General features: G+C 39.6%; 2 protein-coding genes and 1 pseudogene across 2 annotated transcripts; 1 reads left to right on the top strand and 2 right to left on the bottom strand.

Moving 5' to 3' along the window:
* Positions 1–53,531: 53,531 nt before the first annotated feature.
* On the bottom strand, positions 53,532–195,045 carry DERA (deoxyribose-phosphate aldolase). The gene is made up of 9 exons (XM_066264551.1): positions 194,778–195,045; positions 128,187–128,284; positions 126,904–127,051; positions 124,978–125,073; positions 120,859–120,993; positions 106,995–107,123; positions 58,238–58,350; positions 54,519–54,668; positions 53,532–54,202 (listed from the first exon to the last, which is right to left on the bottom strand). The coding sequence occupies exons 1-9, from the start codon at positions 194,806–194,808 to the stop codon at positions 54,146–54,148; spliced, it is 957 nt and encodes a 318-aa protein (XP_066120648.1). The 5' UTR covers positions 194,809–195,045; the 3' UTR covers positions 53,532–54,145.
* On the top strand, positions 176,730–178,878 carry LOC136327911 (60 kDa heat shock protein, mitochondrial-like; annotated as a pseudogene).
* Positions 195,046–203,798: 8,753 nt separating the features above from the next.
* On the bottom strand, positions 203,799–221,215 carry STRAP (serine/threonine kinase receptor associated protein). The gene is made up of 10 exons (XM_066264550.1): positions 220,792–221,215; positions 219,919–220,054; positions 215,959–216,040; positions 215,014–215,086; positions 213,653–213,749; positions 212,463–212,600; positions 209,022–209,158; positions 206,868–207,017; positions 205,301–205,366; positions 203,799–204,365 (listed from the first exon to the last, which is right to left on the bottom strand). The coding sequence occupies exons 1-10, from the start codon at positions 220,901–220,903 to the stop codon at positions 204,304–204,306; spliced, it is 1,053 nt and encodes a 350-aa protein (XP_066120647.1). The 5' UTR covers positions 220,904–221,215; the 3' UTR covers positions 203,799–204,303.
* Between the last annotated feature and the right edge of the window lie 67,143 nt (positions 221,216–288,358).

Raw genomic sequence — 288,358 nt, 5'->3', positions numbered from 1 at the left:
CTCAATCCAAGAATATTTTACACCCTCGACACTACAAATTTCACCCTACTTTATTTTTTTAGTATCTGCTAAAATGTGGGGGGTTTTTTATTCCTGTGAAGACATTAGCATGAAAAATTAAAGTGTTCCCATTCTGCTAAATAGCAACACTTCATTTTGCTGGCATATACACCTGCCACTGTTGCTTTCTAAACCAGTAATATCTGATAAATGACATCACATCACTGAAGACTGATTTCTGTTACCCACACCAACAAAATGTGGCATAAAGAAAGAAAATACACTTCTGCTTCTCTTCCTCCTCTGCATTCCTCTCCAAAAATATCTCTTTGCAACACAAGACTTCATTCACTTATTGACTGTCAATTGTGGGCAAGAATTTTTTTATATTCTTCAAATCTCTGCCAGGGTGTGTGTGTATGTGTGTGTGTGTGTCTGTGTGTGTGTCTGTGTGTGTATAAGAGAGAGAGAGAGAGAGAGAGAGAGAGAGAGAGGTGGTGGGGTGGTAGTGTGATTCTAAGGAGTAGTCGGGAATGACCTAGACACATCCACTTCCAGCCAAGATGAATAACAGTAAACAGACTTACCCCTCTGCTTGAAACTAAAAAAAAAGAAAAATAAATAAATTAAAGAAGCAATTTTCAAGAAAATGGACTCAAAAAATCAAGGGCAAAATTCAGTAAGAGACAAGAAAAAAATGAGGTGAGCCTTACTACTTCGCTGCCTGGCTCCCTAACTGGGGAGTGTTCCCAGGCTGCAGCACAAGAAAGGAAAATCCTAGTTGAGGCCACTGGTGTCCCTGAGCTTTGGAGACTGAGCTGGAAGTCTGAGTAGATCACAGAAGCTAGAACTCATAGGAAAGAGTAACCAGAAGGGAGAGAGTTACAGACAGAGCTTTGGGGATCTACCCTGGGTCTCCCTGGAGTATAAAACAATTATGTCTCATCATAGAATTCTGCCTCCAAATTAACACTGTTGATGGAATAGTAGTAGACAAGGACATCAAAATATTTTTTTTATTTATTCATTTTAGAGAGGAGAGGGAGAGACAGAGAGAGAGAGAGAGAGAGAGAGAGAGAGAGAAGGGGGGGAGGAGCTGGAAGCATCAACTCCCATATATGCCCTGACCAGGCAAGCCCAGGGTTTCAAACCGGCGACCTCAGCATTTCCAGGTCGACACTTTATCCACTGCGCCACCACAAGTCAGGCTCAAAATAGTTTTTATAACTGTATTTTATATGCTCGTTGAGTTAGAGAAAAGATTGAACACGTAGAGACATGAAAATATATGAGATGCAAGTCAAATGTCTAAAAATGAAAACTACAATGCCTGAGATGAAAAATGCACCATAACAGATCAGATGTTGCAGATAAAAATATTAGTAAACTTTCAAACATAGAATTAGAAATTATCCAAAAAGAAACACGAAAAGAAAAAAGACCAAAAAAATAATAATAATGAACGGATCTTTCATGAGTTATGGAACATCTTCAAGTGGCTAAATGTACACATAATCAGTATACACAAAAGAAAGAGGGCAGATAAAATATTTAAAGGTATAATGATCAAATTTTCCCAAATTTGATGAAAACTATAAACTTACAAATCCTAGAAGCTCAACAAACCCCAAGCACAATACATATGAAGAAAACTATACCAAGGAACATGATAATTAAACTGCTTAAAATCAGCCATTAAAAAAAATTTTTTTAAGCAGCCAGAGATAAAAAGGCACATATGTGCAGAAGAGTAAAGAATAAGGAGAATTAGAGACTTCTCATTGGAAACAAGACTAGTGAGAAGACAGTAGAGCATCAACTTTAAAGTACTGGGAGACTAGAACTGTCCACAATAGAATTTTATACTCAGTAGAAGTATCTTTCAAAAATAAAGGCAAAATATTATTTAAATGCACAAGCTGAAATAATGGATTAGACTCTATGTAAATAATATAAAAACTTTTTTCTTATTATTTAACACTCCCTGAAATATAACTAGCATGTAAATCAAAAATAATAAAAATATATTGAATAGATCTTAAAAACCATTAGTAGTTATGAAAATACAAATTAAAACCACAATAAAATACTATCACACAGCTATAAAAAATCTCTAAAATTAAAAATACTGATGTATGAAGCAACTGAAATTCTCACGCACTGCTGGAAGAAAAAATACTATGACCACTTTGAAACAGTTGAACAATTCTTAAATAATCAAACATACACCTACCAGCCATTCCATTCCTAGGTATTTACTCAAGATATGAAAGCCTATCTCCACACAACAACTTCTACACAAATGTTCCCAGCAACTTTATTTGTAATAGTCAATAACTGAAAACAATCCAAATGTCCATCAACAAATGAATAGATAAACAATGTGTTATATTAATACAATGGAATTCTATACATTCAGCAACATGGATGAATATCAAAATAACCATATTGAGAAAAAGAAGTCAGGCAAAAATAATAGCACTATATGTATAGAAACTAGAAAAATACAAACTAATCCATATTGACAGAAAGTAGATGAATGGTTGTTTGGGAACTGACCGGGGTAGGAAGGGGATTTATTACGTATATTACCGAAGGATTTCAGACAGGATTGCTAGAACAATACCTCCTCTGGGCACTGGTGCTGCTCACCCCACCCCTCATCCTCCCTCCCTTATTGGGCCTTTAAGTAGAAGCAGCTTGCACAGTGCTGGACACAGTCCAGTCCATTCCGCAAAAAAAAAAAAAAAAAAAAAAAATCCCTGGAGCTATATTTAGAACAATATTTAGATTCCTGTGCACAATGATTTCAGCCTTCTTTAGGTGAGAGATACCTCCTTAGGAAAGCACTAGAAAGTGTGAATTCTCTTCCCTAAATTCTAGCAGCACAGAGTAGCATTCTGCTCAAGAGGCTCATGGGCTAGAATCCTGTCTGCTGAGTGGAGGTGAGGGAGCTTCTGGATTTCAGAGGCCCAGTGCTAAGAGGAGCACCTCTGTGTCCCAATGTGAGTGCCGATAGAAATGTAGACTCCTTGGTCCAACACACACCTGCTCTTCTACCCCTTAATTCTTAGCAAACCCCAAGCCAGGATTCTAACCCACTAATCCAGCCTTAGCCTTAACCTGCCTGAGCTCTATCCTTTCCACAACCACCTCTCAAAAAACAATCACTTCAGTCCTCATAGAAACAAGCTATGCTAAAATGTTAATTTTCCACTCTTTAAAAAAAATTTTAAGTATAAGATGTATTCCAAACATGTACAAATAGTAAGAATGAAACTCAGTGATTTATCTCAATGAGAACTTACCCTATAACCACTTCTTAAGTTTTAGAAAAATCTTAGATCTCAATTCTCTTGTGTCTCCTCCCAATCATAAATCCCTTCAGTCATTCCAGAGGTAGTCTATATTCTGACATCTAACACCGTAGACTAGTTTTGCCTATTTCTGAACATTACATGAATGGAATTTTACCATGTGTAGTCATGGTTCTTCCAACGTTTTTATTTTAAAAACTTTTAAATCTACAGAAAGATTGTAAGAATATACAAAAAACACTAGCATTAACCTAGTGTTCGCCTTGTGCATCTCTGTCTTCACGTGGCTGTTTTTTTATAAGGACACTAGTCATATTGAATTAAGAGTTCACCCTGGTCCAATACTCATTTAAAGTAATTATCTTGGCCCTGGCTTGTTGGCTCAGTGGTAGAGCATTGGCCAGTGTGTTGTATGAATATTCTGGGTTCCATTCCCAGTCAGGGCACAGAGGAGAAGCAACTGTCTGCTACTCCACCCCTCCTCCTGTTTATCTCTTTTATTCTTTAGCTCTCTCTCCCTCCCCTCTCCTGCAGCCATGGCATCATTGGTTCCAGCTAGCTGGCCCCTGGTGCTGAGGATGGCTTTATGGCCCCTGTCTTGGGCACTAAAAATAGCTCAGTTGCTAAGCAATGCTCCAGATGGGCAGAGCAGTGCCCCATAGGGGCCTGCCAGGTAGATCACTATCAGGGCACATGCAGGAGTCTGTTTCTCTGCTTCCCCTGCTCTCACTTAATTAAAAATAATTATTATTATTGTTAATAATAATTATTATTATCACTGTAATGGCCTTAATTTCCAAATATGGTCACATTCTCAGGTATTGGGGTTTAGGAACTCAACATGTCTTTTTTGGGGGGAGTGTATAATTCAAACCATAATAACCATCCTTTCCTTAAAAGCATTGAAGTACATGAAGGAGGGTAATTCCTTACCGGACTGTAGGTCCCTATATTCTGCATCTTGCCGATTCCTATTAAAGGGTGGCTGTTCTGAGTTGCTAATCATTAAATATTTGACCACACTTGCTTAATCTCTCTCTCTCTCTTTTTGACAAATGATAGAAAGATAGATATAGATAGATAGATAGATAGATAGATAGATAGATGATAGGTAGATAGATAGATAGATAGATAGATGATAGGTAGATAGATAGATGATAGATAGATAGATGAATCATTAAAAGGTAAATTATAGATTATGAGCATTAAACATCATTTTTAAATACTTTACCATGTGTGTCTTAAAACTAATTAGCCATTTTGCTCCACAATTATAACATTATCATACTTAAGAAAATTAACAATAATTCTATTTCAGATATCTACTATTCTACTATATTTAATTTTCCTTAATTATGCCAAAAATGACTTCTATAAACTCTGTTTCTAAGCAGTATTGAATCAGGTCTCACTCTTTACATTTGGTTAACTGTCTCTTCGATCTCTCTCTCTCTCTCTCTCTCTCTCTCTCTTTTTTTTTTTTTTTTTAGCTGGAAACGGGGAGAGACAATCAGACAAACTCCCGCATGCGCCCTACCGGGATCCACCTGGCACGCCCACCAGGGGCGATGCTCTGCCCACCAGGGGGCGATGCTCTGCCCCTCCGGGGTGTCGCTTTGCTGCAACCAGAGCCACTCTAGCGCCTGGGGCAGAGGCCAAGGAGCCATCCCCAGCGCCCGGGCCATCTTTGCTCCAATGGAGCCTTGGCTGTGGGAGGGGAAGAGAGAGACAGAGAGGAAGGAGAGGGGGAGGGGTGGAGAAGCAAATGGGCACTTTTCCTATGTGCCCTGGCCGGGAATCGAACCCCGGTCCCCCGCACGCCAGGCCAACACTCTACCGCTGAGCCAACCGGCCAGGGCTCTTCGATCTCTTTTCACCTAAGAACTAACCCCTACTTTTTCTTTTTCCTCTGTGACATTCCCTTTTGGGAAAGTCCAAACCAATTGTCTTTTAGAGCATCCCACACTCTTGATTTGTCTGTTTCTTGATGGTGTTGTGTAAATTGTACCTCTATCCCATGCATTTCCTCTACACTACTGATTAGGTTAGAAGCTTGATGAATTCTGGGTATCTTTTTAGCAGTAATACTTTGTAGAAGTCTATATTTACATCTATCCAATACATTTTCATATTTATTCTTCTCATATAACTTCCCAATTCTCAGTGGCTCTTTTCAAGAATAGCAGCTGTTAAGCTCCAAGAACCCTCCAATAAAACTAAATAGGTCACAGAAAGTATTTTTTAAAAGCTTGTCAACAGGTACTTGGAGATTTGACTTCGACCTCATCATTAGCAGCATCAGTTTCATTGAGGTTTTAGTTCCCTACCCTCATGAAGGAAAAACAGAGCCTTTAGCTTCATGTAAGAAGGACAACATACTTGTTTTTTATTATATTAGGAAGAGGCAGGCAAGTCTGTTTTTGCAGTTACGTTTTATTAAAGACAAATATTTCCCAGTGTGTTTCATGTCCATAGGCATAAAAAAAAAAAGCATTAAAAAAAAACAGAAATAAAGAAGCAAAATGAAGTTAGAGAGTCAGTGGGAGAGCAAGGATCATATTAGAGAAGTGGCTTTCAAACATTATAGAAAATACTTACCACTAAGTCTACAATGAGCATATACAAAATAAAAAATAAATTTCATAGAACCATACTTACCTTTATGACATGTGAGACAATCCTAGTATTTTATAACCTAGTCTGCCATTAGTTTTTAAAGAAGAAAAGAATCTACATTTTCTTCAAAAACTTTTATAACACCCAATGGTTCATGACCTGGATTTGAAGGAACAAATGCATTAGGCTAGTTAGGCTAAGTGTTAAGAAAGCAAACATGAATGAATAAACATGCTCACCAGCTTGGACCTAAGGTTGCTGGCTCAAGCAAGGGGTTACTCAGTCTGCTGAAGGCCCATGGTCAAAGCACATATGAGAAAGCAATCAATGAACAACTAATGTGTAACCATGTGCAATGAAAAACTAATGATTGATGCTTCTCATCCCTCTGTTCCTGTCTGTCTGTCCCTGTCTATTCCTCTCTCTGACTCTCTCTCTGTCTCTGAAAAAAAGGGGGGGGGGTTCTACAGAAAGTAACCTCACAGGGTGATCTGATCAATTCCTAACGGGGCAGGTCATGATGGATAGTCACAACCAGGCCTATAACTTCTCTAGCGGAAGGTTTTAAAACAGCCCTGCTCATTGTTCTTGGGCATGTAGGTTAACATGCCTTTGAGATACCAGAAGTAATATCCCTTGAAGGGGGGCATTAACCCTTAAGAGAGCACATCATCTTGTTAGCTATCCTGTAGTCTAATCCTGCCTTGCTTTCTCCAATCTTTCTTATGTCCCCTTCATAATTTCAAATGCATTTAAAAAGCTGCAAAAATCATCAGTTTGGCTCAAAGAAACTCATAAAAATTCTCTACAGGTTTGGATATTTCTGATCTCATCACAAATGAGGGAGAACTAGAGTAACAGTAATAGCATAGCTAACTATCTGTTATATTTTATCAAATCCATTTTCTCCTTCAGCTATAGATAGCATCTTATAAAGATCATTTGGAGTCAAAAGACTTGAGTTTGAATTCTCTATTTTCAATTGGATTACCTTGATCGTGCCCTCTAGACTTTTCTGGGATTCTATGTCTCCTCTGTGAAACAGAGATAATACGACAAGTTCCCTGAGATGTTGGAGAGGTTAAAAGAGAGAGGGAATGTGAAAGGGTTTGGCAGGAGGCAACAAGTGAATGCTGTGTTGTGACAGCAGGGAGTAAGCTGGAAAGTCATAGTAAAATTCCCCTTCGCTTGAAGATACCAGAGTAAGTATTGATAAATGAAACGAGCTTATGGAATCATTTCAGAGTGTGTGCCCCATCGCCCTGATAAACCATCACTTCTGGTGTTTCATCTAGAGAACAGCAGGTTAGATGCTGAGAAGCACTGGGCAAGCAAGATCCCAGAGCCTATCTAAATCCTCTTAGAGTGACCCAGTTCTTGAGTCAAGAAATGGACAAAAATGACTGGCTCAAATGATGTGAATACCCTGTCATGAAAACAGTATCTGAAAACCAGTAAAAAGATTGAAGTTTGCAGATGCGTCTCCTTATCATTTGTTTTAATTATTCCTGATGTGTTGCTTATCACAGCACAAGCTTCTTCAAAAAGAAAGGAATAAGCAGTTGTCATAACAACACAGCTCTTCATTACCCTGGGAACCTTCGACAGCTTTATTTAAAATGAAGGAGAAAAAGAACCCTAACCAATTAGCTTTATCAGTCTGATTCATGTTCTTCTTAAACTGATAACAGTGTTTCCTGAAGAACTTACAATTTGATGGGGAATGTGTCATGAATATTTATGGTAACATAAAACTCAGGGAAAAAAAATGGCAAGCTAATTATCACTTGGAAGGTGTTTCTGGTCAAATTCCTGCCCAGTGATCCATTTGATTTTTTTAAATGACTTCTATTAAACAAATCAAAGAATTAGTGGGACTTTTGCCAACATCTATCCATTGATTCAAGAACAGCAAAGAGACCTATTTAGATTTAAACTTTAAAGGCAAGGCTTCACCCTCAGCTAATTTGATTTGCGTTAACTTTGCATTCAGTTAAACAGGAAATGCTCCTGCCTGCCTTCCACCCTCCCTTCTCTGTGCCAGAGATGCAGAGAAAGTCCCTGGAGAGTTTTAATTCTGGTCTTCTCTGCAGAATTAAAAAAGCAGATGTTTTCTTCTGGCTGCAGGAGATAAGACTGAGAAGTAATTATTGTTCTAGTCCCAAATCCCACAGGTGTTTTCATTTCTGCCCTGTGACCACAGGAAAAATAAACAGTAAATTTGAGAAGGTCTAGGTGGGGTGCTCTTCAAGTTCAGATTGAAACCAAATATTTGAATATCTCCTGCAAGTGAAGAACTATCCAGGAATCAGCCCACTTTTTACTTTAAACAACCAGATATTAATTACTTTTTACTTTGTGAGACATAAGATTTCTGTCATGAGTACTCAACATTGCCTTTGTTGACTGAAACAGCCATAGACAATATTTAAAGCAATAGGGCTGGCTCAATTTGTTCCAACTGACTCAAAAGGATTCCCAAGAAATTAGATATCTACCACCAAAGGAACGGGTACATAAGTCCTGTAAATAAACAGTGAAGCCTTGGAAAGCATACTGACAAAGGCTTTCACATATATTATTTCATTTAATCCTGAGACGAGGATTACTCTAAGAATCAACCATATTATTTATTGTGTTCTATTCTACACATGAGAAAACTAGATTCAGGATACTCGGATAACTTTCTTGCTTTTCAAAATTAAATAGCTAATTTCTTGATTTTAGTTTTAATGATCTTTCCACCATGTATCTAACCATCTCATCATGCCCTTCATACAGATTGTTGGGCAGATAAAATGTATTATGCTCACTTTGTTAAAGATGGCACTGCCCAAGTGGAGGCCGTTGCCCAGGTGATATTAATGTGTGTTGGGGGTGGGCTGTGGGCAGGCAGGATCCTTGTAGCCTGGGGTTTGGTTTTAGGATTAAGCCTTTCCCACCCTTTTTGATGTGGGGTGGTGCAATCCCATCATGCTTCAGATAAGTGACTTTGTATTAGAGACTTCCCTATTTTGTATATTGGATTAAAGGTTATGAATCTACACTATAAAATGGGGGCAGAACAGGAGCTTGCTCTCTTGGTCCCTGAGATTAGCATTAGAGGAGACAGCAGAGAGCAGAGAGCAGAGAAAGGCCACGTGGAGGAGGCCAGGAGAAGCGGCCAAGATGGCGGAGTGTTGAGTGAGAAGCCAGTTTGAGCAGAGTTTGTGCAGGGAGAAGAAAGGAGATGGGGAACAGAGGTGAATAAGTCTGGTGAGCCAGAAACCTTTGATTGTAGGAAACTCCGATAAGTCAGTAGCTTTGTGAGCACTGAATGTGAGTGGGTTTTGGAGCCCAGTGTGTGTTTTTACTTGCCCACCGGGTGCAAGCTAGGATTAAAGATGATGGCCCATCAGTTTTTGGCTCCGTTGTTTCTTTACCGACTGTCCGAATCCCATGCGAACCTGCATGGGCCAGGCTGTTGTGTTAGTGGCCATGGCAACTGGCCATACACAGATCAAACAAAAAAGTACGAATGATGACAATCTCTAAACAATATTCAATGAATGGATAAATGTAGTTAGTGCTCAAGAGTTTAAAAAATCCATCAAGACACCTCAAGTCCATTGAGTACCCCCCTTGATCCCAACTCAAGCATTAAAACAGCTTTTAGTAACCAGAAAGCCAGAAAATACTGGGTCCTGCATCCTAGGGTCATTTCAAGAATTAACCATATAAACCAGTTTATGCTAAACTGCTTGCTTTCCCAAAGTGAAAGTAAGGACTTCATCAATTGTTTGGGGTTGTTGGGCAAATGAGTTTGTAAAATTTGTATTTTTTTTTTAAGTTTGCACACATTTAATGTTAAAAGGTGGCGCTGGGCCTGACCTGTTGTGGCGCAGTGGATAAAGCGTCGACCTGGAAATGCTGAGGTCTCCGGTTCGAAACCCTGGGCTTGCCTGGTCAAGGCATATATGGGAGTTGATGCTTCCAGCTCCTCCCCCCTTCTCTCTCTCTGTCTCTCTCTCTTCTCTCTCCCTCTCTGTCTCTCTCTCTCCCTCTCTCTCTCCTCTCTAAAAAAAAATGAATAAATAAAAAATTAAAATTAAAAAATTAAAAAAGAAAAAAGGAGCTATAAAAAAAAAAAAAAAAAAAAAAGGTGGCGCTGGGCAGCACCAGGTATGTGATTTGTGAAATTGCAAATTACCTTCCTGCTTGGGAAGGGCCACTGTCTTGCTAATGTTTGCTGGAGGAGGGGTTTTCATGCCAGAAAGTATTGAAAAGAGAAGGGAGGAAGCTGTGTTTTTGCAGAGTTTGTGCAGAGAGAGAAGGAAGAAAATATGCAGATAAAGAACCAGAGGTGTGGAGCTTTTGGGAGTGCCGCTGAGACTGGTGGGGCCTTTGATTCTAGGAGGAAGCGGAGAAGATTCTCCTGGTTGAGGGACCAGATAATACATCAGTGGCTTTAGGAGCCCTGAGTGAAAGGGAAGTGTTTTACCTGTTTGTGTTTGCTCATCAGCTGGTGCAAGACTTTAATAAAGGAATAGCCCACCATTTTTTGGCTCCGCTGTTTCTTTACCGTCTGCCTGAATCTAATGGGAACCTGTATGTGAATGGTGACAACGGCCACGACTGCTGGCCATACAGGGGTCAAAGAAGGACATGTACTCTAAAATCATCAGCACTAAATCAAATTCAAGAACATTTATTAAACAGGATTGCAACATACTTAGAAGTCCACATATAGGAAAGATTCTTCAGTTATCAAAGATTGTACAGGTAACTACAACTTAATTATGGCAACTCTACACAGTCAGGATACTGACTACATTAGGAAACACAGATGCACCATCTGTTAAGGAAACACAATTGAACTGATTTTTTTTTTTTTAGAGACAGAGACAGAGAGAGGGACAGATAGGGACAGAGAGACAGGAAGGGAGAGAGATAAGAAGCATCAATTCTTCGTTGTGGCACCTTAGTTGTTCATTGATTGCTCTCTCATATATGCCTTGACGGGGGAGGGGGGTTGGCTACAGCAGACTGAGCGACCCCTTGCTCAAGCCAGTGACCTTGCGCTCAAGCTGATGAGCCTTGCTCAAACCAGATGAACCCGCATTCAAGCTGGCGACCTCGGGGTCTCGAACCTGGGTCCTCTGAGTCCCAGTCCAACTCTCTATCCACTGTCCCACTACCTGGTCAGGCTAACTGCTTTTTTTTTTCCACTAGACTTTAATCTTGTAAACATTAACTCTACATTGTTTAGTTCTGATGAGAGTCTCCATGAAAAACACTGCTGATGGGGCATCTATAAATTCTATCCTCTATATCCAATTCAATTCAATTTTAGGAGCATTTACTGAATGTCTCCAAAGTGTCAGACACAGTAAAATAATCTCTGCCTTCAGGGAGTTTATACTGTTAAGAATAAAACATTTATAAGTAAGATGCATGGCAAAATTTGGTGTAGGAAAGGGTTTAATATTACATGGATTCGAAAGAAAAGAAACTCTGGAGAAATAGAAGGGAGGTCTTACGTAGAAGAGGATCAGGGGAAGTTTCAGAGTGAATTGACAGGAAAAGAGAGAAGACAGCTGTCCTGGCCCATGACCTAGCGTGAACAAGGAGACTGGGACAAAACTGAATGGAGGGATAGGGGCTTAGGAGGCCAAGTTCGCCACAGGGGTTAAAACTAGGAGTCCATGGATCAGATTCAGCCTGGAAAGTTCATTTTCTTTTTGAGTTTACATGGCATTTTTAAAAATTTGAATCAATTTCTACATTCAAAAGTTGGAAATTTCACTTAAGAGTTATATTTTTAGCTCCTCTTAAAGAATTTTAAGAGCTAGTAACCAAAGGCATCATGACTGCATGCCAATATCAGAGCTACATAGAAGCTGACTCTCAGACGGGGCCCCTCCCGCTTGTCTGATCCCCTCCAGATCCACGGTAGCTATTGATGTTCCCGCCACACCCTCGATAGGCATTTGAATCTGCACCAACCAGTCCAGAAGAAACACATGAGCTATCTTCTAAGAACTTGAAACAATTTCAATATGATTAGAAAGGTGCTTAAAATTATTCTGTTCTCTTCAAAAAGAAGTGATCAACTATTAAGCTATAAGCCAGGAATTAATGGAATAGGAAAAGTAAATTGAGTAATCTGTACTGTATAAAAGATTGGAAAAGATAATTGAGTTACCTATAAGCTGAAAATTGTTCATTTGATTCAATAAACAACAGTGAGCAAGTGAAGGTTTTTGTACAGAGGAATGATATGATTGTGGCTAATTCTGGCTTTTTCAAAAGATGTTAATTCTGACTAAAGTAAATTTAAAATTTTATATGCTTTGTTTCCGCAAGTAAATAGGTTATTTTATGAATTATGTTGAAAATAAATGTACTGTGAAGTACATTTATATTTTGATTTATAACTTGGTTAACCCCAATATGAATCATTTGTCCTGTCACTGTTTTTCAGTACACTACATGAATTTCAAAACATTTTTTATAAACTCAAGCATAAATATCTGTGGAACCAAATCATTAAGATATTTTAGTTTTACAAGTTGTGTGCTTGCCTATAACTTTCCTTTCCTTTATAGCCCCTCTAGCCAATTATTTCCAGATGAAAAATAATTCATCCTGAATTTATTCTAAAGCCTGTTTATAAATAAAACGTAATCATTTCTGAGATATATGTATTTTAAAATTATTTACATTTGCTGTTGACTTTTTCTGCAGTTCACTATATAAAATGCCAAAATGTCAGTTGATTACATAAGGAATTTAAAGTTATTTCTTCCATAATGTTTATATATGCATAGTCAGTCTTTTAAGTAAATAGCACCTGCAACAAGGACTATTTTTCCCTACATTTAAAATATTTATGTTTTTTATATGTCCATATAATAAACTCAGTAATTTTTAAAATAATACAGTTATTTCTTTAATGAATAAAGGTCATTTTAAGCACCTTTCTGATCATTATTAAATTAATTCAAGCTCTCACTTTTCCTAAAACTATGTCACTGAAGGCACATCTCATTTTTCAGCCTTTTTTTTTTTTTCATTTCTTTTTTCCATTCTATTACTTCTTCTCTCCTAAGGTTATTAGTCACCTCTCCCTTTAAGATTATATTTATAAAATTTTAAACTCTGTACTTGGACTATTGGCCAAGAATAAGTCCAACAACAACTACTAGTTATCTGTCAGCTTGGATATTTCTCATTTCTATTGCCTACAGAGCCATTTGTTTTTAGATCTACTGTCTCTTTAGTTTATTACAAGTGAGCTTGAATTTTACAACTGTATGTGAGTTTCACATAATTTTATTTCCTGAATAGGGCCTGCCTGATGACAAAGTTTAAAATAATCACCTCTTCAAGGCAAAGGATCTTACTTAAGCCAACAAATGCTTATCCCTGACAAGAGAACTGCAAAAGAAGACTATCATGATTTCGATAACCATTTAGTGTCTCTAAGAGATGCACACATATATGCACATATTTAGGTGATTGTTGTGCCTTTCATACCTCATAAATCAATCTGGCAGGTCCTTCTAATCATGTGTGCTTTTCGCATCTGAATCTCTTTTGTTTTCAATGTCTTCCTCGTGCTGCAATCCTGAGATCGTGTGTATTATTACAAGAGTGCTTCGCAAAGGAGATATAAGCAGGCTTGCCTATATTTTTCTTGATCTATAATGTGATTTCTTTGCTTAGTCTACCGAAAGTCATATTGCCTTTTTTTCTGCACCTCCTTGCATTACATGTTCATATGAATTTGCTACGAGTTATTACCCCAGGCCATTTACCATTACTACGTTCCAAGTTTTTCCTCCTTTATGAGCCTCTGTGTTTCATACCACATTTTCCAAATACATTAGCTCCATTTATTGAAACATCACTATTTAAAATAATTCTGTGTATATCATTAGTCAGCAAATTTTCTATTCACATTTTATGCCATACAAACCCTGTAGAAATTTGGTAATTTTAAGAGCCCTTCTAACAAATAATTGCATCAATTTCCAGAAATATAATTGATACTGAATTTCCTTCATGTAGATTTCTAACTTATTCTCGCATAAGGTATTATGTTCATTTAGCATCACTAGAATTAGGTAATTTTCACCTCTTCATGATCTATAGGGTAAAGCTATCTCTATGTGAAAGAAAAGATCAAAAGCTCTAAATTATTAACAGCAGAGATTGAATGTGTAAAATGCTAAATTTATAAGGAATATCATTGCTCACATATCAAAAACAGTACATCTTACAATAGTGTCTTGTATAGACATTCAACTCATATATTTAAGATTTTATACCTGTCTTTTCAGATAGATTCATAAATACTTGAGAAAATGGAGTGCGCATGTGTGTGTGTGCATGCACACACCACTCAAGACTTCCACAGCTTCTCACACTATACAGTATATATCACAGAGGCTTAAAAATATGTGAAGAAGGAAAGAAGGCAGGAAAAGAGGAGGAAGTGAGCAGTGAGAATAAATGCCCTTGAATAACCTGCCCAAGATGGGAAAGGCAGGTGATCCAGAGCTTACTGGTCATCCTGCCAACACACTTACCAGTAAGATGTCTACAGGCAAGGGAAGCAGTAGATTGGAAGAGGTACCCCAATCATACAGTGTTTTTGCTTTTTGGAAGAAAAAGTCATTGCTATTGTAGAGAAAAAGAAAATTATCAGCTTTTAAAAAGGGTGAAATAAAAAATATATAAAGTATTGTTACAGAGTTCTAGCTGGATACTCAGCAGATTTTCAACAGTCACTCAATCCACAGCAGGGACTCAGCACATGTTTGCAAGATCCATTAATAAGAAAGTTCACCATTTGTATGAACTCTGTCATATGCCAGTCACTGTGCAAAGGGCTTTATGCAAATTTTCTGTTTGAAAAAAACCTTATTAAATTTATATTAAAGGTAATCAATTTCTTTTATATAAGTACTTATTTGATGTATATGGCTCACCTGATTGAATTCTTGCTACAGCTCTATTATGGAAGTACTATTATAATTCCTACTTGTACATGTATACAGATAAGAAAACTGAAGCTAAAAAGGATGACTAGCTGACCTAAGCCAGGGGTCGAGAACCCTTTTGGCTGAGAGAGCCATGAACGCCACATATTTTAAAATGTAATTCCATGAGAGCCATACAACGACCTGTGTACATTATGTATTATCCAATAAAAATTTGGTGTTGTCCCGGAGGACAGCTGTGATTGGCACCAGCCACCTGCAACCATGAACATGAGCGGTAGGAAATGAATGAATTGTAATACATGAAAATATTTTATATTTTAACGTTATTTTTTTTAATTAAAGATTTGACTGCGAGCCAGATGCAGCCATCAAAAGAGCCACATCTGGCTCGCAAGTCATAGGTTCCCGACCCCTGACCTACATTTTTACAGCCAGCTACTAAATGACAGGATGAGGTTCAAACTCAGGTCGTCTCACTCCAGAGTCTGCATTTAGGTACTATTCTAGAACTCCAGGGACTTTGATACTTAAGTAATATGCCCTACTAAGACAGAATTATGCAATTCTGTTGACCTGTTCTTACCCATGCTTTGCACCATATGTTAATTCTTATTTATTTATTTATTTATTTATTTTGTATTTTTCTGAAGCTGGAAATGGGGAGAGACAGTCAGACAGACTCCCGCATGCGCCTGACTGGGATCCACCCGGCACGCCCACCAGGGGCGACACTCTGCCCACCAGGGGGTGATGCTCTGCCCCTCCGGGGCATCGCTCTGCCACGACCAGAGCCACTCTAGTGCCTGGGGTAGAGGCCAAGGAGTCATCCCCAGCGCCCGGGCCATCTTTGCTCCAATGGAGCCTTGGCTGCGGGAGGGGAAGAGAGAGACAGAGAGGAAGGAGTGGGGGTGGAGAAGTAAATGGGCGCTTCTCCTATGTGCCCTGGCCGGGAATCGAACCTGGGTCCCCCGCACGCCAGGCCGACGCTCTACCGCTGAGCCAACCGGCCAGGGCCACCATATGTTAATTCTAACAGATGAGTCTTACATATAACACTATCCAAAAGAATAATATAGCCTCAGGACATCATTAAAAGATTTCTGTAGAATGCCTGAATCTATATACGTGTCCATTTGGCTATTCCTGGGCCTACTTATAGACAACAAATTTTAAAATCTGTACAGTGAAGATGACATACCAATTCCTCTGAGGAACATTAAGTTATTGTGAGCAAAAGAATAGCATATTTCTGCTTTGGTCTAGTCTTGTCTCTTCTCTGTGTGGTGTTCCCATTCTTCTACATTATTTTTTATTATTATTGATTTTAGGGGGGAGAGAAACAAACAGAAACACCAGTCTGTTGTTTCCTTATTGATGCATTCATTGGTTGATTCTTGTATGTGCCTTGACTGAGATACAACCCTTGACATTTAGGAACGACAATGCTCTAACCCACTGAGCTACCTGACCAGGGCTCTTCTACAATTCTGTGTTCTGGGAATGTCTTTATGGATTTTGAGATCTCTGTTACAAACTCTTGATATTTTTATTTGTAAATGCTTTCAGTTTTCTTTAACTAACCCCTTTACGAGAGGTTTCTTCCCCTCCAAGTTGCAGAGTTCTAAATGCCTATCTTCCTCAATATTTTTCGTCCTGCTAGAGCCCTCTCTGCCATAGTCTCTTAGGCAGCTATGTTCAAACTGTAAATTTCAAAGTCCACTCTCCTTGGCAACAAGAATGGCTTTCTGTTTTGAACACGTATTTCCCAGCATCCCACGCGTGATCCTCTCTGGCAGTCTATACATCCTGTTGGAAGCATGGCTCAGAGACATTACTCTCCAATCATTTCAGAACCCTGTGTCACATGAGCTCCATTTCTAGTTTGTGATCCACTTTTCACATCCCCAAATCCTTCCCTTGTGTTCCTTAGGAATAGGTTTTACCACTGGTCACATCAGGGCTCTTTGTTTCTTTTCTATCCTTTGAGATTTCCTAGTTCTCTGGTAGTGGGTCAGAGAATAAGCCTTATTTAGATAAACCTAAATTCTAATCTGTTCTCTCATTTACCTCTTAGGTATCACAAAAATAGGAAGTCCCCCCAATGCTTTATTCTGAAAGGTGAGTGAGAATATTTGTGATCTGAACTAGAGAACTTTCAGTCACTCAACAAAAAATTCTTTAATGCTTTCTGTGCAATAGAGAAATAGCAGTGATAGGCAAAGGCCCACTCTCGTGGAATTTACATTCTGTGACTTTGTCATTAGTTAATATTTATCAACTACATTTTCTATGGAAAATATATGTTAGGGGGTTGGTGGTGGCCGATAAATAAAATCTCTTTCCCAATTGAATTCAGAAACAATTTTGAGATAGAAGAGGTAGACACATGAAGATCAAACAAACAGCTTTATTATTGTTAAAGTTAATTGAAGAATGTGATTTTAGATCTTCCTCTACTGCTGAATTTAAAACACTTATTCACTGGTATCGTTTGACAACTGCAGGCCATTTTTCCCTAGAAAAGAGCTCTTACTACAGAAGGCTGACAAGAATACATAAATCCTGTGGACATGTTCACTCTGCAAAAAGTCCAGAAGAGGCTGAGTCTAGCATGTTCGGTTTCTTCTTTTGAACTCAACAAATCAGAGTAGCTGAAGGAAGAGGCTAGTTCAGAGTTTTGCTCTAGCAGAAATCCTATCACACGGTGAGACCAAAGTGATTGTTTATACAAATAATAAATGAGACTCAGAAAACAAGTAGACTTGACTCAGGGAAAACTTATTTGTCCTTGGAACACTGAAGATTTATTGAGACTTACCAAAAACTCTCTGAGAGTTGTGGGTCCACAGGTTAACTAACACTGATTTTGAGAGTTTGTACCATGTAATGGTTTCAGTAAGTGGTCATAATACTAACAGTAACTTTTATTCTGAAAGCAAATTTTGCAGGCAAGGTAAAGATACATAGATCAGAAGTTGCAAGCTTTCCATTCACATCTGAATTCAAAAAACAGCAATGTAAAATACAGCCTATATAGCAGTGAAGACTAATTATGACAGTAATTGGAGGAAATATTTTTAAAAAGCATTACAAGTCGTTTGGATAAGCCTATCATTGAAAGTTTAGTATCACCTTCTTGCAGGTTTGGACTTATTAAACTCTTTCCCAACATAATACAAAAAGAAACAAATGGTTTTCAAGCAGAACAACTAGAGTAACCGGAAATAAGACCTCAAATAACTGAATGATAACTCTCACTCCAGAGGCTGCTGCAAACACAAGACTCGGTCGTATAACAAAGCTGTTGCTTGTTCCTAAGAGATCAGGTCACACTGTAGAGTCCTCCAATTTACTTCAATCTGTTATTTTATTTCAAATGCTAATTGTCTCTCACAACAAACAGAGACTCCTCTCAGATGCATTATTGGTATTACAATAGATAATCAACAGGAAAGCCTGAACACTGGAGGGAGGTGTTGCCTTGGTTACAAACCTGAGATGCTTTTGGTATTATAGTTTAGCCATGTTTTAACATTTCCTAAAACACCTCAAGAACAGTGTTGCATTTTTTCTTTGTGGTCCATCCAAGAAGTTTCTAATATGGAGTCCTCGCCTTATACAGATATTTGTACAAGGTCTCCTCAAAACAGGGCTTTCGTTGAGAACACTTATATATACATGTTTGTGCACTTCAAAAATAATGAGAAAGAATCACTGTTTTGTGCAAGAGAAGCCTATTATTATATTTTCTCTATCCAAAGTCACACAATGTAGAGATTACTCTACATTATACTCTCATCTCTTTTTTAAAAAAACAAACAGAAAAATAAATCACCTTATAACCCATTACTATCCGAATCCCAAAATTATATTTCCCTCTTTTCTTAAAATTAAAAAAAAAAATTTTTAGTTAGCAAGCGAGGGGGGAGAGAGAGAAGAAGAGGAACAGACAGACAAGAAGGGAGAGAGATGAGAAGCATCAACTCATAGTTGTGGCACCTTAGTTGTTCATTGAATGCTTTCTCATATGTGCCTTCACAGGGGGGTGGGGGGTGCTCCAGCCAAGCCAGTGACCCCTTGCTCAAGCCAGCAACCTTGGGCTCAAGTCAGTGACCTTGGGCTTCAAGCCAGCGACCTTCGGGCTCAAGCCAGCAACCACTAGGTCATGTCTATGATCCCAAGCTCAAGCCAGCAAATCTACGCTCAAGCCGGATGAGCCTGAGCTCAAGTTGGTGACTTCAGGGTTTCGAACCTGGGTCCTCGGAGTCCCAGGCTGACACTCTATCCCAGGGATCCCCAAACTACGGCCCGCGGGACACATGCGGCCCCCTGAGGCCATTTATCCGGCCCCCACCGCACTTCCAGAAGGGGCACTTCTTTCATTGGTGGTCAGTGAGAGGAGCATAGTTCCCATTGAAATACTGGTCAGTTTGTTGATTTAAATTTACTTGTTCTTTATTTTAAATATTGTATTTGTTCCCATTTTGTTTTTTTACTTTAAAATAAGATATGTGCAGTGTGCATAGGGATTTGTTCATAGTTTTTTTTATAGTCTGGCCCTCCAACGGTCTGAAGGACAGTGAACTGGCCCCCTGTGTAAAAAGTTTGGGGACCCCTGCTCTATCCACTGCACTTCTACCTGGTCAGGCTATTTTCTCTCCTGAGTGCAGATTGAGTATGGCTAGCAGGACAACCAAAAGGTAGCCAATTAGCAAGGCTCTGTTAGTAATTTTTTGGTGTTTTTTTCCTTCCTCATTTATCTGGGAAATTGAGGTTTTAAAAGTTAAGATGGTTATTCAGATAGTGATCTATTAATATAACTAGCCGTGTAGAAAGCACATAGAGAAATCCATGCTATCCTTCACAGTACATCTTGTTCATCTGGCTGTATTAGTTATGATCTGTCCTTTTACTCATTAATCCTGATTATAGGAGATAAATATTTTTGTTATTTCTAAAATATTGTGTGTACCCCCAGATGACTTACATTTCACCTGTCTCAATAAAGATATTCAGAAGTATAAATGACAGCTATCATTTTTAAAAGACTTCATACCTGCCAAATTCTGTACTAGCACTTTTAACAAATACTCTACTATCTAAACCTTACAGAAATCCCATCATGCAAAAATTATCATCGTGACTTATAGTAAGGAAATTAAGGATTACAATATGACAAGGGATATTTTTTAATCTAAAAATATTTTTACTAAGGATTAGCATGAAATGCTTAAGAGTCAGAATACTGGATTAAAATCCCAGGCCTGCCACTTAGGGCTGTGTGATTACCAGCAAGTTACTTAACTTCTCTCTGTCATAGTCATTTTATCAATAAGATGGGAAAATAAGAGAAGATTACAGTGAAAACTAAGTGAGTTAATACACACAAAGCATTTAAATATTGCCAGACAATGTAATGGTAATTATCTAATGTTAACTCTTTAAGTATTTTGAATATTATAAAATTACCCAAAGTTCTCATGTTCTAATGTTTCAGTTATATCACTATCATTATTTCCTATATTTATAATGTTTAATTTTTTTATCAGTCATTGAAGATTACAAAGTATTAGTGTGGGTATAAAGTATTTCTATACTGTGCTTAGCAGAGTTAGACAGCAATACAAATTTTAAATATAAATGTATATTATTATTTTGCTATTTATATATTTACTAATATTTACAACTAGCTTAAACCCTTGTTTGTTACCATTACCTAGAGACATCATATATGTATCTCAGTCAAAGCTGACGCTGCGCAAAATTGTCACAAGAATACCTTCTATTCTGCTGTCTGCCTTCTTAGTGATTTCATTTATGTTCCCCTTCATTTCTATTAGATCCTATTCCCCCAGGTTTTCTTATATACCAAAACCAGTTTTCAAATCTTTCCATTAAAAATAAGTGTGCTGGTGGCCCTGGCTGGGTAGCTCACTTGGTTAGAGTGTCATCCAGATGCACCAGGGTTGAGGGTTCGATCTCCAGTCAGGGCACTTGTAGGAATCAACCAATAAGTGCATAAGCAGGTGGAACAACAGACTGATGTTTCTTTCTCTCTCTCTCTCCCTCTCTTTCTAAGTTCAGTAAGTAAAGTAAAATAAAATGAAATAAGTGTGCTGGCTATTAAACTACTGTCTTTCAGACTGAAATGTCCTTCTGTCCTGTATGATGCTAGCGCGAGGACTTGGCAAAAACTTATTTTACCTTCGAACTAAAAAAGGGCAGTAGAGAGAGAGGGATTGAAGGCTTGATATTTTGCAGGCTGTTCTGTCTTGCCAGCAGTTGCCTGGTGGTAGCAGCGGTCCCAGTCTCCAGCTGGTTTCATCATTCCCAGATACCTTACAGGCACCAGCTGGGAAGTACCTCCCCTCAGGCTTCTCAGTCCTAAATTCATGGGGCCACTCTTCTTACTTCCTGAGGTACCGGAAGCTGCTAAACAGCTCCCCCTACTGAGAGGGTAAATCCCAACTCTGCAGGGCCTCCTCCCTAAGCTTCTAGATTTAGATAAATCCAACCTCTTCCCTTTGTTTCTGGGCGCTGAGTGTACTTACAGAGATATCTGTACTTACTATTTCGGTGTTACTTAAATGTTCACTTTTTGCTTTTTTTCATTTTTCCAATGTTTGTTTAAGTAATTATTTTAAATTTTCTCTACTGAAATACCTAACATTGTTTTCAATTTGCTGTCTGGACTCTAAATGATCCAAAAAGTGATATAAATAACTTTTGAATGCTATATTATTGGAAGTCTTGGAAGCAAACCAAGAAAAAAAAAAGATGAAGAAGAATTTCAGGCACCTTTCAGTAGACAGAGAAGACTTTTATGGGGGCAGAGAAAAGTTTCCTATAACCTAACCCCCCAAATAATTATATTTTACCTCAGTAGCTAGTTCTGCCCACAGGAAGGAAGAATTCTCTCTTACCTGAGGGAGAGTCAGCCTTTTTGGTCTAGTCAAGTCATCAACTGATTAGATGTGGCCCACCAATTACGGAGAGCAATCTGCTCTACTCAGTCTATCAATTGAAATGTTAACTTTATCCAAAACATCCTCAATGTAATACCCAAAATAATGTTTGACCAAATATCTGGGAAGGTCCAGTCACATGGCCCAGTCATATTGACACATAAAATTAACTATCACACTTGCCAGCAAACCAAGCAACCAGTTGAAATTTGGTCCACGGTCGGGTGATTCAGTAATCTATCATAGCTTTTCCTTTCCACCCTGCCCCTGCCTTGTGACCTCCATTTGTCTTTCCTACTTGGGACTTTTGTTCCTGTCAGCCAGGCCTCCTGTATCTTTCTTGGCCGTGGAATGGTTCCTCAGTCTGGGGCATCTGCAGATCGTGAGCAGTTTGCATCAGTAGCAAAGCACTAAGAAAACATATAAGGAACCAAGAAATATCTTGGGGAGAGTGGACTGAATGGAAGATGCAATACCCAAAGATAATCTTTAAAAGCAATTAATTTTATATATATATATATTTTTTTTTTAATGGCCAGTGAATTTTTTTTTATTTTTTTTTTTTAGTGAGAGAGAGAGAGAGAGAAGGACAGACAGGAATAGACAGACAGGAAGGGAAAGAGATGAGAAACATCAGTTTCTTGTGGATTTTAGTTGTTCTTAGATTGCTTTCTCATACGTGCCTTGACCGGGGGACTCCAGCTGTGCCAATGACCCCTTGCTCAAGCCAGCAATCTTTGTGCTCAAGCCAGCAACCATGGGGTCATGTCTGCGATCTCATGCTCAAGCCAGCAACCCCACGCTCAAGCTGGCGATCTCAGGGTTTCGAACCTGGGTGTTCAATGTCCCAGGTCAATGCTCTATCCACTGTGCCACTGCCTGGTTAGGCCAATGCACGGTGAATTTCAAATGTGTATAAATTTTCCTAAGAGCTGTACTAATACTGCCAGAGTACTTCTGGAAAAAAATTAAACTAAGAATAAATAATATGAGTTTTCTCTTCATTAAGAGTTTTCTGATGATGCTTGTCTTTGTTTTCTGACTTATGTCAATAGCAAGTAAAATACTGGGTCTGGTAGTACATGTAATTTTAAATTATTCAGAGACTGATTATATGGCTTGAGGATTACTGTATCTCTTTTCATATCTCACATTTCCCACACCCACTTGTACCTCCAATAAGAGTGTGGCTTTGAAATATGAAATTCATAAAATGGGATCTTCATAATCTGGAAGAAACTTAAAAGCTAACCATGCCTACTCCTTAACTTTGTGTGTTAGCCAATTGTCTTAAGAAGGGCAAATAAATTATCGAGGCGTGTGAATGAATTAGTGGAAGGGACTGAATTAGGCAGTTGGTTACTTGTAAACTGACTTGCTTATACCTCTAAGATGCTTCGAGAGAAAAATATGACAATTTTAATGAAAGTAAGATTAGGGAATTATGTAAGGATTTTAATTTTCTTTCTTACTCCTTTTCCTTCTTTGGAAAATTAGAAATTAACTTTAATGAATTGCTTATGTTCCTGGAAGAGACAGGTAATGTTTCTCAATCCTGAGTTCTAGACCTAACACACACACATATCTATATGTATGTATATGGGCATATATATATGTTCTTCACCTTTCAAATGTTAATGCTGACAGCATTATTTTTCTGGTTTATAATTACAGCTGAAAAGACTGAAGCATCCCAGCTGATCTGTCACACTGACACATGTATAAAATGTCCTTTTAGAGTGATGATGTCCCTTAACCCAAACACTGCCACTGACTAAGGCTGACATCACTTAGTCTGTTTTGCATTTGTTTGTTTGTTTGTTTGTTTGTTTAGTGAGAGGAGGGGGGCAGAGACAGACTCTCGCATGCAGGCAGACTGGGATCCACCTGGCAAGCTCACTAGGGGGCGATGCTCTGCCCATCTGGGGCCCTTGCTCCATTGCAACTAGAGCCATATTTTTTTAGTGCCTGAGGTGGAGGCCATGGAGCCATCCTCAGCACCTGGGGCCAACTCGCTCCAATTGAGCCATGGCTGCAGGAGGGGAAGAGAGAGAGAGAGAGGGAGAGAGGGAGGGGCAGAGAAGCAGAAGGGTGCTTCTCCTGTGTGCCCTGAGTGGAAATCAAACCCACGTGCTGGGCAGATGCTCTACTGCTGAGCCAGCTGGCCAGGGACCACTTAGTCTGTTTTCAGTCAGAGTCCCTGCAGCACCCCCACAGCAAGCCTGCAGGCCTGTAAAGGGGACTTCCCAGGAAGATTGGAAAAAACGGGAACATAACTTGGCAGTTCACCCTAGCCATGCCCCTGACATTTCAGAGGCCTTTAAGGAGCAGAAAACCAGAGAAAGAACAGAGAAGGCAGGAGGTGCACACCGAGGGCATTGGACTGCTTCTACGAAGTGTTGGAAATAAACAGTGCAACAGGTGGACTAAATCTGGATGGCTTCCTTTTGAGACACAAGTATTAAGAATCATTATTCTGATCAAAATTTTTCCATGGCTACCCATTTCCTCTAAGTGAAATGCCAGACAAGGTTCTTTATGATTATACCTTTGAGAGTTTATCCAGCCTCATTTCTCGCTGCATTCGCCCAGCACCACCCTCCTACCCCACAGCCCTGAGTCTTACAGCTGAGTGAAACATAAACACTCCCCTTGCCCTTTTATCTTCCCAGGCCTTTCACATGCTGATACCTTGTCTGGGAACATTCTGCTGCCCTTTACCTTCCAATGCAGCCTACCAGCCTCCCTCCAATGGTCACTCCTGCAGGAAACTGTCCTCCTTCTAGTCTGTCCTAGGGGGGCTGTGGTAGCCTGCCTTATAGTGGCCCCCTATGAGTTTACCTCTAGATGTTTGCATTCTTTTTATCTCATCCCACATTGAATAAAGTTGACCAGCGTAACCTATAGGAACTTGTCGGATGTGTGACTTTTGAGGCAATGTCATAAAAAAAATAGTAAATCCTACCTGTTCTTTCTTTTATCACTTACTCTGGAAAAAGCCCACTGCTGTATCTTGAAATCATTCAATCAGCCCTATGGAGAGGTCAATGTGGTGAAGCCTTGAGCCAGCAGCCAATATCAACTCTCCAGCTACATGGATGAGCCCTCCTAACAGCAGATTCTCTGCCCCACTAAGCCTTCAAATGACTGCAGTCTTGATTGACACCTTGGCTGTAATGTTATGAGAGACCTCAAGCCAGTAGCATGCAACTTAGCTACGCCCAAATTACTGATGCATAAAAGCTACATAAGTATTTATTGTTGTTTTAAGCCTCTTTGTTTTGGAGCAATGTGTTGTGTAGCAATAGATACAGGGTCTCTCTCATCTATTTTTCCATAGCACTCTCTGTTTACCTCCATTGAAACCTACTTCCTATTGTGTATTTACTAGTGTGCCACTTCCTCTAGCCTGAGGTCATCTTGAAAGCAAAGACACAGCAAGTTATCTTTTAATTTAATTTACAGAGCTTTAGTGGTCCAGAGAAGGACTACACCTCGTGACTGTACAGGGTGCACAACTGCTCCAAAGTGCCTACCCAATGTGCAGAAGCAACGAAGCCCTAGCCCTTGCTCACCCAACATTTGAATGTTCTGGTCAAGGCTGCTGCTACTGGAAGAGAGAAGCACTTTTTTCTTTGTACAAAGAAAAGCCCCTTTAGTCGCAAAATCTTGTCAAAGGGCTACTATTCTTATTAGCCCCCTATGTCAGTCGGGGTTCAGTCAAGAGACAGAAACCATACAGGGAAAGCCCTGGCCAGTTGGCTCAGTGATAAAGCATCAGCCTGGCATGTGGATGTCCTGGGTTCGATTCCCAGTCAGGACACACAAGAGAGGCACCCATCTGCTTCTCTATCCATCCACCTCTCGCTTCTCTCTCTTTTTCTAGTGCTCTCCCCTTCCTGCAGCCATAACTAGATTGGAGCGAGTTGGGCCCCAAGAGCTGAGCATAGCTCCATGGCATCTGCTTCAGGAGCTAAGAAGATCTCAGTTACTAAGCAACAGAGCAATGCCCTAGGCAGAGCATTGCCCCCTAGTGGGCTTGCCAGGTGGATCCTGGTCAGGATGCATGTGGGAGTCTGTCTCTGCTTCCTCTCCTCTCACTGAAAATAAATAAATAAAAAACCATACAGGGAAAGTTTAATGTAAAGAATGATTATCTGCAATAGTGGATTGTAGTATTAGGGAGTTAGCTATTTAAGGTAAAGAGAAATCTCAACAACACAAAGATAATTGATAAAGGGATCAGCCACTACCTCTACAACTGAGGCAAAGTAACCTAGTAAGGCAAAAATTTAAAAGAAAGACCCCTGTCCACCAGGGCCAAAAGATAGGTTTTGCTGGAGATGCTGGAGACAGCTCGTTGGGGTCCATTAAGTGGCAGGGAAGTTTGTAGAGGTTCAGCCAGAGCAAAACTTGCTAGGAAGCAATCTTATGGCAAACTGGAGGAAGACCCTAATGGGGAGGGCCCCTGATGCCACAAGAGCATATTTTGGAACCAGGAGAAGTCACTTCTCCCTCCTGCGTCCCTCCGGCACCCTCTGTTGACCTCATTGAAGGCATTCTATAGCCTCAGTAGTTTTTTAAAAAGTCAAGAAAACATAGTTTAGAGCAGTGGTCTCTAAACCCCGGGCTGCAGACTGGTACTGGTCCATGGGCCATTTGGTACCGGTCCACAGAGAAAGAATAAATAACTTACATTATTCCCGTTTTACTTATATTTAAGTCTGAACGATGTTTTATTTTTAAAAAATGACCAGATTCCCTCTGTTACATTCATCTAAGACTCACTCTTGATGCTTGTCTAGTAAGTTCGACAATTATATTTAAAAATACCACAGTTTTTACGCCGCTCACATAATTTTATATTGTGCATTTATCCATCCCACCCTAAAGGCTGGTCCATGAAAATATTTTCTGACATTAAACTGGTCCGTGGCCCAATAAAGGTTGGGGACCACTGGTTTAGAGTACTTGGTGTCTCAGGGTTGTTCTTAGTCTGGTTTGCTCTCAGCAGCTGTTTGGCTTAGAGGGTTGCTTCTCAGAGACAAAGTGTGCTAGTGTCATCTCTTAGTTATTTCGGTTGACCATGCCTTCAAACGGGACTTAGGAGCCTCTTGCCACTCCTTCATATCTCAAGACTGACTGAGTTCATCTACATGGCAATTGATTCCCGAATTTAGTGGCTTCATTTCCAACAACATAGCAGCCCATACTGTCTGAGCATTGATGTCAACAGAACACCTGGACCTGTTGTTATTACGAATGTGGGCCTTGCAGCTGATGTTACATATACAGAGTAAATGTGATGAATGAAAGATGAAACCTTTCCCAATGCTGAATCTAATGAGGATACAAGACTTCTATCATTTTAAAGCTGACTGGCTCTTAAAAGCATTTTGGATTACAATATCTTTACAGTATCTGTCATCTGTCATAGAGGGGTAATGTTTTGTAGCATCAAATCACAATTGTATCTTTACTAAGAGGCATGCAATAGTATTATAATAGATATTGCATGGAGTTACACAGCATGAAACTATGGCTTGTCATTTCCATTTGTGTTATTTTTCTATAAAATGATAAACCATCAATATAAATATCTAGCAGTCTCTGTTTATTTTTTTTGCTCTAAATAAATATTCTAATTACATGTTGGGAGAAAAAAAAGTTCTGTTTCTAATGTATTAAGGGCAGAATCAATGTCAGTTCAGTCAACATTTTATGAGTTACATTTTTTTGAAGTTACAACATTTTTTGAGTCTGGCGAAGTTACTGGCCCTAAAGTGCCATACAAAGTATTTCCTGCCATGATTTCTCTGGGATTCTATGTATTACAGTTTTTTTAAATAGTATTTCTTCTCCTTTTCATGATACTTTAATATTAAATGAAAGCAGCAAACTGGAGAGCTGTACCATATGACTGTCTGAATGTTGTTGAGCATTATTGCAAACGCCATCTCCTTAATCCTGAGATGCACAGCCTCATTTATTGAAGAATCTTGGAAAACATAAACAGTGGGAAAGTAAATTCAAACCTAGTTCTATTAACATACTTTTGGTAATCAATTTTTATATGTTAGAGAAGTGTCACAAAAAACAAAAATCTGCACCACAGCTGTGAATGTTCCACAGTAGTTCTGGGAGACTTAAAGAAAAAAGTGAGATTTGCAAGCAATAAAACATAGTGGGCCTAATAACCATTACTTTTTAAAAAGAAACAGACAGCTACTGTAAATCAAACTCATTCAGCAATGATGTCTTTCTACAGAATTTAGAGAATAAACTTGATTAGTATTAATTGAAAGAATGTAAGGAATGATGCTGTTGGGAAAAAAGAAGGGTCAGAGGTACAATGATGATAATAAAAATGATAATTATAATGCTAACTAGCTCTCCCTGAACTCTATCAATGAGTCAGCCTCTTTCACTGTTCTCAGTCTCTAGGTAGTATATTAGTCAGGGGTCTCCAGAAAAATATAACCAAACCCTGTTTCATATGTGTGTGAGTGTGTGTATACATATACATACACACACATATATATGTTATATATGTGTGTAAACATATATGTGTATATATGAAGATAGAGAAAGACAGAGAAACTTATTTGTAACATTCGGTTCAAGCAATTATGGAGGCTGAAAAGTCCCATGTTCTGCTGTCTGCAAGTTGAAACCCAGGAAAACTGGGGTGTAATTCAGTCCAAGTCTAAATATCTGAGAACCAGCAGATCTGTTGTCCAAGGGCAGGAGAAGACAGACATCTCAGCTCAAACACAGAGAGTGAATGTGTCCTTCTTCCATCTTTTTCTTCTATCAAGGCACTCAACGGATTGGATGATGCCCACTCACATTTGTGAGGTTTTTCTTCTGTACTCAGTCTACCAGTTTCAATACTAATTTCTTCTGGAAATGCCCCACAGACACATTCAGAAATATATTTTACCAGTTTCCTGGGCATCTCAGCCCAGTCAAATTGACATAAAATTAACCATCGCAGGATACTGTTATTATCAACCAGTCTGACTCTGCTTTTAACCACACTGCTTCACAGCTTATTTCCCCAGCTGAAAACTGAGACACACACTTTAACATGTGTTAACATATTTATGGAAGAGATGAGATTTCCACTGGTATTAAACTATAAAATATAGAACCCTTAGTTGCTATAATTTTTACTAAATAAGAACAAAAAAAACCCAAATATTTAAGAGACTGATTTGCCAAGCACCATGGTAGGTGATTCGATATATACAACCTTATTCAAATGCATTCCCAATGTGGGTGGTAAGCTGCACTGGGTGTCTTTATTTCTACCCTATGTCAGTCTTGCCCTCTGATGACAGGATCAACGCTAGAGGAATGAAACAGATGTCTTGGAAGCCTGGGAATAAACATGTGTTGTGATGTAGCAGCTCAGGGTGGTGTTGATAAAGCAGAACATAAGCCCCTCAAAGAAGAATAATAGTTTTCTTAAGAATCCTTTGGTTCTGTATAACAGAAACTCACTCAAGAATAGTTAAAAAAAAATAAAAAGGTTTTTCGTAGAATGTTCCTCCCATTGAACTCAATGGCAAGAAGTGCACCCAACTCTCCTGTAGATAAGAACCAGGGAAGAAAATGTTCATGGTTTACTCTTTCCTTCTCACCAATGGTCTGTCTCTCCCACTGCTCTCTATAGTGATTCTTCTCTGTGTCAGCCTACTGGCCTGTTCTATTTGCTCAGATGCTTCTGGGACAGCCAACACAAGATGCTTTCAGAAGCTTAGGGACAAAGCCAATGTTTGGCCCAATCCAGCCTTTGTATGATCCACTCTTATATCCAATTATCTGTGACCTGAGAGGGAGGGTCAGAATCATAAAATATGAATGTGTGGCTGTAATGGCTCAACCTAGGGCTGAGGAATAATGTATAGGAGAAAAGGGGCGTTGAAGGCCATTGAACCAATATTTATTTCACATCAATACTAGAAGAGGGTTACCGCTACACCACTTCCCTTGGGAACTTGAGTAAGATGCTTGACCTCCGTGTGCCTCAATTTTCTCAACTGTACAATGGGGGTAGAAAATTTTTTGCAAAGATGATGCGATTTAATTCACATGACATGCTTAGAATGCAATACATTTTACCTATTATTACTGTTGTTGTGGTTTGTTGTTATTATCTGGGGTCCTAATACCTCTAAGTTCAATAACCTAGAGATTAAATATCATTCAACACACTCCTTAATTTACTGGGATAATCTCTCTTTTCCCACATGAAAATTTTAATATTCCATAGATTTGGGCATAAAAATATTGAAAGATTTCAGAATAAGAAGAATGGGAGGCTTAACTCTTTTAGAAATACATAATTTTAAGTCATTCACACTTCAGCATTCTTTAGGCATAAATAAAACAATTTTTGTTCTTGATAAACGATGGAAATATTTTGGATTCCAAAGAGGAACATATAGAAAAATGAGTCTAGGGCAGTGGTCCTTAGGGCAATTGGCTGAGCTACTGTAATGGAACTGTCCAGTCAATTAGTTCTGGCAACCAATTTCACTGGCTTTTCTATTTAATTGGCTGGTAGCTTGACCACTGTATAGAAATGCTCTGGAATGTGGGCGTTATTGAACAAAGCAAAACAAAGTGACTCATTAAAGCGGTTGCAATAAAGAAACAAGGCTCTGTTGGGAGCTGGTTTTAAATAAGTCCATTTTGTATAACAGAAACTTTCTTTTCAAATCTTCATTATTTGGAGTCATTTTGTGATTTCTGGTGTAGATATAATTTTGGGACCAATTTCTATCCCTTGAAACAATCTCCCTTCCGTGTCTAGGCTTCTGTGTAACACTGTTGACGATTATTCTAATTCTAGTCAGTATCTTAATTCTTGTTCTTTCTCTGAAATCTAAAATTATACACTTCGTTTAAAGAATTTAGATAATTTCCTGGTTTGTCCTATAAAAGAGAAAACTGTTTCATTTTTTCTTTTTTCTTTTTTTTTTTTTGTTTTTGCTAGATTGGTGCCCCTATCCCTCCACCACCTTACATTAATGTATCATTTGTTCTGCCTTCGCACTGTCAAAAGAAAGAGCTATTTTTTAGTTCTTTCCCTCTGGACTGTCACTTCAGATTCGCAGTTGCAAAGTGTTCCAGGAGCCTACCAAAGGGACTTGCTCACGGTGTGATTTGCAAACTTTGAAATAACACCCACCAGCAGAAGCACCATATGCCATAAAGTTACACAGTAAACTGACAGGAGCATCTCATTTGTCATTTGAAATTCAGAAAAATGTCAGCAATTTTCATACCCGGCAATTGCCTAAATGCCTCTCTGGTTAGCAAGGAGTAACACTGACTATAACCGCACATGAAAATATGAAATTTTATATTGTGATTCTAGAGGAACAGTAGTAGCAATACCAATATTAAGACCCACACGACTTGATGAGCATATGGACAGACATACCAAATTTCTATACTCATTTTATATTCTATGTGTGTATCTCTAGATGAATGATTTTATCTGTAAGGTTTATGGCATTTGCACTATTCACATTTTATAACATTGCCAATTCAAATGTGCTTTTTTATGATAAAATATAATATCACAGAATATTTTTAATCCATTAAAGGAAAATTTGATATAAAACACAAGCCATTCCCTTTGTGATTAAGCTGAACCTTCATCCAGCTGCATTTGCTACAACAGAGCCAAAGGAGAAAGTAACTTGGCAATTCTTCCTAATTAAAGGATGTTAATTACTGCTAAATACCATACACTTTCCAAGTAATAAAGGTTCATTTAAATCAATGTTATTACAATACTAAAGAAATTAGTAATACTTTCAAATCTAGTAAGTATGGCCAAAGTACCCATTAGTTCATAATTTTAAGACTGCACAATGAAATTTCTGTCTCAGTATTGTATAAAGACTGGAATGGCCTCACACATTCAGCTCATCTTTTATGTATTAATCATGGTACCTGGTGGTGTCTCTTCTTTTGCAGAAGCTGAGGATGTGTGAAAATGAACCATGGAACACAATAAGGCTCTAAATGTTTCCTGCCTGTGAGTTTGCCTTTGGCCAGCATGGCCTCTCTGAAACAGAGAATGTAAGAGTAAGCACTCCACTATCTGTGTGACCAGTAGATCATGACAGGCAGGAACAGGGAAATTAACATCTACTGAGTCTTGGAAGCTTTTCCTTTGATACAATAGTCCTTCAGGGTAAATATAAACGCCCCTGTAGCATCTGAGGATTTGGGAGCAAGAAGTGAAATCTGCCAAGTGCACTCAATTAACAGGTGGTATAGTCGTACTTACAACCCTTTCTCTCTGACCTCAAGTCACAGGGTCTTCCCATTTGTTTCCTGTTACATCAGAGAAATCTGAAAACATTTTGCTTTATAAGCCAATATTCTTTCTTCCTTTATCATTTGGCCACAAGTCCTGCTATACATATTTGAATCGTAGCTCAAGAGGTGACTTGTAAAAATAACTCCAGACTTGCTCTACCGTTGATGGAAAGCATGACTTAGAAAAGTCACTTCATGCCTTTGAGCCTCAATTTTCTCACCTACAGAATGAGTAATGACCCTAAGTCTCTCCTAAGATTGTGATGATGATCAAATAAGGTAATTAGTGGGAAAGAAGGTATCTATAAAACTATAAATTGTGATACAAGACAAGGTACTTTGTATACAGAGGAAAAGTATTTTGGACTCTTCAAAACCCACAGTTGATAATTATATCTACTTATTTATTTTTTGATAATTATTTTTAAATTATTAAAATCCACTAATGGTTATAAGCAGTTGTATAGCTGAATTATTATAGCACTAAATACTTAAAGTATCAGCTCTTGGATCCCACAGATAGACCTGAGTTTAAAACTACGCTTCTCCAATTTGTTTGCTTGAGCTTCAGTATGTTACTCAACGTCTCCTACCATCAGTGTCTCATCTGAAAAGACAAATGATAAGGTACTATACTATAGCCAGGGCTGACTTTATAGACATGCAACCTCAGTACTTACCCAGGAACTCACGCCCAGAAGGGCTCCACACATGGTTTAAAAGTTCTACCGTTACTCAGTTAATATTCTCAACAGTTTTATCTTTGAACTTGTGTTTTGTATGTGAAGTCCGATGAGATAGTGGAGCATGCATGTGATAAGAGGAGATATGCACAATATGTGTGTTTACCTGCATTCCTAGCTACTCCATTAGCATATAACACTGAGGATGTCCCATGAGCACAGAATCCCAGGAACCCATCATGCATGGGAGTTCAGTGAGATTCAAAGCAAGTACAAGATAAGCATGTCAGGTCTATGAGTGAGTAAACGGGAGCAATGACCACTCAAGAGCCTATTCTTGCCCTTTGAACCAGACAGCCTTAGAAATAAAGAAGGCAAGTGCATTCAAACAAACAAAAGCAACTGAAGAAGCCTATCATATGCTTTCTCATGTGAATCCTACTTCCTGTATAAGCCAACCACTTATTCTGAAAATGATGACACTGAGGGAAGGAAAAGACAAGGCAACCCATAGGGTCTCTTTTTTTCAGTCCTTCCTTACTCATCAATAAACCAAAGGTAGAGATGTGAAAGAACGTGCATATCTCAAAAAGTGACATAAAAACACTCTACTTAGTTTTGCACAGAATTCTGTTTTCTAATAAAAACAAAACAAAATACATAGACATGTGTGAAATACACAACACAAACTGTATAAATTTTGTAATAAATGTTTATATTTGCATTTTGAAAAGCTTATAAATATGAAGATGAAGGCAAAATGTGTTAATAATTAATTAAAAAAATTTAGAATGACATGAAGTAGCAAATAAAAAACACCATGCCCAAGTCAAGAGATCATGGAACAAAAGAAAAAGCTTTATATTTCAGTACTTTTCTGAATAAAGGTCTCTGTATTTTCATATCCCCACAAACTATGTACCCATCTCTGCTTTTGGCATTTGTGATTGTGAAATCATTTGGCTGCTATTGTTAGAATTGTTCCTAAAGTTTATGCTGTTAAAAGTGTAGAACAAATGCAGTTGAAAGTAGAAGTTAAAATGCATGCACTTGGCTCACCAGCTTGAGCCCAAGGTCGCTGGCTCCAGCAAGGGGTTACTCAGTCTGCTGAAGGCCCGTGGTCAAGGCACATATGAGAAAGCAATCAATGAACAACTAAGGTGTTACAATGCGCAACAAAAAACTAATGATTAATGCTTCTCATCTCTCGGTTCCTGTCTGTCTGTCCCTATCTATCCCTCTCTCTGACACTCTCTCTGTCTCTGTAAAAAAAAAAAAAAAATGCATGCACTTGGGCCTGACCAGGCGGTGGTGAAGTGAATAGAGCATCGGACTGGGATGCAGAGGACCCAGAGTCTAGACCCTGAGGTTGCCAGCTTGAGCACGGCCTCATCTGGCTTGAGCAAAAAAGCTCACCAGTTTGGATCCAAGGTCGCTGGCTTGAGCAAGGGGTTACTTGGTCTGCTGTAGCCCCACGGGTCAAGACACATATGAGAAAGCAATCAATGAACAACTAAGGTGTCGCAACATAAAACTGATGATTGGCCTGACCTGTGGTGTTGCAGTGGGATAAAGTGTCGACCTGGAACACTGAGGTCGCCGGTTCAAAACATTGGATTTGCCTGGTCAAGGCACATATGGGAGTTGATGCTTCCTGCTCCCCTCCCCCTTCTCTCTCCTCTCTCTCTAAAAATCAATAAATAAAATATTTTAAAAAAAGAAATAAAAAATAATAATAAATAAATTAATAAATAAATAAAAACTGATGATTGATGCTTCTCATCTCTCTCCATTCCTGTCTGTCCCTATCTATCCCTCTCTCTGACTCTGTAAAAATAAATAAATAAATAAATAAAATACATGCACTTGGCCTTGGCCCTGGCTGGATGGCTCCGTGGTAGAGCATTGGCCCCGCATATAGATGTTCTGGGTTCAATTTCTGGCCAGGGCACACAGGAGAAGCGCCCATCTGCTTTTCCACCCTTCCTCCTCTCTTCTCTCTCTATTTCTCTTGTCCCCTTTCACAAGCAAGGCTCCATTGGAGCAAAGTTGGCCTGGGTACTGAGGATGGCTCCATGGCCATCTGCCTCAGGGCTAGAATGGCTCCTGTTGCAACAGAGCAATGCCCCAGATAGGCAGAGCATCGCCCCCTGGTGGGCATGCCAGGGCAGGGGTGGAGAGGGATCCAGGTCGGTGGCATGCAGGAGTCTGTCTCTCTGCCTCCCTGCTTCTCATTTCATAAAAATACTAAATAAAATTTAAAAATGCATGGGCTGGACAGGCTTTCTCTAGGTTAAAATCCATGTTCTTCACTGTGTAGCTATGTGATCTTAAATCTTCTGAGCCTCAGAAAATGACAGTGCAGACATCACAGGGTTTTTATAAACATTCAGTGAGTGGCCCTGGATGGTTGGTTTAGTGGTAGAGCATCAGCCTGATATGTGGGTGTCCCGGGTTCTATTCCCAGTCAGGGCACACAAGAGAAGCAACCATCTGCTTCTCCACCCTCCCCTACCCCTTCTCTCTCTCACTTTCTCTCTTCTCCTCCTGCAGCAATGGCTCTATTGGTTCAAGCACATTGTCCAGGGATGGCTTCATGGAGCCTCCACCTCAAAAGCTAAAAATAGCTCGGCTGCAAGCTTGGCCCAAGATGGGCAGAACATTGGCCCCAGATAGGGGCTTCTAGGTGAATCCAGTTGGGGCATATGTGAGAGTCTGTCTCTCTATCTCCCCTCCTTTCACTTGAAAGGAGAGAAAAAGAAAATAAAAAAAGAAACAGTGAGTCAACATGTCTGGAGTAACGCCTATAGAACACATACATTATATTTTTGCAACTATTAATTTTGCTATTATTTTTGTTATTAGAATACAGAAGAGGGAGAAATTAATTCAATTTTGGAGAAATCAGGTAAGGCCTTACAGAGGAGATAACATCTAAGAAGTCCCTTATGAACTTCACATTCATAAATAAAGAGTAGAAATAAAAAAGCCAGCCTCACAGAAAGGGCCTACATCATTTACTGACTCTGAGGGCTGGGCCGCATTAATCAGAGGCTCTCCAAACTTTCCAATAACTTTTGTAAAACTTATTTAGGCCAGCATGCTATTCTCTTTACATGTTGATTTATGTTCTTAGGAAGACCATTATAAGAAAAAAATAAAACTTTTTAAAAACACATAGTTGTCAGAAACAATCCAAGATTCCCTCACTGGAAGACTGCATAAGAGAACCTCTTAGCAGAATAAAATTGCTCCTAATGTGTCGGCACACACAGGAATCAATCAGACTTTCCCACAGCTCTTGTCTGTTCATTTTATATAGTTGCCCCGTTTGACAAGAAATCCAGAGAAGGCCTGAGAAGTGTTGTCAGCATAAAGATGGGAGAGAAGTGATGTACTAGGCTAATAAAAGGACTCACAAAGGTCCCTGAAGTCATAAATCCTTCTTGCGGCTTTTAAAATCTGTTTCCTTTGTAGTATTGCCATGATGGAGCTTTGACAGAATGCCCTTTCTGTCCCCTCCCCTGCATGTCGGGAACCCTGAGCTAAGCGTGTGGAAAGAAGACAAAATGCAATATAACGTCCTGCCTTAACTGTTCTCCTTTCCGTCCAGGCAGCCGGCTGCAGCCTGGCTGATGGAGTCAGGGCTGCCCAGGCCTCCCTGGTTTTCTCCTGCCTGGGCCGCGCAGCCCTCTCCATTACTTCTTACAGTGGCCTCTTCCCCACACGGTACTGGAGAACTACCTGCTTCTCTTATGCTTCAGTCCAGTAGATCTTGGCACTAATCCTTAGCATTTTTAAGTAGGTGCATTTCTTTGGGGTTTTAAGTTGGGTTCTCTGGGTGAATCTGGCATGGGAAATATTGCAAGTCATGCACTGGATTTTGACTTACCACAACATAGGAACAGGATCCAGGAATTCCACAAATAGGTCATCTTTGAGCATGAGCAACGATTCCCGTATTGAAAGAAGTCATGGAGAACATGTGACCCCCAGCTGACCTGAGAACTGGCCCCGGCAACAGGAGGCTCCTGACTCCCGCCCTGTGCTTGAAACATAGGTTCCTTCCTCGGTTTTTGGTTTTGATCTCCTGGGGCCGTTTCAAGGATGCAACCTTGAGAGAGTAATGTGTTGTTAAGACATCCTACATCACTGAACCCAGTTGAGGCCTCTGTGTAAACCTTTAAGATTCTGGCCTGTGGGTGGCAGATTGACTCGTTTTGCAGGCACCCAAGACAAGCCTCTTTTGTTAATATCTTTGCTTATTAAAACTGTCACCGACCAATCAGAAGGGGTCTGCCTCTTTCTTCTGTCTCTCCCTGCCCTCTGTGTCTGGAATATCATATTTCCCCCAGGGGAACTTGGGAGATTTCAAACCAACACACAGACATACTCAGCTGCTACATTTCTATACTGTATTTGGGATAATCTGCTTTCCCCAACTTATAAAATACAAGCGGTGTTTGTATTAATTCAGGTAAAATGCAATAAAAAAATAAATTGATAAATGCCACTATAAAAATGTACTAGCCAAAAGAAAATACTAATGTCTTTTTATTGTTGGTGTTTTTATTTACTTATATAATACTTTTTCTTATGCAATGTAAATATTTCAAAGCTGCTGAAAATTTAAGTGTCCTTCCTCCACTAAGGATATTTAAAACAAAGCAAAAAGAAAAATCTACCATTTTTAAATAACTCTAGATTAGTTTTTCCTTAAACCATCTATGGCAAGCAGTGTGTTCATTCCAACTCGACTGCCGGTGCCCTGAATGTCTGTGAGTATGTGGTTCCTTCATCAGGACCCAAGTCCCAGAGTGACAGACCACGTGGAGCAGAGCTGCAGCTGACCCAAATGTAGTGAGAGCAAGATCTGAGCCCACTGCATGGGAAGGCACATTCCCTGGTCTATGGTGAGCAATTCAATACAGCATTCAGTGCTAGAGAGAAATCCAGGCTCGCTAGTTTATAGCCACTTTCTCATCCTGTATTTTCCTCAGACAGCTTGAGCCTACATGCCATTTACTACATGTTGGTCATAGGTAAAAGACTTCAGGCTGTTTTAACAAATTAATGTGGTTCTTAGAGGATGAGAATCATTGTCACCCAGTCTTTAGCCACTGCTCATGAAGATGATGGGTAGGTGCATTGGGTGTATATTCATGTATCTAAGGTCTGGCTGGGATCATGGTTCCCACAGTCAAGCTGCATCAGGAGAGTTTTTGCCTGCGGTGCCTGTAGCACTTTAGGCAAGAGAAAAATAGGATCATGATCAAGCAGAGAAGTGAAGATTAAAGCTAAAATTGTGAAGCTAATTGTCATGTCTGAATTATGAGTTGCAAAAAGAAAATTAAGAAGTGAACTCAAAAACTAGGATGACCAGGCCCTGGCCGGTTGGCTCAGCGGTAGAGCGTCGGCCTGGCATGCGGGGGACCCGGGTTCGATTCCCGGCCAGGGCACATAGGAGAAGCGCCCATTTGCTTCTCCACCCCCCCCCCCTTCCTCTCTGTCTCTCTCTTCCCCTCCCGCAGCCAAGGCTCCATTGGAGCAAAGATGGCCCGGGTGCTGGGGATGGCTCCTTGGCCTCTGCCCCAGGCGCTAGAGTGGCTCTGGTCGCGGCTGAGCGACGCCCCAGAGGGGCAGAGCATCGCCCCCTGGTGGGCAGAGCGTCGCCCCTGGTGGGCGTTCCGGGTGGATCCCGGTCGGGCGTATGCGGGAGTCTGTCTGACTGTCCCTCCCGGTTTCCAGCTTCAGAAAAATACAAAAAAAAAACAAAACCCAAAACAACAACAACAAAAAAAACTAGGATGACCAGAAGAGAAGGAGGATATGAGTAAACAGAGACCCAGGATAAGCAGCCTAAGACTTAAGGTGAGATAAAAGGTGAGAAAACATTTGAAGCACACTTTTTCTTTTATGGAGTCACAGAATCCTGAAGGTATTTCAAAGAAAGTTCCCAAGACTCTATAGACAATTTCAATATAGTAATTCCAAAAATGTTTTTATCAGTGACAAGGTGACATCGAAGTGTATAAACATCCCAAGATGCCTACTTTGAGGGGGGAAAAAAACACCCGTTTGGGTGTATGAACTCTGGCATATTTGTTAAACATCAGACATACTACTTTAGAGTGACTCTTTAAATATGCAACACGTTCAGATGCAGGAAAACCAACCTGAAACACTGGTGTGTTTTATTTCTGTATTGCTACAGATCCTACACTTTTCTTTGTTGTTTTTCTCAAAACACAGAGTCTTCTTACTTGAAAATATTTATGTGTATATGAGAAGAGAGGTTTTTGTGCATTGTTCTTTGAAACTTCTTTTTCTACATTACTGCATTCTCACACATCTTTTTCCGTGGGGCAGAATGACTGTTTTTCTTTATAACCATCAGCTCAGAAATCCACAGGGACCCTCCATGGCACAGCTCATGATGACTTTCTAGTTCTAAAGGATTGGGGGTGGGGGGAGAACTATATTAACTTTATATCAGTAGATGAAATGAGTCAACTTTACTTGAAACCTTTATCAGCCTAACCCCATAAGAAAAAGTACCTTAGTTTGCTAGGTCGCAGGAGGTCTAGTGACATGTCTGATGACTGTGACTCAACCTATGGTCTGAATTTCAACTGTTTGCTTTGATATTTGGGCTAAGTCACTCCATCTTCTGGAATTTGTCTCTTTTCTTGGTGTTCCCCGCTCTCTTCACAAAGACCTTGTGAATATTAGCATCACAGGCTTTGAGCACTCCCGAACAAAGGCATGCCATCAAATACAAGGCAGTAAGTAATCTCAAAGGTTCCACTTCATGATTATCATATAAGTAATCAAGAGGATTTTGCCAAGAGAGAAGTTAATTTGTACTAAATCCAGATAAATAACAACAACAAAAAATTCATGGAAGAGACAGAAACTAACATACATCCTAAAGATGTATATACAACCATACTTAAATCGAGGTGAGGATAAGGGTAAATTCATAAACAAACTGTTTGGAGAAGGCACTTTTTACTGTTGAGGGGCTTGATTTTAAGTTATTGTCCTTTCTGTTTGATCAAGGACATAGAATTCAGTTCAAGGGACAAAAATCTGACAAAATGCTCAACATCAGTGGTCCCCAACCTTTTTTGGGCCACGGACCGGTTTAATATCAGAAAATATTTTCACAGACCGGCCTTTAGGGTGGGACGGATAAATGTATCACATGACCGAGACAAGCATCAAGAGTGAGTCTTAGATGGATGTAACAGAGGGAATCTGGTCATTTTTTAAAAATAAAACATCGTTCAGACTTAAATATAAATAAAATGGAAATAATGTAAGCTATTTATTCTTTCTCTGTGGACTGGTACCACATGGCCCATGGACCGGTACCGGTCCACGGCCCGGGGGTTGGGGACCACTGCTCAACATCATTATTCATCAGAGAAAATGCAAATTAAACCATACTGAGATAACTACACACCCAGTTGAATGGATAAAAGTAAAAAAACTGACATCCCCAAAGTTGGTGATGATGTTAGGCAGTCAAAAAAATGAATAAATTGCTGGCCTGACCCGGCAGCGGTGCAGTTGATAGAGAGTCGGACTGGGATGCCGAGGTCTCAGGTTTGAGACCCTGAGGTTGCCAGCTTGAGCACGGGTTCATCTGGTTTGAGCAAAGCTCACCAGCTTGGACCCAAGGTTGCTGGCTTGAGCAAGAGGTTACTTGGTCTGCTGTAGCCCCACAGTCAAGGCACATATGAAAAAGCAATCAATGAACAACTAAGGTGTCGCAATGAAAAACTGATGATTGATGCTTCTCATCTCTCTTTGTTCCTGTCTGTCTGTCCCTACCTATCCCTCTCTCTGACTCTCACTCTGTCTCTGTAAAAAAAATAAATAAAAATAAAAATAATAAATTGCTTTTGGGAGTAACTGGGACTTTTTTATAAAATTAGACAAAACCTACACAGTGACCCCACAACAGTATTTCTAGGTTCTTACCTGAAAAAAAAATGAAAATATATATCCACAAAAAAGACTTTTGTAAGAATGTTCATAGCAAATTTATTCATAATAACCCTAAACTGGTAATAACCCAAATGTCCATCGACAGGTAAATAAAAAAATCGTGATATGGTCATACAATCAAATACTCCGTAATAAAAAGAAGAAAAGTTTTGATACAGCAAGAACATGGCTACAGCTCACAGTATCTGTCTTGTGGGAAGGAAACCACACAAGGATGTATCAGGTTGGCATTAACTATTCTGTTCTTACATCCACCAAGAACTACTGTCCATTTCTAGTCATAATACATATCTACTCTCTCTCTACACACACACACACACACACACACACACACGCACACACACAATTTGTAGCATATTAGAATGTTAAATCATTACATTAAGATTAAATCAGTGATAATAATTTTAAATTATTGAGTGATTTCTATATGACAGGCACTATGGTAGGTGTTTAATATGCATTGTATCACTTAATAGGTAAGATACTATTCTTATCCCCATTTTATAGAGATGAAAACTGAGGCTTAGAGAGGGTGATTGCAGTCAAACAGCTAAGTATAGAATTGGACTCCAACTCACATTTGAGTCCAAAGCCAATAGGAAAAATCAGTGCCCTCATCTGGTCCTCACTGTTTAGTGCTATCAGCCCTTATTAACCTATGTGATTTATCACATTGTTATAGAGAAGAAATGAATCATGGAGAGATTAAGTACTGATAAACATCTACATTTATCAGGACCTAGTAGTCAAGAAGGAAGAGAAAGCCCTATTCAATCTGGAAAAAATACAAAACAAAACACAGGTCTTTTGCAAGAAAATTTCTGGATGTTGGTGGCACATGAGAATTTATTCTGGTAGTCAAATACATGAGCTGGATTCAATCCATGTGCTGCCAGTTGTGAGGTTTCTTCTACTTACTTAAGTTCCTCACTTCCTGCCTCCCCCAGAAGCTCATAGCTCAGTCCACTCATCTTCATCCTCACACCACACACCTAAGCCAAAGGATCTTTGCTCCCACGTAAGGTACAAAGACTCAGACTTCAGTTCTTTCAGGAATTAAGGCAAGATGTAGTAAGTATTTAAATAGTCTTAACTTCTTTCCTCTGACAACACACATAAACATGTAGGCATACATCCATATGTATGTACACACATATGTACATATATACATGAATATTTAAGTGGGCTTAATATCAGTCATTTTCCCATGTACTCTGATGCTGAACGATGGGACATCCTGTGTCCTTTTGCTAACCCTAAGTTCTGGGATCTGGTGGCCACAGGACAACCACTGGCACCCCTATACTGCCTTGTTTGAAGCTCTCATTGCCCACATGTGTCAGTTTTCAGGAGTGAATTGCCACTTTGATTCTTCTTTCCCCATCCTGCTCTTCCTGGTCCCCTTCTTTGGAGACTAAAGCCTTGCCTCTTAGCCTCATAAAGTGGCTCTTGCTCTGCTATACTATGGAGACACCCTAGTTAGCCACGTTTTCTGCCTACCTGGCCATGAAACACCACTAACCAGATTCCCTCCATGTCTCTACTCATGGTAAGGTGCTCTGGTTTGGAGAGCAGCAGTGTTCTGGTAACATGTAAAAATGAATTATCCTGGGAAAATGCCCTGATTTATGACATTTATCAATTTTTGTGATATAAATACTTCCATAATAAATAAATTCTAAATAAATAAATAAATAAATTCAAGCTACCAACATAACACCATTTATCATGAAGTTGGGAAGAGATGAGCAGCTGTGATTATATTATCTACTATATACTATGTAGATACAACAGAATTAAAGAACCTCAAAAAGCATCGGTGATAGTAAAATGTCATAAATGAATTGAGAATAAGTTTTGAGTGTGTATTGTTTCCAAACTTTCCAAGACATACTTCTTTTATTACCACAACTCCCTTTAGTGAAGGAAACTAGCAATTATTGAACATATTCTGTATACTAGCCATTTATGTACCTTATTTCATTTTATTCTTATTATGACTCAGATGGTGTGGGCATTATTTTCCTCATCCTTAGGTGAGAAAACTGAACTTCTTTTAAATCAGTAAAGGTAGTATTTAAAGCCAGATCTGTCTGACTGCCAAGTTCACATTCTTTTCTTCACACAGACTTCCTCTTAGCTCTCCTATTCAGCTTTACTTGATTACATGTGTGTTTAGCTGTGCCTACCATTTTTATATTAGCGCATCTTTTAGATTATAAGCATTAAAAGTAAAAAAGAGTACTATTCCTGTACCATCTAGAATAATGAGAGTTTAATAAATTTGGCTGACAGACTTTATAAAATTCATTTTATTCATTGCTTTGGTTATTAGAATAATACATTTAAAAACAAACAAAAAAACCTGAAACAATCACACACAAAAAAGAAAGAAAAAGAAATGATAGCTTGACCAGGCAGTGGCACAGTGGATAGAGCATCAGACCAGGATGCGAGGACACAGGTCAGAAACCCCAAGGTCGCCAGCTTGAGTGCAGGCTCATCTGGTTTGAGCAAGGCTCACCAGATTGAGCCCAAGGTTGCTGGCTTGAGCAAGAGGTCACTCAGTCTGCTGTAGCCCCCCAATCAAGGCACATATGAGAAAGCAATCGATGAGCAACTAAGGTGCCACAATGAAGAATTGATGCTTCTCATCTCTCTCCTTTCCTTCCTGTCTGTCCCTATCTCTCCCTATCTCTCTCTCTCTCTCTGTCTCTGTCACACACACACACACACACACACACAGAAACATGATGCCACTACCTCAGGATATCTAATTATTGCTATTTTGTTATTTCCATATTTTTCTCTTTGGCATTGTACTGTACATATTTTTTCATATTTTTTTTACTTTGATTTTTTTATACTCGATACCATTTTTCCCTGGCATTTAATATTCTTCTTCAGTGCTATCTCTTGTGTTTATTTAACCATTTTTCTATTGTTATTCATTAAGATCTCATTATAAATAATGCTTCATTAACATTCTTTTAGATATAGTGGTGCACATCCTTACTTCCTAAAATAAATTCTTGTGCATGAAATCGCAACTTTTGTGTCTTTGTCTGTGTGTTATCACATTGGCCTCCTACCAAATTTTGCCAAATTACCCTTCTACTAGAAGTAGATGGAGTGCCTAATTATCCACTCACTTGGTAACATTTGGTATTATTATGTCCATGGTTAATCACTGCAGGCTGATAAATAGAAACTGGTTCCTTCTCTTTGCTGTTTCTTTACTGTCCTTGAGTTTGAACAACTTTTCATAAGTTTAGTTACTTGTGTTATACAAAATACCTATTTGTTTTCTGCCCACTTTTCTACTACTATGTTTTATTGATTGGTAAGCATGTTATGCTTGATTTTTTTTCCTTCTTGTATTGTAAATGTTTTTTTCTGAATTCTTTTACTTTAAAAAACTTTATTTTAAAATAGTTATAGATTCACAAGTTGCAGAATACAGCATCCTTCAACAGGTTCCTGCATTGAGACATCTTACATTAACTGTAGTACTTTGTCAAAACCAAGAAATTGACATTGGTACAAACTAGTTATAGACTACAGACCTATATGAATTTCTTCATTTATTTTTAAATCTACTCATGAAGACTTTAGACAAATTTTAAAGCACTCATTTCTTAAAAAACAAAAACAAAAGTCCTCCTCATTTCTGGTTACTGTTTCCACATGTAAGAAGCTTGGAAGTGGCCACTCCATCTTAACGAGTAAAAAGCTAAAGAGACTGAAAAATTCAAAACTGTTAGATCCATAAGAAACAGTAGGACCAAGGGCAAACCAATGCCCCTAAGATTGGAGAGATGCACAAAGCAGAAACCAGTGGGAACCAGTGCTGGGGTAGGAAAATCTGAATTGTAATTGATGAACTGCTGGAGGTTGAATGAAGACAAGTCTGAGAGTTACAAAATCCAGCATTTTCTACCTATAAAACCCCTAGTCATCCTCCAACATTTCCTGTGTATGAAGCTTTAATTTCCTGACATATTTTTCCCTTTGCTTTCATAACATCTTTGTACATATAAATAAATTCAACAAGTGATATTAAGACTATTACATGCAAGGTGCAATGGATACAAACACAAATAAGGTACTCTTTCTGCCTTCAGAAACTGGGGGTAATGATATTTTTTTGGGGGGGTAATGATATTTACAACAGCATTTCTGATATAGCTCTTAGATTTTTAGCCTCTGCACTTATTCTGTCAACAAATTTGGAAGCACTTAGTACACAGGCGCCCGTTTTCCATGAAACAATTTGCCCGTCGTTGCACCATCTGAAATCTGCCTACATCGTTTAACCGTCACAAATCTGTACTTGACTTTCACGATGTCCCTGAAATCTTTACAAAACTACTGTCAAGATCTAAACTAGACCAATGCCACCAGAAACCATCTGACAAACCTAACAATTTATTTTATCCTTCCCACTTACCTAGTAATTTTATAGTTGGGTGGATGTCTTTGTGCATTTGTGTGTTTCGTATTTATAGCTATAATGGTAGAAACCTACAGTAGCACAGCTCATTATATAAGGATTTGGAAATAAAATGGGCCAAATCCTAGATCCTAAGACCCAGCAGTAAATATAATAAAAGCCTAATATAACATGTTTAACCTATGAGGAGGGCGCTGTTTCTGTCCCTGAACAGCTCATTACAGAGATTCCACTGCACTGCGTGGCTATTTCCCCCATACCCACGGCAGCCTGCAGACTGCTGGAGAGCAGGACCATTGGCAGGATGGTTAAATGACCACTGGAGATCTGTTTTTACCCGCTGAGATTCTATGAGTTTCCTTTTCTTGGAATTATGGCACAAAGGCTGCCTTTTACCAAGTGCCTGAAACAAAATCTGCCTCAGTAGTTATAAGTACAGATACTGAAGCCACAACTAACTAGCCTCAAATCTCAGCTATTTGTGTGGCCTTAAATCACTTCATGTGTTTCTGCCTCCACTGACTCATCTGTGAAATGTCAATAATTATAGTAACTATGCCTATCTCATAGGGATATTGTGAGAATTAAATAGTTAATACATATAAATCACTTTAACACAGTGCCTGCCACATACTCAGGGTACAGTAAACTATAAATTACTAGGTAGTACCAGAAAGTATGTGTTCAAAAATTCTATAATGCCATGAATTCCCAGTAACTTAAAACAAACATTTATTTAAAAAAACACTGAAGACTAGTCTTGAATCTGAAATTTATACTTATCCAAATCCTTTTAAATGCCTTGACTCATTAAATTACAAAGATTTTTAAATTAGAAAGCCGTCTTTTTTGAAAACTAATTCTCAGCATATATACTAAGCATATATATATATATATATGTTGAGTCTACCAATGAAATCCTTTATAAGACCATGCCTGTATACTTTTATTATATTAAAAAATATATCCACTTTTTAGAGCTCAAATCAAGCATTTACAGAACTAGGATATCTCTTCTTTGCAAAAACTTGTTGTAGGTGTGTCAAATGTTCTAATCACTCAACCAGATACAGACACTGACTGCAGTCTAAAAGATATAATCAGGCAACACATTAAATATTGCCAAAAGCTTCAAAAATGAAGCTAACTTTCACCCAAGCAATGGCTTAAGCAGCGAATAAATTTGGCACATTTGCTCTTTAGTCATTTAAAAAGCATTAAACATATTTCAAAGATTTCAAACATGTAATTATTTTTGCTGCCACTCAAACATAAAATAAACATTGCCTTAAAAAGTTGTGCTTTTTTTTTATCTATCAAAACAAAAACCTAATGAATAAAAATTGTTTTCCCAAAACATTTCTCATACATTTGCAACTCACCTGGCAAGTTTCAAGTCTGAAATTATAGAAACCGTCGGTAAAATGCATCATTGTCCTCCCAAATTAAAATGCATTAAAATCAAGATGTGGTTACTTTATTGAAAATTCCTCTGAAAATATGTATCATGCATTTATTTAGAAATTTCCACTCACTGGCAGAGCAGTATTTTATCCACATGGGTGTCACTGATTTTTTTTGTGCTTATCTGGTGACTCAGTCTTATTTTATAATCATACCTTCCTTAGATTCATCTAGAGTAGTATCTTTTAAATTGACTTAATAAATTAATATGGAGCACCTATTCTCTTCAAGGTACTTTACTGGATATTTTAGGAGTAGAAAGCAGTTACTCCAACAGACTTACCTATTGGAGTTCCCACTCAGGGTGGACATAAAGGCAATACATAGAAGACTATATGCTCTGTCCTCATGTTATAAGCTCTGGGCATAGTGTCATCATGACAAAGGGAGAATACTCAGGCCAACCAGAGCTCTGTCCCAGACCACCTGTTTGCCACCTGCTCCCAATTCCTTATTCTGTGATCTCCTAGTTTAAAATCTGTTTCCCCACACCCACTCCAGGCTGGCACATTTGTTGAAACACACTTAGAGCCTCTTTGCTGACTCAGATTTCTCTCCACTTGCAAAGCCTCATGTAAGAAATCTGTCCGCCAGTCCTGCTTTGTAAGACTGGCATTACCTTGTGAAGACCCTTTCCCCATCCTTGGCCCCTGCCCGGAAAAAACTGACCTGAATCAGAAAAAGGCACAGGGCAATATCATTTTATTATAAGAATAATTTAAAGAATGATAGAAACCAGTCATTACTATGTACTAAGTCAGAAGAGAAAAATTGCCTCCGACTTTGAATCTTCTTTTCTGATGCTGTTTAGTGATAGAGGGGCTCTGAGGGTGCCCAGTTGGACGAACGGGAACAGGGCAAGCATATTTATACTCATGCAGAGATTATACTTGAATTACCAAAATAGTATAATTTTAGTTGGCTGATTTTCCACCTTTTTTTTTTGTAATATCATCATGGTAATAGAAAAAATAACTGGAACTTTTTGAACAGCTTCTATGTGCCAGACATTTTCCAAGTTCACTGTCACTTATTATCCCCTCCAGACTCCAATGGGGAAGGCTTCATATCGGAGGGCAGGTTTGAATCACACCAGATATCTCAGGCACAACAGCTTCAACCCTCATTTCTTCCACTTTCAGTTTTAGAGTTGCTCTTGTTTCTACTACTAATCCGAAAGTGAATCAGAATTTATCTTCATCCCAAATGCAATGAACAATTCTTTGTATTCAAATCTAACATTTATACAACCTCCAAATCCTTGGCCTCAGAAAAAGTCAGCAGATCAAAGCAGGTGTTACACCCTAGGAAGGCAGACCCATAACTTCGATGGATCCATAGGGACAGGTGAATAGATTGACAGCAGTAGTTTCCCTGGACCCAGTTAGGCATCAAAGAGAAGCAGAAGAGTTAGACCTAAAAGAAAAATTACACAATGACCCCATATTTGCAGGAAGCAGTCTGTTATTGAGTCAGGGCTAAAGAACAGAACTCCATGTGAGTAGCCCTCAAGCTATTGCTCTCTGGTTACTAAGGATAATTAAAGCCAAAATAATTCACTCAAACACACAATCTGTGTCACAAAGGACTATGTGTTTGTCTGTGGACAGTAAGAATTCCTCTGGCCTAGGTTATGGGCTCTCACACACAAATTTCCTGCCAGTAGCTGATTGAGGAAAAAACTCCTATCATCTACACAAAGCTACTACAATAAAATAAGAGAGGAAATAAAAAGAGGTAAAATAGAAGACAAGGAATACTTGCCAGAAAAAAACCCTAATCCTAACCCTAACCATGCCTTGCAGAACATATTTAAAAAGCAAAAAAAATAAATAAAAACAAACTTAAAACATTCTTTTGTGTTAAAAAGAACAAAGACTTAATGTTTTTATTACCCCCAATCTATAGATCACTTATACCGTAATTTCAATTTAAGAAGCCAAGTATCTGTGAAATGTCCCTTTCCTAGAATATTTTATCTATTTCAAATATAAGTTAAAGAAAGGGCTCTGTTAAAATAGGTCTGGTTTTAAGTGTGATTACACTAGAATTACTGTTAAGGCATTCCAAATAGGTAAAAATCACAGATAGCCAAATCTTACTATCTCGGCTTGCTGAAATCCCTTGGAAGATTTTGTAGATAACGATTCTAACCTCATCTAAAATGTTTATTCGAGGCTCCAAAGCTTGCTTTTAAACCCAAAGTGTAATCAAGTTCACTGTCTACTGTAAGAGGATTAAGGGATAATGTCATCTCCATTGTTCTGTCTCTTGTTCTTGGCTATGAAAAGTAACAAAATATACACATTCATCCTGGAGTCTCTCAACTATGAAGTGCTACAGCTGCCGGGTTTTACAACTGAAAGATGCCTTGACTTAGAATCCAGGTATTGAGTGAGGCTTTTTAGGCGAGTGGTTCTCCAAGTGTGGTTCCCTGGGTCATGGCATTAACATCACCGGAACTTCCTGGAAACTCAAATTCTGGGGCCACAGCTGATTGACTGACTGAATTGGAACATTTGGGGTGGGTCCAGAGCTTTGTGTTTTATAAACTTCCTCAGTATTTAGTTAAGGAACTGCTTTCTTTGGCAGCATTACTAACCACGCCAATCAAAGGAGAATCTACTTCTGAGAGGGGTATGACAAATGCACCTTCTTTTAACATATTTCAGAGTATTGAAGGAATTCTTTCCTAGAACTAACCTAACTTCATGTGTAGCATAAACTCATTTCTTCTTCCTGAGAGGAAATACAGGGCTCTTGGTTATTAAAAATCTAATACAGAAGTGCCTGTTCCAGGGACTGTTAGACATCAAGCACCCTTCAGTCCTCTCCCAGATCCTTTTACCTTTATTTATAAAGACTCTTTAAAACTCTTCATCATCCTTGTCAAGCTCCAGAATAAAGTATAACCTCATTTAACTGTTCAAATGAATCAAAACATTTTCTGTCATTGAACTATAGAAAATAATGCCACAAAACCTCAGCTTCCTCTATTCTACCCACATTTCACAGTACAAGATGTACTTCTAAAAATAAAAAATCAAACTTTGTGCTTCTTAGATATTCTGATTCCTCCTCTTCACCCCAGGTCTTCCTATTAAAGAGTTTTAGTTCCTCATAAGGTCAGTGAGTACTTCACATATATTACATTAACCATTCTGATCCTCATTTGTCCTATTAAACAACAATTGACCAGATGGATATTCCTCTGACTCTCTCTCCTAAGCAAGCTTTAGTTGATTTAAAAATGATTATTTTTACTACATATTTTATATATCAGCCAGATGTTACCTGTGGTCATTTCTGGAAGGGGTTATTTGGTGGTGGTTATAAAATATATGTTCCTTTGGGAAGTAAGACTCTTATGCATCATCAGGAAAACAATTGTAGGAATTGATTTCACCTCATACCTCTTTCATAGTGCCAAAACGGCATGACATTTCATTTCCTTAGAAAGTACAATCTACTCAAATTCTTTCTTCTTCTTTTTATATCTGCACCCTGGCTCTCTTTATGTTGTGTAAGAAAAATTACGAAGCCTGACCTGTGGTGGCGCAGTGGATAAAGCGTCAACCTGGAAACACTGAGGTTGCCGGTTCAAAACACTGGCTTGCCTGGTAAAGGCACATATGGGAGTTGGTGCTTCCTGCTCCTCCCCCTTCTCTCTCTCTCTCTCTCTCCCCTCCTAAATGAATAAATAAATAAAAATTTTAAAAAAATTTAAAAAAAAGAAAAATTACGAAGTTCATGGAAGACAAATTAATATTGGTCTCCTTCTGTACGAGAAGAGCAAGTTGATTTTTTTCAAAGGAACTGACTGCTTTTTTGTATGGGGCTTAAGGCACATCTGTATGACCTAGCAAACAGTTCTGCTCCATCAAGACAGGTGCTATCTTATGCTACCATGAGGAGGCACTTCCAGGTAGATATCTGAAACAGCACCCACTTTGCATAAGTCTCCTCAGATTAGTTTGTATGCAATTTGCCTAAATTTCCCATTAGTGCTAAAATAATCCACAATGAGGCAATAATACTGTAATTATAAAATTGGTTTGTGATTACATTAGTCATTTTCTCTCATTTGTAGGCAAACTAGAATCCAAACAAGCCCTGCTTTGTATTCTTCTTAAGAAAAAAGAAAAGAAAAAAAGGCACCGCTTAACTTCCTTTAAAAAAAAATTCAGTTCTTGAGGTGACAAAAATTCTGAAAGTCACAGAGAATCTCTGGGACTAGATTTAGATGGTTGGTCTTCTCCAAAACATCATTTAGAAGACTCCTAGAGGTAAAAGTGAGTCTTTCAAAAGTCTAAATTTCACATACTGACAAACATAGTATTAGGCATGGCAGGATTAATAAACAAGAAATTTTCCATTCCAAAGCCCTAGCTGTGTCTTATAGAATATCTCATAGCGTAGTGTGGATTATGTTCTGGGCTCAGCTCTGACTCTCTATGCGATCTTGCATAAATGACTTCCCATGTGGAGTTTCTTTTCTTATGTAAAAGATGATGGCTAGAACTAGGTATTCCCTAAAGTCATTTTTGGCCTGTAAACTTTATGATGGGTTGTTTAAAACCTAATATGCTTTACTGAACAATTGTGACAATTTTTGGAGAGGTTGCTTTCATTAACTTAGAAGTTTTAAACATAAGACAGTACAACTCATTTTCTGATTATACAATGCATCTGCTCCCAGGGTCCTCAAGTAGACAAATCTGCTTGTTATACATCAGTCACCTCACAAATGAGCTCTTCCTCTTATGTTTTCACAGCAATCAACATTTACTGAGGTCTTCCTATTAAAGTCATCTATGTTACATTTGATTTCAAGAGCTAGGTAAGGTGCAGACATTCCTGATGAAGAGGACAATAGTCCTTGGAATAAACTGTCCCTCTCAAATACAAGATTATTTACCCTGCAATCAGGCCATGCTCATCAGCTTCTAAGAGGTTTGAGGGACTCACCAGTCTTAATTTCCTGTGTGAATCTATAATTGTCTGCAGAGGTCAATTTAAGTGGTTGCCTCATATAAATTAGAATTGAAGATAATGATGTCTGTTCACTTGATCTACTCAAATGACCAGCTAGGTTTAATGGGAGGAAAACAGAAACCCCTGTGAAATTGGAATAGTTTCAAAGGTGATAGAGTATAATTATTTTCTGCAAAGTTTCTTCTCCAAAGCTGACTGACCATTGTGCTGGTGGGCACCTGGGCCAGCATGTTATGGAAGTGGATGTGGCATTCAGGGCCATGGACCACATCCAAAGGCATATGTCAAAAGTCAGCTTTCTGCTAAGGTGTTGGAGGATAGCAGGATTACTTTTCCCTTCTTATTTTAGTAATTTCATCTGCAGTTAGAGATATGCTTTGGGGGACTTGCCTAATTAACTCCTGAGGCAAATTCTAATTTCGATTGCAACAATAAATTTTTCTCTTTACAGCCATAAAATATTTTCATTGATTTGTTATAATTTTCTTTGGGGTGTTCTACTTTTAGGGCTGAAAGAAGCTTGGTATCACCTTCCTCAATCCTTTCTTTTTTCAGATGAAGACACTGAGGTCCAGCCAGAGATGTGAACTGACTAAACCAAGGTCACAAAGCTTGAAAGAGGAAGAGGCCGGACCAGAACTCATCATATGAGAAATGCAACCACAACTGATTCCCAGTCCGGGGTTTCTCCTTTATGAGTACCCGGAGATTCATTCCGGAAGGAAAAGACTCCATAAAAACTACCATTTAAAAAAATTGGTTCTATAATGTGGTAAAGGTGCTAGCAAGCACCTCAGCGGGCAAAGGAAGTCAGCAGCAGACTGCACGCAGACTGTCATCTGCATAGCTGACAGTGAGCCCGCTTCAGGGTCTGTGCTCGAGGGACGGGGGCTCACAGGAGGGACTGCACACACGTAGGAGCCAGGCTCCACCTGGCCTTGGTTCTGAACTGCATCTTGAGCTCTCTGACCTTTGGCAAGTTACTCAAGCTCTCTGTGCCTCAGTCCCTCATCTGTATAAAAGGATGATTTTGTTGCAAGGTTTTTTTTGGGTTTTTTTTGCATTTTTCTGAAGCTGGAAATAGGGAGAGACAGACAGACTCCCGCATGCGCCCGACCGGGATCCACCCGGCACGCCCACCAGGGGCGAAGCTCTGCCCACCAGGGGGCGATGCTCTGCCCATCCTGGGCGTCGCCATATTGCGACCAGAGCCACTCTAGCGCCTGAGGCAGAGGCCACAGAGCCATCCCCAGCGCCCGGGCCATCTTTGCTCCAATGGAGCCTTGGCTGCGGGAGGGGAAGAGAGAGACAGAGAGGAAGGTGCCGTGGAGGGGTGGAGAAGCAGATGGGCGCTTCTCCTGTGTGCCCTGGCCGGAAATCGAACCCGGGTCCTCCGCACGCTAGGCCGAGGCTCTACCGCTGAGCCAACCGGCCAGGGTCTGTTGTAAGGTTTTAAAACCTCAATGCGCTTACATAATAACGATGAAATAATCTGATATATGTAAAGAGTTTATTACTTACTAATTGCTCTGTAGGTATCTGCTCTTTTACCCTTAGTCACTATACCAGAAAAATCTTCAAAGTTTCAGAATATATACACAAGTTGTAGTCATTACTAATGTACTGGAATGCTTTATCTGAGACAGCTAGAGAGATTCAGGATTTAGAAAAATCACTGATAAAACCTCTTTATATGTCACACGGTTTAATTTTTCAGTATGTACTGTTACAATTTAAAGTTAATAAAATACACAACTACAGAGATTCTTTTATTAAAAAAATCAGTGATATTCATAGTTTCATATAACAATGACAGAAATTTCATTAACAAGCCAATTAATAAAAGAGCATATCTGTGGCAAAGGAAGGGTGGGTTTTCACGGTAGGAGATTGGAGCCAAGCCAGCGACTCCCACCCGGCGAGCTCCGCGGCAGGTCAGGGACACCGCACTGCCTTTTGCTAGAACACGTTTCCTGGGCAGTTTAACATTTTTGTCCTTAGAATTTACTGTTGTCAAAGCTATCACTAACATTTTACTCAAGAGTTCTTAAGAGAAAACCTTCACAAAATAAACAGTGCAGATCAAGTAATTAAGATCATTTCAGATATACCTGTAAAGTACCAGGTGTGGATTAGCTGGTATTTTTCTTTCATTCTTTGATTTAAATTCAATGGAAATTTTAAGGGAAAAAAGTCAGTTACCTATTCCTCCATTTTTAAATCAAATAATTTTAGTAATTATGTAGAAAAATAATTTTTAAATGTTGTAAAAACAAAAACTGTCCTAGACTTCGTTGCTGATTCAAGCCATTGGAAGATCATGATAAGCTGCATATCTTCCAGTCACGTGATGATAAATCTGCGAGGAAAGCAGTTTTGTTAATAATTATTAGGTCATTACGCATATCAATTAATAATTATGCTATTATAGAGTCATTTATAATTTTAATTAACATTTCATTATAAAGTCCCCACTATTCCACACTTCAGCAAAATCTCCAATCAATGTATTTATTTCAGGTAAAAGCTTGCTTAAAAGAAGGCAGAGGTTTGGGGATGATGGCATAAATCAGATGAGTTTTCATCTCTAGTTCTCATAGCCCTAGAGGTGACTTTTCACTTCTTTCTCCCAAACACCCTTTAGTTTGCTCCAAGGACAATGGTCCACCACTCACCTGTCTCTCAATGTCCGACAGCAGAGCGCTGGCACCTATTCGAAAGAGTTCTGGCTTGAGCCACTCGTCTCCTAGTTCCTCCTTTATGAGAGAGAGCCAAGCCAGAGAATCCTTCGCACTGCGGATGCCTCCTGCTGGTTTAAAGCCTACCTAAAAGAGAAAGGTAGGACAGAGAACAAGGTTTATTGTTACTGGATGACTTTTCACAATGGTACTGCACAAATACAGGTCTTGATTCTTTCACTTTCTTTTTTTTTTTTTGTCTATTTTAGTTCACCCTGCAAAAGAACTTAGATCACAGACTCACATCCATTAATACTATAAAATGACTTTTCTAAGATTAATGGGAGGAAAGTCACTGCTTCTGAGGAGATACTAATGAGAGTTAATAACCCTCATTAACATTGCACTTATTGGAAAGTCATAAACCTCCACCATCTACACTACAGCTGTGAACCTGGAATAAACAAAAGAAGTGTCAATAAACAGGAAAATCAATCACGAAAGCTCCTTCATTCATTTCTACAAGTAAGCCTGTATAGACACCTTTCAGCCCTCTATCTCAAGGTGCAAAAGACACATATCTGTGTATTTAAAACAAGAGGAGCAAATCAGCGAGGTCACAGTAACCAAACTGGCAGCAATCAGCAAGGAGAGTTGACCGTTGTTTTAATCAGCATAACTGCAGGGACCTTTTCCCCCTAAGTTGTAAGTAGACAGAGTTATATAAAGCAGCCAGACCAGTTAAATGAGCATGGTAAGAAAAGACAGTGTAGGGGCTCTTCACACTTCAGTAGCCTTTGAAGGTGACCATAAAACAGCATGATTCAGCCAATATCTGATGTTTACAAATTATGTCCCCAAGTCCATTAGAAAGTGATAAATGTGATCTATATATAGTAAAACCTGCTTATCTGGATTCACTTGTCTCAGGAACTTGACTATCCAGGAGACTAGAGACTCTAGAGATGGCAGCAATCATGAAAACGCCCCATGGCCCAAGTACAAAAGCTCATGCACTGGACCACTCAGAGCTGTGGGTTCCATAGGCAGCACCAGCAAGGGGTGACTGCTAACAGAACACTAGACAAGGAAGACAATAATAAATGAATGGCTCCGTTATCAAGCCAAGCTAGAAACCTCACTATCACACCCAATCGATCAACAGTCAAATCCGACCCATCCTACCTTCTTCGTGTCTCTATGTCCACCCCTCACTTTCCCATCTACTCTCATGTTCACTGTTTTAGTTTAGACCCTCGTCAGTTCTCACAAGGATTATCAGTAAAGGTCTCCCAACTGGTTCCCCTGCCTCAGTCACATGACGTCACGCAGCTAAGCAGCAGCTGTGTAGGGATTCTTACCACATCTGCCTATTGCTTTGGGACCCCAATGACTCTGTAAGAGTGAGGGGAGTTGAGGGAGGAGGGGAGATAAGTGGAATGAGGTTATTTATTGGGAAGAGGCAAAAAAAAAAAATCAATTAGCTGATATTAGCATATATGTTAATCACAGGAGCACATCTATCAATTAGGCAGCGCTGCATATAGATTTTCCTATATAACTCAGTTGTGTCAGCAAGTCTGTTTGGCAATGCTTCTGATGACAGTTTCTAGTCTAAGTCTGTACTTTTTTCTTAAGGGAGAGAATATGGAAAACATAAATCTGCAATGAAATCCGTTATGAAATATTAAACCTCTGCTTCTCAGGAGTGACACTAATCACGATCTGGAAGGGGGCTGATCACATTTTAAAACGCCCCTTAAATCAAGAAACTTTACAGTCTATGGGCTGCCCGGGCAACCTGTCAACAACATGAAAGGATGTGTGAGATACCCACACAGCGCCTCGCTGTGCGAAATCACACGTGATGACAACGAGTGCAGTTGGACTTGTATCTGTTTCGTAGCCTGATAAAACTGGGATGAACTTTGTTGATGAGCTGAGGAGTCAACACAATTAAAAAAAGAAAGTGTTGAAAGACAACAAAATGTCCCTCGCTCTCTCCTCTGGTCTAGAACCACTGAGCACTTCAGACTTTTATTGGAATTCTTTGCTGGCTGTCGAAGGGATCTCCTGGGAAGGGGCTTGTTTGTTTCTGTATCCCTGTCAGGTCACCTAGATTACCACAGCACACACTTAACAACTCCATGAATATTTGTTGACACTAGAACAGGATTGAGTTCCCAGTGGAGAGTTTTAGTCCCAACTATGGAGCTTATGAAACGTGGAGATGGCTGAGGACTACCCCTGGTAACAATGCAGAGATGAGGGCCCCGGCTTCGACAAGTGTAAAAAGGCTTCATATCTATCTGGATGTTCTTGGGCTGAGAATAAGAAGGGCTGGTCTAGTATGTGCTAGTAGGTGGTTGGGCCCACTCACTCAAAGGGGTGGGGGCAGGCAAAGATAGAGTTCTCTCATTTTTTTTTTATAGTTTTACTTAGTTTTTTAAAACTTGGATCACTGCGCAAAGGCTACCAAGTAGAGGCTGTTCAAGCTGGGTCAACTTTCATATGTAGTTCACAATAGTTACTTAACTTATTTGTACTTTTTTAAGATATGAAGTTATTCTGAAGGAGAAAATTCTGGAGGGAGTTCATTTCCTCTCACACTCAGTACATTCTAAAAAAGGTCTCCGATTCCAAAATAAACTAAAGCTACAGTCACATATAACATCATCACGTCCAGATGGTAAAAGATTAAAAATCTTCTGGGGGGTTTCTATTCAGCAGAAATCAAGAGATTGGTTTTAAAAGATGTCTTCTGAGGAAGAGAAAGCTTCATTTAAAAAAAAATTACCTTTCCCTCCAATGATATAAAAAAAAAAAATCCTTTGAGATAATTTGCAACTAAACAAGCAACTTGAAATGAAAAGGAAAATCCAAACTCATTTAAAAAAACACCTTATACGCATTTTCCTTTTAACTTCATGTTTCAAAAAATATGTATTATTTTTCGAAAAGCTGACAAAAGCTAGCATATACCCTCCTCAGCTTAACAGTCTTCCAAAGAGCACATCTAACTGCCATAAAACGCAAAAATGGATATTTAATTCAAGAGCTATATAACGTCTAGCTACCTTTTCCCTGCTGTTTCACAGCATTTCATTATTTTGTTTAATAAGTTCATCTCCTCAAGAATTTTCTCTTCACCTCATATTATTAAAAGTAATAAGTTTTTCTGGACCGGGGGTTTCCCAACAGAAAAACCAATTTATGTGTGTCCTTCAATAATGACAGGAAAAGATTATTTCCCATTATATTGCATACTTTTCATATCACCACCACAGCTTATCATTCAATAAATGTTACTCTGCAATTCTTTCCATTCCTCAAGGAAGTTTAATTTCTGCATTAACCTGTTTTTGCTGGCCAACGCCTGACCAGAAAGCCTTCGCGTTGCCGCAGAATTAGTTTGTTAAAGAACCCATTTAGCAATTTCTTGTCAGTGATAAAATTGTCTTCAGTTAATAAAAGGACATAGAGTAAGTTTACATCTTGATCACACATACTTGCTCCCACACTCACACTCACTTTCTGCTAACTGCACATTTTTCTCCAGGAATGTGTCCTTTTGTAATGAAGGGTAAATTAAACATTTATCTTAATAAGGGGAACTCATTCACACTTCTGCATGTAAAGACAGTTACGTGGCTGGAACTAGTCTTATAAATAACATTATCTTTACTCTGAAGAAAGATTTGCTGGCAATAATATACCTTGTTTCCAGTTTTCCAGAAGAAATCTCTAATGGACCGTAGCATTACTATGGCTACCGGGAAGGTGGCATTGACCGTTTCTTTTCCAGTAGACGTCTTAATAAAATCTGATCCTAAAACAAAAGAAAGAAACACCACATGTTAATTTTAAAACATTCTTTTTACATTTTTGAGTCAGTGGAAGAAATGAGTTGTGTAAATTGTTTTCCCTGAGGAACACCTTATTTTTCATGAATTAGTTGAAAAAAAAATTCTCCCTTTAAAATAATTCTTTCTATACTTTTTCTTCTCCTTATTATAAGATGAATTAAATTAAGCAACAAATGGATTCTCACAGACCCCTGGGGTTCTTCCCTTATATTTTCATATCACCAATTTAAATCAAGTTGCTTTATTTAATACATAACTGAGATGAATAAAACAATTGTATTCCTTGTGCTTAACATATCATACAACACTTTACTACAAAACTGGAATGCCAACTCCTTTTTCCCCTCATTTCCTTATGTTTGGAGGAAGTACTGTACACATTCCAGCTATGACAACATAAGACGAATCACCATGAACTGATCTCTACTGAGGTTGTTTGGTAATGAAAGCAGTCTTCCAACTAGATTAGGATCTTCATGAAAGACACCAAGCTATCTCATAACTTGCAAATATTTTAAACAACTTCCTGTCTCTCAAAGATATCTTGTATCTATTGATGTGGTTTAAGAGATTAACCCAGAGGAGACAAAGGAATGATGATAGGAACAGTTGAGATTCACTGGGGGCAATGTACCATGCATTCTGCTAGGTGCGCTGAGAGTATTAAGGCAGTCAATCCTCGTGACAACTGTAAAAGTTAAGTACTGAAATGATCCCCATTTTTAAAGAGGGAATTGAGGCACAAAAAGTTAAGTCACTTGCTTGAAATTACATAGTAAGCAGAGGAGGTAGGATTTTAACCAAAGCAATACAGCTTACCCAATATGCTATCGTGTCTACAGAAATTTATCTAGGGTCACAGAGTGAGATAGCCAAATAGAGATTCTTTCATGTGGTTACCTATTCCCAAAACACACCAAGTGTGAACCACAGGCCAGCAGCATGGGCACCGCCAGGCAGCTTGGTAAAAATGCAGGTTTCTCAGCCCTACACTAGACCAACTGAATCTGAATCTGAGTCTCAACAGGGCTCCTGGGTGATTCCTATGCAAATTTATGGCCCTAGCCCACTGAATCTGTAGATCCAGAGATATGGCAAATCTCTGAGATCCTCTCCACATATCAAGAAAGGGGTCAATGGAAGTCAAGGAAAAGAGTGGCCAAAACTCTCCGCTCTAGTTTTAATTGGGAAAGATACTTCCACGACTATTCTGTGGATCGAAAGTTTCAAATCAATATACCTTTAGTAAGTGCACTGTGTGTAAAGCATCATGAAAAAAAAAAAAAAAACAAATCATTCAAACACTTGCCCTCAAAACCACATACATTCTACATGCAAGTGGAGATGAAACACAATCCTGGATAATCACCCAATGAGCAAGAAGTCAGCAGATATGGATTCTGGCTCTGGCTCTGGCTCTGGCTCTGAAACTAACCCTGCAAATTCCATCTCCTATTCTCTCTCATTTGTAAAACAGATCACAAATTCTTACTGGCTTCATAGTATTATTCAAGAAATCAAAAAGAGACATTTTATGTAAAAATGTCAAGTGTCATACAAGTATGAACAGAGCGAAGAGAGTAGGGTTGCAATCTGTAGAAATACCATAGGAATTCTGGCATATAGGAACAGGCGATTGGAAGCCTTCTTTTCTTTGGGTCTGTAGGTAGGCCCATGTAGGAGAAAGAGACATACTTGGCACACACACACACATTCATTCAACAAATACTCGCTAAGTATTTACTACGTCTAGAGTGTTCTAGATGCTGGGAATAGACCACTAAACAAAATAGACAAAGTTCCTGTCCTTGTGAAAATTTCCAGAAGAGAAAGACAATAAACAAATTAATATATAACAAAAGCCAGGGGAGATAAGTGCTATGAGATAAAATAAGCAAAGTAATGAGAGAGAATGATGGATTTGGGGAGAGGTAGCTATATTTATTTAAATAGAGTTCTCATAAAAGCATCTCTGATGAGTGACATTCTGAGACTGAATAAAGGGAATCTGTGAAAAGAGCCTCAAAAGCCGGGAAAAAGCAAGTGCAAAAGCCCTGAAGTGGGCATGCGTCAGGTTGATTAATAAGTGAATGAATGACTATAGAACCTGGCTCCTACAGCATCAGAAGACAATCAAAGAGAATAGATCAAAGCCTCCAAACAGATTTAAGAAGGTGAGGGGAACATCCCAAAAGAATTCACGAGACCAAGACATGTTTTCTAATATGTGACACTGTCTTTGGATTCACTAGAAGACTTTTAGATACAGTGCTATGTATCACCTGAATTCTTTTAAGCATCTTGGAGAAGATTATTAATATAAAAGACAGAAACCACATTTGTTGGCCTAAAAAAAAAAAAGGTATGGTCACTTAAAAAGCACACCTTCTAAAGTTAACCAAAAGAGCCAAATTCTGTTCGAGGTTTCTGGAGGCACGGTAAGGGAGGAGCCTCTCCTAATATCTCTGAGAGGAGCCCAGTAGAACACCTACCAAGGTAGCAGCAATAATCCGGGAGTAGCAACAGTGGCCTACACATTATTTGTCTGTCTGCCCCCCTTTGTTGACTGTATTGTAAGCATTTCTTGGGGCAGGCCCTATATCTTTCTTATGCCAGTCCCTAGGGTTTAACATATATGAGAAGCTTAATAAATAAATTTTAGATAGATGGATGGATGGATGGACGGCCGGCCAGCCAAAACTACCAAGAAAAAGCAGACTATTTTCCACCTTTAACTGATTAATGGGAAAGGGAAGACAGTTTGGGGTTTCTTTCTAGGTCCACTATCAAAGACTGGCAGGTGACTCAGAAGAAAATATTGTTTTATTTTTAAATATACTTTTAATTTTAGACCAGATTTAATTTTTTTTTATTATTCATTTTATAGAGGAGAGGGAGAGACAGAGAGAGGAGAGACAGAGAGAGAAGGGGGGAGGAGCTGGAAGCATCAACTCCCATATGTGCCTTGACCTGGCAAGCCCAGGGTTTTGAACCGGTGACGTCAGCATTTCCAGGTCGACGCTTTATCCACTGCGCCACCACAGGTCAGGCCAATTTTAGACCAGATTTAGATGTAGAGAAATATTGTGAAGATAGTACAGAGAGTTTCCCCATATATCTCATACCCATTTTCTCCTATTATTAACAACTTACACTACTATGGTACATTACTTACAATTGAGTCAATAGTTATAATTATTAACCAAAATCTATACTTTAGATTTCCTTAATTTTTTACTCAGAATTCAATCTAATTCAGGATACTAAATATAATACACTTGTCATGTCTCCATAGGCTCCTTTTAGATGTAACATTTTCTGACCAGGTGGTGGTGCAGTGGATAGAGCAATGGACTGGGACGCAGAGGACCCACGTTCAAAACCCCGAGGTTGCCAGCTTGAGCACGGGCTCATTGGTTTGAGCAAGGCTCACCAGCTTAAGCCCAAGGTCATTGGCTTGAGCAAGGGGTCACTCAGTCGGCTGTAGCCCCTGGTCAAGGCACATATGAGAAAGCAATCAATGAACAACAAAGGTGCGCAACAAAGAATTGGTGCTTCTCATCTCTCTCCCTTCCTCTTTGTCTGTTCCTATCTGTCCCCCCCCCCCCGTTTCTGTCACAAAATATATTTATTAGATAGATGTGACATTTTCTTAACTTTTCTTATTTTGATGACTTTAACAGTTTTGAGGTGTACTGGTTGGGTATTTTGTAAAATTTTCCTCATTTGGGATTTTCACATAATTATACTGGAGTTATGGGTTCCTGGGGAGGAATATTATAGAGCTAATGTGCCATTTCCACAACATCACATCAAAGGTATATACTGTCAACTTGACTTACCACTGGCTGATACTGACCTTGACCACTTGGTAGAGGCAGTATTTGCCAGGTTTCTCCACTGTAAAGTGTGCCCCCCTTCCTATTTCCAGTATTGTACTATTTGGAAAGAAGTCCTTATGTGTATCTAACACTTAAGAAATAGGGAGTTATAATCCACCTCCTTTACAGGAGAATCATTACATAAACTATTCAGACTGTTTGTATGAGAGATTGGTTTCTTCATTAATTCATCATTCACTTAGAATCATTTATTTATATTAGTATAGACTCAAAAGGTATTTATTTTATACTTGGGTTTATAATCCAGATTTACTTTATTCTGTTGCTCAAGTGGTTTAACTTCAGCCATTGAGAGCTCTTTATGTTGCCTCCTGCATTCTTTTGCACACCCCCACCGTGTAGACTTTTTGTTTCTCAAGCATTTTCTGTTAACAAATGTTCTAGGCCACCTTGTATGTTTTCTGCCCCTTGTATGTATTCTGTCCGGGAATAAGCTACTTCTCCAAAAAGCCCTGGTTTCTTTTACTAGAGAATGGTATTGGAAACCAAGATCTTGGTGCTAGGTGTACTCATTGTTATTCTGAATCTTGATTTTAGGCCCTCTCAGCTGACTCAGCAAAAAAAAAAAATATGCATGTATACTAACCCATTTATATGCACATATCTATCAATAATTCCATATCTACATCTCTACTCAACTACACACGAGTTATGCTGATGTCTCTAATTCTTGACTCCTTACCACATGGACCATTCTAGCCCTCTCACCTGAGTATTTGTAAACTTCCACTCCAACAGTGAGAAACCTGGCACCTGCCATCTGCCATTCATTTATTTGATTTTTCACACCCAGTAACCACGTACAGTGCTATCAGAATTGTTAACCATACCATCAATGGAAACAACTTTATCAGCTCCAGTGCAGTGCTAATGTGCAGTTCACTTGCCTTTAGCTTTATAGACTATACTCATTTATGAAGTCACTTAGGTCAGCAGTATTTTTCCCCAGCTCCTGAATTCAGTGAGGTTGTTTCACAGTCTGCATTCTATCCTGGAATCCCGTGACCTTCTTAATGTTTTTTGTTTGTTCATTTGTTTTCGTGTATATACATTATACACGAAAACACTCTCAAGGGAAACTTCAAGTTGTTTGTTTGTTTGTTTTCCATTGATTTGAGAGAGACAGACAGATAGGAGGAGGGAGAAATAAGAAGTGGGAAGAGGGAGAGAGGGAAAGGCATCAACTCGTTCCACTTATTTGTTCCACTTGGCTGTACACTCACTGACTGCCTGTCATATGTGCCCTGACTGGAGATCGGGCCTGAGACATCCGCACACCAGGATGCCTCTCTATCCACCGAGCCAGCCAGTCGGGGCCAAAACTTCTTTTAACAAATGAATAATGTTTCGTGTATCCATCATTACAGTATCATGTGGAATATTTTAACCACTCTAGAAAATTTTCCTGTACTTCACATTTTCATCTCCCCTTCCCATAGGCAACCACAGATCTTTTTACTATCTCAATAGTTTTGTTTTCTTCAGAGTGTCATATCATGGGACTCAAACAGCCTTTCAGACTTGCTTCTTTCACTGGCAATATGCATTTAAGGTTAACTCATGTCATTTCAATATTTCTTAGTTCATTTCTTTTTATTACTTAATATTATTCCAGTATATAGATGTACCACTGTTTGTTTATCCATTCATCTATTAAAGAATAAAAAGAAAAAGAATAATTGGTTGCTTCTAGTTTGGGGCAACTATCATAAAGCTGCTATAAACATTCACATGCAGTTTTTTTGTGTGGACAAAAGTTTTCAAATCAGTTGGATAAATGTTGAGAGGACAATTGCCAGACTGTATGGAAAAACCATATTTAGTTTGATAGAAACTGCTATACTGTCTCCAAAAGCAGTTGTAACATTCTGCACTCCCAACAGCAATGAATGAGTGTTCCTGTTACTCTACGTTCTCACCAGCAATTTGTATTGTCAATTTTCGGATCGTAGCCAACCAAATAGATGTGCATATAGATCTTGTACATATTTTTGTTAGATTATACTTGTTTTCACTTATGAATTGCTATTGTACGTGGTAGATTATGAAATTTCAAATTCCAGTTTATTGCTGCTAAATAGAAAAGCAATACACTTTAGTATCTTAACCTTATATCAGGAAACCTTAGTAAACTCAGTAGTTGCAGGAGTTTATTAGTTTGGGAGGGGTGGGATTTCCTCCATAGACAATCATGTCATCTATGAACAAAGACAGTTTTATACCTTTCTTCCTGTAGTAATTTCTTGTGGGTGTTATAATAAGTTATAACACATTTGGTAGCTTAAAGCAACAGAATTTTATTTTCACAATTCTGGAGGCCAAGGAGTACAAAATCAAAATGCCAGCAGAACAGCACTTGCTGCAGAGGCTCTAGGGAAAATCTGCTCCTTGACTCTTCCAACTTCCTATGGCTGCCAGAACCTCTGGCTGCATCGTTCTAATCTCTGCCTCCATTTTCACACAGCCTTCTCTTCTATGTGTGACTTAATCTTCCTCTGCCTCTCTCTTATAAGAATATTTGTGATGGTATTTAGGACCCACTTGGATAATCCAGAAGGATCACTTCATCTCAAGAGCCTTAATATAACCACATCTGCAAAACTCCTTTTTTCCAAAAAAAGGTAATACTAACAGGTTCTGGGAATTAGAACATGGACATATGTTTGGGAGCCATTATTAGCCTACCACAGTTCTCAAATGTATACATTTTATTTCCTTTTCTTGTCTTACTGCACCAGCTAGGATTTCCAGTACAATGTTGAACAGGAGTTGTGAGAAACATCCTTCCTTGTTCTTAAGGGGAACTTCAAGGAAAAGCATCATTTTTCATCAAAAGTATGTTAGATTGTTTATAGACGTTCTTTATCAAGCTGAGGATGTTCTCCTCTATTCCATGTTTGCTGAGAATTTTGATTATGAATTGATGTTGAAATTGTAAAATGCCTAATCTGTATCAACTGATATGATCACATGAGTTTTCTTTTTTAGGGTATTGATACAGTGGATTACATTACATTGAACCAGGCTTGAATCTCTAAAGTGAATTCTACTTGGTTGTGATATACAATTATTTTTATACATTGTTGGCCTCATTTTGCTAATATGTTGTTGAAGATCTGTGTTCCTGAGTGATACTGATCTATATAGTTTTCCTTTCTTTTAATGTCCTTATCTAGATTTGGTATTAGGGTAATGATGGTCTCACAGAGTCTATTATTTTCTGGAAGAGACTAGAGAACTGGTATTATTTCTTCCTTAAATGTTTGGTAGAATTCTGGTGAACACACAACACAATATACAGATGATGTATTATAGAATTGCCAACTGAAACTTATATAATTTTATGCAGTGTTACCCCAAAAATTCAATTTAAAAAAAGAAAAAATGTTAGACTTCATCAGTGAAATCATCTAGAGCTGAATTTCCTTTTTAGAAGGTTATGAGTGTGTTTAATTAACAATTTTTTAAATAAATAATGATTATTTTATAACATTCTATAATAAAATATTTCATAAAATAAATTAAATTAAAATAATTTCTTCACTGGTTTTAGACCTAAGAAGACCTTTCTTTCTTATGTGAGTTTCAGTTGATTGTATCTTTCACAGAATTGATCTATTTAAGTTAACAAATTGTGGGCATACAGTAGTGTATTCCTTTACTATCATTTTAATGTTCATAAAAATGATTCCCCTCTTTCATTTATGACAGTTAATTTGTCTTTTTTTATGTTTTAGATTTTATTTATTGATTTTTATAGAGAGGGGGGAAAAGCAAGAGAGAGAGAAAGAGAAGGGGGGAGGAGCAGGAAGCATCAACTCCCATATGTGCCTTGACCAGGCAAGCCCAGGGATTTTTTTGAACTAGCTACCTCAGCAATCCAGGTCAATACTTTATATACTGCGCCACCACAGGTCAGGCTAATTTATGTCTTTTATCTTTTATTCTTGGTTAGTCTGTCTAGAGGTTTATCAATTTTATTGATTTTTACAAATAAAAAAAGCAGCTTTCAGGGTTTTTCCATTTCTCCATTGCTTTGTTTTCAATTTCATTGATTTCTGCTCTGATTTTTGCTGTTGTTGTTGTTCTGCTTACCTTAGGCTTGAATTGTTCTTCTTTCTCTACCTTCCTAAAGTAGAAGCTGAGATGATTAATTTTAGATAATTCTCCTTTTCTAATATACACATCTAATGTTATAAATTTCCCTCTAGGCAATGTTTTTGCCTCATCCTACAAATTCTGTAAGTTGTATTTTAATTTTCATTTAGTTTAAAATATTTCTCAGTAACTTTCCTTGGGAATTCTTTAAACCATGTGTTATTTAGGAGTACACTGTTTAATTTCCAACTATTTTTGGATTTTTAACTATTGATTATTGATTGTTACCGATTTCTACTTTAGTTCTGTGGTCTGAAAACATACTTTGTATGACTTATATTCTTTTAAGTTTCTTAAGGTGTGTTTTGGATGCCAAAATGTGTCTAATTTTGATGAATGTTCCATGTGAACTTAAGCATATGTATTCTGCTGTTACTGCATGAAATTTCTACAAAAGTCAATTTGATCATGGTGATTGACAATACTATACAGGTATTAATAGTATTATAGTATTGACAATGCTATACAGGTTAACTATATCCTTATTAATATTCTGCCTGTTTGAGCTATCAACTGCTGAAAGGATTTTTAAGTCTCCATCCAAAATAAATTTGTCTCTCTTTTTAGTTCCATCAGATTTTGCCTCACATATTTTGATGTTTTGTTGTTAGGACATATATGTTTAGGACTGTTATGTCTTCTTGGAGAAATAAACCCTTTATTATTACAGAATCCCCATTTTATCCCTGATAATGGGATACATTACATTTTCTGAAGTCTGCTTTGCTAAATTTAAGAGCTACTTCTGCTTTACTTTGATTATTGTTACCATAGTATGTTTTTCCATCCCTTTACTTTGAACCTACTAAATCTTTACATTTAAGGTAGATTTCTTATAAACAACCTATTGTAGTCTTTTTTGACAATCATTTTTAATTGATATTTCAGACCATTATCATTTATTATTGATTTAGTTGAATTAATATCTACAATGTTTATAACATTTTTGTTGTATTTTTTCTTTATTGGATTTTACACCTCTTTTTCTGCTTTCTCTGGCTTAATCGAACATTTTATATGATCCTATTTTATGTACTTTTGGCGTATTATTTATATTTTTTTATTGGTTGTCCTGGAGTTTTCAATATATATTTTTAAAAATTTAAGTCTACCTTCAAATAACATTATACTACCACACAGGTACTACAAGTACCTTTTAACAAAGTATTCCTAATTCTTACCTCCTGTCTCTTATAACAGTGGTCCCCCACCCCCGGGCCATGGACCGGTACTGGTCCATGGGCCATTTGGTACCGGTCTGCAGAAAAAGAATAAATAACTTACATTATTTCCATTTAAGTCTGAACGATGTTTTATTTTTTTAAAAATGACCAGATTCCCTCTGTTACATCCATCTAAGACTCACTCTTGATGCTTGTTTCAGTCATGTGATACATTTATCCGTCTACCCTAAAGGCCTGTCTGTGAAAATATTTTCTGACATTAAACCGGTCCATGGCCCAAAAAAGGTTGAGGACCACTGCCTTATAACACTACTGTCATTCATTTCATTTATAAATTTGGTATAACCACCCAAAACATTGTTATTATTATTTATCTTTTAGATCAGTTAAAAGAAAAAATTATTTTTATTCTTCATTTATTCTTTCTCTGACATTCTTTTTTTTTTTTAATGTAGATCAGAGTTTCTGACATATATCATTTTCCTACTCCCTAACATTTCTCTTAACATTTATTACAGGGCATATCTGTTTGGCAATAAACCTCTCAGTTTTTGGAAGTCTGAGCTCTTTTACTTTTAAAAGATAATCTCACTGAATATATATTTCTAGGTTGGTGGGGTTTTTTCCCTCTCTCAACATTTTAAGTATTTCACTCTATTTACTTCTTGTTGACATGGTTTCTAATGAGAAGACCATAGTAATTATTTTGTTTTCTTCTATAGGTAAGGTATTTTCTTTCTGTTTTTTTATTCAAGATTTTCTATTTACCCTTGGTTTCCTTCAATTTGAATATGATATATCTAGGTGTAATTTTTAAAATATACTACTATTTGTGTGCTAAACTTTCTGGATTGGTGTTTTGGCACCTTTTATTAATTTTGGAAAATTCTTGGCTATACTACTTTAAATGTGTGGTCTGCTCCATTTTCTTTTTTTCTTCTTGTATTCTAATTACATATATGTCACACCTTTTGAAATGGTTACACAATTTTTAGCTATTCTACTGTTTTTTGTTTTCCCAGCCTTTTTTTTTTCTCTTTATTGTTCACATTAGGGGGGTTTCCCTTGACTTATTTTTTTAATGTTTTATTTATTTTATTTTTTTATTTTTTTACAGAGACAGAGAGTAAATCAGAGAGAGGGACAGACAGGGACAGACAGACAGGAACAGAGAGAGATGAGAAGCATCAATCATTAGTTTTTCATTGCATGTTGCAACACCTTAGTTGTTCATTGATTGCTTTCTCATATGTGCCTTGACCACGGGCCTTCAGCAGACCGAGTAACCCCTTGCTGGAGCCAGCGACCTTGGGTTCAAGCTGGTGGGCTTTTGCTCAAACCAGATGAGCCCACGCTCAGGTTGGCAACCTCGGGGTCTCGAACCTGGGTCCTCTGCATCGCAGTCCGACGCTCTATCCACTGCACCACCGCCTGGTCAGGCCCCTTAACTTATTTTTATGGTCGCTGATTCTTTCTACAGTCCACTCATGAGCCTCTCTACCAATGGGCTCAATCCTGTCTGCTGATGAGCCCATAACACATTCTTCATTTCTGTTCCAGTATTTTTTATTTTCAGCATTTTCTTTTGATTATTTCTTAGAGTTTCCATCACTCTGCTTACATTACCTATTAATTTATCATGCTGGCTATTTTTAATATTAGTCATAGCTATTTTAAATTTCTCCTTCTGATACTGCCAACATCTCTGTTTTATTGGAACCTGATTCTAGTGCTTGTTTTGTCTCTAGAGACTACAGGGGGTCCTCAGGTTACAACAGTCTCAACATATGATGTTTTAAATTTATGACGCTCACTCCATCAAAACTTAAAAAAAAAATCAAGACGTGAGTGTAATCGTACTTATGGACTACGTGGGCAAACTAGTTCGGTTGCATGTGGCAAAAGAATATGCAGCACAGTGTACAGTACAAAATATTTATGTCTTTTTCCTTTTTCTGTGGCTTAGTTGTGTTTTATGTTCTAGATTATGATTTAACAACTGTGTTAAGATAGGTAAGTGACTTAGGCTAGGGTGTGTTTCGACTTACACCCAAATTCGGGTTATGTCACTGTCATAGGAATGGAACTGTGTTGTAACCTGAGGACCCCCTGCATGTTTTTTCTTGTCTTTTAGCATCTCTTATAATTTTAGTTGAAAGCCAGACATGATGTAATGGGTAACAGGATATAACAATTATGTAAACAGGCCTTTAGTGTGAGATTTTATGTTAATCTCTCTAGAAGTTGGGCTTTGCTTAAGGTATGCTATAGCCACAGGTACCAGAGTCTTCAAAGTCTATAGTATTTTTGTTTTTTTTCTTTCTTGCTTACTTTGAAATTCCTAAATATTCCTCCTCAGAAAACCTATATCTAATCCACAGGATTATTGGAGCCCTATTAGTGTAGTGGTAATGCATGGGAGAGAGGAAGTATTTTATAATCTTATAATTAAATTTCAGACATTTAGTGGCCTGTATTTTGGGACTATCACTTTCATAAGTATGTCTTAGCTTTTCTCTCTCACTTTAGTGTAGTAGGAAGACTAGAAGACAAATGTCTTTCCAGCTGAGATGACTTCAGTAAAGTTTCTAGGCCTTTGTTAAGAAAAAAACTTTGGACATATTTCACAATAATTATCTTCCCCTTCCCCTGCCAATGCTAAGAGGGGATCTTTCTTGGTTTTTTATTTTAAGAATCTGGGACTCCTGGGGGTAAAACCTACAAAAGTATTGGGGTCACACTCAGCTTCCAACAATTTGTCAAATTTATCATTTAAGTATTCCTAACATTTTATGGCTCTAGCAGGTAAGCAGATCTTGATTGTGACTCTCAGGATTTGCCTGTCTCTCCAGATTTCAAGGTGGCAGTTGCCCTGCTACCTAAGTTATTTGATGGGTCTTAGAAAAGTCATTGGTGTTCTGTTTATTCAGCTTCTCTATGTTTTAAAAGACAGGAATAACAACTTCCAAACTCTTCACATGTTGAAGCTGAAACCAGAAGTCCTTAAATATAAAGACCAGCCTTTATTATCTAGAAATCAGGTATGGATGGAGATACAAATTACATATGGTATTTAAGGTATTTTAGACATAGGTGAAGAAACTATTATGGTCAACTAGGACTGGAAGGATTCAGAGAGATTCACTTTAGCTAGAATGATATGAGAGAGGTATAATTTTGTACAAACCTTGAAGGAGAAATCAAATGTAAAGAAGAGTGGGCAGACAGAGAGACAATACCATTAGAAGGAACATGACAAGCATTAAAAACATAAGAAACATTTAAAAAGCCTGACCAAGAGGTGGAGCAGTGGATAGAGCATCAGACTGGGACACAGAGGACCCAAGTTCAAAACCTCGAAGTCACCAACTTGAGTGCAGGCTCGTCCACCTTCAGCAAGGGCTCACCAGCTTGAGCACGGGATTGCTAGCTTGAACGTGGGATCATAGATGTGACCCCATGGTCCCTAGCTTGAGCCTAAGGGTCGCTGGCTTGAAGCCCAAGGTCGCTTGCTTGAGCAAGGGGTCACTCGCTTTGCTGTAGCCATCCCGGTCAAGGCACATATGAGAAAACAATCAGCGAACAACTAAGGTGCTGCAATGAAGAACTGATGCTTCTTATCTCTCTCTCTTCCTATCTGTCTGTCCCTACCTGTCCCTCTCTCTGATTATCTTTCTGTCTCTTTCATAAAAAAAAAAAAAAAGACATCCAAAGAATAACAAATGGTTCCATCTAAGAAATCTCTATGGGGGCAGGGAGTATAGGGGTAGAGGAACGGTGATACTTGGAATGTGTGTGTCAATGTGTGTTTTCAAACATGTGACTGTAAAAGTCCCTTAGGAAACATGAGGTCTAATCACCTCAAATTAGCATTTAAGATGCTAAATTTGGTATCTTGCTAATATATAAGTGAAGAAAGACAACTGTGAGTCAGAGACTACACGGAAGATTGAAATAGCAGCTCAGGCATGAAGATGAATCACCACTGGCTATTTCTTTAAATCTACAAATAAGATCTAGCTTTAATTATATGAAATACTTTAGAAAGGACATTAGTATTTTACTACTGTTGAAAGAACAACGGATTTTCCAATAGGACTAACTAGGTGCACACTTTAGTTTTACTTACTATTTTAATATTGCTTGTTTTGCCCCTCTGCAAAAACCATAGAGAAATAAATGCTAGATCTCAAATACCCAACACCACAGAACACCATAGACTCTCCTCAGAGTTTATGAAAATCCAACCTTAACCAAGCTCACTTTTGCTCAGCTTGGGGGGAAAAAAACAAAAGCCTTATGAGAAAATATCTCACAATTAAAATAGCTATCCATATAAATATTCTTCCATCAGTGTCCACAATTTTAATGAAATTATTAACTTAGGAGATAAAAGGCCTGGAAAGTCAAAAGTAACACATGAAACAGACTAGTATTCAACTGTAATTAGTTGAAATTAAAATTAATAATAAATTTATAGCATTATATTACATTGTATTTTTTTAATTTTCCTAATTTGAAATCTCTAGCACAATACTTTTTTTTGCGGTCTAAAGCAACTCAAAGCTTTTCTAAGGCCCATAATTACAAGTCTCCACAGTACAGTTTCATTAAAAACTTTCATTAAACAACAGCTGCCCTTGTATATGGTCTTCTAATCAATTTGGTCAAACAGAATGACTTCTAATCAGCTGTTGATAAAAATAGAAGATGAAATTTTAATTCTAATAGATTAACCACAAACTCAAGACAGTCTTCAAAATCCATCTAGCTCTATTCTCCAGTGGATTTAATGACTATTCAGCAACTCATTACTAAATAGAACAAGATGAACATTTTCCAGTTCATTAAAGAAATGTACTATGTATTTTTGCATTGTCCTCATGATTCGTTACAGGGAGTCTTAATTACAAGATAATGGATAATGGTTATTAAATGCAGGCTGCAGTAATGAAGCTCTATTCATTTGCGAACCTCAGAGACTGCAAAGAGGAAAATAAAATTACTAGCTTCAAAAGATTAACGGATCAAATTATTATTCAATTTTGAAAATCTCATTCAGACTTCATAGAAACAAGAAGAGATTAAAAACTAGTATTAAGACCAAAGTAGTACATTTAAAAAAAATAATATCTTAAGGCTATTATGCATAATAAGCTTCAGATGTGATTATTAGAAAAACATATAGCTAACAATGGGAAAACATACATTTTTATTTCCCGAACAACTCTTATTTATGAGGATGGGAGGTTACTCGTAGGACCTTAAACAGAGTGTTGGTGGACATGGAAGAGATATGCTATCATGGAGAAAAGAACAGCACAATGGAAGGTATTATTAACATTTTATACTTCACTAATGAAACAGTATTAAAATCAACTGCTGTTGAGAAAGCCTGTCATGAAGTGAAATTCATGCCAACCCAATAATAAGTGCTCCTGGGCACGTTACTCATTAGCACCATGTTTGCTATCAGTCTCTAAAAAATTACTGATTAAAGTTAGCAAGAGAGTTTTGTATGGTGAATTCTGATACTAATTTACACTTGCAATCTGCAGTGGGACACCTTTTTAAAAATATATATATACTGTACAAAAATTTGAAGCCCCAAATTAAAACATATTTTCGAAACTCTATTCTTTCACTCCATATAGGTCTGAGGATAATTAGAGAAGAGATAAGGATCCAGTGTTGTAGTTGAAGAACTGGCCAGAGTCAAGATGAAAGGAGAAGGCCCCTGTGAAGGTATCAATATGGTGTAGTGCTAATAATACTCAATCTGGAGATGAATTATACCACAAAGACATCCTCCCATGATCCAGAGATAATAGCTAACCGTGTGGAAAAAAACGGGGATGTGTTTTCTAAAAGAGAGATTAAAAAAATATAATAAGGAAAGAAAAAGATAAAAACACCTGCTGTGTCCATTCTTCACTCTGAATAGTGAGCTCTAGCAAAACTTCTCAGTTGGTCTAGTCCATCACATTGAGAAGGCAACAGCGCATCATAATTAAGCTGGAAGGCACAGACAAGCTCAATGGCAATCAGAAAGCAATCACAATTTCAGAGCTAGAAAATATCTCAAATACCCCTAGGGTAAGATTAGCTCCTGATAACCACATTCCTTGTAATTGCCTTCCCTTCAATAAAAATAAAAATGTGGCCATTTAAAATAATGCAAAACAGTATGATTCAAATGGAATACAAGGTGGGGACTCTGACTATATAATACTTGGTAATTGACAGTAATGTCCCTGGGAGAATATTTTAAACAATTATGTTAACCATACAAAACTATGTGGTAGAATCGCTTGACACAAACAAGAGTCGTTCAGTTATGTCTAATATGTCAGAAGTTCCCTTTCACTTCTACAACTTAGCTTATTTGAAATGAGCTCCAGAACTGTGATAATGCTGGAGATGATTACCAATCAATGCAAATATCTATTTTAGAGTGGATTCAAATTGTTTAATTTTTCTAACAACTCTAAATGTTTATTTCTTTGTTTTTCTACAAATTTGGAAAAAGAAAAACATTATTTAACTCAAATGTTTACAAGGCTATCTTGTCAGCATTTTGGACCAAAAGTCAAACTGGGCAATAACAGACTCTCTCTCCTAAACAAAGCTCGATGTTGCCTCTAATTTGTAATATTGTGTTGCTGCTCCTGAGGATGTTTGCAAATATCTATTAGAGGTAACAGTTCAGAAATAGGTTCCCAAAATGTCATGCTATACTCTTAGTTCTCACCTTTCCCCCCCCCCCTCCTCCTCCTTTTGAGTAAGGTTATCAAGGAAGAAGAGTTAGGGGTAGTGAGCCCTAGAAGATCTGTAATTAAAACAAAGTTCTGACATTAGCTAGTGAGAAGGTTGCTTAATGTTGTGAATATAGTAATGTAAAGCCAGTAGCCACAGCCACTATCACAGCCGCCTGGCCCATGCAAGTTGGCATTGGATTCGGACAGTCGGTAAAGAAACAACGGAGCCAAGAACTGGTAGGCCATAATTTTTCATCCTAGCGGGCAAGTAAAAACACACAGTGGGCTCTAAAACCCACTCATTCAGGGCTCACAAAGCTACTGAATTATCCGAGTTTTCCTAGAATCAAAGGTTTCTAGCTCACCAGACTTATTCACCTCTGTTCCCCCATCTCCTTCCTTCTCCCTGCACAAACTCTGCACAAACTGGCTTCTCACTCAGCACTCCACCATCTTGGCTGCTTCTCCTGTCCTCCTCCACGTGGCCTCTCTCTGCTTTCCTCTCTAATGCTAATCTCAGGGACCAAGAGAGTAAACTCCCGGTTTGCCCCACTTTATAGTGTAGAAATCAAAACCTTTAATCCAATATACAAAATAGGGAAGTCTCTAATACAAAGTCACTTATCTGAGGCATGATGGGATTGCACCACCCCACATCAAAAAGGGTGGAAAAGGCTTAGTCCTAAAACCAAGCCCCAGGCTATAAGGATCCTGCCTGCCCACAGTCTGCCCCCAACACGCATTAATATCACCTGGGCAACGGCTTCCATGTGGGCAGCGCCATCTTTAACAAAGTGAGCATAATATATTTTATCTGCTCAACAACTAATAACCCCAGAATTGTACATTTTCAAGGGTGAGTTTTACTTCATGGTAATTATAGCTCAATTTAAATTTTTAAAAATGGAGTGTGTTCATGAGGGAGAAAGGGGATAAAAACGAAGTAAAACTAATTTTAAGTAAAGTTATCAACTAGTTGACAAACCAAGTATATACAATCACGTGGACCTTCACTTGTTTTCCTGAACTCATGTCTAAAAGCTACTCCTAGTTTTGATTTGCATTTCCCTAATAGCTAGTGAAACATCTTTTTATGTATCTGTTGGCTGTTTGTATGTCTTTTTTTTATAAATGACATCATTTTTTAAATTATTTTTATTTATTTATTCATTTTAGAGAAGAGAGACAGAGAGAGATAGAGAGGAGAGAGAGAGAGAGAGAGAGAGAGAGAGAGGAGGAGGAAGGAGGAGGAACATCAACTCCCATATGTGCCTTGACCGGGCAAGTCTAGGGTTTTGAACTGGCAACCTCAGTATTCCAGGACGATGCTTGATCCACTGCGCCACCACAGGTCAGGCCTGTATGTCTTCTTGAAAGGGGTCTTTAAGGTTGTCCATCTTTTATTTATTTATTTATTTATTTATTTATTTATTTATTTAATTTTTTGACAGAAACAGAGAGAGAGCCAGAGAGAGGGACAGGTAGGGACAGATAGACTGGAAGGAAGAGAGATGAGAAGCATCAGTTCTTTGTTGTGGCACCTTAATTGTTCACTGATTGCATTCTCATATGTGCCTTAACTAGGAGGGTTCCAGCAGAGTGAGTGATCCCTTGCTCAAGCCAGCGACCTTGGGTTTAAGACAGCAACCTTGGGTTTAAGCCAGCAACCTCCGGGCTCAAACCAGCGACCATGGGGTCATGTCTATGATCCCATGCTCAAGCCGGCAACTCTGGACTCAAGCTGGTGAGTGCACACTCAAGCCAGATGAGCTTGCGCTCAAGCCGGTGACCTCGAGGTTTTAAACCCGAGTCCTCCACGTCGCAGTTCAACACTCTATCCTAGGGATCCCTAAACTTTTTAGATAGGGGGCCAGTTCACTGTCCCTCAGACCATTGGAGGGCTGGACTATAAAAAAAAACTATGAACAAATCCCTATGCACACTGCACATACCTTATTTTAAAGTAAAAAAACAAAACGGGAACAAATACAATATTTAAAATAAAGAACAAGTACATTTAAATCAACAAACTCACCAGTATTTCAATGGGAACTATGGGCCTGCTTTTGGCTAATGAATGGTCAATGTCCGGTTCCATATTTGTCACTGCTAGCCGTAACAAGTGATATGACGTGCTTCCGGAGCCATGACGTGTGCATCCTGCATCACCGGGAGTAGTACTGTACGTGAGCGATGCCGTGCTTTGCGGCGTCTCACTGACCACCAATGAAAGAGGTGCCCCTTCTAGAAGTGCAGTGGGGGCAGATAAATGGCCTCAGGGGGCCGCATGCGGCCCATAGGACATAGTTTGGGGACCCCTGCTCTATCCACTGCGTCACCACCTGGTTAGGCTCGCCCATTTTTTAATTAGACTGATTGTTTAGTGTTGAGTTGTATGAGTTCTTTTTATATATATGTATTTGGGATAGTCTCTTTTCAGAGTTGTTTGCAAATATCATCTCCCATTCAGATGGCTGCCTTTTTTTTTTTTTTTTTTTTAGAGACAGAGTGAGAGTGAGAGAGAGGGATAGATAGGGACAGACAGACAGGAATGAAGATGAGAAGCATCAAGCATTAGTTTTTAGTTTTTCGTTGCAACACCTTAGCTGTTTATTGATTAGTTTCTCATATGTGCCTTGACCCTGGGGCTACAGCAGACTGAGTAACCCCTTGCTCAAGCCAGCGACCTTGAGCTCAAGCCAGTGAGCCTTGCTCAAACCAGATGAGCCAACGCTCAAGCTGGCGACCTCGGGGTCTCGAACCTGGATCCTTGGCATCCCAGTCCGACGCTCTATCCACTGTGCCACCGCCTGGTCAGGCTGCCTTTTTGTTTTGTTGGTGGTTTCTTTTGCTGTGCAGAAGCTTTTTAGTTTGATACACTCCCATTCATTTATTTTTCCCTTTACTTCCCTTGCCTTTGAGGTCATATTCATAAAATGTTCTCTAAGACTAAGGACCACAAGTTGAATACCCATGCTTTCTTCTATGTAATTTATTGTTTCAGGTCTATTTAGGTCTTTGATCCATTTTGAATTAATTCCGGTACATAGAGACAAACTGTAGTCTATTTTCACTCATATAAATTTTCTAATATTATATAATACTTTTATTATTTGTCATTACATGTATTTGTCACAGCAGTCAAGAGGGTCATAATACATGATTGTATACTTAAAAGTTACTGAGAGTAGATCTTAAGCATTCTAAACACACACACACACATACACAGTTAACTATGTGAAGTGATGGATGTATCCATTATCTTGATCTTGATAATTATTTCACAATGTATATGTTTGTGTGTGTGTGTATGTGTGTACATTAAATTGGTAACTTGTACACTTTAAACACAGAAAGTTGTATTTGTCAATCATTCCTAATTATTACTTAATAATAAAAAAGAGGAATGTAAGAATAGGGGCTACTTTATATTTTCTTATGTATTTAAAAAAATGAATCAATATTTTAAATGCAAATATACCCACATATACATATATGATTTTATAAGTTAAACTGTTCTCAAGAAAATTGTTTCCAGGGAGAGTCCGTGGTTTGTATCAGAGTACGTTAGACATGAGGTAGATAGAGAGAGAACAAGGTGATAAAAACCAAGGACATGATCATTTGACAGATTATGGAGAAATTTATTTCAGTATTTTGGTTCCTGTCAGCTTTTCAGTTCTCAATGACTATTTCTTAAAGTACTATGATCTCATAAACAGATGTTATTGAAGAGCATACAGATCTATATTCTTTTGTCACTTATGTATGATTTTGCAGGACTCTGCTTTTTATTTGTTAATTTATATTTATTCCATGTTTTCTTCCAGGGAATGTTCAAGGCAAAATCTAAATGTATACATGGTTGACACAATAATTGTAAGAGTAGCAATAACCTGTTCAGTGATATGCACAATATATTTTAAACAATAAATAAATTTACTAATTTAAAATAGTACTTTAAATAGAGACAGAGTCTCAAAAGGTCATTCTTCATAGTATGTTGCAAATCTAACTCTATTTAATGAATGTAATCAATAATGCTTTCAAAATATTTTTAAAGGCCAATTATGTAGTGATACTTTAAGATGCTGTAGAAAATTATAGGACACATGTACCCCTACCCATACCTTTCCTCAATTCCATATCTACTGTCATCTGTTGAGTCACCTTTTTCCACTCCACACACAAGCTTTCCCAAATGGCTATTACAGTTCTTAAAACCTGTATACTAACTCTGTAAAAAAAAATAATAAAGGCTACCCTTTCTCTCCCTTGTGAGTGGTTTCCCAAGTACGACATCCATAATCCATGCCTCCTCTCTAATTGGCATCGATGATTATAACATAACATTTAGCCCTCGCTGGTCTAAACAAACAGGGTTATTTATCCATAATGTTGTCCTCTATAGATAAGGTTAACCAAATGAAGAGCATTCATATTCAAGCATTAAACTACTTAAAGCATTACTTTTTAAGAAAAATACTTCAACAAACTCATCATTACATTTTTTAAAAAAGATTTTTAAAGGGTGGTATCAACACAAAATTTCATGCTGTCCAAAGAGAGAATTCTGGTTAAAGTGTCTTTTAGGACCAGCTCAACGATGCCAGCTAGGAGTCACTGACTCTGCCTCGTGTCTAATGTGGCACTCACCCACTGGTGTGGCCACAGAGCCCTTGAAAAGTGGTATGTCCAAACTAGACTGGACTGTAAGTATAAAATTCACAAAGGGTTTTTGAAAACTTAGTCCAAAAAAGTGAATGTAAAATATCTCACTAATAATTTTATATGGATTACACACAGAATTCAATATTGTGGATTTATTGGGCTAAAGTTTATTATTAAATTACGTTCACCTCTTTTATTTATTTATTTAGTATTTTTCCAAAGTTAGAAGAAGGGAGGCAGACAGACTCCCGCATGTGCCCGACTGGGATCCACCTGGCATGCCCACCAGGGGGCGATGCTCTGCCCCTATTGGGCATTGCTCCATTGTGGTCGGAGCCATTCTAGCATCTGAGGCAGAGGCCATGCAACCATTCTCAGTACCTGGGCCAACTTTGCTCCAATGTAGCCTTGGCTGCAGGAGGGGAAGAAAGAGAGAAAAAGGAAAGGGGGAAGGGTGGAGAAGCAGATGGGTGCTTCTCCTGTGTGTCCTGACCAGTAATTGAACCTGGGACTTCCACACTCTTGGCTGACACTCTACTGCTGAGCCAACCGGCAGGGCACCTGTTTCTTTTTTACTTTACAATTGTGGTTATTAAAAATTGTTTAATTATACATCTGTACTAGACAAGACCATTCCAGGGCTTTAATGAGACACCAAAATCTGTATTTGCCCTGCCTAAGCTACAATCTGATGTCCGTTTAAACAAATAGCCTTTGAATGTTGGTTTTAATTTGTTTAGAAAAATAAAAGGCGCAAATCTATCCAGAGATGGAGTAAGAAGTTCCCTGGTGACAGTATTTAACTTCTCTCTCATCCAAACAATTCGGTTCTATCCCCATACTTGAACATTTCATTCAGCAAACAAAAGGTCTGTAATTACTGGACCCGCCCTCCTCAGAGAGCAATGACTGTCCCTTTGGAGAACAGAAGAACGTGTCCCTGTGTCACATGCCCAATTACAACTACATACAATAGAGGAATTCTAGTAAACACAATTTTCTCTGTAGTGAACATTTACAGTGGATTAGCACCCTGGGAAACTGGCCAGGTGGCCAGCCCCTTAATCCTGTCTGGATTTGGCCTTGCCTTCCATTTTCAAACACACGGAAATAACTCTAAAGCACACTTACACACCATGACTGCCTCTGACTTGTGCTCACTCACAGCTCTGTGCCCATGCCAAACACTCTCTCTCCCAATCCTTCAACATCCATTCCACTAATATGCACTGAGCACCTACTATGTGCTAGTACTGGTGTACAAACTGGGGACACAGCAGCGCACAAGACATGGCTTCCTCAACGGGCCACTGCACTGTTAAAGGCAACCCTGACTCAGGTATGGAAGTTATCTGTTTTCTCTCTGTCTGGCTTTCTTAAAAAAAAAAAAAAAAATCTTTATCTGCCACTATCACCTTGCCCCCTGGTCTTCAGAGAGCTGGTGGCATGACTGAAAAGGAAAAAAACGAGATCCATAACATTACGCTGGTACCCAATAATCAAAAGAAAATGCCAGAAATGCCCCCTTCCCAGGAATTGTTATTGTACAGGTATAATGGCTTGGATAAAACAGCAAAGTGTTTTAGAGTCAACATAAAATGAAAACATCAACCTGTAAATTAAGTTACTGCCACCAAAGGCCTCCAAATCAAAACCACCTTCCTTTTCTCGGCAGCCTGTGCGCTGAGGATCCTTGTGCAGAGACTTGTGATGTTAGGCAAATGTCCTCTATTGATATGGTAGTTTTAAGTCATCTTATCTCAAAATGAAACAACCATATCTAACATATTCTTTTTTTTCCTTCTCATTTGCTGGGATAAAAGAGGGAGATGGGACCCCAATATGAGGTAAAATGTGATTTGGTATCACTAAACTTCAGCAAAGAAGAGTAAAATGAAGAAGTGTTTTAACAAAATAACAAGCTAGATATGCTTTAAACAACCAAATTTCATTTTGATTGTGCCTCCCATTGTCACAAGCAAGTTTGGCATATATAGTATATATTAACATTAAAAGTCAGGTGTGCTGGTGTGGAATCTATTAACTCTAGAGAAAATTACTCAAATTGAAGAAATAGCTGCTTAAAGTGGATTTAGAAATATGTTTTACTGAACAAAGCAAGCTAGAAAATTAGGCTACTTTATCAGGATTAGAAAGTGCTATAAATTTTAAACACAAAGCTTTTAAAAACAATGCAGAACATACTGAAGATTATCCTACCTCAATGTCATCATAAATCTTCTTTCTTCAACAATTGATGCTGTCTGTAGAGTTACTATTTACAGTGACCTCTCTTTCATTAAAAAAACTGTGTTAATTTTTCTGTAGGGAGTTTGATCTACAGATTCTAGGTGATTCTTTCACTGTGTGCTTTCCAATGGCAGATGTATAGACAGGTGAAACTTGACAAGGCTCTGAATGGAAACTATTCACCGCGTGGAGCGCTCGGGTTGACCATGTAGGTTACTGCAGTTGCCACTTACCAACCACTTAGAAAGACAATGCTGCCTCTCTCCTACTGTGCATATTTTAAAGTTAAAATCCTGTCTCTTATTTTTCAACTAATCATGCCGTCATTTTTATCTGTATTCCTTCTCACTCGGCCACCACCGCAGACCTTGATTCCTCAACAAACTGGTAAAGGAGACCCAGCAACTCTGTACAGGAAAGGCCTAATCAGGAAGGTCACCTCAAACTTCTGTCACATCAGGGACATCATCAGGATATGAGAACCATTCACAAATTCCCGAATACACATGAGGGCAAGGAAAACGGATGGAAAACTAAGTTTGAGAACTGGGCAGGAAGAGTAGACCTGGACTGAAAAAGTTATGAATTACCACAACATGCCTGCAAGCTAGATCCATTTCTGCATATTCACTAGAAATCATCTAGGTTCTCCCTGGCTACCATACTTTATTTTTCAAGGCACTACCTCATAGCAGATGGGCTATGGGTTCCTTTTCCAAAAGTCTTAAATAGAAATCGGGTATAACTATATGCTAATGATGTATATTTCAGACAAATAGTTGACACAACATATGTAATAGAGAGGTTTTATCTGCCTCTCACAGAACTTCTTATTACAAGATTCATAGGTTTCATTAAAGGCTATTTCATTTTTAGGAGATTTCTCTCATCAGAAAACAGACTAAAAACAGTTAATATGTATAGTTAGGTATTTACCTACTTTCCTTTTAAACTCTCATTTAAATTTTTTGATACATATTTACAGTCTTTAATACCATTTGCATAATTGCTTTGAGTGTGGCATTTATTTCCTCCCCTTAAAGTACATATTATATCACAGACATAATTTCTTCCAGGTATTTCAGGGGAGTTTCTAAATGTCAAAATCCAAAGCGAATACATAGGTAACTTAAAAATGCGAAACCTCAGTGAAGAAAATATTACAGCTGTTAAGTTTATTACCAAAAATGAGAAATGGAATTCACAATGATAACCCATAAGGTAAAAAGGCATTTAGAAAATGGAGTTAGAGACAGTGAACAGTGTCAACTTAGGCTGGACATCCATTTACTTATGGCTCTGACACAAATATTATAAATTTACTCTTGAGAAAGAGGTTTTTCTGGGTTGAGTTGGCCCAGCTTTTATATTTAATACATGAAAACTAAAGAGCACAAAAATATGTAAGTATGAAGGGCTAAGAAATGTTGAATATGGAATTGGATGGATAAGATGGGCTTGCTAATGGCATTTGTTCACCTCAAAACCTTCAACTGCTTACAGGATAAAAGTCTAGAATTCCTACCCTCCAGGGTCTGAAGTCAGCTTAGTGCTCCATTGGTGCCTTCTGCCACTGACCCTAAAGCATCATGGGCTCTAGCGAATTCTAATGATGATGACGATGATAATGAAAAAACAATAACAACATTAATAGTAGTAGAATGCGTCTCCTTTTTGAGAACTCACTAGGTGCTAGGCTTCAGCTAAACACTTTATATAGCTACTTTCATTTCATCTTCACAGTAACTTAAAAGGCAGGTACTCCATTAACTCCTTTATTCAAATGAAGAAACCAGGAGTTACAGATACCAAGGAACTCATCTACAACAACAGCTCATAAGCATCACGAATGGACTTTAAACACAGCTTTTCTAACTGGAAGTCCAGGCTTTTAATTATACCTGCTAAACCAGCATAGTTAATATTTTGAGGAAACACCCTCTACCTTATCGAATTTGTCCTCTCCATCATTTCTTTCCCTGTTAAAATCCTACCTAGCCCAGTTCAGCTGTTTCCTTCAATATGAAGCAGCATAGACATTGCTTTCTCCCTAGTTTGAATGTAAACATGATGAGTGGAGCTGTGGCAGCCATCCTTCAACCATGAGGAAAATGCCAAGAGAGTAACAGAAGTATCAAACCTGACACTGATGATGAATCAACAGCAGTGACTAACTGTACCTCCAAACATTTTTTATGAGAAAAATAATTCCTTATTTATTTAAGTCACTGTTGTTAAGTCCAGAGCTACTACTTGTTTGGTGCTATTTGTAGCTGCACTCAATCCTAACTGATGAGGTCCTTGGATTATTTACTTTTGTTCTGTTAAGCTAGAAATCCAGTGGTGCACTACATCTATTAATTTTCCTTGGGCACCACTCTCTGCAATCATGGACACAGAGTATCACCCCCATCCACCCTCTGCTCTGCCTCGCTGAGACCCCTGATTCCACCAGCTATGCCTATCCAGGCCCCCAACTCTCCACTCCATCTACATTGGTGTTCAGACAGGAGTCAGAAGACACAATGTGGATGGAAAACAGCAGGTGAGAGGGGGTTCTAGTAAGCTGTAGGTGTTATCAGGGAAAGCTAAAAGAGAAAAGCCACAGAAAAAGAGATTTCTATGGGAGAAGCAACCATTTGAAATAGTGAATGAAGCATCTATACACCAATCTCTTATAGAAGAAATAGGGGCACTGTTTTACCAACAAACAAAGAATATAAGGAGTTCCAGCAATAGCAGAAAATGGAGGAATAAACTAAGGTATAAGGCCTCAGAAGCTAATTGGAGAATAATCTGGGCCTGAATAAGCTAAGTCTACAGTGGTCGGCAAACTCATTAGTCAACAGAGCCAAATGTCAACAGTACAACGATTGAACTTTCTTTTGAGAGCCAAATTTTTTAAACTTAAGCTATATAGGTAGGTACATTCCTTATTGAGGTGGTGCCCACATGTGGTATTTTGTGGAAGAGCCACAATCAAGGGGCCAAAGAGCCACATGTGGCTCACGAGCCACAGTTTGCCGACCAGGGTCCATTTTTCAGTGCGTCTGCCCATCTCAGTGAACTACACACTCATTCAGGGCCACGGCCATCTCATTCATTGGATTATGTTGACCATATATAGCTAACACAGTGGTCACAATAAAAAATAAATACAAAATCTAGGCCCTGGCCGTGTAGCTCAGTTGGTTAGAGCATCCTCCCAAAATGCTGAGGTTGTGGGTTCGATTCCGGGTCAGGGCACCTACAAGAATCAGCCAATGACAGCATGAATAACTGAATAACTGCAACAACAAATCAATTTTTTTTCTCTTTCTCTCTCACTCTCTCTCCCTCCACCTCTTCCTCTCTCTTTAAAAATCAATAAAAAAATACAAAATCTAAATAAATTCAGTATTAAGTAAGCTTCAGTGAAGCATAATGTGTGTACTGAACACAACTAAACTCAATTATTCCACAGCAGTCTACTTTTATAAATAAATGGGTTTTTATTTAATTAATCTTTTTAATTAACACTTGTATAGCACTTAGCCTGTGCTGGGGTATTGTTCAGAGAGCTTTATAAATAATCTGACAAATAGGGAAAAATAAAGCAGTCATCTGACACTTCAGGCTCCAACTGAAGCTATTTTGCTGAAAACAGTCTGGTGGTAACACGGAGAGTAGACCTGCGTTCAGGATAAGGATTCAAGGAGTAATCTTGAGAAGTCCTAGTGGACAGCACAGGTTTATTTAGGATGGCTGGCTCTAGGGACCTTTCCTCAACCTCGTCTGTCCCACCACAAGTATCTGTGAAGGACTACTGTGTTCTAGGCTGTGTGCTTGGCAGTGATTAATAAGCTCTCCTGATTCCAAAATGCTCCATTTTCTGAGCGAGAGGTAGACATAGCGCTCAGTGCTGGAGGGGAGAGGGACAGTTAGGAGGTACAATCAGGGCACAGTGACAGTGCTGCAGGCCACAAGGGGGTAGGTGTGCGGAATGAAGGGCTGAGCTTTCTTTCTTCAGCTGGGCAGTCACAGGAGCAGTGCATGGAGAGAGGGCAATTTATACAGCACACTCTAAATGAGTAAATTAATTGGTCAAGTTTGGGCTTTGTTTCTCTGATCTTAGTCCTAGTGCCAGTCAGTTTAACTGAGCAAATTTATATTAAATTTCCTCAGCTCTCCTTCTCTAAACTGTTGATTTAGTCAGAGCATTAAAACAAAATATCTTGATGGGCAACAGTTTTTCAGCCGAAAGAGAGGTTTTCCTTTTCTTGAAGAGTTTCTGATTTTGGTTGCACAAATGTCCTGACTTCTTTTCAAGTGGTGGGGGCCGGGGAGGAGTTATAGGGGGAGGAAGAGATTCTAACCTTATGGTTTCAATTCAATGGATATTTTTTATCAAATATTTTCACAAAGTCCCCATCTACTTATCATCTGCCAACTCGTTTTGCTCAAGTAATGTTACACAGTCACTGAAACAGTTTACTTCTTTTAAATGGATTTATAAATGTTAACAGGCTTAAACTGAAGAGCGAGGATCTAACAGTGGAATATCAGGTGTTAGCCACAGGAACAACAGGAAGGGGGCGGTGTTCAAAGAGATCGCAAGGGAGGTTTTCTAAAATTGGACCACTTACACCGACCGGCATGCTTATGCTCCTATCGTTATGCGTTCATTGTAATCTTGTCTGCTTAAAAATTTATATTCCCACAGAGCATAATCTTCTATGTCTACGGGACCTGACAGAACCTAGTAATATTCACTCAGTCTATTCTTTGGTTCAATATTAATAATGACACATGAGACACTCTTTGCCATATGTAAAAATAAGTGTGGTATGATAACTTAAAAATACACCATCTTCCTTTCTGTAAACTTGCGGGTCCTTTCCTTAGTGCATGTGCACTGTAAATGGCTTACAGGGGTATATGTTACACAGCGTCCTCAAAGTTGTATGGCCACGTGACCTCTTTTTCAGAGAAGTTTTCACTGAAATATTGTGTCACAGAACACGGTTCATTGTTTTAGCTGAAAACTGTCCAAAAACACACAATGTTTCTTCATTCATTTGGCTAGAGGCGAGCTGGTCTTTGGAATAACCTTTTCAATTCTGACCACTACTTTTCTAGAACGCCAAATCATCCGAGGGCAAGAGTTGGCAAGTTCATTGTATCGGCTAGCTAATGAAAATGTGTTTTGAAGTAGAGTGAATGAAAAGAAAGACCACAACCTTTTAAACTCCTAAAACTGTTTTGTTTTGTTTTTAGCAAAACATAATTTGAACTCTACAGGGCATAAAACCATATCCTCAGTTGCTATTTTATTTCTTCTTTATCTAGTTATTCATAATCTCTAATTCTTAAAATAGGTTCATAAATCCCATTCAATTATCAAAAGATTTCCAACCCCTTGTACTAAGAAACACACACAGATGATCTTTGTAATTTATAAATAAATGCTTCCTAACCTTGACTTCGGAAACTCCCAAGGTATTTCTATCTTAAATGTATAATAAGATTTCCCTTAAGTCTCAAAAAATTAATAAATGTAATCCATATTAATTTTTGAAAAAAGAAATGTAACAAAAAGCCAAAGCCCCATTAAGTCATTTGTTGCCATTGTACAAAGAAAACATTTGCAAATACCCTTTTGTCTTAAGAAGGGAGCATACAATTTAATATACTAAAGAGATTACTAATAAAAATTTAAGAAGATGACGGATCTTTTCTTTCTCCTTATGTTAGAAAATACTGCCTCCCCCCTTTCCATATTCACTTCACTTTTATTTCAATGCATTAATAAAAATTGAGAATTGTTGCATTTAAAATCAGTCTTTTATTAAAGCTATGAAATGGCTAGGTTCACAAATCAAGGCAAAAAAACAGGATTTGGTGGGGGAACAGAGTTGTTAGGCAGCAGTTAGGGGTTTTTTTTAGTTCAGTTTTGTTTTATTTTGCCTTCTTCAGGCCTTCCTTTGCCGTATGTAAGGTCTCTGGAGGAATTATGTGTGCTTTTTATTTTTTTCTCTGTATCTACGTATTTTGAATACTTAGTTTTAGATTCAGATTTAAACGATATGCCTATATGAAATTGCTAATTTAATTATTAATTGCTACCTTTAATTATTACATCGAGCAGGTTAATACACAATTCTCCAACCTAGAAATAGAATGCATTCCAAAAGGTTGTAAATTCACAGCTGGCAGGAAGTTCAAATGCTCCTCTACAGATAAACAATAATTCACCTGACAGTAAGTCCCAGGTCAGCCCAGGTAAGCATGTTTACCTTCCTTGCACCTAGGTCTTACCAACCCCTCCTAAGTGTTCTGTATAACCATGTTTTCTTAGGAAACAGAGGAAGGCCGGGTGATACAGCTGACTGTCAGTCTCCATAATCCTCAGCTCTATCGTCTGCCAGGTTGGGGAGGGGGTCACTCTGATTCTCTGCCAAAGTTCTGGTTAGTTCCTGGTCACGTGTAAGAGCCACATTTTAAGTCAAGGTGATGTACACTGGCTTTGACATCTGTAATTTCTATAGCAAACATTAGAGTTATAACACAGTGCCTGGCAACCATTACCCTGATTTTATTTATTTATTTATTTTTCTTTTTTTTTTTTCTTTTTTGTATTTTTCCGAAGCTAGAAACGGGGAGAGACAGTCAGACAGACTCCCGCATGCGCCAGACCGGGATCCACCCGGCACGCCCACCAGGGGGCTACGCTCTGCCCACCAGGGGGCGATGCTCTGCCCCTCTGGGGCGTCGCTCTGTTGCGACCAGAGCCACTCTAGCACCTGGGGCAGAGGCGGAGGAGCCATCCCCAGCGCCCGGGCCATCTTTGCTCCAATGGAGCCTCGGCTGCGGGAGGGGAAGAGAGAGACAGAGAGGAAGGAGAGGGGGAGGGGTGGAGAAACAGATGGGCACTTCTCCTGTGTGCCCTGGCCGGGAATCGAACCCGGGACCCCTTGCACGCCAGGCCGACGCTCTACCACTGAGCCAACCGGCCAGGGCCCTGATTTTATTTAAATGAACCTATCTGGGGCACTAAAGAAAAGAATCGTTTGACTGGAATTTCCTTTTGAAACACCCAAAGCACCTGAACTGTCAACAAGTTTCCAGCCAAATGCCTCCTCTTCCAATATGCCAGCCATCTCCGACTCTGGGAGGAGATACAAGATACAGCATTCAGTCTTAATATGCTTCCAAGTCATGACCTCGCCCTCCTCAGAAAATTCCTCCTCCAATAACCTTACTCTACTAACATTGCTATCACCATGTAATGGACATAAACTCAGGCAGATCCTGCGGAAATTGGTGCAGTCCAGTATTCCCATGTATGTCTAGTTACTCAAATACTGCCCACCTTTAACAGCATCAAATACAACATCACGGAAGATCATGAGCCTGTGGCTTCCCTAAGCGTCAGTCTATCTCTCTCTGTTTCTGAGCATGAATCTGTTTCCCGTCCCAGTGGGAGTCGCTTCTCCTCTGAGTCACTTGTCTCGAATAAAAACCCTGAACTTTTCCAGCCTGCTGAAGCAGCTAAAGGAAACCATGGAAAGGGGCGGATTTAACGTAAAAGTATGTTCAATTATAAAGAAATGCCTGGTCACCTCATGGGAGTATGGGCGCTACAACGCAGAGCAGGTATTAGAAAGAAAATCAGCTATGCCCAGGTGTGTGCTCATGGACAGGAGATGAAAATGAGAAATGTACTTCAAAAATAATTTCAGCGGAAAGGTATATTTAAAAACCACTCAATTTAGGAAATACCATATCTAATAAAAATGCTTCAAGTCATTATAAAGAGTTTTATTTATTTTATATTTTTGAATGGCATTATACTAATAAATCCTGTAAGATGAGAACTCTGAGGAAGGCAGAAGAAAATGTGCTTTCTAGTTGTCTTAAATGATCTAATCTGCAATCCCAGATGCCTCCATGTCTGTGAATGCAAATATAGGTAACATTATAAACTCTGAGGTAATTTATGTGCTTTTTCTTTTTATTAAAAAATAAACAGGAATATTTTAATTATTCACTAGAATGTTAATAGCAAACCAGTGTGATAGCAGCTAACATTCTACGAACAGCCTTTCGCTGGCTTTGTGTGACACAGATGATCTAAATTCTTTCCAATCTCATTGCCTATTCAGTGTCTCCGCTGCTGTCCCTGCCCAATTTAGCAGCTTTGCAGCATAGGAAACATACTTGCGAGTGCCCTAGTTGATGACAAATTTTTTACAAAATGCGTACTCTCACACTCATTCTTGGGTCATAGCAAAACGAAGCATCACCCCAATAATTCAAGTCAAAGCACGAATTTCCTTTTCCTCTGGAATCACTAAAACAACTGTACTAGTTCTCCATTTTGCTTTGCATGCTGTGTCTTGCTAATGTTCTCTAAATAGAAAGATAGCCTCTCTTTCTTCTGTCTTCAGAGCCCAAATCAGAGATTTCTTTAACAATGTTGGATTTTTTTCCTGGTTACAAGAACAAAGAGGGAAAGGGAAGGTGGTGAGACTGATGCCTTCTTCAGTAAGCCAACAACAGTCCGAACAGGTGGAGGAGGTGTTAGAAAGGGAAGCAGAGACGGGATTCCTGGCCTGGGAAAAGCCTTGCTTCTCTTGAATTCCCTATCCTGACAGACGGCATCATCAGGAGTTGTTTTGTCTGTCCCTCCCTGCTCAGGACACACTCGCTGAATTCTGTTCTGCTCCCTACATACCTCCCCCAGCTGTCCACTCCTCTCCATCCTCACTGCACTCATTGCTACAATTCAGCTCCTAATCATGGTCAGCTGGACTGTTTCAACAGCTTCCTCATGGGATGCCCTGTCGCCAGTCTACAATCATGCCCAAAGGTATTGTTTCCAAAATGAAAATCTGATCACTGCTGCACTACACACAGGGTTAGAGTCAGGGTGGTTTGTGGATGACCTTTATCCCCAGTGTCTGGCACAAAGCAGACTTCACTAAATCCTAGTAGAGAAATGGAGGGAGGAATTACAGCAAATCTTCACTTAACATCATCAATAGGTTTTTTGTTTGTTTTATTCAGTGAGAGGAGAGGAGGCAGATAGCCTCCCACATGCACCCTGACCTGGATCCACCCAGGCAAGCCCCCTATGGGGCAATGCTTTGCCCATCTTGGGCATTGCTTCGTTGCTTGGCAACTGAGCAATTCTTAGCACCTAGTGGTGGGGGCCATGAGCCATCCTCAGCTTCTGGGGCCAATTTGCTAGAGCCATGGCTGTGTGACAGGGGACAGAGAGAGAAAGAGAGAGAGATGAGAGGGGCAGGAGTGGAGAAGCAGATGGGCGCTTCTCCTGTGTGCCCTGACCGGGAATCGAACTCTGGACATCCACATGCCACTGAAGCTCTACCACTGAGCCAACGGCCAGGGCCATCAATATGTTTTTGAAAAATGTGACTTTTAGCAAAATGATACAGAATGAAATCAATTTTACCACAGGCTAACTGACATAATTAAAAGTTGGGTTCATATGACATATTTCACAAATGCTACTTCCTTTGAGAATCCTTCAATGACTTCTCCAAAGAGGGCAAGCCTGGTAATGCAGCATAAGTGTCCCTATGGCTCCTGTCTTTCCAAGAGGGCATATCATAAACCCTAGTTCTCACTTCCTCACCACACGAGGAGTTACTGTCAGTGTCAAAAGGCAGGGGCTATGTCTTACTTTCCTCCCCCTTTTCCCTCTTCTGATCCTTTTCCAATGCCCAGAATAGTGTCTGATAAACATTAGATGTTAATTAAATACATACTTGCTGGATAAGACTGTTCAAGGGAAAGAAATGTCCCTAGGCATGAAGATGACAGATAGTCTTAGCCCTCCTCTTCTTGACTCACCCCAGGCCTCAGTCTTCACTGCGGTCCTTACCACCTGCCAGTCCGTTGTTTCCTTCCATTCCCAGGCACTGCTTAAAACTGGGTAAGTTCCCATTCGAATCCTAAACCTACTATGTTAAAGATGGAAGAAAGAGAAGCCTCGATCTTACTATCAAGGTGGTGAAAGGACAAAAAATGTCCTGAGACCTAGTTAGAAATATACACTCATGTCCATGAACACCATTCTGTGCATTGGTTGGGACCTGCAGAGTGATGAAGAGCTCAATTTCAGTTATCCTATATGCTACATTCTGGACTGGCCTAGAGACTAAATATCCACGTATAATCTTGTTTCCAAGGGAATACAGGTTCAGAGTTCCAAACAATCACTCTGCAAGGTAACTACCAGGACACTCGGTTTGTTAATTGTGGCTTGTCTCTACTAAAGGTTTTCCCCCCACTGGAATGTGAAATTCTATCTCTAATTTCTAAACTCCCAGTGTGAGAGAAAAGAACACTTGTCTGAATATCAAGGAACTGAGATTCCAGACCAGAGGTTCCCTCACCCCTGCCTACACAATAGAAGCAGCTGGGGAAGTTTTAAAAAAAAACAATTCTCTGGGCTTCATTCAAAACCAACTAAAATCAGAACCTCTGGCCATAGGATCTCCTCAGTCGTTTATTTAAGAAACTCTTCAGGAAACTCTAATGTGCAGCCCAGGTTGAGAACCTCATTCTAGACTGTGTTTTTACTTTAGCTACTTGTCCCTGAGCAAAATTCCTTGTGACTCTGACCTCTCTGGATCTTGGTTTTCCCACCTATAAAATGAAAGCTTTGCAATTAATGAGACTTCTTTATACTTTATAATCCTTTAGGATTTTCAAAGTATTTACAACTTTTCTGAGTTAACTTTTGAATGTTTAGTTGCTCCATTTCTCCTGGCTTATCTGACAATGTACAAACCAAGGAAAAACAGACACAACTTTGTAAAAACCTTTTAGTGACTTAGACAAAAAGAGTGGCAGGCTAAATTCCAATGAGAAGTATGTTTTCCATGTACAAATAGTTCCTGGGAGGACAAAAGTAACATACACAATCACCAAATTTTATGGATTTTTTTTTGAGGACCATTATGTTTAATTTTTTAAAAAGGAAAAGAAAAAAGTTCCATTCTAGAACATTTCACTCCCTCAAATGTGTAGTTTCATCATTCTAACAATGACTTTTTTGTATATAACTCCATTAAAGTCATGATGCAGAGTAAGTTGATCATTTCAATAACGCCCCCTCGCTTCTCAGTCTTTCCACTGCATAGCTTGCTGAGCAATTGAACATACGGGTCCCTCATTTCTTTATGCTGGGGATGGCAATAGAACCTTTGTCTTGCTTCACCAATTTTTCCCTCGGTTAACACATCTTTCCAAGTTTAAAAAAATGGTTTTTTCATTTATTTGGCTTATAAAATAAACCCAGAAACCTGCAATTTTTTTTTTTTAAAAAAAAGCAAATAAAGAAATATTCATGAATGCAGAAGAAAAGAAAACACGGGAGAATCACTGGCTCCGTTGTATAATATTATGGTACATTGTGTAGTTTTCCATCAGTATTTATTATCAGTCATTTAGTTTATGATAGAGAATAACTTTTGATTACTGATGCTTGTAGTATTACTCACTCTGTCTTGGACTGTTTGAAGATCTGTATTTTTATTACAAAGTCTAATAAAAATAAAGTGAAAAACCCACAGGTCCCCAAACGGATTCCTGGCTTGTGCTGTATGTCACTCCTTTCCAATCTAAAAAGTATTTTTTTCTACTGTTAGTCTCTGTCTCTTGCTCATAAGCAAATTTATTTCCTAATGCCTCATTCTTTATTTTAGCCATTAATCTCCCATTGAGAACCTTACCAAATGCTTTTTACAGATAAAAATATTTAATATCTACTAGATTTCCCTTACCCACAACATTGCTTACAGGGGAAAAATATCAATCTTGTGTGCCTGAATTTAAGTTTGCTGGTTTGACTCACAAAGTGTTTTTCTTTAACTTTTTCAGGTCTTTACAGGAAATAATAGAACCACAGTACATGAACCCCATTCCTCTCTGTTATAAGTTTATATGTGCCCCCTCAAAAGACATTTAATTTCCAACCCCAATCCCTCAGAAAGTGACCTATTTGGAAATAGGGACATTGCTGATATAATTAGTTAAGTAAAGGTTAGTTAGGTCTTACTAAGTAAGGTGGTGCATGAGACAATTGGTGTCCTCAAAAGAAGTGACACAGACACACACAGGGAGAAGATGGCCACATGATGAGAGAGGCTGATACATCCACAGACAAGGAATGCCGTTTTGCGAGCAAACACCAGGAGTTAGAAAAGGCAAAGAAGGAGTCTCCCCTACAGATTTCTGAGGAAGCTTGACCCTACAGATACCTGGATTTCAGTTACCCTCCAGAACCATGAGAATGAATTCTGTTGTTTTAAGCCACTCAGTTGAAAGTACTTTGCTATACAGTAGCCCTAGAAAAACCAATGTACTCCTCTTTTCCATTATTTCTACATTTGGGGGCTTTATTTCACACACGCATGTGTACGCACACACACACAAATAGAAACAAACAGAAAAAGCATCTCTAATGGTCACTGGGTATCACTTAACCTAATAGTAGCTCCATCAGGTGATATCCAGCTCGTGATTTGATCATCTGCCTCCTGATGGAGCCCATCTGATTTCTTATACCAGGCCAAAATTGATCCCTCCTACCTTAGGGTAATAAAGAGTAATGACCCTTTTTATCGTGTGTGCTTGTGTGTGTGCGTGTGTGCGCGCGCATGTGCGTGTACAAGTATTTGAACACAACATCACAGCCCCAATGATTGCTCTCTTCCTATATAAGACATCTGCTTTCCTTTCCAGCACTCTTCAAGGGAAGGTTTCCATTTTCCCCACTCTATGCTGAGAAGTTCCTGTGCACATGCTCCAGTACCATTTCCTCTGTCCCACACCATTCATCTCAGCCCTTCGCTTCTGCATCCTCAGACTGCCCTCAGCTTGGACATTGCTCCTCCTCCTTCCTCAGATGGACAAGAGAAAGAGAAGTTCACTTTGACCGTCATTCCCAAGCTGTTCTCAGTAACCCAGGTGGGGAAATCCAGAAATAAACAAGAACTTCAGTGCAGAATTCTTTTCTTTTTTTTTTTTTTTTCTTTTCATTTTTCTGAAGCTGGAAACAGGGAGAGACAGTCAGACAGACTCCCGCATGCGCCCGACCGGGATCCACCCAGCACGCCCACCATGGGTCGACGCTCTGCCCACCAGGGGTGGATGCTCTGCCCATCCTGGGCGTCGCCATGTCGCGACCAGAGCCACTCTAGCGCCTGAGGCAGAGGCCACAGAGCCATCCCCAGCACCCGGGCCATCTTTGCTCTAATGGAGCCGTGGCTGCGGGAGGGGAAGAGAGAGACAGAGAGGAAAGCGTGGCGGAGGGGTGGAGAAGCAAATGGGCACTTCTCCTGCGTGCCCTGGCCGGGAATCAAACCCGGGTCCTCCACACGCTAGGCCGATTCAGTGCAGAATTCAAAGGCAGTTGTTGTGTCCCTGCTAGTGCGCCCACTGCATCATCACATCACCATCAGTACCAACAAACACATAAAGAAAATTAAAAAAATAATAATTAAAAAAATAGTGGAAGTTGCCAGAGGTAAGGGTGCTCTTGGCAATCTTTCTGTTCATTTCAACAAGGATTTACTGTGGGCCTGTCATGAGCTCGTTTTTATTTTCTCTTTATGTTTACTGAAGTGTGGAACTTGGAGTCAAGGGTCCTTCAGAATTCTGCCACCTCTTCAATGTATGGCCTTGTTCTAGTCACTTGTCTTCAGAGCTTCAAGGTTCTCATCTACTAAAAGATAATGCACTGACCTTATTTCCCTCTTAGGACAAATGCAAAAAAGATTATGTAAACTACTAACTTCACATGATTTATTAACCTTTGTTTATTTCATTATTCAACAAATATGTGTAGCATGTATACCTATATTCAAGAATTCTAATTCCCTAGCACTTACGAGTTTGCTAGTACAAAAGTAACTACCTGGCATAGACATTAAAGAATAATAACAATAGTTAATGTGTTAAGAATTAAAGACAAATGAATAACACAATCTTAGAGACAAGAGCAAATGTCTAGCATCTTTGTTATGTACCAAAATTTCATTAAGAAAATAATTGCTTAAGGTAGTGGGAAAGTACAGATTTAATAAAAAATAAAATTGTATCATGTCATTTACAAATGCATCTACTGATACCTTTTACTTGATAACTGAACCTACCAACAAACATTTCCTAGGCACTTACTATGTGTTAGCCTGTGTGTCCATGAATTAGGCAAGCTAGGTCTGGAGAAGGCAATTATGTGACTTTGAAATAAGGTAGATTACATTTTTTTTAATTAATATCAGCACATAAAAAATAAATGAAGCTTACAAGCTTTTCTTTTTTACCTCAGGAGCTCAAGCAAAAAAAAGCACTTTAATATTTTTATTATTAATTTTAGAGAAAGAGGAAGGGAGAGAGAGCGAGAAACATCAATTTGTTGTTCTACTTATTTATGCTTTCATTGGTTGATACTTGGTTATCAACCAATGTATCAGGGATCAAACCCACAACCTTGGTTACTAAGATGATGCTCTAACCAACTGAGCTATCCAGACAGGGCAATGCTTTATGATTAAATGTATAGGCTTACTCTTTTCTTTCAAATGGTATGCATATACCAAACTCATCATCAATAGTTCCTGCTCTGCCTGACCAGGTGGTGGTACAGTGGATAGAGCATCGGACTGGGATGCGGAGGACCCAGGTTCGAGACCCTGAGGTCGCCAGCTTGAGCGCAGGCTCATCTGGTTTGAGCAAAAGCTCAGCAGCTTGGACCCAAGGTTGCTGGCTTGAGCAAGGGGTTACTCGGTCTGCTGAAGGCCCACAGTCAAGGCACATATGAGAAAGCAATCAATGAACAACTAAGGTGTCGCAACGCACAATGAAAAACTAATGATTGATGCTTCTCATTTCTCCGTTCCTGTCTGTCTGTCCCTGTCTATCCCTCTCTCTGGATCTCTCTCTGTCTCTGAAAAAAAAAAAAAAGTTCCTGCTCTGCTGGGAGGCCAGAAAATAGAACCTCTTTTCCACAGAGCTCTTTATTTTAACTCAACAAAAGATGAGAAGGGTGAGAGTGTATGGGGGTAAACTTTCTGAAATTTTTGCTTGAGGGTCTGTATTTAAATCTACTCTCTGAATAAAATGTCAAAGTAATTAGTTTTTACCTTATAAGTGCTGTAATTTTCAGGGCTAGTTTAAGAAACTGCAAAATAAGGCCCTGGCCAGTGCCTCAGTGGATAGAGTGTCAGCCCAGCGTATGGATGCCCTGGGTTCAATTCTCAGCCAGGGAACACAAGAGAAGCTGCCATCTGCTTCTCCCCTCTTCCCTCTCTCCTTTCTCTTCTTCTCCTCCCACAGCCAGTGACTTGATTGGTTTAAGCATTGGTCTCAGGCGCTGAGGATAGCTTCTTTTGAAGTGCATCAGCCTCAAGTACTAAAAATAGCTCAGCACTTGGGCAACATCCCAAATGGGGTTGCTGGGTAGATCCCAGTCAGGGCACAGGTGGGAGTCTGCCTCACTATCTCTCCTCCTTTCACCTAAAAAGAAACAAACTGCAAATAAATTTACATTTTTAAATCCTTGAACTCTTAACCTAACACATGTCTGTAAGTTCTGCTTTCCCCAGTGATGAACTTTCAATTGCAGCACAAGTTTTTATAAATTAAAATGCTTTTCCTATAAAAAGCAAATCTTATTTAAAAAAAAAAAAGCTGAAACACAGTAGGAGTTTAGATGTGCCATCTGGATCGATATCCCTTGAGTACACAAAGATCTGCAGCCTAAGACAAGGACTTGGTGTGACTTGTAAAAATCTTTAGAAATATAAAGCTACAATGTCATTGAATCTATTATTTGATTCATATTTAAATTTTTTAATTCTTTTTTTATCTTAAATGTGAACTTGCCATTAATCACAGTGTCTTTTTAGGGTTTGGTTTCCTTTACTCACAGCAAGTTTCCTAATATTTTTTCCCCAGTATTTTTTTTAATGGCTTCCCTTAAATTTTCTTTTACTTCTCTGCTTCATCTCATTGTTTTTGTATTATTTTGATCTTATTGGGTTGAATTTCAAATAGTTCCTCCACTGGTTCCTAGTGAGTTGGGGTTTTTTTATTATTATATTATCATTATTTCCTGCACATAACAAAATCCCAGCCAAGTTCCAAACTCATTTTGCATTCTTTCAAAGTCTGCTGTTCTCAGGTCCTATATTTTTGTGTTAGCACCCTTCCTACAGATCTTCATCAGCAATTCAAACCAGATAACATTATGATTGCATCTTTAGTGTTTTTCTATTCCAACTTTATTTATCAGGCCCGCATTATTTCCAAAGATAAGGTCTAGAATAACTTCAGAGCGGAGCTTGGTAACTGCTGCGTGTGTGCCAACAGCCCACCATTGCCGAAAGATAAAGCCCCTTTTCTATACGTTGGCATTACTCTCAATGTATACATTTGCCAGGCTGAAGTCCCGCAGCTGGAGATTGACCTGCTTTTAGATTTCTCTTTTCTATAAGCATGTTTCCCTTTCTATCTCACTTCTTATCACCTTGTTCTTGCATAGTTTGATGAAAAAAATATGGTTCTCCTTTCTCCTCCTTGATTATAGTCCCTTCAAATTGTTCACTCCTGCCTCACCTCCTCCTTTATTTGTGTCTCTCTCACCACATATCCACTAATGGAAATGGAAGATCCATTTTTCTTTGACAGAAAGCCAAAGCAGAATGTTTTCCTTGGTACCTCCATAACTACTTAAAAATTCTCACAGGCCCTGGTCAGTTAGTTGGCTCAGTGGTACAGTATCCGCCTGGCGTGGGGAAGTCCAAGGTTCGATTTCCAGTCAGGGCACACAGGAGAAGCGCCCATCTGCTTCTCCACCCCTCCCCCTCTCCTTCCTCTTTGTCTCTCTCTTCCCCTCCCGCAGCCGAGGCTCCACTGGAGCAAAGTTGGCCTGGCCTCTGAGGATGGCTCCATGGCCTCTGCCTCAGGCTCTAGAATGGCTCTGATCACAGTGGAGCAATGCCCCAGAGGGGCAGAGCATCGCCCCTGGTGGGCATGCCAGGTGGATCCCAGTCCGGCACATGCGGAAGTCTGTCTCTCTGCCTCCCCAGCTTCTCACTTTGGAAAAATACAAAAATAAATAAATAAAAAATTCTCACAAACCTTTAATATCCCATACCACTTCTTGGATTGCCTAAACAATGCTGGGGATATATAATCTCCTTGTAGAGCTTTGCTCTCAAAATAACATGTCCAAACTCTGCAAAGTGGCATATCTGGAAAGATGAACCTAGATCTTCATATTTCACTTCTCACTTTTCTTTATATCACTATCATTCTTTCTCATTCATTCATTTGTATAGTCTACTCTAAAGTATTTTCTTGGGCTAGCCGAAATGCCACATACATAATAACCACAGGGACTACAGGTAAGTAGGATTTATTCCTTGGTCTCAGGGAGATTCACAGTTTTGCAAAAGATCTAAGAGGTAGAACCATCAGTGATAACCCTATGTGACAAATGCTGCTGGTATTTACAACTGTGCTAGGAGCAGGGCAGTATGACAGTGTTAATTAATTCCACCTTTAGAGGGCCGTGGAGAAAAGTGACAGAGTATGGAATTTAAGTTTTTCAAAACAGCTAAGGGGAGGGGAAAAGGCTATAACAGATGGAGAAAATAGTATATAATAAAAGAAGTACCTGGAATATTTCCAAATATCAATAATGACCAATACGGAATAGAAGCAAAAACATTCTTTGAACTGATGTTTTTATTTTATCATAAGAGAGCACCTACCTCACAGAGTTGTTATGAAGAGTCAACATAAATACACACAAATCCCTTTAGTTCCTAGCATGTGGTAAATGCTCAAAATACGTTAGCTGTTATTATTTTATTATAGATGACATCCCATGTACTTCATCTTCTTTTCTTTTTTCCCCATGGTTCATAGCTTGGTTTTGAATCACTGTGGCTGATGAGTAAGTAATCTGCAGCCAAATGACATTTTATTTGGATATATATCTAAAGAGATGAGGTAGCTGCTATAGCTTCCAGTGTAAAAGAATTAGGGGAAATAGCAAATAAACAAACATAGCTGAGAAGTATACCATAAAAAATACTAGCAGGACCACACCTAATTGTTACTCCCAATGAATCTGACTCTGTTTTACACCTTTCTCTTTTTTAAACAGAGTCAAGACCTAACAAAACAATTTCACATCTAAGATTCTACCAATATAGTAAGCTTTGGTATAAGTTCAGAATAAAACCAGCTCAATATCTTTTATTTTCTAAAGCTACAGCAAATGGTTTTGAAAATTGATGTTCTGAATAATGCCTTGTAATAGTCTGGGGGATAAAGATTCAATTATGTTCCTTATTGAGGTGGGATGGGGTAGGAAAGTATACTAACTTGCAAAGTCTTTAATTTATAGTTTATAATTCAGTCATACATATTACTTTATTTGAATTGATGACCAGGTAAATTTATTTACTCAAGGTCACTAAATGGGAAAGATAAAACAAGAGTGCTGGTCTTCTTACTCCAGTGATTATGCTTCTTCTCCTAAGACATTTTAAAGATTCCCAAAGATGCCTGACCAGGCGCTGGTACAGTGCATAGAGCATTGGACTGGGACCCAGAGGACCCAGGTTCAAAACCTCGAGATCACTGGCTTGAGCACAGGCCCACCCCATTTGAGCACGGGCTCACCAGCTTGAGTGAGGAGTTGCTGGCTTGAGCATGGGATCATAGACATGACCCCATGGCATGGTTGCTGCCTTGAGCCCAAAGGTCGCTGACTTGAGCCCAAGGTCACTGGCTTGAGCAAGGGGTCACTCGATCTACTGTAGCCCCCCAGTCTAGGCACATATGAGAAAGCAATCAATGAACAACTAAGGGGCCACAATGAAGAGTTGATGCTTCTCATCTCTCTCTCCCTTCCTGTCTGTCCCTATCTGTCCCTCTCTTTGTCTCTCTCTCTCTGTGTCTCTGTTACAAAAAAAAAAAAAAAAATTCCCAACAGAAATTAAACCAAAAGTAGGCTACTAATCATTTAGTTAATCAAAATTAGCATGGTTAACTAAGTCTTTATACTTAAATGATGTATACCAGACTAAAATAATTATATATTTCTACCTTTCTATCTCTAGAGAGAATTATTTTGCAATAATTTAAATGGCTATCAAAATTATAAGATAAATTATTAATGTAAATGATAAATTCCTTTTCTTTCAAGATTTTGAGCTAAATTAACAGGAAAACAAAAGCAATGAAGAATTCCAGACATGGTAGAGCATGTTTTACCTTTGTGCTATAAATAACCTTACAACTGAACTAAATATATAAAAGCAACTATTTTTAGGCACTGAAAAATTGGCAGCTTAAACTACATTCCAAAATAATCCAGCTATACATTAGCAGATAAGGTTCAGGACATAAAGGAAAATCAGCTGTTATAAGTGGTTCAGGACATAAAGGAAAATATAATCTCAGTAAGTGAAAAATGGGAGAGCTTGCCTGACCAGGCAGTGGCGCAGTGGATGGAGCGTCGGACTGGGATGCAGAGGACCCAGGTTCAAGACTTCGAGGTCCCCAGCTTGAGTGCGGGCTCATCTGGCTTGAGCAAAGCTCACCAGCTTGGACCCAAGGTCGCTGGTTCCAGCAAGGGGTTCCTCAGTCTGCTGAAGGCCCACGGTCAAGGCACATATGAGAGAGCAATCAATGAACAACTAAGGTGTTGCAATTAAAAACTGAAGATTGATGCTTCTCATCTCTCTCCATTCCTGTTTATCTGTCTCTATCTGTCCCTCTCTCTGACTCTCTCTGTCCCTGTAAATAAATACATAAATAAATAAAAATGGGAGAGCTCAGCAGAGAAATAGAAATTATATAAATAATCAAACAGAAATTCTAAAACTAAAAAAACATACAATTGCATCTACTTCACTGAATGGGCTTAAAATTTGAGATGGGATCTGGTTGGCTCAGCGGTGGAGCATCTGCCTGGAGTGCGGGGGACCCGGGTTCGATTCCCGGCCAGGGCATAGGAGAAGCGCCCATTTGCTTCTCCACCCCGCCCCCCTCCTTCCTCTCTCTCTCTTCCCCTCCCGCAGCCAAGGCTCCATTGGAGCAAAGATGGCCCGGGCGCTGGGGATGGCTCCTTGGCCTCTGCCCCAGGCGCTAGAGTGGCTCTGGTCGAGGCGGGGCGACGCCCCGGAGGGGCAGAGCATCGCCCCCTGGTGGGCAGAGCGTGGCCCCTGGTGGGCGTGCCGGGTGGATCCCGGTCGGGCGCATGCATGCGGGAGTCTGTCTGACTGTCTCTCCCCGTTTCCAGCTTCAGAAAAAATAAATAATAAATAAATAAATAAATAAAATAAAATTTGAGATGGGAAATGAATGTCAATGAACTTAAAGATCCATGTAAATTAGCCAATGGGAAAAACAAAGGGGCAAAAAGATTAAAAATAAACAGGACCTCAGTAACCTGTGGAACAATAGCTAACCTTAATGCACTTGGGATCCTAAAAGGAAAAGAGAGATAGAAAGGGGTAAAAAATATATTTGAAAAATAATTTTTAAAAATTCCTTAATTCAGGTTTGATTTGCCAGTCAGGGCACATATGGGAGCAGCTCTCTCTCTCCCTGCCTCTCTCAAAAAATGAAAGTAAAAAATAAAAAGAAGTCCTAAATTAGATCTAAAACATCAATCTACAGACCCAAGAAGCCCAACAAACTACAAGTAGAACAAATACAAAGAAAACCATACTTAGGCACTTCATGATCAAATTAGTGAAAAACAAAGATAAAGAGAAAATACTGATTGACCGCAGTCAGAGTAAAATATTACTTACAAGAAAAAACAAATAAAACAACAAAATACCACCACCAACAACAAAAATCCACGAAGGAATAGAATTCCAAGAAATGGAATAAAAGTGCTGAAATAAAAATAAAACAGTCAATCTAGAACTCTTTATACAGCAAACTATCCTTGAGACATAAGGGTGAAATAAACACATTTTTGAATGAACAGACCCTGCAAGAATTAATCACCAGCAGACTCACCGGAAGTAATAAAGATGGAAATGACATAGGTGTGGGAAAATATTAAAGACTAGTTTCACTAAGCTTTTTCTTTTAATTTCCTTAAAACACAAAGATTGTTTAAAACAAAAATCACATTGTATGGAGGAGTTAATAACATAGGTGGAAGAAAAATATGAAAGTGATCCAAAGGACTAGGAGGGTGTAAAGAAAAGTGTAAAATAGAACAATGTTAATTTTAGGTAGCCAGTGATAAGTTATGAATGCATAGTCTAATTGCTAGAGCAATTCCTAAAAAAATATAAAGCAGTCGCATATAAAAAAACCAATAGAAAAGAATAAAATACTATAAATTATTTAATAAACCCTAAGGTGGCAGGAAAAATGGAACAAAAACCAGGTCACAAGAAGAAATAAATTTCAAGATGACAGAAATAATTCCTACCATATCAATAATATGTCAAATCTAAAATGGATAAAGCATTTCAATTAAAAAGTAAATGTTACACAATAGATTAAAAGAAGACTGCTTAAAAAATAAACTTTAAATATATAGCCATAGCTGAGTTGGAAATAAAAGGATGGAAAAAAGATATACTATTCAAACAAAAAGCACAAGCAAGTTGGTGTGACTAGATTAATATCAGACAAAGTAGACCTTCAGACAAGGACTGTACCAGAAATAAAGAAGGACACATCATAGTGATTAATGTGCTAATTCACATTTTTAAAAGTATATATACTGTACCTAAAAAGAGTTCCAAAATACATTTAGAAAAGTGTATTTGTATACTCCCAATTGACAACTAAAGGAAAAGTAAAAAAATCCACAGTCATATTTATAGATTTTAACACCTCTCACAGTAATGAATAGAACAAGTACACCAAAACAAAATAAAAAGCAGATTTAAAAAATGTTATCAACCAACTTGACCTAACTGACAGAATTTTAATATCTGCAAAAACACAATTCTTTTCAAGTGCCCTTTAAGCATATACCTAAATATATCTTCAAATGGGCTATTTATAAGTCTCATTATTTACAAGACAAAAGATTCCTACAATAGATATTCTCTGAACATAACAATTTAAAATTTTAAGCCAACAATCAGATATCCAGAAAATATTATAAATAACATTTTAACATTCTAACTAATAAGAGAAATCCACAGGAAATTAGAAAATATTTTTAGCTAAGAATTTTTTTAATGAAGAAAAAAGAGGCTATTTGAAAAGATTAATACAATCAGCAGACCCCTAGCAAGACTGTTTTTCTACCAAAAATAATAATAATAATAACAATAATGACCACTATGAGGAATAAAAAAGGAGATATAACTACAGACCCTATAGACATCAAACTAATAAAATAATATTACAAACAACTTCATACCAATAAACTTATCAACTCAGTATTATCTGGACAACAGAATACTTCTAAGCAAATTCATACACAGAACAACATAGATTTCATAGCTATTATCTTTGTGGTGGGGGGACAGGGAGTTAAGCACAAAACCTCATGGAATTCTAAACTAGCAAAGCTAATCTGTGATGGGTGACAAAATCAAATCAGTAGTTGCACGTGAGGCAGAAGGTGAGACAGGTGGAATTCACTGGAAGGGCACACATATGATATGTCTGGGATGATGGAATATAGACATAGTCAGAACTCATCACATTGTACACTTTGCACACCTAAACTTTACTGAATATAAATTTACTTCAATGAAACTGATTTTTAAGACAAAAATTTAAAAATACCACAAAATAGGAAGCAATGTAAATTTTGTTCAAAATTTCAAAAACACTCCGTTTCTATTATATACTTTCTTAACAGAATAGCAAGAATAAACTGTGGGCCAGGAGGTGTGTTAGATGCTTTCACATATGATAACTCACAAAGATTGTGTCTTTAATTCATGAGGCGATCTAGCACAATGCCTTGGGAGGCAGAAGAAGCAATAAAGCTGGAGCCAGAAGACCTGGGTTTATATAATGACTATATGTGATCTCTTAGTTTTGTGACCTTAGGCAGTTCACTTAATTTTAAATTTCATCAACTACAGGTCTGACATGAAGACTAAGCAATATTCTTTTTGGGCCTGATCTGTGGTGGCACAGTGGATAAAGTGTGGACCTGAAACGCTGAAGTTGCTGGTTTGAAACCCTGCACTTGCCTGGTCAAGGCACATGTGAGAGTCGATGCTTCCTGCTCCTCCCCCACTTTTTCTCTCTCTCCTCTTTAAAATGAATAAATAAAAAAAATTTTTTTAAAGAAATATTATTTTTGGCCCTGGCCAGTTGGCACAGTGGATAGAGCCTGGCGTATGGACGTCCTAGGTTTGATTTCCGGTCAGGGCACACAGGAGAAGCAACCATCTGCTTCTCCCTCTCCCTCTTTCCTTTCTCTCCCTCTGCCCCTCCCGCAGCAGGTGACACAATTAGTTCAAGCATCAGCCAGGTACTGATGATATAGCTCAGCTGGTCCAAGCACGTCAGACTCAAGAGTTAAAAATAGCTCAGTTGATTCAGTATCGGCCCCAGACAGAGGTTGCTGGTGGATCCCAGTTGGGGCGCATGCAAAAGTCTGTCTTACTATTCCCCCTCCTCTCACTTAAAAAAAAAAGAAATATTATTTTAAAGTAGACATTGATGACTAACTTGGGGTGGTGAACACACAATACATTGTACAGATGATGCATTGTGGAATTGTGCACCTGAAACCTGTATAATTTTGTGGTTTTGTCAACCCAATAAATTCAATAAAAAGGAAAAAAAGGAAAGTAGACACTGATTAAATGAAGTAGATGAACAACAATATGGACAGGGATACAGTACACAGGAAGACACAGGGGAGAGCCTGTTTTGAGTCACATGTCTGTCTGTGGATAGGTAGAGTAGAAGGTAGAGTAGAGGTGTCTAAGCACAATGACTTAATACTATGTTTCTGTCATGAGCAGTAGGTACAGCAATTAGGATAGGTTTGACTGATGTTACAGAATGAATATACTTTCACTGTGACCTGAATGACAGCATTGAAGGCTAACAATCCCTTGTCCTGGATAGGGCCATAAAAAGAGAGGCCCCTCGTCCAGTTAAGATTCCAAGGGGCTTTAGACAAGTTCCTAAGAGTTGCAGAGAGTCTTCTATTACTACAGATCTTTGAAGTGCCAACATGACCTATGACTATCAATTCCTTCTTATCCTTAGGTTTTCAGAGATTTTGCTCTAAATAAGAAACCAGAGCAGAGAGCTTCTGGATACAGCAGCAGTAACCAGAGCAATAGCATCATTAGTGCCTACTAGGCTGATCTCCAGGAGAGTTCTAGGTACCACTGTTAGGTCTGACAGAGTATTCTAAAAGTACATGAGTATAAACATCCAGAGGGTGACTACAATAGGGCCCAGTATAAGAACTGAGAAGTCTTGGATTTTCACCCAAATATGGAGCCACTAGTAGGGCACCTAGAAATTCAATATTCAGTCCTAGTACACAGTGTGGTAAGTTAGGGGCTGGAGGTTTCAACAGAATGCTATGGGGCACACAGTGGAGATGGCGAATCAAGTGGTGGGGGAGGGAGCAGGGCTGAGAAGAAGTGAGAAGAGTGACACCGGTGCAGAATCCAAAGAGGTTAAGTTGTTATTTGTTAAGCTATTTCAAGGCAGGAGACAAAGCACAAAGACTCAAAAAGGTTGGATGGTGCCATGCACAGAAAGCTGCCAGTAATTCCACAGGGGTGGAGGCTGCGGTGCGAAGGGAGAAGGAGGAGACGGCAGAGGCACGGCTGGACGGGGCTTGGGTAAAACCATTTTTAAAAGCCAGCTGAAGGAATCTGCAGTTTGCCTTAAAGATGAAGGAAAGCCACTGAAGGATTTTAAGCAGGGAGCACCGCAATCAAATTAGCATTTTCTAGAGATCAGTCTGGCAACAGCGTGGAGGACAGACTGGCAGGGAACAAAAGCAGAAACAGGGAAACTAGTTAGGAGACTGTGGAGAGTCCCTGTGGGGAGTGACAGCGGCCCAACACAGTGGCATTCAGAATGGAGAGGAGACGTGTCTGATACAGTAAAGAGGTTGCACTCTCCAGTTTTGTTCACTGGTTTATGTGAAGGTGAGAAAAAGAGAGAGTCAAGCATGACTCCCAGGTTTCAACCTGGATGAATAATAAAATAATAAATAAGTCAACCCACATTCAAAAGGATCAAAAAACAGCAGTGCAGCAATAAGTTCAAGAAGAAAGAATTAACACAAAAGCACCGGTTTCCTAAGACAGTGCGAATACGCCATCACTAAGAAAAATCAAACACTTAAATTCACAGAGAGGAGTAAGTCCGAGTTAAAGAAATCCCTGTCTAACATGCTGATGAATGAATAATCAAGAACACAGAAAGCAATTCACTAACAAGGGAGCCATCTACTGCCTTCCAAGGATAGTGCAGCAATAAAATGCCATCAAATAATGTGGCAGAAAGCCAAGCGTTTGAACATTTCACATTGTACATGGAGTCACAAAATATCTGACCCCTCCCTCCCAAAAATCCAAGTGGTTAGCTAATAGCCAAATGTTTTCACTTACTTGTTTCATCTGAAAACTTCAATTCAATATATACCATCATTTGAATATAATATGCTTACCTGCCATCATTGCTATCATACTGGCTTTATAGACATTAGTAAGAGATCCAAGTTCTCCCGTTGCTAAGATGGTTTTGAGATGAGCCTTCCCACAGGCCTTGCGAAACTGACGAATCTCATCATACAGGGCTGGGAAGGAAATAATTGAGGCAGTTACAAAGAAGGCAAGTGATAACATGACTGGCAGCCGTTTAGAGCTGGTAGAACCCATCTCAGATTTAGGAAACATAAAACATTTGTCACTTTCTAAAAATCACCCCAATTTAATATCGCCTAGAGCATTCTATTGCTGTTCACATCCTGTTACAAGGAATGCTTAGTTTGCTACCAAACAGTTTCCAAGCCTTGGCCCGAGGTCGAGAGCCACGAAGCTTTTAAAATATCATTATAGTGACATGCAAATTACAAATAATTTCTATCTATTCCAGATGACGGTTACGAACAAGAAGAAATTTACCTATCATGCATACAAGGGTATACTACTTTGCAAACTAAAGAAAAAAAAATCCTCAGGTTCTTATTAATTCTTCCATTTGCACATAAATAAGTTCTCTTGTTGAAATATAAATCAGGCCTTTCCTGAAAGCTCTGCTAATGACAATAAAGACACAACAGCTTGTCCCACTATCTGCCAGAGTGTACGTCTATACATCTGATTAAACAAGCTGCAAGTAGTATTGGATGTATGTGTGCAGAACCAGCTATAGAAGGAGTTATAAATGCAGCCTGGACTCTGTTAACCCCTGACCCTAGAACTACATCTGGCTTTCTAAGGCTCCATATAGCATACTGAAAGCAGCTTAATTATATACATATAAAACAATACACAACCAAAGAAAATCAAGGGGAAAACATTTCATATTCAAAGTAAAAGGATTTTAGTAAACAAAATCAGTATAATAAGTATAAAATTTTTGAAAAATTATTTTACAGTCTTTTGTCCTGACACCAGTGAATTCGGGCTCTCCTTCTGCATCAGGTTGGCCATATTCATTTCTTGAACTTATGCTATTGCAAATTGTCAGGACTAAAACCAAGGTGTTTTCTTTCTTCTGCATGTGTATTTCCTAAGACACAGTTTCATAAGCACCACAGACTAAACTAAGCAGGAAAGAAACATTCATAATCAGGGTTAGGGTCAGGGTAAGCATTTTTTTTAATACAAAAATGAGAGTACTGTAATTCCTTGAGTTCTGTAATTTATTCTCTTTTTAACTCAGAGACTGAATCTTGGATGGAATGATATTTCCTAAATTAGGAATCTATAAAGAGAAAGTTGTTCTCTAAGAAGTAGTGACAAGGAGGCCCTGGCCAGTTGGCACAGCGGTAGAGCATCAGCTTGGCATGTGGATGTCCTGGGTTCGATTCCCAGTCAGGACACACAGGAGAAGCGACAATCTGCTTTTCTCCCCCTCCCCCTCCCCTTCTCTCTCTCTCTCTCTCTCTCTCTCTCTCTTTTCTTTTCCCGTCACTAAAGCTCAGTTGGTTCCAGTGCATCAGCCCCAGCCTGGAGCTAAAAATAGTTCGGTTGCAAGCATGGCCCCAAATGAACAAAGCATCAGCCTCAGACAAGAGTTGCCAGGTGGATCCCAATAAAGGTGCATGCGGGAGTCTGTCTCTCTATCTCTCCTTCTCTCACTTGGAAAAGAAGAAAAAAAGTACTTATAAGGAAATCTCTTAATCTAAAAATTTTAAAACGCTAATCCAGAGTTAATTTGTGATTTAATCAATGGCTTTTCTTCCACCATATAGTGTTGTCATCAAAAGGAAGCTGGAGAAGGCCCTGGCCGGTAGGCTCAGTGGTAGAGCGTCGGCCTGGCGTGTAGGAGTCCCGGGTTTGATTCCCGGCCAGGGCACACAGGAGAAGCGCCCATCTGCTTCTCCACTCTTCCCTTCTCCTTCCTCTCTGTCTCTCTCTTCCCCTCCTGCAGCCAAGGCTCCATTGGAGCAAAGTTGGCCCGGGCGCTGAGGATGGCTCTGTGGCCTCTGTCTCGGGCACTAGAATGGCTCTGGTTGCAACAGAGTGACGCCCCAGATGGGCAGAGCATCGCCCCCTGGTGGGCGTGCCAGGTGGATCCCAGTCGGGTGCATGTGGGAGTCTGTCTGACTGCATCCCTGTTTCCAACTTCAGAAAAATACAAAAAAAAAAAAAAAAGTAAGCCAGAGAATCAGGCAAACATGGATTTAAAACCCACCTCCACCACTTACTATGTAACCTTGGGAAAGTTATTTCTCTTAGCCTTTGCACCATCCTAAAAGTGTCAATAATAACATTTATTTTATAGGGTTATTATGAGGATTAAAAGAGAAGATATATATATATATATATGTATGTATATATATATAAAGTACTCTGTACATTGCCTGGCTTATTATAAGCACTCAAAATGTATCATCATCGTTATTAAGCTCAGAATTCTAGTAAAATGATTTTCCATTAAGTGCTATGTGATGGAAGTCAAATCTTATTTCCTGGCCTGATCCGACTCCTTGTACTGCACTGAAGTTTTTTTTAATGGATTAGTGCTTACAAACAGTGAGCCATCAGATAAGGCCTGAAAATATTTTTAGTACAGCATTTGTTAAAGTGAACTTTGGCCTATACAACAAAATTCTTAAAACACTGATCCCGATCATATTTATGGACAAAACTACCATCCTTTTTCTAAAGATCACTTCGAAATCCAGTGAATTTCTTCACTTACAGTTAGAATCAACCAGAAAACCCAGATGTCTTTCATGGCTCGAGTATCAGCCACCTGAAAGTTAGGCTCTTTAATCCACGATCCAAACAGAATGAACCAAAAACGATCACTCAGAGCTTAACTGGATTTAGCAAATACACAACAACTAGTACCTTTTCCGTCTTTAACTGCCAACTCCAAAAAATCACTTTACTGATCTATTTCAGGATATCAAGGGGGTGGAGTTTTTCTGAGCAAATATCTTAAAGTTCAATATGAGGAAAGTTGTTTCTTTCTGTTACCATTCTGCCCAGAGTATACCAGAACAATTAAAGAAAAAGAAAAGCCTATCAAATCTGGCCCTTTTAAAATATGGCATGGGCTCCATTGAGCAAATGCTTCAACCTGAGCCTTCAAATCTTACTGGGCAATACGAAGTTGAAAGTGGAGTTAGAGATTTTATTAGTACTGCTCCACCAGCAATGTTAGCAGACGCAACAGTTCAGCAGCCAGCAGCATGGTACTGTCCTGGCCAGTGGCAGCAGCCCCAGCAGTGGCCCTGTGACCAACCTCTTCCCATGGCTCAGTCTGGCTCTATCCCCTTCCTCCCAGGCTTTCACGGTCTACTCGTTTTCCAGGCCTGGTTTTCCTGGCTTCCTACTGCTGCAGTGGTTTATGTATATCTTTCTAATAAATCCCTTTCAGCTTAACTTAATCAGAATTGGTTTTATTTGTTTTCAACTCATAAATCTATATAAAATATTTTCTGAGGAAGGATGGTAGAGCAGACAATAGTAGGTGCCCTGACTGCCTACCTGTAAAACTAATTTGTTGTTTGATTTGGGCAAGTTTTTAAAACTTTGCCTCAGTTTCCTCATCTATGAAATGGGGATCATCTATAACTCATGGAGTTATTTCAAGCATCAAATAAAGTACATATAAAGTGCTAAGGACAGTATTTGTCACATCGTTAACACTCAAGGAATGGCAGCTACTTGTCTGTCTATGCTGGTGGCGGTGGTGGTGCTGGCACTCTACTGCTGAGTGCTTATTAGGGTCAGCACAGAGGAACTGATAAAATCAGAGGACACTGATCGGTGTACACAACCTCTCTGGGGCACTCGAACAGCAGTCTGGGGGAAGGAGGTTACTATATCACAGAGCCCAGGCTCCTTTGGAGTACAGACTCCTAAAATAATAAGACACTTTGTGCTCCGTACCAGATTTGTAAACTTGTAAGAATTATTCAATTTTTCTAAGCCTAATTACTTAGGGAGCTGCAGTTTGCTCGCCTATTTTTGTGAAGATTAAATAAAACAGTTTATATGACTAGAACAGCAGCAGTCATAAAGTAAGAATTTTATCATTCAATACTACATAGTTTCCCATTATTTTCCTTATGTATGTCCAGGAGTTGAAAAATAACTGTAAAAAGCAAAACAAAGAAACATTGCTCTAATACTTATGGAAGCATAATTAGAACTTACTGACCTTACATATAAGAAAAATAAACCACCTCACTCCAACACAAGCCACAGAAGCCACGGGAAGCATTTTTAGAAGTGTTTATATAGCTTTGAGTACCTTGGCATCACAGTGATAGTCCCCCTGGAACTAGATAGATGACAAATGTAAATCAAATGACTTGGCTGAAATGTAACCCAGTAAATCTCAACTTGTAATGTCCTCTAACATACTCAACTGTCACTTTCTTCTTAATATAAACCAACAGAACAGTGGGAAACCTAATGGGTGGGTTTTCCCCTACATTAGCCAGAATAGACAGCAACAGGACGTGGATTTACAATATATAATTGCTACCGAACTACACATGGGAAGGAGATTACAAGTGAAGGAATAAGTGCAAGCGATTCCCTTTCCAAAAAATTCTTCATGTGGAGAAATTATTCAAAAGAATAAAATATACCCTAAGTTTTCAAAGCATCTTCCTTTAAAAATTCTTAAACTGTTTCCTATGCATCATCTCACCAGTGAGGACTGGGAATTCTGGAAGACTCGGTGAGCGTAACCAGCCTGGGTACACAGTACACAGCCAGGAGACGGCCCACAGGAAGAAGAGATTGTGAGGTACAAGGAAATCAATCAAATAAGTAAATACACTGAGAATAACAGGAGCAAGATTTCTCACTGACAAGAAAGAGGGACATAAATATAGAAAGGGAAAGGCGAAAATAAACCCTGTGATGTTGGCTTGTAATAAAAGTTGTCACTACAAACTCATGGGTTCTAGAAAAGATAGATAGAGAGAGGAAGGGAGGGATAGAGGAAGGGAGGGACGGAGGAAGAGGGAGAGAGAAAGAGAGAGAGAGAGAGAGAGAGATGGACAGACAGACATAGATGTATATATTTTTATATGGGTGCATTGCATATATGTGAACATTCATGTATTTCCTAGACTTATCCACTAAGAAAGTCTAGAAATAATAAGACTCCTACATAATCTTCCACTGCATGGTCATATACAATTTATTCAATCATTTTTCTATTACTGGATATTTAAGGTTTCAGAATTTTTCGCTCTTATAAACAATACTTGAGTAGTCACCTTATTGTTAAATCTGTGCATACATCATGACCTGATTCCCTAGAGTCCTTATTAACTTTTCTGCTCACATACTCACACATAATCCATATTCATTGTTAAAATTTCAAACATTATAGAAACTAAAAATTCCCCATTAAAAAAAGAAAGAAAGAAAGAAAATACAATTTTTGCTCATACCAGAGAAATAATAATTTGGAAGGCTGTTATAAAAGATGACTGACAAATGAAAATGGAATTCAAACACCACGACTGCAAATTAGTGAGAATAATGTAAAATTTAACAAAACACATACGCCAGGGAAGTGGCTGGCGTAGTGATGTCACATTAAAAACCTGATAATAAATGTTTTGGCTTATAATGAGGTTTTCAGGAATAGTGAAAGTGGGTGTACCAGACACTCAGGATATATTACATTATAGATGCTTAATCAATAGTGTCTCAACCAGTAGAAGGGGTTGTCTCCTGTCTGTCCCCCCTCATCCCTCCTACAACTGCCACACTGATGAGAAGAAAGGGAAGTCATAGCCTGACCTGCTCATGACCCCCAGCTGAAAAACAAGTGAGGATGGTGCGTTTGCTGACAGGAGTCAGAGAGCTTGGCCACAAGGCAAGGTCTACGAGCATGACAACACAGATCCGAGGAGCCCAGGGGGACACTCTGTACCTGTTTCCAGAACAGTGGAAACTGGCTCTGCCTTCTGCCTCCCTGTGTCAGCAGGAACTTGCATCTATAGCATTTTACTTTTCCCTTTTTAAAACTATCTTGAGGCCCTGGCCAGTTGGCTCAGCGGTAGAGCGTCGGCCTGGCGTGCGGGGGACCCGGGTTCGATTTCCGGCCAGGGCACATAGGAGAAGCGCCCATTTGCTTCTCCACCCCCCCCCTTTCTCTCTGTCTCTCTCTTCCCCTCCCGCAGCCGAGGCTCCATTGGAGCAAAGATGGCCCGGGCGCTGGGGATGGCTCCTTGGCCTCTGCCCCAGGCGCTAGAGTGGCTCTAGTTGTGGCAGAGCGACACCCCGGAGGGGCAGAGCATTGCCCCTGGTGGGCGTGCCGGGTGGATCCCGGTCGGGCGCATGCGGGAGTCTATCTGACTGTCTCTCCCCGTTTCCAGCTTCAGAAAAATGCAAAAATAATAATAATAATAAAAGAAATAAAACTATCTTGAGCCCTAGATGGTAGCTCAGTTGGTTAGAGCATCATCCTGACATGCCAAGGTGGAGGATTTGATCCCTGGACAGGGCACATAAGGAACAGCCAATGAATGAATAAATAAGTGGAACAACAAATAGATGTTTCTCTCTCTCAAAAAAAAAAAAAAACATTAAAAAATACTTTTAATTTAAAGAAATAATCAAATAAAATTATCTGGTTTCTCTCCAGCTTTCACCTTAAAGGAAAATATATACTTTTAATCTTCAGGCCGCTGTCTGTTAAGGTTTCTGAAAAAGCACCGCTGCAGACATAGAAAACTGTGTTAGCAAAGCTTTCATGTATAGAAATTATGACTTAAATAAGAATCCAAGTGTTTAAAGACTGTATTTCCTATCCAAAAGTCATAAAGTAGATTTCCTTTTATAATTCATGCTAGTCAAAGGCACTTAAAAAAGAACCATTAATGAACATATCTAAGCAATTATTTTTTGAGTACCGGAAAGATGTTCAACACTGCACAAGAATGGCTTGAAAATTAACTCTTAAGATAATTATATGTACAATAAAACACTTAATATAACATTGTACAGCAACCTTTGAAATTAAAAAGTCACAAAATGTTCAAGAACAGTGTTCCTCCACCAAGACATCTAATTAATTTTGTATGAGTAACACTGAGATGAGCTAAAACACCAGGTAGTAAAATAACCTACAAGACATAAAACACACCTTTTCGTCAATAGTATCTGAAGGTTTGAAGAATCAGGGCATAAAAACAAAAACCATAAACATGTACAGATGCCATTAAATATCTCCAGAACTTTTCTGTCATAAACATCCCTAAGACTGCGGACACACAGAACACAGATGATGTGATTCTTCCCCCAAAAGTGTCTCTAGATGTAAAGATGGCTTTTCTCATGTGATATTATGATTAACAGCTCTATAAAATGAAGGAAAACATCAATTTTTCTCAAGGGATTTTTTTTCTACCATCCCTCTTATGTAAAAAAAAAAAAAAGCAAATAAAAAAAATTGTTGCCCAGATTCAAGATTTTCAGGATCCACTTTCATAAGACACAACAATGCACAATGTAGCTTTGGCCCTAATATTTCACTCTCTCACTCTAAAACTGTTGATAGCCACGAGGCGTGTAACTCCACAAACCAAGTTTAGAAGAGCAACTCAGGGCTGCAGACTGAAGGGAAGTGAAAGGCACATGAGACTCTGGAGCTAGGAGACAAACAATAGTCCCAGTTGCTACGGGGAACATGCTATTCTGGAAAAACGTCACAGATGAAGTCACCTGAGGTCATGTCTGCTGGCGCTGCAGAGTTAAAGGGGTTTCTAAACACTAGTAAAGTCAGCTGTAGGTCCTGAGCTCACGGAACTAGAAAACTGTTGAAAGAAGCAGAATCTGATAGGATTTTTGTCACTGGTAATGTAGTAGGTAAATGTATGCAGCAGAGAGAGGTCACAGAAAGGTAAAAAAATGAACACTTCTGTACAGTTACAGAGCATGGAATGCAGTTAAATTTCAAAACCTGCTTAGTAAGATTTATGAGATGAAGAATCCCTTCTGCTAAATGCTTTCTTCAAACAACTGTTTAAGGATGCAACTTAGATGTCAACTTCAATATCATCATTAAAAAATACAGTATTACAAGCACTTACCATGGGAATAATACCCACAGACAATGAAAGTCAAATATAAAATCACAGGCCATTATACAGCTCTAAAGAGCTGCAAAAATCCCTATGACTTATCCCCCCATTGGTAGCTTATTTAAACACAGGCAGAGAGAAGTGAAGTGTTTGCCCCCAAATTATGTATAAATTAGCAAAATTACAAAAACTAAAACCAAAGCCCTTAGAGTTCCACTTCACCGACTCCATACATGTGCTATATGATGGTTCCTTCCCTTGACAATGTCCTATCATCAGCAGGAGGGGGGGGGGGAGAAAATGCCGCAGCCCGGAGGGAGGCATCTGGGCTAAGCAACAAGACGATCAATTTACACACATTACAGAATTTAATTGCTATTATAACCCTGTGAGGTAGATGCCATTATTGCTACTTTACAGGAGGAACAGAAGGCACAAAGAAGTAACTTGCCCTAGAGAAAAGAGCTACTAATGGTAGTGCCAGGATTTCACCCAAGATCTGTATAATGCGGACTCTGCCCTCAACCCTTCCTGTCTCCCAGCACTACCCCCCCCCTTCCTGCTCCAGAGTGTATGCTCCAGGTCAGTCTGGGTCTGACTGACTCCAATGATGAGTCAGCCTACCTGCCTGGCTGACTGGGTGCCCCCCCATCACAGTCTAGCACAGCTCCTCTCTATCCCACCACAAGCTGCCATCTTCATCCCAAAGCACAGCCTTCCCAGGGAGAAGAGAGCTGCCTTTAAGAGAATAAATGCACTTTCTGGCTAAACTCACCAAAGTAACACTTTTTTCCTTAAGCCACCTGTTTATAGCTAACTGCACAGCCAGGCAAAATGAATACAAATACATGGAAAATATGATTGTACTAGGTAGTCAGTATGTACCTTCAACAATGCTTCAATCACCCTGCATCTAAAGTATGTGGAACCAAGAACTAGAAGTGAAAAAAAATGTACCAAGTTAGTGCTTATCCACGGAACTATGAGATGGTGCAGGCAGCAATGGCTTACATATGTTTAGATGCTGATGGGAATGGGCAAGTGGTGAGAAGCTAAAGAGAGGAAGGCCTCTGAGAAAGTGGAAGAAAATGAGAGCCATGGCAGAACAGGGGGACTGGACTGGGAGGGGAAAAGGAAGAGGCCTATTTGATGTGAGGCTCTCAAGGGAGTCCTGTCTAATGCTTTCTATCTCCTCTAAGAACTGACAGGTAGGTCATTTGCTAACAGTAAAGGAACCTCGTCACTAGAAGTCCAATGCGCTATCCATTGCGCAACAGAGCCCGCCAGTAAAGGAACCTCAAGGTGGGTGGAAGAGTTAAAAGTTTGAGAAAGGTGGAGATTTTACGTCATCACCATGGAGAATCCAAGAGGGAGAATATGAGTCCCCTCCAGTTTCCTCTTTGAGTCCACACCCTAAACAATGGGTCCCTGGGACGATGAGACGTGGCTAAGGTGTACTTTGAATGCCAGATTTTAAAAAATGGGATTCCTTCTTTCTTTAACCAGTATCCTAGAAGCCTCAGCGCACAGAGAAAGACCTAGATTAGAATGTGTAATAGCCCGACAGACATTTCCATCAGCAAATTTTAAGAAATCAATTTTAGACTCATATTTTAATAAACAGCTAATATTAAAACATGACACTGAAAAACGCAATATGTACTCAAATTGAGAAAATACGGTAAGACAAGATACTGCCGTGGAAAAAGTTCTAAGTCTTTGCTGATTTCTGCTTAGAATTAAATTTTGAACATTAAATGTTCCTTTTTTATTTGTTTTGTTTTGGGTCAAGAGGTTATTAACACCATAAAAAAGGGTTAATAGAAAAGTATGGTCTAGGACAAAGATGTGTTATTATATTTTGCATGAATGCCTGCTAATGGGAAATTGACAGTTCTTAAACACAATTATGCTTAGTTCATTAAGGGACTGCCAATTACATCAAAACCCATCCTCTACTGTATTTGATTTTCCAATTAGTAATATTCTAAGGACAAAAGCACAGGTTACAATATAAACTGTGCTTTTATATCTACAACCTTTTTTAACTTTAAGAAACATATTAATTAGCAAGTATTCCATCCATAAAACAAGAGGATGCAATACAAAAAGAATAAAAAATAAACAAGAAAAATCTTGTGCAAATTACAAATATAAAAGTAGAAATTTAAATCAATAAAATAATTGGAAAGTAAAATTGGGAAAATTTCCAGCAAGTAGTACAAAACCATAATGATGAAAAATAAAAAAGTAAAATATTCACACCACGCCATACCACTGTGAAATGTCCGAATACGCAGGATAGAGAAATCCTAAACACTTTCAAAGAGAAAAAACAGAGAATCACAATGGCGGTAGATTTCTTAAAAGTAACACTGGACGCTAAAAGACAATAGAGAAATGACTTCAAGATTCCAAAGAAAATAATTAATTTCTACCTAGAATTTAACAGCTGGACAAACTTTCATTTCCATATGACACTAGAACAGAGGTACTGCCAGGGAAGTGAAGTATGGCAGACATTACTTACACCACTATTTGTTTTTCCATTCCTTCCTAGGACCCAGAAGACTATTTCCCAGATTTCTCCAAGTTAGGCGAGGCACATGTTCTGATCAAGTGTCTGTACGCAGAAGTGCCATGTGCCACTTCCTGGCTAAAGTGGTAAAGGGAGAGGTGTGAGCTCCACGCTTTCTGAAGAGGCCACATGTTGAGACATGTTGAAATGGTAGAACCACAGGAATGAAGCAGTTTGGATCACTGAGTAGCCAGAGGAAAGACAGCTGCCCTGGAGAGTTACCTGACCTCCAGCAGACACGTTTGAGATATAAGAGGCTTAATCAATTAAGCCATAAGTTATGAGGCTTAGTTGTAGCATAGTCGGGCCTAACCAATATATAATCTACCAAAAATATTTCTAACAGCACTGGTTCTCAAAAAGTTAATGGCTACGCTGTGACTCAGCAATTCCACTCCTAGGTGATATACCTAAGAGAAATGAATGTATGTGTCCAACAAAAGACAGGTACAAGTCTGTTATTAGTAGCTGCAGTTATAATATCCAAATAGTTTACATTTATAGCACACACCATAGTAAAAAGCAAACAAAAGACTTTATGAAAGACATAAAAGGCATATAGTTTTTTATGCAACTGAATCAACATAGTTTATTTCCAGATTTGTCTTACATATTATGCTTATTCATTTTTTTCTCTTCCTCGAGCCTTAAATCTTAACTGAAATCTGTCACTAGAAGCAGAAAAGCAAAATTAATATATAGAAACCAGGAGTATCTATTCAAATAGACCTTTTAAGAATTATTACAATTGGCCAAAACACAGATGGACCATAAAAAGGAGACAGAAATCAAAAGCACAAAAAAGATATTTATGGACAGTCAAGAATTAAACCTGGCAAATACTGATGAGTATAGAGGAGCGAGTAAGGCAATGAGAATGGCCTGACATTTTTTTCTTGAACACTCTTGTATCCCTGATTATATTATCCTGGAACACAGCGACGATCTCAGGGGCTGACATCTCTGAGATGTCTTGGCCCATAACTATTGGTCAAGAGGGTTGTTGCCTTTTGACTTCATATATCTTTTTATTTAAATATTTTTGTTTTGTTTTGGCCCCTTTGCTTTTAAGCTTTTCATTGTCATGTCCCTTTTAGCTCATTATCGTGCACTCTCCTTCCCTCGCTCCTTCCATCTGGGCAGAGAAATGTACACCAGGTAACTTATTAAAAATGTACAGGAATGTAGTTAATATTCCAAGCTAAAAGACTACAGAGAATATAAAAAGAATAAAAGAAAAAAAAAAGACTACATTTCCTGGCTCACTTGCAGCCATACGTGGCCATGTAGCTCAGTCTGGGCCAATGAGGTATAAGCAAAAGTGTGTAAGATTTGGGGATAGAACAATCCCTTCTTTCCTGTCCTCTAGCAGATGAGTGGAAAGGCCAGCGATGTTCAGGAGCTGTTTTAGACAATGAAGTGCACTTGAGCATGAAAGTAGAAGCCACAGGCTTTGGAAGTGGAAGATAAAAGCGGCAGCCACAAGGGGCAGCCACAAGGGGCAGCCACAAGGCTCCTGAAATAACCTCCAGACTTTACCTAGCAGAATAAATCCTCAAGTGTTTAAATCACTGACCAAATCTTTGCTACTCAGTAACCAAAAGCAATTCTTAATGGATAAACAATTTAATTAGGATTTACAGACAATAAGATAGATAGGTTGGTAGATAGAAAGTCACAGAAAGATAGCCATAAGATATGGGCAAGTCCAATAAGTAGATTAAGGAAGAATACATTAAATGTAATCCTACTTTTTATTTAAACTTTTTAAAAGAGTGGGAGTTGCATGTATAAACATGAAGAGGAAAAAGTCTGGAAAGTCATACATTGCAAGGGTTATTCTTAGGGGATGAGACTGTGTAGAAGATCCACTTTATTACTGGTTGGAATTATTTTTTTAACAGTGAGCAGGAATAATCTCCATATTTAGAATAAAATATACCTTTTATTTGGTATTCACATATCTAAAGAGACAATATAACATTCTGGTTTTATCTTATGACAGCATTAAAAATTTCTAGTTAAACTACGTATTATAATGATTTTTTTTAAACAGAGAATTGTACTTATTTTAGCTATTCATGATCTCTACTATACAAAATATATTTAAGCAAAGGTAAAATCTATTTCTTTATTATATAACTATAAAAAACAATAGCATGTTACTGGAATGGGCAACAGCTTATTGTAATCAGTTATAGTAAATCATAAATCTCAAAGGTAAATATGAAATAATATTCATAGGAGCTATGTGCAAGAATAGGAGTAAAAACTTAGCAGACTTATCAGTAATTTCACATCTTAAAAATCCACAAAGATTAACATAAAAAAGGGAAATTTCCTCCATCATATTAACATAAACTTTGCATAAAAGACTTGCCTGGAGTGATTATTGCATTGAGTAGCAAAACAATACAGAACAGAATAAAAGTTAATCATCTGTTGCATGGAAATAACTATTCATCTCAAAAGAATCTAAAAAGCTCATGCAGGTAGGTGATTTCCAAGATTTATGAGAGGTGCAAGGATGAATAACCTTAGCCGTGATTTCTTAGATTCACCCTCTGATTCAATGACTTGTGATCTGGATCAATGATTTCCAAAACATGCTGTCTCTTACCAGATCCCCACCATTTCATTCACCAGGTGTTGGGCAGATAAAATATATTATGCTCACTTTGTTAAAAATGACGCGGCCCACTTGGAAGCCCCTCGACCAGGTGATTGCTTGGGATGGGTGTGATTTTATTAATGTGTGTTGGGGGAGGGCTTTCAAGCCAAAAGGTTTTAAAAAAAAAGAGAGATCACGTTGTTCTGGAGAAGAGTGATTGCGTTCTAGGAGGAGGGCAGAGAGCAGAGAGGAGAGCAGAGTAAGGCCATGTGGAGGAGAGGAGACGCAGCCAAGGTGGAGGAATGCTGAAGAAGCCAGTTTGTGCAGAGAGAAGGAGATGGGGAACAGAGGTGTAACTCAGATAAGTCAGTGGCTTTGGGAGCCTTGAATGGAAAGGGAAGTGTTTTCCCGCTGTGTGTATTGCCTGCCCGTCAGGTACAAGCTAGGATTAAAGGTAATGGCCCACCAGTTACTGGCTCCGTTGTTTCATTACCCACTGTCCGAATCTAAAGCAAACCTGCTTGGGCCAGACGGTTGTGATGGTGGCTGTGGCTACTGGCTTTACACCAGGGAAGACCTGTGTCTCCTTTGTAAGGACATGCACCTACCTTCCCACTGGCCTGTCAGCACCAAGGTCCTGTTAATTACCACATCAATTTCTGTAGCTCCATCTTCCACAGCCAATCTGATCTCTTCTAGTCGTGTTTTCAAATGAGTCTGTCCTGCTGGAAAGCCAGTGGCCACTAACAGAGGATGAAAAAGAAAAGGAAGGAATTTTATTTGGTATCTCAACAAAGATTTCAGACCAAAAAAAACCAAAAGTTATCATTATCAGCATTTAGAGACCAAAATATTAATAATACTTAAGAACTTCATGCATACCCTGAAAAGTGTGAAGAAACAGAACGTTATTTCATATAGTATTGGCATTAGGGCAAACATTAGATTATATCCTCTAGAACAGTGGTCCCCAACCTTTTTTGGGCCATGGACCAGTTTAATGTCAGAAAATATTTTCACGGACCGGCCTTTAGGATGGGATAGATAAATGTATCACGTGACCAAGCGTCAAGAGTGAGTCTTAGACGGATGTAACAGAGGGAATCTGGTCATTTTTTAAAAATAAAACATTGTTCAGACTTAAATATAAATAAAACGGAAATAATGTAAGCTATATATTTTTTCTCTGCGGACCGGTACCAAATGGCCTACAGACCTGTACCGGTCTGGGGGTTGAAGACCACTGCTCTAAAAGACCTGAAATTAAATTGCTTCAGAGATGCTCATGAGGGTGCTATGAGTAAATAGCAATTTTAAAATACGTTATTATTGTTCTGGCTGGTTGGCTCAGTGGATAGAGCTTTGGCCCAGAATGCGGACATCCTGGTTTCTATCTATGGTCAGGGCACACAGGAGAAAAGACCATCTGCTGTGATGGTGGTAGCCTTGGCCCTGGCCCTGGCTTCTGGTTTTACACTAGGAAACTCGGATAAGTCAGTAGCTTTGTGAGCACTGAATGTGTGGGTTTTGGAGCCCAGTGTGTGTTTTTACTTGCCCGCTGGGTGCAAGCTAGGATTAAAGATGATGGCCCACCAGTTTTTGGCTCCGTTGTTTCTTTACCGACTGTCCGAATTCAATGTGAACCTGCATGGGCCAAGCGGCTATGATAGTGGCCCTGGCTACTGGCTTTACATATATATTATGTATTTTTTATGTATTTCTAATAAAATAAATTAATAATCTTTATAGACTTCTTTTATATATTTTTTTTAATTTATTGTGTTTTATAGATTCTAGTGTTGCCCCGAATGCATCCCCCCTCTACTGTATTCCCCTCAACATCTTCCTTTCTCCCCTCACCATAATGCCCTCCCCTTCCCTTAAGGTTTATCCCAACCTATCATCCCTTTTCCCTCTGTTCTCTTTTCCTCTAGTCTCTTTGATCCCTCTTCTGTCTCTATTCTGTTCCTCAGTTTACATTGTTCATTGGATTCCTCAAATGAGTGAGGTCATATGATATTTTTCTTCCTCTGCCTGGCTTATTTCACTTAACATAATAGTTTCCAGACTTCTTTTTTAAAGCACCAAGATATTCTTCTTTTAAAAGTTGAACCTAATTTTAAAACACCTTATAAAAGCTGAATCTAATTTTCTGTGCCAAATGCCACAGCCTGGCATGGTCTCCCAGTAAGACCTCCAGCTTCAACTCTCACAGCTCCTATTTGGTGCCGCCTTACGCTCTGTTGGTCAAATAAGTTTGTAAATATGATATATATGTTTGCTCGCTTATGATTTGTATTGGGTGTGGGGGACAGGCTGTAGGCAGGCCAGGTCATTGTAGCCTAAGGCTTAGTTTTAGGACTGAGCTTTTCCCCACACCCTTGACTGATTGCATGATCTGGGTAGTGCACTCTCATGAGGAATCCAATTATGCCTCAGATACGTGACCTTGTATTGGAGACTTCCTTGTTTGTATATTGGATTAAAGGTTTTGGTTTCTATACTATAAAGTGGGGCAGACCAGGAGCTTGCTCTCTCTGTTCCTGCTATCACGATTGCAGAGGCTTCCCTGATCCCTTGCCCTTCATGGGAAAAGCTGGTTTTCTGCTTTTCCCTTGTACTCTTTTGTGGTTTGCCTGTCTCGGTGAGACACCAATAAACAGGATGGGCCACCATCCTCCCACTCCGCCATTTCTGTACTATCTGCCCTAATTCAATGGGAATCTGCATGTGAATGGCCACTATGGCGGCTCCTGGCCTTACACGCTCTAACACTGCAAACCAGTTGCACCCCTGAACATGCTTCTGCACCCTGATCTGCAATTGTTCCTCTGTCTAAAATGCCTTTCCCTATCTTACCAACACTGTAAACTTCTCCATACCCTTTATGACCCAGAGCAATTTCTTTTTATTTTTTATTTATTTATTTATTCATTTTAGAGGAGACAGAGAGAGAGAGACAGACAGACAGAAGGGGGGGGGGGAGGAGCAGGAAGCATCAACTCCCATATGTGTCTTGACCGGGCAAGCTCAGATTTTGAACCGGTGACCTGAGTGTTCCAGGTTGACGCTTGATCCACTGTGCTACCACAGGTCAGGCCTAGAGCAGTTATTATCGTCTCTGTGAAGCACTCCCTTGCTTTGTCACCAACCTCTGCAGAGTAATCAGTCCCTGCTCAGAGTTACAACTGTACCATCTGCATATCATTATCATATTTTACATATATATAATATACTACATATTTGGCATTATAATTTTTTTAATGTCACTGTTCTTCCAAAACAACTAAGTTTCCCTAAGAACGGGGATGCAGTTCTATATTCTTTTTTTTTCTTTTTTCTTTCTTTCTTTTCTTTTTTTTGGTGAGAGAAGGGGAAAGACAGGAGGGAGAAAGATGAGAAGCATAAACTCATAGTTGCAGCACCTTAGTTATTCATTGATTGCTTTCTCATACGTGGCTTGACAGAGGCTGTAGCCGAGCCAGTGACCTCTTGCTCGAGCCAGCATCCTTGGGCTCTAGCCAGGGACTGAAACAAGGCTCTTAGCATAAGTATCTTCATTTAAGCTTCTGATTACCATCTTGAACTCAAAATGACCCTGGAACTTGTTTTTCTTAAGGATTCTCTACCCCTGACTCAGAGCTTATTTTGCAAGACTATAGAAATATCCGGAGTCGTTAATAACTAGCATTCCTGCCCTGGCCGGTTGGCTCAGCGGTAGAGCGTCGGCCTAGCGTGCGGAGGACCCGGGTTCGATTCCCGGCCAGGGCACACAGGAGAAGCGCCCATTTGCTTCTCCACCCCTCCGCCGCGCTTTCCTCTCTGTCTCTCTCTTCCCCTCCCGCAGCCGAGGCTCCATTGGAGCAAAGATGGCCCGGGCGCTGGGGATGGCTCTGTGGCCTCTGCCCCAGGCGCTAGAGTGGCTCTGGTCGCAACATGGCGACACCCAGGATGGGCAGAGCATCGCCCCCTGGTGGGCGTGCCGGGTGGATCCCGGTCGGGCGCATGCGGGAGTCTGTCTGACTGTCTCTCCCCGTTTCCAGCTTCAGAAAAATGAAAAAAAAAAATAACTAGCATTCCTCCCCAAATTGTTCCTATAGATAAACCTTGCAAAAGGTCAGCAAGAATAACTAATTTGTTTTTCTGCTTTTGTAACTTGCTTTGCTAGGAATCTTTCCCTTCCCCATAGCTCAACCAGGATGTGGTTTATGCCTTTAAAAGCTTGCCCCTGAGGGGCCACAAGTTCTTTGAAACACTAGTCTGCCCCTTGTAGCCAGCTTCTATTATAAAGACTCCTTAATTTGATTACTTAATTGTGGCAAACATCTGTTTCTTACTGTTCAAATATAACATGACCTTGGGCTTTAAGCCAGTGATTATGGCATCATGTATGTGATCCCATGCTCAAGCCAGCGACCTCGGGGTTTTGAACCTGGGTCCTCAGTATCCCAGGTGGATGCTCTATTCACTGTGCCACTGCCTGGTCAGGCTAGTTTTATATTCTTGGGAATTAATATAATTCTCTTTGATTTAGGGAATTAATTAATCAATATATGTTAATTGCTACTTAGAAGGCAATCAATAAATACTAAAAGAATAAATGCAACCAATCCAACACATAAAACTAATTAAAATCATAGTATAAAACTATATATAATACCCGAGGTGTCTGAGCTGAAGAACTGGAAACACACTGGGAAATAACAACAAAGGCCCACGAGCTTTACCTGACGCCACCGGGATAGTGCAGCCCGCAGCCTTGAGCGCTTTCACCGCGTCACACACGCGGGCAGGGTAGACGCAGACGGCAGCTGTCGTAATGCCTAGGAAGAAAGAAGCCACAGCAGCCTTTTGCATGTGAACCTCAATCTGCACACTACGCCTTTAATGATTATTTATACCACAACATTGGCAGAAATCAAAATGAGAGAAAAAAATAATTCCCCCACTATGCTGCAAAAAAATTAAGATGTTTTCATTTTCCGCATTCCCTTCCAGTTCTTGACAACATGGATCGTTTTCTCAACGTCACGGTCATAGACTAAAACAACTGTGATACATTTGAAGTATCACAAATACTTTGAAGTTAACAAACATAACATTTTTTTAAACTCTTAAACAATAAACTTGGGGGTCTTGGCTCAATTAAAATATCTTCTTTCATGTAATTAACAAAATCCAGATTTGTACAGTTTTCAGACAGTGGACGAAAAAATATATAAGGGAACCTTGCAGGGTAGTATAGCAAAATGACATTTAACTAATCCTATCCCTTCTTTTATAAGAAATAGTAAAAAATATATCTGGAATCCCTATTTTAAGAAATAAACCAAAATCAAAAATCAAATAGCCTCTATAAAACAAAATAACATAGGGTCCTGGCCAGTTGGCTCAGCAGTAGAGTGTTGGACTGGCATGTGGAAGTCCCAGGTTCGATTCCCAGTCAGGGAACACAGGAGACGTGCCCATCTGCGTCTCCACCCCTCCCCCTCTCCTTCCTCTCTGTCTCTCTCTTCCCCTCCCGCAGCCAAGGCTCCATTGGAGCAAAGTTGGCCCAGGCACTGAGGATGGCTCCATGGCCTCCGCTTCAGAAGCTAGAATGGCTCTGGCCGCAATGGAGCAATGCCCCAGATGGGCAGAGCATTGCCACCTGGTGGGCATGCTGGGTGGATCCCAGTTGGGTGCATGTGGGAGTCTGCCTCCCCACTTCTAACTTCGGAAAAATACAAAAAAAAACCCTACATAATAACATAAGGCTCATATAAAGTTGTTACTCTTTTCAGACCCTCTCCCCCAAAGTTGGTACTGTTGAGTGCTATTAATAGGTGCCGTTTTATTGCCAACTGAAAAGAAACATCATAAATATTTTTCAAAAGCTGTAGAGTTTTTTAGGTCTATAACATATCTACAAACAGCTGGGCCAATGCAGCGTCCCCATTGCACTCATCACAGACAGCGCTCGGGGTCTGGGAAGCACCCCTGCACTGAAACACCTGGCCCTAAAAGCAGCCCAGTGGAAACAGGGCACATGTTCTTGGAAAGAGCACTTCACCTTCTAGGTCTTGCTTTCTTCATTTAGAAATAAGGAGACCAACTCTCAAAGGTCTCCTCCATTTCTAAAATGTTAAGGTTTTATACTTAGAATAACTTTCTAAAGTTGCTCTAAGTTCTTTCATGTATGCTAAGAGGAGTGAATATAACTTTTTTCAAAAGTTATACACGAGCATGCAATATTTCCCATTTTCATTTTATTTTCAAAAGTATTTCATTTACTCACAGAAAATACTTTATGTATGAGATGTGATTATTAAGTAATAAGACTGGCTTTTTCACATATGGCTAGGGAATGTGAATCAGTATTTTAGAGTCACTAGATAGAAAATTTCCAAAACTGAAGAAATGGAAAAAAAAATCAAGAAGCTATCAGAAACTTTAATCCAGCATGGAAAGAACTGACCTAAACATGAGACTCAGATGCTCTCCCTGCTGTTTTTAAAAGAAGCGTGTCAATTATTTGTCTAGCTATACAATTTTACCATGCATCTTATTGCTGCTCTCATTGTAGCAGCTGAACTTGTCTTAAGTCCTCTTAGATTCAATCATCAGTATTGTAAAGAGGTAAATATCAGAGAGATTATACACAACAACATTACCTTTATCGTGCATATTTAAAGCCTTTAAGAGATCTTCCCGGATTGGATACTTGGCTTTATAACAGAGCCTTTGAATGTTGGAATATGAATCATCGCCTGAAAGTGTAGTAAGATCTATAAAGGTAACAGCTTTCAGGAGCCAAGCAGCCTGGTTTGAAGAAAAACAAAAATAAGGTTAAAAGAAAAAATGAATCTCCAACCTAGTTAGCTAGTAGACAATCACTAGACAAGCATGCATGCTGACATCTGACATGGATACTATTCTAAGGCTTATCATTCTGTTATGATTTAAACGTTGCTCAACAGTGACCAACATGAACATTACATAGAAAAAAATAAAAGGGGGGAAGAGTAGCCTTATATTATTTTTCTCCTATAGATACTGCAATTTGAAATCCCTAGTAGATCAAGTCACCCTCCATCTGACATCTCTACCTCATTCACAAGGAGTCCCCCAGGGCTACCCCAATATAAGAGAGCACGGGAACAAGAGCGTTTCTACCTTACATTTTACCTCCAGCCCTGGGATGTGGGATGAGACATTATAAAAAGACTCCCTAACTTCTTTGTTTGTTTCAATCTAATCCAATTCTGTTTTTTTAAATAATATTCTTATTTCACAATTCATTCAATGAATTTTCTTTCAACTTGTCAATCATAATATTTTCAAGGAGGAATAAAATGTGAGACGTTACCCAAAAGGATTCAATCACAACTTTTTGCCTCCCTTGTGAAATAAACTCTCAATTGCTCTTAATCCCGGAATGCCTAACACATCTTCGGTTGGTATCCATGGCAGAACATGCATACCACAAGTACTCCACAAAACATCATTTTTTGAATTTTGAAAAATGATTTATGAAAATTAATGATAAAGGAAACACATTGGTCAAAGGAGGTCACCTAAAGGCCTCAACCGTGGGCGCACCAGGATTAGATGTTATGGTTTGAAAACTAAAATAGAAGACATCCAAAGAAGGTATGTCTAAGAAACTGAATAAATGTGTTGACAAAATATGCCATTTCATCCACTCATGAATAAAGATGACTCAAAATCATTGCAGCTTTGCCACTCAAGAGTAATAACATTTTAACTTGTTCAGATAAATGTGTTATCGTTCTCCAACCCATCATCATCATATATGAATTATTAAAATAAGTCATGGACAGCTGCAATCTTTTAAATTTAGATGCATCTTGAGCGAAATTCAATAGCGTGGCCTTGAGGGAAGAGGCCAGGCGTTGTAAACCACAGGAACAGAACGCTCGAGAAGAACCCTTACCTGCCACTCTTTCTTCACGGTTCTGCGCGCCTGAATTTGCGCTGCCCGCCTTAGAACTGCCGGTTGATTCACTTGTATTTTGGAGATCCAGCTGAGGTCTAAAGGGGAATGAAGAACACTTTTTAAAACGTTAAAGTTTTATTAAATATATTTACCCAGTTTTTTTCACACAGTCCTTGAAAGGATATACAATATTTATCATATGACATCCAAGCTCTTTTAAAGCTTATGTTTCTTTTTCACACAACTGCAGATAAATAACCCTGTTGAAAGTAGCCCAGTCGTGAAAAGGCATACTTCATGTAAAGGTAAGTACATTTGGAAGTAGGAGAACCTGCGCTGATTCATTACACAGACATGTCTAACAGTGGGCAGAAATGCTGTGTTACCCAGGCCTCACTTCTGATAGCAAAGACTTATGTGTGAGCACCCAGTCTAGGAGAACAAATGACTAATACGTACTTAAGTGAATTAATGTTGGGGCTTAAAGGAATCCTTGAGCACTACCCCTTTGCTGACAAGATTAATATCTACTATATGCTGATATGATACAGCCCATGCCTTCCTAAAAGGAGAATTTTTCAAAATGTATTAGAAATGACAACATTGATGTAACAGAAGTTAAAAAAGGAAAAGAAACAGGCCGCTCAAAATTCCCGGGGACACCTATCTGTTGCTTTGGTTTTGAAATGCTCTCTCCGACCTCCGTCCCACCTTCCATTCTCTTCTGGTTGACTGAAATTTCTACCTTCAGTCCCAGCCTAAATGTTTTTCTTTGTGTAAACACTGCCAGCTCCCCAGACAGAGCCAACATTTAGATATGCCTCTACCATGGAACTTGTATTTAGTTCATGAGGGAGTTGTGGTAAAACTGTCTCTTGTACTTCCTATAGTGTGAATCAGGACCTGATTCATTTTTAAGTATCTTCTAAACCAACCACACTGTCTGGTGCACCTGTATTTCAACTGCATCCACCAGCACTCTCTAACATAGCTGGCCTCACAGTAAATTGAGCATGTACCCATATACCTCTCACTTATCTTCTAGAAGTAACCTGCCTTCAATATTCACCTAACCACCTCATGTTGTTAAAGAATCTTCTTAGAGCCTTAAAGGATTACTGTGGAAAAGGCTACTAATTAGGAAATATATCACAATTCAATAATTATATTATTTATAGCCTGACTAGGTGGTGGCACAGTGGATAAAGCATCAAACTAGGATGCTGAGGACTCAGGTTCGAAACCGTAAGGTCACTGACTTGAGTGCAGGCTCACCAACTGAGGGGCAGGGTTGCTGGCTTGACTGTGGGATCATAGACATGACCCCATGGTCACTGGCTTGAGACAAAGGTTTCTGGCTTGAATTCCAAGGTTGCTGGCTTGAGCCCAAGGTCACTGGCTTGAGCAAGGGGTCATTTTATCTGCTGTAGTGCCCCAGTCAAGGCACATATGGGAAAGCAATCAATGAACAACAAGGTGCCACAATGAAGAGTTGATGCTTCTCATCTCTCCCATCCTGTATGTCTGTTCCTATCAGTCTGTCTCTCAATCTCTCTCTCTTGCTAAAAATTAAAATAGTAATGATCATTATTATTATTATTTATAATGCGATGCGGAGAACTGCTGCTTGCATGCTGCACTATATAACAATACAAATAATGAAATATTTGCATTCACCACAAAGAAAAACCTCAAAGAAACCAAGTTTCTGTAAGACATTCTCATTTCCATTTGATTCTTCCTGTCAATTTTAATCGTGTAATAATTCCAAGTTAGCATTTGAGTGATTAGTAATGATATTCTTAGTTAAATATCACTGAAGAAGGAACATAGTCTGGGTGCTTTTTATCCTAATTAAATTATTTTGTTAGCCGAAATTGTTTAACAAACAGATTTTTAACATTTAAATCCATCTGCTCCTCAAAGACATTGTATGTTTTCCTGCTTGTCTGCTGGGCCAACTTTACAAAGAATTGAGAGGCCAAGGTCAGGCATATGAAAGCTGCCTCTTCTTCCCACCCAAAGATGAATTTGGTTCTTGGTAGAGATCAAGGCAATAACACCAGATAGACACACTGGATTCACCCCAACTTATCTGAGACCTATAAGAACCCACGTCCAACCAAAGGTAGGGGGTTCTTTTTTCTCTTTTCTTTCTTTTTTTTTTTAATTACAATTATGGTGAACAGGATCATGGTAGAGACAGTTTCAGGCAGATAGTAAAAATGAGTGAAACAAGCAGTTGGGTAAAATACAGTGTTCACCACCAGTTGACAGTGATCAAGAGGAAAGCTTATGATGGTGTGGCAGGTTTTGAGGAGCTGCCCTTTATTTCATATGAATCTTCCTGGAAGCTTCTCCACACAGCTACTCCCCCTCAAATAAAGGCAGATTTAACAGTGGGCCATTGGGCACGTGCCTTGGGCCCCGAATTCTGAAGGGCCCCGCAAAATCCCAACTTTACACTTTTTTCTAATGTAAAGGGCCCAATATTTTCTACTCTGCCCGGGGCCTCAATCCACCCAAGTGGTCCTACCCCACCCCAACTACTGCTACTGCTACTGCTGCCAGAGAGAGGTCTCAGGCAATCCCAGCCTGCCCAGTCTGGCTTCCCCGCCTTCTCATGCCCCATCTTCTCCCTCTCTGCCAATTGGACACTCTGCCTTTCCAAGGTACTGGGAGTTCATTAACACACTCCATTATGTTCTATCTCTGGACCTGTGCACGCTGTTGGTTCCCTCTTTATACAATGCTTTTCCTTATTTTGCCTGTAGAGTAAACCTCTAAGACTCAGTTCAAGGAGCTGAATAGACATTTTCACAAAGAGGATGCACAAATGGCCAACAGGTACATGAAAAGTGCTCAACATCACTAATCATTTGGGAAATACACATCAAAATCACAATGTGAGGCCCTGGCCAGTTGGCTCAGTGGTAGAGTGTTGGCCCGGCGTGTGGAAGTACCAGGTTCAATTTCCGGTCAGGGCACACAGGAGAAGCACCCATCTGCTTCTCCACTCCTCCCCCTCTCCTGCCTCTCTATCTCTCTCTTCCCCTCCCACAACCAAGGCTCCATTGGAGCAAAGCTGGCCCTGGGCACTGAGAACAGCTCCATAGTCTCCACCTCAGGCACTAGAGTGGCTCCTGCAGAGACACAGCAAACACCAGATGGGCAGAGCATCGCCCCCTGGTGGGCATGCCAGATGGATACTAGTCGAGTGCATGCAGGAGTCTATCTGACTGCCTCCCCACTTCTAACTTTGGAAAAATACAAACCAAAAACAATGCAAAAAAAAAAACCAACCCCACAATATGATATCACCTCACACCTGGAAGAATGGTTATTATTAAAAAGATGAGAAGTAGTGTTGGGAAGGTTGCGGAGGAAAGAGAACCCTTGTGAACTGTTGGTGGGAATGTAAATTGGTGCAGGCATTATAGAAAAGAGAATAAAGTTTACTCAAAAATTTGAAAAACAGAACTAGCAAATGATCCAGCAATTCCACTTGGATTTTTAGCCAAAGGAAACAAAATCACCAAATCAAAAAGGCAGCAACACCCCCATGTTCACTGCATTATTTACAGTAGCCAAGATATGGAAACAGCCTGACCAGGCGGTGGCACAGTGGATAGAGCATCTGACTGGGATGCAGAGGACCCAGGTTTGAGACCCCGAGGTCGCCAGCTTGAGTGCGGGCTCATCTGGTTTGAGGAAAAGCCCACCACCTTGAACCCAAGGTCGCTGGCTCCAGCAAGAGGTTACTCGGTCTGCTGAAGGCCTGCAGTCAAGGCACATATGAGAAAGCAATCAATGAACAACTAAGGTGTTGCAACGCGCAATGAAAAACTAATGATTGATGCTTCTCATCTCTCTCCGTTTCTGTCTGTCTGTCCCTGTCTATCCCTCTCTCTGACTCACTCTCTGTCTCTGTAAAAAATAAATAAATAAATAGAAATAAAAAAAAAAGATATGGAAACAACCTAACTGTCCACTGACAAATAAGTTGATAAAGAAAATATGCCTTATATATATATACAGTGGTACCTTGAGATACGAGCAGACCAACATACGAATATTTTTAAGATACAAGCTACGACTTGGTCTGTATTTTTGTTCAAGATCCGAGCGAAATTCTGAGATATGAGTCGTGATTCAGGAAGCTGCCGCTAGTTGGCATGCTGGCACACAGGTCCAGTATTGGCAGCACAACACCAACATCTCATTCTTTCTCACGTGTTACCAGCAGAATCAAGTCGAATCTCATACACTGTGCTCATTCTTACATCATTTTTGCATTTTTGATTAACTTTTTTGTGTGCTGTCATGGGGCTGAAGAAAGTGAGTGTAAAGGACAGTGGTGAAAAGAGAATGCTGTTGATAGAAATAAAATAAGAAATAATAGAAAAACATGAGCGTGGTGTACGAGTGATTGAACTGGCAAGGCTGTACAACTGCAATATATCTACAATTTGTACCATCCTTAAACAAAAGGATGCCAACAAAAGTGCAAATCCAGCAAAAGGAACTACAATTCTGTCCCAATTAAGGACAAATATCCATGAAGAAATGACGAAGCTTCTGCTGGTGTGGGTGAAAGAGAAAGATCTGGCAGGAGATACAGTGATGGAGACTGTAATATGCGAAAAGGCACGTATTATTTATGGTGACTTGAAGAAGAAAGAACCATCAACCTCAAAAGAGGCAGCTGAAGATACGTTTAAGGCAAGTCATGGCTGGTTTAAAAATTTCAAGAAGACATTTGGCATCCACTCGGTGGTGAGGCATGGTGAAGCTGCAAGTGCTGACATTAAGTCAGCTGAGGAGTACATCGCATGTTTTGCTGCGCTTATCGCAAAGGAAGGCTACATCCCCCAACAAGTGTTCAACTGTGACAAAACAGGATTGTTTTGGAAAAAAATTCCCCAGAGGATTTTCATCTCCACAGAGGAGAAGCAGCTGCCAGGCCATAAACCCATGAAGGACCATCTGACCCTTGCATTGTGTGCAAATGCTAGCAGTGACTATAAAGCAAAACCACTGCTAGTGTATCATTCCGAAAATCCTTGAGCCTTTAAGACTCACAAGATTCTTAAAGAAAAACTGCAGGTTATGTGGTGCACCAATGCTAGGGCATGGGTTACACGACAGTTTTTTATTGAATGGGTAAATCTCATCTTTAGTCCTGCAGTGAAGAATATCTTCAAGAAAATAAACTCCCGATGAAAGCATTACTAATCCTTGATAATGCTCCAGCCCACCCACCTGGTCTTGAAGATGACATTCTCTATGAGTTCAAATTCATGAAAGTCCTCTACCTCCCACCCAACACGACTTCAATCTTGCAACCTATGGATCAGCAGGTCATTTCCAACTTTAAAAAGCTTTACACAAAGCACTTGTTCCACCACTGCTTTGAGGTGACTGAGAATACAAATTTAACCATTTGAGAGTTTTGGAAAGATCACTACAATATGATGATATGTTTACGCATTATTGACTTCACATGGCAAGGTTACAAGAAGAACTTTGAACTCGGCATGGAAAAAGTTATGGCTTGATGTTTTTGCAGACAGGGACTTCAAAGAATTTGAACCAGAGACCGAGACTGAGGTAGAAGCATTGGAGGAGACTGTGTCCCTCGGAAAGTCGATGGGTCTGGAGGTAGATGAGGGTGACATAAACAAGCTCATCAAGGAACACGAGGAGGAACTCTCAACTGAGGAGTTGAAGGAACTACAGATGATGCAACATATGAGCTTCTGCAAGAGATTAGTAGTGAGGAGGAGGTAGAGTCGGAGGAAGTGATTTCTATAAGTGATTTCTACATGCTGGCAATGTGGGATAAGCTTTCAAGTTTCATTGAAAAGAAACACCCAGAAAAAGTTTCATCTGGTTGTGCTTCAGCACTTTCTAATGACACTTGTTTGTCACATTTCCGTAACATTTTAACAGGCAGGCAAAAGCAAACCTCTTTGGATAGATTTTTATTCAAAAGTCCTGCAAGTGAAAGTGCAGCCAAAAAGGCAAAAACAAGTGATATTTAAATAAAAAATACTTAATGTTAACCTTAGGTTTAGTTTAAAGTTAAGAAAGTGCATTTTTTTACAATTAATTTTTTTTTTGTATTTTTCTGAAGCCAGAAGCGGGGGGGGGGGGGGGGCCGTCAGACAGACTCCCACATGCACCCGACCAGGATCCACCCAGCACGCCCACTAGGGGGCGATGCTCTGCCCATCCGGGGTGTCGCTCTGTTTCGACCAGAGCCACTCTAGCACCTGAGGTAGAGGCCACAGAGCCATCCTCAGCGCCCGGGCCAACTTTGCTCCAATGGAGCCTCAGCTGCGGGAGGGGAAGAGAGAGACAGAGAGGAAGGAGAGGGGGAGGGGTGGAGAAGCAGATGGTTGCTTCTTCTGTGTGCCCTGGCCGGGAATCGAACCCGGGACTCCTGCACGCCAGGCTGATGCTCTACCACTGAGCCAACCAGCCAGGGCTAAATTTTTGTGGTTTCATTTTAAGTAAAGAAAGTGCAGCTTTAGTTTTGTTTAAAGTAAAGAAAATGCAGTTTTAGTTTACATTTAGTATTAAGAAAGTGCAGTGTTAGTTTACGTGTCTACAGTGCCTGCATCCCTTCCCCCCTCCCTCCTCCTCCACCATTCACCTCCGTTAGCCACACTCATCTGTCTCAAGGTAAGAATACAGTACTAAATAACACTTTTTTCTTTTATTTCATATATTTTGTTATGCATTAAAGTATACATGTGTGTTTCTTAATTAAAAACATGTCTTTCTTCATAATTTAGGATGGTTTGGGGATGTTTCACAGGGCTGGAACAGATTAAATCTATTTCAGTTATTTTAAATGGGAGAGATTTGATATACGAGTGGACTGACTTACAAGCTCAGTTATAGAATGAATTAAACTCAGATCTCAAGGTACCACTGTATATGAAATGGAATATTAGCCATGGAAAAGAAAATCTTGCCATTTGTAACAATATGGAAGGACCTTAAGGGCATTAAACTAAGTAAAATAATTCATTCAAAGAAAGACAAATATTGTATGATCTCACTTATAGGTAGAAGCTAAAAATATATAAAAAATAAGAAACCCTGAACTCATAGATACATAGAACAGATTGGTGGCTGCCATAGGTGGAGGCAGGGGCCAGTGAAATGGGCAAAGGGGGACAAAAGGTACAAACTTGTAGTCACAAAATAAATAAGAATGTAATGTACAGCACGGTGACTATAGTTAATAGTGCTGTACTGTATATTTAAAAGTCACTTAAAAGTTCTCATCACAAGAAAAAAATTATAAATGTGTGGTGAAGAAAGTTAAATTTATTGTGGTAATTATTCAATTACATCTCAATTAAGGAAAAGACTCAGTTCAAATGTCACCCTCTCATGAACCTTCCCTGAACCACAGAGGTGGAGCTATTTTTGCCTCCATTTCTTCCATGCTCCTTTACAGTCTACCTTTAGGACAGCCTCCTTCATTCTGAATGGCACTAATTTCTCTAAACGTTTATCCTACCCATACCGCAGATTTTTTTAAAATTAATTTTAATGGGGTGACATTGATAAATCAGGGTACGTATGTTCAGAGAAAACATCTCTAGGTTATTTTGACATTTGATTATGCTGCATTCTCATCACTCAAAGTCCAATTGTATTCCCTCACCTTCTAACTGGTTTTCTTTGTGCCCCTCCCCTCCCCAACCCCCTCCCCCTCCTCCCCCCCCCATCCCGTAACCCCCACACTCTTGTCCATATCTCTGAGTCTCATTGTTAGGTCCCACCTATGTATGGAATCATATAGTTCTCCCATACCGCAGATTTTTAAAGCCAAGTGAAGTACTTAATGCTATGGCATTCAATTAGTCAGTTAAATGGTTCCCAAAGTCGAGAAATGACCAAATTCTGGCAGTCTTTCCCAGCTGCTTCCTTTTGCGGGTGGAGTGGAATTGAAGTGTTTAATCATTTTTCCCCAGCTTTACTGAGGTATAATTGACAAATAAAAATGATATATATATTAAAGGTATACAGCATAATGTTTTGATATACATTTGAGATATGCTGTAAATTAATCACTACAATCAAGGTAATTAGCATATCCATCACCTTGCACATCTACCTTTCACACGTGTGTGATCAGCACATGTAAAATGTATCCGAGAGCACATTTCCAGCATACAATATAGTATGGTTAACTATAGTCATGTTACTGCGCAATAGATCTCCAGAATTCATTCACCTGTGTAACAAAATTCTGTACCCCGGCACCTCTGATTAAAAAGGACTATTGGATCTCCACCAGAGAGACGGACACGGAAACATGAATGAGATACCTGAAGACATTCACCTTGAAAACTAATTTTTTGTACAATTCCCCACCAAAGGTTAGAACCTGCGAGGCCTGCTCTCATATTCCTCAGATACCACTTGCCAGAGGTTCCTGCAAACTATCTATTGGAGGATGTAATAGGATTACTTCTCTCACAATATCAGCCTCCACTGCTAAAAATACCATTAGTGGTCATAAAATTATCCAGCCCGTATTTAATCTAGCCACAGAATTTGCCTCTGTGACCTCCCATGGTAATGAATTATAAGTGACTATTTCATTTTATTAGCACTTAATTTGCTGCTCTTTAATTTCATCAAATAACCCTTGTTCTCATATTATGGGGTCTAGGGAAAAGAAAGGACTGATTGGCCTTTGTTACGTCCTTCATAATTTTTAATATTTTACTCAAGTACCCTTTAGCATTTCCTTTCCAGGAGAAGCGATTCCAATGCACACAATCTCATCAAGACCACAGAATCTACTCTTCTGGGAGCAGGAAGGCTTTCAAGCACACGTGTCTTTGGGGAGAACAGATATGAAACCATAATTGGAAGGTGACAAGACTCTTTTTTTAATATTCTCCAGTGAAGAAAGTCCCACTGTTTCTCTTAGTATATCATCTGGCGACTTTCAGGCTTTCTGTCAGTATGTTCTCAAACACTTTTCTCACAATTCTTGATTTTTTTTTTTTTTTCCTGTTCGAGTCTCAGTGGAGACAGAGATCATTTTCCCCAGAAATCTACTTCATAGCCTTTCTGTGGATATTCTTGTACTTCTTTACAATATCAAACATGTAACACCAAATAGCTCTATCAGAGAAAGTTTACTTTGTATTGTGATTTTACTTTAGTTCCTAATGGAGAAATAAAGAAATGTGATGTTTTATTAGAGACTTTTCCCAAAAAAAACTTTGGAAAAATAAGGAAGGTTAGATCTCCCATATTTTCTCTTTCATCCCTTCTGGGTTTTTATATGTCATTCTACCTGAATGTGTTCCCGAGTGTTGTCTCCAGTTGTTGTCTGATATGTACTTGTACAGTTTTAATCCCAGACTCTATTACTGAGATCTTCCTAATTGTGTGTTATTTGTGTTGTTTATTTTCAATTCTAATTTGCAGCTTCCCAGGAATCAGCCACAAACTCTCATATGTACAAATGCCTAGCACAATAATGGCCGCTCAATAAGTCTGTTACATCAGTTATTTTTCTTTACCTCAGACACTGAAATTAGTGAAATGCCAACTTGATCAAGCTTAGTCTTTCAACCTTAGCCATGGAAAATGTTAGCTTGGCTAAGAAAAAACAGCCCTGTACACCAGTGCTAGCCTGATCCAGCAAGGTTCAGAAGATACTCAATTTACATAAATGAGCAGACTCAGCCTTGCCCAGTTCCTAAGCCAAAAAGATACAAGACAGAGACCATGCTGGAAGCCTAAGTCTTGCCAATAGGTGAGGGCTAGAATTAGTCTTCTTCCCAAAGCCATGTATCCAATAAACCTTGAGTGATCCACTATAGGGTATCCAGGACATTAGCCAACTCTTCTAACATTCTACTATATTAACCCAGTTCTTAGAATCCAGAGAGATGCTCTAGAAACCAAGACACCAGAAACCTGACAACATGTATTGCCACAGCACACAGAGCCTTGCTACTGTGTCATCTGCCCAGAGTCACTCTACGTGAATTTCTAATTCCCATCCCACACACATCACCAACCAGGTCATTATTTAGGATAGCAATTCAAGTCCAGGACAGTAATGAGTTTTTCACGCCTTCTGAAATCCTTTAACTTAAATTGCTGGCACACGACTTGATCAGCCAATTTGGTCTCTCTGAACCAACCTTGTCTATTCTCTGCTTACACTCCTCTTCCACCTGGCGCCATTTCTAAAATGTCTTGTATCAAGCCCTACATGGTCCATAACACTCTTTCTGAATGTTCAAGTAGTTGGTTAATGTCCAATGGAGGCATGGATGCCCTAGAGCAGGGGTCCCCAAACTTTTTACACAGGGGGCCTGTTCACTATCCCTCAGACCGTTGGAGAGCCAGACTATAAAAAAAACTATGAGCAAATCCCTTTGCACACTGCACATATCTTATTTTAAAGTAAAAAAACAAAACGGGAACAAATACAATATTTAAAATAAAGAACAAGTAAATTTAAATCAATAAACTGTCCAGTATTTCAATGGGAACTATGGGCCTGCTTTTGGCTAATGAGATGGTCAATGTCCGGTTTCATATTTGTCACTGACGCGCTTCCAGAGCCATGACGCGTGCCTCCCGCATCACCAGAAGTAGTGCTGTATGTGAGCAACGCTGTGCTTTGCGGGGCCACCACATACAGTACATCCGCATCCTGTGCTCCTCTCACTGACCACCAATGAAAGAGGTGCCCCTTCCGGAAGTGTGGTGGGGGCCGGATAAATGGCCTCAGGGGGCCGCATGCGGCCCACGGGCCGTAGTTTGGGGACCCCTGCCCTAGAGGGCTCACCCAGGTCCAACTATGACTTCCATTCATTCATTCAACTAATATAAAAGGGGTACCACAAAGGTGCCAGGCGCTGCTATAGGCTCAGCAGAAGCAGCAATGAAAAAAACAAAATCCTTCTCACAGAGCTTTTTCTAATGAGAAAAAAGTTACACATAAATATATATTGACTATATTATATAATCTATATGGGCTACATGAGTTATGTAGGATAAGAAATGGAGACTGCAGGATGGGCATAATCAGGGAAAATCTCTGATAAGAATACATTTGAGAGGAACCCCAGTTGAAATAGGAAGTGAGCAATGAGTCCATTGACCAGCATCTCAAGCAAAGAGAAGAGCAAATGCCAAAGGCCTCAAACAAAAGAGAACATGTCATACCAAAGTCAAAGCAGAGACACAGGGGTAAAGGGAGGTGAGCAAGCAAGGGAGGCAGGAAGTGGTAGAGAGAAAGTCAGAAAGGAAGGCAAGGGACAGACCATTTAGTAAAATGTTTCTCAGACTGAGAGTCATGACCTACAACTATGTCATGAAATCAGTTCTGTCTGTCTCAACAAGCATTACAAAATAAAGAAAAATAGAATAAGACAGAAACTATCAGGGTGCACCATATATAATACAGGTAGGGGTCATTTATGGAAGTTCTGTTTTAAGTACATGTATACAGGCATTTACTGTGTGGCTATATATATATAATACAAAGCCTATTGTAAGGCGCAGAGAGGAAGGTTAGAAAGCCCCTTAAGTGAGACTCTTTCAACATGGAAAGGACTTTAGATGTGAAAATGGGGAGGCTTTAGAGAAATCTGAGCAGAGCTAAAAGGATTTGATTTACATTAAAGAGTGCCTCTGGCTGCTGTAGGGACATCAACTAAAAGGCTCACACGAGAGCAGGTAGTAGCTTGGACCAGAACACTCTAGTGACAGGAAGAGAGTAGTCAAGCTCTCACCAGTCTACTGATGGGAGTATTTCTGTTGTGCCTTTATCAGTAGCCTTCAAACAAATAAGAGCTACTCATTCTCTGGTGCTATTATTCCCATCTGGAGAGTGAACAGTCCAAGAAAAGTTGACATTCCAGGAGCAGCTCCAAGGTTCAGAAAGTACAAAATTCCAGGAGGTTTCCTCTGCTCTCTACTGAAAAATACAGTCAGGTAAGTGAAAGAGTTCACATACTAGAACAAACTGTCAGGGTTGGTCTTTCTGCCTCTTCTCCCAAGCTCTCCATGCTTTCTGCCTCTTCTCCCAAGCTCTCCATGCTTTGACTACTGAAGTGAATTTAACAATTCTTCCCAATATCGTTCATCTGTTGAGCTTTTAGTCCTCACTAGGGTGACCACAACATCCTGAGCAACCAAGACATACTCAGTTGACATCTGTCCCATCTGGTTTGGTATTTGTCTTGTATTCATGTCTTGACATTCATTTTAAACAAAATTAAACTAGTTTGAGTTTGGTAGACTATGACTTCTACCATAGTCTTCAGTAATAGTGTGTTAAACAGTGTGTAATGAACAGAGATTGCACCTGAACATGCACTTTACTCTGTAAGAAACCAAAACTTGACTTTTCTCCATTTTCCTAAACACAACAGACTAACAGTCCCAGTATGCAGGGCATTCACAGATAATGAGGACATCCAGAGTATTTGTGGCTAACAAAAGCTAAATCTGGCCCTGGCTGGTTGGCTCAGTGGTAGAGCGTCGGCCTGGCATGCGGGGGACCTGGGTTCGATTCCCGGCCAGGGCACATAGGAGAGGCGCCCATTTGCTTCTCCACCCCCCCCTTCCTCTCTGTCTCTCTCTTCCCCTCCCGCAGCCAAGGCTCCATTGGAGCAAAGATGGCCCGGGCGCTGGGGATGGCTCCTTGGCCTCTGCCCCAGGCGCTAGAGTGGCTCTGGTCCTGGCAGAGCGACGCCCCGGAGGGGCAGAGCATCGCCCCCTGGTGGGCAGAGCATCGCCCCTGGTGGGCGTGCCGGGTGGATCCCGGTCGGGCGCATACGGGAGTCTGTCTGACTGTCTCTCCCCTTTCCAGCTTCAGAAAAATAGAGAAAAGAGAAAAAAATAAAATTTAAAAAAAAAAAAGCTAAATCCTTCCAGTCTTGGGCACTGATAGGAGAAGTTGGTGACACTGTTGTTTCTCTGCAGCCATCTGAGATAGCAGCCAGCTGTGTCCTGGCCTGAGCCCCAAACTTATAAGAGACGCATATAGAGTACACATCATGCCGACAGTCAGGAGGGTCGTGTGTTTGAACCGGTAGGTCGGATAAACATGGAATATGTATGGGGAGTCTCTAGCTGCCTATAGGAGAATAGACTGAAAGTAAAGCTTTGGTCATTTTTATATTCAATAAATCTAAAATTATTTATTTGGGGATAGGCTTTTTTATTTTGCAAAAGAAAAAATCTGTCAGCAGCAGTAAAGTAAAAAATACCAGTATGCTTAATGAAAAATTAAATTCTGAATTTCCATTTCTCAGGAACATTGATGATCTGTAATTTGCACAAAATGCTTTTCAACAGTTATCACATGCCAACATAGCTCTACAGAGATATCAGTGACTCCAAGAAGAACCACATTTGCTAAAAAGCATCTGTAGGTACTTCAAAAATTAGCCATTATGCTAAGATGCTACTGCCTAAAGATGACAATTTAATATAGCCTCAGAAGATAGTTCTATAAAACTCTGAAGCATGACTTTCCCTTTAGATAGAATGAGTTCTCTACAGATTGCTCGTTTTACAACCAAATTTCCTGGTGTGTATAAGAAATAAAACAGTAGCTATTCATTTTTTGGCTCCAGAAGCAGAATTTCACAACTAGAAAATCAGTTTTATATCAGAACCAGATGAAGATTCATCACATAACTACTATCTGACAAAAAAACTTAAGAAGGGTGGGACATCTGAGGACAAGGAAGGAGGACACAAAAACAGCAAAGGCCATGAAAGAAACGTTGGCATCAAAGGGAAAGGGAGAAAAAAAATGGGTGATTTAACAACACAAAGAATCCAATTAAAGCAACTACATTATTTTCCCACCCTTAATGAAATAATTGATATCGGCAAGTCTTCTCAGTGGATGAGAAAGACACTGACTGGTTAAGTCCATAGGGAAACTAGATATTCACATGGTATAGAAGAGCTGCCCCATACATTACTTGCAGGTCAAAAGAGGTAAGTTGAAACTATATAGCAGGCAGATGTAGCTGCAATCTCCTTAAACAAATAATCAAACTCAACATCAGTAATAGCGAACAAGCAGACACTCATTTTGTGCCTCATGACATGATGTAATATGAAAATAACAGCATCACTAATGAAGTACTCCTACCAGAACTGTTTAATCTAAATCTAATCAAGTTTTAGATGTGGGATGGCTAATTTCATGTGTCAACAGACAGGGTCACAAGTATTTGTTTAAACATTACTTCTAGGCATTTCTGGATGACATCAACACTTGAATCTGTAAACTGATTAAAGCAGATCACCATAAGCAGAGTAGGTGGGCCTCATCCAATTCTTTGAAGGCCTGAAAAGAACAAACGATTCTCTCTCTACCTGACCCAGCTGGGACACCCATCTTGTCCGGACTTGAGACTTGAACTCAAATGGAAACTTACACTATTCACTCTTCTGGTTCTCAGGCCCTCAGACTCAGGCTGGAACTCACACCATCAGCTCTCCTGGGTCTATAGGTTGCCAACTGCAGATCTTAGACTTCTCGCCTCCACAATCACATGAGCCAATTTCTTATACTAAATCTCTTTGTCTACATCTATCTGTATCTATGTACATTGCTATAGCTATATCTATCTACCTACTACTGATTATGTTTCTCTAGAGAAACCAGACTACTACATGATACAACTTGCAAATTAAAGGAAATACAGAAGATAGCGAAATAAGTTAAATGAGATCATGAGAAAATAATCAGATAACCCCCAAATTGGGGCAATCTATAGGTCAGATAACCCAATATCACCAAATTCAGTAAAACAAGGAAATCTATTTCTGATTAAAGGAAATAAATAAAACAATTGAATATAATGCATACTCCTTAATTGAATCCTAGCTTGAAAAAACCAGCCACAAAAACACACTTTGGGGACAACTGGGGAAATTGAAAGATGGACTTGATATCAGATTGTATCAAGGAATTATTTCAAATTTGGTTAATGTCACAATGGTATTATAAGAAAAAAATTTTTTTTCTTTTTTCAGAGACAGAGAGAGAGTCAGAGAGAGGGATAGACAGGGACAGACAGGAACAGAGAGATGAGTAGCATCAATCATCAGCCCTTCGTTGTGTGTTGCGACACCTTAGTTGTTCATTGATTGCTTTCTTTTTTTTTTTTTTTTTTCTGAAGCTGGAAACAGGGAGAGACAGACAGACTCCCGCACGCCCCGACCAGGATCCACCCGGCACGCCCACCATGGGGCGACGCTCTGCCCACCAGGGGGCGATGCTCTGCCCATCCTGGGCGTCGCCATGTTCCGACCAGAGCCACTCTAGCGCCTGAGGCAGAGGCCACAGAGCCATCCCCAGTGCCCGGGCCATCTTTGCTCCAATGGAGCCTTGGCTGCGGGAGGGGAAGAGAGAGACAGCGAGGAAGGCGCGGCGGAGGGGTGGAGAAGCAAATGGGCACTTCTCCTGTGTGCCCTGGCCAGGAATCGAACCCAGGTCCTCCGCACGCATTGATTGTTTTCTCATATGTGCCCTGACCACGGGCCTTCAGCAGACCGAGCAACCCCCTGCTCGAGCCAGAGACCTTGGGTCCAAGCTGGTGAGCTTTGCTCAAACCAGATGAGCCCATGCTCAAGCTGGCAACCTCAGGGTCCCGAACCTGGGTCCTCTGCAGCCCAGTCCGACACTCCATCCACTGCACCACCACCTGGTCAGGCAAGAAAATATTTTTATTCCTTAAAAATGCAAACATGTATTTCTGAGTGAAATGTCATAATTATAATTGTAATTTAAAATATTTCAGAAAAGCATACCAAAGCAAACAGTAAAGTATTAACAACTGTTAAGTCTAGGTGATAGATACATAAGGGTAATCATTATACTAGTCCTTCTACTTCCCTTGAATATTTGAAAACTTCAGTAATAAAAAGAAACTATAAAACAAAAGCAAGCAAAAGTAAAAAAACATAATGAATAAGGGAAACCATAACCATCAGCCTCCAAAATGGCACACTGTGATTCTCATCTCCTGGCATGCATGCTTCCACAATAAATAGCACTGACCAATAAGATATTGTGAAAAGATCAGTGTGTGACTTCCAACATTTGCTAGTAAAAGACATTGTGGCTTTTGCCTTACTATCTTGGCTCACTCTGTCAGGGAGAAGCCAGGTGCCATGTCATAAGAACACTCAATCAACCCTGGCAAATACCTACATGGTGAAGAGTGGCAGGCTCTCACCAGTTGCCGGCACTAACTTGCCAATCACGTGGACTCCATTTGGAAGTCAAACCTTGGCTGACAACTTGACTGCAGCCTCATGAGAGACCTCAAGCCAAAACCACCTGGCTAAGCCACTCCCAAGGTTCTGACCCAGAGAAACTGTGTGAGATAATTAATGATTATTGTTGTTCTATGTCACTAAGTTTGAAGCAGTTTATTTCATGGCAATAAATAGCATACAGAAATCACTATGAAAAGCTTTTCATAGCAAACTTGTTCACAGGGCATATTAGAAGCTATTAGGAGCTTTTTTCTTCTCAAATTTTAAAATGTAAGTATTTAAAACTCCACTAATGTAAATATATAAATCAAATTACATTAAAAACTAAACTGTGTGTGCACACACACACATGTAATGCCTTGCTATGATCTACATGTTAGTACCCACATTGTCCCCCCCAAAAAATCCTTATGTTGAAACCTAATCCCTAACAAGAGAGTATTTAGAGGTGAAGACATTAGGAGGTAATTAGGTCATAAGCATGGAGCCCTTATGAATAGGATCAGCACTCTCATAAAAAGGACCCAGGGAGATCCTTCACCCATTTGCCATGCAAGGTTCCAGCAAAAAGAGAACCCTAAATAGAGAAGTGGAACCTCACCAGACATTGAATCCACCTGCACCTTGATCTTGGACTTCCAGCCTCCAGAACTCTGAGAAAGAAATGTCTGTTGTTTATGACACCCAGGCTACGGTATTTCTGTTACAGCAGCCTAAGACTGTTATACATCTAGTATAGACTAAACCATACAGCAATTTAAGATCTATTTAAAAATTATAGTGAAATTCTATGTTAGAATAATATAGCAATAGATGCCCATGTTTTTTTATTCAGCTCAATTTATTTCCAAAGCTAACATATTTTTGGCTTCTCAAAGTATCTTTAACTTGATGTCCATCAAGTGTTTTTCTAAGCTCTTCTCCAAAGAGTTATGTTAGCATTGAAAATACCATTTGCCATAATAAAACTAGTATCAAACAATGACAAACCTCTCTAGGGAATGACCAGCGGCTTTTCACTTGTACTCTTTTTTGCTATTGTTTAAATGTAAGGCTAGTAGGCACGGCCACCATCACAGCTGCCTGGCCAATGCAGATTCATGTTTGACTCAGACCGACGGTAATGAAACAACAGAGCCAAGAACTGGTGGACCATTACCTTTAATTCTAGCTTGCACCCAGCAAGCAAGAAATACACACAGTGGGAAAACACTTCCCTTTCCATTCAGGGCTCCCAAAGTCACTGACTTATCCGAGTTTTCTAGAATCAAAGGTTTCTACCTCACCAGCCTTCTTCACTTCTGTTCCCCATCTCCTCTCTGCACAAACTCTGCACAAACTGGCTTCTCCTTCAGCACTCTGCCATCTTGGCTGCCTCTCCTTGCAATGCTAATTTCAGGAACCGACCTAGAGAGAGCCCCTGGTCTGCTCCATTTTATAGTGTAGAAATCAAAACCTTTAAGCCAGTATACAAATAAGAAAGTTTCTGATACAATGCCACTTATCTGAGGCATAAATGGAATTCCTCATAAGAGTGCACCACCCCACATCATGCAACAGTCAAAAGTGTGGGGAAAAGCTTAGTTTTGAAAAGATCTTAGTTTTAAAAGGGCGGGAAAAGCTTAGTCTTAAAACTAAGCCTTAGGCTATAATGACTTTGCCGGCTTACAGCCTGTCCCCCATACCCAATGCAGACTATAAGTGAGCAAGCATATATATCATATTTACAAACTTATATGACCAACATTAAATATGTTTAAATCTATGAAAAAAGCAATACTTTTATTCTGTTGGCATTTTCCCTAAACTCTTAGGGACAACATTACAAAAAGTTCTTTTTTCCAAGACTAAGTATTTCCACCAGGTTCTCAGTATGCAGCATTTCATTAACTATTTCAAAGAACTCTTAACCTGCCTGTTTGGAACAATGCAGTTTTCTTCAGCAATCCACATATCAGAGCTGTTTGAGAAATGTATTCTTGGCTTAAATCAAGAAGTCAAAGAGTCCGTTAAAAGAGCCAATAGTTTCCCACCCATTTCTTTTTTAATTTTCTTTACTTCCAAGTGAATTAACTGTAAAACTTTAACAGCATAATAATAACATATTCAAGCCAATAGGCCACCCAGTGACGCCTAGTACTGAACTGCCAAGGACAGTCCCGAACACGTGGGGCAGCAACTCCAGCTACACAGCACTGCCCGGAAAAAAGGGAATTCCATGTTCTGGTTCTGGAATATGGGTCATCACTATATTTGAAGTTGGAAAACCATAACAACTGTTTACGGAGCAGTGACTCTGTGCCAGGTACCCGTTAGCTTTCTTATTATACTTTTCCATAGTACAGCTGGTCTGATGATGTAGCTCTTCTCTGATTACCTCAACTGTGAGGATAGAGAGCCATCACTGATGAGAGGAATCAGCCAACTTGGTGCAACAGTCATCACTCAACGGATCTGAGCAGCAGTGCTAAACAGAGGGCATGACATTGCAGGACCAGACAGGAGGTTGGGTTCCAGCTCCAACTCTGTCACTATGAGAAGACTCAGCTGGCCAGAGGTTTCAACAAGCCTACTTGCTCTAACAAATACTGTAGTAAAAATTAACTACAAATCAAAGGGAGGGAAGATGTTTCAAATATGGGGTATAACATGAATAAAAACCAAGTTGGAAATGGGTATAGTCTTCAGACAGCAATGGCAAAAAGTTATGTTTGGCTAGGGATCTGAGTGAAACAAGTTAAAGGGATTAAGAAGAGCAAATTGGTAGTTACAAAACAATCACACAGATGTAAAGCACACCATAGAGAGTACAGTCAATAGTATTGTAATAACTATGTATGGTGCCAGGTGAGCACTTGAAATATTGAGGGGGATACTTTGTAAAGTATATCATTATCTAACCATTATGCTGTACACCCAAAATTAAAACACCATAATATTGAATGTAAAATGTAATTGAAAAAAAAATTTTTTTAATTTATGTTTGGGAGTAGCAAAATGGTTGCCTAGGTCACGTTGCATCGGTCACAGACAATCCTGAAATATAGGCACAGGACTCTAGACTTGAAGTAGCAAAGGATTACTATTGATTTATTTGATCATTTGGTATACAAAGTGTAAGGCCAGGAGCCGCCATCATGGCCATTCACATGCAGGTTCCCACTGGATTCAGGCAGACGGTAAAGAAACAGCAGAGTCGGAGGATGGTGGGCCATTCTGTTTATTGGTGTCTCACCAAGACAGGCAAACCACAAGAGAAGACAAGGGAAAAGCAAGTTTTCTGCTTTTCCCATGAAGGGTAAGGGATCAGGGAGGCCCCTGCAATGGTGATAACAGGAACCGAGAGAGCAAGCTCCCAGTCGGCCCCACTTTATAGTGTAGAAATCAAAATCTTTAATCCAATATACAAACAAGAAAGTCTATGATACAAAGTCTGAGGGATAATGGGATTCCTCATGAGGGTGCACCACCCTACATCATGCAATCAGTCAAGGGTGTGGGGAAAAGCTTAGTCTTAAAACTAAGCCTTAGGCTATAACGACCCAGCCTGTTTACAGCCTGTCCCCCACATCCAATACAAACTATATGCGGGCAGATATATGTATCATATTTAAAAACTTATTTGACCAACACAAGGTAAAATGGAAAGAGAAAAAGAACTACAGCTGTAAAGCCAGTGGCCAGGGCCACCATCATAGCAGCCGCCTGGCCCATGCAGGTTTGCATTGGATTCAGACAGTCGGTAAAGAAACAACGGAGCCAAGAACTGATGGGCCATCATCTTTAATCCTAGCTTGCACCCAGCGGGCAAGTAAAAACACACATTGGGCTCCAAAACCCACTCACATTCAGTGCTCACAAAGCTACTGACTTATCTGAGTTTCCTACAATCAAAGGTTTCTAGCTCATCAGACTTATTCACCTCTGTTCCCCATCTCCTTCCTTCTCCCTGCACAAACTCTGCACTAACTGGCTTCTCACTTAACACTCCGCCATCTTGGCTGCCTCTCCTGGCCTCCTCCACATGGCTTTTTCTGCTCTCCTCTCTGCTCTCTAATATTAATCTCAGGAACCAAGAGCACAAGCTCCTGTTCTGTTCCCATTTTATAGTGTAGAAATCAAAACCCTTAATCCAATACACAAAATAGGGAAGTCTCTAATACAAAGTCACTTATCTGGGACATGATGGGATTGTACCGCCCCATATCAAAAAAGGGTGGGAAAGGCTTAGTCTTAAAACCAAGCCCCAGGCTACAAGGATCCTGCCTGCCCACAGCCCACCCCCAACACACATTAACATCACCTGGGCGATGGCTTCCACGTGGGCAGAGCCATCTTTAACAAAGTGAACATAATATATTTTATCTGCCCAACAACAGCCAAGTTTCCATCAACTTTGTATAACATATATTTACTTCTTTTGAAAATTGAGAAAAATAAAAGTTAGTTTAAAACAGTTAAAAGACAGAAGTAAAAAGGGGGAAAAAAACATAGGACCAAATTGTAAGTTTTTGCTTTTGATATCTGAAAGGCAGAAACCATGGGCCGAAGCAAACACAAACACACACACACACACACACACACACACACACACGGCGAGTGTGTTCAAGGAAATTTTATTTTAAAAGTGCCTAGGTGCAAGAGGGCTGAGACCAGCAAAGGGTGTCAGCCCCACGGAAGGGATAGGGCAGGGTTTATATGGATTAATCAAAGGGCCTTGGGCAAAGGCAGCTGACTATTGCTATATCTGACTCAATAGTCCTTTATCAGCATCCAGCTGCAAGGGAGGTCTGAGCCAGATTACTCAGTAAGCAAGTCCTTCTTCTTCCTTAAGGCCTGCATTGTTCTTAAGATGGTGGCTGAGTAGCCATTTCTCAATATCAAATTTTGTCAAATAAATATGTAAACAAAATGGGCATATTCTGAAGGGATATTTAGAAGAAGGATAACTTAGATCAACTTATAATCATTCTCTAGCATGCACTGAGAGAACTTAAAGATCACAGAGAAAATAACCAGTAATCTGAATTTGACTCAACAAAAAACAAATTTAAATCTATTGCCCTAGGTGCCAAAATAAATTACATAACTTGCAACCAAGAGATATGAAAATAAGAGTAAAAATAAGGACTCTTATGTTTTATTCTGTCTTTTCTTTTTCTTATTCCATATTTTTAATAAGAAATCAGAGTAAATAGTGTATACAGTGTTTTGGAAGTCTAAGAGATACAGAGAGTCTGCTGTTGGGCAGATAAAATATATTATGCTCACTTTGTTAAATATGGCGCTGCCCATGTGGAAGCCATCACCCAGGTGATATTAATGTGTGTTGGGGGCGGGCTGTGGGCAGGCAGAATCTTTGTACCCTGGGGCTTGGTTTTGGGATGAAGCCTTTCCCACCCTTTTTGATGTGGGGTGGTACAATCCCATCATGTCTCTGATAAGTGACTTTGTATTAGACACTTCCCTATTTTGTATATTGGATTAAAGGTTCTGATTTCTACACTATAAAATGGGGACAGAACGGGAGCTTGCTCTCTTGGTTCCTGAGATTAACATTAGAGGAGAGAGCAGAGAGGACAGCAGAGAAAGGCCACGTGGAGGAGGCCAGGAGAGGCAGCCAAGATGGCGGAGTGTTGAGTGAGAAGCCAGTTAGTACAGAGTTTGTGCAGGGAGAAGGAAGGAGATGGGGAACAGAGGTGAATAAGTCTGGTGAGCTAGAAACCTTTGATTGTAGGAAACTCGGATAAGTCAGTAGCTTTGTGAGCACTGAATGTGAGTGGGTTTTGGAGCCCAATGTGTGTTTTTACTTGCCCGCCGGGTGCAAGCTAGGATTAAAGACTATGGCCCATCAGTTCTTGGCTCCGTTGTTTCTTTACCGACTGTCCGAATCCAATGAGAACCTGCATGGGCCGGGCTGCTGTGATGGTGGCCCTGGCTACTGGCTTTACATCTGCCTTGCTGAGAAAAGTGGGGGGGAAAAGCCGTGTAGGAAGAGTTATGCCACTGGCTGTGAAGAAGAGGAAGAGATGTGGGCAGGAGGTGTGAGGGATGGGGGGTGGAGAGATGAGAAGACAAAAGCAGCATTCTCAGCAAGATCCTGAGGTGGAAAACCCAAATTTAGTTATGCGAGAACCAAGTTTTTTGTTGTTGTTATTTCCTGAAGAATCAAGTCCTTCTCAGGGAGAAACAGATACAAAGTCCAAAAGACAGGTTAGGAACATATGAAAGGTGAAGATTGGCAGTTGAAACTTTTAAATCAAATTCAACAGACAAATAAGAGACACTGAGAATTTTAAACCTAGTGTTCGGCAGATAAAATATATTATGCTCCCTTTGTTAAAGATGGCGCTGCCCACATGGAAGCCCATCGCCCAGGTGATGAAATTGGTTGCCCTTCTTGCTTGGGATGGGCATGATTATATTAATGTGTGTTGGGGGCAGGCTGTGGGCAGGCAGGATCCTTGTAGCCTGGGGCTTGGTTTTAGGACTAAGCCTTTCCCACCCTTTTTGATGTGGGGTGGTGCACTCTCATGAGGAATCCCATTATGCCTCAGATAAGTGACTTTGTATCAGAGACTTTCTTATTTGTATATTGGATTAAAGGTTTTGATTTCTACACTATAAAGTGGGGCACACCGGGAGCTTGCTCTCTCTCAGTTCCCAAGATCAGCATTAGAGGAGAGAACAGAGTAAAGCAAATAAAGGCCACATGGAGGACAGGAGAAGCAGCCAAAATGGCAGAATGCTAAAGCAGAAGCCAGTTTGTGCAGAGTTTGAGCAGAGAGGAGACGGGGAACAGAGGTGAATAAGTCTGGTGAGCTAGAAACCTTTGCTTCTAGGAAACTCTGATAAGTCAGTAGCTTTGTCAGCACTGAATGAGTGGGTTTCAGAGCCCAATGTATGTTTTTACCTGCCCGCTGGGTGAAAGCTAGAATTAAAGGTAATGGCCCATCAGTTCTTGGCTCTGTTTCATTACTGTCTGTCCGAATCTAATGCGAACCTGCATGTGAATGGCCATGATGGCAGCTCCTGGGAAGTACAATATAATTTGCCATAGTATTCTAGGAAGCAAATCCAAAAGTCCTTCAAACCATTAGTCTGTGTAAAGCTAGTAGCCACGGCCACCATCACAGCTGCCTGGCCAATACAGGTTTGCATTTGATTCGGACAGACGGTAATGAAACAGAGGAGCCAAGAACTGGTGGGCCATTACCTTTAATCCTAGCTTGCACCCAGCACGCAAGAAATACATACAGTGGAAAACACTTCCCTTTCCATTCAGGGTTCCCAAAGCCACTGACTTATCTGAGTTTCCTAGAATCAAAGGTTTCTACCTCACTAGCCTTATTCACCTCTGTTCCCTATGTCCTTCTCTCTACACAAACTGGCTTCTCCTTCAGCATTCTGCCATCTTGGCTCCTTCTCCTCTCCTCCATGTGGCCTTTCTCTGCTCTCCTCCAGTATGGGCTCCTCTGCCCCATTCTATAGTGTAGAAATCAAAACCTTTAATCCAATATAGAAACAAGGAAGTCTCTGATACAAAGTCACTTATCGGAGGCATAATGGGATTTCCCATGAGAGTGCACCACCCCACATCATGTAACAGTCAAGGGTGTGGGGAAAAGCCTAGCCTTGAAAAGATCCGAGTATTAAAAGGATGGCAAAGGCTTAGTCTTAAACTGAGCCTTAGACTATAATAACGTTGCCTGCTTACAGCCTGTCCCCCACACCCAATGCAAAGTATAAGCGAGCAAACATATACAGTATGTCCGTAAAGTCATGGTGCACTTTTGACCGGTCACAGGAAAGCAACAAAAGACGATAGAAATGTGAAATCTACACCAAATAAAAGGAAAACCCTCCCAGTTTCTGTAGGATGATATGGCAGCATGTGTGCAGGCGCAGATGATGACGTAACACCGTGTATACAGCGGAGCAGCCCATGGCCATGCCAGTCGAGATGTGGACGGTACAAAGTTCAGTGTGTTCTGTGGCTCACTAAATTTGAATCCATGACCAAAGTGCAATGTGAATAATGGCGTGTTTATAACGAAGCGCACCACATAGGAATAACATTACTTGGTGGGATAAGCAGTTGAAGGAAACCGGCAGTTTGGTGGAGAAACCCCATTCTGGTAGGCCATCAGTCAGTGATGAGTCTGTAGAGGCTATACGGGATAGCTACCTAAGGAGCCCTAAAAAATCTGTGCATGAGCCCACATCGAACTGCACTGAATAGGTATGAAACTGAGAGAGTTTTCCTTTTATTTGGTGCAGATTTCACATTTCTATTGTCTTTTGTTGCTTTCCTGTGACCGGTCAAAAGTGCACCATGACTTTATGGACACACTGCATATCATATTTACAAACTTATTTGACCAACAGTCTGTCACCTAAATTCTTAGGTGTGAGCAATAGCTAACCTAAATTTTAGTATCTACTTAAAACTACTCTCAGTGGTCAGAACAGCATTACCAAAGAAACCCTCAAAGGCTACCTGGACGGCAAAGTCAACAAAGGACTTCAGATAAATGACAAAAAATTTCTTGACTAATGTAAACATTTAACTCTTAACAAAGCAAATGTGGTTATTTTAAATCCTGATTCTTAATCAATAATTTAATTTAGAACCTAATTGCTTTTATTTACTTATCTAAAAGGGACATGGTGTGAATTAGTTAATATACTATTTAACCACCAGCAGAGGTATTTCCTACAATCTACAAACAGCCTTAGGTATTATATCCCTGGTGCTGTTTTTCTAATTATAAGGACCATTATGAAAAACTGATACCTTACTTGCTCCACTTCCCCAAGTAATACTGACACACCTAGTCAAGTAAATTTATGAACTTCATGTTTAGAACACTATTCCCTCCATTCTCATGGGGCTAGCTCCCTCTCACCCTTCAGTATCAGTTTCAACATCTCTATGAAGCTTTTCTTGATGCCTTATCCATTAGGTGCCGATTAATGTGTGACCTCAACACCCTGTACTACTTCAGCTGTCAGGATTATCATAGAAAAAATAGAAGGAATAAGAGTAAGTCAATAATCAGCGCCCTCACCTGCTCCCTTCTGCTACTCAATTCTGCCTTCTGTTCCCCAGGTAAAAGAGTGCAGGATTCATCTTGAGACAGGCTAGTAAGCCAGGACAAGGAGAACAGGGAAACTGAGACAGATAGCTAAATGGCCAAGCCGTTCACAGCTATCTAGTAAACTGCAAATTCTATCTTCCCTAACCAAGGACACTTAAGAGTAAATCGTTTACACTTCCCCTTCCCAACCACAAGGTAAATAGCTTACTTAAATCACCCTACTCCAGGAGATAGATAACAGAAATCCAATTAGTGCTATTTGGGCCAACCACACCCAAGGACAGATAAAGTCAGGAGAAGAAATCTTATTTTGATGCATCAGCATAAAGCTGATGAATATTCTATTGAGATCCTCCCCTTAGACCTCCCCTAAACCCCTACCTTTAAAAACCCTCAAACCAAATGTTCCAGGGCTCACTCTCCCTCTCAAGAGTATGCCTGTGCCTTTCCCTTCCCTCCTCCTCTTCTTCAACCACAGGCGTGTATCTCCTAAACTCTAAGGGTCCCCATGAGACCTGCAACCGGGGATCAAAGGGAATGGCAGCTCGCCCCAGGCTTAACCCCTGAAGCTGTGTAAAGCCAGTGGCTGTCACCATGGCCATGCAGATTCACATTAGATTCGGGCAGACTGTAAAGGAACTGTGGAGCCAGAAAATGGTGGGCCATTCTATTTATTAAAGTCTCCTAACAGTGGAAGAGCAAACAGGCAGGGAAGACCGCTTCCCTTTCTCTCAGTGCTCCCAAAGCCCTGACCCCTCTGGACTCACCGGACTCACAGGCCCCCACCAGCCTCAGCACCCCCAGCCAAACAAGCCAGGCAAAAATCAGGGCTCCGAAGCCCTGACTCAGTCTCCGGTTACACAACCCGGACTCATTCTCTGGGCTCACCCTCCAGACTCTCCTGCAAAACAGGCTGGGGGAAAAGCTCCTTCTCCAGCAAACAATAGCAAACTATGGCCCCTCCCAAGCAGGAAGGCAATCTGCAATTTGCAGCCACAGCCTTCCAGACTATATACACACTGCGCTGCTCCAATACAAATGAGCAAATCTAAAAACATTTGTTTACCCAACAACCTGTCTACAAGGCCCCCTTTTCTCAGACTTCTCAGTGAGCTGACAGCAGCCCCACGATGACACTTCTTTCCCATAAGGTTTCTAGGAGCCAAAGCAGGGCCTCGCCTAGGCTCCCTCCTGTTGCTGCTTCTACCCTAAGCCCTTCCTTTGTTTCACTGTCCCCAGCTTAAAGCATACTATCAAAATCAGCTGCACTTGTGTTGTGAAATATTTCCTGCATGAGCCTGACCAGGCCGTGGCACAGTTCATAGAGCATCGGACTGGGACACAGAGGGCCCAGGTTCAAAACCCTGCGGTTGCCAGCTTGAACACGGGCTCATCTGGTTTAAGCAAAGCTCACCAGATTGAGCCCAAGGTCGCTGGCTTGAGCAAAGGATCACTCGGTCTGCTGTAGTCCCCCGGTCAAGGCACATATGAGAAATCAATCAATGAACAACTAATGTGCCACAACAAAGAATTGATGTTTCTCATCTCTCTCCCTTCCTGTCTATCAGTCCGTATCTGTCCTTCTCTGTGTCTCTCTCTGTCTCTGTCACACACAAAAAAAATCTTTCCTGCACAAAAAGCAAGAACCCACACACAACAGGTCAACCCCGAAAGCAGATCCACTCCAGGTCCAGTCCCTTTCTGCTGACAATCTCTGAAGAAGCTGACCAGGCCAAGAAAAAGACCCATAGATATTTAACAACTGGAAGTCTTTCAATGAAACAGCCCAGCAGCATTATCTTATGTTTGCTAAGCCCCATTCGTGCCCAGAAGTCTCCTAATGTGCTTTATACTGCTACAAAGGTTAGAGGAATTCCCAAGACAGCCTTCACTTCTGATACCAACTGTAAGTCAGGAATAGGGATACCCAAGATTGAAATATAGAAAAGAAAGGCTCTTAGCATGAGAAACTTTTAGCAGAACTCACTTTCTCTAAAACAAAGAGACTTTTAGCAGAACTTACTTTTTCTATAAAACTCCCTACCCTTAGCTTTGAGGCTAATTTCCCAGGCTGTGGCCTTGGACTAGCTTTGCAAGGTTGCAGGTGTTCCCATAATGTTTCTCCCTGAATTAACCCTATAGATAAACATTGTAAGAGAGCTGTTCACTGCTTTGTTTTACTGCTAGGCTTCCTCTCCTCCTCATTACCCAATCAGTGTGTAATTTTGTCTTTAAAAGCCAGCCCCAAACTGTGTTCAGGGCTGCATGATTTGGATGACTTAGGTCTCCATGTGGTCACTGGCTTTAAAATAAGGAATGTTTAATTTGGCTACTTAATTGTGTGACAAAAACATCTGTCTCTCACTATTCCAATACAACATTTGGAGGCCCCAGAGAGATTTGTGTACTCTGGACACATTTGTTTCTGCCATACACAGGCAACTGGCCTCTTTGGTCTGACTGCCAGAAACAGAAACCCAGCAGGGGAGGCACCACCTGTGAAGTTCCAGGACCCTGCTGGCCTTTTCTGTCTGGCCAACAGTCAGTCATGGACAATTGGCATGCCATTCACCCATTTAGAGGTATCAGGAAAGCCTCAGGAGGTGAGTAGAGCAGTTTGCTCAATCTGTGGTTTGCTTGTGGCTAGCCATCTGTGTAACTATTGTGATCGAGGATCGAATGCAATCGCACTCACACAATGGGCTCTCTAGAGCCAAGACATTGGTGGAGAGTAATTTGGCAGAGGAGTTTGTGTGTTCTTGGGAAGACATTTGGTGGGACTAAGTTAAGTCCCACTTTAGTCTTCTTGGGAATGTTTGGATTTGCTCTCTCATATGTTTACCCTTGCTTGTTTTGTGGCTTTTATTTATTTTTACAAGCTATCCTAGAGGACATTTCCTAGTTTAATCCCTCTTCAAGATCTCCTTCCTGAATTCTTCACTAGATAGAAGACCTTTATTTTCAAGGGTCCCTCTCTGATTTTGCTCCTGCCAAGATCTCGTTCTTTGCTTTTGCTTTGTTATTCTGTCTCTACCCCGAAAACCCCTGAGTGAATGGTATGTAAATGAGAAGCTTAGGTGCCTGTGCCTGAGTTTCCAGTTTCTGGCTCCTCATGGGGCATCCCCTTCCCTTGCATGTCAAACATTGTCTGAAAGCTCTCTGTCCTTTAATTATCCAGGGTACAACCCAATAGGGGACATTATAGAAAACTGGCACAAACCTCAGTTCTTGATCCTTTTCGTGATCTTGAGGAGCTCATTTGTGCTAATATTGTTTGTAACAATAGGAGAAAGGCAAAGTAAGAGTCAAACTTCTCTTGAGTGTACACTTAAGAATTTCAAAATTGGATTTTCGGGGTTGGGGTTTTTTTGTTTGTTTGTTTGTTTGTTTTCCAAAGTGAGAAGCAGGGGGCGGCAGACAGACTCCCACATGCACCTGACCGGGATCCATCTGGCATGCCCAACAGCTCAGCCCACCTAGGCCATTACTCTGCTGCAACAGGAGCCATTTTAGCACCTGAGGCAGAGGCCACAGAGCCATCCTAAGCACCCGGGCCAACTTTGCTCCAATGGAGCCTTAGCTGCGGGAGGGGAAGAGAGAGACAGAGAAAGGAGAGGGGGAGGGGTGGAGAAGCAGATGGGCGCTTCTCCTGTGTGCCCTGGCCGGGAATTGAGCCCGGGACTTCCACACACCAGGCCGACGCTCTACTGCTGAGCCAACCAGCCAGGGCCCAAAATTGGATTTTCTAATAATTATAATATAAAAATTGTCTAAAGGTACACTGAAAACTCTCTGTAAATTAAAGCAGACTGGCCAAGTCAAGAATTGCTAGATGCAGAGAAAGCGCGGGCAGTCAGTCTAGAATAGTATTACTGGGCCATTGTCCCTGTGGCCTGCACGCACCTGCCTGTGGGAGGGCCAAGCTACAGCAGCAGAAGCAGTTGCAGAGGAAATAAAAGCGGCTGCCTGGGCAGTGCCGCCTCCATAGTGTTTGGGCCTAGCAGGGCCCACACCTGCGGTGGCCCCGCTGGGCTCCAGTGCCTGCCATCTCTCCCTCGGGAACCAGAAAGCATAGTCACCCCAATCAATTCCCCTATATTGACCAGCGGCATACTCTAATAACCCTCCTTCTTGGCTCAAGGGCTGAGCCAGGGATTTAGGACAAAAGGTTTTAATAGTGTGGTCAGTAAGGGACATTTGCATTTCCAAATAGTCTCCTGTTTTATAAACTACCCCAGAGGAATCCGGGCTGCCAATTCTCAGAAAGTAGGTTAAGTACTTCAATCATACACCAGATTGTTTTAACCCTTCCTTTACTCAGTGTTCCAGAAGGATGTACTATACTTTGCAGAAGTAAAGTTTTTCTGTTATTAATATATAATTATGCAAATGAATGCAACTATGTTGACAGTGTGTATATATAAATAATATGTGTTTACCAAATATTTCATAGAAAAAATTTTTCTTAATCTGTTTTGTTCCCTAAACTTTGCTTGTGTATATTTGTCAAAGATGTTTCTAGTATAAGATTTAAGCCTGCCATTTCACCAACATGATTATAGTTAAATAATCAAATATAGTGACGTCACGGAAATGGCGCCGTGAGCAGCGCATCCGACAGATCTCCCCAAAATCACAACAAATTTATCAACTAGAAACAGAAAAATTTATCCTCGGAGCATTCCGGAGTTCCCACAAACTGAAAGCGAAAGGACGGTTATCACTTGAATCTGAGAGACGAGGGTGTGGAGGAAGCTAACTACCGCAGGGACGTTCATTCAAGCCGCGGAGGGAGTGCGCCTGTGGTGAGTCGGCCCACACTCGGGAGCGGCGAGCAGCCGCCGGCGTGGGCCCGGTCCGGTTGCAGAGCGAGCACCGCTAACGTTCCCAGCGGCCCGCACACTGCGAGTGAGAGTCCCCAGCCACCGGTGCCCGGAGCACCCCATTCGCGCGCGTGCCCTGGGCATCCCACGCGCCCAGAGCGCCCTACTGGCCCGCACACGCAGGGTGCCCCATTATCCTGCGCCCAGTGCGCCTCAGCCGCCAGCGGCGGGGCGAGCGGGAGAGGCGCCAGGGCGGTCTTCCCTACTTGGGAGATTCTCTCCGTGGGTGGGGCACCTCACCCAGCCATTCAAGCTAACAATCAAGCGTTGGGGGAGGGGCGCGCAGGCAGCCTGAAATACCTTCGGGAGCACAGCTGCAGACCCAATCACTGAAATTAGCTTAACCCAGGAAATCCGCGCACCCACGGGGCTCTAATTGATAAGATCTCTCTCAGTTCACCGATCCAAGACAAGAGGCGTGATATTTTTTTAGTGCCTCTCGCTAAAGGGGCGGGGGCAACTTCTGATTGATAGAGCCTCCATATTCAGGGATAAACGCTAGCAAGAGGGACTTGGCAGATAATAAGATCTCTACTACACTAGTCGCAAGCAGAGACTAGTGCCTCTTCTTCCCAGCCAAAACAGGCTACAAAGTGTGGAAAGCCTGGGTTGAGTGGTCCAACTGAATGCTAGGCGCTGAACAGTCACCTTGACAACAATTGATTCCCACCCCCGCTGATTACACTGGAGGCTCTGACTGCCAGAGCCTTTCCCAAAGCCTTGTGCTGAGTGGGGATAGAGTGGGGATTTCCTAGCTCTTTGAGCCTCTTACTCCCCAGGCAGAAGCAGTAGCAGCCTTATAGCTGGATCACCAGGCTGCTAATTCAGGAAGGGGGGACTAGGAGAGAGACTCCAGGAAAGCAAACTCTCTCATCGTTGGACCCTGCAAACGCCAACAAGCCTTGATTACCAGCAAGACTAAAGCCAATTATACGACATTGCCATAGAATCCCATCAACTGCAAATCCCTACCTAAGTGTGACACAGGGGCAGAGCCTGGGGTACAGAGTCACCAACCAGGAAGAGGAAGAGAAAAGAAAAAGGAAGAAGTTAACCTCTCAAAATCAAGAAAAATCCACAGACTTTACAACTTGTTCCACTAATTTTTTTTTGTTGTTGTTTGTTTCTTCTATCTTATTGCCTTTATTATTATTATTTCTATCTCCTCCACCTCGGTCCTTTTATTCTCTGCCCATCTTATGCTTCCCTTTTCTTGAACTACACTACCCATGAGTGTTACATTTTATTTCTTTTCTTCATCCTCACACTCCTTTAAGGTTATACTCCAAAACACTTAACTCTCACTCTCTCCTCTTTTGTTTTTTTTTTGTTTGTTTTGCTTTATTTTGTTATTTTCTCTTCCTTTTTTTTTCTTCCTTTGTTTTTCTTTTTCTTATTTTTTCTTTTCTATTCGTTTTTTCTTTTCTCGTTTTACTTTTCCTCCCAATTAATCCTCAATCACGAACAAATTAGTTACTTTGGGACTCAAGGTTTTTTTTTTGGTTTTATTTTTCTTTTCCGCTTTTGTTTTTGTTTTTTGTTTGTTTGTTTATTTTTGTGGCATTTTGGGTACTTTTTACATTGCTTTTTAACTCACTAGCATTCCTCCCAACCCAAGGTCTTCATTGTATTTAGTCTTCGCTCCACTTAATACAACAGATTTTTAATTATTATTTTTTCTTCTTTATTATTCTTTTTTTTTTCTCCTTTTTTCTGGTTCCCTCTTATCCCTATCATTATATCTCTTAGTCGACCATCACTTACAAGCAAATCATCTTATGCTTATCTAAGATTTTTTTCCTTTTTTTTTTTTTTTTTTTTGCATTTAGTAGGTCCTTACTCCCTTTTTTTGACCCTTGAACTCTTCACCCCAAATCAGGCCCTCCATTATAGGCAGTTTTTGTTCCATTTAGCATAATATAATTCACAGGTCATCACGATATTTCCCTGAGGAGGGGAGAGGAGGGAAAGAGAAGAAATAAAAAAGGGGGAAATAATAAATTATTACTGGTTTTTTTTGTGGAGTGTTTTACCTTTTTTTTTTTTTTTTTTTACTTTTTACTTTTTATTAATTCTAATTAGTGCTATCAACAAGACCACCCTCAGATGCCAATAAGAAAGAAGAAATCGAATATTATGGATACAAAAGAAAGAGAGGTAACACAAATAGATGTGGAAAAATCTATGGAGAAAAGACTTAACATATTGGAAGCCTTGGAGCTAAATGACAGAGAATTTAAAATAGAAATCTTAAAAATACTCAGAGATATACAAGAAAACACAGAAAGGCAATATAGGGAGATCAGAAAACAACTCAATGAACACAAAGAATATATTACCAAGGAAATCGAAACTATAAAAACAAATCAAACAGAAATGAAAAACTCAATTCACGAGCTGAAAAACGAGGTAACAAGCTTAGCTAACAGAACAGCCCAGATAGAAGATAGGATTAGTGAAATAGAAGACAAACAACTTGAGGCACAACAGAGAGAAGAAGAAAGAGACTCAAAAATAATAAAAAACGAGAAAGCCCTACAGGAATTGTCTGACTCCATCAGAAAGAATAACATAAGAATAATAGGTATATCAGAGGGAGAAGAGAAAGAAAATGGAATGGAGAATATACTCAAACAAATAATAGACAAGAACTTCCCAAGCCTGTGGAAAGAACTAAAGCCTCAAATTCAAGAAGCAAACAGAACACCGAGTTTTCTTAACCCCAACAAACCCACTCCAAGGCACATCATAATAAAGATGACACAAACCAATGACAAAGAAAAAATTCTCAAGGCAGCCAGGGAAAAGAAGAGTACAACATATAAAGGAAGGCCTATTAGATTATCATCAGATTTCTCAGCAGAAACTCTACAAGCTAGAAGAGAGTGGACCCCAATATTTAAAGCCCTGAAAGAGAGGAACTTTCAGCCAAGAATACTATACCCATCAAAGCTATCCTTCAAGTACGAAGGAGATATAAAAACATTCACAAATACAGAAAAGATGAGAGAATTTATCAGCAGAAAGCCCCCACTCCAGGAAATATTAAAGGGGGTTTTCCAACCAGATTCAAAGAACAAAAGAAAACAAAACCACAAGTAACAGCTCCACCAAGAACACAATAAAACCAAACTTAAACTGTGACAACAAAGGAAAAAAAGGGGGGAGAGGATGGAGATTAACAGTAGCAAAGGACGATGAAGTGCAGAAATACTCATAAGATAGGGTACTACAATGAATATGGTAGGTACCCTTTTCATTACTTAATGGTAACCACCCTTGAAAAAACCACCACAAAAACACTTGACTTAAAAAAGGTAGCAACAGAGGAAAGAAGTATGGAACACAAACAAACAAAACCAAATGATAGGAAAACAAAAGAGAAGAATCAAACAAGATACAAAACTAACAGAAAGCAATTTATAAAATGGCAGTAGGGAACCCACAAGTGTCAATAATTATACTAAATGTAAATGGATTAAACTTACCAATAAAAAGACACAGAGTAGCAGAATGGATTAAAAAAGAAAATCCAACTATATGCTGCCTACAAGAAACACATCTAAGCAACAAGGATAAAAACAAATTCAAAGTGAAAGGCTGGAAAACAATACTCCAAGCAAACAACACCCCAAAAAAAGCAGCTGTAGCAATACTCATATCTAATAATGCTGACTACAAGACAGAAAAAGTACTCAGAGACAAAAATGGTCATTTCATAATGATTAAGGGGAAGTTGAATCAAGAAGACATAACAATCCTTAATATATATGCACCAAACCAAGGAGCACCAAAATATATAAGACAGCTACTTATTGACCTTAAAACAAAAACTAACAAAAATACAATCATACTTGGAGACCTCAATACACCGCTGACGGCTCTAGATCGGTCCTCCAAACAGAGAATCAATAAAGATATAGTGGCCTTAAACGAAATACTAGAACACCTGGATATGATAGACATCTACAGGACACTTCATCCCAAAGCGACAGAGTATACATTTTTCTCTAGTGTACATGGAGCATTCTCAAGAATTGACCATATGTTGGGCCACAATGACAATATCAGCAAATTTAGAAAAATTGAAATTGTACCAAGCATATTTTCTGATCATAAAGCCTTGAAACTAGAATTCAACTGCAAAAAAGAGGGGGAAAAACCCACAAAAATGTGGAAACTAAACAACATGCTTCTAAAAAATGAATGGGTCAAAGAAGAAATAAGTGCAGAGATCAAAAGATATATACAGACAAATGAAAATGAAAATATGACATATCAGAATCTCTGGGATGCAGCAAAAGCAGTAATAAGAGGAAAGTTCATATCACTTCAGGCCTATATGAACAAACAAGAGAGAGCCGAAGTAAACCACTTAACTTCACACCTTAAGGAACTAGAAAAAGAAGAACAAAGACAACCCAAAACCAGCCGAAGAAAGGAGATAATAAAAATCAGAGCAGAAATAAATGAAATAGAGAACAGAAAAACTATAGAAAAAATCAATAAAACAAGGAGCTGGTTCTTTGAAAAGATCAACAAAATTGACAAACCCTTGGCAAGACTCACCAAGGAAAAAAGACACAGGACTCAAATAAATAAAATCCAAAATGAAAGAGGAGAGATCACCACAGACATCATAGATATACAAAGAATTATTGTAGAATACTATGAAAAATTATATGCCACCAAATAGAACAATCTAGAAGAAATGGATAAATTCCTAGAATAATACAACCTTCCTAGACTGAGTCATGAAGAAGCAGAAAGCCTAAACAGACCAATCAGCAGGGAGGAAATAGAAAAAACTATTAAAAACCTCCCCAAAAATAAAAGTCCAGGCCCAGACGGTTATACTAGTGAATTCTATCAAACATTCAAAGAAGACTTGGTTCCTATTCTACTCAAAGTCTTCCAAAAACTTGAAGAAGAAGCAATACTTCCAAACACATTTTATGAGGCCAACATAACCCTCATACCAAAACCTGGCAAGGATGGCACAAAGAAAGAAAACTACAGACCAATATCTCTAATGAATACAGATGCTAAAATACTAAACAAAATACTGGCAAACCGAATACAACAACATATTAAAAAAATAATACATCATGATCAAGTGGGATTCATCCCAGAATCTCAAGGATGGTTCAACATACGTAAAACGGTTAACGTAATACACCATATCAACAAAACAAAGAACAAAAACCACATGATCTTATCAATAGATGCAGAAAAGGCTTTTGATAAAATACAACACAATTTTATGTTAAAGACTCTCAACAAAATGGGTATAGAAGGAAAATATCTCAACATGATAAAGGCCATATATGATAAACCATCAGCCAACATCCTATTAAACGGCATAAAACTGAGGACTTTCTACCTTAAATCAGGAACAAGACAGGGTTGTCCACTCTCTCCACTCTTATTCAACGTGGTGCTAGAAGTTCTGGCCAGAGCAATCAGACAAGACAAAGAAATAAAAGGCATCCATATCGGAAAAGAACAAGTAAAGCTATCACTTTTTGCTGATGATATGATCCTATACATCGAAAACCCGAAGGACTCCACAAAAAGATTATTAGAAACAATAAACCAATACAGTAAGGTCGCAGGATACAAAATTAACATACAAAAGTCCATAGCCTTTCTATATGCCAACAATGAAATATTAGAAAACAAACTCAAAAATATAATCCCCTTCACGATTGCAACAAAAAAAATAAAATACCTAGGAATAAACATAACAAAGAATGTAAAGGACCTATATAACGAAAACTACAAGGCATTATTAAGAGAAATAGAAAAAGACACAATGAGATGGAAAAATATTCCTTGTTCTTAGATAGGAAGATAAAATATAATTAAAATGGCCATATTACCCAAAGCAATATATAAATTTAATGCAATTCCCATCAAAATTCCTATGAGATTTTTTAAAGAAATGGAACAAAAAATCATCAAATTTATATGGAACTATAAAAAACCCTGAATAGCCAAAACAATCCTAAGGAAAAAGAATGAAGCTGGGGGCATTACAATACCTGACTTTAAACTATATTATAGCGCCACGATAATCAAAACAGCATGGTATTGGCAGAAAAATAGACACTCAGACCAATGGAACAGAATAGAAAGCCCAGAAATAAAACCACATATATATGGTCAAATAATCTTTGATAAAGGGGCCAACCACACACAATGGAGAAAAGAAAGCCTCTTCAACAAATGGTGTTGGGAAAACTGGAAAGCCACATGCAAAAGAATGAAACTCGACTACAGCCTGTCCCCGTGTACTAAAATTAATTCAAAATGGATCAAAGACCTAAATATAAGACCTGAAACAATAAAGTACATAGAAGAAGACATAGGTACGAAAATCATCACCTGGGTTTTAAAGAACATTTTATGAACTTGACTCCAATGGCAAGAGAAGTGAAGGCAAAGATAAATGAATGGGACTACATCAGAATAAAAAGTTTTTGCTCAGCAAGAGAAACTGATATCAAAATAAACAGACAGCCAACTAAATGGGAAATGATATTTTCAAACAACAGCTCAGATAAGGGCCTAATATCCAAAATTTACAAAGAACTCATAAAACTCAACAACAATCAAACAAACAATCCAATAAAAAAATGGGAAGAGGACATGAACAGACACTTCTCCCAGGAAGAGATACAAATGGCCAACAGATATATGAAAAGATGCTCAGCTTCATTAGTTATTAGAGAAATGCAAATCAAAACTACAATGAGATACCACCTCACCCCTGTTAGATTAGCTATTATCAACAAGACGGGTAATAGCAAATGTTGGAGAGGCTGCGGAGAAAAGGGAACTCTCATCCACTGTTGGTGGGACTGTAAAGTAGTACAACCATTATGGAGGAAAGTATGGTGGTTCCTCAAAAAACTAAAAATAGAACTACCTTATGACCCAGCAATCCCTCTACTGGGTATATACCCCAAAACCTCAGAAACATTGATACGTAAAGACACATGTAGCCCCATGTTCATTGCAGCACTGTTCACAGTGGCCAAGACATGGAAACAACCAAAAAGCCCTTCAATAGAAGACTGGATAAAGAAGATGTGGCACATATACACTATGGAATACTACTCAGCCATAAGAAATGATGACATCAGATCATTTACAGCAAAATGGTGGGATCTGGATAACATTATACTGAGTGAAATAAGTAAATCAGAAAAAAACAAGAACTACATGATTCCATACATTGGTGGAAGATAAAAACGAGACTAAGAGACATGGACAAGAGTGTGGTGGTTACCAGGGGTGGGGGAAGGGAGGACATGGGAGGGAGGGAGGGAGAGAGTTAGGGGGAGGGGGAGGGGGAGGGGCACAGAGAACTAGATAGAGGGTAGCGGAGGACAATCTGACTTTGGGCGAGAAGTATGCAACATAATTTAATGACAAAATAACCTAGACATGTTTTCTTTGAATATATGTACCCTGATTTATTAATGTCATCCCATTACCATTAATAAAAATTTATTTTAAAAAATAATCAAATATAGACAGGGATATGTGTATAGTTTTCAGTATTAGTTCTAGATAACACTAAATTAACTACTGTTAGTTTAAGTACAATAAAATCAGTGACCTAAAAAGAAGAAAAGCCTAAGTTAAGCAAAAATCAATATGCTTATTGTAAAGAAGAAGGACATTAGAGGAAAGACTGTCCAAAAATAAAAGAAAAGTCACAACAGACCCCAGGAGTCCTTAATCTACAGGAGGACTAATGGGACCAGGGCTCCATACCTGTTAGCCCCCCAGGAGCCCAAGGTAATTTTATAAGTAGGCGGCTACCGAGTAGATGTCCTCATTGACACCAGAGCTTCTCACTCCATTCTCACTGCCCCTCTCGGACCGTCCTCAGGGGAGCAAGTACCCATACAAGGTACTACTGAGAATTCAGTTCTTTGTCCATGGACTTCATGGTGGACTGTCAATTTAGGAGACAATACTGTCACCCATTCCTTTTTGGTCATTCTAGGCTGTCTTTATCCTTTACTTGGAAGAGACTTATTAAAAAAACTGAAGGCTACCATCGCTTTTAGTCTTAGCTCTTAAATCTTATACTAGAAACATCTTTGAAAAATATACACAAGCAAAGTTTAGGGAACAAAACAGATTAAGAAAAATTCTTTCTATGAAATATTTGGTAAAACACATATTATTTATATATACACATGTCTACACTGAGGCTAATGGTCACCTGCCCCTTGTCAGAGGAATATCTATTAAATATAGGTACAAAAGAAGAACAAAAAGTTTCAAATGACTATTTAACAGACTTACAGCATGGATTCCCTTCAGTCTGGGCAGAAACCAACCTGCCTGGGCTTACAAAGCATCAAGCCCCAGTAGTTGTGTTCATCTAACTGCAGGTGCCATCCCCATATGGGTGAAATAATATCCTATGTCAAGAGAAGCTAAAAAAGGAAATAACCCCCCATGTTAAGAGAATATTAAAAGCTGGTATTCTTGTTCCTTGCCAGTCCCAATGGAATACCCCTTTACTATTTGTTCAGAAGCCAGGTACCAGTTCAGGACTTACGGGAAGTAAATAAGCGGGTTGAGACAATACACCCAACTGTGCATAACCCCTACACACTCTTATTAAGCCTGTTGTCACCAAACTTCAAATTTTACAGTCTTAGATGTAAAAGATGCTTTCTTCAGTATTCCCCTGGCCTCTGTAAGTCAACCATCTTTGCCTTCGAGTAGAATGACCCAGACACAGGCATTTCAGGACAACTAACCTGACCAGATTACCACAGGGCTTCAAGAATTCACTGACCCTCTCTGACGAGGCACTACATCAGGACCTGCTCACCCTCTGCCAGGAACATCCGGAATGCACGCTGCTACAGTACGTAGATGATTTGCTTCTAGCTGCGGAAATGGAGGTAAGCTGCCGGACAGCCACTGAGGGACTTTTACAAACACTGCAGACTTTGGGGTACCAAGTGTCAGCTAAGAAGGCACAACTCTCACCTCCAAGGTGACCAATCTAGGCTCCCACATTGAGGCAGGGAAGCTTATTCTCTCCTCCAGTTGTATAGAGGCAATCCTTCGAATCCCAACCCCCACTAGCAAGAGACAAATCCAAAAATTTCTCGGGGCAATTATCTACCGAAAGGCTGTGGATCCCTAAATTTGCAGAGATAGCCAAACCTTTGTACTCCTGCATAGCAGGAACCCAAGAGTTAAATTGGACAGATAAGAAACAAGAAGCTTTTGAAACCCTCAAAAAGGCCCTCACTGAGGCCCCTGCCTTGGCTTTGCAGACATTACAAAGCCTTTCCAGCTCTTTGTTCATGAGAGCAAGGGAACAGCAAAAGGGGTTTGGACCCAAACGCTAGGGCCATGGCGCAGGCTTATTGCTTACCTCTCCAAGCGGCTAGACCCTGTTACATCAGGATGGCCAGAATGTCTCAGAGCTGTAGCGGCCACTGCCATACTAGTGCGAGAGGCAGATATATTGACCATGGGGCAAGAACTGTTCCTGATAGCCCCACATGCAATAGAGACTTTACTTAGAGGAACTCCAGAAAGGTAGGTGTCTAATGCTAGGATCACGCAGTGTCAGGCTCTGCTCATAGATCAGCCTCACATTAAGTTTGTCCAGACACAGGCTATCAACCCAGCAAGCCTGATGCCTGACGAGGATCCAAGCACCCCCTTGCATGACTGCTCTGAAAACACGATGTACCCCCCTATAAAGTTAGTTTCACACCTTATAAAATTATATTTAGGAGACCACCACCATTGCTCCTCAAGCTTAGAGCTGAAATGTTAGTAGAATTAAGAAACCAAGAACTCTTTAAGTCATTACAGGAGCTGTAAAAAACACAGGAGCAAATCCATAAGCAGGTGTGAGAAATTCTCCCTTCACCCAGCTCTGAGCCTGCTCACCCGTTCCAGCCCGGTGACGTCCTCATCAAGGAGTTCATCAAGAAAAGGCTGACTCTGGCCTGGAAGGGACTTCACTACGTCATCCTGACTGCTCCAACTACAGTGAAGGTTGACGACATCCTGGCATAGATTCATCACTCATGGATCAAAAAGGCTGACTCAGGATGGACCGTCACAGCTACCAAGGACCCTATAAAATTATGATTAATCCATGTCTAGTTGTTTTACTTTGCTTTTTGTATATAATTCCCTATAGCAGGGGTCCCCAAACTATGGCCCGCAGGCCACATGCAGCCCCCTGAGGCCATTTATCCGGCCCCCTCCGCACTTCCGGAAGGGGCACCTCTTTCATTGGTGGTCAGTGAGAGGAGCATAGTTCCCATTGAAATATTGGTCAGTTTGTTGATTTAAATTTACTTGTTCTTTATTTTATATATTGTATTTGTTCCCGTTTTGTTTTTTTACTTTAAAATAAGATATGTACAGTGTGCATAGGAATTTGTTCATAGTTTTTTTTATAGTCCGGCCCTCCAACGGTCTGAGGGACAGTGAACTGGCCCCCTGTGTAAAAAGTTTGGGGACCCCTGCACAGTATAGAAGGTTTGTACAAAGGAAAAGAAATGGGTTTAGAGAACAGAATAAGCCTCTATTGTATATTCTAGTATATGTTATGCCTCAAGTTTATTTATATAGAGGAAATGAAAGAAGGCTATTAATGCAACCACCTAGCACACTGTCTCATTAGAAATGAGTCCCAGTTCTTGTCCCCTTACTAGTAGAATTAGGATTAGCAGGAACAGCTACAATTGGGACTAGGGCCTTAGTAAAAAAAGAAATACAAATAGGGCAATTAAGTAGTCTAATCAATAATGATTTAGAAAATTTAGAGCAATCTATCTCCAAGTTAGATATTCAAGTAGATTCCTTAGCTGAAATAGTTTTACAAAATAGAAGAGGCTTAGACTTACTTTTTCTTCAACAAGGTGGCTTAATTGCGGCATTAGGAGAAACTTGTTGTTTCTATGCCAATAATTCTAGTACAATTAAAGAAAGTCTATCTTTAGTTAGGACAAACATAGAAAAGAAAAGAACTTGAACAATCGAAGAATTAGTTCCAGAAAATGTTTAATTGGTCACCACAGCTAACTACCCTATTGTCTGCTGCAATTGATCCTCTTACTTTAATTTTACCTTGTCTGATATTAGGACCATGTTTAATCAATTTTATAACAAGGTTTGTTTGAGAAAGGATAATCTCTATCAAATTAATAGTAATCAGAAGTCCATATATACCTATACAAGAAGATAGCAATGAAAACGCATCAATGATTTGATTAAAATTTCATTAAAACCAGTAGGGAATGAAATGTAGAACAGAAAGGCTCTTAGCATAAGTAACCCTTAGCAGAACTTACTTTCTCTAAAACAAAGAGACTTTTAGCAGAACTTACTTTTTCTATAAAACTCCCTACCCGCAGCGATCATTGGGACTTGTGACAACAATTCCAGTGCCATGCGGACTTTTCCTGGATGTGGACTTTTTCTGGACTCCTGTTCCTTGCGATAGCTCCTAACGGACTCAACTGGGGTTGGGTTGCATTCGCAGGGATTTGGAATGGTGTTGGTACCAACTTGGACTTGGTGAACATGTTAAGGATACTACTCTTTTATGGATTCTTGTTGTATTGGCCAAGAGTTTGCTTAAAGGCTTTAATCACAGTAAAAAAAAAATAATAATAATAAAATACACACACACACACACACACATATGACCAGATAAAGAAGATGTGGCACATTTACACTATGGTGTACTACTCAGCCGTAAGAAATGATGACATCGGATCATCTACAGGAAAATGGTGGGATCTTGACAGCATTATACGGAGTGAAGTGAGTGGATCGGAGAAAGCCAGGAACTGTATGATTTCATGCATTGGTGGGACATAGGAACGAGACTAAGAGACATGGACAGGAGTGTGGTGGTTATGGGGTGGGGAGGGAGAGGGAGAGGGGAAGGGGGAAGAGAGGGGTACGGATAAAATTAGATAGAAGGTGACGGAGGACAATCTGGCTTTGGGTGATGGGTATGCAACATAGTTGAGTGACAAGATAGCCTGGACATGTTTTCTTTGAATATATGTACCCTGATTTGTTGATGTCACCCCATTAAAATTAATAAAAATTTATGTATTTAAAAAAAAAAAACAAAAAACCTCCCTACCTTTGGCCTTGAGGCTAATTTCCCAGGCTGTGGCCTTGGGCTAGCTTTGCAAGGTTGCAGGTGTTCCCAGGATGTTTCTCCCTGAATTAACCCTATAGATAAACATTGTAAGAGAGCTGTTCCACTGCTTTGTTTTACTGCTAGGCATCCCCTCCTCCCCATTTCCCAATCAGTGTGTAATTTTGTCTTTAAAAGCCAGCCCCAAACTGTGTTCGGGGCTGCATGATTTGGATGACTCAGGTCTCCATGTGGTCACTGGCTTTAAAATAATGTTTAATTTGGCTACTTAATTGTGTGGCAAAAACGTCTGCCTCTCGCTGTTCCAATACAACAAGAGCACTCTCAGGTTTGATAATTTACCAGGAGAACTTCCTGAGTCAATGAAAGCTAGAAAGCTGTTACGCAGCTGTTATGCTCACAGCTTTGGTTTATCACAGAAAAAGACTATGGAATAATATCAGCCAAAGGAAGAGCCCTGGAGGCAGAGTCCAGGTGAGTTCCAATCACAGAACTTCCGACTGTCCTCTGTCAGTGGAGTAATGAACAGTGTTAACTGCTGCTGGCAGCAATGTGACAATATGCACAGAGTACTGCCAACCAGGAAAGCTCACCCGAGCCTTTATGTCCAGAGTCCTTAGTGGGTCTTGGTCACAAAGATGGCTAACCCCCAGTACCGGAGCTCAGTTCCCAGCCCCTCCAGAGGTCAAGCTAATACCGTATGACCCAAAGCAGTCTCCAGGAACCACACTGTCAAACTATCTGGTATGGCCCAAAGCCCCCCAAATAAACAAAGATATTCTTACCAGGCAGGACAGTAAAGCAGTTTAGGGATTAACCCCCAGGAACTACGGGTAAAAGCCAGACCTCTCTATAGACAAAGCTAAATGCTTTACTACAGAAATGTCTCATTTTTAAATATAAAAAAACAACAAAGGGTTACCTGATATATAAGGAAAGGATCTAACAAAAGATGCAGAGTGAAAACAACTGGACAGGAAGGGAGGGAGTGGAGGGCAATAAGAGGAAACAAAACATTGTTGAAAGCAGAAGAAAAATTGAGAATAACTGTAAACAATGTCCTCATCCATAAAACAAGAGAAAGCTATTGTGGGTGGGGAAAAAAAGGAGTCCTATGGAAAGTGACCTCACAGGGTAATCTGATCATAAATTCCTAACTGGGCAGGTCCTGGTGGGCAGTCATGCCCCAGCCATATAACTTCTTTAGTAAAACGCTTATCTTTGCCTTAAACAAACCCTGTCCATGTTTCTGTGCATCTACGTTCACACACCTTTGAAACAACCATCCTCAAGAGAGAAGATAAGCAGGAGCATTTGAGATCTTGGTCCCTGGTAATTGTCCTCAATTTGGCTCAAATAAACTCATAAATATTTTTTTAAAAAAGAAAACACAATCTTATTAACTATCCTGTAAGCCAACCCCACCTTGCTTTCTCACACTTCCATGTAATCTTCCTTACTTTCCCTCCTTAATTACAAATGCATAAAAGAAGCTGCAAAACTGTTATTCTCCTGAGCAATTGAGATCTTGCTCCAAGGCATATAATATCCGTATGGCTCATATAAACTGTTATAAAAATTCCCTACAGGTATGGACATTTCTTAGATGGGCACTATTAAGAAACATTCAGAAAACTAAAGAGCTCTTTGAAATTGAAAATATGATTAGCAAAAATGAAAAGTCCAAGAGAAGACTTGGAAGATGAAGTTGAGGGACATCTCCCTACTCCTCCATCCTCCCATGGGGCGGGGGGGGGGGAGGGGGATGAGACAAGAAATGGGTGGAGTGGGGAATAAAATCGAAGGATCAGTCCAAAAAGTACAATGTCCAAGGAACAGGAATTCCAGAAGAAAGTTAAGAAAATGAAAGGAAAAAATTAATCAGAGAAATAATTCAAGAACATTTTCCAGAACTAAAGGAGGTATGGTTCATAACTAAAAGAGCACATCAGGTGGACAGCGCATTTTAAAAAGGGGCCCCACACCAAAGCACCTCACTATGAACTTTCAGAACTCCAAAGGTATTGCGAAAAATTTTAAACTTCCAGAAAGAAAAATAAAGCAGGTCACATTATAAAATGGAGATAAGAAGAGCATCAAATATGTCAAGAGGAACACTGGATGGAAGCCAAATAGAGTGGAAGAAGGCCTTGAAATTCCTAAGGAACTAGAATTTCACAATACTCAGGCAAATCATCAATTAAATAGGACTGAAAAATAAAAGCATTTTTTGACAGTCAAAGCCTTTCTTTTCAGAAAGTCACTGATGGTTGTACTCCATCAAATCAGGAAGACATGGAATCCTGGAAGCAGGGGACCCATAACAGTAGTCTGAAAAGAAACCCTGGATGAGGGCACAGGGAGAGCCCAGGGCACCAGACGTGTGGCAGGCCCACAGGGAAGCTGCGCTCCAGCAGGCGCGGTGACAACACTAGGGGTGATGTCGCTGAGAAAAAATACAGAATGAATAAATTACATCATGTCTCTGAATGTACCAAAACAGCAGTTTCATCTCTACAGCTGTTGTAGGATTGCATTAGTAATAACTACACTGAAAACTAAACAAATGAGATAATTACAGAGAAAATAAAAATGTATTCAAAAAATAAAACATAATCATAGTATACCATATGGCTTATAAATTAATACTTACACAGTCATAATAATAGAAACACTGAAAATGTATTATATCTAACTGAAATGATATGACTATAATGAGAGGATGGAAGAGGGTCTCTGGAAAAGGAGGGAGATTAAGTGTGAGAGACCTAACTCTCTATCTTCTACAGCAGAAAGTCAATTAATAAAATTTAAAACTGAAAAATTAAGAATAACAGTACAAGCATGTTATTTTGAAATATGGAGGTAAACACTAGAAGAAAAGGCTCCCTCTGGGGAGGAGTAACTGCATGGAGAAGAGTGGGACAGGAGTTTGCTGTATGAATTCTTACACATGTATCTTGTTAAAGAGAATACATATATATATATATATATATAGAGAGAGAGAGAGAGAGAGATTATATATATATTTATATATATAACTGCTCACAAAAATGAGGGGATATTTCAAAATGAATATGAAGCATTAGAATATCCCCTCATTTTTGTGAGTAGTATACACACACACACACACATATGATACAATAACAATTAAAATAATTTTTTTTAAAAAAAGGAGAGGAGCATTCTATAATTAATCAGGATAAATACCAGAAGGCTGTATACTGTCCAATAAAAGAAGCTGGGGGTACCCTTTATATCAGGGGTCCCCAAACTTTTTACACAGGGGGCCAGTTCACTGTCCCTCAGACCATTGGAGGGCCGGACTATAAAAAAAAAAACTATGAACAAATCCCTATGCACACTGCACATATCTTATTTTAAAGTAAAAAAAAAACAAAACAGGAACAAATACAATATTTAAAATAAAGAACAAGTAAATTTAAATCAACAAACTGACCAGTATTTCAATGGGAACTATGCTCCTCTCACTGACCACCAGTGAAAGAGGTGCTCCTGGAAGTGCGGCAGAGGCCGGATAAATGGCCTCAGGGGGCCGCATGTGGCCCGCGGGGCCGTAGTTTGGGGACCCCTGCTTTACATTTTTTGTTCTCTTAAAGGCATCTTCTCCAAAGATTAGATAGCAGTGGGAGTTTGAACTCAAGGTTGACACTAAGAAGCCAATGTCACTTCAGTGTTTATAAACTACTTAAAATCTGTGAATTACTTTATCCCTCTCATCATTCTCCCAGGAGATTTGCTTCCAGGCGTACATCCAACATGAAGAATCACTGATTATCACCCACTGATAAATTCAATCCAGCTCTTTCATTTTCACTCTTTCAGAAACTTCATTAGAAAGTGACCATTATACTCCTTAAAGATGCAGCTTATCCTGTCTTATAGTCATCAGGACAGGCATTCAGGACTTCACATATGGACTTACAGTATGACCAAAATCTCAGCATATCCCAAAGCTTTTGATTTGTACAGACAGAAGGAAGTATCTCAGGGGAAAGAAAACAAGAAGTCCTTTACAGTTTCTTTTATATTCTACCTGGCCAATCCTTCACCTTCAGGAAATGGATTCAACTCCATCAGCCTAAATCAAGTGTTGGTTCTTCAGTCTCTATCTATCTATACCTGATATTTTGCCAGGCAGAGTAAGGGTCTCTATGGGTTCTTATATGCTTGTCAAATTTGGAAAACACACACACACACACACAGGCACACACACACTTACATAACAAACAGTATCGCAAATTAATCCTTGATTGATAAAACTTTGAATACTGTCATCTAAAAATTAGTTTTTTCATACTTTTTTTTAATTTTAATTTAATTTTATTTTTTTACAGAGACAGAAAGTCAGAGTGAGTGATAGACAGGGACAGACAGAAATGGAGCGATGAGAAGCCTCAATCATTAGTTTTTCGTTGCGCATTGCGACACCTTCGTTGTTCATTGATTGCTTTCTCATATGTGCTTTGACCGTGGGCCTTCAGCAGACCGAGTAACCCCTTGCTTGAGCCAGAGACCTTGGGTCCAAGCTGGTGAATTTTTGCTCAAACCAGATGAGCCCACGCTCAAGCTGGCGACCTTGGAGTCTCGAACCTGGGTCTTCCACATCCCAGTCCGACACTCTATCCACTGCTCCACCACCTGGTCAGGCAGTTTTTTCATACTTTTTAGTCAAATTAACATCTCAAATAAATTTGCTAATAGACAAAATTTCCCATGTTACAAGACATTTTATTGCCCAAATCTTGATTTTTAATACTACACGTTCTCGTGAAGATACACCAAAAGACTTACTAAACCAAATTTGGATTTCTAAATACATAGTCTTTCAATTTAATGTATTCTGGGAAAATTTCTGAGCAGAGTTTCCCAGGCCCCTAAATGTGCCTAGTGTTCAGAAAGAATAATTAGACCTTTGAGAAATTCATCAAGAAGATGGAAAACTTTGGTGCCCTGCTCAGTAAAGATCCAGCTCTCAGCCCTTTGAGAAGATTGATCAATTATTCTAGGGGCCAAGAGCTTCAGAGAAAACCTATTTAAGTCTTTCCTCTTGAAGAGAGACTTGATGACAGACTTTCCTAAATTAAAATCTGAAAATGTCCAAAAATGCCCTGTTATTTATTGATTTCACATAAGTCAATAGAAAATATTATTCAGAAAGCTGCTGCCCAGGCTGGATGCTGAGCTGTTCATACAAGTTAGAGTCTGCACAGACACTTGAATGAGAAAATGGACCTGTACACCATTAATCCTGTCAAAATACCATTAACATAATTTAAATGCTACAGAACAAACTAAAAAATAATAGTAACTATTTTGGACAAATTTGAATAAGGATGTTAATGGAACGTAATGGTTATAGAGAACATGTACTTCCTTCTCTGGAAACCTATTCCCCCATCACCACTACCCGGAAGTCAATGTCTTTCTGCTCTCACCACATACTATCCCACTTCAACCTCACTTCCGGAAAAATCTGTCCTCAGTCATTTGTACTATACCCATGGACTTAAGGCAACATACAACCTCTCCCAGGAACATTTCCTTTTATGTTTTACATCTAAGGTAAGATACAGGAAATTATGAATGACATATTTTATGAAGACTGTTAACTTATTTCCTAAAGTTTGTGAGTTCATATTTTTTATATAAATAAATTTTTATTAATTTTAACGGGGTAACATCAGTAAATCAGGGTACATATATTCAAAGAAAACATGTCCAGGTTATATTGTCATTCAATTATGTTGCATACCCATCACCCAAAGTCAAATTGTCCTCCTTCACCTTCTATCTGGCTTTCTTTGTGCCCTTCCCCCTGCCCCTCCCCTTCTCCCTCCTTCCCCCCCCCCCCATTACCACCACACTCTTATCCATGTCTCTTGGTCTCGTTTGTGAGTTATTATTCCTGACACTTAATCTTTTGGGATAATATTTTGTAAATGACCTACTGAGACTCATTATAATGGTATGATTAAATTTGTATATTTAAATTTTGAAACCAATTACTACTATTACCAAAAATATTGCACCCTCACTTGCTGCCGATGGCCTTCCTTGCTGCTCGCACGCCTAGCCGCTGCCCCGCAGAAATGCTTCGATTACACAGAATCCTTCGCCAGATTAGGCCAGTGTCCAGGGCACGGGCTCGTCACCTTGCTCGGGCTTATGCCACAGATGTAAAATTTGGTGCAGATGCCTGAGCCTTAATGCTTCAAGGTGTAGACTTGTTAGCTGATGCTGTGGCCATTACTATGGGGCCAGAGGGAAGAACGGTGATTATTGAACAGAGCTGGGGAAGTCCCAGAGTAACAAAAGATGGTGTGACTGTGGCAAAGTCTATTGACTTAAAAGATAAATATAAAAATACTGGCGCTAAACTTGTGCAAGATGTTGCCAATAACACAAACGAAGAGGCTGGGTATGGTACCACCACTGCTATGTACTGGCATGCTCTGTTGTTAAGGAGGGCTTCGAAAAGATCAGTAAAAGTGCTAATCCAGTGGAAATCAGAAGAAGTGTGATATTAGCTGTTGATGCTGTAATATCTGAACTTAAGAAACAGTAGAAACCTGTGACAACCCCTGAAGAAATAGCTCAGGTTGCCATAATTTCTGGAAATGGAGACAAAGAAATTGGCAACATTATTTCTGATGCGATGAAAAAGGTTGGAAGAAAGGGCATCATTACAGTAAAGGATGGAAAAACACTGAATGATGAATTAGAAATTATTGAGGGGGCCCTGGCCGGTTGGCTCAGTGGTAGAGCACTGGCCTGACGTGCAGAAGTCCCGGGTTCGATTCCCAGCCAGGGCACACAGGAGAGGTGCCCATCTGCTTCTCCACCCCTCCCCCTCTCCTTCCTCTCTGTCTCTCTCTTCCCCTCCCGCAGCCGAAGCTCCATTGGAGCAAAGATGGCCCGGGCACTGGGGATGGCTCCTTGGCCTCTGCCCCAGGCACTAGAGTGGCTCTGGTCACGACAGAGCAATGCCCCGGATGGGCAGAACATCGCCCCCTGGTGGGCATGCCAGGTGGATCCCGGTCGGGCGCATGCGGGAGTCTGTCTGACTGCCTCCCCGTTTCCAGCTTCAGAAAAATACAAAAAAAAAAAAAAAAAAAATTATTGAGGGCATAAAGTTTGATCAAGGTTATATTTCTCCATACTTTATTAATACTGCAAAAGGTCAAAAATGTGAATTCCAAGATGCTTATGTTCTACTGAGTGAAAAGAAAATTTCTAATGTTCAGTCCATTGTACCTGCTCTTGAAATTGCCAATGCTCACCGTAAGACCTTGGCCATAATTGCTGAAGATGCTGATGAAGAAGCTCTAAGTATGCTTGTTTTGAATAGGCTAAAAGTTGGTCTTCAAGTTGTAGCAGTCAAAGCTCCAGGTCTTGGTGACAATAGAAAGAACCAGCTTAAAGACATGGCTATTGCTACTGGTGGTGCAGTGTTTGGAGAAGAAGGATTGAAGATGTCCAGTCTCATGACTTAGAAAAAGTTGGAGAAGTCATTGTGACCAAAGATGATGCCATGCTCCTGAAAGGAAAAGGTGACAAGGCTCAAACTGAAAAACATATTCAAGGAATCATCAAGCAGTTAGATATCACAACTAGTGAATATGAAAAGGAAAAACTAAATGAGCATCTGGCAAAACTCTCAGATGGAGTAGCTGTGCTGAAGGTTGGTGGGGCAAGCGATGTTGAAGTCAATGAAAAGAAAGACAGAGTTACAGATGCCCTCAGTGTTACAAGAGTGGCTGTTGAGGAAGGCATTGTTCTGGGAGGGGTTGTGCCCTGTTTCGGTGCATTCCAGTCTTGGATTCATTAACTCCAACTAATGAAGATCAAAAAATTGGTATAGAAATTATTTAAAAAGCACTCAAAATTCCTGCAATGACTATTGCTAAGAATGCAGGTGTTGAGGGATCGTTGATAGTTGAGAAAATTATGCAGAGTTCCTCAGAAGTTGGCTATGATGCTATGCTTGGAGATTTTGTGAATATGGTAGAAAAAGGAATCATTGATCCAACTAAGGTTGTAAGAACTGCTTTATTGGATGCTGCTGGAGTGGCCTCGCTGTTAACAGCAGAATGTGTAGTCACAGAAATCCCTAAGGAAGAGAAAGAGACTGCAATGGCGGGATGGGTGGAATGCGAGGTGGGATGGGAGGAGGCATGTTTTAGCCCCAGAATAGTGCTTTATTATTATTGATGAGAACTGTAAGAGGAAGCTCGAGGCAGTGCTCCTCACCTATAACTTCAGAGAAGTCAGTGAAGGAAATGACTGAAGAAAAGGCTGGCTGATGTAAGAAAATCACTAATAACCATTAGTTACTGGTTTCCGTTGATAACATACAATGGTTTACTGCTGTCATTGTACAGGCCTACAGATAATTTATTTTGTAGTTTTGAATAAAAATACACTTGTACATTCCTGATAACTAAGTGCAAGAGCCATGTACCAATATACTGCTTTCAACTTAAATCACTGAGGCATTTTTACTACTATTCTGTTAAAATCAGGATTTTAGTGCTTGCCATCACCCGATGAGAAGTTACGCAGCCTTTCTGTGGAGAGTAAGAATAATTGTGTACAAAGTAGAGAAATATTCAATTATGTGACCTTTATATAATAAAAATTTGTTTCCAGTTAAAAAAAATATTGCTAGTTCTCAAGTAATGGTGTCTGAGCATATGACTGTGATTGCTTACCTAAAATAGTCATAGAATGGCATCAATAAGACTTATCTAATGAACACTCACTCTAGAGTCTTATTATTTATCAATTTTCAGAAATGTTGATTACAAAGATAAGTTAGAAAAATTAAATGGGTAACCATTCCAACATATATGTTCATTTGCAGAAAACTTTACATAACCAAATTCTCAATCTTGGGCAAGAGATCCTCCTTTGAAATCTAAGTGAACTAAGTTTTGAATGAAAAGTAAAAATTTTAAAAAAGGAAAATTTATTGTGTAGCTATTATATATGTTATACAAGTTTCATGTTACCTTACTACCCTTTGATTTGTAGAAAATGTCAAATGCTTTCCAGATCCCTCCTTACCACAATCTCATGCTCTCCAGTATTGCCTTTATCTGTGTTTAAATATGTATTCTAAACACACAGAGAACGAGCCTGGAATGTAGGTGTAGCTCTTAAACAGCAGGCATCCAACATGTGCTAAAATACCCTGAATGTAAACAGACAGGGCTTGAGTTGATATTGTCTCCCAAAACAAACCCCCCCACCCCCACCCCACCCCCACCCCCCGCCACATTATGGAGCACAGTGACTGGCAACACCATCTGGGACTATCTCTTCAAAACGGAACTCAAGTGGAAATCACCACCTGCTGGTTGCTGATTCAAAACATTGCTTCTCACAGCACCTAACTTACGGCAATTTCTCCTTAGGAAGTTCTTCTGTGGCACAGGTTTTGACAAGGTGACTGATTTTCCCTGTGCTTTCAGATGTTCCATGACAAGTCATCAAAAATGTGAAAGCATCACCACCCTACTTGAAAAAGAAGTCTGTCCAGTAACATCTCTAGGCCATGCTGGTCTGGAAGTGCTCCCCCTCGTGGAGGAACAGGAACACAGGCTTCCCACTGTCCATTCAGGGGAGCCAGGTGAACCCAAAGCAGTCATGGAAGCCACATGATTGAGTCAGCTCTCTAAAGGAGCTGAGTCTTGTCCAATTTTCAGACAAGACTACTGTCTGCAGGGAAGGATTTCACAGCTACAGATCTAGAAGGCTGAGAGACTTATTTAAGGTCCACTATCCAAAACACAGAGTGGAGAATAATCAAAATGGCAAGATTTTGGCATAGCAAGAAGGCTCCCTACAACCCAACACTGCCTGTGGTTTAAATATTTCAAATTGTACAATTAAAGTGTCATTCATTGGTACTTATTAAAGACACTTTCCCCAGGAAAAGGTAATTCTTTCCACCATCAACTTCTCACATGTTGGTGGGAAGTAGATTTCTGTTCTTCTAGACAGTTTTAGAACAAGGGTGAAAAGCAGCCTCAAAGTAGAGACTTATCTAATCCTCACTGGCGGGGACAGCGTGCAGCAAGGGGGTAGTACACTCTGGGGCAAAATGTGGCATCTCTGACATCAGCTGACTCTCAGTTATTCAAGGGTTAACAATCCAAATAGGTTGATCTGGGCTGCTGGCCTTTTCCTGTTCTTGTCATTGCCTGCCCATGGCATGTCTACCATATAGTCCAAAATGCAAATATATAAATAGTTGAGTACTAAAGTAATCATTTGTTCTTGTTTAAAAATCCTTATAAGTGGCCCTGGCCAGTTGGCTCAGTGGTTAGAGCATCAGCCTGGCATATGAACATCCCAGGTTCAAGTCTCAGTCAGGGCACATAAGAGAAGCGACCATCTGTTTCTCCCCCTGTAAGGCTTGTAGCCATCGCCATGGCCATGCAGGTTCGCACTGAATTCAGGCAGACGGTAAAGGAACTGTGGAGCCATAAAATGGTGGGTCATTCTATTTATTAAAGTCTCATAATGGCAGAGGAGCAAACAGGCAGGGAAGACCACTTCCCTTTCTCTCAGGGCTCCCAAGCCCTTCAGCTCTCTCTTGCGCATTCTTGGTCTCTCTCTCTCTCTCTCTCTCTCTCTGCACTCCAACAGAACAGGCTGGGGGGAAAAACACTCCTCTCGCAAACAATTGTCCCTACCTTCGGAGGCAGGCAGTCTGCAATTTGGAATCTGCTACCTTGAGGGCAAGCACCACAGTCTTTCACAGACTACACACACTTGGTGCTGCCCTGCGCCAATGCAACAATTAGGCAAAATATAAGCAAGCAAACCTGTTACAAACTTATTTTCCCAATATCCCCTTATCAACTCTCCCCCTTCTCTCCCTCATCCCCTCCCACAGTGGCTGGATTGGTTTGAGTGCTGGCCCGGGCGTTGAGGATGGCTCAGTTGGTCCAAGCACGTCAGCCTCAGGAGCTAAAAATAGCTCGGTTGATTCGAGCATTGACCTCAGATGGGGGTTACTGTGTGGATCCCAGTCAGGGTGCATATAGGAATCTATCTCACTATCTCCCCTCCTCTCCCTTAAAATGGAATGGAATGGAAGGAAACGGGACAGAACAGAACAGAATAGAAAAGAATAGAATCTGTGTAAGAGAAACAGTGAGCAAGAAATTTAAAATTATTAATAAAAACAACACTTGGAGATTATCTTTAGATTTCTTATGTATCTTCACTTTAGGTTTCCAATTAAGAAGATTAAATGAGCAATTGGTCATATATGGACTCTGAGGTCATATGAATAATAAAAAATATGAGTGCATATAGAGGCAATGTAATCTTCAGATTAAGAGCAATCTCTAGAGTCATGCAGACCAACAGTGAGTCCCAATTTACCACTCACTTGCTAGAAGTATGAACATGGGCAAGATGCCTCATTTCCCAAATTTCAGCATCCTCATTTGTAAAATCAAACCTATTGAGACAACACAGAGCTGTCAGGAGTAAGGAACAGGTATGTACTTAGCATAATGTGTTGCATATTGTAAAAACCAATAAGTATTAACTTTTATTATTTGTTTCACCATCTTCATGATGGCAAGAGGATCTCCCTTTTAAAACCTTTTAAGTAAATTACTTTTAATTGTTAGCATGACAATGATCAAGCAGTTGTGTAACCATATAATGTTTATCTAGAGATATACTTCAAAGTACTAGGGATAAACTCATGTGGTGTCATTTTGTATTTACTTTAAAATACAACAGCAAAAGAGGAGGGCTGGCAACGCAAGCCTGGCAAAATTGGTGTCTGTTGGATCTGGGGGACAGGCACATGCATTCTTTACAGCAATCTCTCCACTTCTATGAATATTTTAAAACCTTCACATTTAAAGGTTAAAAATAATCAGCTGGTCTGTCAATATACATTCACTGAGTCTAGGAGAACATATGACTGGTGCCATGAGGCAAGAATTAACCATTGTTTAAAAAAAAAATCAGGCCCTGGCCGGTTGACTCAGTGGTAGAGCGTCGGCCTGGCGTGCAGAAGTCCTGGGTTCGATTCCCAGCCAGAGCACACAGGAGAAGCACCCATCTGCTTCTCCACCCCTCCCCCTCTCCTTCCTCTCTGTCTCTCTCTTCCCCTCCCGCAGCGAGGCTCCATTGGAGCAAAGATGGCACGGGCGCTGGGGATGGCTCCTTGGCCTCTGCCCCAGGCGCTAGAGTGGCTCTGGTCGCAACAGAGCGACGCCCCGGAGGGGCAGAGCATCGCCCTCTGGTGGGCAGAGCATCGCCCCCTGGTGGGTGTGCCGGGTGGATCCCGGTCGGGCGCATGCAGGAGTCTGACTGTCTCTCCCCGTTTCCAGCTTCAGAAAAATACAAAAAAAAAAAAAATCAGGTATACATCATCTTTACCTTTCTGCCATGTTCCCAGGAACCAAAGAGTAAGTAAGGAAAAGGACTTTGATCTGTAAAGAGAGATTTCAGAGTCCACAGATGGCTTTATGCACCTGACTCATAAGAAGAGCCCAGCCATCCAGCCATCTGAACCTTTTTCAACCTGGGTTCCTCATCTGAACCAGAGAATTAAAAAAAAAAAAAAAAAGAATGACTGTTTCTTCATTCCTCACAATGGAAAACTAGAACCCTTCCCTTCCATAAAGAGACAAATTGCTTCATTGTTTATAATAAATGCCCTTGGGCAGGAAGGCTAAATTTTCTTGTAAACCCCAACTATGGAAGACTGCTAGAAACTCCACTTAAAACCTGCTGGTTCTTAGTTCACTCAAAATTCTAGTAATCTTGGTTCTCTTGTTTCTAGCCATATGCATACTAGAAACATCAAACCAGAAGGTGAGAAATTCTACAGGAGAGAGATGCAGACTGGTCACAGGAAAGGAACCAAAAACTGTATTAAAAACACATTCAGTGAACAAACAAGCAGAGCGGCACGGCCACTTGATTAGAGCAAAGAGGCTCTAAAAGCTTTCAGGAGTCCATTTATACCCTTTATCGTAAGTTAATAATTACAGAGTACTTACAATATTGAGCACTTAACAAGGAATTACATGCTTGTGACAATGATCCTCCAAGTCACCAAAAACAATTATATTCTACCCAGTGCATGCTATCTGAGACAGGGACTAAACCTTCAGATTTCTATTTCTCCATAGGACAATACTGAGCAATTTTTATTTCCTTCTCTATATTTATGCTTTCTAAAGATTTTCTATAGTGACTATGCATTACCTTTTTAATTAGGCAAATACCATTTTCAAAGATAATTAAATTTAGGAAGATTCATCTCAGCCTACGTTTTAGCCTTTTTCATTCATATTTAAGAGTGAAACCTCCACATTAATTCATTCTCCACATTTCACAGTTAGGTATGAGTCTTATGTCCTCGGTGTTAAGGACCATGTGATCAAAATGGTGAGAAGAAAACTTAAGAGAAAATAATCAAAATCATTAAGTGTTAAAAGACAGTAAACAAGAGGAATAAGACGTGAATTTAAGTTTGATCTCCAACGCTAAAGATCATTTCCCACAGGCAAAGAGAACAATGTCAATAGGTATTCCGTTCTGAACAGGAGGAACCTTTGCAAGAAACAAAGACCAAGTTGCCTGCCAGGAGGGTGAGGTGGTAACAGCAATGAGACCAAATGGCCCAGGATCCTCTAAGACAGGGAGAGAGAAGTGTCTGGGGTTGACACTGCAGGAAGTAACACGCCATTCTAAGTTCCTAGAAATGGCAACAATTCTTCTTTATTCATTCATTTAACAAACACCGATGAAAACAATTACTTACATCATGAAAAGTACAGTTCTACATGACATGAGGGAGACAGAGACCTAACAATTATTATTAGCACCACTGCCTGTTGTCCAGACTCTACATGCTAATCATCGCTATGGCCCACAACCTCTGTTATGTAATTACTAGTGTAATATTACAACCAGTCACAGTGTTCTTCTACAGACTGAGATTGTGATAGTTTTCTTCCTGGTGCCAACCTGCAAAGGTGCTTTCACTCATAAAATGCCACGTTAGACCTTTGCCTAGCTCAGGGGATTTCTCACAGTATTTTTAACTGATCATTGAAAGGTTAATACAAAATACATGGTTGGCTATTTAATCATTTGAGAGAAGGCAACTGCATAGCCCGATGATGTGCAGTCTGCTTTCCTGGACAAGAGTCCGCAGTGTGCCTCCCCAGGGATATGCTAGTGTGACGAAGGGAAGCTTCACAATGGGACGGCCCCAGACTTCTGCGGCTCATTTCCTTCAGGAAGACAGGGAAGGCGCTGAGCACACAGCAGGTACTCTGCATACATGTGCTGGATGGAGAAGTTTGAGGTTGCAGTAACCGTTGCCTCCTGAAGAGTCCGAAGATTTTTAAAGAGGATAAAAAGAAAAAAAAAACATTCTGCTTATAAAGGTTCAAGACTAAAATGCAGGTGGGACAAAAGGAGGTTCACGGTTGTGAGCTCGTGAAACAGTTTATTCTTGTCCTATTACTTATTATGGGTTTATTTTACATGCAAACAACTGTATACCTACTTTTGTGCTGCCAAGTATGTTTCCAGTTTCTTCTCTGGAAAATTATTAGAAGCGTTTAAGTTTTCCCTACATACTGAAAAAAATAATAATTTCCCTCAAAACACTACAATATATAGCACTTGAACTCCTTCACAAGTATAAATAAAATGAGGATTGCCACAACCTACGTTCGACCACAGTGCAAACTTAATAATTTCCAAGAAGCATGATCAGGCACTGGCACAGTTGATAAAACGTCGGACTAGGAAGCAGAAGACCCAGGTTCGAAACCCGAAGGTCACCGGCTTGACCACGGGCTCATCTGGCTTAAGCACGGGCTCACCAACTTGAGTGCGAGGTCACTGGCTTGAGCATGAGATCATAGACATGACCTCATGTTCGCTGGCTTGAAGCCCAAGGTCGCTGGCTTGAGTAAGGATTCACTTGCTCTGCTGTAGCCCCCACCCTCATTGCCCCCAGTCAAGGCACATATGAGAAAGCAATCAATGAACTAAGGTGCCACAACAAAGAACTGATGCTTCTCATCTCTCTCCTTTCCAGTCTTTCTGTCCCTATCTATCCCTCTCTCTGTCTTTGTAAAAAAAAAAAAAATTCCAAGGAAACATGAATGTTCCTTTTTCCATCAGAAAATTAACTAAATTACTCTTTCTGGTAAATAATTTCACAGCTTCAGGTAATGGGAGATTTTTAGGGTCTGTTCTCTCCAGTATCTCAGACCATGGAGACAATAGGCTCATGTCAATTTCCAAAATCATCATAAAGTACACCGGTTATATTTTTCCATCAGCAATTGGCATTAGTTTAATAAAATATGCTCCTTTTCAGATACAATGCGCCTTTCCGATATGTGCACCTGCTTAACTGCCTTACCCGCCTGATGTTTCCACTTTTTCACACTCATTTTAACACATTTCCTCACTTAATTTTAATCAGAAAATGAAACGCTAATGTCTCCTCAAATTTTCTTATTGGAATTTTTAAACCAAGTATTGAGGAGTATAATAAATATATTAATATAAAGGTAAAAGTGACTAAGAGGATTTATCAAAAAATAGTGTACAGCCCTGGCCGGTTGGCTCAGCGGTAGAGCGTCGGCCTGGCATGCAGGGGACCCGGGTTCGATTCCCGGCCAGGGCACATAGGAGAAGCGCCCATTTGCTTCTCCACCCCACCCCTTCCTCTCCGTCTCTCTCTTCCCCTCCCGCAGCCAAGGCTCCATTGGAGCAAAGATGGCCCGGGCGCTGGGGATGGCTCCTTGGCCTCTGCCCCAGGCGCTAGAGTGGCTCTGGTCGCGGCAGAGCGACGCCCCGGAGGGGCAGAGCATCGCCCCCTGGTGGGCAGAGCGTCGCCCCTGGTGGGCGTGCCAGGTGGATCCCAGTCGGGCGCATGCGGGAGTCTGTCTGACTGTCTCTCTCCGTTTCCAGCTTCAGAAAAATACCAAAAAAAAAAAAAAAATAGTGTACAGTAATTTAATATTCCCTGAATCTCTAATCTGGGAAGCTCCAGAGCTTATTGCAGCATTCTTCTGAATCTTCAGTGTTCATAAGAACCATCTGGGTTCTTATGATGACCCAGTAGATGACACAGTAGATAAAGCGTCGACCTGGAAATGCTGAGGTAGCCGGTTTGAAACCCTGGGCTTGCCTGGTCAAGGCACATATGGGAGTTGATGCTTCCAGCTCCTCCCCCCTTCTCTCTCTCCTCTCTCTCCCTCTCTGTCTCTCTCCTCTCTAAAAATGAATAAATAAAGAAATTTTTTAAAAAAAGAACCATCTGGGGAGCTTGTGAAAATGCAGATTCCTGGGCCCCTTACCATTAAGATTTATAGGTAAAACTATTGCGGGGTTCAGGAATGTACATTTTTTTAATTTTTTTTTCTTTTTTACAGAGATAGAGAGAGAGAGTCAGAGAGAGGAATAGATAGGGACAGACAGGAATGGAGAGATGAGAAGCATCAATCATCAGTTTTTTCATTGCGGCACATTAGTTATTCATTGATTGCTTTCTCATATGTGCCTTGACCACGGGCCTTCAGTGACCTTGGGCTCAAGCTGGTGGGCTTTTGCTCAAACCAGATGAGCCCACACTCAAGCTGGCAACCTTGGGGTCTCGAACCTGGGTCCTCCGCATCCCAGTCCGACGCTCTATCCACTGCACCACCGCCTAGTCAGGCTCAGGAATGTACATTTTTAACAAGCGTCTCAGCTGATACTAATTCAGGACCACAGTCCAGTTAAGCTCCTACAAAGCTAATGGCAAGAGAAGTAATTCTGAGTATCATAATAAACCAGCATAGAGAGAGCATGAGTTTCATTCCAATACTGTCTGTCTCTAACCAGCCATGTGGCCATAGGTTTAATTTCCCTGTGTCTCAGTTGACTCATCTGTAACAGAAGGGTGTGGGAATGATAGCTAAGTTGCCTTCCTCCTAAGAAATTGTGCTGTTAAAAAAAAAGAGGTAGTATACGTGTGAATGTGGACATTACTATTCTTCCAGAAAACAGGGTTTGAAATAGTCATAAGAAATGTTTATTCAAGGATCTTTACAATAGGGATAACGAGTCCGTATACTTTAAGCATGCAAGATACCCAGTTGAATGTCATATGTTAGACATTTTAAAGAAATTACTCTCTCTCTCTCTCTCTCTCTCTCTCACACACACACACACACATACACACATACATACACACACACATACCTATCTTATGGCCATGGGGTAAGGAGTGTGACCACCATGTATGTGTTCAGTACAAAAGCTCATCTGACTGCAGATTACAAAAGCAGTTAATTTGGCTATTTTTACCAGCCTTGAAAATACTACAGTCTTGATATTAACCACATTTCAAACAAACCAAAGCATCAGTTAAGTGGCACCTTTTTAGGAAGTCATTACCAGAGGCTACCCTCATCTGAGACTTTGCTTTAGGGAGGAAGGCCTGACTATAAAAAGAGAGTCAGAAGTTGCAGCCAGAGTGTCTCAGCATTTAAGAAAAAAAATTGTAGAGTTTGCTGGAGCTGAGATAAAACATTTACCCTTCTCTTGCAACCCCTTTGGTTTCCAGAGAACTGACTGTTCGGCTGAGGCAGGCTGACGAGAGGTACATCCACAGACACGCACGCAACACACACCAAAGTCAACTGAAATTTTTCAAAGTGCCTTTTTATGCCTTAACTCAAAGATGAACACATTTCAAGGTGACCCAATCCTCAAGTGACAGACAGTGTTTTAAAAGGGCCAGAGCTCTCCACTTAAACAATTTCTAGTGACATGTTCACACTGCATCCTCAAGGGCTCTGGCTGCTGTCTCATTTACGAGTCTTTCTTTCCTGGCAGAGGCATCCCATTTTACATGAGCGCTTGAAGTTCGTCTTCCTTCCGAACAATTAAAATCCACAGGGCTTAGATGCTTTAAAAAAGTTTTTTTTTAAAACTTAGGCACCATGGAGGACTTTTAATTATTCAAACCCAAGTTATAACTTTGTAGTCTTTTTCTGTTTATCAAAACAGTACCAGAATAATAAAGCACAGCCTTATCAGTCATGCTTATAAGCAAATGGTAAAAGACTTCTAAGGTAACGTCAAAGTCAGTGTTCATAAAAGCACGGCCAATTTAAAATCTAAAACGCGTACATAAATGTTATATTGACTGTGTACGTATTTCACACACGGAATATGATTTTTCTTCTTTCTTCACTACAATGTCACTCTTCATCATTAATAGCAAAATGAGAAGATCACAAGAGAAATCTGAAAATGGGGTTCCTATAGTGAATGAAACATGCCAGGCTAGTTTTGTTCAGTTCCTCTGCGGAAATTACTCTGTCAAAAATATCCTTCCCCAGAAAACCTCCCCCTCAAGACTCTGACTTCCTCTTCTAATCTGACCACTCCTCTCTGGTTACTTCATCTTACTGCAATGGTTTCATGACTGTCTCCCTGAGCTGACTGTGAGCTCCGGGAAGGCACAGACCGAGTTGTGCTCACTTTGGTGCCCCAGTCGTTAGTGTAACAAGTGCCAGGAGCACTGAGCACTCCACTTAAGTTTGATTTTTTAAATATTATACATTTATATGATATATAAAAATCAATTTACAATTTTATTCTGGTCCCCTCCCACTTCATGAATTGTTCTAAGTGGGAGTGCAGGGTTGGCGAGGATGTGAGCAGGGGAGACATTTGAGGCAGGCCAGGAGAGAAGCCACTGTGGCCTACAGTGTAGTATAAGAACCTGAACAGGAGCAGAGGACATTTGCACGGGGTAGCCCAGAGTCTAATCACAACAGGGAGAGTATCTGCACAGACAGCCAAACGGGGGTCATCAAGGCAAGCATGATAAGGAAGCTATCTACACGGAGAGTAGCCTTTCACAGACTGCTGCTGACCTACTGGGGAATCAGTAAGGGCGGGAGCCTGATGCAGGGAGTTGGAGCCCAAGCAGGAAGAGGATGGCCCCCAGCTTGGGGAGTCAAAGCCTGAGAAAATCGAGAAGAATGTCTACTGGGGTGGGGTATGTATTGAGCAACATGTAAAGTATCAAATATGGAAGGGAGAAGAAGGGAATACACCCTGTGGTGTTGGACTGGAATTGGAGGTATTACTGTGAACACATGGTTTTCATTATATAGAGATATAGATAAACAATAATGGATAAATACAGAAGCGTGTATGTGTATGTGTGTGTGTGTGTGTGTGTGTGTAGTACATACATTCTCCAGCTTTGCCAAGTAGAAGAGCCTTGGGAACAGACACACTCAGTCACCATGAGTATATCTACTGCCCAGATCTTGGCTTCTAAATACCATTATTCACACTGAACAAACACTCCTTGGAGAAATAGCCGACTGCGGTGCTATGACAGAGAAAGTAAAAAATAAGCCTGGGATACCTGTAAAGCCATAAAATAAGGAAGTACTTTAAAAAGGCATGTCAGCCCTGTCCAGGTAGCTCAGTTGATTAGGGCATCGTCATCCCTAGATGCCAAGGTTATGGGTTGGATCCCTAGTCAGGCCACATACAAGAATTAACCAATGAATGCATAAATAAGTGGAACAACAAACTGATGTTTGTTTCTCTCTCTCCTTTCCTTTCTCTCTAAAATCAATAAATTTAAAATAATAATAATTAATGGGATATGTCAAAAAAGAGAAAATCCAGGCTGAAGGAGCTGCCATTAGCAAAATCTGAAATAATTTGAGTATTAAATAATAACAGTAACAATTATAACCCTTTGGGAAACAGTAAACCTCAAATCTATACTAATATAAATAAACATACATAAATTGAAAGTTTGCAGAGTAAAAGGATACCTAAACTGTTTCAAAGTACTACCCCCAAACAGAGCTATCTAATTTCTTAAACAGACAAAAGTGAAAAATAACTACATATCATATTTATAATTATTTTCATTGTAGCTCTGGCTTGACACTCAGCTCCTGAACCAGACCTAGCTCCTTAGAAGCAGGGACTCTCCCTGTCCATCTTGTAGTCCCAGAGCCCAGAGTAGTAACACACAGTACACAAGTGGTACTCAATAACTACTTTCTGAGCCCTGGCCATATGGCTCAGTAGAGCATCATCCCGAAACATAGACATTGTGGTTTGATCCCCAGTCAGATTGATGTTCTTGTCTCTCCCTCTCTCTCCCTTCCTCTCTCTAAAATCAGTAAAATAAACATTAAAAAAATAAATAACTACTTGCTGCATGAATAAATATGCTTCATAAAATACAAAATCCACCCTGGTTCTCACTTTGGCAACAAGTCAAAACTGATCTCTTTGATCATGATTTAAACAAATAAACTAAACTATCCAATCTGTTTGTTGTGACTTGGATTACAGAAAGTACCTTTACAGAGCAAAACAGTGTTTCCATTCCTCAGTAATCATGAACTCTATAATTTAATGTGTGGATACATGCTTAAAACAATCTCTTGTTAACAAACAGGAAATTAAAAGAATTGTCTCCATCCCCTCCAATTAAAAATTAGTCTTCAATTACTTTTTTCCTGTTATTTTTCAGATCCAATTGACATTTTCCTTTCTGTATACAAGCGCTTTCAGGTAGACATAGAGAGCAAGAAGAGTCTTAGAAGTCACCTAATACAACAACCCCATTGCAACATGCCTAGAAAGAAAATCACATGTAAAAGGAAGCCACACTATCAATATCCTTCATAAGCCTCTGAGGTATCTTTAAAGACAGACAAAACAAAGTTGCATTTCAGCGATACTAAGAAAAGAGGGAAAGGATGTGGTACTTCACAAAACTGTGCATTCACAGGGCCCTGTGGTTGCTCCAACTCTCCCAAGCTAGCTCTTTCTTTTATTTAGTGAGAGGAGGAGAGGAAGAGACAGACTCCCACATGCGCCCCAACTGAGATCCACCCGGAAAGCCCACTAGCGGGATATGCTCTGCCCATCTGGTGCCTTGCTCCATTGCTCAGCAACTGAGCCCTTCTTAGTGCCTGAGGCGGAGGCCATGAAGTCATTCTCAGCACCCAGGGCCAACTTGCTCCAATAAAGCCATGGCTGCAGGAGGAGAGGAGAGAGAGAAAAAAAAAGTGAGAAGGGGAGGAGTGGAGAAGAAGATGGGCACTTTTCCTCTGTGCCCTGACCAGGAATCAAACCTGGGACATCCACTCACCAGGCTGATGTTCAACCACTGAGCCAACTGTTCACAGTCCCCAGCAGTTCTAAATTCATTCCTTCACTCAGTAGATATGTTTGAGGGCCTTCCCTGTGCCAGACACTATTCTAGGTACCTAGAGTACATCAGTGAAGGAAAGAAACATCACTGCCCATGCTGCCTCTACATTTTAGGCAGAACTTCAGAGGCATGTAGGGGAATAGAAAGGAGAACACCAGTCTATTTCAATAGAATGCATAAAGCCAGAAGTGCTCCACAGAGTCATAGAGATCACTAGGCCAGTGGTTCTCCAACTGGGTGTTTCAGAACCACCCAGAACACTTGTTAAAACTCTGAATGCTGGCCCCCACCTAGGAGTTTCTGATTCATTAAGATGTCAGTGAGGCCTGATAATTTGCATTTCTAATGAGTTCCCCAATAATGTCAATGCTGTTGTTCCAGGGACCTCACTTAAATTTTTTTTTTCTCACTTTAATTTTTTTAAGTGAGAAAGGGGGAGTGATAGACAGACCCCTCATGGACCCCAAGCAGGATCCACCCAACAACCCCTGTCTGGAGTCCATGCTGGAATCAACTGAGCTATCCTTAGGGTCTGGGGCCTACATTTAGACCAACAAAGCTATCCTCAGTGCCTGGGGCAACACTTGAACCAATCAAGCCACTAGCTGTAAGAGGGGAGGAGGGAGAGAAAGGGAGAGAGGGAGTGGGAGAGAAGCAGATGGTCACTTTTCCTGTGTGCCCTGACCAGGGATCAAACATGGGATGTCTCCAGGGACCTCACTTTGAGAACCACTGTTCTAGTTCAAAGAAATCAAGTAGCTTGGTTAGAGATGTGGACTACTACTCAATAGATAAGCCATAAGATTTAGGCTTTTTTCCTTCTGACTCCAAATTAGTCAAGCTTTCTTTCTATAAGGACACAGCTGAGACCTACCCACATGGATTAAGCATTGTCCAAAGAAAAAAAAATTTTCAGCTTTATGGGTGAGTTGAAGAAAATCAGAAATTAACATTTTAAGTAGAAAATATCTTAAGCAGATAGCACTCATCCATAAACACTGACATAAAAGTTAACATTAAAGGTAGAGGGTTTGTTCTTTCTTTCATATATCCAAATGCTCTGGTGAAAGAGTTTTCCATGAAGGCTTTTATCATAGGGGTCAATTTCAAATGAACCGATTTGTTTTTAAAGTCTATTAACGAGAAGTATATACATTAAAATATAAGTAACTAGGATTGGATTAGTAATAATTTTACAGTGTATTGTGCTAACTGTATTTTCTAAAACTTTTGCAATAAACATGAATTCTTGTAATAAGATAAAGTAAATGTTAATTTCTTTTAAAAAGTTATATTTATTTTAAAAGACTTAATTAGAAAATTCTATAGAATACATCAGGTAACATATCACATAAATTAATAGTGAATGTTTTTCCTAGTATATAAATAATTCCAGTAATTTATTTTAGCATTTTAGGCTAAACCTCTACCTAGATTAATGATTAATACCAGTGAAGGAAAAACACCCTTGTATATATTATTTAAACAAAGAAAACAAAACTATGAGCATTTACATCACTACATATAAACCACATTTACTATTATTTTACATAGCAATTGTTTTTAATCTATATGTACTGTTTCTTTTCAACAAATGAATGAAAGTGATTCTAAATCTAGCAAGATAAGAAAGCAAAAATGTCATATGTCAATTATATCTCAATTTTAAAAAAAGTAAAAATGGTCTATTTCTTAAAAGAAAAAAAATCAACTTATAAGTTTAGGGGAAATGGTGCATCCTCTTCTATGGGCACAAAGGCACACAGTCACACTCCTGAAGATGCGGAGGGAAGACCTGCACCCCATCCCTGTCCCCTATTCACCATTTTCAGGATCTTCCCATCAAGGCAAGATTCCTTTATACGAAAGTCCACTAGAATTTAAAACAAAATCTCCTAAAAAGCAGTGACTAAAGGGGAGTCAATTTAGTGAGGAAATCAACTAAAAATATGCTCTTTCCATTCAACAAAAGTTCTGGATCACCTTTGGAACGTTTAATTAGAAGAGAAAGCACCTGTATGTGTTATATGTAACTTACAGCTAACATTCTATATAATGCTATTATTTATTAACACTTCCTAGGTATCTGCAACATATCAGTTTATGAAGTAAACATTTTACAGATTAAGACACTTAAGTACTGAGTGATTAAGTAATGTGCCTAAAGTCACACAGCTAATTGAAGATCCAGAATACAGATATCCAAGTTATAATGCTTAACCAGAGATTCTAAACCTTTGGCCAATATGGTTTTGCTATAAATTACAATTTTTCATATTTTTTGTAAATCAGAACTAAGTTTTCTTGCCAGTAATATTTAATAATCGATAATTTTCTTAAATGGTGAAATAATTCATTGGGCACTTTTATAAATCTTTGTACCTCTAAAATCATACATTTTCCATAAATAATATAATACAAAGGCCTGACATATTTTCCAAAACAAGGCCACTTTGGAGATACAGTTGTGTGAAAATCATCTGGAAATTCAGCATTAGATCCCACAAGGATTCTATTTATAGTGGGAAGGTTTTCGTGAGATTTTGTTTGTTTGGGGTTCTGGGGGTTTGTTTTTGTTCCTTGCAATCAATGAGCTAAAGGTGAACAAGTAAGGGGTAGATGAAATTCTAATTCTTTCCTAGTCCTTCCGCTTAGGAAAAGGCCTGGATGCCCGACCGGCGGGAACATGCCCAGGAGTTAGGTCTCCCCGGTTTGGCCTTGCGCTGGGAGCGCCCCAGCCGCTTGGCTCTCGGCCCGCGGATCTCTTGGCAGGATCTGGCTGCAGAGGCGGGAGGTGAGGAGAGGGGCCCTTACCGAGCTCCATGCCCGGGTTGTGCGCCGACATGGTGCGGGTCGCTGCAGCAGCTGCTGGCTCTTCCGCCCGGGCTCACCTCCGCCCAGGCCTTCCTCCTTCCGGGCCGCCCCGCGATAACGACGCGATCGCTCGGCCTGCGTCCCCTCTCGGGGCGGAGCCGCGCCGCGTGGCCGCGGTCAGGGCCCCAGGCATGGGCTCTGCGAAGAAACCCTGCCGCCCCGCTCCCCGGCCCCTCCACCAGGCGCGGAACTCCCGCACCAGCTCCCGGAAGTAACGCTACCAAAGCTTCTTCTGAAATCCTTCAATTGCTGACTGCACGGAGTTACAGCAACTTTGAGCTCTGAGATTGGTACCGAGAGGAGCGGTGGCTCTGTGGCCTGAAAAGTAAAGGGGCGGGGGAGTTTCTCGGCCTTGCTCCGACACTGTGACACTGGGTACATAAGATGCCTTGCCACGCTTCATTTTCCCCATTTGTAAAAAATGACTTTGACAACAATGCCTTGGAGCTCTAAACTCTGAATCTGTGACACTAAGATTTTTTTTTTAGTCTGACTTCTGTGACCAGAAGATTAAAATTGTCTGGAGTCGCTCAACATAGGCTACTACTAGTCAATTCATCTGAACTCACTCACAATCAGAGGGCCCTCCTAAAAGAAAACTTGGTTATGGCTTGTCTACCACGAACCGATTACCCTGCTAAGTGCTTTCAGATGTATGCTGGCATTTGAGTCTCAGAACACTTCTGCCAAGTAGTAGTATATATCTCCATTGCTCTACCTCCAGACTCCCGAGTTCTGCATAGAGAGGCATCCTGGTATAGTGGATACTCAGAAGGCTCAGAATGCATAGAACCCCTTAATGTACCAGCAATTCCACTTAATAAGCAGCTGATTCTAGCAATGTTATTGTTTACTTGTCTGAAAAATGGGAATGATAATAGATTTGCCTGTAAAATTGTACGTGTGTAAAACACCTAGGACACATCAAAGCGCATAGCAGGTGATTGGCAAATGGAAGCTGTTAATGATATTGTCAGGTTCACAGGGCAGTTATGGGACTAAATAAAAAAAAAAGGTAATCCCAGCCTCATTTCCTTACACGGAGCTGCCTCTCAGCCTTGTGAACACATAACTGTTGTGAATATTTTGGATGTATCTAGATTCTATTCATACATATAAGAACATTTTTTCTTTATTCTTATTTTAACCGTGAGAAAAAGAAATGTGGGCCTTAAAAGCCTGGAGGTAGCCTGCCACGGTACAGTATTGTGCTCTCCAGGTACGCATACACAATTTCACAGAACACCAACATCAGCCAAGGCCAATGTGACCATGATGAACTAACAAATACAAGGCCCGTCATAATCATGTCTGAAGCCAGGAAAGAAAACATGAAGATTGTCCAAACCACAAAAATGATCTTACAGCCTCCGCCTACCCTGGCTAATGAAAGTGACTGTCACATCTTTACCCATCAGTTTTAGCCTCATCTAATTCTTCTTATGTTTTAGATAAGAATTAAGATGTATTGACATATAATTATCATCACTTCCTACCAGCAGTCCAGTCCTTGAACCTTCCCCAAATCACCAAACACAAAATCAAATCCCATGCCATTTCTGACATCCTCTTACTGAGACACCCCACATTTTCCCTTGGTGAGCATTCTCCTTGTTGCAGTAAGTCAATGAACCAAAATTTATCCACTTATCCATTGCCAGTGTTCCTGGTGGTCTTCAAATGGAGAGCACTGACATCCTTAAAAGAAGCAAAGATAACAAATAGAATTCTATTTTTAGGGACAGATACAGCTCTAAGCCTAATTCCAACTCATTCATTATACATTCATGAATAATGTAAATCAAAACAAAACAAAACAAAAAGCTGTGAGATTCTCAGCTTAGTTGGAAAACCAGAATCAGCGCAGGCTCCTACAGTAAACATTTTAGCATTATATCTGACAAATATTCTCATGGACTTTTTTTCTAAAATTGACCTGTTGTCCAGTACTAATTTGGATTTAATCTCTACAATTGAAAGTATGTTCAATTGGCAGCATTCAGATAAATCATGATAATAAAAAGCAAAAAAACAAGTTTCTTTAAATAGAGAAATGTTGCCAAGGTTCACTTTCTGAGTTTCTCTTTTAAATGTATTGCCTTCTGAAACTTCTGAAGAACCCCTAAGGCAAGGCATCTCAAAGAAAGCTATAGACCACTGCTGCTACACTGGCATCTCCAAAGAGTTTTTTCTAAAGCCAATTCTAGGCTTTCCCACAATCCTACTGAATCAGAATCTCTCGAGCCCTGGAAGCTATATTTTTAACAAGTTCTCTCAAGTGACATTTATGCGAGCTAAATGTAAAGAATCATCAACCTAGACACAGAGGAGAGCAAAGTATGCATGCCAATCTGGAATAATAGCCCAAACTGGCCCTTACAAGAGAAAAACTGACTTTATTTCATTCTTTTTTTTTTTTTTTTTTTTTTTTGACAGAGACAGAGTCAAAGAGAGGGGACAGACAGGGAGAGAGATAAGAAGCATCAATTCTTCGTTGAGGCACCTTAGTTGTTCATTGATTGCTTTCTCATCTGTGCCTTGACTGGGGGGCTACAGCAGACTGAGCAATCCTCTGCTCAAGCCAGCAACCTTGGGTCCAAGCTGGCGATCTGTGCTCAAACCCAATGAGCCCACACTCAAGCTGGTAACCTCAGGGTTTTGAACCTGGGTCCTCCATGTCCCAGTCCAACACTCTACCCACAGCGCCACCACCTGGTCAGACTTTCATTCTTTTAATTCATGAAGATTTTGCGTCTTTCCTTTTTGTGGATGTCTTTAATATAATTTTTGTTTTTTAAAATTTATTTATGGGTTTTAGAGAGAGGAGAAGAGGAGAGAAAAACAGAAATATTGATCTCTCTGTATGTGCCCTGACCCGCAACCTTGGTATATTGGGACAATGCTCTAACCCAGAGCTTATCCATCCAGGAAAGTAAAATATTTAAATTGCCATATAATCTGTCTTCCCACCCCCACTCCTTCTTCAATTAAAATTAAAGCCCCAGGAATGTGTCATATTTATCTTCAAGACTCAAGAACCTACCTAGCCTGAGAGATAGGAGTACAATTCCAAAAGACATGGACTATTTGCTTTGTCATATGCCTAGCATCTAGTACAGTACTTGGCACATAGTAGGCTGCAAATGTGTTAGATAAATGATTGCATATTACTCTCTGTGCTATTTTCTTTTTTTTTTTTTTTTTTTTGGTATTTTTCCGAAGCTGGAAACGGGGAGAGACAGTCAGACAGACTCCCGCATGCGCCTGACCGGAATCCACCTGGCACGCCCACCAGGGGCGAGGGACGCTCTGCCCACCAGGGGCGAGGGATGCTCTGCCCACCAGGGGGCGATGCTCTGCCCCTCAGGGGCGTCACTCTGCCGCGACCAGAGCCACTCTAGCGCCTGGGGCAGAGGCCAAGGAGCCATCCCCATCGCCCAGGCCATCTCTGCTCCATTGGAGCCTCGGCTGTGGGAGGGGAAGAGAGAGACAGAGAGGAAGGAGGGAGGGGTGGAGAAGCAAATGGGCGCTTCTCCTATGTGCCCTGGACGGGAATTGAACCCGGGTCCCCCGCATGCCAGGCCAACGCTCTACCGCTGAGCCAGCCGGCCAGGGCCTGTGCTATTTTCTTATACTGCCTATTGTTTTATCCAGTCCAATTTCATTTGTTGTCTCTATTTCTCAGAGCAGTCATTCTACTTAATTGATCCAGTATGGGTTGTCTACCAGTATTTCTAAGTTAGGTGGGATAAGTATAGAAGCAGGGAGGAGTAGGCAAGGGTATGAATATAAAAACTGAGTTATTTCACTACTGGAGGGAGACTCATAGACCATCTAATTCCTACTTCACAGTGAAATAAGAAAAATAAGAATTTTATTGAGCCCTTTATGAAGCTAAATTTATTCCATTTAAAGAACAGTTCGAGAAAAAAAAAGGGCAGTTCTTCATTCTGAGACGATGTCCTTCACTACAACTTAGATTTTAAAATGTCCTTTATAAAATGAAGACTAGGGTGGTAATTTCTGTCTTTTTTAATAACTTCACTTGGCAATATTAGAAGACCATTTTATCTTGCCCACCTCCCTGTTTTTCTAATCTATTGGTCTACCAAATCCCAAAATTAGGGAATTACTGAAAGAATAAATATATAATATTAGCTAAAATTCCAATGGGGTAAGCCTTTTACATCAGTTATTTGATATTTTCCAAAAAAATCTAAGTGAGAATTATCATCTCCTTTTACGGGTATAGAAATTGAGTCTCAGAGCAAGTAGTCTATAAGTACTAGAGGATTACTTAGACCCAGACGATTTAACCCTACAGACCAACCATACTTACTGTTCCCATTATCTCTCTGAAGCTGAACTCATTAGACAAACCACTGAACTCCTATGAAATCAGGTCTCCCATAGACAGTCATGCGGCACTTAACAACAGGGCTACATTCTGAAAAATGCATTATTAGGTGACTTCATCATGGTGTGGACATCACAGAGTGCACTTTCACAAACCTAGACGGTTCATCCTACGATACACCTCGGCTGTATGGGGTAGCATATAGCCTATCCTATTGCTCCTACCATAAATAGCATGTTACCATATTGAATACTATAAGCAACAGTAACCCAGTCATAAGTATTTGTGTATCTAAACATAAAAAAGGTACAGTAAAAACATGGTATAAAAGTTAAAATAGTACCTGTGTATAGGACACCTAGCATGAAAGCAGCTTACAGTACACTGGAAATTGCTCTGGGTAAGTGGAAAGTGACTGTGAAGGCCTAGGACACTACTGTACACTGCTGTGAACTTTGCAAACACTGTGCACCAAGACTACACTAAACTCATAAAACACAAGATTAAATCTTGCACAAGAGAAAATGATGCAGTCAAGAGATGTGGTCAACACAGATGAGGCTGCTGCCAGTTACATGGCACACTGTTTTACAGCAAACATTTTTTTAAAAAGTAGAAAGAATACATTCTATTGATAAAATAACAATAAAAAGCACAGTATAGTGCAGGGGTGCCCAAACTTTTTACACGGGGCCAGTTCACCGTCCCTCAGACTGTTGGAGGGCCGGACCATAAAAAAATCTATGAGCAAATCCCTATGCACACTGCACATATCTTATTTTAAAGTAAAAAAACAAAACGGGAAGAAATACAAGATTTAAAATAACAAACAAGTAAATTTAAATCAACAAATTGACCAGTATTTCAATGGGAACTATGCTCCTCCACTGACCACCTATGAAAGAGGTGCCCCTTCCAGAAGTGCGGCGGGGGCCAGATAAATGGCCTCAGGGGGCCGCATGTGGCCCGCGGGCCATAGTTTGGGGACCCCTGGTATAGTGAATACATAAACAAGTAATACAGTTCATTATTATCAGGTCTTATGTACTGTGCATAATTGAATGTGCTACAATTATGATTGGCAGGGCAGGTCTGTTGACACCAGCACCACCACAAACGTAATGCATGTGCTTAAAGCAGGTAAGACCACAGGGACGTCACTAAGAATTTTTCAGCTCCATTATAATCTTACGGCAATTTTCAACCTTCTTTTTTCTTGGTACACACAAACTAATTACTAAAAAAGAAGAGGTCAGTGCCCCTGACTAAATACAACTGTTTTCATCTCATGGCACTAACAAATTAGTTACAAACAGAGAAGAGGTCAGTGCCATTCTTTTTCTTTGGAATTAGCTTATGTTTACTTTAAGAAAGAAAAAAAAGATTGCAAATCACTTAGGGGACTATTGTCTTATATGCAGTCTGTAAACTAAAATCACTTATTTTCTACTTGACCAAGTTCCATTCTCTCATTAATTATATAAAGTAATTCAACCTATAAAATATTACTCATTAGCTATCAGTCAGCTGCCTACTTGGACCCTCCCTGTTACCAGAGGTAACTTTGTTAGATGCGTCATTTGTTTCTTCAGGAACTCTATTGGTTTATTTTTTTAATGTTTATTGTATTGCCTGAACAGGTGGTAGTGCAGTGGATAAAGCACTGGACTAGGACACAGAGGACCCAGGTTCGAAACCCAAGGTCGGCCAGCTTGAGCACCGGCTCCCCACCTTGAGCACAGGGTAGCTAGCTGGCTTGAGCATGGGATCATAGACGTGACCTCATGGTCGCTAGCTTGAGCCCAGGGTCGCTGGATTGAACAAGGATCGCTCTGCTGTAGCCCTCCCCCCCTCCCATCAAGGCACATATGAGAAAGCAATCATTGAACAATTAAGGTGCTGCAAGGAAGAACTGATGCTTCTCATCTCTCTCCCTTCCTGACTGTCTCTATTTGTCCCTCTCTCTGTCAAAAAAATTTTTTTTAATGTTTATTGTATTGATTTTAGAGAGAGAGAAAGAGAGAGAGAGAGAGAGAGAGAGAGAGAGAAAGGGAGAGACAGGAACATTGGTCTGCTCCTGTGTGTGCCCTAACCAGGGATTGAACCTGCAAACTCTGTGCTTCAAAATTATGCCCTACACAAAAGTGGTCTTAACAAATTTAAGAAGACTGAAATCCTATCAAGCACTTTCTCTGATCACAATGGCATGAAACTAGAAATCAACCACAACAGAAAAGCTCAAAAATTCTCAAACACATGGAAACTAAATAGCAGGTTGTTAAATAACAAATGGATTAAGAATGAGATCAAAGAAGAAATAAAAAAATTCCTAGAAACAAATGATAATGAGCATACAACTCTAAATTTATGGGACACAGTAAAAGCAGTAGTGAGAGGGAAGTTCATAGCACTACAGGCACACTTTAAGAAGCTAGAAAAAACTCAAATAAACAACTTAACCCTGCATCTAAAAGAACTAGAAAAAGAACAGCAAGTAAAGCCGAAATGTAGTAGAAGGAAGGATTTAATAAAGATCAGAGCAGAAATAAATGACAGAGGCTAAAGAAACAATACAGAGGATCAATGAAACTAGGAGCTGGTTCTTTGAAAAGGTAAACAAGATCGAAGAACCTTTAACTAGACTCACCAAGAAAAAAAGAGAGAGGACTCAAATAAATAAAATTAGAAATAAGAGTGGAGAAACAACAACTGACACAACAGAAATACAAAATATTGTAAGAAAATACTATGAAGAACTGTATGCCAAAAAACTAGACAACCTAGATGAAATGGACAAATTCTTTGAAACATACAATCTTCCAAAAATCAATCTGGAAGTATCAGAAAACCTAAGCAGACCGATTATACCAAATGAGATCAAAACAGTTATCAAAAAACTCCCAACAAAGAAAAGTCCTGGGCCTGATGGCTTCACAAGTGAATTCTACCAAATATTCAAAAAAGATCTAACTCCTATCCTTCTCAAACTATTTCAAAAAATTCAAGAGGAAGGAAGACTTTCAAGCTGCTTTTATGAGGCGAGCATAATTCTGATTCCAAAACCAGGCCAAGACAACACAAAGAAAGAAAATTACAGGCCAATATCCCTGATGAATATAGATGCTTCCTCTCTGTCTCTCTCTTCCCCTCCCACAGCCAAGGCTCCATTGGAGCAAAGTTGGCCTGGGCGCTGAGGATGGCTCTGTGGCCTGTGCCTCAGGCGATAGAATGGCTCTGGTTGCAACAGAGCAACGCCCCAGATGGGCAGAGCATCACCCCCTGGTGGGCGTGCCAGGTTGACCCCAGTTGGGCGCATACGGGAGTCTGATTGCCTCCCCTTTTCCAACTTCAGAAAAAATAACACATGATGACATTGGATCATTTACAATAACATGGATAGACCTTGATAACATTATATGGCGTGAAATAAGTAAATCAGAAAAAACTAAGAACTATATGAACCCATACATAGATGGGATATAAAAATGAGACTCAAAGACATGGACAATAATGTGATGGTAACAGGAGGTGGGGTGGTGGGGAGGGGCGAGGAAGGAGAGAGGGGGTGGGGGGAGGGGAGGGGAGGGGCACAAACAAAACCAGAAAGAAGGTGACAGAAGACAATTTGACTTTGGGTGAGGGGTATGTAACATAATCAAGTGTCAAAATAATCTGGAGATGTTTTCTCGGAACATATGTACCCTGATTTATCAATGTCACTGCATTAAAATTAATAAAAATAAGATTAAAAAAAAGATTATGCCCTAACTAACCCTACTATCCAGCCAGGGCCATATAGTTCAGGGACACTATATGTCACACTGAAAATTGTGAATTTCTGTAGGCAAGAAAACCAAACCTCCTGAGAATATTCTTGTTCCGGTAATTCTTCCTCAGAAAGCCCCCTAGTGTAAGAGAACAGGTAATATATATGGTAACCATTAAGAATCAGTTTGTGTTCAAAAATATCCAGGTGTAAAACATAAGGTACCTACTAAAGATATATTTCCGGGCAGAGTGTCACCTGGTAGGGGCTTGCTGGGTCGGAGCACATGCGGGAGTGTCTCTGCCTACCTGCCTCTCACTTAAAAATAAAAGTATTTCCAAGCACTAGATTTAATACCCCCTTCATATTTTAAAAGAGAAATGCAAGTCTAAACTCAGTTGATTTACTTCATTGGACAGTTGGTAACAATGCTTTTTGAATGCCGATCCGAACTTCAAGGATAAAGTAAATAAACAGGGCGTGTCTACATGACCTCATTTTGATCAAATTTTTTCTATGTCTATATGCACACAGGATGCACTAATGTGTATTAATGTTCACCGAGTTTTAATACATTTTTGGGGTGGTGAGATATGAGTTATTTTCCTATCTTTCAGCTAATTCTGAATTTTTTTCCTAATAATTACAATGTGTCATTTAAATAAGTCATTATTCTCAAGGTTTTTGAAGGCAGGTCAAGCATTTCTATCCTAATTCAATTTCAAAATTAGGAAATAATGCTTATTATAGGTTCTTTAATCAGACTGTTTTCATACAGTTATGGTATAAGTGATGCCCATTTATAAAACTCAATTCAATTTTTCCCAAGAAACAAACATTGTTTTGTTTTAGAGACAATTTATTTAGACAACTAAAAACAATTAGATGTTCAGAAGCAGCGTACAATGAAGGAGAAAACAAACTAGTTACTTTGTCACATATACCCTCTTTACAATGAAAGCAAAAAAAAAAAGAAGCTTTCTGCTTTAAGGGAAAAGTAAGAAAAATAGGCCAATATATTTTTCTTCTTCATAATAACAAACAGCTACAGAAAATCTAATTGTAGTAGGAGAAAACAGATGTTGGCTTGCACATAATTCGTTACAGACAACATGCCACCGTACCTGCAAGAACACAACTGCACCTGCCTTCATCTGACTCTCTCATTCTCACTTACGGTTGACCAGGTTGGTTAGTTCCAGTACAGGAGCTAATTCTTATTCCTCAACAGTTACTGCTCCATGTTTGTCTTACACAGAGACCAATTCTGGAAGGCTGATACTTTTCTCTGCTTGCTTTTTCAGTCCATAAGTTGTATACTCTTTGTGGCTTATGTATGATACTCAGGCCTTCACTTCAGGAGTTGAACTGTAGATAGAATCTGAGTTCTCTGAAGCAATTTCTTCTACAAAAAAATAAATAAGTAAACCACATCAGTCACCTTTATAAAAGAACCAAATCTACATTTCTGTGTAATAAAGAAATAAAGTGGGTTTTTTGTTTGTTTTAAGTGTTCTGGTGTAGGGAAGCTCAAGAGTACATGCACATGCCATTAAAGACTAGACTAATAACATGGAAAATGAAGAAAGTTCACGTGTTTTACCCATGAACTCTTACACTGTAACTTAGCCTCCCAAGGTTGCCCCTCCTCAGCTAAATCTCCAAGCACTCCATCATATCTTTGAAAGATGACTCCTCCTTTATTTATTTGAACTTCAAATAATATACAATCAGGGCATATACAATTTGTAATTCTAGCTTTCAGAAAGAGCACTTATAGTATATAATAGGCACTTCATCAATGTTAAATAACAATTATAATCTTATCAATTTATTTATGTTAGCACCTGCCTCCTAAATTAGACTCTAAGTTCAGTAAGCGTAACCAAAGCCCGACTGGTGGTGGCACAGTGTGAATAGGGACGATGACGACCCAAGTTCAAAACCCTGAGGTCACTGGCTTGAGTATAGGATCACTGATATAATCCCCCCACCATCAAGGCACGTAGGAGAAGCAATCAATGAACAACTAAAATGATACAACTATGACTTGTTGCTTCTCATCTCTCTCCCTTCTTGTCTGTCTCTTTCTAGAAAAAATAAAATAAAAATAAGAGTTACCATCATTAGTCATGTCCATAATATATCCCTGTGCTTACTAGTATGCAGTAGGTATTTAAATATTTTTATAAACATGCATATATCAATACATATTTAAATTGTCCATATTTTAAGTATGTTCATATTTAATAAATTTCCCTTGTCAATGAGTAAACCTCACATAACACTTCAATTCTAAGTTCCCTAAGATTCTACAAAAGTTAATTCATTAGTATTTACCTAGTTCCTCTTCTGTTGTCTCTGGAAAACTGATCTTTGGCTTTGCCAGCTCACCACTATCTTCTTCTATGAAAAGAAAAGCATTAATGATGACGTTAATTACAATATTACTAATAATAAAAAGAAAGAACTTGATAAGCAAGAAAAGTAAGCCAAGACTATTCCAAGCAATCATATATAAAATATAAAAGAAGCCACTCCTTTTTTAGTAATTATAATAGTATTATCTTCCCTCAAAAATTACTTTTAGGCTCATACAACTATGTTGGGACCAATAACTAAGTACTTTTATTAAAAACTAGTCTATCTGTCTGACCAGGCAGTGGCGCAATGGATAGAGCGTCGGACTGGGATGTGGAAGGACCCAGGTTCGAGACCTTGAGCCAGCTTGAGTGCAGGCTCATCTGGCTTGAGCAAAAAAAAAGCTCACTAGCTTGGACTCGAGATCACTGGTTCGAGCAAGGGGTTACTTGGTCTGCTGAAGGCCCGCAGTCAGGGCATATGAGAAAGCAATCAATGAACAACTAAGATGTCGCAACAAAAAACTGATGATTGCCTGATCAGGTGGTGGCGCAGTGGATGGAGCGTCGGACTGGGATGCGGAGGACCTGGGTTCGAGACCCTGTGGTCACCAGCATGAGTGCAGGTTCATCTGGTTTGAGGGGAAAGCCCACCAGCTTGAACCCAAGGTCGCTGGCTCCAGCAAGGGGTTGCTTGGTCTGCTGAGGGCCCGCGGTCAAGGCACATGTGAGAGAGCAATCAATGAACAACTAAGGTGTTGCAACGCGCAATGAAGGACTGATGATTGATGCTTCTCATCTCTCTCCATTCCTGTCTGTCCCTGTCTATCCCTCTCTGACTCACTCTCTGTCTCTGTAAAAAATAAAAATAAATAAATAAAAAAAAAAAAAAACAAAAAAAACTGATGATTGATGCTTCTCATCTCTCTCCGTTCCTGTCTGTCTGTCCCTATCTATCAGTCTCTCTGAATCTCTCTCTGTTCCTGTGTAAAAAAAAAAAAAAAAAGAAAAAACTAGTCTACCATATTAGTAAGAATCAGAAAGTTATCTACTCAAAGGTTAAATATAGTTACTTATAAATTATTTATATTGCTCTCTAAACAAATTTTTTAAAATTTTTTTATTTATTTATTCATTTTAGAGAGAGAGAGAGAGAGAGAGAGAGAGAGAAAGGGGGGAGGAGCAGAAAGCATCAACTCCCATATGTGCCTTGACCAGACAAGTGCAGGGTTTCAAACCGGCAACCTCAGCATTCCAGGTCGATGCTTTATCCACTGCGCCACCACAGGTCAGGCCAGCTCTCTTAACAAATTTTGAATTAGGTCCATTCCATTCACCAAATCTCTCAGTGTAAAAGCTCAGAAATAGAATAGATTATACCACAAAAAAATTTAAACTAACAAAAGAACACAGCCAATTTATAATGATAGGCTTTGCTTTCTGTAAACCATATTATATAATTTAAAATCTAAAGGAGACTGAAATAAAATTGATGAAAAGTGATATAAAATTAGTTTAATTTGATAACTTTGAATAAAAATTCTTACCAGGAAGTACACATTTCCAAAGGCCGTATGTTTTCCCTACCACAGTTTGCCATAGTCTCAAAGTTCCATCTTCAGAACCACTGGCATAGAGTTCTCCATCAGGACTAAACCTCACGCAGTGAATAGGACCAAAATGTCCTTTGTAGGATTCTGAAAGAGGAGAAGGGCTATTAGAGAATTTAATAATTATTAGGCTAGGTATTGATACATTAAAGAAAGTAGTATCTCTATTACTAGGATGGTGCAAAAGTCATAAGGACAAATACAAAAAACTATATCTAATTAAAAATAAAATACTTTTCATCACCACGTGGCATCATGCCTACCATTTATTCCTAAATTATCCCTTTCCAATTCTAGTACACATTCTGGTTTCAGATTCTCTCTCTCTCTAAAGTAAGAAAAAATAAATAAAGCTTCATATCACAATAAAGATGAAAAAAGGGAATAAATTTAAACCTCCCCCTAACTTCTACAGAGAGTATATGTAAAATCTGTCAGTTCAATCCCAAAGTCTATACTCTAAACCAGTGGTAGTCAATCTGGTCCCTACCGCTCACTAGTGGGCATTCCAGCTTTCATGGTGGGCAGTAGCAGAGCAACCAAAGTATAAATAAAAAGATAGATTTAACTATAGTAAGTTGTTTTATAAAGATTTATTCTGCCAAACTTAGCAAAATCTGATATAAAGTACTTGGTAAGTAATTACTATTATATGCTTTAACTTGCTGTAACTCTGCTTTATAAATTTTATAAAGTAAAGTTACTTCCCTACTTTATAAATCACCATTACTGTGGAACCAGTGGGAGGTTAGAAAATTTTACTACTGACAGAGATACAAAAGTGGGTGGTAGGTATAAAAAGGTTGTCTTATCACTGATGTAAACTCACAGCCAATTTAACAAGGAACCAATTCTTAATTATGACCAAAGAAGGCCACTAGATGGAGCTCTTTTACACTTTGACTCAAATTCTTACCAGACTGTATCTAGGGTCCACTAGTCATTCCATCACTATCATTGAGACAGGATCAATATTGATCCTTATATAATTTATGAAATTTAATGAGAAAATGTACACATAAGTAGTGGTCATGGTGGTCTGTTTAAGTCATATCCTTTTTCATGAACTTTTCTTGTTTACTTTCTAATGCCTCATAACTTTATCAGTTTTCAAAGCTTTTTACTGGACCAATGTTGCAACTGTCTCCATAACTATTCAACTCAGGGACTCTCAAGCACCATCTTCCCCCGTCTCGGAAAACTTTGAAAACTGACACTAAGTAAAAATTTTAAAAAAGGAACTCTTCCTTAAAAGCAACTTATATTCAAGCAATAAAGGGTGAACAGTAAACAATTAAAATAGATTCTGTATAGTTCATTCACCAAGGTTCCACTTATCCAACCCAAGTCCACCAGCATATAAATCAGGATAGCTAAAAATAAAGTGGCAGCTTACAGACACAAAGTATAAGAACAAAATACACTAGTTCAAAAAGCAAAAACTATTTGGGAAGGCTAACATACATAGTGAGAATCATACTATGAAATACCAAGTCCATCAGATAAACAAAAAGTTAAGATGAGCATTAACTTCAAATTAATCCTACATGCCTTTCCTTTTCCTTTATTAAGGACTATTATCAAAACTAAAAAACATAATAAAATAAAATAAAAACCAATCCCCCCTCTGATTCAGATCCTTAGGGTATCCCCACAATAGCTCTAAGCTGTTCTCCCCCGCACCATTCACCACAGAGCCTTAAGGATTCCTATGCTGGCAAAGAGAAGGGGAGCTAGGTAGACACACTCCTTACCGGCACTATACTTCAGAGAGAACAAGTCTCCTAGCTTCTGTTTAATATAACTGTGACATAAGATTAATCTCCCCCAATAAATATAGTGCACTACTGTACAGAATGTCAGAATACAATAAACTCAAGTTAAAAGGAAAAGGTAAGTTGAGTTCAGCATACTTTGATTATAGTTCTATAAACATTTCTACCCAAAATGGATAAAAATCCTTTACTTTTTCACTTGGAAGCTACAAGCTTTAGTTAGCTGAAAAATTTGCTGAGGTCTTAATTACTGAACCTAACAGTTGGGAAAGGTAACTACATCCTTTTTTAAGGGAAGAAAAAAAGGACAACTCACCTAATTCTTCTCCACTGTTATAATCATACTTATAAAGTTTAAAATCTTCACCACCTGCAACAAGAAATTCTTTCTCAGGATGAAGAGATGCAGAGTTGATGGTTGCAGGAGCTTCAAAGGACTTAATTGGATCCAAACTACAAAAATATTTTAATAATAAACACTTACAAATTTTCAATATTCCATAAGTAATACAAGAAAATAGTTACATTTAACTGGTTCTAAATTATGAAACTCAAGGAACAAGTCAACGTTCACTTAGTCAAATACAGTGATGTTAAAAACAAACAAAAAAACCCCCTCTAAATATTAGCAAATAAAGTTCATTAGTGATCAATGTCACCCCATTAAATTTAATTTTCTAAAAAAAAAAGTTCAAACTGATACTATGCCCAATTTGAGTTCATCCCAGAATACAAACTCATTTCGATAGAGGGATAGTCATTCTGTGCAGTGGATGTCTTCCTGGAAATGTGTGTGCTGGCTAATTAAGGCAGACGGCTAATATAGTGGGGATGCTTTGCTTTGAAAATAATTTAATTCTGTATTGTTTGATTTTTCCATGGTAAACACATGTTATCTTGTAAACAGAAAAAGGTTTTATAATAGATAATCATATTACAGAATTATTTACACATTATTCACAATTGCTGAGAATTTATAAAACTTCTGCAAGTGATAAACCTTCAATCCCATAAAATAAAAAACTGCTAAAACTGACTCAGTTTTTACTATCAGTCACTAAAAGAGTAACTAAATTTAAGATTACAAAATCAATGCAGCCTGACCAGGCGGTGGCACAGTGGATAGAGTGTCAGACTGGGATGAGGAGGACCCAGGTTCGAGACCCCGAGGTCACCAGCTTGAGTGCGGGCTCATCTGGTTTGAGCAAAGCTCACCAGCTTGGACCCAAGGTCACTGGCTCGAGCAAGGGTTTACTCGGTCTGCTGAAGGCCCACGGTCAAGGCACATATGAGAAAGCAATCAATGAACTAAAGAGTCACAAAAAACTGATGATTGATGCTTCTCATCTCTCTTCGTTCCTGTGTCTGTCCCTGTCTATCCCTCTCTCTGACTCTCTGTCTCTGTAAAAAAAAAAAAAAAAATCAATGCATAACATCAGCTTCACCTGAATATCAATGAGTTTGGACACTAGCTCTTTTCCAGTCCAACCTTAAAAATCCTGAAACGCCTCCAACACAAAACAGCACATAGCAGCTCCTAAATGCCGCCATCCTATTCCCATCGCCACACACTACAAAGTGTGAAAACCAGAGTTAGTCCTGACTTCTAAGAGACCACTGAATAGAACTTTCCAGCTCAAATGTGAGAATATTCAATAGGCCAGCAAACCTCTGCCGCCAAAATGCAGCTTGAGGAGATAGTCTACAGTAGGACCACACATTGTACAGATCCAGGAGTGACCAATTAACACAGCTGTGCAATTTAATGACTCTGTGAAACAGTATTCTATCAATTCACTGTGTGAGTATATCAACTCCTTTACATTCTAATTGCTTTCGTCCAGTTTAACTACCTTTTCTCTCCTTCTGTTATTCACTGCAAGTAGCCGTTTTAGACAAAAGTTTAGGGCTGCTGACCAAAGCAGAATGTAGTATTCTATGGAAATCAATTAAGTAACATGTATACTAAGAATGTTAAGCATGTTGCTACCCTTGGAACTGTACTTATACAGTTCTATTGTAAGGAAACCTTCAGAGATGCGCCATAATATTCACTGCAGTGCTAAAGTAGGGAAACTGACACATAATTTAGTAAAACCTATATTGCAACATACTGAGTAAAAATGCTTTCAAAGAATTTTTAATGGCTAAGAATATTTCAAAATAAAAATTATATTCATTAGGGTTCCCATCACCAACGGTGGGAAACCCCTGAAATGCACATACATAAAGAACAAAGAAAAAAAAAAGACTGGTAGAAAATATAGCTATGATTAACACTCTGGAATCTATAATTATAGCATTGTGAGTACATTTTTAAATTATATTTTCTAAATTTTCAACAAGAACATTTACTATATTTATAGCCACAAAAATTAAGGTTGTTTATGCTAAGTAAAATAAGACAGTCAGAGAAAGACAAGTACCATATGACTGCACTCATATGTGGAATCCAAAAAACAAAATATACCACCAAACAAAATAGAAAGAAACTCAGATACAGAGAACAGACTGACAGCTATCAGAGGGAATAGAGGTTAGGGGGCCAGGAGAAAAAGTGAAGGGATTAGAGAAAGGAAAAAAACTGTATTGATACAGACAATAGTGTGGGGACTGCAGGAGAGAAAGGAAGGTGGGGTGAGATGGCAGAACGTAGAGGAATAGACGGCGATGGAGGGAGACTTGACTTGGGGGGTGAACACACAATGTTATATACAGAAGATGCACTGTAGAATATTGTACCCGAATCCTGTATAATTCTATTAACCAATGCCACCTAACTACAGTATTTCCCCAGTGTAAGACACACCAGTTTTCAAAATATTTGAGGTCTAAAAATTGGGTGCACTTCATACAGTGGTTGCAGATTTTTTTTTTTACTTGCATTTCCCACTTGAGGAATTGTATGAATTTTATGATGAATAAAACTTGAGTTCAATAACTGTATGTAATACATTTTTTTTCAAATTTCAGACCCCAATATTAAGGCGCATCCTATACATGGGAAAATACGGTAAATTCAATTAAAACTTTTTTAAAAGTTGTTAAATTTTAGTCCTGGCTGATTGCTCAGTGGATAGAGCATTGCTCCAGTGCATGGAAGATGTCCCAGGTTCAATTCCCAGTGAGGGCACACCGGAGAGGCAATCATCTGCTTCTCCTCTCCCCACTCCCAACCTTCTCTCCCCCTTTCCCTCTCATAGCCAGTGGCTTGATTGGTTCGAGCATGGCCCCAGGTGCTGAGGATAGCTTTGCTGGAGAGCATCAGTTCAGGCACTAAAAAATAGCTCGGTACTCAAGCATCGGCCCATGATGGGGTTGCCAGGTAGATCCCATTCAGGGCACATGCAAGGGTCTGCCTCACTATTTCCCCTCCTCTCACCTAAAAAAAAAAAAAAAAGTTGAACATGCAATACCTGACTATTTAGTAAGGGGCACTGACCTCTTTTCCCTTAGCTTATAAAATAAAAAAACAGTCAACACAACAATAGGCCATCTGATATGAATGAATTAAAATTACACCTATTTCTTTTTTATCAGATTGGCAAAAAATATATATTATTTTAGTGTGCCATAGAATTTTAGTAATTTATTTGTGCCATGAGATGAAAAAGCTAAAAATCACTGTTATATAGTATAGGTCAAAATTTGCCTTTTAAAGAGTTATGCACCTTTTCATAGACGTCTTCTAATTTGTAAGTACTTTAAGTTATCCTTTGTTGTCAAAAAAGAAAATGAAGGTATTTCTTAGACATACCTTACTGCACTATGAAAAGCAATAGATCGTCCGTAAGTTATTACCAGGATCTCTCCCTCAGGAATATATTCCATACTGCTAACAGACATATTAAAATTTAGAGATTTCACTTCTGTCATTGTAGCATGATCCCAAAGGCTGCAAAAAACAAAAAGAGGAAAAATATGGTGGTATTTACTTATTTAAGAAAAAAGCTTAAATCCTAATTACATCTGCAGATTAACCAATAATCACAATTGTAAAACAGTCTCCATCCCAACTCATAAAGTACAGATGATACACAGAGTACAAGGCCAAATTATTTGGTAGTTTATTGATGAAGTCAACTTTAGTAGTTAAATACACTTCCCAAGCAATTCAGCAAAATACACCATCAAGACTTTCTGGTCTTATACTCTTGTTTCTCTTCACATCGTAAGACTTTCTGGTCTTAATTTAGTTAACTTCAGTGGTGCTCTAATAATGGCTCCTACATTTTTGTGAACCTGATGACTATGTCACAGAAAATGACATCAGGGGTTTCATGGATCCCTATAGCCAACCTATTCCTGACCCAGGTTAAGAGCACCTGTCTATAAAGATGTTAGTAGTTTTAGCCCTGGCCGGTTGGCTCAGCGGTAGAGCGTCGGCCTAGCGTGCGGAGGACCCGGGTTCGATTCCCAGCCAGGGCACACAGGAGAAGCGCCCATTTGCTTCTCCACCCCCTTTCCTTCCTCTCTGTCTCTCTCTTCCCCTCCCGCAGCCAAGGCTCCATTGGAGCAAAGATGGCCCCGGCGCTGGGGATGGCTCTGTGGCCTCTGCCTCAGGCGCTAGAGTGGCTCTAGTCGCAACATGGCGACGCCCAGGATGGGCAGAGCATTGCCCCCTGGTGGGCAGAGCGCCCCCCCATGGTGGGCGTGCCGGGTGGATCCCGGTCGGGCGCATGCGGGAGTCTGTCTGTCTCTCCCTGTTTCCAGCTTCAGAAAAATGAAAAAAAAAAAAAAGATGTTAGTAGTTTTAATTAAGTGTTTTGTGAATTCCACTGTTTACAATAGCAAATGGACACCTCCAGAGAAATGTGACCCATGCGCTGCTGAGGTTTTCATGTTCAGAGACAATTCTTCCTACATAATAGTTAAAAAAAAGATTTAAAATATAAGCTCTAAGGTCACATTTTTTCAACTTTAAATTATTGAAGAAAAATTACTTACTGAACAGTTTTATCATCAGCTGAAAGAATCTGTTTGTCTTCACTGCACCACAGAGCCTTTTTAATGCCAGAGGTATGACCACTGATTTCCTTAGGTTCTTAAGATGAAACAATTTAAAATACATTTAATATATGATCTCTAAAACTGAGTAATATTGGAACAATAAGTAAAAAAACCCATATTTTAAATTGGACTGCAACTTTATAAAGCCCAGAACAATTCAAACTAGTTTACATAGAATATATTTAATTTTTCTATATTGAAACAAAAATTTTTCTGCATGAGCAAAAAACCCAAGAACTATGATGTTATATGTAGCAAAGTAAATACATCCCTCCCTCCAGGCTACTTTTCTGCTTTCAAAAGCATTACTGCATCACAATAAAGTAAAAGAATAAGTAATACAGCATAATTTAATAAGAATACGGGCCAAGGAACAAGAAAGCCTGAGCTGTTCCTAGTACTATCGCTAATCCTGGACCCCTCATCCAAGCCACAATTCTGTTTCTATGCAATCTTACAGAAACAACTGTGTAAATATGTACAACTAAAAGTATGTTAAGCATATCACTGCTTACATTTAAAATTTGCAAACAGCTTAAATAGGCTATAAGATTGGTTAATTCACTTATTCATAGGGATAAAGAACCATATAGTCACTAAAAAACTATATATTTAAATATATGAAAAAATTATTAACTGCATATTTTAAAAATTCTTCTGAATAACAGTACACTCACATGGTTCAAAAATATAAACAATAACAATATATGTACACACGGAGAATTCTCACCCTTCTCATTTTTTTTTTTTAATTTTTATTTTTATTTTTTTTATTTATTCATTTTTAGAGAGGAGAAAGACAGAGGAGAGAGAGACAGAGAGAGAGAAGGGGGGAGGAGCTGGAAGCATCAACTCCCATATGTGCCTTGACCAGGCAAGCCCAGGGTTTCGAACCAGCGACCTCAGCATTTCCAGGTCGATGCTTTATCCACTGTGCCACCACAGGTCAGGCCTTCTCATTTTTTATAGATAACTTTCTTACCAAAAGATAGTAACATTGTTGTAAACCTTTTAAAATTCAGTATCACTTTAAAATTTTATCAGTACAAATTTTTAAACTGTAAGAAGGCTATACAAGCACAATATAGTAAGTAAGTCAATATTCAAAAATATATCTGCACAGAAAAAAGAATATAAGCAAAATTAAAGATATTAACAGCGATTAATACCAGATAATGACTTATATTTTCATTTTTTTCCGTATCTGAGTACTGAACATGAACATAAATTTAAAAACCAGAAAAAGTCATTTAAATTAAAATGAAATAAAACCACAAACATGTATAAATTATGCTTACCTGCTTCAGGTTTGTTCAAGTCATATATGCGTAACAGTTTATCCTGTCCCGCAGTTAACAAGTAATTACTATCCTGAGAACATAAACAAGTAAAATGTTACTAGATTAGCCATTTTAATGGTTCTCTCTCTTTCAAACATCTTCAGCACCAAACAAAACCCAAACAAAGCTCACAGGTGTCACAAGGAGATACAGTCATTGCTAGCCATATCGTGCTTTTTGTGGACTCACTGTATTGTGGATTTTTAAATTGAATATATCTAATTTTGTATTGCAAATTTTTAGCTATATCGTGGGATTTTGCGTTATATAGGTATTTTTATATATTTATTATCTTAATTATTTACAAAGTGTTTAAGAGCATAGGAAGTATTTATAAGACTGTGGGAAAGGTTAATAGCAGTGTGGGAAAGGTTTATAAGTGTGGGGAGTGTTTATAAAGCCTTAAAATATATATAAATAATAAAATAAATATAAGGTTGTGCTTCGTGGATCTTCACCTATTTTGGGGGTTCTGGAACCTAACCCCAGGATAGACGAGGGACCGCTGTACAACACATGCCAATTACTTCCGAGAAGACATTATAGAGCATTTTTCATAATGCCAAAGCCCTTTAAACTTCCTAGTCCAAATGTGTTTCACCACCTACCACATAAATTCCCTTAATCCGCCCTGATCCAGCACCCCATCCTACTGAGTAGTTCTTCAGTGAATTCAAATTTATCCTTTCCCTTCTGCAAGTAGTTGGGAAACATTATTTGGGCATTTTAAATGTGTGTTGCTGTTAATGGAGAACTGATACAAGAATTTCAGGCTATTTTAAAAGCCTCATATCATTAACTAAGAAAAAAAACATTTGTACAAATCCCAAATACCCACCCCCCGAACCAAATATACAAACAGCAATTTAACTCTTTAAAAAACACACTCCCATTTTTTGATACCTGCGTAAAATCCACAGACTTGACAATGTGTTTATGAGCCAGGGTCATCAATTCATCTCCTGAGACAGCATCCCACACTTTGCTAAAAACAAAGTAAATATAATAGTAATTTTGACGACTAAGTACCAAATAATTTAGATGTGAAATGTTACATATTATAAATGCATTATAAATCTCCATCATTTCTAACATCCTACCACTGTTAGAGTTCATTTGATAAAATATTTAAACGAGTTTAAAGGAAAAGAAATTTCTCTGTAAAAGCCATATAACCAATCTAATTTTGACAACAGAAAAGACCTATGAACTTAAGTCAACGAGGTTCCCAAGGTCACAGAGCTCTTAAATGATAGAGCTAGAATTTAAGCACAGAATTCAAGTCTAAACCAACGTTCACATTTTGAATACTATTGTACAAATAGAAACAGACTTGAAACAGTAAGAAAGCACAAAAAACAACACTGAACACCTATCCAGACCTATCTTAAAACTTGTGATTTTGCTTATTAATGCTCTGTAAGAGACCTAAAAACAAAGGTAACTGTTCCTGTGGCAGCAAGATAAATCCTGACTATTTTCATGATTCTGTTAAGTATTTAAAGTGCCATTTTCCACCCCCTTTTCTTGCTCCCTTTTAGAGTAACTATCACATGAATACTAATCTCTATCTAATAACCTTTCCTTCTTTCCTTGAGGACTGGCATTATAATTTAGTCAAATGTACAAACTGAGAGTCTTCACACATTATACAGAGACAGGCATCCTTCCTAATAAGTTTTTGCTCACATCTTAAAGATCAGAACAAGAACCAAGCAGAGGGTGATTAAACATCTTGCTCAAGTAATTAACAATGTTAGGGTCAGATAACAGAAACTGAGGTTAAAAAATGAATCTTTCCGCCCTGGCTGGGTGGCTCAGCGGTAGAGCGTCAGCCTAGCGTGCGGAGGACCCGGGTTCGATTCCCAGCCAGGGCACACAGGAGAAGCGCCCATTTGCTTCTCCACCCCTCCGCAGCGTTTTCCTCTCTGTCTCTCTCTTCCCCTCCCGCAGCCAGGGCTCCACTGGAGCAAAGATGGCCCCGGCGCTGGGGATGGCTCTGTGGCCTCTGCCTCAGGCGCTAGAGTGGCTCTGGTCGCAACATGGCGACGCCCAGGATGGGCAGAGCATCGCCCCCTGGTGGGCAGAGCGTCGCCCCATGGTGGGCGTGCCGGGTGGATCCCGGTCGGGCGCATGCGGGAGTCTGTCTGACTCTCTCCCTGTTTCCAGCTTCAGAAAAATGGAAAAAGGAAAAAAAAAAAAAATGAATCTTTCCAAAACTGCAATGCAAAAGACTGTCTTCTTTACTAGTCATAGTGTCTAAAATTCTGTTCTATTTATAACTTAATTATATTAAATTTATAAAACTACTTTACTAAATATTAACATGTCACCACTACACTGAGACCTAGTTTCAGTAATGACATTTTTAAAATTCACTTCCCAAATATTTTTAATATCGAATTAATCCTAATTTTCTACCTCTTGTATAAAATCAATGAGATTCATTCCAAATGACAATGTTACATTCCAGAAGCAAAATCAAGATCTAGAATTCAGCTCTGGCCGGTTGGCTCAGTGGTAGAGTGTCGGCCTGGCGTGCAGGAGTCCCGGGTTCGATTCCCGGCCAGGGCACACAGGAGAAGCACCCATCTGCTTCTCCACCCCTCCCCCTCTCCTTTCTCTCTTCCCCTCCCACAGCCAAGGCTCCATTGGAGCAAAGTTGGCCCGGGTGCTGAGGATGGCTCTGTGGCCTCTGCCTCAGGCGCTAGAATGGCCCTGGTTGCAACAGAGTAAAGCCCCAGATGGGCAGAGCATCGCCCCTGGTGGGCGTGCCGGTGGATCCTGGTCGGGCGCATGCGGGAGTCTGTCTGACTGCCTCCCCGTTTCCAACTTCAGAAAAATACAAAAAAAAAAAAAAAGATCTAGAATTCATCCATCCTTTGGTCTTCTGCTTTAGAGAATTCCCTCAAGTTATTTAACTCACAAGCATAAGGTACTGAATAAGCAGGGATGCCAAAAATATATGATATGGCTCCCAACCTCATGAAGTAATGACATATAAATTAATTAAGTACTATACAGATGCCAGAAGTTCTAACACAGGGAATGGTGTGAGCACAAAAGAAGAAACAGACACCTTCACCTTCCAGCACTTCCTAAGTCTTCCTTGTCTGACCATTTCTTTTATTTCCTATTTTGACCTCCCATAATTAACAATCAAAGGAATATCTGTCACATTATACTCATGCATGTTAACATCTAAAGCAACATTTGACCCGAAGCATTTGACATTAAAAGAACTTATATAAAACCAAGCAGTTTCTTATTTTATCAATATTATACACAATCACAACAAGGCACAGCATAAAGCCTTACAGTGATTATGCACAAAGACACAACAGCAGTCTACTTCATTGAAGACACAGGGAAAGAAGTTCAGACTAACATTTATAACTTTCCTTACTGATCTCTCACCATCTCAAATATAATTCCATGTAATCACTGTTATATCCTTCTTATTTTTGGACTTATTTTTTATTTTACAGAATAAAATTCATTCTGTGGTACAGAAGTCTTTTTAGTTTCAACAAATGCATTCATGTACCCACTACTGCAATCTGCCTTTATTTTTCTTAATAATCTTGGCATGTTAATTTGCTTGAAACAAAAGAGCAAAATTGTTCCTCAGTGTGAAATTGTCCTAAAAAAACAGGACCACTTTTACTCTCCAGACTATTAAGTCTAATTAATTAAGTCTATTATAGGTACAATAACTCTTGACATTGTCTTCATTAAACAGTTAAGTGTCTAAGTCAGAAACACAGTTAGAAACTAGATACCAAAATTATACAAAATATGATACATGCCCACAAAGGGAAAGTGGGTCATTGCAAGTCACTCTAATAACATATACAAAAGCCAAAAATCAAAAAAGGTAAAATGTATTCTGGCAACAAGTAATAGCCAGTCTGCAGGGCATATGTGTGGCAGTGTCAGATGATGCTGATGAACTAGAATGAGGCCAAATTTAAAGTGCCAACAATTGAAATTTAACATTTAAGTCAGTGGTTTAAAGGCTGCCCATGAGAATCACTCAGAGCAACTTTAGGGAAGAAAAAAAAAAAAAAAAAAAAAAAAAACTAAGCTGGGCACTCCATTCCAGACCAAATCAGAATTTCTTGGACATCTGCATCTGAATATTTTAAATGCTCCTCGAGTTATTCTGATGTACACCCAAGATCATAAACCACGGACATAGCAGAAGAAATACAGGAAGATTACTAGACAGAGAAGTGACATGATGAAATCTGCTTTTAGGAAGACAGCCGGCAGCATTATGGAAGATGAATAGATGGAAAGAGCCTAATGAAGGGATCTGAACAAAGGCAGTGGTAGAAGAAACATTGTAGTCAGGAGGCATTTCGCTGGGAGAAACATAGATAAAGAAATCTGGATGTTAAGGAAAAACCAATAACTTTAAAAACTTAGAAAATGAACAGTAATTCAGTTTGGAAGTTTTAAATATGTCTAAAGCCTGTTAACAAAAACTGAAAGTGAGATTCAGCAAAAAATTTAGGGCCACCATCACACTAGAAAGTCATAACGAGTGGTGTCTAGCACTCAGGAAGCACTGTGGAGGAGTATCTGTAAACAAGATCACCAACATTCACTATCTGGAGTGCTTGTTAATAACGTAGATTTCTGGGTCCCAATCCAGACACACAGAATAAATCACTTAAGTCTGAAATTTTTGAGAACTACTGAAGTGAAAGAAGCAGACAGGACCAGGGTGGAATTTTGGTGAGAACAAATATCAAGTGGTCTATATACATTTCACTTCATGAATTTAGAATGAAGTTTAATTATTTCAGAACACAACCCACAGAGACCTTCAAAGTCAGCCATGTTAGCTATACTTACGCTGTGAAATCGGCAGCAGCGGTGGCTGCTTTGGTGGCATCCTTATTCAATGTCGCACCCCAGACAGCACCTTTGTGACCCAAAAAAGTTCCAATCCAGTCTCCTGTATCCCCCTGGCGTAGCATAGGTTTACCATCTAAAAATATTTTAAAAGAAACATGATTTAGAAGTTTATTTAAAATCTTGGATTCAAACATGAAAATGATCATGCTCATTAACAAAGTGGAAAACTGCTATCTAACTATTCTCAGTCACTGAGGTCACTAAGGAACACCCAGAAATAAATGAACATAGTTAACAATGTATGTCTAAGTTAACTAAAGTAATGTAATAAATTAACTGAAGAACTAAGCTCTCTGGGAAGCATCTGTTAATTCAGTGGGAAGAGTAACTCTATGCATCAAAATCTAGTACCGAGTCTTAACTTGGACAAGCATATTAACCTAAAATCTCAATGTCCATTTGAAAAATGGGGCTAACGCTACAAGGGAATATCCAATGAGGTAAGGGGAGGGACGAGTCTTTGTAAAATAAGGTGAGGTATTACTTGGTCTGGCCTAGTATCTCCATTTCCCAAACCGTTGAAAGGGATTTACAGTTTGCTGGCCGGGTGTCTTGACAAGTGCTCGGTCCCACTTCTCCAGAAATAGCAATAAAAGTAAAATGAGACGACTCAGTTGGAGGAAATACTTGTACGTCAGAGAAGCTGCTCTAGGCTCCAGGTGCGGGGGTCCAAACACTACTGCTCTGGCTCTCAGCTCCCAGGTTGACATCCTCACGAGCCACCCCACCCCCGGCACGCGGCGCGCGGGCTCCACTCCCTTCCGGCCCAGCCCCAGCCCCCCGGAGACCCGCACCAGCGGCCCCGATTACCTTTGCACGCACTGATTAAGAAATAGCCGTACGGCGTGATACCACTGAAGGCCAGATCAACCACAGGCCGCGTGTGGCCAGAGCAGGTGAGCGGAGTCTGCCTCATCGCCATGGCGGCGGCGAAACGAGCGAGCGGGACCGGGAGCCGAGAGGAGTCTGGTTCTTTTCTCTCAACCGCAGTGCCTGTAGCTCCTCAAGGCCCCCGCCCAGGCACTGGGGCTGGGCCGGGACACGAGAAAAAGAGGCCAACCCGGTGGCACTGAGGTCAGGAAAGGCTTAGGGATGGGTCCGGGAGTATGCGATGGGCAACCGACAGCCGCTGAGGGAGGGAGAGGGAGAGAGGGAGGAAAAAAGGGGGAGGGGGAACCGGCGACCAGGACCCGCACGATCCACGCCGCTACCGGCAGGACGTGACGATTGTAATGACACTAGCGTCCGCCGGAAGTGACGTCTTGGGACAGCAGCGCGCAGGCGCGAGTTCAGCACCCGTAGGGCACGTGATGCTGTCCCTGCGCCGGCTTGCTTTGGCGCCTGGGGGCGCTCTAGGCTTTTTAGTTAAGTCCCTCTTGCCGCGCTCTGACCTGCGCTTTGCCGCGCTGCTAGTCCCCGACCGAGTTTGTCCGATGCAGTTCTGCTCCGCTCAGACCCTCTAGCTGGCGGATCCTGTGCAATAACTAGCAACACAGCCTTTAGGACTGTGTCGGTATCTGAACAGAGGTGCTTTCAGTGGCGGCTCAAACCAGCAAACAACTTCTAAGAACTTTTTTTTTTTCAATTTTTATTAACAACTATATAGGTAGCTCCTCTGGGATTGTTTACAAGTAAGACCCTTAAGAAAAATAATTACGCCAGCCAGCCCTTCTGTTATGACATTCCTGTGTTGCTAGTGTTTCAGACATGAGTGTTAGGCGGATTTAAAAATAGTTGAATTTAATTTTTTTTTTTTTGAGGAGTTCAGAGGTCGCTAGAGCAGTGGTCCCCAAACATTTTTGATGAAACACATTAATAAAACTTGAGCCTGCACTCCTAACATACAGGTGACTTTTAAATTACATACATGTACATTGTAACACATAGACAAAGTACTTATACTAGAAGACTAAAAACTAAATTATAAGTAGAAATTCTAGTAGGGTCTTTCGGCAGTCAGCCACTTGGGCATCTCTGCTCTATCAACTAGAACTGTTGATTAATTGTACATACAAAATCTTTCCTAAGCAAGAAAGGTCCTCTCTTAGGGCAAGTTTCTTAACGTTGATGATAGAATTTAAGCAGAAAACAGCAGGGATTTTTGTGACTCACTCACTACTTTGTCCCCAAGGTCATGTCTTGGCACATACCAATAAAATATTCAGCCAGTACAAATGTATGTGAATGTTTCCTTATCCACCATCTCCTCTTTTGTGATAAACATGTGTTGGCCTTGAAGATTCAAATGCAAAGACTTGAATGGGGACTTGAAGTGCTTCCCCATTTTATTTCTGTAGCATCTTGTTCATTTATTTATAGTGCAACACTTACTATATACATTTTCCATTTTGTTCTACTCCCTCTCTGTGCCAACCTTACTCTTTGGTCCAACACACACACCCGTATGCACACTCCATACACACACTTAAATTATGAGTTCCTTAATGGCAATGGTTATGGCTTTGTCATGTTTGTACACTAGTACCAGCAGTGTGCATGGCATTCATGGAAAGTGAATGCTCAAAAAGTGCTTGTTTATCGATTATAACTGGCTTTCTAATGGAGGTAAATAAATAAAAGATGCAACTCAAGTTAAAACAACGAATTAGTAAAATATTAAAAATTCCTTATGTCGCTCATTTTGTGTAGGTGAATATATGATAATCTGTCTCTAAAGAATTTATATTTCCTGCTCATTTGGATTCTGACTTTTGAAAGTATTATGTGGCATGATCAACTGGCTTCCAAGTCAGTTTAATATTAGAAGATAGATGAAGGCAATTAATATGATTAAACATTAAAAGGCTAATAGAAAAATTATATCAACATATGTGTAAAAAATTTTAGATAGAATTGAACGTCCATTCGTAATAAAAACTTCTAGAAATTGAAGGGATCTGAGAATATCCTAAAGAAACATCACTCCCTATTAGGTGGGGTACAAGTGAGTGCCAAGAGGGGAAGGGAGCCAGACCTGGCAGAGAGAGCCTTCTGGTGGAGAGTGGGAAACAAAGAGGATTGCATAAAAACAGACTCAGACCACAATGCCAATCTGAAAAAGTCTTGCCCAAGCAAGTACCTTGCATAACTCACTTCCACTCACATTACATTAGAAAGACCTGGGGTACCGGCCGCATGTGTAGTCACAAGGAGTCTGGAAGATAGTCCCACTGGGCATCATGTACTCAGGAAGTCAAGGAGAATAAATTTGAATGTGCCAGAAAGAGGCTCAGACAGTTATCTACTTTTTTTTTGCTCTCTTCCCTTTGAGTTATATCTTTTCTACTGCACTCTGTGTGCTTTCTCCACTTTTTTTTTACTTTGTTTTGAGTCAGTTCTCTTTTTTACAGTTTCAAATGTAGTTTTTATATATCATTTGTTAACCTAAAAGTAAAAGCTTAATGTTGGAGGCAGCAAGCCTTTATTTGAAATAAATATATATATATATTTTATATATATATATACACATATAAATATATAAATATATTTATATACAAATAAATATATATATATATATATACAATTCTTAGAAGCACTTACTCAGGCAGACACCCAAATAGTGTTCCATTTAGGAGGTGAAGGCAAAGGTATTTATGACAAAGGGAGGGGAAATAATTACATGGATAAAAGGAAAGATTTCTATTTGTGTTAAAAAGCCAAGGAAGGGATTTCTATAGGTGCAAATAATGGACTAAGTTGTTCTTTAAATATACATGGTAGTGCTATTCTAAAGGATGTCTTTAATTTTCAGTCTGATAGTCAGGATGTATGTTTTCTTGTTAGTTTTGCAAACAGCTATTTGGAATACACTGTTCCTTTGGCCCTGACCAAATGTTATTTTGCCCCTTTCAAACATTCCAAAGGATTGAGGAGCAGGAGATGAAAGTTATTTTTTTCTGAGATGGCAGCTCTAACTCTATTTTGAAGTGGTTTCTTTTATGTTGTTTCTCACATATTCATGTTTTAATTTTTACTTCAGTTTTTTTCCTTAATTCTGCCTTTGCATCTTCATTTGTTTCCACATTATTTCTTATTTTGTCTCTTTTTATAGAGAGTTTATATTTTTACATTTTTAGAGCATGTACGAAAATTTTTGTCAAAACATTTCATTTTTTAATAATTCTTTGTCTTTTACATTTATGGTGGTTTTTTTTACTTAAAAAAATACATTTTTGCCTGATCAGGCAATGGTACAGTGGATAGGGCATCGGCCTGAGACACAGAGGACCCAGGTTCAAAACCCTGAGGTCACCAGCTTGAGCGCAGGCTCATCTGGCTTAAGCACAGGGTCTCTGACTTGAGCGTGGGATTATAGACGTAATCCCACGGTCGCTGGATTGAGCCAAAAATTGCTGGCTTGAACAAGGGGTCACTTGCTCTTCTCTAGCCTCCCCTCCCCATCAAGGCACATGTGAGAAAGCAATCAATGAACTTACAAGGTGCTGCATCAAAGAATTCATGCTTCTCATCTCTCTCCCTTCCTCTGTCTGTCTCTCTCTCTCTCACTAAAAGAAAATAAATAAAAATTTAAAAAAATAAATAAAAACAATACATTTTTTTAAATGCAGAGAAACCATATCACTCATCTTTAAATGATGGCAGTTCTATTAGTTCAGTCTGTTATTTGTGCAAGAACAGTATAAGTGTATTCTTTTTTATTCTCCCCCTCTTTTATTGGAAAATGTTTTGGTTACATACTTAGGACATTAGCTAGAAGAATGAATATCACTTTATGATTTTGGAATGAAATCAGCTGCTTGTAGGGTGAGAAATCTCAAATTATATGTTAAAAGTGAAGAAAAGGGAGATTTAATTTGAAAACTTTTGGTACTTAGCATTTTGAACAAAAAAGGTCAGCTGTCATGGTTTTATGGGTAGCGATAGAGATAGCGATACAGATAGTTTGGATAAAATGAGACCGCCTCCCCTCGCCATCACCTATGCTTATCTATAAGGAAATATTACATTGTCAGAAAGAAACCATTTGGAGCTGGCACTGTTTTTCCCAAATGATTCCTAGCGAGTGATTCCAAACTAATGTGATAGTTCTACTAATATGGACATGCTCAGGGAAAAAACCCAAAAGATTTATATCCAGGAATTTGAGGGTATTTTTTCTCCAAAAGAATAGAGTCAACGTCACATCAATATGAAGATTATATCTTCCTGCACTCTGTTCACCTGTTGCTGGGACCCTGCCATGTTCTGACTGACCTGGGGTATGGATGAGCATGGACCTCTGGTCCATGGACATCCCCTGCACCTCACATTCCCAGGGCCTCCTGCTGCCTCTGTCCTCCTTGGTCCCTGTGCTGGTCTTCACCCCGTGCTGAGTCGGTGAGAGCTCAGCTCTGCCTTCCAGTCTGGACAGGAAAGCCCAGAATGCAGTGTGAGCCCAGGGCTGCCACCCCCAGCACCCTCGCCAGCTGCCCAGGCCCCTACAGGACTGACAAAGGATACTCCAACTTTAGAATCATTTAATACTGACTCCTAGACACCATGTTCCACCCTGGGCAAATATGTATTATATTTAGCAGTAAAGGGCTCACCAGGACGAAGCTCATAACAGGATAAGCACCCTATAACTCGCACTGGCCCAGGAAGAAAGGTAGGCATGGAGTGGAGGGAGCTAGATGTCCCAGGATGCTGAGTTGTGGGAAGGAACGATGTGCTGGAAGACTTTAGGTTTCATGGAGACGTACAGTGAAGACGTCTCAGCTGGCAGCAGACCACGGTCAAGCTGCTTTGGACGTTCATCCCCTGTGCAGAGGGTATGGCGAATCCTGATGTTGAGCTAGTGGCCTGTGCCAGCATAGGATGTGTCCTGATGCCCGGGTCTCTGCATGCTAATGGTGCGATAATGGAGGTGAAGATGAGTAAATGGACTCACAGCCCGGGAGTACCTTTATCGTCCCAGCGTTGTGGTCTGGAAAGTGAGGCCTGAGACAGTGAGTGGGCCAAACTGAATCAAATTCCCCAAAGTCAGAGAGTGGGAGGAGAAAGGATATTCCTGTGGGGAAATGCCCTGCTGACATATCATGTAAGAATTTTAACTTTGTCTGAAATAATATATTGAGGAATATGAATGAATACTGTATTCCTAAGATTTTAGGGAATGGTAGCTCCTTAGGCAAGATTTTACTGTAGCCCATTTTTCACCACTGTTTGCATATAGTGTATAACACGCATCAAAGAAATCTAAAATCCTCTTTTAGTTTTCTCTTTATTTCTTTCTCTCCAAAGTCTGATTGCTTGTCAAAAATTATTCTTCTCTGTGTTTTCTTTCAGCTGGATGATGACTTGTTCTCCTGGCATTACACTTTCAATTTACAGTAAACAGTACTCAGGGAATGAGGCAACTCGGTAGACTCAGAGCTGTTTTACTGCCAGGTCAACTGGGCCTTTTGCTTTCAAACATGTGAGGTGCATGACTAATGTGTAAAGTAAGGACTGAACGTTATATTCAGGGAGAATTACTGTCTATTAGAAAATAATATATAAACACACTGTAATTTTATAACTTTTATGATTAAAAATATATTCTTTATAAAAAATGTTAAAAGACTCTAAAAGCTCAAAGAAGAAAAATGTGATTTCTCCACTCAAGGCAAGTATCCTGTAAGTGGCTAAAAAAAACAACCACGAGGCTTTATATTTAAAGAAGTCTAGTATTTCTGCATTTTCAACATTTTTCCTAGTGAAATTTTATTGTTTGGAGTTCTATTGCTACTGTTAATAATTTTAAAGACAGTAGCAAAAAAAATAAAGTGTGTTTCGGTCTTAAACTGGATGTCAACCTATATTGAAAAACAAACCCCTTTTGTAACTGAACATTTTTATTTCCTTTGTGTTATGTTTAGGTTAGATTTTTTTTTTCTTAATTTACATTAACACTTAGGGCTACAAATGAACCCTGAAGCATAAACTGTAGCCATTTGACTGAATCAATTTTTCTTAGAATAACAGAAACTGCACATGCTGTTCTTGGGACTCCACAATATTCCATGAGGCCTTAGCAAGTTAATTATCTTCTTTGTGTGCTTAATCCTCTTAGAGTGCAGTCCTCATCACTCCTGTGTGCTAGGCCAGTCTATGAGGATGAATGTTTCTCTTTATACTCTGTGTATAGAAATGAAAAAAAAAGAGAATTAAACTAAGAGAACAGGGAACCTTAGTTTTGCATCAAACTAATAAATAGGGGTTCAATGTCTACAGAATTCAAAATGTCTGCCTCAGTGCCTTAGCACATTTTAGAGCTTGCTTTGAATTTAAAAATAAGATTACAAGTCAATGAAATGGATTGCTTTTCAATTATTTTCATCTATTATACAAACTTAAAAATAACACCATCTGTGCCTATTAATTGCTATTTAGTATGAGCATAAAGTAAACTTTAATATTTATTTCATTGATTTTTAGAGACAGGAAGAGAGACAGGAAAGGAACATTGATCTGTTCCTGGATGTGCCCTGACCGGGGTTCAAACTGGCGACCTCTGCACTTTGGGATGATGCTCCATTCAACCAAGCTATCCAGCCAGGGCTGCATGAAGTCAATTTTAAAATAAATGGAATCATTGTTTTCTTTTCCAAACATTCATATAATTCATTCAAAGAACATTTCTGTAAGACTGCAATAGATTAATAAGACACAGCTTTTACTTAAAGTATAGTAAAAGAGTCCAAAAACTGTAGGATATATAAAAATTATTTATTTAGTGCTACCATATTCCAGGCAATTTAAATAGGCATAGAACAATGAACAAAACTTACATTTTAGTGGGGGCAGACAGAGATTAGATAAATAATCCAATAACATATATGGTATAGAACATGATGATGAGCTCTGTGGGAAATAATGATGAAATATAGGGAGTGTCATTGAAAAGTCACATTTTAGCAAAGTCCTGAAGGAAATAAGGGAATAAGCCCTGTGGATACCTGCAGGAACATTTCACGGCGAGGGAAGAGCAAGGAGGACACCAAAGCTTGAGTGGAGTGATCAGGGTGGAGACTGGTAGGAAATGCAGTGACAGAGGTAGTGGGGAGAGGTTTGGATAGGTGTTGTAACATAGTAAGAATTTTTGGCTACTAACTTAGACTGAGATAAAAGCCAACTGGAGAGTTTTGAACAAAAGTGTGAGAGGACCTGAGGCTACCACAGGGACATGAGTTCGGAGGATATGACAACTATCCCCAGACAGAAAATAGAAACTTGTCCTAGAGTGGTAGCAGTGGGAGTAATCAGATTCTAGACATATTTTGAAGGAAAAGCTGACAAAATATGCTGACAGATTAGATGGAGGCTGTAAGAGAGTCATTTTGGTTTTTTTTTAATGAAAACATTCACATTTATTAAATGTCCATATTACCTTGTGTAAAATACAGCTCCTATTCTGCTTTGACTAGTCTTTGTTCCAGCAACTACCCTGAGTTGGGTTTTTAGTTTTCTAAAACCTACTTACTTATAGTTCTATGTGTTCCTTTGTCACCTGTTTTATCAATTATTTGTCCTGCTACGCCTTCATCCTACATCAAAATTTTGCCATCCAATAGAATGCAATAGAGAACATGGGGACCTAGTTTTTGTCAGAAAAGACAATAGAATATAAAATACTCATCAAATTATTTCTGGAAAGCAAATAAACCAATTCTTTTTTTATTTATACCCACCATCATAATAAACATTGGAAGCCTTCCTTCACATGCTTATTTCTGCAATTTTCACAGAAGAAAACATGCCCAACTACACTCTTCTTTTTATTTTTTTTAATTTTTATTTATTTATTCATTTTAGAGAGGAGAGGGAGAGACATAGAGAGAGAAAGGAGAGACAGAGAGAGAGAAGGTGGGGAGGAGCTGGAAGCATCAACTCCCATATGTGCCTTGACCAGGCAAGCCCAAGGTTTCAAACCAGCGACCTCAGCATTTCCAGGTCAACGCTTTATCCACTGCGCCACCACAGGTCAGGCCTACACTCTTCTTGATTCTTATTACAGTAAGCAACCACAGCTGAAAATGCATTCAATTCTTCTCCAATAAGAGAAAACCCAGCCACTACAATAATAATAATAATAATAATAATAATAATAATAATAATCCTCTGAGAACCAAACCGTTTTTGTGCTTCTTTCCCTATGAAGTGAATGCTTTGCTCACAGGAAAATTTTATGACTATTTTATTGGCCCATAAACAAGCATAGCAGCATGTGAGGGAACCTGTCTTAGTTTCTTTGGGCTTCCATAACAAGGGACCACAAACCAGGTGGCTTAAAACAACATAAATATATTCTTTCACAGTCCTGGAGTCTAACAGTCCCAAATCAGGAGATTGGCAAGGGCCAAACTCTCTGAAGTTTTTAGGGAGGAATCAGTTTACTGTCTTTTCTTAGCTTCTGGTGTTGTCAGCAATCCTTCTTGTTCCTTGGCTCAAAATGCATCACTCGGGTCTCTTCCTGGGTCTCACGTGCTGTTCTCTCTGTGCGTCCTGTGTTTTAGATTACGGGTTTATTATAAAAGGATATAACTCAGGAAAAGCCAGATGGAAAGGTGGTTAGGGTAAGGTATATGGGAGAGATGTGGAGTTTTCCACATCCTTTCTAGGCGTGCCCCTCTCCCTAGTATCTCCATGTGCTCACCAACCTGGAAGCTCCACAGTTGAGAATTTTGGTTCGTGTAATAATATTTTTCTTTAATGAAAACCTGAGTTGATAATTTCATGCTGTGACATAGCTCATATAATTTCATTAATGCCAAGGTCATAGATTTCTGCCAAAAAGGATTTTTTATTTCCTCTCCAAGCCCTAATATAGGTCACACTCTATATAACTGGTAAGGACTCCTGTAATCCTATGTCAGGAGAACAAGACACCCTTGTTCTGTAATGACGGTCAGGCTTCAACACTGTTTCTACCACAGATTCTACCAGATCTTGGGGATCAGTTGTCAAGGCACCAGATCATTCACCAGACCCTGATACTAATTTGGAAATGAGCCAAGTGGAAGACCATCTCCATCTATTACATAAAGGTAATTTAAAACTTTGCTGGGCTCATTCAAATGGTGCAATGTCTTAGCTCTTTTCTAGGAAGCCAGAAAGGGCCTTTCATTACCTGCACTGAGACGATGCTTGCTTAGGGAGTATTCTTTGCAGACCCTTTCATGTAAGCAAACCTTGTCAAAACCATCCGGGTATGACTGGGTCCTACTAATTCTGCTTCAGTCATGGCTCCAGCAGCTGCTTCAGGCTTTGTCACACCATGGCTGGTCTGGGAATTCATCAGGCTTAGACCTGCAGGTGGTGCTCTCTGTGGGCAAAGGTAGCTGGGACAGCGGAGCAAAGGAAGTGAGGCAAGACTGACACATTATTCCCAGTTGTTCCTGAATATCTCTTCAAATATTTGGAGGTCATTACCAGCTTTACTAGTTTTTTTATTTTATCTTATTTTATTTTTAAGACTTTATTTATTCATTTTAGAAAAGAGAGAGAGAGAAAAAGAGGAGGAAAGAGCAAGAAGCATCAACTCCCATATGTGCAAGTTTAGGGATTTGAACCGGTGACCTCAGTGTTCTAGGTCAACACTTTTTCCACTGCGCCACCACAGGTCAAGCCTTTACTAGTTTTTTAAACGAGAGTCTCTTTGACACATCACTGTTACTGCCACTGTCATTTCTGGACCTTAGGACATGTCACAATTCATTTAAGAAATACAGTGTGTCCATAAAGTCATGGTGCACTTTTGACTGGTGACAGGAAAGCAACAAAAGACGACAGAGATGTGAAATCTGCACCAAATAAAAGGAAAACTCTCCCAGTTTCATACCTTTTCAGTGCAGTTCGATGTGGGCTCATGCACAGATGTTTTAGGGCTCCTTAGGTAGCTATCCCGTATAGCCTCTACAGACTTGTCACTGACTGATGGCCTACCAGAATGGGGTTTCTCCACCAAACTGCCGATTTCCTTCAACTGCTTATCCCACCAAGTAATGTTATTCCTATGTGGTGGCGCTTCGTTATAAATGCGCCGATATTCACGTTGCACTTTGGTCACGGATTCGAATTTAGCCAGCCACAGAACACACTGAACTTTCTGTACCATCCGCATCTTGACTGGCATGGCCATGGGCTGCTCCGCTGTATACACAGTGTTACTTCATCATCTCCGCATGCCCACATGCTGCCACATCATCCTACAGAAACTGGGAGGGTTTTCCTTTTATTTGGTGCATATTTCACATTTCTATCATCTTTTGTTGCTTTCCTGTGACTGGTCAAAAAGGCACCATGACTTTACGGACACACTGTACTTCCTGAGTCCTTAAACTGATACTTACTGTGCTGGGGGCTCAGGATTCAGTGGTAAACAAGGGCTCCACCCACTCTCACAGTGCTTACAGCCTGTCAGGAGAGACAAACATAAAACAAGTACATATGTTAAGTAATTTCCCAAAATGATAAGGACTGTGAAAAAAATAAATGGTGATGTAACTTAGTTACTTTGGTAACTAATGTCTAATGAGGAAGATTGACATATATATATATTAATAACTATAATTTACAATGGAAGTATAATAAGAAGGAGGTAAACAAAATGCTAAAGTAGCAAAGAAAGTGACACAATATTCATGAAACTATTTGGGAAAATTTGAAAGATGAGCTTCACAGATAAGGTGACAGCTGAGCTTGGCAATAGTAATAATGGCTCATAGTCATCAAGTCCTGTCTGTGTATCAGCCACTATGCTAATGGGGTTTACAAGACTTCTTTCATTTAATTCTACTAACTCTAAAAGGCAGATGCCATTAATCATTCTGATTTCACAATAAATATATGAACTGGAAATTGAACTAAGTATGGAACTCAGTCTTGTACAGATAGTATGTACCTAACTAAGATAATCAGTTGGTTAGCTATGCTTTTCTTTTTTTGCTTTTTAAACTTCTTTTTTTTTATTTATTTATTCATTTTAGAGAGGAGAGGGAGAGACAGACAGAGAGAGAGAAGGAGGGAGGAGCTGGAAGCATCAACTCCCATATGTGCCTTGACCAGGCAAGCCCAGGGTTTCGAACCGGCGACCTCAGTATTTCCAGGTCGACGCTTTATCCACTGTGCCACCACAGGTCAGGCCTGCTTTTCTTTTTGTAACATTCTTTTGATGTTGTGTATAATCTAAACAACTCTAATCACATAATTCTGAATAATAGTAACATTCCAAAATATTTGCACGGAATAAAAACATTTAAACTATGAGGGAAATGCTACAACTCCTCAAACTTAAGAATTAATTATTAAAATAAAGTACACCACATGCATCTTGGTCTGCTGTATGTTGTTTTTGGGGAAAAAATCAATAGGCAGTTTGCTGTTTTCAAACAGAATTTTATTTTATTTCTTTCACCTGATAGTGATATCATAAAGTAAATGTGTAGGTATAGACAAAAAAGAAAAGTGAATCTTTGTTTGAATTCTTTTTTTGTAAACCCATAAAGCCACCTAAAGCTTTATAATCCAGGTGTGGTGCTCGCAGACAGAATGTGGATTCTTACAGGAAACCTAATGTATAAGCTTCAGGCTCCAGAAAATGTTTTCTTGGGAAGACAACATGATATTTTGTATAATTTGTATTTGGAAGGAAATAACACTGACACATATTGTTTCTTTTTTTCTTTTGTCTTTTATGAAACAGTAATATATTTGTGACCCTGAGATGTAAGAATGTCACATGTTGATTTATTTGTTATTTTCTGCCTGTGATAAATAAGAAATGATCCTGAAAGTTACATGCTGTTGCTATATTTTAGGTATTGATACTGAGTTGAAGATAAGTCTATATCAAATTTTGAAAATGAGACATTGATTATTAATGTTGAAGGTCTCTGGTTTGTTTACTTCAGTGCTCATTGTAAATTTTTCCAATCTTTTAAAATTCATCTTCTAGCAGAAATATATTGAGAAGCATAACTTACTAACACTGTCTGACTGTCTCACTTTTGCCAGACTTATTCTTTTATGGCATGTTGGGAAGTTTTTGTTTGCTTGTTTTACTTCTTCTGTCTTCGATAGCTGGGGAGAAAGATGACCCACTGACGGGTTGGAGATTTGATTATAATCAGCAATTAACCTCGAAACCTCTATGGGACCTAAGTTGATATTGTAATTAATGCATGAAATTATATGCATGATATGCATTATTACATTATGTATATGATCATTCTATAGCACATAAATATTACATAATGCACATTATTATAGGATATATAAATATTAGTATATATAATGCACATTAATATATATTATATACATAAGACATTAATATTATGATATATTATATTATAATATATAATGATTTGATATAATGTAGAAAAGCAATTTCCTCTTATCTTTAAATATCTGAGGAGAGATAGACAAAAAGTTGCACTGATTAGAGTTAGTGAGACATATGAGTTGGCATTTGGATTATGTGGATGATCCAGAATTAACATGCAGATAATTACTTGCTCCTTTTGTCCCTGTAACAGATTGTAATTTTTAAAGACAACTGCAATGCTATCTTCTCTCCATGTGTTCTTCAAGACACTTGCTACTACCCAGAATATGGAGTGTAGGCCTCTTTCCTTTGAATCTTGGCAGGTCATTATGACTACTTCAAGTAATATAAGGTTATAAAAATGTCATCTATATCTACTTGTTTTCTTGGGACATACACTATTGGAACAATATGCTATGAAGAGACCCAAGAGGGCCATGGGGGGGGGGCATGTAAAGAGGAGCAGAGGCCCCTGACAGCCACAGCTGAGCTCCCAGCTGAGAGCCAACACCAACTTGCCAGGCATGAGAGTGAGCCATGATGAAACTGATTCCTCCAAACCTCAGTCAGCCACCCTGTTGCTACTGCACAGAGCCAAGAGGAGCCACCCAGCTAAGTGCTGCTGGATGGCAGCTTTGTGAGCAAAATAGTTTGTTATTTCAAGCCACTATGTTTTGGTATGGTTTATTATGAAGCAATAGATAACTGATGCAGTGACATGACAGTTACGAGACAGGATAGGGATAACACTGGACTCCAACTTGACCAAAAGAACTGCATCTTAGAGGCCTGGCTATGACTCCTTACTTTCAATAAAATTCTGTAGTTGGAATGAACCTAACCATATCCTTAAAGGAAAAAATGTATGACAATGACATCCTTTCTTAACATCATGTTCTGCCAAATAATTGTTTTGTCAATTAAATGGTAACTGAAATAATTGTGCAAGCATTATTGTACAGGCCACTGACCATGGAAAACATTTTATTACTGCCCCAGGATCAACTGCCACCGGAAGACGATTGTGAGACAACTGACCTCATTCTCATTCCCGTGCCCCACCCCCACCCCAAGGCCCCTAATAAGCCATCCCCAAGGACCCCTTGGGGAGTTCCCCTTCTTTTTTTCTGGTTGACTCCCTGTGCACAAGCTATTTTCAATAAACTCCTTCTGCTTGATCTTGTACGGAGTTCAGTGCTCATTTCTGTGACATTGAGACTCAAGAACATGGCCTTCAAGGTCTGGGAACAGTTATACTATAACCTGATTTTGGGAAAGAGCCCTGGTTTGTTTTGGGGGGGGGGGGTTTTTTTGTATTTTTCTGAAGCTGGAAACGGGGAGGCAGTCAGACAGACTCCCGCATGCGCGACCGGGATCCATCCAGCACGCCCACCAGGGGGTGGTACTCTGCCCCTCCGGAGCATGGCTCTGTCGTGACCAGAGCCACTCTAGCACCTGGGGCAGAGGCCAAGGAGCCATCCCCAGTGCCCGGGCCATCTTTTGCTCCAATGGAGCCTTGGCTGCAGGAGGGGAAGAGAGAGGCAGAGAGGAAAGAGAGGGGGAGGGGTGGAGAAGCAGATGGACGCTTCTCCTGTGTGCCCTGGCCAGGAATCGAACCCGGGACTTCCGCACGCCAGGCCGACGCTCTACCACTGAGCCAACTGGCCAGGGCCAAGAGCCCTGCTTTTAGTGCCTAAAAGTGGTAGGTGGTGAACATCAAGGAATTAAGTATTTTTCTATGCAGATAATATTATTAGAGTCCCAATATTTTGACAATATTGAATTATTAAAGAATTTGCAACCATATTTTAAAATCTCCACAACCCATGTAGAAGACAATGGAAGCTACAGAAGAAGAAAAATAATCTAAATTGAGAGGAATATGTGAGAAAAGAAGACCTAGAAAAATTCTAAGGAACCCTGGTATTTGATGGCTGGCAGAGGAGAAATCAGTAAAGTTGGTGGAACAAAAGCTATCTGGAAAGTAACAGAGTGAGTGGAGTTTGTAGTAACTAAGAAGCCAAGGGAAGAGAGTGCTTTAAGGATGAAGCCTCTGAGTTGATCATGTTTGTTTTTGTTAGAAGTAAGAATTAAAAATAGAGATATTGAAAAATATTATAGATCATAAAGATTGCTATAAAATCAAATTAATTTTATATATGAGGGAGATAGTAGCATATATACCAGCCTTCTAAAAGTTTACACATATAGTTGAGAAATAAGCCCTATGTATAATGAGCAGCAATAACACAGAAGAATATCAGATTTGCAAAGACATGATAGTTCAAAGATACCTAAGAATTATCTTAGTAATGTTGTTGGAGGTGGGACTCAAGTAGTTAAAATGGCAGAGAGCAAGCCAGGGATAGAAGGATGGATATATGCTTGAATTGCATATAGATAAATAGCAATTGCAACCAAAGAAGCACATATAACCAAGGATTGATAGAACGGGAATAATGACTTTCAGGGAATTGAAGATCCTATGGGAGATCACTTAATGCAGGGGTCCCCAAACTTTTTACACAGGGGGCCAGTTCACTGTCCCTCAGACCATTGGAGGGCCGGACTATAAAAAAAACTATGAACAAATCCCTAAGCACACTGCACATATCTTATTTTAAAGTAAAAAAACAAAACGGGAAAAAATATAACATTTAAAATAAAGAACAAGTAAATTTAAATCAACAAACTGACCAGTATTTCAATGGGAACTATGCTCCTCTCACTGACCACCAATGAAAGAGGTGCCCTTTCCGGAAGTGCGGTGGGGGCCGGATAAATGGCCTCAGGGGGCCGCATGTGGCCCGCGGGGCCGTAGTTTGGGGACCCCTGACTTAATGGAAGATCTTTGAAGGCATGGTAACTTTCTGGTTGAGCAACTAAAGAATAAAAAAAAAACCTGCAAAGAATTGAAACCTGAAATTTTATAAAGACATAATATACAACATCCAAAGGTAGTCTGCATTAATGAAAAATATATTTTTTCTAGAAACTATTTTAAACATTTTAAAGTTAAATGTTTATTAGTAATTCTATTGTTAATGAACCATCCAGTTTGAGCAGTATCAAATCAACTTGTTCTTTTTTCATAGCGAAGTATTATATGATCCAAACGTTCTATGCAACCATTCAACCTTTTATTATATTTGTGCATATACAAGTTTTCACAGCTTTTCTAGCTAGCACTAATCCTAACTTTCCATTCATTTTTTAAAAAGATTTTATTTATTTATTTTAGAGAGGAGAGAGAGAGAAAGAGGAAGAAGCATCAATTCCCATGTGTCTCTTGACCAGGGAAGCCAGGGTTTCGAACAGGCAACCTCAGTGTTCCAGGTCGATGCTTTATCCACTGTGCCACCACAGGTCAGGCCCTTTCTATTCATTTTAACTGTGAAAAAAAAAATCAGAGGTGGATTAAGGTCAGTTGAGGCCCTGACCACTGAAGAAAATATTGGGCTCCTTAAAAAAGAGAGAGAGGCAGGGAAAATAAAAATATATGTTAACCATATATATATTTTTTGTATTTTTCTGAAGTTGGAAACAGGGAGGCAGTCAGACTCTCACATGCGCCTGACTGGGATCCACCTGGCATACCCATCAGGGAGCGATGCTCTGCCCATCTAGGGCATTGCTCTGCCGCAACCAGAGCCATTCTAGCACCTGAGGCAGAGGCCATAGAGCCATCCTCAGCGCCCAGACCAACTTTGCTCCAATGGAGCCTTGGCTGCGTGAGGGGAAGAGAGTGACAGAGAGGAAGGAGAGGGGGAAGGGTGGAGAAGCAGATGGGCGCTTCTCCTGTGTGCCCTGGCCGAGAATCAAACCCAGGACTCCTGCATGCCAGGCCGATGCTCTACCACTGAGCCAACTGGCCAGGGCCTGTTAACCATATTTTTAAATAAATAAAAAATATTATGTTCTATCAATGTTGAAATTGCACATATGAAATCAACCTTGGTGTCATTAGAAAAAAGTGTAAAGTTGTTGTTTTGCAGGGCCCTTCAGAAGTCGGGGTCCAGGGCCCGTGCCCAGTATGCCCACCATTAAATCCGCCTCTGCAGAGAATATTAATTTTTCTTAATTCTTGCATTTTCTCATGTTCCATTCTTTTTCTAGATGTCAGAACTAATATTATTGTTCTTACATTTAACTCAGGACTGGGCTGTGATCCCATGACTTGTCTGGCCAAGGAAACTCCACATTCATTGGCTGCCTTTCAAAAGATCAACAGATGTTCCTGCTAATATTGTTTGTTAATCTCCTAAGTCAAAAGCCATCCAATAGAGACAGAATTAACAACATACTGGCTATCTAAACCACAACCTAAAGCAGAAGTGAAAGTAAACAATTCCCAAAAATGTGAGGAAACATAAGTCCTTTGAGTAAAAGCTTCATTTATTTTCTTTAAAGTTAAATTCTAACATCTAAAGAGATACGCAGCCATCTGTGTGGCAAAGCAACACTTCTCAGTTTACACTGGCCTTTATAATACATTAATAAACTTGAGAACTATATTGCTTGAATGATTCAGCCTAATTATTATATTGACTAAGCCATCTTGTTTCAATTGATTCTAAGCCATACCATTTTAGAGAGTGTGCATTTTCTTTTCAAACGATGGTCAGAGAAACCTTGGCTTTTGTGCTGTCTACGATCAGAAAAGACCTTCAGTGTTTGCTGAATTATAATATTCTATAGTAGATGGTCAGCCAGGTAGTTTTTTAAAATGTATATGAATACGTATATTATTAGAATTTATTTTTTAATATTAGAAGCAGTAATATTACTCAAAAGTTTGAAAAAGCAGCAGAAGGATGCCAAAGAACAATATATATGGGCCCACAGATTTCTGAGTAGCTGAAAAATAAAAGCAATTAATTATCCAGGGCTTTGAATCATTTTGAAGGTCGTTCTTATCTGTTACTCAAACTCAGTTACTCATAACTTTATAATCTTTCTGGGTGGTTATGATAGCCACTCACTATAATTTCTTATAATGATTCTGCCTTTTCACTTAAAAATACTCATTTAAAATATAAATGCATAATATCATCACTAAAAGATATAACCTACTAAACAATTTTTATAAGTTAAACTTAATAATTTAATATTGCTTTAATGATTCAAGATTTAATTTTTTTTTTATTCAGTGAGAGGAAAGGAGGCAGAGAGACAGACTCCCACATATGTCCCGACCAGGATTCACCTGGTAGACCCACTTGGGGGCAATGCTCTTCCCGTCTGGGGTGTTGCTCTGTTGCTTAGCAACGGAGCTCTTCTTAGCACCTGAGACAAAGGCCATGGAGCCATCCTCAGCACCTCAGGCCAACTCACTCCAATTGAGCTATGGCTGCAGTAGGGGAAGAGAGAAAGAGAGAAAGAAGTAAGAGGGGGTGAGTTAAGCAGATGGGCACTTCTCCTGACTGGGAATTGAACCCAGAACATCCACAAACCAAGCTGATGCTCTACCACTGAGCCTACCAGACAGGGCCTAAAAATCTTTTAAGATCACTATTTTCAATTTTAATTCTAATTCTACAAAATGGCATATGGAATATTTATCATTTCCTCAAGTTACTATTGTATTCATCGAAGTGCTCTGAGAAGCAGATGCTGAGACGGCATTAAATGGGGAAACTTTTTATAGCTGGTGTGAAATGGCTGTGCTGAAGAAAATGGGGAGAGAGCCAGTGAAGGCTACTACACAGACCAGACCTGATGCAAATCTAATAGCAAGTGAGGGAGAGAGAAAGAAAAGGTTGAGAAGAAAGAAGTTTGGGTGGGAACTTTATAGTCAACGAAGGCTTGGCAAAGGTGTTGGTGAGTCCTTGAGCCAAAGTTGGTTGACAAAGGAATCCTTTGTCTTCCTAGGCTGATCTGCTTTATTATTTCCACTGTGTTTACTGGCTGGAAGCCACCAGTGAGATGCATAGCCTCCGTTCAAACACTGAGGTGAGTCTAAAGTCCAATACTGGGCACCTCATTTTCCTGTCATAGGAGATTTGTCAGGCACATTCAGGCCCATTATCATAGTGACCAGAACCACCATTTCAGCATTTCTAGACCTGATCTTTTTCCTGATTTCTGCTCCTATATTGTGAACTGCCTTCTGGAAAGCTCAATCTAAATGATCTGTTGACTCCTCAAATTCAGTGATTCATTCTAAAATGAACATATTAGTTGTCCTAACTCATCCCACTAACCTCCCAAGTACCGAGGGCAATCTCTACTTCTCTCTTGCCTTCTAGATCCAAATACCTGACGAATTCTGTTGATCCCATCTCTACCCCATTTTCCTTCCTGCCCCTTTGGCAGGCTCCCAGTGTTTGGGCTCAATGTTTTTACCTCATTACCTTTATGATCCATTGTCTGCACTGCTGGCCTCCCTGCAGGTGCCCTCCACCTCCCAGCCCTTCTCTCTTATTCGCTTACAGTGCTGTTGGCAGGGTAATCTTGCTGAAGGGCAGCCTTGCTTCTATTATTTCTACTCTTAAAAAAACAAAAACAAAATGAAACAAAATCCTTCAGTGGCTCCCAATTTCTTACAAAATGTACTTCTATATCTATAGCCCATCATTCTAGGCCCTCCATGATTCAGCTCCAATCTAGCTTTCCAATTTTACCTCCTGAAATTCCTTCTATGCACCTCAAAGTCTTCCTGAGTTACAGCAGAACCACAGTTATGCTCTGAACTTTCCTAATGTCATGAAATTTCCTAATAGAATCACTTTTCTATCCTCAGTCGGTCTTGTCTGTGTTGCTTCCAAACCATCCATTACATCTCAGCTCACATTTTGCTTCCTCCCTGGGTCTCTCCCCAACTCCCTTAACTGGAAATATTCTGTTTGCTGGAATATAAAATAAACTTCTAGTTTACAATGAAATTTGTGTTGTGAGAGATGGGGTGAGAGCACAATATCAGAAAAGTATTGAAATAGTTTTTGTGAAGAAAGTTCTATTATTTGGTTCATGCAAATACTAAATACTGTAAGGGAGGCATAAAGTCTTAACTTTAACCCTGAAAAATAGAAATTACAAACTTCAGAAGAAATATTTTGGTGTCATAAAATATTGGCATACAGCAGGTAACTATACAGCAATTTTATTGGTAATTGAATATTGCATAATACAGTATAACAAATGCCACTACAGTATTTCAGTCAGTACTCTGACTAAACAGTAAGCCACAATATAAACTAAATGTGGCTGAACTATTGTACAGATAACCAAAGTACATTTAGGAAAAATATTTTCTTAAGAACCAGAACAAAATGGAAAGCACAATAACAAACCTGAGCAAATGTCAATGCCATGTTTATATATGAAGTGGTTGTTGAATACTAGTACTTAGCAAGGAAAAAAAGTAAAGAAAAAAAAGTAAATACATTAGCTTGTATGTGATATTATAGCACTACCTTTATTGCATTTAGCTCTGATTTATGTTAGTAATAAATTTAAATATGAAATGTTTGTGAAATAACTGGACCACTATACTGAATCAGCCTCTGGGCTGTGGTTTTTAACTTTTTACAACAGATGCCAATAAGATGCAACTACCAAAACTGCCATTTTGTTTTTGTGTTGTGGACTCCCAGGACACATTCCCATTCATCTCCTGCTGCATGTAGCCATTTCATCTTGCTATTATGTCTCCACTGAACTCCACTGGACTACAGAATTCTTGAAGGTAAGCTGAATGTTGACTCAGTTTATTGCTTCAGTTAATTGCACATAGACGAATGAAAGACATAGGATCCACTGAATAGACGACCATGAAATAGAAGGAAAAGTGAAAGTCAATCAGACATACAAGGGAGCAAAGGGAATTGGTTTTTTGTTGTTGTTGTTGTTGTTGTTTTTTGTATTTTTCTGAAGTTGGAAACGGGGAGGCAGTCAGACAGACTCTCGCATGCGCCTGACCAGGATCCACCCGGCATGCCCACCAGGGGATGATGTTCTGCTCATCTGGGGCGTTGCTCTGTTGCGACCAGAACCATTCTAGCGCCTGAGGCAGAGGCCATGGAGCCATCCCCAGCGCCCAGGCCAACTTTGCTCCAATGGAGCCTTGGCTGCGGGAGGGGAAGAGAGAGACAGAGAGGAAGGAGAGGGGGAGGGGTGGAGAAGCAGATGGGCACTTCTCCTGTGTGCCCTGGCCGGGAATCGAACCCTGGACTCCTGCATGCCAGGCCGACGCTCTACCACTGAGCCAACTGGTCAGGGCCAGGAATTGTTGGTAGAGAGAGGACCTCATGAGAAAGGCATCAAAGTATGAGACTGTATATAGAAGAACTGTGAGAAAAGAAAAGTAGAAGCCAAACCGTGAGAACTTTACATGTCATGCTAAAGGGTTTACACTTCAGTCTTGAAGCAATGGGAAATCATTTCAGCAAATGCAAAGATAAGATTTGTATTTTAGAAAGATCATTCTAGCAGAGTAAGGGTTGGCTGGGAGTGTGGGAGCAGGACAGCTGCTGTGACAGTGGGGACAGGAAGAGGCTGCTACAGTGTTTCAGAAAGACGAAGTGATTAGGGTTTGTCTTAAAGCCAGAGCAATGGGAATGAAGCAAAGCAGAGGAATCTGCTAAATTCCTGGAAGCTTTAAGCAACAGGACTGGACTGAGTACACAGGCCGTGAAAGAGAGGGAGTCCAGGAAACACTTAAATGTTTCAGTGTGGTACCGTCCATGAGACGAGTGATTTAGAAAAGATAATAGATTCCGTTTGGGGACCTAAGAGATGGGAAAATAATGGGGATCAATAGGCAAATTGAAAAAATTTGATTCAAGAAATAGCTGGGCCCTGGCTGGTGGCTCAGTGGATAGTACATCACCCAGTGTATGAAAGTCCTGGGTTCAATTCCTGGTCACACAGGAGAAGCAACCACCTACTTCTCCCCAGCCTCCGCTTCTCTCCCTCTTCTCCTCCTGCAGCCAATGGCTAGATTGGTTTGAGTGTGGCCCCAGGGGGCTGAAGGTAACTGGGTTGGTTGGTCTGAGCGCATCAGCCTCAGATGCTAAGGATAGCTTGGTACTCGAGCATCGGCCCCAGATAGGGTTGCCGGCTGGATTCTAATTGGGGCACATGTGAGAGTCTGTCTCTCTATCTCCCCTCCTCTCACCTAAAAAAAAAAAAATAGCTGGAAAACCAAGAAAGAGTTGTGCACAATCCTGTACATTGTGCTGTATTTTTCCATAGCTTGGGCCATCATTCTTCCCTTGCAATCATTTTTTCAAACTTTCAGAATGTCTTAATTTTCATACTACATATGGAAAAATCTCTTCCAGAATTCTCATTTTTTTCCCATTTCTAAATGCCCCTTGATCTGGTGTATGTTCTGTGTATTTTCCTGATCCTACAAAGTCCACCCCTATCCCCTGTGCCCCAAGTATATAATTTAGAAAAAGACCTAGTAAGCCACTAGGTCATTCTAACAGGAGATTATTTTTTAAACATATAATAAGAACATCTTGAACATTTCTGAAACCTCAAAGAGTAACACATTTCCTGTATTTTTTAAATCAAATTGTGAACTAGGCTTTTTGGTATCAGTACAAAATTTTATAAAATTAAATGTTTAAGTTTCTAGGTCTCAGAATCTCTGAAAATAATATTTTCACAAACAAATGATGCCCCTCCCCCTAAAAGAGACCAATATAAAACAGCTTACTGTTTCAAAAATTTTACTTTGGAATGTATCCCAAAAGCTTGAAACTAATACTCAAATTATCTATGACACATAGGCCAGAATTTAAGCATTTTAAATTCTCAACACAGGGATCATCTTATATAAACGACAAACAAATTCACAGCTGCCAAGTTTTATGATTCAGTCAGGAGACAATTTATTGAAACCTTTTGCATGATCTCAGTATCTTTGGACTTTAATAAGTGCAAGGCTGGGAAGCTGAAGAAACAATAAGTTGGAGAATAATTTAAAATATAATATATTAAATTCTACCTCTAAAAATTGTTTTTTAATTGATTTTTTTTTTAGAGAGAGAGGAAGGGAGAGAGACACACACATACACAGAGCAGCATGGATTTGTTGTTCCATTTTTTCATGCCATCATTGGTTGATTCTTATATGTGCCCTGACCGGGGACCAAACCTGCAACCTCAGCATGTTAGGTTGATGCTCTAACCAACTGAGCTACCCAGCCAAGGACTTAAATTCTACCTTTTAAAATGAAGATAGTACCTTGGATTCTTTATGCTCCCATTCTAAGGCATGTAGCTAAAGTTTACAGACTTTTATTCTCTTCGTTTTGTTCCCGGATAAACATAGATGTCCAAAAGATAGTTTGGCTGTGCAGTGTTTCAACAGACTATTGCATAGTACTATTCATTTGTTCTAGATGGGGAATTTTTTTTTTTCTTTTGGAAATGCCGCTGACCACTTTGGCAACGATGGAAGACATTCTGAGGCTCATTAGAAAAAAATCAGCATGTCATATGTTTCCAGGCTTTCACTTTTACTTAATTGAAATGACTCACTTTTATGTCAACGCTAAATATAAAAAGTCTATTAGTTTTCTATCACTGTGTAATAAATTAAACAAATTACCACAAATTTAGCAGCTTCAAACACCACCCATTTATTACTTCATTGTTCTGTAGGTCAGAAATCTGGGCATGATGTGACCAGGCCCTGTGCTCAGAGCTCACATAGCTAAAACCAAGTCAGCCAGCCAGTATTCTCACCTGGATTTTAGGGTCCTTTTGCAGGCAGAACCCACTCCCTGTGGCTACAGAAATGAAACTTTCATTTCCTCACTGGCTGTCAGCAGGGAGCTGCTCTCAGCTCAGAGAGACCTTCTGCACTCTTTGCCACATGGTCCCTTCATCTTCCAAGCCAGCCATGGAGAATCTTCCTTGTGTTGAATACTCCTTATACTTCAAAATTCCCAAGGAAGGTCCTAGACCTAGTCCATTTTACAGGCTCACTTGATTAGGTTAAAACACCTAGGATAATCTCCCTATCTTAAGGTCAACTGATTTGAAATCTTAACTATATGTGCAAAGTCCCTTCACAGCAGCACGTAGAGTAATGTTTGTCTTAATAACCAGGAGAAGATGTGTGTGCACCAGGGGACAGGGAACCTGGAGAATCTAGAAGAGGATAGTCTTAGTGCTCTGCCTCATTGTCCTACCAGTCTGGCACTAAAGAGTCAGCTAAGCTATGTTATCATCTAGAATCTGACTGGGAAAGTATGTGTTTCTAAGCTGCTTCAGGTTGTTGACAGAACTTGTTTCCTTGAAGCTATGTGACAGAGGACCTTGTATATCTGTTGCCTGTGGGGTAGGAGCCACTAACTGCTCAAAGAGGTTACCACATAACCCTCTCCAAAGGCACTTCAAAACATGGCTGTTGGCTTCCTGAAGGCAAGGAGGAAAGTTTCTTCCTCTAGTCTGCTAAGATAGAATCTTATATTACATGAGCTAATCATGGGGGTAATATCCTCTTTCTTTTATCATATTCTTTTGTTTAGAAGCAACTTACAGTTTCCATCTTGCATTCAAGCACAGGAGACTATAAAAGTGTGTGACCGTAAGCTGTGTCTGCCCCAAAGTCTATGCTTAGAACAACAATAGAAGGTCAGATCAAAATGATTTTCAGTTTTTTTTAAGAGTTCAGTGGACAGAGCCAGGAGATATATGTTGACTGTATAGTAGTTCACACCAGGATGTCAATTCAAATAATTAAAAGGGCATCCTATGTTCCAACTCCAGATCTGATATCAAATTGTATTGGTTTGAATCCCAAATCTGTGAAACTTTACCTTTCTGTGCCTTAATTTCCTCCTCTGCAAAATAAAGATGATAGTATCCCTCTCAAGGAGTCCTCATTTGAAATGAGACCTGACATGGGTGACAAAGGTAAGGGAGTAAGAAGTACAATTGGTAGTTACAAAACAGTCACAGGAATGTAAAGTACAGCATCGGGAATATAGTAAATGATATTGGAATAACTACGTATGGTGTCAGATGGATGCTAGACTTCTATCGGGAGAGGGGTCACTTTTGTAAGTTATATGAATGTCTATCCACTCCGCTATACCTGAAACTAGTATAATATTGATTGTCAACTGGAATTGAAAACATTTTAAAATTTTTTAATAAAATAAAATGGAGCCTGACATAATAAGTACTCAGTAAGCATTAGTCGTTATTTTATATTCCTTAGTTCTCTCTGGAGATCTATATTGCAAGTCATTCATAAATTTATAAAAATCTGGTCTTAAGCCTGTGTATTTTTCTTGATGTGAAAGTTTTGGTGTATCTTATCTAGTCTTCCCAACTTTAAGAGCACCTTCTTACTTCTTTTCAAGGATTTGGTGAGGTAGTCCACATCGATTCTTCTGTTTACATATTATGATGCTGCTTTTACTTCCACAAACGCTTTTTTCCATATCTAAAAAGATATTTATAAAATTGTTTTTCTTTTGAATGCAATCTAATCTCCGCAGTTTAAGTCCACATGGGGCAGGATTCTCTTACCTACCGGGTCAGGTGGTATCTGGACAAGTCAGCAGCTGATTCAGGGAACCTGGGTAACAGGACCCAGACACCCTGGTTGGAAAGCTCAGCCCGTGTCACATGGGGCCAGATGCTGCGAGGAATCCTCACAAGTCCGCGCTCTCAAGAAGCTTATGCACTTCAGAGTCAAAGAGGAGGCATCCCCACTGCTGAAGGGGACCCTGGCATTGCTCATCAGAGAACTGCTCCCGGGGGAAGTCTGACTTCACTGTGACCTGCGGGACGCTGGTAGGCTTCTCCGCGCCTGCACCTGAGCGGGGCTTCCAGAGCTAGAGGACAGGAGCAGCCGGAGCGGAGGCTCCCGGTGCGCGCCCCCCATCTTTGGCCCTTCAAGGGCCCACAGACACTTTTAATTTCCAAACTATTAATAAGTGTCTTGAGGGAAGTGAATCTTAGTATGCCAAATTTTAACATTTTAATGATATGCATCTTGTTCTTTAGCTGTGGTTGAGTGGTAGACTGTGGTTAAGGAGTGATGAAATCTGGTGAGAGATGGTGGGTTTTTTTGTAGTGGCAGATGAGTTGTGTGTGGGAGTGCGCACTGATCACATAAACAAATATCCTGGAAATGAACACAGTCTGCACATTGAGGGGAAGCTGGATCAAATTTACTGAATTAAAATGAGTAGTCCTTATTCTGTGCTCAGCTCTACACCAAGGTCTACACAGGAACAAAAGTGAGATAAGCTTCATTTTCTATTCTGGAGCTTACAGTGTTGCTAAGGAAACAAAGCTCATGCATGTTAGACAGACATAACATAAGATGGCATAGGATTGCATTAAAATTAGATAGATGAGTATATGAGTGTAAGTGATATAGGATCTCAAAGGAGGGTGGAGAGATTAGGAAGGTCTTACTAAAGAGGCTTGAGAAAGTTTTGGATTGTAAGTAGCATTGGGAGATATAGAGAGTAATGAAATTTCTCATTCAAGGATGAGAAATATTTGGAACACTAGTTTGCCATAAGAACTGATTCCATCCTCTTTTCAGGACAGCAAGGAGAACAGAGTGAAGGCTTTATGTTAGGGAGACAGTAGTATAAAGCATTTACTCTGTCTAATCTCTATAGGGTTATCACTGCTCCCATTTTGTCTCAATAGACTTTTGGGTAATGGAAAACATTTGAATTATGGAAAACAAAATGCTAAAATGTGAAGTGACGTGATCAATGTCAACGTTATACTGCAAGGTATAAATATAGGATCTATTTGTCTAGTGTTTTTGTTTGTTTTTAACAGAAAACCCTGCTGTGAATTTTTTCAATGTTATTCTTTTAAAAAATTGTAACTAGCCTTACATATAATTACAAATGAATATCAGAGTCAACAAAACTGATTATTAATTTCTTATCTAGTTAAAAAATATAACAAAGTGTAAAATTCTTTATCTTGTCTTCAAATTATGTAAATCGAAGTAGTACTTTCAGGTCTATACTTCCTTTAGATTCCCACAACAAGTTTTTGAATAGAGAGCAAGATTTATAGGTAGCTATATTCTATTGTAATAACCAATCCAAAAAGTTATATTTCACTGTGGATAATGGGAAATGTATTTTACGTGGCTATTAAAAAACTGCATTAAATCATACAGGCAATATTATTAGTCAAGAAAGCTGGTAATTGAATGTTATTATCCAATTGTTTATAACCTTATCACTTTTCAGAGTCTCTCATAAACCAGTTTTCTACAATGAGTTATTGGAGTAAGTAGAAAGATAGTTAGAAATTCCTAAAAGCTGAAATCTACTTCTCCCGACTATAAATTCTTTGTCTAGTAAAGAAAAGCTCATCTTGTGCTCATAAAGTAGGGTACTGTAGTTCTTGTCAGCTATTTTGGTACATCTTAAATTTGTTTCCTTTCTAAATGAAATAAGAATTGTGCTCATACATTCTCCCTGAACTCCTGAAAGTCATAGTGAGCACTGCCTACAGAGAATCCATTCCAGTAGATATAGTCCTGGGATCAGTATGACTGTGATATTGAGTGGATGGGTTTGATCTTCCCTTTTAAGTACTCAAGGCTACAAGCAATGCAATCTCAAGGAAACAGAGGAGAAAAAGTAGGTGTGTGGCAGTGAGGATTCCAGGCTTATCTGTTTCCCTGCACCAGAAAATAGACTAATTGTCATTTGAAACCTCTAGCTATTCTCAAAGTCAGACGGAAGAGAGGGATGGAGCCTCCCACATTCACTTGAAGTGCAGTAGAGTTAGAGGTTTGCCAGGTTGTTCAGTGCAGGCTGTACACTACCCAAGGACAGCTGGCTAAAAGGACAAGTGGGGTTAACTTCAGCTTTCATTTGGTTTGTCAGTCTATGTGCCTGCATGAGAATATATCTGCCTGGATGAAGGGTGTCTTTTTCTCATTCACACAAAAGCTCTGTATGAACTGGCTCTGGCCCTGCTAAATGCCACCTTATTGGTCCCCAAAGCAAATGCATTGATTACGCCCAGGGAATATTTACCACTGTCATAAATGTTTTCATTTGGTCTATCCTGGTTAAAATTGTACCTTCCTTTCTTTGTGTGAAGACTATGTGAAAAAGCAGAAAATTCTCAACTCTTTAATAGAGAAGAAAAAAAAAATATTTGCTTCATAAAAAGCTATTATAGATGTTCATTCTCCCTTTCTGTCATGAAAAAAAAAAACAAAAAACAAAAAACAAAACAAAATAACTTAGCTCCAAGACAAAAAGTAATGTCATTAGTCCTTTACAATGACTCTTCATCATCTGCTAACAATTCTGGGTGTGACTTACAAACATACTTTATACATCCATAGTCAACATTTTTGTTCAAACTCAGAAAGCTCTCCTTTGTTTTTTCTGACTTTTAAAATCTCCATCCCTCCATTTTTCAAAGCTCAGGACAAATTCCACTTCATTCAAGAATCATTTCATTTTTTTTCCCTATGATAGTATATTTCTCTATCCCAGCTGTTCATTTCCATAACAAACAATTGGATTGATACAGCCCAGGGTTTAAGCTATAGCACAAGATCACATAGCTTTTAGCAGGTTAGCTTGGGTGTAGTAAGGACAGCAGCAGCAGTCACAGTAAAAAGAGAGATAGGGAGAAGAGGCAAACTTAGTAGCAGCAGCAACATCAGGACAATACAATAGAGATGAGAGCTAAGGCATTTATCATAAGGAAGACCATTGCTTCAGTCCTTAGACTTCCAGCAGAGACTACTGCCATTAGGGGTGTCTGTTGGTCAACTCACTGAGTTCTTGATCCTATTGATACAGCCTGGAAAGGCAAAAGAACTCAGGGGAGCTAGGACAACTTATACTTGGTGGGTACTCATCCAGAGACTCTTTCGAGTATTTAATATTCTGTTATTCTCTTCCTCACAGCTCCTGCTTTTACTGCCTTAAGCTGATTCATGGAAAATAATGGTATGCACCATCACCACCAACATGCCCAAATATTCTTTTTTAAACTCTGCTAATCTCTCAAGCTATTTCCTGCTTTATTTTACTGCATATTTATTTCTATCACCATCTTTATACTCCCTTTTTACTAGCATATTATTCCTATTATTTATTTATTTATTTATTTATTTATTTTGGTGACAGAAACAAAGAGAGAGAGACAGAGAGAGGGACAGATAGGGACAGACAGGAAGGGAGAGATATGAGAAGCATCAATCCTTCTTTGCAGCACCTTAAAGTTCATTGATTGCTTTCTCATATGTGCCTTGACCAGAGGGGGCTACAGCAGAGCAATTGATCCCTTGCTCAAGCCAGCAACCTTGGGCTCAAGCCAGCGATCCCATGCTCAAGTTGGCGACCTTGAGGTTTCAAACCTGAGTCCTCTGCGTCCCAGTCCAACGCTCTATCCACTGCACCACTGCCTGGTCAGGCTCTTTTTTATTTTTAATATCAGGGACCAAACAAGCCCAAGCACACTAAATTACACTATTTACTCTTTCAGAAATATGCCATTAGGTTTTCTGTGGTGTCTTTGCTCATACTCATCATCTTTCTACTTTAATTTTTTCTCTCTCTTGTTCTATTAAAATCAAACCCATCCTTTAAATTTTTAGTCAAATGCTAATTTTCTTAGAGTATTTCCTGAAATACTATTTTTTTTTACTTCCTCATAGTATACACCTTACAGATTTAGAAGCAAGCTGAGCCATAAAGAAAGCAGTAAAGGCCAAATATATGAGAGTTAAGAGGCCAAAGTTCCTGGACAGCAAATAAGGGTCTAGAGGTTGAAGAGATACATGGACCACCTCCATCATGCTGAAAGCTGAGAATGTAGAGCAAGTTGGAAAGCAGGCCAACGTTCAAGAACTGCAGCCAAAATTTTGGATACAACTGGGGCATTGAGGGCAATGCAAAGGATCAATGGATGATCCAGGAGTAAACATGGAGCATAGCACAGTGGAGAATTATTTTTGCAGTTCACATCTGGCTCTAAATGAAACTTCTTTATTTCCCAAAGAGTTGGTACTTATGAGTAGTTCTAGAATTTTCAATTCTTAGTTTGTATTTTTATAATACTCAATGCTGTACTTTAAAAATGCTCATCATCCTTACTAGGCATTGTGATTTACTCCTGTTCATTTCACCTATCTTGTCTATTGAAGTGTTTTTTACACAGAGATGTCTTTTGAATTGCAGTTTTGAAGATGATGAACTTGTGGAAAACATTAAGGATTCAATTTTACACATGTTGAGTGTACAGACTTACAGGGCATTCAGAGGGACATATCTAGTGGTCAGTTGGATTTGAGAGATTCAAGATCTAGACAGAGTAGATGGATGAATAGATAGATTGGCAGGTTTTGCATCTATTGGTGAAAGCCAAAGCACTGTGTGGAGAGATGAAAGGAGTCTAAGTGAGGATTGACTATAAGCAATACACATTTATTTATTCAACTAACATTTATTGATCATTTAGAATGTTCATAGTATCTAGCTACACAAAATTAAACAAATATGCTTAAAGGATTAAGAAATATATCTCAAATATTTTTAGTCCTGCAGTGATGATGACGGACTAGTGAGGAGATGATTGTAATAAATTTTGAGTGGAAAAAGAAGTATATTTAAGAAAGTAGATGTGACTAACAATGGTATAAAAATGCTTAAAAAATAAAGTCAAAAGAAAGACAATTTTGTTTGCCTATAATGAGAGCATTGACCATCTTCAAATATTCTGTTTTAGAACACAAGTGAAGCAAATTTACATGATGTTTGTCATATTGGTTAGGTGATGCCATAGAAAATACATATACATTTCAGTAAAACTTATTAGGTACACTTGCTTGGTTAATTCACATTATCGATACATTTTTTTTTCAAAGGGTATTATTTTTCAGTCAAAGGTATTGATTTGAATAATCTAAATATTTTGACATTCATTTATAAAGATTGGATTTTAGTGGCCATATTAGTCTAAATCTTGCGGCTCCAGAATCCAATGTGAGTGAATTGTTTGGAAGAATAAAGTGTAATGAGGTTATATCTACAGGGTCCCACTTTAGACCCTCTGTGAATAAAATACTTTTCATCTTTAAGATGACTTTAAGCATCTAAGGAAGATTATTTAGTGAGATCATTTCAAGGCAATCACCTTTCTTTTTTATAAATAAATTTTTATTTAAATGGGGTGACATCAATAAATCAGGATACATATATTCAAAGAAAACATTTCCAGATTATTTTGTCATTTAGATCTGTTGCATACCCATCACCCAAAGAGAGATCGTCCTCCGTCACCCTCTATCCAGTTTTCTTTGTACCCCTTCCCCTGCCCCCCTCCCTCCTTCCCTCCCCCCACCCCCCGTAACCACCACACTCCTGTCCATGTCTCTTAGTCTCACTTTTATGTCCCACCAATGTATGGAATCCTGCAGTTCTTGTTTTTTTCTGATTCGCTTATTTTGCTCCACATAATGTTATCAAGATTCCACCAATCTGCTGTAAGTGATCCAATGTCATCATTCCTTCCAGCTGACTGGTATACCATGGTGTATATGTGCCCCATCTTCTTTATCCAGCCTTCTATTTTTTTTTTACAGTGATTAAAAGCCTTTAAGCAAACTCTTGGCCAGTACAGCAAGAATCCATAAAAGAGTAGTGTCCTTAACATGTTCACCAAGTCCAAGTTGGCCCCAACACCATGTCAAACCCCTGAAAAATGCAACCCAACCACAGTTCAGTCTGTAGGATCTGTCACAGGGAGCAGGAGTCCAGGAAAAGTCCACATCCAGGAAAAGTCCGCATGGCACTGGAATTGTTGTCACCATTCTATACTTTGCAGTTCATGTCCAAGTCCCAGTGACTGCTGCTTCTAGCTGGTAATGATTCAGCTAGACTGGAGAAGCCATTTGCAGCCTGCGTGGATATGGAGCTTCTGTTCTCCTCTGCCTGGAGAGATGAGACCAGGTAGCTTTTCCCTGGAGCTCTGCGACTGTGGCATGGTAAAGAGAACCTTGGGATACACTAAGCTGGGTGGCAAAGGTAGATTCATAATACAAGTTGGCAAAAGGGGGAAAGAGATCTCTGCATTAGGAGTAGGTCCCAGCCTGAAATATGAGTGGGGTATTGAGATAGGAGGGATAAAGGAAACACTATATATTAAGAAAAGCAGCAGAACATAGAGCTATCAACACCCACAACAGAGATCTTCGAGGGAAGAATAAAAAACCTGACTATTCAGGCCAAACATAGTTAAGTGGCCCTTGTGTGAATGAGATTAGTTTACCTGCTTCTTGGAACAAATACCCTGGGCTCATCCACAGTGTCGTAGATGGGGTCGACGGCCCTGGGCACCTTCAGCCTTCAGTGGCAAACCCCAGCTTTCTGGGCAAGGTTAGGTCATAGGTGGCTGGAGCAGGGCTGGAAGAGACTGAACCCTCCCTTAGAGGAGTGAGGGGGAAGCCTACCTTCCAGTGTCCCTGTTTCCTCATAGTTGAGGCATGTAAGCCTGGCAGGCTTTAGCGCAATGGCCTTCCTTTCCACTATTGAAGCAGGATCCAGATGGCATCCTAGGAGACCTCTTTGGGGCATTGGAGCCTTTAAGGGCATATCCTAAAAGCTGGTAGTTCCCCTGATCTCTATTGGGCTTTTTCTGCCTCTAGGTATCTTAAAAGCCATGCTCAGAAGATCTCGCTGAGGGGTTTGAGGATCCCCATCCGCCTATATAAATCTTTTCCATATATCTGGAGCTATTTGGAAAAAGACAAAACAGTGTTATTAGCTGGATCTAATAAAGAAGGTAGTAGTTTGCAGGCGAAAAAGATTTGGTGTCTCCTGTTCATCAGCCTTCAAAAGAAATGTAAAAAAAATTTTTTTTTAAGTAAAAAGCATGATATGGTAGACCCATAGGAGTTCCAGGATATGACTATCCCTTTAAAATTTTTTTTTTAAATTGACCTTAAAATGTTTGCTGAGTACACTTTAATAATACCTTAACTTTAAAGATTGTAAGCATGACAAGATACAGTAAATGCTTTTGCTCCATATGCAGGAGCATTTTCAGTTAAGCCAGTTTAGGAAATCCAATAATAGAACAATGCATACAGACCATGAGCTATAGCATGCTTAGCAGCCTCTCCTGTTCTGACAGAGGTTACTATAGATCCGGAATATGAAGCCACTGTAATGTGGACATACAACTGTTTGCCAAATGAAGGTATATGAGTAACATCCATCTGCCAAAGTTTTCCTGGTACGGGTCCTTGAGGGTTAACTCCAAATGAGGGGGCAGTATAGAACCCCTTGGACAGGATTTTCCAATCTGCTGTGCTGCTTCCTGAGAAAGTTGAAACTGTTTATACCGGGCTGCAGCGTTCTGGTGACGAATAGTATGAGACTGACTTGCTCAGTCTGTCATGGTTGCTCCATATAATTTTCTTTTGGGTAGCTTGATCAACAAGGGCATTCCTAGGCCCTGGCCGGTTGGCTCAGTGGCAGAGCATCGACCTGGAGTGCAGGATTCCTGGGCCAGAGCACACAGAAGAAGCGCCCATCTACCTCTCCACCCCTCCCCCTCTCCCTCCTCTCCGCCTCTCTCTTCCCCTCCCACAGCCAAGGCTCCACCGGAGCAAAGCCACCCCGGGCACTAAGGATGGCCCCATGGCCTCTGCCTCAGTTGCCAGAATGGCCCTGGTTGCAACAGAGCAACACCCCAGATGGGCAGAGCATTCCCCCCCAGTAGGCATGCCAGGTGGATCCCGGTCAGGCGCATGCGGGAGTCTGTCTGACTGCCACCCCATTTCCATCTTCAGAAAAATACAAAAAACAAATAAATAAAAGAAAAAATACAAAAAAAAACAAAAAAAAAAAAAGAAAAGAGTAAAAAAAAAAAAAGGACATTCCTTTGTGTTAAAGCTCCAGGGAGCATGGAGTGAGCTTGAGTATGTCCTATGAAACATGGAGCTCTATGTTGACATATAAGTCTTTGGAGAAGGAGAAACTGCTGAAATAGTTCATCAGCATTTGTCCCTAAGACAGCAGTCTTTATAGTGGAAACACCATAAGTAAATATTTGCTGTCTGTCTATAGATTAAAGGGGGAATATGGCAAATGCTGAAAAGCCATGATCTTTGTGCCCCTCCCCTTCTCCAACCCCTCTCCCTCTCCTCCCCCCACCCTGTAACCCCAACCCTGTTGTCCATGTCTTTGAGTCTCATCTTTATGTCCCATCTATGTATGGAATCATATAGTTCCTAGTTTTTTCTGATTTACTTCTTTTGCTCAATATAATGTTATCAAGGTCCATCCATGTTGTTGTAAAAGATCCTATGTCATCATTTCTTATGGCTGAGTAGTATTCCATAGTATATATATACCAAAGTTTTTTAATCCACTCGTCCTCTGACGGACACTTGGGCTGTTTCCAGATCTTTGCTATTGTGAACAATGCTAAGGCAATCACCATTTTTAAAGATTTGAATTAAAACATGGATGATCCATTTTGTTCACTGAAGTTTTGTGCTAGTGCTATTTTGTTATACAGAAGTTCCTGCTAGCAGTAAACAGTTTCACATTATTTAAAATGTGAAGAAATTCTCCATTTCCGCAAGACATCTTACCAGGAAAAGAAAGTTGCCTCTCCCATAAATTACTGAGTATTTAGAAAGGTGTGGAGTCCTCATGCAAAAAATGATTGCAACATATTGAACAAGATACAATGAAGCAGTTATGAACAAGTAACACTGGCCATGCTTTGCTAAGTGAGCACAGAAACTAGTCCACAACACATACCCGGCAAATGTTAGTTCAGCTCCAAACTGTTTTATTCTTTAGTATATTAATTGATAAAGATTCTGTTGAAAGGTATTAATCAATGGTTATTTTGTTGATATATCAATTATAGGATGAAGTGAGAAAACTGTTCCTTAGGTCTTCATGGAAATGGCCTCAGAGGATGAAACTAATTGCCTTCCCTAGGGTATAGGACAAAATTAAGCTATTTATTTCTGCATGGTTTCCTCATCTGAATCCTGGCAAAGTACACTGAGAAATCAATAATGAGAAGTCCTTTTTTATTCCTTTATTAATTGTTATTCACTCTTGTTATTAAATATTTATTTGTATTAAACATATGAATTTAGATATATGTTATATAATATAATTTGAGGTTTTGATGTTGTTTCTCAAATATTCCGTGATACTGATTAGCATATAATTTGACAAATATTCAGATTTTTTAAAAAATAGAAGTCCCATTAACTTCATTTTTTTTAAAAAAAAAATTGAATAGTTAATACCTACCTTGAACTTTTGTTTTGGAATAAATAACATACCTTGTGTTTTCACAAGTACCAATATACATTGACTAATTTAATGCCCATAAATGAGGTTAATAAAAAGATAAGTCAAATTTAAATATTTGTTTAGGGATTCATTTAATCAACTGAATGATCCCTCTTTCCTGGATGTTATTCTAGGTGTTGAGCATAGTAGCTCTGTGAGGAACTGTGAGGTGTCTGGGATTTTACTCTACTCTCGAGCTGATAAACTAGCCTGTTACTGTGTCATGGATGCTGGCAAAAGACATGAGATTCTTGAGTAAGAGATAAAGGATTTTATTACTCAGGCCACAGCAGGCAGCATGAGCTTCATGTTTGCCTGTGTCAAATTCTCATGACCCCCAAATTCCACAGGATGCCACAGTGGGGCCTACGTGGATGCCTACACAAGAATTGGGTTGTTGCAGGGGAGGAACACTGTGCTTGAAGAATTGGTCACTTTCCAAGTGAATGGTAACAAGCTGCTTTTTTGTCTGGGGAAGGAAGTTATCTTCCCTCCATAGTTGCTTGATATGAACATAACCCTGAAAAACGGCCCAGGTAAAGACCAATGAGGACCTTGTAATCTTGCTTGGCATTCCTAGCAAGACTGTGCAGGGACTCTTGGGGCCCATTAGCAGATTACCTCTCCCAATAAAAGCTTGAGATCTTTATCCTCACAGAGTTTACATTCTGATGTTAGGATTCTTACTGATTTAAGGGATATCATCCTAGGCTCTTTTACTGCTTCTGAACTACTGCCAACTACTGGTCTATTCTTCATTTTTAGTTTTTACACTCAGTTTATCTTCCATTGCTATTTATATCTTCTTTGTTCAGTTTCATGCATTAGTCAAGTTTTGCCTATATCCCAGAAGCCACACTGCTGTCAGAAAGGTTGGACTGAGTTCCTCTAGACCTTTTCAGGCAATTTCCTCAAAGCTTTAAACCCATTCAGGGTATCTCTCATGCCTACAGCAGCTATCCTGTGTGGACCTGAAGATCCAGATCACTCAGTTTTGCCCAGGCCATTATTTAGTCTGGGTCACTCTGACCTGGATCTCAGGACTCTGGGCCTGTGTCAACTATGTCCAGTTAGCTGTCACACATTTATGGTAGGAGTGGGCTGTCTGAGATTTTTGTTGTTGTTGTTTTTATTTCTTTATTCTTATCCTCAGATCTGATTCTTTTTTTTTTTTTAAGAGACAGAGAGAGAGTCAGAGAGAGGGATAGACAGGGACAGACAGACAGGAATGGAGAGAGATGAGAAGCATCAATCATTAGTTTTTCGTTGCGCATTGCAACACCTTAATTGTTCACTGATTGCTTTCTCATACGTGCCTTGACCGCGGGCCTTCAGCAGACTGAGTAACCCCTTGCTCGAGCCAGCGACCTTGGGTCCAAGCTGTTGAGCTTTTTGCTCAAACCAGATGAGCCCGCGCTCAAGCTGGTGACCTCGGGTCTCAAACCTGGGTCTTCCACATTCCATTCCAACACTCTATCCACTGCGCTACTGCCCAGTCAGGCAGATCTGATTCTTTATAGCATAATTGTGCACTGAAATTTTGCTTTGATTGGAGACCTGTCTTAGAAAGAGAAAGGTTTGATGATATAATATAAAAATAAATATTTTGCACTGTGCTCTGAAGTCTTCTGATTAATCACTTCATCAGAATGTTGTTCCAGATAGCATTAAGCACAATAGCCAGGTTACTCATCAGTATTCAATGGTCCTGCTGGGAAAGAGCGTAGTTAAGAAGAAGCAGAGAGGGAGAAAGTGTAAGAGACTGTGGCTGTATGAACAGGCCTGTATTGTATGTTTCAATCTGCAACAGGAAATTTTTATGTGTGACTATGTATATGCATGAGTCTGTACGTGACTCATGCTGTAGAGGTGATTATGTTTTGTAAGTACATCTTGACGTACACACATATCAGTGACTAAAATAACTCACTTATAGTATATTATGTCTAAGATATTATCATGACTTTAGAAAGCTGAATTTGTCACTTCCTTACCAGTTTCATTATATCATATAAAAATATATATTCTGTGTGGGAAAGAGAAAATGTTGTATAGGCAAAGGAATTTATATGAGAAAGATACAAAATATTTGAAAGACACTTAAAATCTGTGACTAGATGAGAGGAGGAAATGACATTTTGAATGCAATGCCCTTGTCAGAATACATTAGAGAAAATTTATGTCACTGACAAGCCAAAGAAAGAGGTATTTGTTTGCTACTAACAGTTGGTACAATATGTATGTGGAAATGCATTTAAGTGTGGAGGAGAAAAAACATAAAGAGAAGACTAAAGGAGAACAGACTATGTAGAGAGAACAACTAATAGAAAAAATTAAATGTTTAGCCATATGTAACAATTCTTAAATATTGTAGTTGATTCTCAGAGTTAGGTCTGTGCTGACGCAGTGTCTGGAATTTTAGACCAAGTATTCATATTCAGTTTGGATTAAAAGCATTGCTCCACATCTGAGCCAAGAGCTTACCTCCATCATGGCAACACAACTATTAGCATCATGGAGTATATAAGAATGTAAGTTGATCAGGCAGAAGTCCTACTGGCTTCAAAATAAAATGCCCAAGTTACAGAGGCCCCACGGAGATGACGCTGTAGTCAGAATTGTAAATATTGGCTCAACAGATGGTTTTGACACAGTTTAAATCAAAGAAACTGACTAAGTGTTATTATGAGTTAACCAAATTAAGGAAATCTAAAAATGTTTCATGAAGTTGCAGGATGAGAATTAATTTTTTACTACCTTCCACAAATGTCCAGTTTCTTAAGAAATTGCTCTTCTCCTTGGAAAATGAGCTACCTGTTGAATTCATTCAAGCTGCTGTCGTGACCACCAGCTAAAGCTGACTGCTCTGGGAATATGGCTGTGAATGTATAGCTTGCGATTAGTAAGCTTTAGACCAGGGGTCCCCAAACTTTTTACACAGGGGGCCAGTTCACTGTTCCTCAGACCGTTGGAGGGCCGGACTATAAAAAAACTATGAACAAATCCCTATGCACACTGAACATATCTTATTTTAAAGTAAAAAAACAAAACGGGAACAAATACAATATTTAAAATAAAGAACAAGTAAATTTAAATTAACAAACTGACCAGTATTTCAATGGGAACTATGCTCCTCTCACTGACCACCAATGAAAAAGGTGCCCCTTCCGGAAGTGCGGTGGGGGCCGGATAAATGGCTTCAGGGGGCCACATGCGGCCTGCGGGCCGTAGTTTGGGGACCCCTGCTTTAGACCACTGGTAGGTGGAACTCTGTCCCAGAATCCAGAAGAATCAGAAAACTATGAATCATGTTTGGCACATAGCAAAAAGTGCTTAAGGAAGGTGGACTTTGGAGGCCAAGAAGTGAAGAAAATTAAATGAGAGTCAACATAGTCCAACATTGGAGATTTTTTGGCTAAAATATACTAAACTCAAGTAGACTTTTAATAAATACTTGATTCATGAACTCTTCTATTTAATCCTTTCTAAATACCTTATACTCCTCATGAACTGTGGAAGCTAAAACAAGACTTGGTATGTTAATGTCATTCCCAATTATATAAGGCTGAACAAACAAGTTGTTACTTGTTGGTAAGATATAAAACTTCTAAATGACAGAGATAAAAATATATACAGCAGAAATGACCTTGTCATTAAGGGCTTATACTTCGGGAGACAAGACATACCCATAAAAGGAGAAAAACTAAGGCAAGATAGTACCAAATTAGTTCTGAACACATTTACTTCCCTACTCTCACCAGAGACTTGAGGACAATATTACCCTTTTGAACTAGTTTCTCTTTTCCTTTACACTTTTTTTTTATCATCCCTTTGCCATCCTCAATCCTACGTGTTGAATTGAAAAATTAGGATCATTTATAAATTCTCACCATAATTTAATTTGAGAAACACAGTGTAGTCAGTAATTATGGGGGAGGAACAATTGTACCAGTAACTGTGTGTGTGGGAGGGTGTTTTCTGGGCTTCTTACAGGAAGAGCGGGACTCAGAAAACTATTGTAGATACATGTGTGACAGGTTTCACAGGAAGAAGGAGGGGCCTGAAATGGCCATGTTTCAGAAATTAATGAGTAGTCTTGTTTTGCTGAAGTTGGTAGGAAAAGAAAACATTGGGAAAGAAAAAAATGTTGGAGAGATAACAGGCAGTGGGCAGAATGTAAAAGATCTTTAATAGGGATTTATTTAACCTGTAAGCTATGAAAAGTCAATGCAGGTTTCTACATATGTGGGTAAATTACACGAAGCAGGTTTTAAGAAGAATTGTGGATTGATATATAGGATAGATTGAAGATGTGGGAGGTAAGAAGTAGTCAGACTATACAGTAACCTAACAAGAGCAAGAAATTACTTTGTCATCTCATTCAACTAACTCCTTTTCTTATCATGTAAGTGAATGAGTGTGTGTGTGTGTGTGTGTGTGTGTGTGTGTGTGTGTGTGTGTGTTTGTTGGAGCAGAGGGCAATGAAAGTTTGCACAGAGGTTTCCTCAGGTCACAAGCTGATCAATAGTAGAAATGAACTAAAACTCAGGTATCCTCATCCACGACTTAGGACTATTTCTTCTATACCACTGCTGGAGATCTATTGCATCATCTGGAACTAATGAATGAAGGCTTGAACTAGATACTGCCATTTGAAATTGAGATGAAAGACACTTGAGAGGAAGTGTAAAGTAAGAACCAATAAAGACATGATTGGTGACTGGCTAGTGTATTCAATTCCTATTGCAGCTCTAACAACTTACCGCAAACTTGACAATTTGGAACAACATCAATTTATTATCTTAACCATTCCAGGAATTCAGAAGTCTGTACTGGGTTTTCCTGGCTGAAACCATGGGGTTGGCAGGGCCAAATTCTTTCTGGAGGCTCTAGAGGAATATCTGTTTCCTTGCCTTTTCCATGTGCTAGACGTTGCCCACCTTTCTTGTCTTGTGGCCCCTTTCCAACTTCACAGCCAGAAATGACCTGTTGACTCTATCTGAAGACATATCACTCTAACACTGACTCTTATATTTCCCTCTTTAACCCTTCAAGATCCTTGTGATTACACTGGGGCTCCTTATAAACCAGGATAATTTCCCTGTTTTAAGGACAGCTGATTAGCAACCTTAATTCCATTTGCAACCCTAATTCCTGCTTGCCACATAGGATAATATACCAACAGGTTCTAGGATTAGGACATGGATTTCCTTGGAGGTTGAAGGAGGGAAGTATCATTATTCTGCCAGCCATGGATAGATAATACTAAAGTAAAATAAATGAAGGACAGCTCCAAGGTTTTGAACTTGGGAAACTGTAAAGACAATGACACCAATGATAGGAATAAGAAAGCTGAGAGGGAAAACTGATATTTGAATAAATCATTCTGAGAAATGTAGAGTTTTAATGAATGTGTTATATTCAGACAAAATTGCCAAACAGGCAATGACTGAGAACTTGGTGTTAGAAAAGTTGCTATTTGGCTAGTGCTGATTACTACTATGGTAAAATCTTTTTCATGTCCTTAAGTTTTTTATTTGTCTATTTCAGTATATTTGATAATTTTTGCAGTGACACTTAAAGTATATATGGATGTTTGCTAAGCACTATACAAACTCACATTATGATTAATATGCCTTACTACTCTACAATTTATTTATTTTACCTTTAAAATAATTTCCATGCATGCACAGTTTTATATTACATGTTAAAAATGGAAAACAAAGCTCTAATATATTAACATCAGTGTTTTTGTGGAATTCTGTTCAACTTTAGATAAAAGTCCTTCTATATAGCAGATACAGTATTCAAAGTGCTAAGGCAACTTTCCTTTGTAAGCCAAAATTACAGCAATTGGCCATCATTCAAAACATTTTCAGATAGTCGCACATATCACTAAGAGGCACCAATGTGAATTATTCCAAATAACATTCCAGAACCAATGCCAATTTTATTTCACCCAGTACTTTGCTTCACAATTTATTTTGTAATTAGTCAAAGAAATGCTGATAGGGTATAAGAAAGACTAGCAGGAGAGTCAAAGATGGTGACAGAGTAGATGGACGTTCCAACTACTACCTCCCAGGAACAAACTGGATTACAACTTAATTTAAGAACAATCATCCTGAAAAAACAACTTTGGACTAAAAGAAGAGGAGTCTATAACCAAGGATCACAGAAGAAGCCACACCGAGACTGGTAGGAAGGGCGGAGATGCAGAAAGGACTGCCCCACTCCCAAGAGCGAGAGGCAGCTGAAGGTCCAGAGGGACTCTCACTATGGAGAGAGTTGCCTGAGAAATGTGGGTGCTCAGCTCCAGGCCCAGAGCCCCAGCCTAGAGCCCCAGAGCCTAAAAGAGGTGCCCAAACAGCATTTGGCAGTGAAAAGAGCCAAGGTTTCTGTCTGAAAAAAAGAGACAGAGCTCTCAGAGATGAAGGCTTCATCTAAGTGCCTGCGCAGAAAATCTTGTTCATAGCCACTTAACCAGGGCTCCAGCGGAGGGAGAGCTCAGAGGACTAGAGTTGCGTGAGGAGAGTGTAAACTTGGAGGCCCAGGGAGAGACACTGTGGGGGACGACCATCAGAACCACTGTTCTGAGTCATTCTCCAATATTGCAGTCACCATCTTTCTTGGATGGAGCAATCCCCTCTGAGAAGAGGCGTCAGCCTGGGGAAAATAACTGCTCTGCCCTCAGGAGTCTCTCTTGCTCAACCCATGGCAATAGGTCGTTCTGAGAGGCCAGGAAGCAGGAGGTGCATCAGTGACTCAGTTTCCTGGTATTGAGGCCAGAGCATTCCCCCACACGCTCCTGAGTCTAAGACTGTTACTTCCATGTCATTAGAGACTCAGTAGAAACTGTCTGGAGGGCAGGTAAACCACACTGCTGGGTCTCAGGGGCCACACCCACCAGACCCCTGGGGCCACACCCTACTGAGGTCTGTGAAAAAAGTCTGGACAGACTGACACTTGGGTGGGGAGGTGGAGTCACACCCACCACCCTTTCTAATCCCTGAATTGCCAGAAGCCATAGACTCTATCAGAGCTTTTTTCAGTGGCTGAGCCAAACAAGCAACCAGCAGACAGAGGCTGCAGGAGGCAGGACTCAGGGAACATTGGCCTTTTTTGCATTTTCTTTTCCTTTTTTTTTTTTTGAGATTTTCTCCCAAACTTCTTTTTTTTATTTTATTAATTTTAATGGGGTGACACAAATAAATCAGGGTACATATGTTCAAAGAAAACATGTCCAGGTTATCTTGTCATTCAATTATGTTGCATACCCGTCACCCAAAGTCAGATTGTCCTTCGTCATCTTCTATCTAGTTTTCTTTGTGCCCCTCCCCCCCCCTTCCCCTCTCCCTCCTTCCCTCCCGCGCCCGCCCTCCCCCCACCCCCGGTAACCACCACACTCTTGTCCATGTCTCTTAGTCTCGTTTTTATGTCCCACCTATATATAAAATAATTCAGTTCTTGTTTTTTTTTCTGATTTACTTATTTCACTCCATATAATGTTATCAAGATCCCACCATTTTGTTGTAAATGATCCAATGTCATCATTTCTTATGGCTGAGCAGTATTCCATAGTGTATATGTCACATCTTCTTTATCCAGTCATCTATTGATGGGCTTTTTGATTGTTTCCATGTCTTGGCCACTGTGAACAATACTGCAATGAACATGGGACTGCATGTGTCTTTTTTTTTCTTTCTTTCTTTTTTGTAATTTTCTGAAGCTGTAAACGGGGAGGCAGTCAGACAGACTCCCACATGCACCTGACCGGGATCCACCCGGCACGCCCACCAGGGGGCGATGCTCTGCCCAACCAGGGCGTCACTCTGTCGCGATCAGAGCCACTCTAGCACCTGGGGCGGAGGCCAAGGTGCCATCTCCAGCACCCGGGCCATCTTTTGCTCCAATGGAGCCTTGGCTGCGGAAGGGGAAGAGAGAGACAGAGAGGAAGGAGAGGGGGAGGGGTGGAGAAGTAGATGGGCACTTCTCCTGTGTGCCCTGGCCGGGAATCGAACCCGGGACTTCCGCACGCCAGGCCAACGCTCTACCACTGAGCCAACCAGCCAGGGCCAGGCTGCATGTGTCTTTGGGGATATATACCCAGTAGAGGACTGCTGGGTCATAAGGTAGTTCTCTTTTGATTTTTTTGAGGAACCACCATATTTTCCTCCATAATGGTTGTACTACTTTACATTCCCACCAACAGTGAATGACTGTTCCTTTTTCTCCACAGACTCTCCAACATTTGCTATTACCTGTCTTGTTAATAATAGCTAATCTAACAGGTGTGAGGTGGTATCTCATCGCAGTTTTGATTTGCATTTCTCTAATAAGTAATGAAGAAGAACGTCTTTTCATATATCTGTTGGCCATTTGTATTTCTTCCTGGGAGAAGTATCTGTTCATGTCCTCTTCCCATTTTTTTTATTGGATTGTTTGTTTGTTTGTTGTTGAGTTTTATGAGTTCTTTGTATATTTTGGATATTAGGCCCTTATCTGAGCTGTTCTTTGAAAATATCATTTCCCATTTAGTTGGCTTTCTGTTTATTTTGTTATCAGTTTTTCTTGCTGAGCAAAAACTTCTTAGTCTGATGTAGTCCCATTCATTTATTTTTGCCTTCACTTCCCTTGCCTTTGGACTAATTCATAAAATGCTCTTTAAAACCAAGGTCCATGAGTTTAGACCTATGTCATCTTCTATGTACTTTATTGTTTCAGGTCTTATATTTAGATCTTTGATCCATTTTGAATTAATTTTAATACAAGGGGACAAACTGTAGTCGAGTTTCATTCTTTTGCATGTGGCTTTCCAGTTTTCCCAGCAGCATTTGTTGAAGAGGCTTTCTTTTCTCCATTGTTTGTTGTTGGCCCCTTTATCGAAAATTATTTGACCATATGTATGTGGTTTTATTTTTGGACTTTCTGTTCTGTTCCATGGTCTGAGTGTCTATTTTTCTGCCAATACCATGCTGTTTTGATTGTCATGGCTCTATAATATAGTTTGAAGTCAAGTATTGTAATGCCTCCAGCTTCATTCTTTTTCTTTAGGATTGCTTTGGCTATTCAGGGTTTTTATAGTTTCATATAAATCTGATGATTTTTTGTTCCATTTCTTTAAAAAATGTCATTGGAATTTTGATGGAAATTGTATTAAATTTGTATATTGCTTTGAGTAATATGGCCATTTTGATTATATTTATTCTTCCCAAGAACAAGGAATATTTTTCCATCTCATTGTATCTTTTTCGATTCCCCTTAACAATGCTTTGTACTTTTCATTATATAGGTCCTTTATATTCTTTCTTACATTTATTCCTAGGTATTTTTTTGTTGTTGTTGTTGCAGTTGTGAAGGGGATTATTTTTTTTAGTTTGTTCTCTAATGTTTCATTGTTGGCATATAGAAAGGCTATGGACTTTTGTATATTAATTTTGTATCCTGCGACCTTACTATATTGGCTTATTTTTTCTAGTAATCTTTTTGCGGAGTCTTTGGGGTTTTCGATGTATAGGATCATATCATCTGCAAAAAGTGATACCTTTACTTCTTTTCCGATATGGATGCCTTTTATTTCTTTATCTTGTCTGATTGCTCTGGCCAGAACTTCTAGCATCATGTTAAATAAGAGTAGAGAGAGTGGACAACCCTATCTTGTTCCTGATTTAAGGGGAAAGCCTTCAGTTTTATGCCATTTAATGTGATCTTAGCTGATGATTTATCATATATGGCCTTTATCATGTTGAGATATTTTCCCTCTATACTCATTTTGTTGAGTGCCTTAAATATAAAATTGTATTTTATCGAATGCCTTTTCTGCATCTATTGATAAGATCATGTGGGTTTTGTTCTTTATTTTGTTGATATGGTGTATTACGTTAACCGTTTTACGTATGTTGAACCATCCTTGAGATTCAGGGATGAATCCCACTTGATCGTGATGTATTATTTTTTTAATATGTTGTTGTATTCGATTTGCTAGTATTTTGTTTACTATTTTAGGATCTGTATTCATTAGAGATATTGGTCTGTAGTTTTATTTTTTTGTGCCCTCCTTGCCAGGTTTCGGTATGAGGGTTATGTTGACCTCATAAAATATGTTTGTAAGTATTGCTTCTTCAATTTTTTGGGAGACTTTGAGTAGAATAGGAACCAAGTCTTCTTTGAATATTTGATAGAATTCACTAGCATAACTGTCTGGACCTGGACTTTTATTTTTGGGGAGGTTTTTAATATTTTTTCTATTTCTTCCCTGCTAATTGGTCTGTTTAGGCTTTCTGCTTCTTCTTGACTCAATCTAGGAAGGTAGTATTGTTCTAGGAATTTATTCATTTCTTCTAGATTATTGAATTTAGTGGCATATAGTTTTTTGTAGTATCCTACAATAATTCTTTGTATATCTATGATATCTGTGGTGATTTCTCCTCTTTCATTTTGGATTTTGTTTATATGAGTCCTTTCTCTTTTTTCCTTGGTGAGTCTTGCCAAGGGTTTGTCAATTTTGTTGATCTTTTCAAAGAACCAGCTCCTTGTTTTATTAATTTTTTCTATAATTTTTCTGTTCACTATTTCATTTATTTCTGTTCTGATTTTTATTATCTCCTTTCTTCAGCTGGTTTTTCATTGCCTTTATTCTTCTTTTTCCAGTTCCTTAAGGTGTGAAGTTAAGTGGTTCACTTGGGCTCTCTCTTGTTTGTTCATATAGGCCTGAAGTGATATGAACTTTCCTCTTATCACTGCTTTTGCCTCATCCCATAGATTCTGATATGTTGTATTGTCATTTTCATTTGTCTGTATATATCTTTTGATCTCTGCACTTATTTCTTGTATGATCCATTCATTTTTTAAAAGTATGTTGTGTAGTTTCCACATTTTTGTGTTTTTTTTCCCTTTTTTGCAGTTGAATTCTAGTTTCAAGGCTTTATGATCAGCGAATATGCTTGGTACAATTTCAATTTTTCTGAATTTGCTGATGTTATTTTTGTGGCCCAACATCTGGACAATTCTTGAGAATGTTCCATGTATACTAGAGAAAAATGTATAGTCTGTCACTTTGGGATGAAATGTCCTGTAGATGTCTCTCATATCCAGGTGCTCTAGTGTTTTGTTTGAGGTTAATACATATTTATTGATGCTCTGTTTGGATGACTGATCTAGAGACGTCAGCGGTGTATTGAGGTTTCCTAGTATGATTGTATTTTTGTCAGTTTTTGTTTTAAGGTCAATAAGTAGCTGTCTTATATATTTTGGTGCTCCTTGTTTTGGTGCATATATATTAAGAATTGTTATGTCTTCTTGATTCAGTGTCTCCTTAATCATTAAAATGAACATTTTTGTCTCCGAGTATTTTTGCTGTCTTGTAGTCAGCATTATTAGATATGAGTATTGCTACACCTGCTTTTTTTTGGATGTTATTTGCTTGGAGTATTGTTTTTCAGCCTTTCACTTTCAATTTGTTTTTATCCTTGTTGCTTAGATGTGTTTCTTGTAGGCAGCATACAGTTGGATTTTCTTTTTTAATCCATTCTGCTACTCTGTGTCTTTTTATTGGTGAGTTTAATCCATTTACATTTAGTGTAATTATTGACATTTGTGGGTTCCCTATTGCCATTTTATAAATTGATTTCTGTTAGTTTTGTATCCTGTTGATTCTTTTCTTTTGTTTTTCTATCCTTTGTTTTTGTTTGTTTGTATTCCATACTTCTTTCTTCTGTTGCTATCTTTTTTAAGTCATTTGCTTCTGTGGTGGTTTTTTCAAGGGTGGTTATCATTAAGTAATGAAAAGGGTTCCTACCATGTTCATTGTAGTACACTATCTTATGAGTACTTTTGCACTCCATCGTCCTTTGCTACTGTTAATCTCTGTCCTCTCCCCTTTTATTTTTGTTTTTGTTTTTGTTGTCAGTTTAAATTTGGTTTTATTGTCTTCTTGGTGGAGCTTTTACTTGTGGTTTTGTTTTGTTTTGTTCTTTGTATCTGGTTGGAAAACCCCCTTTAGTAATTCCTGGAGTAGGGGTTTTCTGATGATAAATTCCCTCATCTTTTCTGTATCTGTGAATGTTTTTATTTCTCCTTCGTATTTGAAGGATAGCTTTGATGGGTATAGTATTCTTGGCTGAAAGTTCCTCTCTTTCAGCACTTTAAATATTGGAGTCCACTCTCTTCTAGCTTGTAGAGTTTCTGCTGAGTAATCCAATGATAACCTAATAGGCCTTCCTTTATATGTTGTATTCTTTTCCCTGGCTGCCTTGAGAATTATTTCTTTGTCACTGGTTTGTGCCAATTTCATTATGCAGTGCCTTGGAGTAGGTTTGTTAGGGTTAAGAAAACTCGGTGTTCTGTTTGCTTCTTGAATTTCAGGCTTTAGTTCTTTCCACAGGCTTGGGTATTTCTCATCTATTATTTGTTTGAATATGTTCTCCATTCCATTTACTCTCTCTTCTCCCTCTGATATACCTATTATTCTTATATTATTCTTTTTGATGGAGTCAGACAATTCATGTAGGGCTTTCTCATTTTTAAAAATTTTTGAATCTCTTTCTTCTTTTCTCTGTTGTGGCTCAAGTTGCTTGTCTCTATTTCACTAATCCTACCTTCTCTCTGTCCTGTTCTATTAGCTAAGCTTGTTACCTTGTTTTTCAGTTCATGAATTGAGTTTTTCATCTCTGTTTGATTTGTTTTTATAGTTTCAATTTCCTTGGTAATATATTCTTTGTGTTAGTTGAGTTGTTTTCTGAGCTCCCTAAATTGCCTTTCTGTGTTTTCTTGTATATATCTGAGTATTTTTAGGATTTCTATTTTAAATACTCTGTCATTTAGCTCCAAAATTTCCAATATATTAAATTTTTTCTCCATAGATTTTTCCTCATCTATCTGTGCTACATCTCTGTCTTTTGTATCCATGATATTTGATTTCCTTTTCCTTAATGGCATCTGAGGGTGGTTTTATTGATAGTACTAATGATAATTAATCAAGAATTGCCTGACCAGGTGGTGGTACAGTGGATAGAGCGTCGGACTGGGATGCGGAAGACCCAGGTTCGAGACCCTAAGCTCACCAGCTTGAGCGTGGGCTCATCTGGTTTGAGCAAAAGCCCACCAGCTTGAACCCAAGGTCGCTGGCTCCAACAGGGGGTTACTTGGTCTGCTGAAGGCCCGCGGTCAAGGCACATATGAGAGAGCAATCAATGAACAACTAAGGTGTTGCAACTCGCAATGAAAAACTCTCTGTTCCTGTCTGTCTGTCCCTGTCTATCCCTTTCTCTGACTCACTCTCTGTCTCTGTAAAAAATAAGTAAATAAATAAAATTTAAAAAAAAATTAATCAAGAATAAAAAGTAAAAGAAAAAATTAAAAAAAGAGAAAATTTATTGTTTCTCCCTTTTTTTCTCTCTCCTCTCCTCTCCCCTCCTTCTTGAGAAAAAATTGTGATGAACTCTGAATTATATTGTGCTAAATAGAACAAAAGCTATCTATAACAGAGGACCTGAGTTGGGGAGAAGTGATAAAGGGGCAAAAAAGAAAGTATGGACCCACAAAATGCAAAAAAGGAAAAAATTTGTATCAAGAATAAAATGATTTGCTTGTAAGTGATGGTCAACTAGGAGATATAATGAGAGGGATAAGAGGGAAACATGAAAAAGGGAAAAAAATTTAAAAATTACTATTGTATTAAGTGGAGCAAAAACTAGATAAAATGGAGAGCCAGGGCTGAGAGCATTGCTAGTGAATTAAAAAGTGAAGTAAAAAGCACCCAACGTGCCACAAAGAAAAATTTGAGTCCCAATTAATATAATTTGTTTGTGATTGAGGATTGAATGAGAGGAAAAGTAAAGGAAAAAAGAAGAAACTAATATAGAGGGAGAAAGAAAGAGGAAAAAATGAAAAGAAGAAAAAAGAACAAAAAGAGAGAGTTAAGTGTTTTGGAGTGCAACCCTCATAGAGAGAAAGGAAGTAGAAAGGAAAGAAAATGGGAAATGTAACACTTATGGATAGTGTAGTTCAAGAAGAGGAAAGAATAAGATGGGCAGAGAATAAAACAATCAAAGTGGAAGAAGAAGAAAATAATCAAGACAAGAAGATGAAAGAAAGAAACAAACAAAATAAATAAAATGGAAAAGGTTATAAAGTCTGTGGATTTTTCTTGATTTTGAGAGGTTATCTTCTTGCTTTTTCTTTTCTCTCCCTCTTCCTGGTCAGTGACTCTGTACCCTAGGCTCTGCTCCTGTGGCATGCTTAGGTAGAGGTTTGCATTTGATAAGTCTCTATGGTGATGTCATATATTAGGCTTCAGTCTCGTTGGCAGTTGAGGCTTGTTATCATTTGCAGGCTTCGACAGTGAGAGAGTCCGTTTTCCCAGAGCCTCTCTCCTAGTCTTTCCTTCCTGAATTAGCAGCCTGATGATCCAACTATGGGGTTGCTGCTGCCTCTGCCTGGAGAGTAAGAGGCTGAAAGAGCTGGCAAATCCCCACTCTATCCCCACTCAGCACAGGGCTCTGGGTAAGGCTCTGTCAGTCAGAACCGCTCTCATAATCAGGCAGGGCTGGGAGCCATTTGCTTTCAAGGTTCCTTTCTATGCACCTCGAGGTGTGTCCAGTATGCCTCAGCACTCTGTGGGACCACTTTCCCCAGGCTTTTTGCACTTTGTAACCTGTTTTGTCTGGGTAGAAGATGCCCTAGTTGCTGTTTGCAAAACAGGAGGTCTTACAAGCTGCCAATACCCTCTTTTTAATGTATAGCCCTGAGTATGAAAGCTCTGCCAATCAGAAGTTGCCCCTACCCCTACGTGCATAGCAAAAGGCACTAAAAAATATCACGCCTCTTTTCTTAGATCGCTGAACTGAGAGAGATCTTGTCATTTAGAGTCGCATAGGTCAGTTGGGAGGTGAGCAGACTGTGGGTTAAGCTAATCCTTCATGGGTCAGTTAGCTTGTATAGCTGGGTGAGGCGCCCCACCCGACCGGAGAAGTTCGAGCATAGGGAAGTTTGCTTTTGCGCATTTTCTGCGCACTGCTGTTCAGTTAGCAAGAACCACACCAACACTCTGGTCACAGCCCACACAAAGGCCTCTGACTCTGCCCCTCTGTTCAAGAACATGGGTGCCCACTCCCAGGGCACTAGGAGGAAACTCTCACACACTATCCGCGCTTGCCAACCAGGATATAGGGGCTAATGGCTGCCACCACTCACGCCCATCTTTGTCTGGGTTTGTTGCGGGTGTTAGCTTGCATTGGCTGGGTCACTACAGGCTCAGTCTTTCCTCGGCTATGACATCTGTGCTACAGTCTGGCTCTATTCATCCCCTTTGCCCGCCTTAGCTCCTATTCTCTCAGTTCCAAGTGAAAACAGCTCTTGTTTAGGTTAGTGAGGAAGGCTGAGTGTTCCTTTCTCTGTCTTATTTCCTTTGGGATTGATTATATATTTAGTCTATTTTTTGCTCGATCATACCTTCATGTTCAGTGTAGGACTTCTAGATGCTCCAAGGGTAGGTTTTTCTGTCTCTGGTTGAAGAACTTGTTGAAATTTTGGGGAGATTTATCGGTATCACTCCTCATGGCACCATTTCTCTGACATCACTCTGAACCTTGGCCTTTAAGTGAACCTTTCCACAGGCCCAGTGTAGGTAAAAGCCAGCCCAGGAGTGCAGCTTGGTATTTCCATGTGCACCTGGGCCCAGCAGAGGCAGCAAAATACTCTGGATTCCTTGTAGCTCCAAGAAGATTGCTGAGGGTCAGTTATGGTCAGCAGTTTCTCACACTGATCTATGTCAGGTTCCTACCTGGGCAGCCCAGGGCTGGCACATCCAGCTGCTGCCAGCTGCAGAGAGCATCGTTTCAGGACCTAACAGCCCTTACTAGAGTGGTATTTTATGGAAGGGCTCCTCACACCAGCCCAGGTGAGGAGAGTTCCATTCTCTGTGATCAGCACTGGCACAGCAGCTCATGTGCATTGGATAGGGTAGAGCTTCACAGTCAGCTGGCCTGTGTGCTGGCTATCCTGTCCCGCTAGACTAGATTCCATAGAGGGAAGGGAGAGAGGCTTGCAGCATGGACATTTAAAATGTAGGTCCCTGTGAGCCTATTGTTGAGTCTCGTTGAGGCACTTAGCCACTTTATGGGGGGCACAGTCATCCCCAGGAGAGGACTCTTTCAGTATTCCTACCTGAGACCAGGATGTTGTCAGCTGTAAGAACTTCTACAGAGGGAAATGTCAGCTCCACTCAATCTGAACCTGCTGCTTACCTTGTTGGGGAGAAATAAAATTTGAGCATCTAGCAGTGGCTGAGGAATTAGGCTCCAGAATAGGGGCCACATTCCCCGTACTGGGCTCCTGACCAAGAGACTGCTGAAGTAGGGGGTCCTACTAATGTTGTATTCCCAACCTCAGCTGCCCTAATCCACTAATCATGCAATCTGAAGAGGGATTAGTTGGATGAGGTCAGTCTGAGCCCACACTACAGTCTTTCTGCAGAAGACTCTGTGGGAACACCAGGCAGCTGCAAGAGAAGGTGGAGCAGCTAAAAACTGAAGGCAAATCTTCCAAAGTTTGGGGCTTTTACAAGCTTCTATCATATCTAAGCAGGAGAAAGCTTTTCCTTTTGCACAAGTTGGCCCCTCCCACACTAACAGGTTCTAGAAACACAGACACAGTGAACAGAGCAGTAGCTGCAGACAGGTAGCCCATAACAGGTTAAAAACAATGGCTGATGCCAACGAGAGAAGATTTAGAACCAACACAACTGGTAGTAGGTGGCAGACAGCACCAGCCCTAGACTCAGCTAGCTACACAAGCAGCACATCCAAAGAAAGAGTCTAGTAGGCACCAGAAACTGTGGTTTATGCCCAGCAAGACAGACATTGCACAGTGTGTAATACATATAATCAAGATTGACCCTTAGAGCCAGCCAGCCTAAAGGGATAACCATACCCATGAAAGGAACAACAGCATTCAATACTCACATACAATAAGAGAGAAAATAGTACCCTCAAGAACCATTCCTAGACCAAAGAAAACAGGTGGCCTAGAGTTCAGTACCACAGAGCCATCTTCCTTGTAAAGAAACCACAAAAATTTCAAAGTCAGACAGTGCTACCTAATACACAGACAAAATGGGCAGACAAAGAAATGCAAACCAAATGAATCAACAACAGAAATCCCCAGAAAAAAAAACCTATATGTAATGGAGGTAACCAAACTGCCAAATGCAGTTTAAAATAATAATTTTTAGAATGCTCAAGGATCTTAGAGCAACAATGGATGGTCATGATGGAACCCATGTAAAGAGATAGCAAGAATCAAAAAAGGGCCTGACTGGGCAGTGGCACAGGGGATAGAGCATCGAACTGGGATGCAGAGAACCCAGGTTCGAGGCCTCGAGGTCACCAGCTTGAGCGAGGGCTCATGTGGTTTGAGCAAAAGCTCACCAGCTTGAGCCAAAGGTCGCTGGCTTGAGCAAGGGGTTACTCCATCTGCTGAAGGTCCGCAGTCAAGGCATGTATGAGAAGGCAATCAATGAACAACTAATGGAGAGACAAGATGGCGCTGGAGTAGGCGAACGTACCAGCATCTACCTCCCAGAACCAATGTGGATTACAAACTAATTTTATGAACTATCAACTGGAAAAACCAACTTTGGACTAAACTAAAAGGACTCTTCAACCCAGGAATGCTGAAGAAGCCACCCAGAGACTGGTAGGAAAAGCGGAAACGCGGAGAGGGCTGCCCAGCTTCTCGGAGCGAACGGCAGCAGGGAGAGACTCGCGTGGCGGGAAGTGAGTTTAGCAGAGGGGAAAGGGCCCTGAGCCCCAGGAACAAAGCCCCAGCCTGCAGCCCCAGAGCCCAGAAGAGGCGTAAGGACAGTATTTAGCTTGAAACAAGTCAGGATACTGTTTGTGAGAGAGTCTGATTTCTCAGACCCAGGATCCTTCTTAAAGGGACCACGCAGAACATCTCTCTCACAAACACTCACCCGGGGCTCCTGGAGACAGAGGGAGAGGGGAGAGAACCACAGTATCAGGAAGAGAGTGCAATCTAGGAGGCATAGGGAGAAACATTTTTGGGAGATAGCCACTCTAACCCCTGGGACGAGTCACTCCCCAAAGCTGAAGTGAATATTTCCCCCGGAAACAGCAATACCAGCAAAGGGAAGCAGGAGAGCAGCCAAACAAGCCCCCCCCCCCCCCCGCGGCATTCAGAGCAGAGTCGCATAGAAGGAGGGAGCTTTCGGGTCTACGGTAGTGAGTCTTAGGGTCCGAGCTGCAACGCCCCCACCCACACGGCTGAGGGCACACCGGAGAGCGGGCGGCAGCGGGAGACAAAAGCGCGGTTCTGCTGGCAGGGGCGGAAGCCGGCTGGCCACCAGTGGGCTCAGGTGTGAGCTCAATCTTGCCCGGCTAGGGAGAAGGGGGCGTGCAAAAGAGGCTAAGCTCAGCTGCCGGCAGCCTGTAATCCAGCCTCCGGGAGAAGGGCGGGAAACCCAGAAAGGGTAGAAACCAGCCCCGGAGCAAGGGCAGAGGAGCACATCCCTGCCCCACCCGTGCAACCCAGGCTTGCGGTCTGACTTGGTAGCAGGCTCCTCCCGCGGGGGTGGAGCCAAAAGCCCAGAAGAGGCAGAGTTCCGCTACAAAGCTGAGCTTGGGCACGCAGCCTTTCCTGGTGGTAGAGCCAAGGCTAGCAGCTGTTCCTTGAGTGGGATCATCCTGCAAAGGCAGGGTGAAAGCTCGGAAACAGGCGGAGACCCGCAGCTGAGCGAAGGTGCTCGCCAGTGCCCTCAGGACCGAGCATAACATCACACACGGGGGCGGGGCAAAGGCCAAGGCCACCAACCCTTGTGCACCCGAGCACGTGATCAAAGCCACTCTCGTGAAGAGAAAATGCGGAGGCAGAGAAATACAACACAAATAAACCAAGAGAAATCCCCAGAAAAGGACCTAAGTGAATCAGATATAACCAAATTACCAGATGCAGAGTTTAAAATAACGATTGTTAGGATGCTCAAAGATATTAGAACCACCATAGATGGCCATTACGAAAACCTAAATAAAGAGATAACAAATATAAAAAAGGACATTGAAATAATAAAAAAGAATCAGACAGAAATGACAAATACAATATCTGAAATAAAGAATACAATGGAAGGAATTAAAAGCAGGATGGATGAAGCAGAGAATCGAATCAGTGAGTTAGAGGACACAATAAATAAAGGCACGGAAGCAGAGCAGAAAAAAGAAAAGAGACTCAAAAAGTCTGAGGAAACTCTAAGAGAGCTCTGTGACAACATGAAGAGAAATAACATCCGCATCATAGGGGTTCCTGAAGAAGAAGAGAAAGAACAAGGGATAGAGACTTTGTTCAAACATATTATAGCGGAAAACTTCCCCCAATTAAGGCAGGAAAATATTTCACATGTTCAGGAAGCACAGAGAACTCCATTAAGGAGAAATCCAAAGAAACCAACACCAAGACACATCATAATTAAATTACCAAAGCTTAATGATAAAGAGAAAATATTAAAAGCTGCTAGAGAAAAAAAGACAATCACCTACAAAGGAGCCCCCATAAGGATGACTTCTGACTTCTCAACAGAAACACTTGAGGCCAGAAGGGAATGGCAAGAAATATTCAAAGTAATGCAGAACAAGAACCTACAACCAAGACTACTTTATCCAGCAAGGCTATCATTTAAAATTGAAGGAGAAATAAAAAGCTTTACAGACAAAAAAAAACTAAAGGATTTCACTACAACCAAACCAAGGCTGCAAGAAATGCTAAGGGACCTGTTGTAAACAGATCAAAGGAAAAAAAGAATATAGCAAAAGAGAAAAACAGTTTTAAAGAAAAAAAATGGCAATAAACAGTTACATATCAGTAATAACCTTAAATGTTAATGGATTAAATGATCCGATCAAGAGACATAGGGTAGCTGCGTGGATAAGAAAACAGGACCCATACATATGCTGTCTACAAGAGACACACCTTAAATCAAAAGATGCACACAGACTGAAGATAAAAGGATGGAAAAAAATATTTCACGCAAATGGAAATGAAAAAAAAGCTGGGGTAGCAATACTTATATCAGACAAAATGGACTTTAGAACAAAGACCATAGTTAGAGATAAAGAAGGTCACTACATAATGATAAAGGGAGCAATACAAAAGGAAGATATAACCATTATAAATATCTACGCACCTAATATAGGAGCACCTAAATATATAAAGCAGACTTTGATAGACTTAAAGGGCGAGATCAACAGCAATACTATAATAGTAGGAGATTTCAATACCCCATTAACATCATTAGATAGGTCCTCAAGAAAGAAAATTAACAAAGAAACAGCAGACTTAAAGGACATATTAGATCAACTCGATTTAATAGATATCTTCAGAACCTTTCACCCTAAAAGAGCAGAATATACATTCTTTTCAAGCGCTCATGGGACATTCTCTAGAATAGACCACATGTTAGGGCACAAAAGCGGGCTCAACAAATTTAAGAAGATTGAAATCATATCGAACACTTTCTCTGATCACAATGGCATTAAACTAGAAATCAACCACAATAGAAAAATTGAAAAACATTCAAACACTTGGAAACTAAATAGCACGTTATTAAACAATGAATGGGTTAACATTGAGATCAAAGAAGAAATTAAAAAATTCCTAGAAACAAACGATAATGAGCATACATCAACTCAAAATTTATGGGACACAGCAAAAGCAGTCCTGAGAGGGAAGTATATAGCATTACAGGCATACCTCAAGAAGCTAGAAAAAGCTCAAATTAACAACTTAACCCTGCATCTAAAAGAACTAGAAAAAGAACAGCAAGTAAAGCCCAGAGCTAGTAGAAGGAAGGAAATAATAAAGATCAGAGCAGAAATAAGTGACATAGAGGCTAAAGAAACAATACAGAGGATCAATGAAACCAGGAGCTGGTTCTTTGAAAAGGTAAACAAGATCGATGAACCTTTAACAAGACTCACCAAGAAAAAAAGAGAGAGGACTCAAATAAATAAAATTAGAAACGAGAGTGGAGAAATAACAACTGACACAACAGAAATACAAAATATTGTAAGAAAATACTATGAAGAACTGTACGCCAAAAAACTAGACAACCTAGATGAAATGGACAAATTCCTTGAATCATATAATCTTCCAAAAATCAATCTGGAAGAATCAGAAAACCTAAACAGACCAATTACAACAAATGAGATTGAAACAGCTATCAAAAAACTCCCAAAAAAGAAAAGTCCTGGGCCTGATGGCTTCACAAGTGAATTCTACCAAATATTCAAAGAAGAACTAACTCCTATCCTTCTCAAGCTATTTCAAAAAATTCAAGAGGAAGGAAGACTTCCAAACTCCTTTTATGAGGCGAGCATAATTCTGATTCCAAAACCAGGCAAAGACAACACAAAAAAAGAAAATTATAGGCCAATATCCCTGATGAACTTAGATGCAAAAATCCTCAATAAAATATTAGCGAACCGGATCCAGCAATATATGGAAAAAATCATACACCATGATCAAGTAGGATTTATTCTTGGGAGGCAAGGCTGGTACAATATTCGCAAATCAATCAATGTGATTCATCACATAAACAAAAGAAAGGAGAAAAACCACATGATAATTTCAATAGATGCAGAAAAAGCATTTGATAAAGTCCAGCACCCATTCATGATCAAAACTCTCAGCAAAGTGGGAATACAGGGAACATACCTCAACATGATAAAGGCCATCTATGACAAACCCATAGCCAACATAATACTCAATGGGCAAAAATTAAAAGCTATCCCCTTAAGATCAGGAACAAGGCAGGGTTGCCCCCTTTCACCACTCTTATTCAACATAGTTCTGGAAGTCCTCGCCACAGCAATCAGACAAGAAAAAGAAATAAAAGGCATCCAAATTGGAAAAGAAGAAGTAAAACTATCATTATTTGCAGATGACATGATATTGTATATAGAAAACCCTAAAGTTTCAGTCAAAAAACTACTAGACCTGATAAAAGAATTTGGCAAGGTGGCAGGATATAAAATCAATACTCAGAAATCAGAGGCATTTTTATACACTAATAATGAACTGTCAGAAAGAGAAATCAGGGAATCAATCCCCTTTACCATTGCAACCAAAAAAATAAAGTACCTAGGAATAAATCTAACCAAGGAGATTAAAGACTTGTACTCAGAAAATTATAAAACATTGATAAAAGAAATCAGGGAAGATACGAATAAGTGGAGGCATATACCGTGCTCATGGTTAGGAAGAATAAACATCATTAAAATGTCTATATTACCCAAAGCAATTTATAAATTCAATGCAATACCAATGAAAATACCAATGACTTACTTCAAAGACATAGAACACATATTCCAAAAATTTATATGGAACCAAAAAAGAACACGAATAGCCTCAGCAATCCTGAAAAGGAAGAAAAAAGCGGGAGGTATCACACTTCCAGATATCAAGTTATATTATAAGGCCATTGTACTCAAAACAGCATGGTACTGGCATAAGAACAGGCACATAGATCAATGGAACAGAACAGAGAACTCAGAAATAAACCCACAGCTCTTTGGACAACTGATATTTGACAAAGGAGGTAAGACAATACAATGGAGTAAAGACAGCCTCTTCAACAAATGGTGTTGGGAAAACTGGACAGCTACCTGCAAAAAAATGAAACTAGACCACCAACTTACACCACTCACAAAAATAAACTCAAAATGGATAAAAGACTTGAATGTAAGCCATGAAACCATAAGCATTTTAGAAGAAAACATAGGCAGTAAGCTCTCTGATATCTCTCGCAGCAATATATTTGCTGATTTGTCTCCACAGGCAAGTGAAATAAAAGACAGGATAAACAAATGGGACTTTATCAAACTAAAAAGCTTCTGCACAGCTAAAGACAATAAGAACAGAATAAAAAGACAAATTACACAATGGGAGAATATATTTGACATAGCGTCTGATAAGGGGTTAATAACCAAAATTTATAAAGAACTTGTAAAACTTAATACCAGGAAGACAAACAATCCAATCCAAAAATGGGCAAAAGAAATGAATAGACATTTCTCCAAAGAGGACACACAGATGGCCAATAGGCATATGAAAAAATGTTCAACATCACTAATGATTAGAGAAATGCAAATTAAAACCACAATGAGATATCACCTCACACCAGTCAGAATGGCGCTCATCAATAAAACAACACAGAATAAGTGCTGGCGAGGATGTGGAGAAAAGGGAACCCTCCTGCACTGCTGGTGGGAATGCAGACTGGTGCAGCCACTGTGGAAAACAGTATGGAGATACCTCAAGAAATTAAAAATCGAACTGCCTTTTGACCCAGCTATACCACTGTTAGGAATATACCCCAAGAACACCATAGCACTGTTTGAAAAGAAGAAATGCACCCCCATGTTTATGGCAGCATTGTTCACAATAGCAAAGATTTGGAAACAGCCCAAGTGTCCATCAGAGGATGAGTGGATTAAAAAGCTTTGGTATATATATACTATGGAATACTACTCAGCCATAAGAAATGATGACATAGGATCTTTTACAACAACATGGATGGGCCTTGATAACATTATACTGAGTGAAAGAAGTAAAGCAGAAAAAACTAAGAACTATATGTTTCCACACATAGGTGGGACATAAAGATGAGACTCAGAGACATGAACAACAGTGTTGGGGTTACAGGGTGGGGGGAGGAGAGGGAGGGGGTTGGGGGAGGGGAGGGGCACAAAGATCATGGCTTTTCAGCATTGGCCATATTCCCCCCTTAATCTATAGACAGACAGCAAATATTTACGTATGGTGTTCCCACTATAAAGACTGCTGTCTTAGGGACAAATGCTGACAAACTATTTCAGCAGTTCCTCCTTCTTCAAAGACTTATATGTAAACATAGAGCTCCATGTTTCATAGGACATACTCAAGCTCACTCCATGCTTCCTGGTGCTTTAGCACAAGGGAATGCCCCCCCCCTCTTTTTTTTTTTTTTTTTTTTTTTTTGTATTTTTTCTTTTATTTATTTATTTTTTTGTATATTTCTGAGGATGGGGATGGGGAGGCAAGCAGACAGACTCCTGCATGCGCCTGACTGGGATCCACCTGGCATGCCTACCGGGGGGAATGCTCTGCCCATCTGGGATGTTGCTCTGTTACAACCGGAGTCAGTCTAGCAACTGGGGCGGAGGCCATGGGGCCATCCTTAGTGCCCAGGGTGGATTTGCTCCGGTGGAGCCTTGGCTGTGGGCGGGAGGAGAGGGACCGGGAGGGGGGAGAGGGGGAGGGGTGGAGAGGTAGATGGGCGCTTCTCCTGTGTGCTCTGGCTGGGAATCGAACCCGGGAATCCTGCACACCAGGCCAATGACTCCGATGGGTCTACCATATCATGCTTTTTACTTAAAAAAAAAAAATTTACATTTCTTTTGAAAGCTGATGAACAGGAGACACCAAATCTACCTTCTTTATTAGATCTAGCTAATAACACTGTTCTGTCTTTTTTCCAAATAGCTCCAGATATATGGAAAAGATTTATATAGGCGGATGGGGATCCTCAAACCCCTCAGCGAGATCTTCTGAGAATGGCTTTTAAGATACCTAGAGGCAGAAAAAGCCCAATAGAGATCAGGGGGAACCACCAGCTTTTAGGATACACCCTTAAAGGCTCCAGCACCACAAAGGGGTCTCATAGGATGCCATCTGGGTCCTGCTTCAATAGTGGAAAGGAAGGTCATTGAGCTAAAGCCTGCCAGGCTTACACACCTCTACTGTGAGGAAACAGGGACACTGGAAGGTGGGCTTCCCCCTCGCTCCTCTAAGGGAGGGTTCAGTCTCTTCCAGGCCTGCTCCAGCCACCTATGACCTAACCTTGCCCAGAAAGCTGGGGTTTGCCACTGAAGGCTGAAGGTGCCCAGGGCCGTCGACCCCATCTACGACACTGTGGACGAGCCTAGGGTATTTCTTCCAAGAAGCAGGTAAACTGATCTCATTTGCACAAGGGCCACTTAACTATGTTTTGCCTGAATAGTCAGGTTCTTTATTCTTCCCTCAAAGATCTCTGTTGTGGGTGTTGATAGTCCTATTTTCTGCTGCTTTGCTTAATATATAGTGTTTCCTTTATTCCTCCTACCTCAATGCCCCACTCATATTTCAGGCTGGGACCTACTCTTAATTTAGAGCTCTCTTTCCTCCTTTTGCCAACTTGTACTATGAATTTACCTTTGCCACCCAGCTTAGTGTATCCCAAGGTTCTCTTTACCAGGCCACAGTCACAGAGCTCCAGGGAAAAGCAACCTGGTCTCAACTCTCCAGGCAGAGGAGAACAGAAGCTCCATATCCACGCATCCTGCAAATGGCTTTTTCCAGTCTACCTGAATCATTACCAGCTAGAAGCAGCGGTCATTGGGACTTGGACATGAGCTGCAAAGTATAGAATGGTGACAACAATTCCAGTGCCATACGGTCTTTTCCTGTGGGGAACGTTCCTGGACTCCTGCTCCCTGTGACAGCTCCAAACAGACTGAACTGTGGTTGGGTTGCATTTTTCAGGGATTTGGCATGGTGAGGGGGCCAACTTGGACTTGGGGAACATGTTAAGGACACTACTCATTTATGGATTCTTGCTGTATTGGCCAAGAGTTTGCTTAAAGGCTTTTAATCACTGTAAAAAAAAAAAAAATAGAGGACTAGATGAAGAAGATGGGGCACATATACACCATGGTATATTATTCAGCTAGGAGAAATGATGACATTGGATCACTTATAGCGGAATGGTGGAGTCTTGGTAGCATTGTGCGGAGTGAAATAAGCGAATCAGAAAAAAACAGGAACTGCAGGATTCCATACATTAGTGGGACATAAAAGCGAGACTGAGAGGCATGAACAGGAGTGTGGTGGCTATGGGGGGTGGGGGGAGGGAAGGAGGGAGAGGGGGAGGGGAGGGGGAGGGGTACAGAGAGAACTGGATGGAGGGTGGCAGAGGACAATCTCTCTTTGGGTGATGGGTATGCAACATAACTAAATGACAAGATAACCTGGAAATGTTTTCTTTGAATGTATGTACCCTGATTTATTGATGTCACCCCATTAAAATAAAAATTTACTTATATATTAAAAAAAAAAAAAAAAAAAAAAAAAAAAAAAATTCAATAGGAGACAAAGGAAAAAAAAAAAAAAAAAAAAAAAAAAAAAATTTTCAAATCTTATTTTTAGTATCCATGAATAAATTGTTTGCCTTTATATTCTTTGATTCTTAGGAAAAATCTTCACATTCTCAATAAATTTATTTGTGACATGGATAATAAAAAAAAAAAATAAATAAAAAAAAAATAAAAAAAAAAAAAAAAAAAAAAATGAACAACTAATGTGTTGCAATGCACAACAAAAAACTAATGATTGATACTTCTCATCTCTCCATTCTTGTCTGTGTGTCCCTATCTATCCCTCTCTCTGACTCTCTCTCTCTCTGTCTCTGTAAAAAAAAAAGGATCAAAAAAGGACATTGAAATCATAAAAAAGAACCAGTCAGTAATTACAAATACAGTATCAGAAGTGAAGACTACACTAGAAGGAATCAATAGCAGGCTGGGTGAAGCAGAGAATTGAATCAGTGATTTAGAAGATGAGATAAACAGAAGCACAGAAGCAGAGCAGCAAAAAGAAAAGAGGCTCTAAATACTGAGCAAACTCTAAGAGAGCTCTGTGACAACATGAAGAGATACAACATCCATATCATATGGGTTCCTGAAGGAACCAAAGGAAGACTATACCAAAACATATCATAATTAAAATGCCAAAGTTAAGACTCAAAGAAAGAATACTAAAAGCTGCAAGAGAAAGGCAATTAATTACCTACAGAGAAGCCCCCATAAGGATGACATCTGAATTCTCAACAGAAACACTTGAGGCCAGAAGCGATTGGCAACAAATATTCTAAGTTATGCAAAACAAGAACCTACTACCAAGACTACTTTATTCAGGAAGGCTATCATTTAAAATTGAAGGAGAAATAAAAAGCTTCGCAGACAAAAAAAAAGACTCAAGGAATTCAGTACAACCAAAGCAGCACTGCAAGAAATGTTAAGGGGCCTGCTGTAGAGGTTGTAGATTTAAAGAATAAAATGGCAATAAATAAGTACATATCAATAATAACCTTAAATGTAAATAGATTAAATGCTCCAATCAAAAGACGTAGGGTAGCTGCATGGATAAGAAAACAGGACACATACATATGCTGTCTACAAGAGACCCACCTTAGAACAAAAGATACACATAGACTAAAAGTGAAGGAATGAAAAAAAATATTTCATGCAAATAGAAACATAAAAAAAGCTGGGGTAGCTAATATCTGAAAAAATAGCCTTTAAAACAAAGGCTATAGTAAGGGACAAAGAAGGTCATTACATAACGATAAATGGACCAATCCAATGTGAGAATATAACCATTGTAAATATTTATTTGCCTAATATAGGAACACCTAAATATATAAAGCAGATTTTGATGGACATAAAGGGTGAGATTGACAGCAATACTATAATAGTAGAGAATTTTAATATCCCACTAACATCAATGAATAGATTCTCCAAACAAAATTAACAAAGAAACAGCAGACTTAAAGAACACATCAGATCAATTGTACTTAATTGATATCTTCAGAACCTTTCACCCTGAAGCAGCAGAATATGCATGCTTTTCAAGTGCTCATAGTACATTCTCTAGGATAGACCACATGTTAGGACAGAAAACAAGTCTCAATAAATTTAAGATTAAAATCATAGCAAGCATTTTCTCTGATTACAATGACATGAAACTAGAAATCAGCTACAATAGAAAAACTGAAAAACATTCAAACACTTGGAGGCTAAATAGCATGCTATTAAGTAACAAATGGGTTAACAATGAGATCAAGGAAGAAATAAAAAATTCCTTGAAACAAATGAAAATAAACATACAACAGCTCAAAATTTATGGGACACAGCAATAGCAGTCCTGAGAGGGAAGTTCAGAGCATTATAGGTAAACCTTAAGACGCAAGAAAAAGCTCAAACAACTTAACCCTGCATCTAAAAGAACTATAAAAAGCAACAAATGAAGCTCAGAAGAAGTAGAAGAAAGGAAATAGTAAAGATCAGATTACAAATAAATGACAGAGAGCCTAAAATCAATACAAAAAGATTAATGAAGCCAAGAGCTGGTTCTTTGAAAAGGTAAACAAGATTGATGAACCTTTAACCAGACTCATCAAGAAAAAAAGAGAGACGATTCAAATAAATAAAATAGAAATGAAAGTGGAGAAGTAACAACTGACATCACTGGAATGCAAAGGATTGTAAGAAAATACTATGAAGATCTATATGTCAAAAATAGGACAACCTAGGCAAAATGGATAAATTCCTAGAAACATACGATCTTTCAAAACTCAATCTGGAAGAATCAGAAAACCTAAACGAAATGATTACAACAAATGAAAATTGAAACAACTATGAAAAAAACTTTCAGCAAACAAAAGTCCCAGACTGAATGGCTTCACAGGTGAATTTTACCAAACATGCAAAGAACTAACACCTATCTTTCTCAAGCTATTTCAAAAAATTCAAGAGCGAAGACTTCCAAACTCTTTTGATGATGTAAGCATTATCCTCATTCCAAAACCAGGTAAAGACACTACAAAAAAAGAAAATATAGGCCAATATCCCTGATGAACATAGATGCTAAAATTCTCAATACATCAAAAAGATCGTACATCATGATCAAGTGGGATTCATTCTGTGGAGACAAAGCTGGTACAATATTTGCAAATAAATAAATGTGATTCATCACATAAACAAAAGGAAGAATAAAAATCACATGATTACAAGTAGATGCAGAAAAAGTATTTGATAAAATCCAGCACCTATTTATGATCAAAACTCTCAGCAAAGTGGGAATACAGGGAACATACCTCAACATAATAAAAGTCATCTATGACAAACCCATAGCCAACATTATACTCAATGAGAAAAAATTAAAAGCAATCCCCTTAAAATCAGAAACAAGGCAGGGGTGCCCCCTTTTACCACTCTTATTCAACATAGTTCTGGAAGTCCTTAGCCAAAGCAATCAGACAAGAAGAAGAATTAAAAGACACCCAAATTATTCTTTGCTGATGACATGATATTGTAAATAGAAAAACCTATAGTTTCAGGCTAAAAACTACTAGACCTGATAAATGAATTTGGCAAGGTGGCAGGATATAAAATTAATATTCAGAAATCCTGACATTTTTATATACCAACAATAAACTGTCTGAAAGAGAAATTAAGGAAACAATCCCTTCACTATTGCAACAAAAATAATAAAGTACCTAGGAATAAATTTAACCAAGGAGGTAAAAGACTTGTACTCAGAAAATTAGAAGACATTGAAAAAAGAAATCAAGGAAGATACAAACAAGTGGAAGCATATACCGTGTTCATGGATAGGAAGAGTAAACATCATTAAATGTCTATATTACCCAAAGCAATCTATAGATTCAATGCAATTCCTATTAAAATACCAATTGTATACTTCAAAGATATAGAACAAATATTCCCAAAATTCATAGGGAACCAAAAAAGAACACAAATAGCCTCAGCAATCTTGAAAATGAAGAATAAAGTGGGAGGTATCACACTTCCTGATATCAAGTTATACTACAAGGCCATTCTACTCAAAACAGCTTGGTACTGGCATAAGAACAGGCACATAGATCAATGGAACAGAACAGAGAACCCAGAAATAAACCCACGGCTTTATGGTCAATTCATATTTAACAAAGGAAGTAAGAGCATATAGTGGAGTAAAGACAAGTCTTTTTAATTAATAGTGTCGGGAAAATTGAACAGGTATATGCATAAAAAAATGAAACTAGACCACCAACTTACACCATTCACAAAAATAAACTCAAAATGAATAAAATACTTAAATGTCAATCATGAAATCATAAACATCTTGGAAGAAAATATAGGCAGTAAACTCTTGGATATCTCTTTTAGCGATATTTTTACTGATTTATCTCCATGGGTAAGTGAAATAAAGGACAAAAACAAATGGGACTATTTCAAACTAAAAAGCTTTTGTACAGCAAAAGACACAAAATAGAAGGCAACCCACACAATGGGAGAACATATTCACCAATATGTCTGATAAGGGGTTAATAAACAAAATTTATAAAGAGCTTCTGAAACTCTACACCAGGCAGGTAAACAATCCAACTAAAAATTGTGCAAAGGAACTAAATAGACACTTCTCCAAAGAGGACATACAGATGGTCAATAGGCAGATGAAAAAATGTTCAAGTCAGAATGTAAGGTAGGTGGATAATGGGGGATGGACACTGGGGAACCCAGGCCCACGAACTTTGGCTAGGACCGCCCACAACCAAGCGTGCCAAAAGAAGTTTCCAAAAGAAGCTTCACAGGAACCCTCTGGAAAAAAGCGACCATCTCCCAGCCAGTGAGATTTCACCACATCATATTAGCTTGACTTCCCTAGAGGGACCCCTTTAAATATCTCCCACGTGGTTTAATCCTTGCGACTTCCCTGGCCTCCATCTCCTCCATCTTTCCTCAGGGCCAGGGAACCTCGCAGACAGGATGCTCTGTACTCAATAAAGCCTTTTGTTATTCCACACTTTGTGGCTCCGAGCCCTGTTCCTTCCTTCTCGGCGGGGAAAAATACCTTACAAAAAGTTTGATGAACTTTGATTATTAGGTCAAGAATCAGATCAATACATTCTTCTACTTCATGAAAGAGAAACAGTGCCAGGAAATAGCATGATGGTGGAAGACGTATTGACAAAGATCTGGTCACTCATAGTTGGTACTAGTTGGAAAATTTAATCAAATCTTAGTTTTCTGAAATGCTCTCATTTCAGATACCGTATCTTGTTTAAAGGAAAAGTGTATTGTTTCTTTTATTTTTTAAGTGAGAAAGGCGCATTGGAAAAATGTTCATTATGAGAAAATTCACTTAGTGAACACATGAAATTATAGGTATACCTCCTCTAGCAGCCATGTTGTGAACTATAAGTATTATACCTTTATTTTAAACATTTGAACATGCTATAAGTATCATCAATTTAATTCATATAGTACATGAAAAAATTTAATAATAACTTTAATGAATATAAATAAGGAAGGAAAAGAAAATATTGTCAAATGTATTTCTTAAATCCTTCTCTGTCCTCTTTACTAATTTTAATTTTGGGCAAACTTATTTGCAAAGGAAAGGAAGAACCCACCCCTCCAGCCTACAGGACTTTCGCAGAAGAAAGGTCACATGCAAATATCCTAGGATTAGAGCAGTGACTATGCATGAGAGGATTACTGGCCATTCATTCACTCAGCAAACACAGTATTCTTGCATACTACCATAAACCAGGCACTCCAGGAGCTCATGGTGTAAAAAGGAAGCAGATAAGTTAATATCATAACAATACAGAGTGATAATGTGTAAAGTATAAGTTTCTATAAGCTTCTAAGAGGAAATAGAGTAAGGTACCTAAGATGAATTCTAATCATGAAAGGTTTTTTAGAAAAGATAACTCTTGAGCTGGGCCCCAAGAATGAGTTTCAGAAACAGAATCAGGTAAAGATTTTGAAAAAGTAAATCACACACGAAGATATTCTCATGTGTCCAGAGGCAAAAGAGAGAACAGTGTATTTTGAGAAATGCTCATAATAAAGTCAGTTTGAACTTGAGGACCTGTGTGTGGTGGAAGAAAACACATTAGCAAGATGACTGTCCATCAGTTGCCTTGTCTGTGCCATGCTAAGGAATTTAAGCTTCCTTTTGAAGAGAGTAGGGAGGGCATTCATATGATCAGTGTGATTTAAAGATCTAGGCCTCAACAGCCTATGACTGAAAATAATATCCAATTTACTTTCAGTGGTGAAGTTATGTTGATCATAAGAACATAAGATAATGATTCTAATTTGGGGCTGATGAGTTTGAGATTCTTGTGGGATGAACAAGGAGAAATGATAGCTTACAGGTATGGTATTCAGTAGGCAGTTTGGGCTAAAGGTAAAAGTATTAGGAGCAGCGATCAGGAAACACAGAATTATAATTGAAGAGGACATTGACACTCTCCAGGTAGAAAGAGAACATAAGACTGTTAAAGGCTGTGAACAAGCCATTGAGGTAAAATAAAGCCCATGGGGGAAACAAAGCAGTAACACCAAAATTTTCAGGGAAAAAGTTGTCTTCTGACTGATTGTATTGGAAACTCTGAGTACCTTATCCTTGGAAGGAAAGACACAACCAGTGCAAATACTTATTCATTTTTCTTTTTACTCTCTCACTTTATTGCTTTGACTGCTCATGCTTAACCTTGAACATTGCTTTTGAACAATAAGGGACAAATATACCCGTAAAACTAGTTTTAATCATGCCCATAAAACTAGAGAACATAGAGTTTTCTCACAAATCAAATACATAAAACGTCATTCTTCTCTACAGTAACAAAATGGTAACTAGAAGAAAAACCCATTAGATTTGTCATTTACTGCAGTGGTCTCCAACCTTTTTTGGGCCACGGACCAGTTTAATGTCAGAAAATATTTTCACAGACCGGCCTTTAGGGTGGGACGGATAAATGTATCACGTGACCGAGACAAGCGTCAAGAGTGAGTCTTAGACGGATGTAACAGAGGGAATCTGGTCATTTTTAAAAAATAAAACATCATTCAGACTTAAATATAAATAAAATGGAATAATGTAAGTT

The sequence above is a fragment of the Saccopteryx bilineata genome, chromosome 1, assembly GCF_036850765.1.
Source record: "Saccopteryx bilineata isolate mSacBil1 chromosome 1, mSacBil1_pri_phased_curated, whole genome shotgun sequence".
Classification (NCBI taxonomy): domain Eukaryota; kingdom Metazoa; phylum Chordata; class Mammalia; order Chiroptera; family Emballonuridae; genus Saccopteryx; species Saccopteryx bilineata.
This window is presented reverse-complemented; position numbering and strand designations above follow the sequence as displayed.

Bases quoted from the DNA above. Each gene is read 5' to 3' on its own strand.
- DERA (XM_066264551.1), bottom strand. From the start codon at position 194,808: ATGTCGGCGCACAACCCGGGCATGGAGCTCG. The intron at 125,074-126,903 runs GTAATGTTGTTG...CTTTCTTCCTAG, and splicing joins TTTAAATATGCACGATAAAG to GCATTACGACAGCTGCCGTC. The intron at 54,669-58,237 runs GTATATTATTGC...TTTCTCTTTTAG, and splicing joins TCTGGAAAACTGGAAACAAG to GTAGGCTTTAAACCAGCAGG.
- STRAP (XM_066264550.1), bottom strand. From the start codon at position 220,903: ATGGCGATGAGGCAGACTCCGCTCACCTGCTCTGGCCACACGCGGCCT. The intron at 209,159-212,462 runs GTATGTCTAAGA...ATATTTTTGTAG, and splicing joins GCTTTTCATAGTGCAGTAAG to TTTGGATCCAATTAAGTCCT. The intron at 205,367-206,867 runs GTAAGAATTTTT...TTCTTTTCATAG, and splicing joins TTGGAAATGTGTACTTCCTG to AAGAAGATAGTGGTGAGCTG.